We start from the raw sequence: 259,637 nt of genomic DNA on the forward strand, positions 1-259,637 counted from the left end.
CACAGATAAATAGGCCTTGCAACCAAGTAGATCCAATCTCTTCCATTCCTTATCATAAGGGGTGGCCCTGAAGTAATGTTGCCTACCTGTTCATTAACTGTGTCTACCACCAGAGAATTTGGCTGGGGATGTGAATAAAAATTCCCATTCTTTCAAACAGACATATTTCTTATCTGCTCTTTTACGTGCATGTGGGATTGTGGTGGGGGTCTGCCAGATGGTTGTGGCAGGCTCCATGATTGCATCATTTATAGGAAGAGTGATCTTGGAGGTTGTTGATATTCGGAGTATGTTCAACAGCTTGTGTTGTGATTCAGCAACCTCCTCGAGGGGTATTTGGAGTGTGTCAGCTACTCTTTTAAACAGTTCTTAGAACTGTTTGCAATAATTTCTGGTAGTAGGCAGCAGAGGCATGATGGTCTTATTGGGTGAGAAAGAGATGTTCATTGCAGGAGTACCCTCCTGATCTAAAGCTTCCTCAAAAGTCTGTTCATGGGAGATGTCAGATACCACTGTTGATGGTGGTAGGGAGTGCCTACACATCTCCCTGGGAACACTTGTGGGTTTGGGGTAGTACAGCCATTGTGGTGGGAAAGGCACGGGTGAAAGTACTCATGGGTCCTTACCACCCCCTGGATATCAGGTCTGGGATGATGTCTAGCAGGGGTAATCTATTTTTTGCCAAGGTCTAAAATTCTTGGTCAAAATATAGTCAAGTTCCAGACCCCAGAGAAAACACAAAAACAACAACAATAATAAAAAGATTGTGGACATTTTAAAAGCATCTGGCAGTACAGATTTGGCCCACGGTCCACCTATTGACTAACACTGGTGTCTAGGATGCTCCCATAGTTCAGACCTGATACTGCCTTGCATAGGTGAGCGTTGGGATGAAAAAACTTCCCCTTCCTTGTCCTCCTCGCTGGAGAAAGGAGGGGCAGATCTAGTTGGTAGCAAGAGTATCAGTACCGAGGAGAGGGGACTCTGGTGCCAGGGTCATTATTACATCCTTATGTGTGAGGAACTGCAGTTGTTGCGGTGCCAAGAACTGTTGCAGTGTCAGAATTGGAGCCAATGTCAACTACACCAAGGAAGACATAGTAGGCTTCAGTGCCATTGCATGTGTTATGCCCCAGAGAGCCAGAAGGTGGCGCCAGTGCCTGAGATGTTGCAGAGGCACTTGGTAGTATTTCATTGGTGCAGCTGGTGCCATTGCGGAAAGGGCAGCCTTTTCTCTGCCTTCCGTTTTAGAGCCTGCCTGCTTATGGTCTTTGGCCTTAACGGTGCTGGCGACACCGGAAGTCTCTGCCAACGCGTAGGTACTTAGCGGTAGCGCGGTCAGTACCAATACTGTAGATTGAATTGGGGAATGGCTTCTTTTTCAACCTGTTCTTTGTAGGAGTGGTAGCTTTCCTCTTTGCATGTCTTTTAGGAGACAGGTCCCTCCTGTGCAGAGTTAAGGAGGGAGGTCTGTCAGAAGCCACAGTCAGCTATCAGTCGCCAGGAGAAGTTTGCGATCCCAGGTCTGAGGCTGGGAGGAAAGACTTCTCCATGAGAATGAGTTTTAGTTTAAGCCCTTGTTTTTCTTTAAGGCTTTAAGGTTATGGCAATGAGTGCACTGTTGGGGTACGTGCGTTGCCCCCAGGCACCGGACACATTGGGAATGTCCATCCAAAATTGGGATGGCCTCGCAACAGGAGGGGCAACATTTTAAGCCAGGCGATCCAGGCATTCTGAAGGAAACTATCCCCTAGAGGGATGAAATTGTAAATTTTTTTTTTTTTTTTTTTTAAAGAGAGAAAGGGGTCTTAAACTAATCTATTATATACAGATACTCCTAACACTAATTCTGAGGTAAATCATGGGGAAGCACTGCTGAAGCTCCGAGTTGGACCAAGGGCGGTTAAGAAAGAACATGGGGCTGGGGGTCGGCTGCACAATGCCACCGCAGGTGAGAGAAGGGGAGAGCGCATGTGCGGCCCAGCTAGGAACTGCTGTTGAAATTCTCCGACTAGAGGCGCAGTGCCTAGAGGCTCCAAAAGTGGAGCACCCCCAGGGACATCATTCGAAGAAGCGAGTTAAACTGTTGCCAAAAACGTCAGAGGTTTTCAAGCATTAAGGTGTCTGATTTCACCTCTTTTGGAGCAGTGAAACACGTGGGCATGCCTACAGGAGCATCTACTGCACAGCCAGCTGGGATGTAAACCTACAGCGCTCCGGCATGCTGTGCCCTGTCCGTCAATCCTGCTGCTGCACACTGACAGCTCCCTAGTGCACACGGACATGCTGCAGTTTGAACATTCATGCGCAGCAGCAGGGTCCACAGTTAAGGCATGGCACACTGGAGCAGTTTTCGCAACCCATCTTGCTGTGCAGTAAGTGCTCATGGAGACGCTGTAGAAGTTCTTTATCCAAGTGAAGTTTTGAATGCCCCAGAACCAGCACATTCCCCTCCTTGAAGAAAACTGCTCACCGTCTTTTGCCCCTCAAGCAGGAAGATTACATGGGCACACTGCAGCACTTTTGCAACCATATGCATTAGCTCACTTGGTGATGGTATAACAAGACCATCTCTGTTACTTTATCACAATTATAAGGTTTATGCAGGGATCAGTACACACACACACACACACACACACACACACACACACACAACAAGACCATCTCTGTTACTTTATCACAATTATAAGGTTTATGCAGGGATCAGTACACACACACACACACACACAACAAGACCATCTCTGTTACTTTATCACAATTATAAGGTTTATGCAGGGATCAGTACACACACACACACACACACACACACACACACACACACACACACACACACACACAAATGCAGGAGGGAAATGAAGAGCTACCAAACAGTCTGAAGTAAGGAAATATCTCATCTGACACGACAACTGGTAAATCCTGATTTTAATTAAGTCACCTCAATTAAAACTCCCCCTCTGCAAACTGAGATGGGATTTTTAATCACCATAAATAGCTCAGTTCTAGCTCTAATAGAAATGGCTCTGTCCAGCAGCAAAGCACCCAACTATCCCCAGGCTGGATTCCGGAAGAGTTAGAAGGAAGTGTCACTTACACAAACTTGTCAGAGCACCTGTATTCTCCCTTAGATGCTTGCCTGGCACATAGGAACACATACAGGGCCTGGCACTAATCAGGTGCTTGTGCTATGTGACATGCTCTTTGATTTCTCCACCAGCACTGACTCCTACTGTCCTGATAGGCATCCTGTCTTGGTTTTATATACATGTCCTATCTCTGTGAAATCAGAAATAATTAAGCCTGGAGAGCACTGCATTTCACACCAGAAATGGCATTCTGGGAATAAGTTGTGTGTACACTGAAGAATCCCTAAGAGTGTAAGTTGGTTGTTTTGCTTCTAGCCTATTTTGGGAAGTTTGAGTCTGCATGTTTTGTTTTATTGATGTCACAGGCACATGGTACGGAAGACCAGGCTCAAACCCTTGAGATTATTCAATTGGTTGTGTTATAAATTAGTTACAATGGAGACTGAATAGTGTTTCCTGTTCAGAGCCTGTATTCACAGGGCACCTGCTGTTTCAGTGTGATAACCTTGCTTGAACTTTCAAACCACACTGCCTGTATTACTTTCAGAGGAAGATTCATTACTCAAGATGATTTCATTTACCCTTCAAGTTCATACAGTCCTACATTTCTACTTACTGGGCTGCCTTGTCCTGAATGTTTTCAACAGAGCACTGGCTCCTTAGCCTCACTCAGATACCAAGATGGTGGGCATGGTATACATGAAATAAAAACACTACCAGAGAGAACTTAAATGTTCATCTGCTATTTACAAAAAGTCTAGTCATGATATACCCAGCAATACATCTTTATTTACAACCAGGATGCAATTCTGAAGTCCAATGTCTCATTTGAAATGGTGTGTTCAATTCCATCCTCTGAATGCAATAAGCCACACTTTACAGGTTAAGGTGCCTGCTCTGCCTTGCCAAATACACTTCAGGATTGGTTCAATCTTTTCATGGTAGATTTCAATCCCTGCTCCCTCCGTACAACGCAACATTCAATATCAAAGGATTACAAGCCATATAATACATACAACTCATGAGTAAAACTCACTGCCTCTTCTGCAGAGCCCACAGAGCTGGAGTTTGCGATGCCAACTCCAGGTGGAGATGTTCAGAGTGCTGTCGAATAGAGGCTGAGAAGTATTAAGTTTATAAACATTTGGAATTTTATTTTAAAAAAAACATCACAACCATTAACATTGTTACAGTTAGTCTCCTCCTCCTGGTTTTGCAAACAATGATACTGAGCATGCTCACAACAATGGTTTCTCATTGGTTTAGTTTTAGTTAAACAACCATTTTGTTTAAAAGGAAAAAAATAACTCAGCACACTACCATTTAACTTGGTTTTAATGTTTCTCCACAAATGGTGAAAAATACTAAAGTACAGACAAGGAATAATCATAATGTTGTGGCCAACATTATAAATATGGAATTATAAATTTAAAACATTTTCTGGTTTAAAAAATAAATCTGGTAGTAAATGCAGCTCTGCAGGTTTCTGCCTCTAGTAGGGCCGGTCTCTCCGCTCCTGACGATGTTCACCCCTACAAAAAGAAAAGCTTGTTTGGTTATAGCTCATAGGACACACCCACAATCTTGCTGTTCCATTAGACGGAAGAGGAAAATGATAAAAGGTTTAGAAAAATCTGACTTACGAGAAAAAGTTAAAAAAACTGGGCTTGTTTAGTCTTTGGAAAAGTGTTAAGGGCTGTTATAAAGTCTCTAAGATGCCACAAGTACTCCTGTTCTTTTTGCGGATCCAGACTAACACGGCTGCTACTCTGAAACCTGTCATAAAGAGGACTGTGATCAACTGTTCTTCAAGTACAAGAAGGTAGGACAAGAAGTAATGGGCTTCATCTGCAGCACAGGAAGATTTAGATTATATATTAGGAAAACCTTTCTAACTCAAGCACTAGAATAGGATTCCAAAGGAGGCTGTGCAATCCCCACCATTAGATTAGACAAACATCTGTCGGGGATGGTGTACGGTTTACTTGGTCCTGCCTCAGCGCAGGAGGTTGGACTAGATGAGCTCTTGAGGTCCCTTCCAGCCCGATATTTCTAGGATTCTATGCACACTCCTAGCACAAGAGGAGTGTATCACAATTTTCATTATTCAGTGTCCCCATCAAGTTTCTGACCAAGAGTTACTGGTTTTCTAAGCTTTATTTCTCCACTTACCTTTGATCACATCAGATCTTGTTTCATTCCCCACCTCCTCCCCAAAACCTATTTGAAGTTGTAAAATCATCTTAGCCCAGTGGTCCCCAAACTTTTTACCTCTCCTTCTTTCCCCCCCCCCCCCCCCCCAAGCTGGGGCTGGGAGGAGGGCTGCAGCTCCAGGAAGGGGGACATGGACAGGGGTAAGGCGGTTGAGGGTGGGGCCACAGCTGGGGGCAGACCCGAGGCCAGCAGCCATGGGCCCTGGGGCTAGCAGACAGGGCCCCGATCACAGGGCCGGGAGCCAGAACCAGAAGCGGAGCTGGGTGGTGCTCCCTCCTGGCCCCCCATGGGGACTGGCCTGGGCCCCAGCAGCCCCCCCCCCAAATATTCCTCCCCACCCCCTTGGGGGTGCACCCCACAGTTCAGGGACCTCTATCCTAGCCTATTGCCAGGTTCTTTAGTTTGCTCTCCTACATACTTGTCCATTTTTCCTGGTCCTCCACGCCTGCCGCCTCTGCCTCCCATTTGCTCCATGAGAGGTCCAGGTGGGCCCCCAGGTCCTCCTCGTCTTCCTCCTCCAAATCCACCTCGATCCATACCCCGGCCTCCTCTGAATCCGCCTCTATCTCCACCACGTCCACCTCTGAACATTCCACCAGGGCCACCACGATCCATTAGGCCTCCTCTTCCTCCTCTCATGCCACCAGGGCCACCTCTGCCACGATCTCCACCTGGTAAAGAAAAACGTCACCATGTACATTTGAAACCAGGGCTCTATAAGGTGAAAACATGCCTGCTCTAAACAGACTTCCAGGACTGAAAACTTAGTCCTTTCACATTAAATCATCTCTAACTTTCCTCCAGATCCGATGCAAGAGGAAGCAGTAAAAGATTGTCTATGCAGCTTTGAGGCAGAGGGTGGCTTAAGGCCTGGCAGTGGAACCATGAAGAGGGCAGCCACCCCAATCACAGGGCAGGAAACCCACTTTTCACTCTACCCAAAATTGCTTGCCCTTGTCAAAAACATGAATGCTGGCAACACTGCACAAGCTAGAGGAACAAAGCATAGATGCCCAGGAAGCAACATCAGGCCGCTTTCTGGGCTGGAGACAGCCACTGGTGGCTAATGCCACTGCATGTTTCCAGAAGTGCCACTGAAAATTTTGTGCTACCCTGAAATCCATTGGGGAAGCCTGAGAGGCAGATGGCTGATTTAAGGCCATTTTGGCTGGGAGCCACATAAAGTGACAGTGTGATAGGGCAGGTCTACAGTAGAAACGCTACATTGGTGCAGTTGCGTCACTATAGCATGTCTGGTGAAGTCGCTCTATGCCGAAGGGAGCGTGCTCTTTCTTCGGCATTACTCCACCTCCGCGAGAGGCGGAAGCTATGTTGGCGGGCGAGCATCTCCCGTCAACACAATGCCAGTGTGGACAGCGCTTAGGTCACTGTAACTTGTGTCAAGTCTTTTTCACACCCCTCAGCAACGCAAGTTAGGTCAACTCAAGCGGTAGTGTAGACCTGCCTGTAAGAAACTGGATTGCTGCCGATAGATGCAAGGAAAGAGTCACAGTAATAGCGGGTAAGTGAGGCCAAGTCATCTCAGGCAGAGTAGAACCATAAACTGCTGCCTCTACAGCTCCAAGAGGGTATTATTTACCCAGTAATTAATACTGTGATAATACTAGCGATCAGTCCCTGAGAACACTGTATAAGCAATGTCAATCACATATGCAAAGGAGGTGGTTCATCTTAAGTACTCATCTCCCATGCTCTGGGAATAGCCTTGAGCTCCTCTCTAAAAGCTGTGTCACATACATACCTGGAGGTGGGAAAGGGGGTGGAAGAAAGCCTTCTGGTTTAGGAGCTTTGCATTGATTACACTCTGTTCTCCAGGCAAAGTTCTGGTTTCCACATCCCCTAGACAGAACCATCAGTTAGTGAAAACTTAAAAAAACAACAACAGTTATTTTTATCAGGCAGAGTAAATCTGAAAGAGACAAGATTCAAAAATCTACCTTAACTTTTAATGGCTATGTAACTGATCTAGGAGAGGAGGCTGGTCCTGATACAGAATGGGAGACAAATGTAAGGATTTTATTCTCAACTTTGATACTGAGTCTGTAAGTGAGCAAGCCCATATTTCTTCCATCTTCTGGGTTTGTGATGACTAACTAGTTAATATCTGCATCACACTTCTGGGCAACACACCCTTTTTATCTCCTGGTCTGCCTTGCCAGTACAAAAGAATGGCAATGTATCATTATACCGAATGATGTGGCTGCTCCAAGTACGCTCCTGTTTGGGGCAGGGACTGTTTTTTTGTTGTGTTTGTACAGCACCTAGCACAATGGCACTACTGCAATACATATAAATAATACCGCTGTCGCTAATATGGCAGAGGTGTTAAATTGGCAAGGACTGTATGTAATCACTAATGCATCTGTGCTTAGTCCAAGTTCTCAATTACAGTAAATTCAACAGCTTATTTTTCAAAATTTGAACTGTACTTTACTACCAGAAGTTCTGGCCCCAAATGAGCCATTTCCTAACTGACATGAGTATTAGCATGATGGGGGCTGTGACATTCTGCAGGAGATGAAAGCTGAGTGGGCTGCAGTGCCAGGTATCATGCAAGGAAGAAGGCATCTGGGTTTACACGCAGGACTACAGGGCACAAAGATGTTAACAGATCAGCATAGTTGGTAAAGCAAACACTTACGGGTTGGGGCACTGCCAGTCTCCAGCTCGGTGCTGGACATTCCCTCCAGAAGGGTTTCCTCTAGAACCCCGCGGTCCTCTTGGGGGGAAGCCTCCCCTGTCTCCACCTCTGCCTCCCATACGGCCCATTGGACCACCAGAACCACCAGGACCCCCTGGACCTGAAAGGAAGAAGTCAGTTAATTCCGATGCAGACACTGGTCACCTCCACAACTTAGGGTGTTGCTTGGCAACGTTCCCTCTAATTTTTTACATCCATGTGCGGAATGAGTTTTGTTATGTGCAGCACCAATATCAAGGTAATGTGTGGATGTGCGCCACCGCCCACCAGTACAAACAAAAAGCCTAGATATATTTTTTTAAAAGTTATAAGTATGGAAGAAGAAAGAATATTAAAACAAGGCATAATTAACAAGGTGCACTGCTTAAGATGTTTATTTAGTATGAAATCAGATAAAAAGAAAATTAAAAAAATAAGAAAATTAACACGGATGGCCGTATTACACAGGACAGAGACAAGACAGTAGACTCTCTATGTGACTGATTGTGTTCTCACAACGTGGGGCACCACTGCTGTGGACTCACCCAGCCTTAGTTATAGCCCATGCCATCTTAGGACAGGAGCCGATTAAGTATCCCTTGGAGTGGAGTACATGCATTTTATCATCCTTTCTAACAACTCAAGCTAGTAAACGCACCAAAATGTGGCATATTGAAAACAGCGATATAGATAAAACAAAGACAGAGCCATTAAGTGAAAGCATAAAAAAATGTGCCAGAGGCCCAATTTAATAACCTACTCCCATAGACAACTAAATCTTCAGGCAAAGCTGGTCTCAAAAAATAAAGCATCTGCCAAAACACTAACATGCTACGGACTTTTGCAGTCCACAAAACTATCCCTCTTGCATGCATATTATCTGAACACATAGCTCAGCTTTAAGATGCTAAACAAATCTATGCGTCAACTAGAAATAGTCATGCTTGCCTCACAAATATTAATACAGTATTTTCTGATACTGGAAAGGAGAGTAAACGGCATTCACTCAGGCTTATACAATTTCTATAGGATGTCAACTCTTAATTTGATTAATACTTCACACACATAGAACAGTAAAAATAAGTAATAATAAAGTGACAGCCAGCAAACAAGCCACAAACAAGTGACAACACCGAAAATACAACGGGAAATAAAGCATCGAGTGATTGGCTGTTATGAGTTTTTAAATGAGCGTTTAGCAGGGCCCGCACTGTGTAAGTGAAACAGAGCCCTGTAGAAACAGGCAAAATTCTCCTGTAATTTGTGCATGTCACCAACTCAAAAACTCAGAGTAGGCTCATTAAGTTTTTACAAGCCCAGACTTAAGTAAATGGAGCACATTAACACATGGCTTCAGAGTTTGTAGACAGATCCCTGCTTCAAATAATTTGAAAATAAAGTCTTCAGCCTATAAAACACCTAGCACCAAGTGCTTGCTACTTATGAGTCAATGAGAGTACTCTGAAGAGCCAGAACTATACCAGATAGCAAAGATCTGGCCTTAATGGTTTCCAATACCTCTCACCAAACGAATTCTAAAACTTGTCTGGAGGCCTCTCTCCTGGACACTGCAGCCCCGAAGCTGGGGCTGGGACATGACAGGTTAGAAAATACAAGAGCGATACTGCAAATCAAACTTTAAAGCTATTTCGATAGTACATGTTCCCAGACAAAGCTAAAACCAAACATTTTAAGCAGCTGGTGGAGGTACTGTTAATTTTAGGAACTAGATTAATTAACCTATGTACCAGACAAGCAATTCTTAAATGCCATCCAATGCAAAAGCTAGGCATAAATAATACATTGTCACTTTTGTGATTTTTAATGAGAGTTTTGGGGAGTAGATGATTTATTTGGATTTTTTTTTAAAAACAAACCAGTTACTGCAGTTATTCTCCAGCCAGAAGTAATCATCTATGGGGATCTCCTTTTTGGAAGAATAAAAGCACTTGTCATACACCTCTACCCTGATATAACGCGACCCGATATAACACGAATTCAGATATAACGCGGTAACGCAGTGCTCTGGGAGGGCGGGGCTGCGCACTCCGGTGGATCAAAGCAAGTTCGATATAACGCAGTTTCACCTATAACGTGGTAAGATTTTTTGGCTCCTGAGGACAGCGTTATATTGAGGTAGAGGTGTATATAAAGCACATCTCAAATCCTGTTTCTACTTTTTCTATTCAGTTGCCTTGACTTGTGTACAAAATTCAGGTATAATCAGTGGTAAAATAATGAAAATGAACCTAAATACATTTGATGATTGTATCTATCCGCTAGTTTTTTACATTAAAAAGGCAGAGGCAAAATGCATATATTTGTAAATGGCACACATGACATGGGGTAATCTTTAACACAGTGACACAAATATGACGTTTAAAAAGCGACATTTAGTTAAATCTTTATTGGTATTGTGGGGTATTGTTTATTTGTCTTTCCCATCTCTCGCCCACAGCCCAGCTGGGGCTGCCTGGGAGAGACTCGCTTGTCCGTTGTACCAGAGTTGTGACTCATGTCTCCCCAGCACCTCACTTATTCCCTCCACCAGCTCACCTTCTCCACGTTCTCTCTCTGCAGGGTCAGGAGGCACCTAATTAGTGGAGCCACGCCTGCGCGACTCCACTAATTAGGTGTGCGGCCCTTCGTTCCCTCAGGCGCGCACCTTAGAAGGAACGATGCTGTTTGGTGTACACTACACCCCTGCTCTGCACAATAAGGTTCTGGGGGAATTCAGCTCATTCATACAGACTCTGACCAACATTACCTCCACGCAGCGGGGGAGGCAATCCACGTGATTCACGTGGGGGCATCCCACCCCTCATGCTGTTCATTGGCGCCTTCTTCCGAGTGAGAGAAACTTTGAGTTTGCTCCCCTGGAAATCTTTTCCTGGAAAAAACACAGAAAAGTGTGGCTTGCTTACATGGTCACAAACTTCCACTACTGGAGGGGGAATAGGGCTTGGGTACCATGTACATGCATCCTACAGGATACACCTCTTCGTAGTCACTGATCAAAGGGAAAGGTGTCCTTATATCAAGTGCTGGGGGGTGGGGGGAAATTCCACCTCTGACCTGTAGAACCAAAGATAAACTCTACACAGAATTGCCCAGACTCGTTGGAAGTTAGCGCACTAGGGAGCTGGCTTATCTTATCTGGTTTGACTAAAACCAGAAAGTTTCCCAGGTAAAGTCTTTCCAAGTAAGATCTGCTTTACCATGTATGTATGTATCACCTGCCTGTGTGGAGGACATAAAACCCCACTTTTCTATCCTCTGAATTAGCCAAATACTTAGCTATGAAATAAATCCCAGTCAAAACTATGGTCATCAGAATCAGGAGTTAATTCCAGTCACTTGCCATCAAACCACTCTACCGCTGCTTTGGCAGTTGATGGGTCATCATAGGACACTGTGGCATCTCCTTTTGGCTTTCCAGTTTCTTTGTCAAGATAGAAGTTTATCATAGGTTGCCCAGTCCTCTTGTTCATCTAGCAGGAGAATAAAATCACTTTAAATTGCAGTGCAATGAATTGTAAACAAAGATTACCAATATATCCTTCTCCACTACTCTTAAAATCATCTCCAATTCCTCTGAGTTAGAGGTCAAATACTCCATTTCAATGATACAGTTAGATGTATCAGGAAGGAGCAAATCCACACAGATCTCCCCCAATCCCACTTAGAGGATGTGACTAATCCCCTATCCCACCTATAGGGCACAACTACAGTAGAATTCAGAAACCTGTTATGGACATTGAAGGACAAGTCCTAAAAGGCTCTTTTGGGAATACAACTCTGCAGGTTATTTCAGGGGTTCTCAGCCTGCCGGGTTGGGACCATGCTGCTATATGGGAGAAGGACCTGCCTAGAATACACTGGGTGGGGGTGTCCCAGTATGGAAAAGGCTGAGAATCACAGCTCTATTTCCATCCCACTCTACTAGTTGGTGAGAGAGTTACTGCTCCACACTCCAGCGGTCCTGTATAGAATCATAGGTTTGGAAGGGACCTTGTGTGGTCATCTAAGTCCCCTGCACTCATGGCAGGACTAAGTATTATCTAGGCCATCCCTGACAGGTGTTTGCCTAACCTGCTCTTAAAAATTTCCAATGATGGAGATTCCACAACCTTCCTAGGCAATTTATTCCAGTGCTTAGCCATCCTGACAGTTAGGAAGTTTTTCCTGATGTCCATCCTAAACCACCCTTGCTGCAATTTAAGCCCATTGCTTCTTGTCCTACCCTCAGATGTTAAGGAGAACAATTTTTTCCCTTCTCCTTGTAACAACTTTTATATACTTGAAAACTGTTGTCTCCCCATAGTCTTCTCTTCTCCAACTAAACAAAACCATTTTTTTCAGTCTTCGATCATAGGTCATGTTTTCTAGACCTTTAATCATCTTTGTTGCTTTTCTCTGGACTTTCTCCAATTTGTCCACATCGTTCCTGAAATATAGCACCCAGAACTGAACACCACACTCCAGAGGCATAATCAGCGCTGAACAGAGCAGAAGAATAATTTCTCATGTCTTGCTTACAACACTCCTAATACGTCCCAGAATGATGTTCGCTTTTTTTGCAATAGTCTTACACTGTTGACTCACAGTTAGCTTGTGATCGCTTTCTGCAGTACTCCTTCCTAGGCAGTCATTTCCCATTTTGTATGTGTGCAACTGACAGCTCCTTCCTAAGTGGAGTACTTTACATTTGTCTTTATTAAATTTCATCCTATTTACTTCAGACCATTTCTCCAGTTTGTCCAGATCATATCCTCCAAAGCAACTGCAAACCCTCCCACTTTGGTATCGTCCACAAACTTTACAAATGTACTCTCTATGCCATTATATAAATCATTGATGAAGATAATGAACAGAACCAGACCCAGAACTGATCCCTCCGGGACCCCACTCAATAGGTCCTTCCACCTTGACTGTGAACAACTGATAACTACTCTCTAGGAACAATTTTCCCACCAGTTATGCACTCACCTTACAGTAGCTCCACCTAGGTTGTATTTCCCATGAATACCCACGTTGTCACCCACCTTGACAACACCACATTGTTTGAAGAAGTCTGCCAGCTCCTCCAGGGTCACACTGTCACTCAGTCCCTGTACATAAACTGAACTGTTGTCTGAGTCGTCATCTGGGTCTACAGGTGGGCCTAAGGAGATCAAATTCACAGAAGTATCATTATACCAGATGATCACAAAAGATAATGAAGGACAGAGTTCAGTTTTGTCTGGTCAACTTTAGTGATCATCTCCTAAATGGATTGCTACCTCTCTTTCAGTGAGGGTAAATACTTGTATATTTATGGAAATACCAGATGAAAATCCAGCCATACAACATGGGGATTCAGTGGCACTTTTTCTATACATAAGGAAGAGCCATACCGCATACTGATCACTAAGCAAAGTATCTGTAAAAAAGCTCATCCTTTACAAATAATCAGCTGATTTATTTCCCACTGACCTCCTACATAAGGGAATTTTGGTCTGGTTTCTTGCCATGGCTGGATGTATACCATTCAAGTGCCATGAGAAACTGTAGCCAAAATTGGGTGGCTGATGCAATGGAAGTCTTTTTGGGGAATAATTTGAGATCATCTGTGCAAAAACAGATATCCAACTGCAGGTGCACATTAGATTTTACATCTTTTATGCAATTATATGGGCAATGACCTAAGCTGATCCTGGAAACAGCTAGAGACACAAAATGCACATTTGTACAGGACTAGAAAGGAAAAAACTACAAATTCACAGGCTATGGGTGGTGGAGTAGAGGAAAGGAAAAGAAAAGTAAAGCTAGTATATGCCTCTATGGTAGTTATTTCAGTATTGCTTGAAGTTAGATGCCTGGTATATCTGAATAGCCATGGACATGCTGCTTAAATACCCTCTTCTTTCATGAAGGGAAGGATAAGCATCCAAATGAATCTTTGCAAATTTAAAAAAGCCAGCCCAACTATTTGATTAATTAAGAAAGTAGAAGGAATGAATTAAGACTCTGAAATACAGAGGGTGAATGCCCCTGAACTTTTTATATAGGCAGGGAAGAAATAAGGCAGAGAATCCTTTGCGGACAAGCAATGTGAATGACTGCCTTCACTTGTGGAGGAAGAACAAGTGAGAAATCCTTCTTTTCAGCATGCTCAGGTAATATTCTGAACAGTATTTAAAATTACCTAAATCAAGATCTGGTCCTTCTTCCATGGGTCCTGACAGTCAGGGAAAAAAATCATATAAAGTTTTGTTAGTGCACGTCTTGCAGGCTGAAAACCGACACACACAAATCTATCTACTTACAACCACCATATGATGGTGTTGGTTAAACTCAAATTGACCTGCATTGCAAAAATTTTAGCAATGCACCTTTTTACGGCTTTTTTGTGATCAGTTTGCTACTTTTAGCAGCCTTTAAAACCATTAACCATTATTACACTTCTTTAGCTTTATTGGGCCAATCAGTGTATATTTATAAGAAAAGTTACTTTTTTCTTTATTAAATCCAAACAAAATTAAATTTATTCTCCCCAAATTACAAAAGTAGTTTCTCAATACTTCAAGTTACCCTTTGTTTTGTAACCATAGGTTAACCTTATACCCCTAGGCATTGCCGGCAGTACCCATTAAAGTCTTGTTGCATATGTCATTTTTAACCACTTATGAAACTAATACAAATTATATATATTTTTTTTCTAAAAACTGACTGATTTTTTTTTTTTTTAACACTATCCATTGTAATGCTCAAAAACTTACCACCAGGCTTATTGAAGCCACCTCGCTCTCCAGCGCTGCTGGGGGGATAAACGAAGAAATGAAGGCCTTTCCCTTTAAAAAGCCAGTACCGCTCTGAGCCTCTGGGGCTCACTGGGAAGAATGGCACTGGCTAAACATCTCCAAACAATGCATCTGTCTGTCTCTCTCTCATCTCGTCACTATGCCTTTCTTCAGGGCAGCTTGCTCAAATTTCCTTTACGCACAACCTTGCTTGTCTGGTTTAGACACCACTTTTGCTGCTGTACCCTTTCATTACTTGTATTGGTATTAACAGTACAATACTTGGCAAAAACATTTAGAGATTTTCAAATTGTGTTTGATTAAAAAAAAAAAAGATAAGTCACCTATAGGTCAACTCCCTCCCCTTTGTGTGTACATAAAGGTGCACCCTCAGCCTCTTGCAGCAGGAGAGCAAAATGAGTTCCTGGGTCCCTAACATTAACAGTTAAAAAGGCAGGAGACAACCATATGTAATACCTAGAACACAGTTCAGATGACATTTCCACTAAAACCTTAGTATAACGCCATACATTCAGGTCACTACTGGATTTAACAGTCTCTGTGGAAGGAGAACTTACAGAATATATCAGGGCTCAAAGGCCTGGGGGTGCAGCTTTGTGGACACAAACCAGAAATTAAGATTTTAATGTGTGCCAATGCAAAAATCACAGCCTCTAGCTTTTAATACAAAAGCACAGGCTAGGCTATTAGTTTTCAATTGCTTCCAAGTGCTGGTTAATTAGGAAAATGCCACCTGAAAAGGGTTTTATGGGTGGGGGGGGGGGGTGTTGTTTTGAGGAAGGGAAGAGAGGAGGGAGAGAGCCATCTATTTGCTAGCCAGTATTGCACCTTTAATCTCTAAAAAGGTTTTAAATACACAATTCCAAGCTGTTGCATGCAGCTTTGCTTCCTTTTTTTTTTTTTTTTTTTTTAAAGTACACACCATATATGTAATGTCTCTCTTTTTAAACACATACGTTTACACTTTTTAATGTTACACAATTCTAAAGTATTATACCAGTATGCAGTTACCAAAGTTACAGAAGGATTCCATTTATACAATGAATACATTTGGTTAAAAATATTCTATGTATATTTTTCCTCTCCATATGGACACCGTGTCTAGTCCCACTTTTCATTATGCTGCCGGCTGAGTACTGAGTACGGGTACTTTTTAAGTATTGAAGTGTATACAAGGCTCTCACTTTGTAACCTGTAGCATATAAATGCGACAAAGCATGTTAAAAAGTTTCCATGTTTAACAGCCAATGAAAATATAAAATAATTGAGTCAATGAAAAAGGGCATGTTAATAACATTGAGCTCCTTACCTGCAGGAGACACTGAAATCCATCACCACACCATGATAAAAGGGCCGAGTTCCCCTACCCTGCCCCCGGGTGTTCAACCTACTGCTTCATGGGAAGGCCACCTTTTCTATGGACAGTAGAAAAACTACATCCAAAAAGCTGGCGGCCTCTTTAATAGACTGTCAGCTGGAAATCACTACAGAAGTAATTTATTCTTTGATTACAGGTGTGAAATTAGAGAAAAAAATTGTGAATCTTTTGCAGTGAACAGCACCAAAATGGCTAGAAGTTTTAAGACGTGATGATAGTAATTTCAAGTGTCTACATCTACTTTAAAAACATTAGAAATAAATACATTATGGGTGAAATCTTTATATAGAACAATGGAACCCTATTCCATTCAAGCCAATTTATTAAATCAGTAATGTTTCCATGTGAACAAGTATTTATCTTTAAAATATAAGTTCCAGGTAGTTGTATTTCTCCAATAAAGATTTCAGGCCATTTGGATTCATTTTAGCTGAGCTATGCAGAATGACAGAGTAACTTCTCCAATTTCTAGGTGAAATGGGGTTCTAAAACAAGTCGCCAATAAATGCTGCACATTTATTTAAGGCTGTTGACTCACTTGCCCAGCCATACAAATATATGGGGTAACATTTTACCGAGGTTGTTCTGATGTTTTGCACGTCAATCTCCGCATTTCTAATCCACATGAATGAAACACTCTGCATAGCTTTAAACGAAGTTTCATAGGGATTGAACACACACAAAGCTAAACCTTCCTTATATTAGCCTTCATAATTAGTCCATCATCCTCACCTTTATTAAAACAGACACCAGAGACAGGGAGCTATAAACTACTGATCTGAACAAATAGGTTTACTAAACCAGATTATGCCATCAGTTAAAATGACCAAACTGATTTAGACCACCTGAAAGCTCCAATGGGGAGCAGGCCTGGAAGTCAAGTCAGATCTTTGTGTGTTCTTGGGGCTTTTCTTCACACTCCAACCAAGCCACTCTAGAGCCGCGGCTTCAACAACAGTAAACTGACCCATACATTCACATATGACAGTAGCTCCAAGTGCTACTTCTAGTGCAAACAGAGGCTGAGGGGAAACATTGTATAAAACAGCTGACATTAGGCTTCTGCCATGTACATACCTGAAACATCAAGACCCCCAATAGCAAGGCAAAGAAAGTGAAACCTGGATCTCCTGGAAGGTTTGTGTGTGTTCTATCCAAAGTTATTGTTAAACCCCACAGAGGATTTCACCTCTGAATAACCATGAAGGGAGCTGAAAGTTCTGTATTTCATAAAACCCTTAATTCCCCCAAACCCAACAAACTGCAGGAAAAAAAAACAGATCCTGCCCCTACTTCCCCTAGGAGGACATTTCCATGGACTAGAAACAATCTCACTATTAATAAATATTCTCCATGGAAGTGTGGTTTGAAATGTCATCTTTCAGCCGCTCCTTCCATTTCAAATCCTATGGATAAAACAGAATTAGGTAAAAGGAGAAAAGATTTGCTCTTACCCCATTCCACCGCGTCCTCCTCCCCGCCCACCTCTGCTCATGCCTCCACGATCAAATCCTCCTCTTCCCCTTCCCCGGTTATCAGGGCCACTCATGCTCCGACTTTCTCCTGGGCCAGAAAAGCCTCCAGATTCCTGTCCATATCCACCCATGTTGCTGGTATGGTCCTGACGAAATGAACCTGAGGAGAGTTTGTATTGTAGATATTAAAGCAGAAGTAGATAAAGTCAGACTCATTCTGAAGTGCCTGTTCCGATTACAGTAACTCCTCACTTAAAGTTGTCCCGGTTAACACTGTTACGTTGCTGATCAATTAGAGAACATGCTCGTTTAAAGTTGCGCAGTGCTCCCTTATAACATTGTTTGGCAGCCGCCTGCTTTGTCCACTGCTTGCAGAAAGAGCAGCCCATTGGAGCTAGTGGTGGGGACTTGGAAGCAGGGTGGACCGGCAGCTCCCTGCTCCTCTGTGCGGCAGCCGCCCAGCAGGCTATCAATTGCCAGGCAGTTCAGCTGTCCCTCCCCCCACTGCCGTGCTGCTCCTGCCCTCTGCCTTGGAGCTGCTCCCAGGAGTCGCCTGCTTGCTGTGCAGTGGGGAGGGAGGGGAGAGGGGTGCTAATGTCAGGATGTCCCCCTCCCCCCACTCCTGCCCCTCGCTACTTTACTCCATTTCCAGTGTGTGTTGGGGGGGGGGGGGGAGGAGGAGAGAGACAGACACTACAGGGCTCAGGATAGAGGGAGCTTGCTGGCAGCAGCTGCTGTCTCAACTTGCTGATCTACTTAAAAAGGCAATGTACTTATAGTGGGGTCAGCGTACTTAAAGGGGCAATGCGTGTCTCTCTCTGCCATGCTGTCGCCCCTCCCTCCATTCCTGCTGCCTTGTAGAATGTGAGGCTACATTAACAACGTGTTAACCCTTGAGGGTTTAGCTGAGTGCTAGTTCATCATTTAGCAGTAAGGCATTCCATGGGAAATATCCCACCCTCTTCCACTCTCTGACTTCACCACCTCAGCCAAGCTCCACAATCATTGCTGTGTACAGTATTAAATTGTTTGTTTAAAACAAAAAATTCTTATGGGGAAATTGGATTTGCTTACATAGTTTTGCTTAAAGTAGCATTTTTCAGGAACGTAACTACAACGTTAAACGAGGAGTTACTGTACCTCTCTGCACCTGCCTTCAGTACCATGAACTTTAGCAATACTGTGAACTAACAGTTTGACATGGGTCTTAATACAATGGCTCTACTGAAAGCAGGATGCATAGCACTCGACTTGCGGTCAAACTTAAAACTATACCCACCCACAGTCAGTAAAAGTCTACAGAACTATTAGCTGGCAGATCAACTGCTGGTTGGAAAATACTCAAAATGCTAAACGAGCGAAAGCCTCCTTCAGAGATTTACTAGTATATCTTATTTGATAAACACTACTGAGATAGTACAATCATTACAGCTCGCCGCCTTCCATGAGCTTCGTTACACAAACTCACTCTGCTGTCCATAACTGCTGCTCTGCTGACTGTATTGGCTTGGGGCCTGGCTGTAGGATCCAGTCGGGGGAGGATAACTAGTAGGTGGCTGCTGGCCATAGCTGCTTTGCTGGCCATAGCTAGTCTGTTGTCCATAGGTACTTGGCTGCCCATAGGTGCTTTGCTGAGAGTAACTGCTCTGATCGTAACTACTTGGCTGTGTAGAAGAATAGCTGAAAGACATAAGAATTAAGAAGTGTTTCTAGATGGAAGATAAATCAAGCCCCCTGGAAACACGCATTAGGCTGCAGTGGTATTTAACTAGACAGTAAAGCAAGTCAGACAACGTGTATTAACACAAGTCATTTAAAATGTGAGGTCATTCTATGGAGGCTGATTTGCAGGCACAGAAACAAAATAAGAAGGGTTGCTAAAAACAAAAACACTGATCTAGTTCTTCATAGCGCTAAAAAGAGAACTATGCCATGGAAATCATCACTAGTTTCCAAGTGGGAAATCTGCACCCCTTGGGACGTTGCACTTTAAATACTTTAAAACAAACAGAGTCAGTGAATGATTGATATCTGTCATCTAGAATTCCAAAGCCACTGAAGACTATGAAATACCAGCTGGTAATATGGTTTGTTTGTAACTTGTTTCCCTGGCTTCTTATAAATCAAAAGCAATCTAATTCACTTTATTTCCAATCCACTTTATTTATTTCTGCTTGGCATGTGTAGGCTTTTCAGACATGCTTGAGAATTTCAAAAGCAACACTTGTCTGTTCTACGTTTCAGGATGAACAATTCACCTTGTGAATTCATGATTCATGACTTGTGCGGAAGCAGCATTTTTATAAGTTAACACTGAAGAGGAATACAGAGAGCCTGAAACATATCCTCTCTTTAGGACCCAAAGTTTTAGGAGGTAATGACATGTAATTAAAAAGTGGCTTTCACACTTAAGAGTTAAAAGTGAATATTTTTATATAAAACATTTTTCTTTAGTCACTTTTGCCTTTTGTTGTTATTATAGATATCTATCCTTTGATTAGAACTTATTTAATCACAGCCCTGTATTCTTTCCTCTTTGACCCTGCAGTGAAGAGAAGACTGGTTAGATGCAAGTAAGCTTGTTTATGAAAATATCTGATAATCTGCAAGCATGGCAAGAAGCCTTATAAAGAACAAATGCTTAAAATCCAAAATATTTAAAGTTTTCACACACTAGGAAAGTCCCTTTTAAAAAGGCAACAGCACTTTTATCCAAGCAAACAAATTTTAATGCTTCACCACCACCTTCGCCAACCCTAATTTTTTGAAAGAATTACCTCGTTGGAGGATAGGATGGAGGAGCAGTGACAGGCTGCATAGGGTAACTTCCAGGCACCTGAGGATAACTGTAGTTACTTTGTCCGTATCCTAAGGTGGGCTGACTGTAACCTGTGGTACTCGACTGAGGCTGGCTAGTCTCCGCTGGCTTGCTGCTATCCTGGGGTCTAAAAGCAAAGTTCAGCAATGAGGCGTCATCTTGTACCAAACTCCCCTCCACCTCAATTCTCCTTGCAACAGGTAATGATAATCCAAAGCACACCCAGTAGAAGACATATTAGTTTATGGAATTTATGACCTAAAGTTGCAATTATGTAGACCAATGCATTTTAATTTCAAACCAATATCAGTTTCATCACTATGAAAGCATATAGAATTCACTGGATAAATTCAAGACTTTTTACATTCTGATTGACAATGTATACATTCTCCCACTACTAGAGAAATCACTGGCTACCTCATTAACAATAATTAAAAATACAATTTTGCTACAGCTTCCATTTACCTTATTATTCAGGTGCAATCTCAAATCTAAAGCACATAATTTAGAATTAGACGGACTCCAGCATGGCCCCGGTGATACCAGTCAGCTCTGTTTTTGGGAACCAGGGCGTAGTGTCTGGCCTGTCTGACTCATGAGGGACCCCCCCCCCCCCCGGTCTCTGCTTGAACCAAGACCGTTGAGAGACACACCTAGACCCCTCCTGACAAGGGTGACAAGATTAAGACATCTCCATTTGCATACAGAATGGAGAGCAGAGAACCGCACTGATCTTTGGGACCAGAAAAGCAGGGAAGCACTGCATCATGGGAATCTCTGCTCCAGATGTTAATGAACCTACACCTGCCCATACCCAGCTCAGCAGTTATCAGACCAATTCTAGTAATGAATCCTTGATTGATATCCAAAATACTGAAGCAGCATAGTTGCATTGTGAGCTCCCTGGAAGAAAACACCACCCATAGCTAAGAGTGATCAGCTCCTATTGTCTAGCTGAAAGAAAACCCTTGAGTCATCAGTTTACCTATAAACAAATCTAGTGTTCTCCCTTGAACCATTGTTGTTTCTCTACAAAAAAACCCTACCGATGTTCAAGTAAGGCCTTGGCTACACTCGCGGATTCACAGCGCTGCCGCGGCAGCGCTGTGAAGCGCGAGTGTAGTCGCGCCGCCAGCGCTGCGAGAGCTCTCTCGCAGCGCTGCAAGTACTCCACCTCTCCGAGGGGAATAGCTTGCAGCGCTGCGAGGGAGCGTGCAGCGCTGCAGGCGCTGATTACACTGGCGCTTTACAGCGCTGCACTCGCTGCACTCAGGGGGGGTGTTTTTTCACACCCCTGAGCGCAGCAAGTGCAGCGCTGTGAATTGCCAGTGTAGCCAAGGCCTAAGTGTTCTGATGCTTAGATCCAAACTATGCATCAGTTCCACTGGGACTCCATCTTCTCCTGACTGATCGTGCTGGGGACTCTGCCTGTCTCCAGCACTCAGGACCCTGAGCTACCACCATCACCTGGGAACCCCGACCAGTTCAAGCCTCATGGAGTGGGTGAGATCCCCTTCTTTTTCTCTCTCTGTTTTCCTTTCTACCTTAGGTATTAACCTTTAATAATGTATGTTATGTTGGTTTAGCCCTCCTTGTGTAGTTATTATTATTCAATAAATAACTTTTATGGTTAAGCTGGTTGCTTTCTCTCTCTCTTGCTGAACTTTACTCGTTTGTGTTTTTAGCTTCCCCCATTTACTCTACAGCAACGCTTCTTTTACCTAAGCTAAAGATCCCTGCAGCGCCCAAAAATACTGTGGGGTTTCCTCGTCAAGTAGGTTACTACCAGTACAATTGTGATGTGAGTGGGGATAAGGACGTGCTGAATCTGGGACACATAAGGGTGGCAACTTGAAAGTGCTGCTTGACCCAGTCCATTGAGCCCAGGGGCACATAAGGGGGTCAGCTTGAAAGTGCTGATTGACCCGGTCCGTTCAGACTTGGTGTGTGTGTGTGTGCGTGTGTGTGTGTGTGTTCGGTCGTTCATCCGGTTCTGGAGGAACCCAGCCCTAGTGAACCTACGTCTTGCAGGATAGCTCCATTGGGAGGGGACTTGCATAAGGGAGAAGTAGACCTCCATATGAAAACACACGACACAAGTAGAACATTGATAGAATTACAGAACACACGCCCCCGCCCACCTCCAAAGAGTAACCCGAATAAATGAGCATACCCCAAAGTAATGGGCAAATCTGGTAACACCAGACAGATCACATTCGAGAGCCAATTAACTCAGCCATTCCACTCTAGGTTTTCTTGCACTATGCTTGTCAACTTTAGTACAAAACTGGTGAACAGCTTTGCCACCTGATGGCATCAGCTTGTTTTGTATAACATTCAATCTGATTTAGAGATAACTGTTCTAAACCTCTTTTTAGTTAAAGAAAATCTTAGATTTGCTGAACATACGATTAAGCTAATAGGCCTATTATCAGCAGAGGCCAAATACACTGAAGACATTTTGTATCAAGTCATCCATGTATACCCATTCCCAAACGACATGCTAGGCAAGTGTTAATTTTCCACTATTTTTCCTATCTCACAGTTTGATAGCACTGCATCTACCGTCAGCTGCACTGTTTTGCTGGTCAGTAGAACTTCCTGTGTTAGGCAACCGCTTGATAACATTGCTGGCACCCTGTGCTGGGCGCAGAGGAAGTCATGTACACACTTTTCCTAGGCACTGTAAGAGCTATGAGATACAGCAGGAAAGCTGAAACCAAAAATGCAAAAGGAGAGGCATATGCACAGAGAGAGAGAGAGAGAGAGAGAGAGAGAGAGAGAGAGAGAGAGAGAGAGAGAGAGAGAGGGCGCCCAAGCATGTTCGGTGTTGCTCTTGGATCTGTCAAGGGCCCACCTTTCTAATCAATAGGAGAGCAGAAAGAACCTTATTTAAAAAGAAAAAATTAAATGAAACTGTGTGTATTACCTTGCAGGTGCAGATGTTGCTGGCTGCTGCCCATAGGTTGGGTAGGCAGGCTGGGTGCCATAAGCGGATTGTGCTGCATAAGAAGCCTGGGTGGTAGTAACTGTGGGTGTGGTGGTATCGTAGGCAGCTGTGCCGTACCCCTGGACGGGCTGACTATAAGCTGGGGGGGCAGTCGGGGTGGTATAACCTAGAACAAACAAAAGCTTCGTCAGATTAACTTTCAATCTAGATTTCATATTTCAGACTACTTTTATTCTTCTTCAAAGAGTTTTATCCAGAGATTACAAAAGTTACTGATTTTACTTTTACTATGCAATATAGGTAACCCGAAAACGTAAAAATTGACTTATGCCCCTTTTCTGCTTCTTCATGGCATATGAAGGCCTGGAAATTTGTTTCCCCCAAACAGCATTTTTGCTTTAACATTAGAAATTCCAGTCTAGTCTTCCAGGTCCAACTAATGACTAGAGAAATATTACGTCACCGAGAACAAAAAAGCTGATTGACCAAGGGGAGCTCCTTCTCAGTCAGACTAAAGATTGATTGTTTACTATTTAACTTCAAAAACTAATTTAAAAAACATACAATACAGGCGGAGACCTGTAGAAAATACTCCAAAACAGGGAAGAGTCAGAGAACATTCTTGTTATTTCTAAAGTAAAAAAACCAAGCAATTACAGAAACTTTTAGCTAAGTCACACCCATGTTAGGCCTTAATACAGCACAAAGAAAAGGCATAAGGCTAACTTTTAAGATGATCTTTACAGGTTACCATTAAAGCACTATGTACTTGCAATCATTAGTAATTCTTGAAATGTAAAGAATGAACTTTAAGTTTGCACTTACATAAGAACGGCCATACTGGGTCAGACCAATGGTCCATCTAGCCCAGTATCCTGTCTTCCAACAGTGGCCAATGCCAGATGCTTCAGAGGGAATGAACAGAACAGGGCAATTATCGAGTGATCCATCCCCTGTCATCCAGTCCCAGCATCTGGCAGTCAGAGGCTTAGGGACACCCAGAGCATGGAGTTGCACCCTGACCATCTTGGCTAATAGCTATTGATGGACCTATCCTACGTGACCTTATCTAACTCTTTTTTGAACCCAGTTACACTTTTGGCCTTCACAGCAAGGAATTTCGCAGGTTGACTGCATTGTGTGGAGAAGTACTTCCTTTTGCGTGATTTAAACCTGCTGCCTATTAATTTCAATGGGTGACCCTGGTTCTTGAGTTATGTAAAGGGGCTAATAACACTTCCTTATTCACTTTCTCCATACCATTCATGATTTTATAACCTTCTATCATATCCCCCCTCAGCCATCTCTTTTCCAAGTTGAACAGTCCGTCTTTTTAATCTCTCCTCATATGAACACTGTTCCATGCCCCTAATCATTTACGTTGTCCTTTTCATACCTTTTCCAATTCTAATATATCTTTTTTGAGATGGGGTGAATTGTATGCAGTATTCAAGGAGTGGGGTACCAGGATTTATATCATGGCATTATGATATTTACTGTCTTATTATTATTTATCCTTTCCTAATGGTTCCTAACATTCTGTTAACTTCTTTGACTGCCGGTGTACAGTAAGCAGATATTTTCAGAGAACTATCCACAATGACTCCAAGATCTCTTTCTTTAGTAACAGCTAATTTAGATACCATCATTTTGTATGTATAGTTGTGCTTTTGTCTTCCATTGTGCATTACTTTGCATTTATCGACACTGAATTTCATCTGCCATTTTGTTGTCCAGTCACCCAGTTTTGTGAGATCCTTTCGTAATGCTTCACAGTCTGCTTTGGACTTAACTATCTTGAGAAATTTAGCATCATTTGCAAAACTTGTCACCTCACTGTTTACCTCTTTTTCTGGATCACTTATGAATATGTTGAACAGCATACTCTACTAAGTTAGAGAAGAGGTATTTCAATAAAGAAACATACCAAGAAGTCAAATTGTTTCTGCTGTTTTAATATGCCATTGGTTAAATGAAAACCATAGCAATTTAATATGCCACAGGTAAAAATATTCAGTAGTTAATATAAACAAATTGTTGACACTTCTTTTAGAAATATCTATCATTGCTCCTATCTCCAGTTAGCGAGTGGGAGATGTTCTTTACTGGTATTTTCCAGCAGCTCAGTTTGATTTTGCAAAAGGGCATTGATAACTAGCATTGAGGACAGAGTAACAGGAAAACATCATCTCAGTCCTTATTTTCATCAGTTAAGATAACAGCTTCTTTTTTACTTGTTAATTTTATTATAATTAAGAAACTTGTAATCACAAAGAAGAATACATCACATGTAGTGTTCAGACTAACTACACTGGAGTTTTCCTTTCCACTGCCTGATTTTCAGAAGAGAATCTCCAGTACTGTAGTGTTTACTAGTCAGCATCTTTTCCTTTCATCCTCAGTGTCTTCAAAATGCACAAGGCTGCTTTCACTACTCATTGTGCTATGTAGGTGACCTGTCAACAAAATCCAGACTTTTTCTAACTGGTTAATGAAGCAGTATTTAAACTGAGCAGAGGAAACTACCTCATAGCACATGCCAAAGCAGCTACACTGGTAAACTATAAAACCAACTTCAGTTCAACATTCTGAGTAGTAACCCAGCACACGTGTAATAATTCTTTAAGTGTTCCTCATGAATCCCAACATTTTAAATTGCACTTGTTACAATTCAGCCAAGCTAGAAAAGCCAAAGTGCAAGTAGGTATTTATTCTCCCTTCCTATAGGAAGGCTATATCAACAGTATTTGCTTTTCATAATATTCTGGGTACTCATTTCTGTCTAGAGTGCAAATCCCTGTTCTGAAGCCTAAGCGTGCTAGTGAGGAAAAAAGGTGAATGGGATGGTGCTGAATGGTGTAAAATGAGCACAGTTTTTTGTGTTCAGCAAATTGAAACAGTTCAAACACTCAAAAAAACAAACATGAGCCACAAAAGCATTCCACAAAGACTGGCTGATACCTAAAGTTAGATGAACCCCAATTCCAAACAACTAAGCCCCGAGCACTCATTGACAACATCAGGTTTTTGCAGTAAGTCAGTTCCCAGTGGTCAGAGGTAAACTTCACAGCAAACTAATGCACTTGGGTCCCAATCCTGTACTCAAAGAGAACTTGTTGCAGGATCAAGGCCTTAGCTAGATCTTTCCAACTGTGGTCCCTTTCCCCTGGCACATTTGATGGTATTATTAAAACCAAATCCAAAGCAGGCAGCAAAGTTTGCACACTGCCAGATGCCACAAAGGTTGTTAACTGTCCTACAAAAAAGAACCTTGAATTTTAAGCACATGTGAACTCTAGTCTTGGCACATCGTTTGTAAAAGTGCTTTTAATATTTAAGCCTCAATAGGTAAATGGTTAGTGATTTAGGAACTCATTACTGTAAATTCTATTTTCAGCTGCACATCAGCTTAGTTTAAGATAATGTAAAACAATTAGAGCTGTATCTTTTGATGTATTAGATTCCACTTTGGGGGAACATTTAGACCAGCATCTCTCAAACTGGGGTCCGCAGGGCCCACTGATTAACTCCTCCCCCTCCCTCCCAGCGCCTCCTGTACGACCGATGTGCAGGAGGCGCTGGGAGGGAGAGGGAGGAGCGTGGACGGGGCGTGCTCAGGGTAGGGGGTGGGAAGAGGAGGGGCAGGGATGGAGTGGGGGCGGGAAGAGGTGGGGCCCTGGAGGAAGGGGTGGAGTGGGGGCAGGGCCTGGGGCTCAGCTGGGGTTTTGGGGGTCTGCAAAAATCAAATTGGAGGTCCTCTGGTTGCTAACGTTTGAGAACCCCTGATTTAGACCATATAACCACCCACTTACTGAACAATTTGAGAGTCTCCAACACAGACCAAAAAAAAAGAAACTTTAAGAACTTCATAATCTGCTTTAAGCAGCCCGGTAAAGCGGTTACTTAGTCAGCTCCAGTTCCTCTCTCAGGATCTAACCCCACTGATGTAAATAGCAGTTCTTTCTGCATTAGAAGGGAAGGGTTCAGTCGTCAAAGATACTCAGCTAAAGTACTGGATTGAAAAGGGTTTATTCTGAAATAGCTGGCTTCTCTTCAGGTGGTGGCAGCTTTCAAAGTTCTCTCTCATTTAAACTGCCAGCATCATAAGCTACTATGGTGTTTAACAAGTTCCTGCAGAATCCCAATACATACGGGATAGGTAAACTTCCCATAAGTGAGAACCGAGACACAGGAAATTATATTCACCATCCATAATAAATTGTTCTTCATGATGGTAGGCCATCAACTTACAGTACGGACATTTTAAATACATAATACTAAGATACAGTGGGCAAAAAGAAAGAATGGGTTTGGTTATTTGCAGAAGGTAACTCTCAATCTAGAGATCACCAAGAGGTCACCAGGGTTATGACCCTTCCTCCCAATCTTTATGCCTAGAGGGGAAAGGGAGTCCCAAAAAATTGCTTAATTGGGGTAACAATATAGATAATATTGATAACCTTTGGATTAACTCACACCTCAAATGCATACCAAGGTGCGAATCAGTGCCAGCCACACAGGACCAAATAGGCTGGGACTAAGGGGAGACTGATTGAGCCTCCCCTATGTGGGACTAAAATACGCCCCTATGCAGGCGAAGACAACCCTAGCCTGGACCACTAGCAGAAGAACCAGCTCTACTACTCGTGCAGACAGACCCCGCATCAGTGGTATTTCAAAGGGAATGAGCTTCACAGAGCAACATAAAGTTCTGAGACAACATAAAGCCTTTTAATGAATTATGAAAATAGACAATAAAAAAAGCACCATTTAAATAATTGTCTTATGCAATACAAAGTCAGCTTCTAGAGAAAATTAAGTGCAATTTTACTGGAAGTCTAAATGTGATGCTTTTTAGGGTGTTAATCTAAGTGCCCCTTACAGCACTACATGTTTTATAAAGCATGAAAACCTAGAAACTGCATAGTGAACAGTATCTTTGATGGACTTTGGATTAGGCCCCTAAGAGGTTTCAGGTTAAAACGGTACTACTATCAGTTCATCTTTGGATGGTTCTGAATCTTCTAGGAGAGGATGGCGTAGTGACTTTAGCACTCGGCACTAGGTGCATATAAGTAGCGTATATAAGCTGTTCCGCCAAAGTTAAAGACAGGGAGAGAAAATAATGGACAGGAAGGCAAACTAATGCAAATCATATTCTAAGGACCTACGCCTATGTGGTCTTCCATCTGACCATATTTTTTTTTAAGTGGCATTTTTTATTGGATGTGAGAGGAAGCAGCATAGGAAAAATATCTAATATTGTTATATAGCCCAGTAAAAGTACCTTGAGCTAAATATGGTGCAAGCAAAAAACATAATCCAGTATAGATTACTGTTCCTATAACCCCTGCACATTAAGGGCATGTCTTCACTAAAGGCTAAATCAGCAATGCTGCAACAGAAGCAGCAGCGTCGATTTAGCAGGTCTGGTGAAGACGCCGCAAGTCGATGCTGTAAATCGATCTAAGCTACATCCAATTAAATTACGTAACTTATGTAACTTAACTAGCATAACTTGGATCAATTTACCTTGTTAGTGTAGACAAGACCTTAGTGTCAGCAGAATAAATGGCAGCGATTTTTCAGCAATATTTTTGAAGTTAAAGTCTACAAATATATTCTGTTAATGATTTCTGATCTTCAACATTTAAATGGAGAACCAAGAACAAATCATCTCTAGAGCTGCGTGAGTTACAAAAACTATCAGTTCTCATTCTTCAAGGCATAAGATTACTGTCAGAAAGAAACCTTCTCCCACTTAAAAATGGCAGTAAAGAACTGCACAATTAAATACATTATGGGGTAATTTTTTCTCCACATTTTCCATTGTAAGGCATCCACCTTACCATCCATCCATCCATGCCCAGATACTAGTAGAAGCACCACCTGTATGTCCTGGATATTCCTAGGGAACCTTTAAGGAAGTTTCCATTCCACTAGAGCGTTAACTTTAATTTTAATAAAGGATGAGCCACATAAAACTGTAGCCAGGATGTCACTTGGGTGAAGAGACTACATTTTTGCATGGATACCTGGTTCAAACTGAGTGTACCAGAATATAGTCTTCAAATGATGTATCAAGTCTCTCAAGATCAGTTGTTTTTTTAAAAAAACATTAAGATATTTTTATGAACAAGACTCCAGTTTAAAAAGCGCAAGTTGAAGTAATTTACAGAGCATTTATGAAGATGTCAAGTATATGTCTGAACTGGAAACCCATAGACATAACATGGAACATGCAAAGGTGGTGATCAGAACAATCTGAACATGTCTAATCATGCTGTTTACCCTTTAGGAAATGGTAAAGACAGCTAGGTTATATTCACCTGGAACATCTTGGTACAGCTGTCACTAGATTGCTTGGAAAGTTTTATCCATAGAGCATGGCACTCAGGAGTTTGTCAATGGTACTCATTATACAGACATGGAACTTATAAATGGCACTAAATAGTAGCAAATTTTGAATAGTACTGTATGTTTAATGTGATGTTATTAGAGCTAAAACAAATGAAACACCTAAAGGGTTAACATCACACGTTTAGACAGAATGAAACAGCATTTCCCATGCAAGAGTGAGCAGGATATTCAAACCTGTACTGGTCCCTTCTACTGTGGAAAGCACAAGACAAAAAGTAGAGGGTACACTATCAGAACAGGCAAACAGTCACTTTAACCAATTTGATTTTCAAGCAACTGAAGAGATGCCCAGAGTACACATGCCCAATGAGCATGGTTACACAGCTTTTGTGTTTGATTTTTTTTTTTTTTTTTTAAACAAACTACATTCTGTAGATTAAACGGGTATGTTTACTCCTGGCATTCATCCCACCCACATCTCAGCATCGTTTTAAATCAGCATTCCCTATAAGAAAGGCTATAGGAAGACTAAAACCTTTTCTACGTCAAAGCTGCCCTGATCGATTCAATATGGTTTAGGTTCATATTTAGGTAGAAGATTTTAACTAAGCTCTTTCCCCAATAAAAACAAAGTCATGCAACAGTGTTGAGGCTCTTACCCGTTGGAGGCTGCCCATATGAAGTTGCATATGCAGTTTGCCCATATGTTGCAGTTGTCTGAGCCTGTGTGTAGTTGACATCAGTGGGTTGTCCATAAGTTCCATAACTCTGTTGCCCATAGGCCTGCTCCAAAGAAAATATATATATTTAATTCAAGCACTGAGATCAGTTTATTTCATTACATAGAGGCATATAAACAGTCATTTTGGTGACACGGAGTAAAAAGGCAGCAATGTGGAGCAACTTAAATCAATTTATTTTTGTTTTAATAACAGACTTAAATTACCGTATATACTCGATCATATGCCGATTTGTTTATAAGCTGACCGCCGCCGCCCCCCCCAAGATGGAAAAGTAAAAATGGAAAAATTTTATAACCCATTCATAAGCCGACTCTATAATTCAGGGGTCAGCAAACTTTGGCTCACGGGCCATCAGGATAAGCCGATGGTGGGCCGAGATGGTTTGTTTACCTCGAGCGTCCGCAGGCACGGAGGTAAACCTAAGTAAACAAAGTGTTCCGGCGCGCCAGCTGCTTACCCTGACAGGCTGGGACAGCAACTGGTGGGGAATTTTTTTTGGGGGGGGGGGGGTGAAGCTGGGAGTCAGGGGAGTAACCGCTGTGACCACCCCCCACATGACCCCACCCCTAGCCCCAGACTCCCACACTCTCCCCATCCTATTCCTTCCCACCTTATCTGGGGAGGATGTCTCTGACCTGGCTGGAGCTGCTCCGGCAGGCTGAGCAGTGCGGCCACAGCCTGCTCTGGGGGGCGGGGCCGAGTGGCACGGCTGCAGCCTGCCAGTCTCGGAACTGCAGCTGATTCGGAGGCTGGGGGGAGAGCAGCATGGCCAGCAGAGACTCTGGCCCCGCCTCTTCCCTTCTGGCTCTGCTGGCTGTGCTGCCTCTCCTTGTTCCCTCTGTTGGGGGGAGGGGCTGTGTCCCACCTCTCCCTCTCTATACCGTTCATAAGCCGACCCCCTTCTCTGGTGCTTCCCTTTTTTACTAAAAAAATTCGGCTTATGAACGAGTATATACGGTAGGTTGAGACTTTGTAAAGCTAATTTAAGATATTGTATCTTTAGATTAAAATTTATAATCAAGTAAATTATAAATGTTGTTTCTAAATGTCATACTGGTATCTTTATTAGAATTTTACAAACCCCACAGGCCAAACAAAATATTGAAAACTAAGCCCGTGATCCTGCAAACACAAATACATAACTTTATCCACATGCATAATCCCAGGCTTCCCACAGACTTTGACAGGTGTACTCACATATTTAAAGTTAATCATATGAATATGTGTGTATGCAGCCTGAGGAGCTAAAAACCATACTTTTTATTAAAACTTTTCTTAGCGGAATAAAATCTTTGCCACTTCAAAACAAAATTCCTTCAGTGTTAAACGTGAAATGTTACTTAGGCTTTCAAAGCATTAACAAAGTTGTTGTGAACATTTTCAAAAGTAGGAGCCTAAATCCATATTTAGGTACTCGAGGGCATGGTTTTCAAGAGCACTTAAGGAGGCTTATTACGCCAGTTGAGCTAGCCTACCTCCTGTATCATCCTGGGAAACACACAAGCTACAGAGTGATTAGCAGCACATGGTATGTCTACACTGCAGCTGGGTCTGTGCCTCTGAGCCTGGGTAGCCAGACTCAGGCTAGCTCCACTTAAACTAGCATGCTAAAAATAGCAGTATGGACATTGCAGCATGGGTGGCAGCTCAGGCTGCAGTTAGCCACCCAAGCCCAAGCTTGGCTGACCCTATAGGCATGAGGTCAGGTGACTAGTTTGAGTCACTGACCATGCTGCAACATCCACACTGCTATTTTTGCATGCTAGCTCAAGTGAGTCTGTCTACTTGGGCTGTGAGCAGTAGTGTAGATACCCACAGAGTGATTGTTCTAGTAGAGTGATTAGATTAGCAGTTGAATTGCTGTAACTGGAGCTGCTGCACCCCCACTGAATTACTAGCTGGGGCTTCAAACACTCTCCTTCACCTACCCAAGCTTAAAGCACCACATCTCTCGTGCTAGAGATTTGTGTCTGAACAAGATCTGTGTGTGGGTGAGGAGCAAAGCTCAAGTTATATCTCAAGCTAAAAATGCAGTGAAGACAAGCCTTATGTGACTTAGGACCACATGTCTCATTGACTTCAAATTGCAAACCCTAAAGGAGGATAGCCTAGTCACAGTGAAAGCATTTCAAGCTTTCTTGACTTGTGGAAAGTTCAGTAGATCAGAAGTTGAGGAAAGGCTGCAAGTGTAACATGGACTATTTGCTTATAAATTTGAGTTGTGTTGTTCTCACAGAGAGGGTCTTAGTGAGCCCTTTGTCTTTTCTTTTTCAACACAGATGAGGATTTTAAGTGTGAAACTTCTTAGAAGAAAAAAAATCTACGTAAAATCTGAAATTCTAACAATTAGAAAACTAAAGAAACAAGTACAAAACATACACTATAGCATACTGGTGGCTTGACTAATGTGAATCTGTTATTATTTAGTTATTTGGGGGAAAAGGAGTCATCTGTATGAGTACTTTATCTCAGAGTATTGGATGTCCAGAAGTTTGGACGTCCCCCCAAGCTCTTAAGCATGATTCGATCCTTCCATGAAAATAGGTAAGGCACAGTCCAATATGACGGCTCAGTGTTTGAGGCTTTCCAGATTCGTAGTGGAGTTAAGCAAGACTGTGTACTTGCCCCACTCTGTTTGGGATCTTCCTCTCCCTGCTACTGAAGCTAGCTTTTGGCTCCTCAACTAAGGGAATCTACTTGCACTCAGCGACAAAGAGTCCTGTGGCACTTTATAGACTAACAGAAGTATTGGAGCATAAGCTTTCGTAGGTGAATACCCATTTCGTCAGACGCATGAGGTGCCACAGGACTCTGTCGCTTTTTACAGATCCAGACTAACACGGCTACCCCTCTGATACTTGCACACAAGATCTGATGGAAAGCTGTTCAATCTTGCAAGACTCAGATCTAAAACCAAGACTCAGGAGGCCCTTATCCAACACCTTCTCTTTGCTGATGATGCAGCAGTGACAACCCACACAGCTCATCTTCAAAGCCTAATGGACAGTTTTTCCAAAGCCTGCCAGACTTCAGGCTTACTATAAACCTAAAAAGACTAAATGTGCCAAGGAGTTGAGGAGGCACCCTCCATCAAGATCAACAACTATGAACTTGAAGTGGTGAACGAGTTCACATACCTGGGGTCCACTATCACCATCAACCTTCCACTTGAAACAGAACTCAACATCCGAATTGGAAAAGCTGCCACAACAATGTCTAGACTGAACAAGAGGGTATGGCAAAACAACAAACTGACAGAACACACAAAGATCTGTGTGTATCATGTGTGTGTTATCAGCACATTTTTGTATGGAAGTGAGACATGGACCTTATACTCTCTTCAGGAAGAGGCTGTACAGCTTTCATATGCATTGCCTTCGTCGAATCTTTGGAATCTTCTGGAGGGACAGAGTCACCAACACTGAGGTGCTCAAACGGGCCAGCATACCTAGCATGCAAACACTTCCCAAACAAATAGAGACACTTCCGCTGGCTTGGGCATGTGTGCAGAATTAATGATGGGCACATCCCAAAGGACACCCTCTACAGCAAATTGGCATTAGGAAAAAGACCCAAAGGACATCCAAAATTGCGTTTCAAGGATGTGTGAAAGCGAGACCGCAAAGAAATGGACATGGATGTGGACAAATGGGAAGAGCACACTCAAGACTTCAGCCTTTGGAAACAAGAGCTTAACAAAGGTCTCCGGAGTTACGAGAGGAAGCAGTCCAGCTTAACAGAGGAGGAAAGAGCTTGCAGAAGGCAGAGCCCAAAGGGTTGAAACATCACCTTTAAATGTGACAGATGTGGCAGAGATTGTTTCTCTCGAGTGGGTCTCTTCAGCCATGCTTGCGGCTGCCATAAAACCAATTGAGTAAATTCTTTACCTCTCAGGGGCGCATACCCATGGCCTCTCGAGACTGAAGGATGCCTATTACTCTACCTCAGGGATTCTCAAACTTCATTGCACTGCAACCCCCTTCTGAGAACAAAAATTACTACATGACCCCAGGAGGGGGGACCGAAGCCTGAGCCCACCTGCCAAAGCCAAAGCCCCACCACCCCGGGCAGGGGGACCAACGCCAAAGGGCTTCAGCCCCAGGTGAGGGGGCTTATAACCTCAGCCCCACCATCCAGGGCTGAAGCCCTTGTGCTTCGGCTTCAGCCCTGGGCAGTGGGGCTCAGGCTTTGGCCCCAGGCTCTGGCTTTGGCTCCAGCAAGTCTAATGCCAGCCCTGGCGACCCCATTAAAATGGTGTCGCAACCCACATTGGGGTCCCGACCCCCAGTTTGAGAACTGCTACATCTAGTTCTAAAGTCATTTTTCATCAATACAATTATGTAAACAAAACTTAAATTACTGTGTAGGTCACTGATTAAGGAGGCCCAAACACAAAGATTGCAGTTGTATTTCTCTGGCAACAGTTGGTACCTTACTGCTGTAGAGTAAGGGCTGGTCCACACTAACCCCCCACTTCGAACTAAGATACGTAGCTGAAGTCGAACTATCTTAGTTGGAACTTACCGTGGGTCCACACGCGGCAGGCAGGCTCCCCCGTCGACTCCGCGTACTCCTCTCGCAGAGCAGGAGTACCGGCGTCGACGGCGAGCACTTCCGGGATCGATTTATCACGTCTAGACAAGACGCGATAAATCGATCCCAGAAGATCGATTGCTTACCGCCGGACCCAGAGGTAAGTATAGACATACCCTAAGGCATGCAGCTCCCTGGAAAGTGAAGCTATCAAATGATGCTAGTAGAAACACAGAAATCTAAACTAGAGTTTTAGAAGGAAACTCAGTATTCCTCTAAAATGCATTTGAAGTTTGTGTCTACACAATCTGGATCCTTAAGATTTTTTTTTAAACCCAAACATTTTAGTTTCCTTGATGGCCATCAGCCTGAAATCTAGTCAATTTCAAGCGTTAACAATTGTTTCTGGTATAATATCTGTACCAAAAGTCTATTCTCTTCCCATTCCATCCAATGACTGCTGCAATTTTGCAAATTACATTTCCCTACTTTAACACGTTTCTCTCTCCTGCACTGCTGAATTAAATATTCACAAACAGGGAAACTGTTAAATACACACCAAGAATTATTTTCTCTCAATTCTCTCAGTTACAGCAGTAGGCTAAGAAATTCTTAACAGTAAGTGAACAGTTCCAGATTTTAAGGTTGATGTCCCTTTAAGGAAGGCTTCTACACAATCTAAAACGTTATCAGAAAACTTTCCAACATATTTCACATTAAAGCTCAGTCTTTTTCTTTGGTTATTTAATGGCTGGTCAAATCTGGCTTAGTTTACTGGTCGACATGTGACTCAGTAGCTGTTATGAAAATGCCCCATGTTTTACCTGGGTCGTCTGTGCATATCCTTGAGCTGGCTGAGCTGCATAAGCACTGTAGCTATAAAAAGAATGTAATGAAATTTTAAAATGCAGATATACACTACTGAATTTTGTAATACATACTTTACACCAGGGGTCTCAAACACGCGGCCCGCGGAGCTCTTCCCTGCAGCCCACCAAGCTCCCCGAGTTATTTTATGCGGCAGCTAAGCTCCCTGCTCCCCAATGTTTGGGGCCAGGTCTCTCCCCCGGCCCCGCCTGCCACCCCCACGCATCTCCCTCAGCTCACTTGCTGCCCCTTCACCTCCCCGGAGCCTGCAGCTCATGCTGACTCCACTCTGCTCTGCCGGCTTCTGGCGTCACCGGCTGCCGCAGGGTCCTAGTGCCCCCCTCCACTTTGGCCAGGGCAGGCTGCCCTTCTGCCCTAGTCCTGAGCCTCTCCAATGCCCCAAACCCCTCATCCCCAGCCCCACAGCCCTCACCCCTGCACCCCCCCTATCCCCAAACTCCATTCCAGAGCCTGCACCCCCCGCCCCCTGCCCCAGCCTGCACCCAGCATCCAAACTCCATCCCAGACCCCCTCCCCCACCCAAACTCCCTCCCAGAGCCTTAGGCAGGTGGGGTGGAGTTGGGGGGGGGGGGGAAGGTTCTGGGCACCACCAAAATTTCTACAAACCTGCCACCCCTGGAAGAGGCAGAGCAGGGGTGGAGTGGTGGTGCAGCCCAGTGCAGTGGGGGGGGGGGGGGGGGGGGGGGCTTTAACAGAAGTAAATCTAACTAAATCTAACTAAGTGCGTGTTTTGTCCTTTGAGTGAGGTGCATTACTCTTGGTGGCGCTTAGCACTTTCCAGGAGGGAGGGGGGAGGAGCAGGGAGCCGCGCGCTCAGGGGAGGAGGTGGAGAAGCGACGGGGCAGGGCAGGGCCTCATGGAAGGGGTGGAGTGGAGTGGGGATGGGGCTGGGGGCAGCGAGGGGGGGTGTCAGTGATGCAGCCCTCGGGCCAATGCACTAGTCCTCATGTGGCCCTCGTGGTCATTTGAGTTTGAGACCCCTGCTTTACACAACATTTTCAATGTTCCCAAACTATTTTTGTTGTAGTTCTTGGTAACAGAATATAAAAGGTCTAATTTAAAGGAAATGGTAGAATCCATTTTTTATTTAGAAATCTACACACACACGTTAAGAAATACAACACTATATACCTAATCTTCACTAAAGTGGAAGCTATTGTATGCCTTTTAAAAACACAAATGGAGACTATAATGTTACTTACCCTTGCTGGGCTGCAGCTTGGCTATAGGTACTATAGTCTGCAGGAAAGAAATAAGAGTAAGAATGTTGACAAAGACAGCTAATAAATTAATGGCATAAGAGTGTAGTTGCCAGAATTTCTTCCAGCTGCTTGGAAGAGGAGAAACCATTATAAACAACCGGAAACCAGAGTTTCAAAGGTGCTAAAGATAAACGCACTCATAAGCATTTTGGTTTGGAAGCAAAAACTTTTCCCCTTTGTTACCTGCTGCTTCGAGCTATCTTGGATTACCCTATTTTAATTTGTCACCTTGGATAGCACCCAGCTACAGAAGTAGCAGGGTTTTTTTTTTTGTTTTTTTTTAAAGAAACACTATGCCTGACCCCTTTAAGACAAGGTCAGTTTCAGGAGGCTTTGCTCCAAGCTGTTCAAAGTTGAAAAAGCTAAAATAAGGCTGTGCTCCTTGTACTTTGACTTTAAAAGGCCAAAAATGAATCACTGGAAGATTGCTTAAAAGTTTGTGTTAAAATCCAAGATATTCAGTTGGCAATGAGTTTTTATATTCCCACCCACCCCATCCCCTTGATCAAAGACAATGCTATATTTTAGATTATTATAGATCATAAATGCAAAGCTTCACTGAAAGTTATGAAGTGTTTTTAGTTGCCTTTCAGACATCTAGAACAAGTGGTAGAAGTTCCTCAACAGGTCAAGGCCTTAGTCGCCAAACAAATTACTACTTTTGAATGCTTCCAGGGTAAGAAAAGTGTGATTAACAGAGTATGGAAAGATCAGACATTGTTCAAACTCTCTGTATCTATGCAGTCTCTAAATTAGTGTTTCTCAACAACTGGACCCTGAGATCTCCCAGACACAAGTCAGGAAAGCAGCAAGCCGGTCTCTGGTATCAAAAAGGTTGAGAAACACTGCTCTAAAGCTACTACAGCCACTCAGGATAAGGCATCTAATTTAGCTGAAAGTAGTTTGGGACCAGATATTGCTACAATTTTCTTGCAAAAATTCAAGTAGTCCCAAATGGGAACAGCTGTATATATTTTTATTTTGACAATATCTCAGGGTTAGCTAGTATAGGCAAGAAAACAAGCAAAAAAATCTGAGGAATCTGGCTGACAACTGCAGAATTCAAGGATCTGCTTTAATTCTTTCATTTATCTTTCTAGCTTCTTGTAACTGAAATATGTGTGGCACTGAATAAACAAAGGTTCAATATAAAAACTTACAGAGGGTCCTGTGGCACCTTTAAGACTAACAGAAGTATTGGGAGCATAAGCTTTCAGGGGTAAGAACCTCATTTCTTCAGATGCATCTGTTGCTTTTTACAGATTCAGACTAACACGGCTACCCCTCTGATATAAAAACTTAGTATTTTTATTGTTTATCAATGGCTCATGTTTCTTAAAGCCGAGGACTCCTCAGCAACACAATTTTCAGATCTCTGCTTTCCACCCCTTCACCCCATTCACATATAATGCTGATTAAAATTAATCATATTGGTTTTTTCCCCTCCCATTTCAATCCTGGTGTTGCTGTTGGGGGATTCAGGCACTGGTTGGGATTTTGAGGGGGAGTGCATTAGAAAGGAAGTTGCAGTGGCCTGGATGATAACTTCTGACCAGACTGCACGCTATTTTGAACTTTGCAGTAGGAAGAAATAAAGTTATTGTATTGGGAACGGAGGGTCATGGGGTAGAGAGTCTCTGCAAATAATTTATTTTTAGATTAAACACCTGTCATTTCATGCCATTCAGAACCAAATGTGTTAAATTGCTCTTCTGAAAAATCCATGCTCCTGAGATCCCTCACACAAATTAGACTATATTCTAGCATTACTTGTAAATTTAAAAAATGTTGAACGTAAAAATATTTAGAAAAAACAACTTGCCACGTCCAATTCTTTGACTCTGCCTTTTATAGATGTTTAAAATGTGTGCCCATCCCCAGCTCAGATGCATATCATTTCAGTCTTTAAAACATTTAACAAAATAGTTAAAGTTGACTAAAATGAGCAACGCCATTTGTTTCTTTCACACCTTGCATTGCTTTCCTTCACCTCAGTGTTCATCATGCCCTTTCCGTCCTTTCCTTCCACCTTTGCTCCACCATATCTTATTCCTAACCAACTCTCCCTCCCCCTCCTTCCCCTTATTTTCTATATACAGTATCTATCAACTCCCCCCATCCATTCCTTTGTCCACCACACACTCCCACAATCTGTTCCTATCCCCATCCTCATCTTCCCAGTTTCAGTCCTCCTTTTGCTGCCTTTCTGTTTCAATGAACACACTCAACACTTCTGAGACTACTTCTTGCAGCTGGGGAGCATCTGTACATATAGCCACCACTTATGTGCTGAGATGAGACAGGTGAGTCCCCAGCTCTGCTTCCTCTTGCTCAGGGGTTCTCAAACTGGGGATCGGGACCCCTCAGGGAGTCACGAGGTTATTACATGGGGTGTCACAAGCGGTCAACCTCCACCTCAAACCCCGCTTGCCTTCAGCATTCACAGTGGTGTTAAATATATTTAAAAGTGTGTTTAATTTATTAGGGGGGTCGCACTCAGAGGCTTGCTGTGTGAAAGGGGTCACCAGTAAAAAAGTTTGAGACGCACTGCTCTTGCTGCTCAGTGGAAGGACACTGGCAAGCAAATTACTATTCCCACAACAATGAACTGAGCCTCAGAAGCAGCCCCAAATTTGAAAATATTTACTATGCAATCTTCAGTTACTTATAACACTTATTTTTCCCCTCATCTCCCCTTTTATTTCCTTTAAACAACCTAAGATAGTGTTTTTACTATTAGGACTCTATAATCAGGTTAATTAAATACATTAGAAAAGGGAAGTTAAAGACAGATTTCATAATGTGCTTGAGTGGACTAGTGAACATTTTAAAGAAGAAATATTTTGGTTAATTGTTATAACAAGGGATCCTAGCTTTCCGTTATTAAAAAAAAATCTCAAGTAAAAAATCCAGTGTTTTCCTAGCCACAATATACAGTGGAACCCCGTTTGTCCGATCTAATTGGGACTAGAGCCAATTCGGATAAGCAAAAATTTGGATAATCTGGAAAATGGGCAAAGAGCTTCAGCCCCAGCAACCAAGGTCTCCCACTGACAGCTCAAGCCCCACTGCCTGGGGCTGAAGCTTTTTGCCCATTCTCCGGATTATCCAAATTTTTGCTTATCCAGTGTAGCCCCGGTCCCAATTAGATCAGATAAACGGGGTTCCACCATACCTAATATACGTTTGTATTTTTTCATAAAATGTAAACAATAAAAATTCTCCATAAAAATGCAAATTCCACATTTTTCCATGGCAAATGGATTTCTGGGATCCCTTGTTATAACATTTCAAAAACTCCCATTTCAATGGGACCTGAATCTTCAGCCCTCTTCTGTTTCATGAGGCTCCACAATGCAATGGTGTAGCACTAATACAGCAGCTCCTGAAGAAAAAACATCCTCCTTTACTGAATGGCAAGACAGGCACATTTTTTTTTTTAAACCATTTTGACAATTTCACTCTCACATATTTCTTTAGTCATTAGATCTTTAGGTTGATAAGCCCAAAGTTTGACCTATTTATAATTTTTTGCAACGCTCATGTACAATTGCGTTTTCTTCCAAAGAAATGCTTCACTGGTTTTCCCCAAAGAAAAAAGTTATCTGCCAGAAACTAAGTGAAAAGCACCAATAAAAGAACTGAGTACACATGGAAGAAAGTAAATCATTAAACACTAAATTTAAAAATAAAAAACATGAATCAAACTAACTTTTCAGTACTGCAAGTTTTCTAGAAGAGTGCACCAATTAAATAAAGGTCATTTAAATCAGCAAACAGGAACCCTTGATTTAAATCATCAATTTTTTTTTGTCATCATGTTTTGCATTTGCACTTTAGTTAGTTTCCTGGTTGATTCCCATTGATTGGTAATCACTAAAATATGTAGATTTGCAACTAACACACTAAATGTGGTGCTTTTTTGCTAACAAGGAGGATACATTACAGCTATACACATTTATTTAAGCAATTGTCTAGATTAATTTTTAATCAGATGATTGTTTGCTTATGATTTGTGTCAAGTGGTATTTGAATGAAATTAAAATTAAATCAGGAGTGCACAAACCCAGCACTTTTTATTAAATAAAACTACTTTAAATGTGCTGGATAAATAAATAAAAATTCAAATCACGTTTTACGTTTAAAACTGCTTAGTTAGTGAACTGATTATTTGATTACCACATTCTTCAAAATTTTAGAACTAGAAGATCTCATCCTATTACATAGTTTTTATTCAGATTAAACGTACTGCTTAATATTTTTTATTTAGTTGAAATGATTTTAATAGATTATAATAAATTTAAGCAAACATAGGTTGTCAATTTCAAATATAATTTTAAATGTTTATTTAAAAAACCAAACCTGTACTTAATTAAAGAAATCAGATTTACCGGTAATAAAAACAATAAATAAACAAATTAATTAAAAATAAAAATTATTTATTTTTTAAAGCAGCATGGATTTTTATCCACCCTGTTTTCTGGTGTTAAAGCTCTAGAAATCTCAGTTTAAAATACCTTCACTGTACTGATTTTTAAAGATAAGCTGCAAGAATTACTGTGTTCAAATTAAAGGCGTACTGGAGCAGATTTAGGCTTCTCTGATGTGTCCTTTCATAAGACAAAGAGGACCCTTGGTGAGTAAAGAAATACTGTCCAAGTTTTGTATATAAATACTATGGTGCTGCTCTGGTGCCAGAAAGGCTACCAAACCAACCACCATATAATATAACAGGACCTTAGTTACACCACAATTCCACTGTTTAGCATAGATGGACTCAAAGGTGTTTTCACTGTTTGGGAGTATGGTTGTCTGTACCAGGCTCTACCACGGTCGCAGAAAAAGTTAATCTACTATCTATCCTATAGAACTGAAACATAATGTAACCAGGTATATTCATCACAGGATCTCATGATATATCTGTTGGCCAAATATTAGTCTGCTTATCTTTTCACTGCTATATAAACCACATCCACAATGAGGCTAAGTAAACATTTACCAAAGACAATTTTTGCAGTTTAGCCTGCCTATGTGGACAAGATGTAAATGTGTAATCCACATTAAAAAAAAATGCTTTAGAATGATATTAGCCCAAAGCAGATTTTAAAATAAACTTCAAGTATTGAGTCCTAATGTGGAGAGTGATTGTAATGGCCCTATCCATCTTCGTTCCCAGTCTGCTCCTATAGAAAACTTGAGCTTCGGCAGTTGAAGTTGTATTTCCTTAAGAAATCCTAGGCATTTTGCATTACACAATTACTGAATGTATTACATGTCTAACAAGTAGAAACAGAACTACAGTTCCTCCATTTTGATACACAATTTTCAATAGCAGCACTTTTGCTTTTACTCTAACCAAATACTTAATCCTAATTGTTCTATGATCCCAGCAACATAACATGCTGATGAAAAGCTGCTGATGTGCTAACTCTATATTCAAATGTGTACTTTGCAAAAGATCTTTAGTCATGTAATTATATTAACAAAACTGTTATTCAGCCCCTCTTTTTGCTTAAATGGGGATGTAAATACTTGTAGATATACACCCTAAAACTCAAGACAACTGTTTCTAGATCTTGGAATTTTAACACTTTGGTGTAATCACTTACTCCTTGGTCTGAAAGATAGGCAAAGATCAATCTCTCTCCAGGGCAATTAATCTGATGTTAAGCCAGAAAGAGAAAGCACTATATTAGCACTAACCGTCAACCCCTAATTTAAGATAATTTTCATGACCTATTATCAAGTATGAATATGTGTTTTAAGAACATCTATGCAGGTGGAGCATTTGCCATCAAAAAATGACAGGTGTACAGAATCATTAGTGATCTTAGAAGGGCAATAACGGGAGAACTGTGCTCCCACCCTTTCAGATCATCTCCTCTTAAACCAGCAGCTGCTCTGACTCATGCAGAGCCAGACATTCTGTACTTCCAGGTTTGCAAAGCAGTTAGCAACAGTTAGTGAAGCTGGATCCTAGAAAGGAAAGTTGCCAAAGTGGAGTGAGGAGCAGTAAATTTTGAACATTATACAAGAGGATATTAATGTAAAGGTTACTTAAGAATGCACTTTGACTGTGACAATACAAGATGGGACTTATAATGAATAATCTAATGCCTTGTAAATTTTGTACCAACAAAAGCATGCTCTCATTCCTTAGCCAATTTCCTATATTTTAAAGACATCCTTCAAAAATAATTTGTTAAAATGGCTTTAAAGTACTAGAGGCGGTGTGGTTTTTGCGTTGTGCTTTGGTGCAAAATGGGATATACAGATTAGGTAACAGATGTTGAAGTACACAGGTGTTCTCATTTTTGGCAATAAGCATGCAGAGTACTTAAATCTGAAAGAGTTAAAAGAAAACACATCTCATGATGAGTAAAGATTTTCTAGGAAACTAATTGTCTAGTGCGCCCCAACCTTCATTACCACACCATAATCCAAACCTTCGATGGTAGATGCCTTTTAACATAACACCCATTTTACAACTCCAGCCTCAACTTCTACTGAACACTGGAGTTCTCATCAGTTTTTAGGCTAATGAAAATGAGCCACTTCTCCTTCAGGAAGCTGTTAACGGTTCATTTCGTTTTGCTTTGATGAATACAACACACTTCAGACCCCTGGAAAGAGAAGGCCAGCTTTTTAAGGGCATTTACATGCCAGAGGCCTAAATATTTGTATAAACCCACCGGGTGGCAGTACCCAAGAACTCTCTGCGGGCTAGTCCCCACAGGGAGCGGAGGGTGGCCTATCCTTGCAGGGTGGAGGCCCCAAGGCGGAGCTGGACAAGTGGATGCCGCGGATCCAAGCAGGGATGCGCTGGCTCCCTACTTAAGTCTCCGCCATTTGCCACAAGCGGCCCTTCCCTCGGGCGGCTCCATTGTCTGAGCGCGGGGCAGGCGAGGCCGAGTGTCTGGCAAGCCCCACGCAGCCCCCCTGGGGAAATGGAAGCGGCTGCGGGAGGACAACCCAGGCCCGACGCTGGTAGGCGGCTCTGCCCGGCGGGGATGGCGCAGCGGGCCCGGGGAGCGGATCCCGCCGGACCCAGAGCGAAAGAGGCCCCGTCTCCGGGCCCAGATCCCCTCCGCCGCGGGGCAGGCCCCGGCGCCAGGCCCCGAGCGGGGCAGGCCGCGTGGCCGGGCCTGGGGAGCCCGCGCCGTCCGTTTGAATGTTACACAATGGGAGCGGCGTCCGGGCCCGCCCCCGCCCCAGCTCTCCCGTCCTAACCGACCCTCCCGTCACACGCGGCCCGGAGAAGCTTCCAGAAACCCCCCCCCCCCGTCCCGGCCTTCCCCGGGAAGCGTCTGTGGCGGGGCCGGGCCTCCGCCTGCCCCAGGCCCATCCGCCCCGCGTCATCCCCGCGCGGAGGAGCCTCTCCCCCGAGGGTGGGGGTCGGCCCTGGACGGGGCTGTCTATCGCCGGGCCCGAGTCCCCCCCACTCACCCGTCGACGCCATTTTCTCGCTTGTTCCTCCTCGTTCTCTCAACGTCCGTCTGGTCGCTCTGCCGCGCGCTCATGCGCAGCCTTTCCAACCTCGGCTCCTACCACTCCGAACGGGAGGGGGAGCTAACTACATTTCCCCTCCCCACAGTCCCGCCTAATCCTAACTCCCCTCCGCACGGAGACTCTCTCCCCCAGTCAGGGAGCAAATACCAGTCGGGAGCCTGGCAAGGGAGGAGAGAGGGACCACGGAGATTTATTTCTCGGCATTTCTCCCCTTTGGGGTGGCGAATGGTTCAGTCCACCCGAGTTAGGGATCGTCGTTCAAGAGACACTCTAGGGAAACGCAGAATAGGCCTCAGAGGTTGGGGGAGGGACTGGGAGCAGCTAGCGGCCCCAGACTCGTGGGGGATGCGAATTACGTTGCTGGGTGCCGCACATGGGGGGGGGGGGGGGAAATGCGGGGACGGGGAAGAGCTGCCATCACAGATTGTACTTATTGAAATGACCCACATACACGAGTCATATCTTGGCTTAAAATCACATTACACAGCCTGCAGTGCATTGTGTGACGTCATCATGTCGTCACATGTAGCTGTGGGGAGTTGGTATGAGGTCAACACTTGGAGCAGTGGGGTGTTGGTGTGATGTCATCTCATGGAGTCAGCATGTTGCTGTGATGTCAGTGCACAGACCTGTGGGGTAACTCACTGAGTGAGATAGCACAATGTTAATAGGTAGAATTGTGCAGTGATGTTTTGACACAGCATCTTAATGGTGGCCTTCTGTGTGACTTATGTTGCAACATCATCACAGTTTATAGATGTTTCATAGACTTTGAAAGTGATTTGGGGAGCTGTGACACAGCAGGCCCAAACTCTAGCACAGCTGGGTTCCAAAGGGCTAGTGGGAGGGACAGACTCGGGCAGGAGCTGAATGGCAGTGGGAGCAGGGCCACATGGGGACAGGGGGAGGGGAGTGGCTGAGTGAGGGTGCAGGGACACATGGGGATGGGGGAGAGAGTGCAGGTAAACATGGAGACGAGGGAGAAGGGGAGACTGAGTGGGGGTGCAGGGACACATGGGGATGGGGGAGATGAGCCTGACGGAATGGGAGATGCTAGATAGCTGGCTCTGGGAGACGTCTGAGGAAGATGGGGGCTTTGTGAGAGCTGAGGGTTTGTGTCCGAGTGTTGGGGGCAGCTGGGAGAGATGGTAGGCTGTGGAGCCGGTTGGTGAGGAGGGGCTGGCTGGCGGCTGGGTGGAGGAGCTGGGGCCAGCACTGAGCCTTCTCTTCCTGCCTCTTCTTGGCTACTCCTTCCCTGCTCAGATCAAGCAGGGGGTGTAATAAGAGAGAGGTCACTGAGCTGCAATTGCAGGTCATTCCTGCAGCCCCAGCCCATGCAACCTGGGCTGTGGGCATGCCACGCGGGTGCATATGTGACTATCACATGAAATGCCTCACACTCGACTGAGTCCGATTGTTCAGCGTGTGACTATGCACACTCTGCTGGCCTCTGCAGTGCTTCTCAGGCCAGGCTTCTGCTGAGTGGGGTCCAGCTACACCCATGGACTCTGCTGGCCTTTGTGGGGATGGACAGACTCCCTTGCAGTGAGGCTCAGCTGGGCTCCTTGAGCCTGGCTCTTTCTCCACTGGAAGAAAAATAAATGCCAAGCGCCCCCTCTCCCAGTGCCAAACTGAGCTGTCACTCAAAGGAGTTTGTGCAGCTCCTCCCTCTCCTTTCTCTGATCAGCAGTGAAACAGCTAACAGCCTCGGAATAGGTAACCTGTAATCCTCTGCGCTAACATGCCATTGAGAGGAATGGGGCAGTTCACACCTCGCACAGCTCTGGTTTCAGGCTCTCTACAGCACCAGGCAGAGATCACTATGTCCAGTACACTCCAGGCACTACTGAGGGGTTTCTTGACAACTGTAAAGGACACAGACTTGCTTTTTCTTTTTGAGTGAAAGCTGAGGCTCTGAAGCACAAGATGGCAACTCATGCGAAATGGAGATAAAGCAGATGCTCGTGTCCACCCCCAGTTCGGTTCTTGCTGCTCACACTATTGCTCTCACCTGCTATGCTGTGCTGGTTCTAGTGCAACAGGGGGAGAGTTCCTGAAAAATGCTAATGCAAACAGGGTCATTTTCCTAGGAGAGGCTGCTTGTGTTGTTCAGTGTTTACCCATGTGGGAAGCTAGCCGACTAGGGGGCAGTGGGGGGGCAAATGACAAGGAGTGGGGAAAGCTAGTTATGTGACTCTGGATTAGAGCTGGGTGAACATTTTCAGACAAATGCATGTTTCCTTATAACCTTTACTCCGGGGGGAATTCTGCACCAAAAAATAAAAATTCTGCATATTTTGTCAAAATAACACAATATAATCATGCCAGTTTCAATTATTTTGGTAATTTATTTCAAAATACCTGTCAGCAAGTATGTCTGTAACAATACAGACAACAAAAAAGATTCAGGACATGTTTTTTGACAAATAGATACCTTACTAGGCATATTAATACAGAACATGGAGTAATAATTAATTTAAACTACAGTAGAGAACCGTATTTCCTGCACCCCTCAGAAGCAGTGCAAAGGCTTGGGGGAGTCAGGGGTAATGAAGGAGCTCAGGGAGAGGGAAGTAATTGCTGGGCAGGAGCCTGGGAGTGAATCTGGAGGGTTGTTGGGTATGGATGGGAGGTATGGAACAGGTTTTTTTTAGGGGGGAGGGGATTGTTAGGGATTTGGGGAGCCTCCCCCATGCAGACCCTGGCTGACTGTCTCTAGCTTCTTCCCCAAGCTATCCAGCTCCCCCCACCCCTGACACTCCCCAAACCTAGTCCTGCCAGCTCTCCTCAGCCAGATACCCTATTGCTTTCCTTGCACACCACCCAGCCATCCCCTCTTCCTGTATCTCTACTACAGGCTTTCCCTACAAATCCAGTTCCTCCAGCCTGCCAATCCTCTGACAGCCACTGTTATCTTCCACCCAGATACACCCCAAATTCAGCTCCCAAGATTCTCATCACTCAGATACACCCCAGACACTTCAGCACCCATTCAGCTGCCACATCACCCAAGTTTTGTGCAGCTCTGTGCCCTGTCCCCAGCTACTGCTCGGAATGGGGTATATTGACCTTATGCCAAAGCTAATGGTCATGCCCAAATGATATGAAAATCATGTAATGAGCTAAGTGATATATGTGCAAATTTGCATAACATCTCTGTGGCAGGGCGCTGCTAGGAAAGCCTTTAATCAGCTCTTGCCACCCCAACCCTAATCGGGGGGGGGGGGGGGGGAATGGATGGGGGCTGGGTAAATAGCCAGCCCTTGCCTGGGAACTGCCTGCACCTGCCAGCCTCATTAGCAGGAGCTAAAAGGCTGGGAGGGGAAACCAGGAAGGAAAAGTCAGGCTCAGAGGGAGGAAAGAGCCTACTAGTCTGTTGCTGGTCAGGACTGTGTGAGGCCAAGCCGTGTAAATAACAGGAAACTGGTGGTGGGATTTGGGAATGGACACCAAATAAAGAGCACGGGTGTTGCACCAGCTTGGAGCATCTCCGAGTCTTTAGGGAATGGGGCCAAGGGGCTGAATCTGGAGGGATGCAGTGTGTACCCTGTTATACATGGGGCTTGTCTGGGATTTGAAGCCAGCGCCAGGGAGTGGCAACCCCAGCATGGAGGGAACCGGGCAGTGGCTTGTGAAACAGCCAAAGGAGCTGCAGAAACCCCTGCAGGCCTTTCAGCAGCCCCAGCAGGGCGAGAGGCAGGCCTTCCTCACTTGACAGGCTGGGCAACAAAAGACCCTCTAGGACTTCATCAGGGAGCCGGCCAGTGCACAGCAGCAGCTCCTGCATTGGGTGGTGAGTCCCCTGGGAGGTGGTGGCAGGTGGGGCTCTGTAAGATGGGCCCTACCGAAGACCCCAACATCTTCCTGTGCACTTTTGAATGGGTAGCCATGGGTGCCGGATGGGACAAGGTGACCTGGGCCCTAAGACTAGCCCCATATCTGGCTGGAGAGGCTCAGGCTGCCTACATGGCCCTAACTAATGAACAGGCCAAAGATTATGAGGTGGTGAAGGCGGCAGTCCTGGACTGGATGGGACTGTCTGATGAAAAGTATTAGCAGAAGTTTCGGGCAGCGCAGTGGACAGGAGGTTTGCGGCCCCGCACTTTTGCCCAGAAGCTCATGGACTGGGCCACGCGGTGATTAAGGCCGGACACCCAGATGGTGGGAGAGATAATGGACCAGGTGATCCTAGAAGAATTTGTGCAGGGCCTCCTGGAAAACGTGCGAGTCTGAGTCCAGCGGCACCAGCCAAATACAGTAGAGGCCGCTGTCAAACTGACGGAGGCATATATGTGGAGGTGGACTTTCCTCGAAAAGAGGGGAGGATGGGCTGGGACCTGGACTGGGGGAAGAAACCCCGAGAACTTCCCCTTGGGAGAGGCCTGGAGATTAAGGGGGCCCCTAGTCGCCCAGGACAGTTGGTCTGCTGGCGATATGGGGGGCAGGGACACGAGTGTTGGGACTGCCCAGAAATGAAATGTGGGCTAGCTGAGTTTTGCAGTTGGACGAATGGTGACAGGAAGAAGCAGGGAAAAGGACTGGCCACCATCCCCGAGCAGGTGGGGAGGAAGCCCCGGAGGGGCCACAAGAGGAAAGGCAATTCTTGATTTAGTCCTAAGTGGAGCACAGGATCTGGTCCAAAAGGTGAATATAGCTGAACCGCTTGGTAATAGCGACCATAATGTAATTAAATTTAACATCCTTGTGAGGAGGAAAATACCAAAGAAGCCCACCACAGTAGCATTTCAGTTCAGAAAGGGGAACTACACAAAAATGAGGAAGCAAGTAAAACGGAAATTAAAAGGAAGAGTCACAAGAGTGAAATGCCTACAAGCTGCATGGAAAAAATTGTAAAACTCCATAATAAAGACTCAAATTAAATGTATTCCCTAAATTAAAAAGAATAGTAAAGAGGACCAAAAAATGCCACCATGGCTAAACAACAGAGTAAAAGAAGCAGTAAGAAGCAAAAAGGCATCCTTTAAAAATTGGAAGTCAAATCCTACTGAGGAAAATAGAAAGGAGCATAAACTCAGGCAAATCAAGTTTAAATGTATAATTAGGCAGGCTAAAAAAAAAAAGAATTTCAGTCTTTTTTGCTAGTTGCTCTTCAAACTAACAGCGAAAACACATTTTAAGTACATCAGAAGCAGGAAGCCTGTCAAAGAATCAGTGGGGCCACTCGACAACTGAGATGCTAAAGGAGCACTCATGGAAGCCAAGGCCATTGTGGAGAAGCTCAATGAATTCTTTGCATCCCTCTTCAATGAAGAGGATGTGAAGGAGATTCCCAAACCTGAGCCATTCTTTTTAGGTGACAAATCTGAGGGACTGTCCCAGTCTGAGGTGTCATTAGAGGAGGTTTTGGAACACATTGATAAATTACACAGTAATAAGTCACCAGGACCAGATGGTATTCACCCAAGAGTTCGGAAGGAACTCAAATGTGAAATTGCACAACTACCATACTAACTGTGATATGTAACCTATAATTTAAATCAGCTTCTGTACCAGATGACTGGAGGATAACTAATGTGACACCACTTTTTTAAAAAGGCCCCAGAGGCAAACATGGCAATCACAGGCCAGTAAGCCTAATTTGAGTACCGGCAAATTGGTTGAAACTAAGAACAAAATTGTCAGACACATAGATGAACCCATTTGTTGGGGAAGAGTCAACATGGCTTTTGTAAAGGGAAATCGTGCTTCACCAATCTATTAGAATTCTTTGAGGGGATCAACAAGCATGTTGTCAAGGGTGATCCAGTGTACTAGGACTTTCAGAAAGCCTTTGGCAAAGTCCCTTGCCAAAATCTTGGTCTACACTACAGAATTAGGTTGACATAATGCAGCTTACATCACCCTAACTATGCCACTGTCTACACTTCAGCGTTGCTCCTGCCGATGTAAGTCACCCATTATGCTAACCTAATAACACCAGCTCTGCAAGAGCCATAGCACTTAGGTCACTGTAGCTGGGCGGCTCAGTGTCTGTGTAGATTCAGCATTACTTACATCACCTGTTGTCTGTCAGCCTCACGCAGAGCTCACTGCTGGAGCCCCCCAGTGCCCCACACCTGTCCTGGTGACGATGCTCACTGCCAACCGAGAGCGTAATGTGGACATGAACTGAAGTGGCTGTATGTTAACTAGATCAACTTAATTTTGTAGTGTAGACAAGGCCAAAGGCTCTTAAGCAAAGTAAGCAGTCATGGGATAAGAAGAAAGGTCCTCTGGATCAGTAACTGATTGAAAGACAGGAAACAAAGGGTAGGAATAAATGGTCAGTTTTCAGAATAGAGAGAGTTAAATAGTGAGGTACCCCAAGGATCTGTACAGGGACCAGTGCTGTTCAACATATTGATAAATGAGCTGGGAAAGGGGTGAATAGTGAGGTGGCAAAGTTTGTAGATGATACAAAACTACTCAAGATAGTTTTAGTCCAAAGCTGATTGGGAAGAGTTACATGCTCTGGGTGTCCCTAAGATGCTGGGACTGGATGACGGGATGGATCACTCGCTAATTGCCCTGTTCTGTTCATTACCTCTGAAGCATCTGCCACCAGCTGCTGTCAGAAGACAAGACACCGGGCTACTGGACCACTGGGCTGACCTTGTGTGGCCTTTCCTATGTTTTTACATGCAGCTGCACAAAACTCGGCAGCTATGACCATCTCCACAACCCACTGACTCCTTTTGGCAGCTCAACGGGGTGGGGCGTGGCTTGTAGGCAGAGCTTTCAGATGGCACCAGCAACAACCATGCTGAATTGCTGTGCCTGATTCCCACAACCTTGCCCCTTGTGTCCCATTTGAACCCCCGCAAACAGCGTGAGCCTGCCAGCTCCAAATGCCCCTTTCCCTGATGCTGGCAGTGGCACGTCATGCCTGGGAGTTGCGGGTGCTGAGTCCTTTAACGAAGCTGGCCCCTGTTGATGAAATTCAGAGGGGCTGAGCACCCACATCTCCCATTGATTTCAATGAGGCCTGGCAACTGAGTACCTCTGCATCTCAGACCCCTAATATTGTGCATCATGGGCCTACAACATCCATGTCCATTGGGCCCCATGGTTGTGTTTTGTGTCACAAAATCCAATGGCAATAGAAATATTTTATTAGATTAAAAATAAAAGAAGAAAATGGCACATTGCAAGCCCAGCTCAGAGCCAAGGTCCCGCTTGCCCCGGATCCTGCCTGACAAGAGCTAGGACCCAATGTTTTAGAGGAGGGTGTAAGAACCTTGGAGTAGCAGAGGTGGGGTAATCTGCCCCCGCCCTAGTCTGTGGCAGTGAGGCATTGAGTTAGGGTTACCATATTTCAACAATCAAAAAAGAGGACACAGGGTGCCGCCCTAGCCCCGCCCCCTCCCACTTCCCGCCCCCCTCAGAATCCCCCTACCCCCTACCTGTCCCCTGACTGCCCTCTCCTGAGACCCTCCCCACCCTAACTGCCCCCAGGACCCCACCCCCTATCTAAGTCTCCCTGCTCCCTGTCCCCTGACTGCCCCAACCACTCTCTACACCCCCTTCTCCTGACAGCCCCCCCCCAGAACCCCGACCAATCTAACCCCCCCATTCCCTGTCCCTTGCCTGCCCCAACCGCTCTCTACACCCCCTTCTCCTGACAGCCCCCCCCGACCAATCTAACCCCCCCATTCCCTGTCCCTTGCCCGCCCCCCCCCCCCCACCAGGCCGAGGGAGAGCTGCGAGCTCTACGTGCAGCCAAACACTGTGGCGCTGCTCTGCGGGGGAGGCGGGAGCGGGGGAGGGGGAGGGACTCTGGCTGTTAGAGGCCCCAGTGGCTGCAAGCGGCTTTCAATCAGGCCCAGGCGTCCAATCAGCCGCGCCGCACTCTGCATGAGGGGAAGGGGGAAATCCCGGACATTTCTACTTTATTAGAAATCCCCCCCGGACGTCCATTTAAAGCTGAAAAAGCCGGACATGTCCGGGGAAACCCGGACGGATGGTAACCCTAATTGAGTTTTGCTATCTCTTCCACAGTGGTGGTGTTTGGGTTAGATCCTCCCCTGCAGTGTCTGCAGCCCAAACGCAGCAGGCGGCTCAGTGCCACCTGGAAAGCAAAAGGGACTCGAAAGAGAACTTTTCCGTGTCAAATGCAAACGGGGAACAAGCAGCGGAGACCAGAGCAGTCGGGCTCCTTTACAAATCCTCCCAGCTCTCAGCCGCCTGGGGAGGGAGATGTGTCATGGGAAACCCGGCCTAGAGCACACCTCCGGAGTCCCAGGCCCATTGCGAGCATCCGGCCTGGCCTCCTGTTCAGCCAGGCCAGAGACTGCGCCCACGAGAACTCCTAGAGCACGTCTAGCTGAGATGCTCCTTTTCATCTCGGGGGTGCAACTTTCTTGACGCTCCCTGGCTGGCCCAAGCATTGTGCAGAGCTGGAAGTGCCTAGCAGAGGAGCATGGCAAAATGGCTGTGTGGTGTCCCTCCTGCCCCTCCTGGGCCAGGGTAAGGACACCCCGGGAGCCGGGGAGCCGCAGGGAAAGCTGCCTGCAGGAAGGAGGTGAGCCGCCTCCCGAACCAAGTGTTCAAAGCAATGAGCAGAGCAGGCTGGAGAGGTAGGAAAAGCTTTGCTTTGCTGCCCCAGAGCTAACCTCGGTGCAGAGCCAAGAGCAGCCTGCGGAAATGTGGGCACCCCCCCCCCCCGGCCCCAATACAGCCGTTCCCTTTATGGCCCCCATTGGGTATTGGCGCATGGGCCCTCGGGGACACCATCCTACAGGCCGAGACCCCGCGGACCCAGACTTGAGTGCCTTCCATATGCCCCTTGCAGCAACAGAGCACCATACAGCCGGGGCTGGGGAAACGAGGCCACGAGTTACTGTTTGGGGAAGGGTTCAGGGGTAGCCGTGTTAGTCTGTATCCGCAAAAACAATGAGGAGTCCTTGTGGCACCTTAGAGACTAACACATTTATTTGGGCATAAGCTTTTGTGGGTAAAAAACCCACTTCTTCAGATGCATGGAGTGGAAAATACAGGAGCAGGTATAAATACATGAAAAGATGGGAGTTGCCTTGCCAAGTGTGAGGTCAGTCTAAGGAGACAATTCAATTAACAGCAGGATACCAAGGGAGGAAAAATAACTTTTGAAGTGGTAAGAGAGTGGCCCATTACAGACAGTTGACAAGAAGGTGTGAGTAACAGTAGGGGGAAATTAGTATTGGGGAAATTAAGTTTAGGTTTTGAAATGACCCAACCACTCCCAGTCTTTATTCAAGCCTAATGTGATGGTGTCCAGTTTGCAAATTAATTCCAGTTCTGCAGTTTCTCGTTGGAGTCTGCTTTTGAAGTTTTTTTGTTGAAGAATTGCAACTTTTAGGTCTGTTCTTGACTGATCTCCCTGGTCACAGGGCACAGGCCAGCTCATGCGCTGCAGAGTTTGCAACACAAGGCTTCAGAAACAGCAGCCACCTGCTGTCTTGTGTTTGAGGCCAGCTGTGTGGTTCTCCTGCCCCCTGGGGCAGTGTGCAGTGCAGGAGGCCGAGCCGGCTGTGGGTTGGCTGCCTTGGGGTCCCTGTTGTGTAGCACGAGTGGCTCTCGTCTGTACTTTTGTCTCGCACAGCTCCAAGCGCCTTTTAGGCTGGTAACTGCTGTGAGCGATCACAGTTCACACCTCGCAGCAGGGCCCCACAGGAAACCAGTAGCCCTGATCCTGAACCTCAGCTCTGTACAGAGTCCACACAACCGCACGGCTGCATGGCACTCTCATCTGCCTGCAACTCCCATGGGTGCTGGGTATGGGATCAATGGGGGAGGGCACCCTGGTCCCCTCCTGTAACAGCATTGGGTGCCAGGGTGCAGCCCGCCAGGCACAGGGCTCCGAGAGGGCAGCTCATGTATTAGGGGCCAGGGTGAAGTTTGGGCAAGATTGAGGCTCCTTGTTTCCTTGTGTGTTGGGCCTCGGGGGACACACTGGGATGCCCTGGTCAGAGCTCCCTGCTTCCCCGTAAAACGGATCCCGGTGGGCTGCCCTCACCTGGGCACAGCCTGGTGCAACATCCTCATTGCCCTACACGGTTTGCTTGTGTATCTGGGAGACTCAGTCCCCCCTTCTCCCCACAGACAGTCCCTGAGTGCTGAGAACTTCCCAGGCCCTGGTTGCCTCTGCCTGCCTTGCTGAGTCCCCCGAAATCCAGGGTCCCTCCAAGAGGACCATGGCGTAGCTGTCTCTCCCCTCTCAAGGTGATGCTGCCCAGGAGGCGCCTAACATGGATGTGGGGACTGGAGGGCCCCCCACTTGCTTCCGTTACCCTAATGCTGCTTCTTGGTGTCTTTTGGCTGCTGGGGGTTTGCGAGAATCTGTCCTTAGCGCCAGCCCTGCTGTTTAGACGCTTCCAAGGTGGGTACCTGTCCTGCCCCTGCCCCCCTCAAGACGTAGCCTTGCTCCAGGGCTCTCACTCCTGATGTCTGGATGTTTAACAAGCCACTGGTGGGAGACTGGAGCATGCCGCTGGGAGAAGAGCTTCCATGTCTCTTCCAAGCGTGCTAGCTGCGTCGAGCTGGGAATGACACGTGCAGCTTCAGTGTAGGCATATCCTCAGAGGGGATCGGTGGGGCAGGGAGAGGCCATGAGGGGCAGTCAGCGTGCTGTGAAATGATACCAATGGCAGGGCAGCAGCTGTCACGTAGAAGAGAAGAGGACCGGACCAGACCTGGTCAGGCCCAGGCCTGTGCTGAGTCTTTCCCCAGCACTGGGCTCCCTTAGAAGGATGGTAAATACAGGGCGTCCCATGTTAACAGGTCATCCCTTGCTCTTCTCCCCAGTGTATCGCCTGGCAACCTACTGCCTGTGCCACACGGACCCCTCCCTCCTGCTCCTCAACTTGCTGCTCTTCCCTGTGCTGGGCTGGCGCCAGGAGCGGCACCAGGGCACCCTTCGCTACCTCCACGCCTCCCTGCTCAGCGCGGTAATCTCGGCTCTGCTCTACCTCGTCCTGGCTGGGCTCTGGGTGCCTCCCCCTGATGCTGCCAGCGGCTACACTCCAGTCCACCTGGCCATGCTGGGGCGCCATCTGGTACTGAGGAGCAGGGCTGGGGCCTTGGGGCAGGTTCGTGCTGTGGCCCTGCCCTGGCTGCTCCTCGCGTTCAGCCAGCTTCTCTCCCCCGGGTGCCCCTTCCTCCTCCACCTGAGTGGTGCGCTCACAGGGCTGGCCTGTATCCTCTGTGTGATGGGCAGGGTGTTCCCGGGGCCTCGCCAGCCTGGCATGGTATCAACTGGGCCCTGAAGAGGGGCACTGGTGTCCCCACAGATGCTGAAAGCCAATGTGATCAGTTGGCTTGTGGAATGGGGTCCCCAGGGAAGGGGAGGACGCCCCTGGATCAAGCTCCAGTGAACAATCCTGCCCTGGGAGGGACTGGGTGGGACTCCACAGGGCTTTGACACCCCTAGATATTAGGGGCCTCAGTCCCTGGAAGTGCACCAGCCCTTTACGACCCTGCTCTCCTGACCCTAGTTCAACCCCAGCCATGGTCAGATCTGTGTGTCATGTCCCTCCCAGGCCTGCTGCCAGCGCCCCAAGTGAGTCCAGTTCTGCTCTAGCTGGTAGGAGAAGGGATCCTAACTAAGGGCCTCTGCTTCCTCCACCAGCAGCCTCACCCCACTCCTCGGGGCGCCAGGGCCTGCTTGCTAGGCAGCTTCCTATCAATCTGTGTCCCAGCCTCAGGGGCAGCCACCCCCCTGCCAGGGCTGCAGCCTCCTAGCCCCACTGCTGCAGGTCAACTAATTAGCCACAGCTAATTAGTGCACTAGTGACAGTGGCAGAGCGGGGTTTATATGCCCCATCACAGGGCCAATGGAGCCAGTGGATGCAGCCTGTAGCTGTGCCAAAGTCAGTGGGGACAAGGCAAGTATCTCACACGTGGAGCTGGCATCCAGGAGGTTTGCAAAGCACGTGTATTTTAGGTGCCATGGCGGCAGCAGGGACAGTAAGTAGCAGAGCAGTATCCACTAAAGCAGCCCCCCCTGTCCCCCAAGCCTGGCTGCAGACTCAGAAGCAGGACACTGGTTGCATTCAGAAGGAGTCTTCACAAACAGAAAGGCAAGAAATTGAGAAATATTCTACCCAGCCTCCCCCAGATGTGACTCCACGGAAGTCAGTGGTGGGGGAGTGTCTGCCTGGGGTCACAATTCAGCCATTCATTCTTTTAAATGAAAGCTAAGATTGTGGAGAAAACAGTCCACTCCACAGGAAAATAGCTAACGTCCCAGATTGCCCGCTCCGGAGATGGGATGCTGCCCCGGCTGGGAGGGAGGGAAAGTCCTTCCCATCTGATAGCTTTTCAGTGGCCCATGTGAAAGACGTTTGATGGGTCTCAGTCCAGCTCTTAGGGGATAGGTGTCCCCACATCACAGAAACCACCATGCCAGCAACCACTAATTGACCCCCTTGTCTGGGCTGTAGAGGCTGGATTCTTCCTTCCCATCTCTCAGGTTGCAGAGGCGCATTGCTGGGTAGGAAGCTGGCACTGCTGGTATCTTTTTATTAGCTTAGGGGTTTGGCTCCAAGGTTGGTGTTCCACCAGCACAAATCACACTGTAATATCTCACTGGAGCCCGTGCGCTATCCCACGCCTCTTTAGCACTGAGTGCACGGCCTCAGACACTCTCCTTCCCACGAGCGTTCTCCAGGTGCCCGTCTCTGGCTCATGCTCGCAGACCTTGGCACAATCTGATGTACACACTGATCGTAAACTAACCATCCCGGGGTTTGTGGTTACTGCAGGGGATTTTGCCCAGCTGAGGGCAGCATTATTAGGCACCTGAGCTCTGCCTCTGATGTGGTTAAAACAAGAGCCAGTCACAGCTGCCATCATCTTTATGGAGACTACAGATCCCAACATGCCTTGCAGACCCTTGGGTTATTTGGCTCCTAGCTAGCCAGGCTGGGGACCAGGAAGCGTCCCCAGCTGGGGCCAGTAGCAGATGTTTTCCTTGACCAGAGGAACTGGTGGCAGATTGGTCCAGGGTCTTGTCGTGGCTGGAGCTGTCGGAGAGACGCCTGGAAGTGCTAGATGATGGGGCCGTCTGCAGGACGCTGGCGAGAAGTGGCTTTGTCCGCTTTATCTTGTGCCCAAGAGGAGGAATCCTTCCCACTAGCCATGCGGCCAGCACCAGGGGCAGGTACATGAGGCGGCTCTGGGCTGGCTGGGGTTCACTGCATCTCTACGAGAGACACCATCAGCTCATAGCCCCTGGCTTTCCCCCTGTGCCCCCAGGCGGGCCTGGTGACCCACTGGTTACTGCCGTTCATCTCCCTCCCTGACTGCCTGGCAGAGACCTGGCTGGAGAGGGCAAGGAGGGAGGCTGTGGTGTGGGTCACCCACTAACGACCCCTCTGGTCTAGTGCTGCATAGCAAGGAGTCCTAGGGATGGGATGGGATGGGATGTGGGGTGGGGGCTGACCCAGAACCTCCTCCCCCAGACACAGGGAGTCTCCTGAATCACTGCTTTAGGGTCTGGCATCACCAGCATGAGAAACACGTCCCTGCTAGAGTGACAGGGCACTCCCCCCCCAAGCCCCACTCAATTGGGGGCCACCCTGACTGCCCTCTGTGATGGGCTGGGAGGCTGCTCCCTCCCGCTGTTTGTTTGGACTCCCCTCTAATTCCTTCCTTGATTCCCAGGTCTCCAGGACACTCTGCCCCCCCAGCCCAGCAGTGCTTCTCGGGGGGCCTTTCAGACCAGTCCTTAGCCGTGGCACCTGCCTCTCCCTGGGCTGCTGAAAGACCTGGGTGCTGGCAGAGCTCTGGGATGGCATACCCGTCCGTCCCTCTGGCTTGCTTCCCAGATCTCCATGGGGGCCCTGCCCCCCCGCCCCCATGGGACAGCCCCAGCCTGCACTCTGGGGCATCACTCTTGGGCCTGGGAGAGGTCCTGCTGGATGAGCAGCTGCTGCTGGCCGGGATCCAGGCCTCCCTGAGGGACGCCAGCCTGGAGGCTGCCGTGGGTGGAGTGCAGCTTTCCAAATCCTCTGTCTCCTCTCTGCGGTAAGGGGCATGGCAGGGTGGGGGCAAGGGGATGGAGGGGGAGGCGCCCCTTGGTGACCAGTGTGGAGCAGAGGCCAGACCCTTCAGCCCACTTGGCTTCTAACCCAGAACCAGATTGGGGGGCTCTGTGGGCAGTACCCACTGAGCCTGAGAGCGGAGCACGGGCTGCCCTCTGGCTCCCTCCCATCTCTGCCGGGCTGCAGGTCTTGGTACAGCTTGTTCATGCTCCATGGCTCCCGCCACCAAGGTCCTCTCATGCCGACCTGGCCAGATCGGGCTAGCTCAACCCTGCTGAGTGACAGGAACAGGCAGAGCATTGCACACTAGGAACTGTGGCGTCTACGGGCCACCTGATGGGCAGGGAGGCTGCTGTCTGCGCCATTGCTTACGTGTTTGCTGGGGATGGACCCTGCGGGAGTGTGGGCAGCCCACCACCACCACAGAGCATCCCCATCAAACAGGCCCGAGTTCTCCCCACCTGCCCCTGCTTTCCCTGCTTGGCCCCGTGTCTCCACCCACAGTCCGAAGGTTTCTTCAAAAAAGAACTAGATAAGTTCATGGAGGATAGGTCCATCAATGGCTATTGGGCAGGGATGGTGTCCCTAGCCTTTGTTTGCCAGAAGCTAGGAATGGGCAGCAGGGGATGGATCATTTGATCTGTTCTGTTCATTCCCTCTGGGGCATCTGGCATTGGCCACTGTCGGAAGGCAGGATACTGGGCTGGATGGACCTTTGGTCTGACCCAGTCTGGCCGTTCTTATGGCCTCTCTCCCTCTCGCTCCCCAGACTGCAGCAACTGGAGAGGATGGGCTTCCCCACGGAGCAGGCGGTGGTGGCACTGGCAGCTACGGGCCGAGTGGAGCGGGCCGTCTCGCTGCTGATTGGAGGCCAGGTTGGGGACGAGGCTGTGGTGACGTTGGAGAGCAGGCCAGCCTGCCGTGAGCATCTGCTTCCCACAGAGCAAGCCGTACCGTGCTTTCCCACCACAGAATAAAGGGCCCCAGTAATTAACGGTGGAAATAACGGCCCCAAGCTGAACCATTGGGTTTGAGATCACCAGGCCCTGAGGGAAGGAAGAGAGCAAAGCCCATTACCGGAAGCACCATGAGCTTGGGGGCCTGCACCCTCTATCCCAAGATGGGGGAGTACTGTAGGGCTCAGCTCCAGGCCTGGGCTCCATGGGGAATGGCTGCGCGAGAGGATGGGGAAGCAGGAGCGGTGAGGCAGGTGCTGAGCTGGGTGCTACAGGGAGGAAGAGCAGTTGCATGACTGAGGCATGGCTCGGGCTGTGCAGAGGAGTCACTTGCAGCATGGTGCCTCCTACCTTCTCCATCCCTCCCCTCGTGCCAGCCCCCATGGGCTCCAGCCTCTTGTTTTCTGCCTGACCCGTCCCTTCCTTGGTAAGGCCATGCTAAATGTTAACGTGTGTTAGCAGCCACGTTAGTACTGGCCATTCTGGGCCTCCCAAATGTTTGTTCCAGGGCACAAACCTTTATGATTTAGGCTGGGATTCAGGCCGTGTCCTGGAACTCACATTCAGGGAGCGTCCACGCTAGCATGGGCAAATATATTCGCTAATTGGTGACTGAGTAACTGGTGTTAGAAAGCACCAGTTTAGACAGATCCTGTCACTAGCTGGGGGGGGGGGGGGGGGGGCGGGGCAGCACTGGGGGCAGCACAGACGAACTCCCCAGCCCAGGGAGCTCCAGGTTTAATGGTGCTGCCGGGTGCAGGCGATGCTAGAAAACAGGCCAGATCCACACTTGTGTCCTCTGGAGCCTAAACTCTGCCTCACATCGTGTCGTCCCAGGCAGTCCCGTGGCATTCGGGGTGCGGGGTTATGCCACCAGCAGTCTGGGAATCCTAAACAGTCCGTAACCGTAACATCTCCCCAAAGGCCGACTGCCCCGGAAAGCAGAGGGGAGGGCTAGCCCGGGAAAGGTGCCTGTCAGCTCCCATCCCATTGCCTGGAAGGTGGTACCTGCTTTCTCTGCCTGCCCTCTGGTTGGCTTTACCAAGGTGTTGGCTCCTGGACCCACCAGCTGCCGACATGATGGTGCCCTGCCTACATGGGATTCACCTGGAGACCACAAGCATCATGGCCCTGCAGCTACTTTCCAGCCTTGCTCTGTCTTGCCACAGGCTCCGAGCCAGAGGGCTGTGAGAGCCAGCGAGCCCTGCCACCATTGCTAAGGGCCCCTGCAGAAGTGCCTGCTGCCTGGCCAGCCGGAAGTGCCCGCCCGGGTAGCTGACCTGTGGCTGTTCTTTGCTGGAGAAATAAAGTTTCACCAAACCCTGGGGAGGCTGCTGGCTGCTCTCATTGCCTGTGGCCAGGCTCAGCCAGTCATTTGTTTCCCTCAGGTCCTTCCCCTTGGTGCAGCCTCTGGGTGAGGGCGGAGCTGATGGGCGCGCCGGGCCTCTAGCCAGTATCCTTCCTGGCTGCAGCAGATGCCCGTCAGCGCTGCTAGTCCCACAGCCTCGCTGCTCCCCACCCCAGCTCTGTAAGCACACAGCCAGACTGCCATGGCGTTGGAGCTTAGCAACATGTTTTAATGACCTTTAGACCATTTGTCCCCCAGCTGGCCGGGATCACGAGGTACACAATACAAAGACCGGTTCCCTCCTCAGCCGCTTGCGCAGTTGGTGACAGGGTTGCACTGGGTGCTGGTTTCAGACGGGCCTCCCCGCTAATGACCCCAGACTTCCTTGCTCCTGGCCTTTTTCCCCATTTTACAGCAGCTCTCCCAGTTTGTGCGTCTCAGGGCCCACTGGGAAGGATGGTGGGAGGTGGGGCAAGAGTGTGCTGCTGCTAGGTAGGTTTTGGTTATGTCTCCACCCTCCCCAGCCATCGTTAGCCTAGGGGATGCTGATCAAGGAGGTGGAGCAGGGAGCTGAGGCTTGACCCCTGCCTGTGTCCAGCCATGGCGACTGCCCTTGGTGACACTTTGGCCTCCAGGTGGAAGATCCCTCCTTCCTGGGGGAAGGTGCCCAGGGTGGGGCTGGGGATGCTGGAAGGGGACCTGCCTGAGGCTCAGCTGGAGCCCCACCCAGGGGTGGTAGCTGTCCCTGCTCCAGAAGAACTGTTGCTCCAGGTAGAGCCTTTGGGGTGTAAGAAGCGGGCACATGGTGGGTGCAGCGAGACTGCCTGGGGTGCCGGGTGCCCCCGCTTCAGTGGCTTCTAGCATCCCATCCCTATCTGCGCAGACACCTTCACAGCCCAGCAGCCGGCGTGGGGGCCTGGCGGTTGGGTCACGGGCTGCTCCTCACATGGTTTGGGGGAAGAATGGGCTGGATGGTGGAAGCCCCACAGCTGCCCCCTGGGCCTGAGGCCTGGACACTCAGAGATGAGTGGGGTGGCCACATGGGTAGTTAACCCCCCTCAGCTGCCTTTGCTGAAGCCAGGCCGAGGGCAGGCTGGCTGAGCCAGCGGGGCCTGTGGCAGCCAGAGCCCAGCCCGGCAGGGCTCAGCCTGCTTAGCTTGGTTTTCAGTGTTCAGCTGGGCCCCCCCCACCTTAGTGCCAGTGTCCAGTGGTACGGGCAGAGCTGCTCAGGGGCTGCCGGGGCTCAAACCCGTAACAGGGTAACGGACTGGTGGAGAGCCTAGTGCTGGGCAGCGCTACACACGTCCCAGCTGCCCCTGCTCTGGGGGTGGATTCACAGGGGAAAAGGCAGGAACTTGGCTCCACGGGAGCTGAGCCAATCCCTGGGGACTGGGAAGGGCCAAGGCACCATCCCCTGCACCCCCTCGGTGGGGGAGCCAAAGACTGGATTCCTGGGGAGCGCCCAGGATAAACCCTCTGCATTTGGGGGCAGAAGGGAGAACGATGCCCTCTCTGCCATCCCTGCCACGCCGGGGAGCTACAGGCCAAGGTCATCTAGAAGACATCCCACACAATAGCACCAAGAGATTAAGAGTGCCCCCTGCAGTACAATGAGGGGAGCACGGGGTAGGGGAGCCGTGAGGAGGCAGCCAGCAGGGGGTCAGTTAGTACACACATCGCACTGGTTACAGGCCTCTAGAAAGAGCCCAAATAAATAGAGTCACGCCGGCCAGCTGCATGGCCTGGGAAGGCTCCTCAAGTGTTTCTTCATGCGACAGTCCAGAACAATGTGGGGGAGGGGTGGGGAGCTACCCAAGGGGGCCTTAATGCTTGGGGAGACGACTCCTGCTCGGGGTGGCTGCCCCTCTTCACTTGCTCTCGTCCTGGGCCGTCTGGGCCAGCTGGTGTGGGCTGCTGTAGGCTGCCAGCCTGTCGCGCTTGCCCCGGTGGAAGCTGGGGGCGCTAGTGGGGAAGGGTTCGGCGCCTGAACCCGGCTCTGGTTCTAGCATGGGGAGAAAAGCAGAGTCAAATCCAAACGTTTCTCCAGCAAGACCCAACCAGGGAGCTTGGACGATCGCAGGGCATTGGCTCTGTTGACCAGCTAGTCAGTGTCCAGCTACTCCTCAGCCCTAGTGCGGTGCCAGCGTACTAGTACCTAGGCAGAGCACCCAGCAGCCATGTGTCTGCCCTGGTGCTGCAGGCCAAAGCGCTGGGCATTGGCTAGTCTCAGGGGTTAGCCATGTTCTGTCGGCGGCGGCAGCGAGAAAGCTGCAGAGTTCAGCCTCTAATCTCCCCAGATCCCAGGGTTTGGTTGTGCCATCTCCAAGGACAGTCGCATGGTGTCCAGGCATGTGCCTGACACAGCAGATGTGGCTGTTTCAGAAGAGCTGCCAAGGAGAGAATGGTGCCCTGATTTGAATCCATATGTTGGATCCAGGTTTTTTTCCCAGGGAAGAGGAAGAGTGGGTGTGGGTGTGTGTGGGAGGGGGAGGGGGGCACAGTTCTGGTGCTCCTGGGGGCCCCTAAATTGGCTGGGCCCCCTGGGCATGGGCCTGTGCATTATACTGCCACTGCCTGGAACCCTTTGCCCTCCCCATGAAGGAGTATGTGATCAGCAACAATGCAGCCACATGAGGCAACACTGGGCAGCAAAGTGGGAGAGTCAGGTTCAGCTCTGGCTTCCCCCTCCAGGTCTGGGAGAGGTTGTTTGTCACTTCACGTCCCTGCTCTCCAGCCAGGTGACGTATGCGGCATGTAGACAAAGGAGTCAAGGCCCAGCTCCTCAAAGGTCTTTAGGGGGGCACCTAAAGACCTTCATGGATCTGGGTCCAACTGCTCACTCTCCATTGCAGCTGCTCCAGAGGGCGAGCGACTGGGGGAACGCTCCAATCTAAGCAGTTGGCTGGGGCTGGTGGGTGACCACAGAGCCCAGAATAATCCAGCATGTTAATGCAGCACCTCTTGGGCTCAGCCAGGCTCCGGTGCCATGAGCTGGGCTCAGAGCTCTGGGGCTGCCCGTTTCGATGGCATTCATTTGACAGCCTGTGCAGTGGCAGCTGAGAGGAGCGGTCAGGGGCTGTTAATGACAACGGGAGGCGGGATTCTGCTCCCACTGAAGCCAGGTTTAAGACCCTGCTGTGATGGGCTCAGCACTTCCAGCCCATTACACGGACCATCTGCACCTGCGATTTTCCAGCGGCCCTGGCCACAGGCAGGTAACACACATTGCACAGGACCATGATCAAGGCAGCATCGATCCCCATACAGAGCCATCTGTCGTGCCCTCTCTCCCGCAGAGCAGAGGGAAGGAAACCCTCCTCCAAGCTAAACCAGGAATGGTCAGTGCACCTGAGCGATACCCAGTGCAGACGCCCAGGGCACTGTTGTGCCATACCTCATGCTGCTAATTTCCAATGGTGCCACGAGAGGACGAGCCCCACAGAGCGGCAGGACAGACTCATGCAGACTTGCCTTGCAGTCTGAGTTAGGGATGTCCCACTTGTGGCTTCAAGTACTAGCACCTCTTCCCCCTCCCCAGCTGGCAGTTACGAGACAGGAAGGGTTGTATCAGCACCTAACTGGAATCCCAACCATCTGGCTCCAAACACACAGAGGAGTTGTCATCCACAGACTTGGCATGCAAAGGGGAGCCCACGGATACAACGGGGTCCCCGACAAAGGGCTGGCTCCGAGCGGTCCAGCCATTCAAGGAGTCCAGCGCACACGGTTCAGAAATCATGCTGAGGAAGAACAGAGTAGGAAAAGTTGAGCCTCTTGTTACCTGGCCAGATGATGGCTTCCAGCAAGGTGACCCTTCTAGCCAGGAGCTCCAGCTGGGCCTGCTGCTGTAGGAAGGATTGTAAGCTAATGGCCTAGTGGAGATCGAGAAGAGCACAGAGTGCGAATTCATTCACCCTCGACGGTGGAAGGGAGGGGGATCCGTCACTGAGGGCTGAGTCAGGGAACCAGGACAGCAGCTTGGAGGGCTGGGGGAGGAACTTCCTCTGTGAGGAGAAGGGATCCCCAAGGGATCTTAGACGGTCCCAGTCAGGCGATTGCTCCTGGGCTCCCTGCGGAGGTTAAACGCTCTCCCCTCTCTCCCTGGTGTCAGGGCCAGCAGGCTGGTCTGAGGAGCAGGAGGCAGGTTCCAGGCTGTTGGATGCATACCACCAGGCTCCAGGGGAGAAGGCTGCAAAGCTCACCAGGAGCAGACAGGGTCAGACCTCTAGCTCCCATTGAAATCAGAGTCCAGGTGGGAAAAGAAGGAATCCTTTACTCCTAAACTCAGATCCATCCCCCTGAACTGGGGTTCCCTGGCTCTCTCTGCTCAGCCAGCACTCGCCTCCTCTTTTGGGCCCTCCCAGAATGTCTTGCTGGTGTGGGAGGCTCCCCCTCTGCATCTGTGGGTGGAACACCCCCAGGGCCCCCTGCACTCCTTTCCTATCAACTCCTCTCCTGCCGCCTCACGTCCCTCGGCCCTGATCATTACTCCAAGCGCTGCGGGATGCAGTGGCTGGGAAAGGACCGTCATAAAATCAAGGGATTCTGAAGTGGCAGCCCCGCACAACGACCCCAGCCCTTTCACCATTAAAGGACACCAATCTGGATGCCACTGGGACTGAGCGGCTGTTTTTAGTTCATCCTTAAAAATATTTCAATGTCACTTTAAAGGTGCTTCTCCTCTGCCCAAGAGAGCCTCTGCCAGGTGCTCAGGGTGTAGGCGCCTTGGGGCAGGGGCCAGCACAATGGGGCCCCAATACAAATATTAAACCACCATCACAGAAAGGGAAATCTGTAATTAACAAGCCCATCTGCCTGCTGTCACTAGGGGTCGTGCTCCAACGGCAGCAGATCCCTGGGGAACACCCCAGTACTCAGTCTGCGGCATGCACGGCAGGTCCATTCTCCGCAATGGGAGCTGCCCCCATTTTCCGCAGGGTGGAAGCTGCCCCCTTCCCCACTGAGTTCAGATGAATCCAAGCGGCCATTCCCCACGGCGCTGGTCTAGCTGCACGCCCTGGCGATGTCGGTGCCTGGGTGAGTGTGTTGGGGTTTGGGGGTGTGCTGTTGTCCTGGTTCCCGGGACCCTCCCCCAGTGCGGAGCAGGGTGGGGAGGTCTGGGATTTGCCTCCTCCAGCGGCTCCAGGACATCAGCAGGTAGGAGGCCACTGTGATGTCATCAAAGCGTGGGTTTCTACAGTTGCCCTAAGCCCTGTTGAAGTGGGATGATGTCATCACAGGCAACACCACCGACCCACATGGCAGGCAGACTAAATCCCACCGGCTGCCAGAAACAAACAGGCAACGCTCCCAGTGCAGGGAGGTGTGGGGCCAGCAAGCCCCAGCCCCAGCCCACCCCATGGCCTGACTCACTGGCCCTCCTCGCACCATGGGCTGAGCAGGACCTTGCGCTGGAAGCAGGGAGCACTGTTTGTTTGGTGGCAGCGTGCGTGGGCCCTCCCGCGTCCTGCCCTGCCCCTCGCTGGGAGCTCAGCCCCACACCAGCAGCCTGGAATTCTGTCCTTCTGTCTGTCTCTACTCACCATAAAGCCCAATCATTGTTTCCAAGATTAAAACCCTCTCAGCTAAAATCTTCAAAGCCTCTCGGAGCTGGTGTAACCCCTCCCCCTGTGGACGAAAGAGACAGATCCAGCCGTGAAGGGAATGCCCGCGGGTGCCCTCCGACCCCCGGGACCTCAGGCAAAGTGCGGGGGGGAAAGAAGAGGGATGAACAGCCCAGCCGCTCTCTCTCGAGGGGGCGTGGGCCGCTGCTTAAAAAGCCCCTCCCGCCCAGCTGGGCACTGACATAACAGGCATGCACACGCTGTGCTTCAGGGAGCAGGCTGGGCTGGGTGGCCATTATGCAGCATTCCCATGGCACAGCTCATGACAAACACAGATGCTGCTGGGGAGGGAAGAGCTAGGTCAGCCCCCGGGGGACCTGGAAAGGGCATGAGACCCAGACTGAGCAGCAGCGCCCTGGCTGAATCCCATTGCTGGCCACTATCCCCTGCCCCTTCCCCCACCCCTGCAGGTGCGAGTCTGTCCCATCCAGCGAGCCCCATGGTCCCGTTGTGCAGCATGGCTGCCATGCCTAGCCCAGAGCTGGCTGCATTTCAGAGCCTGGGGGAAGTGACTGCTGAGTGCGCAGCCTGCCAGGGCTTTGGGGGGCTCAGGAAATGCAGTAGCCTTTGAAACAGTCTAAACTGCTGCCTGTTCTGGCTCCAAAGCACGGCTCTCCTGTCCCACAAGGACCCTGGCAAAGCCCTGCCATGAGGAGTGGGGTGCTCTACTCCTGGGGGCCCTGCACTGCGCCCCTCATTCATCTTGGTTAGTCCCCAAGTGGGAAGAACTGGGAGCCGCAGTGCTCATGTTGGCCTGCAGGGGCCGCTGTTGGGCCACACCAGGATTCTCACCCTGGGGCTGCCTTCAGGGGGCCTGCACCTCAAGACCCCCATTTTATCTCCTGGCTGTGTCAGCTGATGGGGTTCAAGCCGGGACAAGTCTCCTCCCACCCCTAGGGCTCAGGCCCCTGGCTCTAGCGGGAGCTGCAGCAGCACGACACAGACAGGAGCCTGGTATATAAACGGGTGTCTGCGCTGAGGCTGCTGCACACAGAGAGACCCTGGGGCTCTCTGGCTCCCCAGCTCCCAGCCTGCGCTGCCCAGGGCTCTCCAAGGCACTGGGCACCCACAGCCGCCAGTGAGGCCGATGGGAGCTGCCGGGTGGCCTGGCCTGGCCCAAGCGCTCCTGAAACATGCTGCTGACGCCACTCCCCATGGGGCCTCTGGCAATGGTGCAGCTTTGGGGGTGGGAATGGGGACACCGCTCCACACTCCCTGTTCTGGGCTGCCCCAGGGGCTGGAACAAGGGCAGCCAGTGAGCCTGGGCTGGCGCTGCAGCATGAGCCCAGCACGCACCCTGGAGGTCTCCCCTCAATCCCTACTCCAGGGCTGGCCTCGGCAGGGCCTGCTGGGGGAGCTTTAGGGCTCCCCCAGCCCCAGGGCAGCGCCCCCCCAAGCCAGATGCTCCCCCTGCCCCTGGTGACTTTGGTTCCCCTCAGGGCCAAGCTGGTTCTGGGCTTTGGAGGGTTGGATGCTGCTGCAGCCCCTGCAATCCCTCCTGGCTTCCTGAGCATCCAAGTGCCCAGGGCATGTCCCTGGGCCGGGGCAGGGGAGACACCGAGAGCAGATCTCCTCTGTTCCTGCTCCCCAACCCAAGCACCCCTCGTCCTCCGCCGCCCACCGAGATTCACTGCCAGGGTGCAGCAGAGCGTGGGGGTCAGGCGCCAGCCAGGGCCGTGTGCGGGGCTCTCCCAAGTGCAGGGAGGGGGTGGTGAGAGACGGGGGATGGGGGGCATGCAGTCTGGGGACAAGGAGGAGCTAGCTGGTACCTGTCAGCCAGTGGGCGGGAGGGGGGGGGGCAGGCAGGGCTGTCCCAGCAGCACAGGACAGCTGCTAGCCTTGTGCCGGGGCGGAGCAGGGGGCAAGAGGGCGCATGCTGCGGGTTAGTAGCAGGACTCACTGCAGCCAGCAGGCAGATGGAGAGACATGTAAAGAGAGGTTCCCACAGCTGTATCAATCGCTAACCCCACAACCAGGGCGAGGGGGCTGGAAGCCCTGGCACCACCCACTTCTCTGGGCCAGGCCTGCCCTGCGGCTCCACACAGTCCAGGCACTGCGGGGACAGACCCAGCTTCACCATAGGCACTAATATTCGCACTGGCCTGGTGGGGTCCCGTCCTGTGAGCCAGGCCCCTGGCGCTGGCCCCTGCCCCCATCCCCAGAGAGGCCTCTCCAGCTTTGCGCAAAGGGATACAAGTGGGAGGTGCCAGTGCCTCCAGCCAGACACAGCCCCGAGAGCGGAAGGGCTGAGGAGTGGGCCCCAGGGATGGGGGGTGATGATGGGAAACATCCCGGGGGGAGGGGGTGGGGAAGAAATGGAGCACGAGAGACAGAAAGAGAGAAAGATGGATGGGACGTGGGCTGAGCTCCAGAGGGACCAGGGTGCTCAGTCTGGGCTGCCACCATGTCCCACCTAGGCTGGAGCAGGTGAGGGGAAACAAGCCATGGCCTTTGGCTCCATGCCACAAGCCACAACCTGCCAGCGTCATTAATTCCCCTCCGCGGTGCCATCCCGGTGGCAGCCTGGCAGATCCCAGCAGCCCGTCCCCTCTTCGGAGCTCCACCACCAACATCCACCCATGCGGCTTCCCCACCCCGGCAGCCACTTCCTCGCCTTGCACCTATGCCAAGCCCCGCCCCGCCCCGCCGGGCAGCTCGGAACGGCACCCTGACCTTTCACCCCATGGCGAGCCCCCCTGCAGCAGCCAGGGCCGAAGGCGTGGCCAGCTGGGGATGTGTCTGTGTACGAGAGGCGACGGGCAGCACAGGTCTTGGGGAGGCCCAGGCTGGAGTCTGGTTCAGGATAGCGGGGGCGAGGTCAGGCTGGAAGGGGCCCAAAGCTTTCCCCCACCATGCCCCGTGTGGCAACGATGGCAGTGGAAAGGCCCAGAATTAGCTGGGTGTCGTGCTGGGTGCCCCATGGAAGGGGCCAGGTCCAGAGACTGGCGGGAGGAGGGAGCTCCTGGCCACGGCCCTGCCAAGGGCATTTCCATTGTGAGGGGGATGGAACGCGCAGCGCCACAGCGCCATGGCAGGAGGGCTGGGCCCTGCAGGCTCTAGGGAGCCCAGGGCTTCACGCTGGGCAGGGTTTCTGCTCTCCTAGGAGATGGCGCTCGAGGGCAGGGCAGGGCAGGGCAGGGGGAGAGAAGCAGCTTCTATGCCATGAGGGGAGAGAAGGGGCTCTGTGGTCCCGTCCCCTCCACATGGGACACCGCGTTAACCAGGGATGCCAAAGGGAGACCCCAGCACTGCCTCTGGCTTTGTGCCCTGCTCTCTGGAGCTGGGGCCGCACCAGGCCCATGGAGCCTGGTGGAGCAGGCTCTGTCTATGGGGCTGAGGGGTCATGGCAGGATGCTGCAATGCAAAGCCCTATGCCCCCCCGGGAGGCTGGTGCCAGGGCCGGGTGCAGTGTGCAGAACAGCAGTGGGTGAGTGAGCGACTGGTGCCCTCTGCTTACCCAGGTGCCCTTGTCCCCCTGTTCGCCTTTTGGACCCGGCTGCCCCTGAAACAGAGACAAGAGAGATGCCAGCGTGAGCCGGAGCCAGCCCAGGGCGGCTGACACAAGGGGCACCCGAGGATGAGAAGCCTGGGGGGAGGGGACAGAAGAGGCCTGCTGGGAGGGGCATAAGGGAAGGATCCCCCCTTCCCCAGAGTGGAGAGCACAGGGCATCCCCCAGCATGAGGAGGGACATCTTCCCTTCCCCCACCCCCAGGCAGGCCCCTTCCCACAGAACAGGGGACACCCTGGGATGAGCAACCAGTTGGCATCAACTCCTGCCCAAGCTGGGACTCTGGCCTTGGCGCCCATCCTCCCTCCAATGTGTAACAGACCCACAGAGGCCAACTGAACCCTTCCCAGCATGGGGCAGGGGGCACTGGGGGAGATGGGGAACACACAGCCCTCTCCCAGTGTGGGGCAGAGAGCTCTGGGGTGAACGGCACAGACAGCCTCTCCCAGCGTGGGGCACTGGGGCTCTGGGGGGAGGGGGCACAGACAGCCTCTCCCAGCGTGGGGCGGAGGGGTCTGGGGTGGGGGGGTACAGACAGCCCACTCCCTGCCTGGGGCGCGGGGCTCTGGGGTGAGGGGCATGAGGAGAGGCCCCTCCCCATGTAGGCCGTGGGGCGCTGGAACCTTGGATCAGGGGCTCCCCCCAGCATACAGAGCACTGGAATGGATTTGAGGGATCAAGCCCCACAACATGCATGTTCCCCGTCCAGGCCTCTGCTCCCAGGAGAGCCAGGAGGGCCCTAGAGAGAGAAGGAGAAGGCGAGTGACTGGCCGTGGCCTGGCACGCTGCCCCAGCCCCTCCAGCATCTCAGAGACAGCCAGGCCTCAGAGTAAGGAGCCGTGGGACAGCACATGGCCGTTGGGCAGACCCCGGCCCCTCGTCTGCCTGTTCATCTGGCACAGCATCGCCCACAGGGGAGCAGCCGCAGGCCCCATGAGACTGAGAATGGTCTCGGCCAGCCCCAGGGTGGAGGGCACAGCCTGGGAATGGATGGATGGGGAGAACCGTTTTTCTCCCTCTGCTGGTGGAGGCGGCACTGCCGGCCTTGGAGGTGGAAGGGGTCCCCTATGGAGCCCCGACACTGTCCCTGCCTCTGTGCCCAAGCCTGCCCCAGGAGGGGAACGTTGTCTCCAGGGCCTCTCTGCCCAAGCTGCCAGTGAAGAAGCCGGTTGTAGTGGCAGAGACAAAGGCACGTGTCCAGCAACCCACCTCATCTCAGACAGGCCCCTGGACAGGACACCAGTCTGAGAGCGAAGGGTCTGCGCTCTGCCCCACTGGACGGCCACAGAGCCAGGGAGCTGCTCCTGTGAGTGGTAACCCCTCCACCCACCAGGGCTGGGCTCCAGCCTCTGGCAACGGCCCAGGAAGCGGTCGGGCGGCAGGGGGCTGGCTGGTCCCAGGCCCTGCAAGACATAGGCAGTGCCTGCTGGCTCGGCCCAGAGCAACGCCAGAGTCTGCGCCTGGCATTTCAAAGGCAGGATGCCCCTGCTCCACCACTGCCCCTGCCCTCAGCCTTGCCCCGTGCACCCCTCTGCAGCCCCGTCCCCTAGCCGCGTGGCAGGGGCTGGGGGTCACTCACTCTGTCTCCTTTCTCCCCTGGGGGACCGGTGGCTCCGTCAGCACCTGGCACTCCAGGTAAACCCTGCACAACAACGACAGGATCAGCATCCTGGTTTCAGGGGCTGCTCTCCCCAGCCTGGCCACAGCCTAGCTGGAACCATTGGAAGGGGCTGGCTCCAGATGCCCAGGTGATGGGGGGTTCTTGGGTATCCAGGAGAGGGAAGGCAGTTCTTGAGTGCCATGGGGAGGGGAGAAGGGGTCTTGTGACTCAGGGAAGGGGTGACCTGGGGCAGCAGATCATGTACCCACCCCAACAGGCGAGATGAGATACTCAGGCCCTGTCCCCCACCCCATGGGCCGCTCCCCGTGCCCCCTGCCTCTTCTCTCCCAGATACAGCACTTACATCGTGCCCTGGAGGGCCTGGCAGCCCGACTGGCCCTGGGGGGCCCAGTGGACCTGGAACAAGAGGAGCAGAACACACTGTGTCATTACGCCCCATATTCTTCATAATAATATGATATGAGTATGGCATAATTATGATGTATTTTGTGCAAGATAAGGCATGTGACATATCATTGAAAAGGTTCTGATTTACTGAATATGATTATCTTATTTGTATGCATGAATCATTTTGGTATCTGAAGTTAGGAATATTGTCTATGTATCTAGTACACCTGGGGAATGCCCACTAGGCAGCATGCAATCAGTCTAGAAGGCTGGCTAGGATAGGCCATTAGGGAGAACAATAGGTCTTAGAAGATGCTAATCTCCCACTGGGAAGCCTTCCTGGGGACGTTGCAAACAGCCTCTGAGTCATGGCTGCGGTAGCCCTACAGGGACATGTGACCAAGTCCCCTGGTACTGGACTCCATCATAATGCTAGTGTTTTTCCACTGACCGGGCGTGGGAATCGAACTGGGAGACAAAGGATTCCCGCCATATGCAAAAACTAATTAAGGCAGGGGAGTGACATCAACATGGTTTGTTCTTCACTGACTCCCCGCCCAAGAAAGAGGACTGCTGGAAACACCTAAGGAAAAAAAAAAGACAGAACTAGGGGAGAAGGGCTGAAGCCAGGCTAGAGAATTGTCTGGCCTGTGACAGGAATACCTGGAGCTTTAAACTGCAGGCAAGTGCAGTTTGCCTTCAAGAATCTCTGCAATCTGCCTAAAACAACATTTAGGGCAAGCATTTGTTACACATATCCAATTTCTTTAGTCTATTAAGCTTAGATTGCCTATTTGTTTTATTTGCTGGGTAATCAGCTTTGATCTGTTGCTATCCCTTATAATCACTTCAAATCTCTCCTTTGTAGTTAATAAACTTGTTTTGTTTTGTTTAAGACCAGTGTGTGGAACTCATTACTTGGGGCAGAAAGCCGTTGCATCTCTCTCCACATTGAAGGAAGGGGCGAATTTCATGAGCTTACGCGGTACAGTTCTCTGTGCAGCACAAGATGGTGCCATTTGGGGTTTACACTCTAGAGGGGGGTGTGCACTTGAGTACTGGGCAGTTCCTTAGCTGAGCCTCCCCATGCAGAACTGATCTCAGCATCTGTGTGTCCCCCCCTACTTGTATGTGTGCTGGTAAAGTGCAGTCTGAAGCCTGGGGAAGGGCTTGACAGGCTGCATAGCAGTACAGTGTAAAGGGAGCCCAGGCTGGTGGGTCAGGTGGGCTCAGTGGCACCCCAGGGGTGGCACCCCCTCAGCTGGCAGCACCAGGCTCATATCCCTGCTGTTACACCCATCAGTTGGCGGCACATTCCCATGAGATGTGCATCCCTCAGCTTGGAATCCCTTGTGCCAGCCTTGCCCTGGGCAAAGTCCATCCCATAAAGCCCCGTGGAGGCCGTGGGGAACTGGAGGGAGACCTCCACTGGTTGGGGTAACCAGCTACCTGGATATCAGGGCTCCAGTGAGGAACAGGGAGGAGGGGAACTTACCCATTGGCCCTGGAGGCCCTGGGGGTCCCGCAGGCCCCATGGTGCCAACGCTGCCTGATTCGGTGAAGGTGTTTGACAGAAGTGGGTCCCCTGAGACATGGAGGGAGGAGAGATTAGAGGAGACTGCCAGGCAGCGCTGGCGTATAAGGACTCTGAAGAGCCCCCTTTTCCTCCTGGAGCCACAGTGAAATGGGCCCAACATCCCTGAGCGTGGGCCAACTGCACACCAAACTGGGCCCAGTCCAGCCGTTCGCTCAACGAGATCTGGGCAGAGGGCCAGATATGCTGGGTATGGCACAGCAGGGACACAGCAGCCAGCCAGCCACTCGGAGACACAGCTGATCAGACTCACGCCCGCACGTGCCAGCATGCACGGGCCACCATGGTTACCAGCAGGGGTCAGGCATGGGCCTTCGGCACAAGCCTCTCCCACTGACTGAGCGTCAGGCTCTTCTCAATGCTCCAGCCGCTGTCTGAATCACACACACTTTGCCCGTGTAGTCTATAGGCACTGACTGCCATGCCTGGCAGTCCTCGTTCAGACATATATACCCGTCCCTGCACATTCAGACATGCATGCCCAGCTCCATACATGTGGCCAAGTGGCGAGGGCACTGGATGGGGACTCAGGAGATCTGGGTTCTGTTACCTGATCTGCCACTAACCTTCTGGGTGACCTTGAAAAAGTCACTTGCTCTGTGCCTCCGTTTCCCCATCTATAAAATGGGGATAATGCTTTTGCCTTCCTCTGTAACACCCTTTGAGATCAACCACTGCAAAGAGCGATACAAGAGTGGGGTACTATTGTCTGCAGAGGCACACGGACACAGTTGGACAGGCATGGGCGCACATGCAGCTGGAAGCCTTGCCCAGAAATGGTTTGATCTGCGCCCAAGCCAAGTGGTTTTAGTTTAGCATGTGTCCAGAAGCTGCACTTTAGCTCATGGAGGTGGGCTGCTAAATCTGGCCACTAGGGAGCAGAGCAGGCCAATCCAATCGAGGACAAGGGCCTATATTAAATGTATCCACTGGAACCTGCAGCCATGGAAGGAGAGCATCTGCTGGGGGTGCTCTACACAAGTCTCAGCTGAGGGACAGCCTGGCCCCCTGCTCTGCCTCCCTCCCAGCCAGACAAGGCCACTGATCTGGGACCCAGCGCAGAGGGGACACCCAGGATCCGAGTCCTTGCCTTGCATTGTGCCCCTTGTCACATGGAGGGACCCAGCTGGAGATGACCCCTGGTCTCTTCCTGCTGACATTCCCTCGGGACTGCCCAGGCAGGCCCCACTACAGCGACCGCTCGCACGCCGGACCCTGCAGCAGTGAAGGGGTTAACACCTCTAGCTGAGGTACAGCTAAGGCTCCCGCTCCTTGTCAGCAGCCCTGAGTCATGGCTTCAGGCACTGGCACCTGCCCAGTGAAGTCACATCAGCGCAGTGCTGACGCTGCTACAGGTGCTGCTGCTGCAATAGTTACTGGGGCCGGGTCACCTCGCTGCCACAGCTCCGCTCCCTGAGGGCTGTGCACTGCGTGAGGGGTGGCAGTCCGCCTGGGTACCGACTGAAGTAATAACACCACCTAGCTCACACCCAGCACTTGTCATCAGGAAGTCTCATAGTGCTGGACAAAGGAGGCCAGCGTCATCATCCCCAGTTCACAGAGGGGAAACTGAGGCACAGGGAGGGGAAGTGGGTTGCCCAGCAGGCCAGAGCTGGGACTAGAAGCCATGTTTCTGGAGGCCCAGTCCAGTGCTCGCTTCACTAGGCCACACTCCAAGGCTCTGATGAGGATGGTGGGTGCCAGAAGCAGGGCTAGGGACCCTGGCTCCCAGCGCGGGAATGAGACAGGCAAAGGAAACACACAGTTGGGCTCAGGCCCCTTTTTTTTTTTTTTTTGCTTTTCTCTGATGGAGAAAGACGCCCTAGAATGGTTTAATATTTTACATTCAAATATCAACCGAGCTGAACCGTGAGTTACAAAGATTTCCCTAATATCGAACCTAAATCTCCCTTGCTGCAGATGACGCCCATCACTTCTTGTGCTACCTTCATGGGACATGGAGAACAACTGATCACCGTCTTCTTTAGAACAGCCCGGAACCTAGCTGAAGACTCTTATCAGGTCGTCCCCCCCCAGCCTTTTCTTCTCAAGACTAAACATGCCCAGTTTTTCTAACCTTTCCTCATAGCTCAGATTGAGCATCTTTGTTGCTCTTCTCTGGACGCTCTCCACATCTGTCCTAAAGTGGGGCACCCAGAAGTGGGCGCAGTGCTCCAGCTGAGGCCTCACCAGTGCCGAGTAGAACGGGACAATTGCCTCTCCTCTTTTACATACGACACTCCTGGTAATACAGCCCAGAATGATAATAGGCTTTTTCGCAACTGCATCACACTGGGGACTCACAATCAATTTGTGATCCACTCTAACCCCCCGATCCTTCTCGGCAGTGCTGCTGCGTAGCCAGTTATTCCCCATTTTGTCATTGTGCAGTTGATTTTTCCTTCCTAAGTGAAGCACTTTGCACTTGTCTTTATTGAACTTCATCTTGTTGATTTCAGACCGGTTCTCTAATTTGTCAAGGTCGTTTTGAATTCTAATCCTGTCCTCCAAAGTGCTCGCAACCCCTCCCATCTTGGTGTTATCTGCAAATGTTATAAGCTTCCTCTCCAGTCCGCTATACAAGTCATTAATAAAAATATTGAATAGTACCGAACCCAGACTGACTCCTGTGGGACCGCACTAGACACATGTCCCCAAGTTCAACAGTGACTCATTGTATCACAACAGAAAAGGGGGTTGGGATCCCACCCCACAAAATTATTAAGGAAGGTTAGGTGATTACAAACCCCTGTAGTGTGTTCATGCCCCCTGAGGGGGTATGCTGGTAACTCCCCGCTTGAGAATCCATGATCTAAACCATTGTATTGCACTGCGGTGATCATTTCCACTAGCCATTCTCTCCTGGGCGGCCAGTCCCAGTGCCCTGCTGATGAGCTGCAGGCATCCTGTCTCACTGTCTGCCTGGGGTCACTGCACACGTGGGCACTGGAGGGCGGGGGTGCAGCGTGGGTCTGAGTGGGGGGAGCAGACTGCGAGTCTGGCAGGGTGTGGCGTGTTTGTGCCTGGATGAGCAATGGTACCGGTGGGCATGCATGCAAACGAAGGCTGGCATGTGGGGGCTGGGTCCTTCCACTGAGCCCTCTCTGACAATTTGCTGGAGAGAAAGCTCCGAGGGGCCGGGGGAGTGAAATCTGACCCCGCTCCCTCCCAGCACCACCTCTGGTTAGCATTAGGGGGGGGGGGGAGGGGCAGGGACAGGGCAGAGCTGCTGCAGCTCCAGCCCCATCCGGTGTCTCCTTGGATAGTCACTTGGCCAAAGCCAGCGGTGCCAGGAATCGAGCCCAGCCTGCCCGGCTCCCAGCCCCTGCCCGTCAGCACTTTACAGCCATGTTCATACTGACTCGCTGGCAAAGTGCCAGGGCCTTTAATGAGCACAGGAGGGCAGGACCTTTCATCTCTCCTCTGGGCACATCACCCCCGAGTGCCATACTGGGACCATCCCCTACTGACTCCCCCACTGCAGCCCAGCGCCCCCAGCACATGCTCTGTCTCCAACCAGGTCCCTTCCCCCCTCCCTCCCAGCTACTTACTTGGGTCAGCGCTGCGGGATATTGTAGGCCCCACTGGGGCAGGGGACCCTGGGGGTCCCGGGGGCCCTGGAAGGCCCGGAAATCCCTTCTCTCCGGGGATGCCCCTGGCACCATCCTGCCCTGGCGGACCCGGGGGGCCTAGGAAGGAAGAAGAAAGGCAGGAAAGATCTTGAGGGCTGAGCAAAAGCAACTCTTGCTTTACAGTTGCTGGCGTCCCCTGGGCAGGGCCACCACGCGGGGACCCTTCCCGCACAGCACAGCTGCCATGCTCGTGGGCACGGCTGCCCTATATAGGGTGACCAGATGTCCCGATTTTATAGGGACAGTTCCGATTTTTGGGTCTTTTTCTTATATAGGCTCCTATTACCCCCCACCCCCGTCCTGATTTTTCACATTTGCTGTCTGGTCACCCTAGCCCTATAGTACAGCCCATGCCTGAGTGAAAGGCATTGTGGGTATTTCCTTAGCCTGGGTGGGAGGACGAGGCCAGATCTGCAGCGGGCTCCAGGAAGTCCTGCCCTACCAGCCAGGCAGCCAGTGCTAGCAGGGTGCTCATCTCCCATGCTCCAGTGCTGTGTGGGGCAGACCCCAAGCTGCCGTGTGCTGACGGAGCTGCCTTGGGGATTGGGGTGCCACCCCCTTCTCTCAGCCCTGGCTGGAGGAAGCTGCACAATGGCAGAGCCCTGAACTGTCCTCAATACCCCGGATCTGGATGCGTGACTTATCCCACCCCTGCCCCAGAGGACCTACCTGCACGGGCAGGGGATGAGGCAGTTCTCCGAATGCTGGCTCTGCAGCCAGAGGCCCAGAGGCCCCAGCTGTGCTTCACTTCACTTCACCCTGATATATGTCCAGAGAGGCTGCAAAGCGGGGCAAGGCGAGGGGTGGAAATGGCCCTTCCCCTTCCTCCTGGTGTGCCTCTCTGTTTCCCTCCCCTGGCCCTCTTGCAGCCTGGTACCAAAGGCTCCTCTCCCCTTTCCAGCAGTAGCCAGCACTGGATGCTTCACAGGAAGGTGTAAAAGCCACCAGTGCCCCCCTGTGCTTAGCTAGCACTGGCTTCCTCCTAACCCCAGCTGCTGACTAGCTGATTTCCTGGCCTGGGGAGGAAATGCTCCCTGGGCTGCATGCAGGGGTGGGAGCCAAGCCCTGCTCTGCATGGGGTGCCCACCGCCCTCACCCACTAGAGCCAGTGGGGTCAGTGTGCAGTGGGCTCTAGCCCTGGCAGTGCTGGGCTCTGTTGTACCACAGGCCTGGTTCTGTTCCTGGCTCCAACCACTAGGCTGGGCTCTGGCTCTACCCTCTAGGTTAGACTCCCTATGTCCCGGTCACTCCCCCGGCACTGCCAGGGTGGGGAGACCTCCCTGGCATGTTTGTGACAAGCCATACGCCCCATCGTGAACGAGGGGGAATCACAGTGAGTGAGAGACAAAGGAGGGCTTAGACAACACGCAGGTCTCCTTCCTTCCCGAGGGGGCTCAGCAACCCCATCCCATTCCTGTCCCGCTCCCCCCACCTGCCTTGCCATGCTCAGCTGCTCCTACTTCCATGGGGAGTGGGCTGATCAGTGCCAGGGGGGCTTCCAGCCACAGCCCCTGGTGTGGGCCCCACCATCTCCCGGGTGCAGGGCAGGGATCAGCTCTGCTGACCCCAGGGCTCCCGTGCTCCCTGGAGATCCAGCTGCCCTCAAGCCATTCGAAGGGCCCACTGGCCTCAAGGGCTCAGCAGCCAGCCCTGGGCCCGGTGGCGGATCGCAGCTGAAGACGGGGAGCATGCAGCAAGAGGAGGCGGGAGCTGGACTTGAGGACGCAGGGAGGTGGAGAACAAAGGAAAGGAGATGCGAGGGATGCCAAGGCTGGAAGGGAGCAGGGCATGGGGACCTGGTGGGGCCTTGGGGAGGATGGTTGTTAACGTTTAACTCCAAATGGCCCAAGGCGACATGGCACTGGACACCTTCCAAGCCTAATAAACGTTACACAGACCACTGGGACTCCGAGACATGCTGCCAAGAGCAACTGCAGCTCCCAGCATGAACTCCTTCCCCCGGCTGGCTCCCGGCTCAGCCTCGTAGGGAGGGGACCGATCTTCCCCCCGTGTCCCATCCCATCTCCATGGCAAAGCAAACCTGCCCCACTCCCAGCAGCGCTAACCTGGGAGGGTCCATCTCCGTGTCCATGCAGTCCTGAGCTTCCCGCAAAGATGCCCTGGGAGCAGGGGGCTCTCTGGGTGCGCATCCCCAGCCCTGACCTGGAGGCGCAGCACTCCCTCAAGGAAGGATTAGCATGCCATGGACTAGGCTGATGTCATTTATTTGGACTTTCCAAATCCTTTGTCAGACCTCCCCCCCCCCCCCCCCGAGCCTATTAAGGAATTGACAGGGAAAGAGGCAAAGCGCCGTCCTGGGTCTGAAAGTGGCAAAGAGACTGAGCAGGATTAAATGGCCTAGTTCCAACCTGGGTAAAGGTTCATCGCAGGGTGCGACGTAGCTCTGTGCTAGGGCCGGAGCAGTCTGCTACAGTAATAATCCCTAGCTCTTAGCTAGCGCTTTTCATCGAGGGTCAGTGTCCTCATCCCCATTTCACAGGTGGGGAAACTGAGGCACTGAGTGGGGAAGGGACTTGTCCAAAGTCACCCAGCAGGCCAGCGGCAGAGATGGGAATTGAACCCAAATCTCCTGAGACCAGCCCAGTGCACTATTCACTAGGCCACACTGACAAGTATGCTTAATGTCTTACATACAGGGACTGCCTTTGTGTTCTGTGGTTGTACAGCACCTAGCACACTGGGTCCTGCTCCATGACTGGGGTGCGTAGACGCTACCATAATATAAATATAATAACCTGGAAAAGGAGTCGAGCAATGAGGCAGCAGCACTTTGCAGATGACCCAAGACGAAGAAGACTAGAGCGGTCTGGGAGGAAATTCAGAGGGACCAAACTGCACGAGGGCATTGGGCAGCAGAGGAAATGCCATGCTGACAAACACAGAGCAATGCCGATTGGGAGGGATGATCTGAACTACTCACATCTAACTGAGTTCCAAATGAACTGTGGCATCTCAGGAGAAAGGCCTGGGAAGTACAACAGGCAGTTCCATAGAGACCTCTGCTCAATGCACAGCTGGGGTCCAAAAAGCAACCAAGACGTTAGGATGCAACAGGAATGGGATGGAGAAAAATATGGGAACTGTTATAATGCCTTTATCTAAATCAATGTGCTGGCCTCAGCTAGGATACTGCATACTGGCTGCCCTGCCTCCAAAAGGGACAGCCAGGGCCGTAGCAACAAAGAACGTGGCCCCCTCCGAACATATGTCCGGGCGGGGCCCCTTACAATGCAGAAACTGGAATGCGGTATTTATTTTGCCACTTTTAGGGGCCCCCTTCCTTGCGGGGCCCCCTCTGGTCGGAGGGTACGGAGGGCGCTCGCTACACCTCTGGGGACAGCAGAAATAGAGACGGCGGGTGTCAGAGACTGGCAATGTGAATGGTCAGAGAATTCTGACTGAGGCGAGACTGAAAGGGTTTGGGGCTGCTGAGAGGAGACAAAGGAGAGGGGCTATGACAGAGGGGTACAAGGAAACAAGCTACAGAAGGCCAGTCAGGCGTTCCTAGCCTCCCGCCTTTGGCACACAAGGACAAATGGGCGTTCAATGGCACTGAAAGGCAGCTGAATTAAGACCGACCATGGAAATACTCATCTAGAAATGGATAAGTAGCTGGGGAACTCATTGCCACAAGATATCAAGGGTAGCGCTGAGGCTCAGAGCTGAGTAGCAGTAAAAATGGATTAGACATGACTCTGGATGAGAAGAATGTCCAGTTACACCAGAGAGGGGCTACAAATCCTCCTGCTTCAGGGAATGAGGGAACCTCTAACCGATGGGTCCAGGTTCTTCCCCCCTGGGAGAGGTGTTCCACTGGGTGGGTTCCGGTATCTTCTTCTGAAGCAGCTGGAGAGAGGAGGGTGGACAGGACAGATCCCCGCCCTAATTCCTACATCCCAGCTCTAAAAAAACTGTCAAGAAAAGGAACATCCCCCATGGACCAGCCAGCCAACATCATCCATGGGGCAAAATCTGTGGCTGTGACCCAGAGCCCACTGAATGAGGGAGGCAACCTAGTGACAGAGGATGTGGAAAAAGCTAATGTACTCAATGCTTTTTTTGCCTCTGTCTTCACAAATAAGGTCAGCTCCCAGACTGCTGCACTGGGCAGCACAGCATGGGGCGGAGGTGACCAGCCCTCTGTGGAGAAAGAAGTGGTTCGGGGCTATTTAGAAAAGCTGGACGAGCACAGGTCCATGGGGCCGGATGCGCTGCGTCCGAGGGTGCTAAAGGAGTTGGCGGATGTGATTGCAGAGCCATTGGCCATCATCTTTGAAAACTCATGGTGATTGGGGGAGGTCCCGGATGACTGGAAAAAGGCGAATGTAGTGCCCATCTTTTAAAAAGGGAAGAAGGAGGATCCAGGGAACTACAGACCGGTCAGCCTCACCACAGTCCCTGGAAAAATCAGGGAGCAGGTCCTCAAGGAATCAATTCTGAAGCACTTAGAGGAAAGGAAAGTGATCAGGAACAGTCAGCATGGATTCACCAAGGGCAAGTCATGCCTGACTAGCTAATTGCCTTCTATGATGAGATAACTGGCTCTGTGGATGAGGGGAAAGCAGTGGATGTGTTATTCCTTGACTTTAGCAAAGCTTTTGATACGGTCTCCCACAGTATTCTTGCCAACAAGTTAAAGAAATATGGGCTGGATGAATGGACTATAAGGTGGATAGAAAGCTGGCTAGATCATCGGGCTCAACAGGTAGTGATCAACGGCTCCATGTCTAGTTGGCAGCCGGTATCAAGCGGAGTGCCCCAAGGGTCGGTCCTGGGGCCGGTTTTGTTCAGTATCTTCATTAATGATCTGGAGGATGGCATGGACTGCACCCTCAGCAAGTTTGCAGATGACACTAAACTGGGAGGAGTGGTAGGTATGCTGGAGGGTAGGGATAGGATACAGAGGGACCTAGACAAATTAGAGGACTGGGCCAAAAGAAACCTGATGAGGTTCAACAAGGACAAGTGCAGAGTCCTGCACTTAGGACGGAAGAATCCCATTCATTGTTACAGACTAGGGACCAAGTGGCTAGGCAGCAGTTCTGTAGAAAAGGACCTAGGGGTTATGGTGGACGAGAAGCTGGATATGAGTCAACAGTGTGTCCTCGTTGCCAAAAAGGCTAACGGCATTTTGGGCTGTATAAGTAGGGGCATTGCCAGCAGATCGAGGGATGTGATCGTTCCCCTTTATTCGACATTGGTGAGGCCACATCTGGAGTACTGTGTCCAGTTTTGGGCCCCACACTACAAGAAGGATGTGGAAAAATTGGAAAGAGTCCAGCGGAGGGCAACAAAAATGATTAGGGGACTGGAGCATATGACTTATGAGGAGAGGCTGAGGGAACTGGGATTGTTTAGTCTGCAGAAGAGAAGAATGAGGGGGGATTTGATAGCAGCCTTCAACTACCTGAAGGGAGGTTCCAAAGAGGATGGACTGAGCTAGGCTGTTCTCAGTGGTGGCAGATGACAGAACAAGGAGCAATGGTCTCAAGTTGCAGTGGAGGAGGTCTAGGTTGGATATTATTAAACACTATTTCACTAGGAGGGTGGTGAAGCACTGGAATGGGTTACCTAGGGAGGTGGTGGAATCTCCTTCCTTAGAGGTTTTTAAGGTCAGGTTTGACAAAGCCCTGGCTGGGATGATTTAGTTGTGGTTGGTCCTGCTTTGAGCAGGGGGTTGGACTAGATGACCTCCTGAGGTCTCTTCCAACCCTGATATTCGATGATTCTATGATTCTATGGTGTCAGTGGGATCCTGCCTGCAAAGTTCAGGGCTTTGGATCAGGGCCAAAGCAAGGGTGCAGCTGGGATTGGCTCCTCCTCCCTCTCCACCCCCCCCCCCCCACTGCCAGCCAAGAAGCACTGAGCACTGGTGTAGCTTGCAAATAAATGCCAGCCAATGCCAGGTGTCTGGGCTCTGCAGGGACCGGGGTGGCAGTTGTGATGCCCCTATGCCTGCCTGGTTGTCCAAAGCTGGCATCGATGTATAGGGATCCGTGGTGGCCCCCAGCTCCTGGAGCAGTGCCCTGTGTCCAAGACTCACCTGGCGGTCCAGCGGGACCCTTGGCTCCAGGGATTCCTGATGGCCCCTGGCTCCCAGCATCTCCCTTGGGACCCGACGGGCCTGGGGGTCCTTGGGGCCCTGGTTTCCCTGCAACAGAAAGAGCAAAAGGAAATACCCAGTTAGGTGCCAGTGCAGCATTTGCCAGGGGCTGTGCCTCCTTGGAAGGACAGAAGGAGAGCAAGGTACCTCTTTGGGCAACCCCAGGGATCCTAACCCCCAAGGAGGAGGATGGCCACGTCCCTGGGCAATGGATTGCGGTGCGGCTGCCACAGTCAGAAACCAATGGGAGTGGAGCTTGGAGGAGCTGTAAGGGGCTGGGCTGAGAGGTCCAAGTGAGGGAGCCCTCTATCCACAGCCCCGGTCTGCGGTGGGACAAGCCTCCCCCCATGCTGGCCCCTGCCAATGGGCCTCACCCCCTGCTGTTTAGTGTCCACAGCCTCCGTCCTGAGACAGCTGATGGGGGGCCTTAGGCTCCCCTCGCCCCGGAGCCGCACCTGCCGGGGCCATGCCAGGGTGGCATTCTGAGGCATGCCAGGGTGGCACCCATGTGCACACCTGTCCCCCAAGAACTCAGTGCACATGGGTGCTTTAAGGTAACGGCTCTCAGCTGGAACCCAGCTGGGGGCACGGGAACCTGTGACCTGGCAGCGAAGGGCTGTGTCTCGTTGCCCCAAGCCATCCAGTGCCCACACCCAACCCGGGATGCGCACATCTCAGTTAGTGAAACGTTCTAGACAGGATCTGGTCAGCTCAATGCCAGGCCAGAGGCCTCACGCCCTGTGGCACCCTACAGACTCCATAGGCAGGGGCAGGGCGATCACCTGCGGAAACCCCCATCGGGGCACTGCACCTCTCCTTCCTCCGGCCGCAGGCTTGGGAACGCTCCTACCCACCACTGGCCGCACTTCAGCTCCCCCCTGACCCCTGGGCCCGCTCTCAGCTCCTCTCTGCAGAGGATGAAGAGGGGCTGGAGCCCGGCTCACACACACTGCCCCAACGGCAGCAGCCACAGGGGAATCATGCCGGGAATCATGATCCCCTGGTCATGACGGCTGCACTGTGGCTGGCCTGTGCCCGTGCCCGCCTGCAGTGGGGCCCGCCTGCACCCCGCCCGCCTGCACTAGGGCCCGGCCCACACCCCGCCCACCTGCACTGGGGTCAGCCCGCACCCCGCCGGCCTGCACTGGGGTCAGCCCTCACCCCGCCCGCCTGCACTGGGGCCCGGCCTGCACCCCGCCGGCACCCCGCCAGCCAGTGCTGGGGTCAGCCCGCACACCGCCTGCCTGCGCTGGGGTCCGGCCCACACCCCACCGGCCAGCGCTGGGGTCCGGCCCGCACCCCGCCGGCCTGCACTAGGGCCCGGCCCACACCCCACCCACCTGCACTGGGGTCAGCCCGCACCCCACCCACCTGCCCCGGGGCCCGGCCCGCACCCCGCCAGCCAGCGCTGGGGTCCGGTCCGCAACCCACCCGCCTGCACTGGGGCCCAGCCCGCACCCCGCCCGCCTGCGCTGGGGTCAGGCCGCACCCCACCTGCCTGCACTGGGGCCCAGCCCGCACCCCGCCTGCCTGCACTGGGGCCCGGCCCGCACCTCGCCAGCCAGCGCTGAGGTCAGCCCGCACCCCGCCGGCCTGCCCCGGGGCCCGGCCCGCACCCCCCAGCCAGCGCTGGGGTCCGGCCCGCACCCCACCCGCCTGCGCTGGGGTCAGCCCACACCCCGCCCGCCTGCGCTGGGGCCCAGCCCGCACCCCTCCCGCCTGCGCTGGGGCCCGGCCCGAACCCCGCCGGCCTGCGCTGGGGCCTGGCCCACACCTCGCCAGCCTGCGCTGGGGTCGGCCCACACCTCGCCAGCCTGCGCTGGGGTCAGCCCGCACCCCGCCAGCCTGCACTGGGGTCAGCCCGCACCCCGCCAGCCTGCGCTGGGGTCAGCCCGCACCCCGCCAGCCTGCACTGGGGCCCAGCCCGCACCCAGCCGGCCAGCATTGGGGTCAGCCCGCACCCCCCGGCCTGCACTGGGGCCCGGCCCGCGCCCGGCCCGCACCCCGCCTGCCTGCACTGGGGCCCGGCCCGCACCTCGCCAGCCAGCGGTGGGGTCAGCCCGCACCCCGCCGGCCTGCACTGGGGCCCAGCCCGCACCCAGCCGGCCAGCATTGGGGTCAGCCCGCACCCCCCGGCCTGCACTGGGGCCTGGCCTGCACCCCGCCGGCCTGCGCTAGGGTCAGCCTGCACCCCCCGGCCAGCGCTGAGGTCAGCCCGCACCCCCCCGGCCAGCGCTGGTGCCAAGCACTCCACTCTCGAAGGAGCTGGTGATTTAAGCAATAGTTCAGCACTGGTTTCTGTGTCCTTCCGAGGGATCAGGGGAAAGGGAGGAGAAGCAGAGGGGAGCCCTGTCAGGCAGGGGCAGAGCCTGCAGTGGAGACTTGCCCTCCTTCCCTTCCATTGCTTCCCACTTCCTCCTCTGCCCCCATCTCTTTCCCTCCCTACTGCACCCCCCCGGGCATCCCTGAGCCTCTCCCATTAGCCTTTCTGGTCTCTGCCCCTGTGGCTTGCTCCCAGACCCAGCTATGTCATAGCGCTCTTGGGCTGGGAACTCTCTTGTGCCTTAGAAAGAAAATGCTACATACCATCCCGTCCGGGAACGGCACCCCGCGGCGTCTCTCCCACTCCTGGGTTCCCTGGGAAAGAAGGAGAGAATGGGGCATCAATCTGCTCCCTGGAGCCAATGGTCTCTTCTGCCTTCAGCCTGGCAGAGTCAGCTCACCTGCCACCCCCTTCTCCTGTGCCAGTGGTGTTACCTGGCACTGGGAAGCCACTTTACTTCTGAGCCAGCTGGGGCTGGGCCAGGCCAGGCCAGGCCAGCCCTGGAGAGCAACACCCCCGACTATCCAACACAGGCAAGAGTCCATCCACAGCCCCCCTCCTCTCCGCCCCCCACAGCCACAGGCCTCAGCCCTGCTCTGCTGGGATCCACCACCAGGGGCGCTCTACTTGGACTTCAAGCTCTTGGGGGTGGGGCCATCTTTCAGTGTCATGTTTAGACAGCAACTGGCACTGGGGGTTCTGCTCAACGACCGGAGCGCCGACCTGGGCACTGCTGCAATACAAACAATGCAAATAGGGGTCAGAGGGAAGAACATGGGTTTCCTTAGACCGGTGCCGTGGGGAGCAAAGGGCAATCGGGTCTCTGCCGTTGTTTTCTTTCCTTTGATAATGGCGAGAACATCGCTCAGGCAGTGGGACCCCCAGGACTTAGACTGATACGCAGCTACAAAGGGCATCGCTCTGCCCAGTGCTGAATTGCAGCCACCTCTGGGGCAGAGTGCAGCAGCTGTTCAGGCCGTGGTGACCGCAGGCAATGAAGAATACCTTGTCCAGCTGAGTTTAGGGAGGCCGAATGGGACTGGCCATGTTGGGACATGGCTGGGACACAGGCATTGGGGAAAGCGGCCTCGAATCGTTCAAGACTCCAACTGGACAGTGTGGGTTGTATGACTCATGGGAAAGACAGCGCCTCCAGCCTCATGCTAGGGAGTCGCACCTGTACTGATTCCACCTACAGTCCTGTCTGCAGTGCCGGCGTAGGTGGCCCTTGGAGGTCTCCTCTCCAAGCACTTTGCTTTACAAGGAGCAGATGATTTATCCAGATCCCAGCCACCAGGGCCTTGTGAACGTCCCCTCTCCTTCTAAAGGGGGCCCTGATCCCCACCAGGGAATAACCATCCTCTCGTCCCCCCCTCTGCTAACCCATTTGCTGCATGCTTTGGTTTTATTTCGCCCTTGTGTCTCCCCAGCTCTCTGGTTGCCCTCCCTGTGCTCGGACTGTCCTTGGTCTTCAGGGGAGAGAGACACGGAAAGCAGGAGCCACACCCAGAGATATGGTTGGCATCCGCCCTGCTCCTTGATCCCACATGAGCGCCTCTCTCCCAGCCAGTCCGGGCCCTGTGTGGCAGGAGGCAGGGAAGCCATCCGACCTGCCCCATCCCTTCAGTCTCAGGGGCACGTTGGGTAGGTCCTGGTGGCTCATTTAGCTGGGATCTGCTTGTTATTAGACTCCCAGCCAGACTGTGACGATGGTGACCAGGGGAAATTCCTCTAGTCATTCAGTTGATCTCTGAAGGTGCCTACTGGGGAAGCAGGAGCCCCAGGTGCCAGGAGCCCAACAGATTTACTGCCCAGTTCTAAAGCCCAGTTGCGAGCTGATCTCGGGACAATATGCACTGGGGCTCTAAGGGCCTGTTGCATGCAGTAGCCCTGTGGGGTTGTGGGCTCTCTCCCTCTGCCATTTCACCTGCACGCCTGGGGCGAGATGGAGCAGCAGGCCTAAGCCCCTCTGCTCTTGCCTAGGACCGACCACACCCAGTCACCTAGGGCTGGTCTAACTCAGGGCACGGCAGCTGGCCACACTCTCCCGAGCCAGGTGATGGGTCCTGTCCTCCAAGTGGAGTCCTGGCCCTCACCACCGCCCTTCTGCTCAGCACTGCAATGGCAAGGCAGCCTGCACCCGCCGGGGGTGACAGAGCGACTCCCAGACCAGCTCCAGCCAAGGGCTCATTAACAGCACAGCCCCAGCGGAGCTAATGGGAGCCTTTCCAGTGACTGTCTGGGAGCTGGAGTGGGCACTACCTGGGCAGTCACTGGAAAGGCTCCCATTAGCTCCGCTGGGGCTGTGCTGTTAATGAGCCCTTGGCTGGAGCTGGTCTGGGAGTCACTCCGTCACCTGCCTCATTAACAGAGCAGCCCAAGAGCCCGTCCTAGCCTGGCTACCATTTAGTTCCCTTGGGGGAAGGGTGGGGTGCTCGAGAAGGGAATCGTGCCACCCAGCTATACATTTATCACCCCACCCTCCTGCTGCTGCTCTGCCCCTAAAGCACAAACACATGGCCTGTCAGAGCAGCGGAGGCCTGATAAATCTTCCCGCTGCACGGAGCTGGAGCCAAAGCCAGATCAGCCTGGTCCTCAGCGGCACTCAATTTAACTCCCGTGCAGTCCCTGCCCAGTGGGGGCTGGGACATGGCAGAGGCTCCACTCTGAGCCCCTGCCTTTGGGCTGGGCTGGAGTGGGACAGCAAGCCTTACCCTTGTCCTCCAAAGACCCATGTCCCTACGCCAGTGAGGGGGGAGGCAGTTCTCCTCTGGGTCAGACAGACAGGCTGCTGGAGATAGCACTGCACATCGGGAGTGGATTTGATTCTCCCTTGTTGCTACGTTTTTCTGTATGTTCATATGACAGACTGCAGGCACCTGGGGCAAGGGCTGTCATAGAATCATGAAGATTAGGGTTGGAAGAAACCTCAGGAGGTCATCTAGTCCAACCCCCTGCTCAAAGCAGGACCAACACCAACATCCCAGCCAGGGCTTTGTCAAGCCGGGTGTGACGAAGTGGGGGGTTTTCTTGTTTTCTGTGGAGTTTCAATGGTTTGCATGCGGAGGGGGTGGGACTCAGTTTCCCTGGGTGTTACTGGTTTAACGAGGTGAGGGGAGAGGGAGTGTGTTTTGCAGAGGACCGGAGAGAGGACGTGGGGACTCAGCCGATGGCCGGGAGGATGGATACCCCAGCGACCGGTGACCTGGCGACCTGGTGACCCAGAGGCCCAGCTAAGGAGACGCAGCCGGTTCTGGCCAGTGGGAGGACAATGGGCTGCAGAGTGAGGACCCAGTGACCTAACCAGCCGGTTCCAGCCAGAGGACAGAAGCAGGAGAGGAAGCCCCGGTTTACGACCCTGTTTACCTGGAGAGAAGACAATGGACAGAGGCGGGGCCTGGGGCCGGGGATCTCAGAGGCCCAGCTGCCCCTGCTAGGGGCTGGAGAGGGGAAGCAGGGAGAGCCCACCTGGAGGCAGAGTGACTGGGTTGTGCTGTGCTGAGGGAGGCCAGTCCTGAGGGTCAGAGAGTTTCCTGTTCTGTGTTCACCTCTCAATAAATCCTCCTGTTTCATGCTGGCTGAGAGTCACTCTGGTCTAGAGAACAGGGTTGCATCAACCCCTTCGGGGGTGGAGGCCCCAGGGGTCCAGAGCGAGTGGACTCCCTGAGGGGGCCCACGGCAGAGACAGATGTGCTAAGGCTCAGAGAGGTGCGGATCCAGGAGGTGGAGGGGCCGGACCTCAAGAGAGAGTGGACCCCCGAGAAGGGCTGTCTCACTAAAAGGGACACCCCCACGGACCGCACGGGGCCGAGAGTGGGCACGGTCTGTGAGTCCGTGACAACGTGGTGTCAGAAGTGGGATGTTTCGCGGATGCACCCTGTAGACGTTGGCTGCGGGCGCAGGCGCTTTGCAGTGAGTGGCTGCCAGCGATAGAACAAGGGTATTGAATGGAACCAGCCTGGAAATGGCCTACAACCAGCTCCGTAAGAGCGACCTGGCCCGTCTCTGCAGGGAGAGGGGGCTGAGCGTGGGGAGGCTCACTAAGGAGTGGCTGATTGCTCAGCTTGTAGAGAATGACCCGTCTGAGGCGCAGGCTCCAGACCCCAGGGGGGCTCCCGGGGTGCCTGGAGAGCCGGGGAGTAGCTGTGGGGGCAGTCTGTGTAGTGACCGGGAGTGGGTCAGACCTGACTCCCCAGTCAGTACAGGGAGACCCCAGTCAGGTTCCTCCCTCGAGGAGCTGCGGAGATTGGAGCTGCAGCTAAAAGCAAAGGAGCTGGAGCTGGAGGATCGGAGGCTGGTGGACAGAGAGAGAGAACGAGCGGACCGTGTAGAACAGCGGAAGCACGAGTTGGAGATGGACGAGAGGCGGGCCAAGAGGGCCTGCCACGGGGTAAGTGGGGAAGGGCCCTGAAACGCCAGTGGTGTGGGGAATCTAGACACCAAACTGCTGCCCCAGTTCAAGGAGGGGGGGGATATTGATGCCTACCTCACAGCCTTTGAGAAGGCTTGTGAACTGAACCAGATTGACCCCGCAGACAGGCTTCGCTGTCTGACCCCCCTGCTGGGTCCCAAAGCCATACAGGCGTTCAGCCAAATGGATGGTGTTGAGACGGGGGACTACGACCTATTCAAACAGGCTTTGCTGCTGAAGTTTGAACTGACCCCCGAGGCGTACAGGAAACGATTCCGGGGTGTGCGCAAGGCCTCAGGTGTCTCTTACAAGGAGGTCACCAACTTGCTGGGGGAATATCTCCGCAAGTGGGGGAAGGGCGCAGGGGCCACTACCGCAAAGGATGTGTATAACCTGGTGGGGTTGGAGCAGCTGTATGACATCTGCCCTCCGGACCTTAAGATGTGGCTAGTGGACCGGAAGCCCAAAGATCTGCGCAGTGCAGGGGCACTGGCGGACGAGTTCGTGGACAGTAGTTGGGGGGCTAAGGAGGGACCCAAAGAGGTTGGGGTGCACGACCACCTGCCTACCGAGGTGCTAATGGGTAATGACTTGGAGAACTGGCCGGATAACACTCATAGCGCCCTGGTCCTTACCTGGAGCCAGAGCCAGCGAGGGGTGCGGGACCTCCCGAGGGGGGGGGCTGAAGCGCCAAGGGTAGGGCTCGACAGGGCTGGGCCGGAGCCTCCGTCCCAGGGTGGGGAAACTGAGGCGCCACCAGCCAGGGCTGTAGCCTCAGACCCAGCAGCTGAATTCCAAACGGAGCTGCAGGTGGATCCCTCCCTGGAGAAACTGAGGGCCCTGGCTGGCAACGGCGGAGCAGGGTCTCAGGGGGAGGACCGCCGGGAGCGATTCCTGTGGGAGAGGGGATTCCTGTACCGGGAATGGACTGGTTCAGGGCGAACTGAATCTTGGAAAGTCGGGAGGCAGCTGGTGGTTCCCCAGAGGTACCGCCGCAAACTGTTGTTCTTGGCCCACGATATCCCCCTTTCGGGGCATCAGGGCATCCGGTGCACCATGCAGAGGCTGCTGCAGAACTTTTACTGGCCCGGGGTCTTTGACGCTGTCCGACAGTATTGCAGGACCTGTGACTCCTGCCAGAGGGTGGGAAAGGCCCGGGATAAGTGTAAAGCCCCGCTGAGACCTTTGCCTATCATAGAGGAGCCTTTCCAGAAGGTGGCCGTGGACATAGTGGGGCCCCTCAGCAGGGTGACCCGGTCAGGGAAGAAATACATCCTGGTGGTGGTAGATTTTGCTACGCGCTACCCCGAGGCGGTGGCCTTGTCCTCTATCGAGGCAGACACCATGGCAGACGCGCTGCTGACCATCTTCAGCAGAGTGGGGTTCCCTGAGGAGGTCCTTACAGACCAGGGGTCTAACTTCATGTCGACCCTGCTCCAGTGCTTGTGGGAGAAGTGTGGGGTCCGACACACCTGGGCCTCAGCCTACCACCCTCAGTCCAACGGGCTAGTGGAGAGGTTCAATGGGACCCTAAAGAGGCTGCTGAAAACCTTTATGGACCAGCACCCGCAGGACTGGGACAAGTATTTACCCCACCTGCTGTTCGCATATAGGGAAGTGCCCCAGGAATCCACAGGGTTCTCCCCGTTCGAGTTGCTGTACGGAAGGAGGGTGAGGGGTCCCCTGGACTTAATGAGAGCCGAGTGGGAGGGAAAGGCCTCTCCCAATGGGGAATCAGTGGTAGAGTATGTACTGACTTTCCGGGAAAAGCTCGTGGAGCTCATGGGCTTGGCTAGGGGGAACCTAGCAAGGGCCCAGAGGAAGCAGAAGGTCTGGTACGACCGCTCAGCACGTGCCCGCTCATATGCTACCGGGGATCAGGTGATGCTCCTCATCCCCGTGAGGAAGAACAAGCTGCAAGCGGCCTGGGACGGCCCCTTCACGGTCATCAGACAGGTAAACGAGGTGAACTATGTGGTGGAACTGTCCAACCGGGCTCACAGCCACCGGGTGTATCACGTCAACATGATGAAGCCGTACTGGGACAGGGAGAAGTTGGTGCTGGCTGTGTGTGGGCAGTGGGAGGAGAAAGGAGAGGACCCCCTGGTGGGACTCCTCCCTGAGGCTGGGGCTAACCCCTCGCTAGAATCAATTCCCCTCTCAGACCAGCTAACCCCTGCCCAGCAGGCAGAGATCAGAGAGGTGCTGCATTCATACCGGCAGCTGTTCTCCAGCCGGCCTGGGCTCACTAACCTGGCTGTCCACCGGGTGGAGACGGGAACCAACCCTCCCATCAGGTGTTCCCCATTCAGGGTCACTGGGAAAACAGCCCAGGACCTGGAGAGAGAGGTCGGGGACATGCTGGCTTTAGGGGTGATCCAGCCGTCCACCAGTCCCTGGGCCTTGCCGGTGGTGCTGGTCCCCAAGAAGGACGGGTCGATCCGGTTCTGTGTGGACTATCGGAAGCTCAATGCCATTACCGTGTCCGATGCCTACCCCATGCCCAGGACTGATGAAATCTTAGACAAGTTGGGGGGTGCCCGGTACCTCACTACCATGGATCTTACCAAAGGCTACTGGCAGGTGCCTTTGGACCCGGAGGCCAGGGCGAAGTCCGCCTTCACCACACCAATAGGGCTCTTCGAGTTCCTGGTCCTGCCTTTTGGCCTCAAGGGGGCACCTGCCACCTTCCAGCGCCTGGTGGATCAGTTACTAAGGGGGATGGAGGGCTCGGTATCTGTGTCTTTAGCCAGACCTGGGAGGAACATGTGTCCCAGGTGAAGAGAGTGCTGGGTCGCCTCCAGGATGCAGGACTGACCATAAAAGCTGAAAAGTGCAAGATGGGGATGGCAAAGGTTTTATACCTGGGCCACAAGGTTGGGAGTGGCCACCTGAAGCCGGAGCCGGCCAAAGTGGAGGCAATCAAGGCCTGGCCCGCCCCCCAAACTAAGAAGCAGGTCCAGGCTTTCATTGGGATGGCAGGGTACTACCGGAGGTTTGTGCCCCACTTTAGCTCCCTGGCAGCACCCCTCACGGAGCTGTGTCGAAAGGGAAAGCCGGACAAGGTGGTCTGGACCGAGCAGTGCCAGAGGGCTCTCTGTGCGCTGAAGGGGGCACTTATCCAGGGCCCGGTGCTGGTAAACCCAGATTTTAACAAACCCTTCCTGGTGTTCACCAATGCCTCGGACACAGGGCTGGGGGCGGTACTGATGCAAACTGATACTAAGGGGGAGAGACACCCCATTGTGTACCTGAGCAAGGAGCAGCACTGTGCGGCCATAGAGAAGAAATGCCTGGCCATGGTGTGGGCCCTTAACAAACTGCAGCCGTATCTATTTGGGCGGCACTTCACCGTGTACACCGACCATTCGCCCCTGACGTGGCTGCACCAAATGAAAGGGGCTAATGCCAAGCTGCTGAGGTGGGCCCTGCTCCTCCAGGGTTATAACATGGAGGTGGTCCATGTGAGGGGGAGTGCCAATGTTATAGCGAATGCTTTATCGCGGGGCGGGGACCCTGAACTTCCCCAGGTCACTGGCTAAATGACCCTGCTCCGTTCAGCCTCGAAGGGGGGAGAGATGTGACGAAGTGGGAGGTTTTCTTGTTTTCTGTGGAGTTTCAATGGTTTGCATGCAGAGGGGGTGGGACTCAGTTTCCCTGGGTGTTACTGGTTTAACGAGGTGAGGGGAGAGGGAGTGTGTTTTGCAGAGGACCGGAGAGAGGACGTGGGGACTCAGCCGATGGCCGGGAGGATGGATACCCCAGCGACCGGTGACCTGGCGACCTGGTGACCCAGAGGCCCAGCTAAGGAGATGCAGCCGGTTCTGGCCAGTGGGAGGACAATGGGCTGCAGAGTGAGGACCCAGTGACCTAACCAGCCGGTTCCAGCCAGAGGACAGAAGCAGGAGAGGAGGCCCCGGTTTACGACCCTGTTTACCTGGAGAGAAGACAATGGACAGAGGCGGGGCCTGGGGCCGGGGATCTCAGAGGCCCAGCTGCGAGCTCGGGGCTGGAGAGGGGAAGCAGGGAGAGCCCACCTGGAGGCAGAGTGACTGGGTTGTGCTGTGCTGAGGGAGGCCAGGCCTGAGGGTCAGAGAGTTTCCTGTGCTGTGTTCACCTCTCAATAAATCCTCCTGTTTCATGCTGGCTGAGAGTCACTCCGGTCTAGAGAACAGGGTTGCATCAACCCCTTCGGGGGTGGAGGCCCCGGGGGTCCAGAGCGAGTGGACTCCCTGAGGGGGCCCACGGCAGAGACAGACGTGCTAAGGCTCAGAGAGGTGCGGATCCAGGAGGTGGAGGGGCCGGACACCGAGAGAGAGTGGACCCCCGAGAAGGGCTGTCTCACTAAAAGGGGCACCCCCCACGGACCGCACGGGGCCGAGAGTGGGCACGGTCTGTGAGTCCGTTACACCGGGCCTTAAAAACCTCTAAGGAAGGAGATTCCACCACCTCCCTGGGTAACCCATTCCAGCGCTTCACCACCCTCCTAGTGAAACAGTGTTTCCTAATATCCAACCTAGACCTCCCCCACTGCAACTTGAGACCATTACTCCTTGTTCTGTCATCTCCACCACTGAGAACAGTCTAGATCCATCCTCTTTGGAACTTCACTTCAGGTAGTTGAAGGCTGCTATAAAATCCCCCTCACTCTTCTCTTCTGCAGACTAAATAAGCCCAGTTCCCTCAGCCTCTTCTCATAAGTCAGTGGTTCTCAACCAGGGGTCCGGGGCTCCCTGGGGGGCCACAAGCAGGTTTCAGGGGGTCCTCCAAGCAGGGCCAGTGTTAGACTCACTGGGGCCCAGGGTAGAAAGCCAAAGCCCCACTGCTTAGGTGTGAAGTCTGGGGCCTTGAACCCTGCCATCTGGGGCTAAAGCCAAAGCCTGAGCAATGTAGCTTTGCAGGGCCCCCAGTGGTGTGAGGCCCCAGACAATTGCCCTGTTTGCTACCCCCTAACATCGGCCCTGGCTTTTATATGCAGAAAATCAGTTATTGTGGCACAAGGGGGCCATGGAGTTTTTATAGCTTCTTGGGGGGCCTCAGAAAGAAAAAGGTTGAGAATCTCTGTCATGAGTCATAGAATCATAGAATATCAGGGTTGGAAGGGACCTCAGGAGGTCATCTAGTCCAACCCCCTGCTCAAAGCAGGACCAATTCCCAACTAAATCATCCCAGCCAGGGCTTTGTCAAGCCGGGCCTTAAAAACCTCCAAGGAAGGAGATTCCACCACCTCCCTAGGTAAAGCATTCCAGTGCTTCACCACCCTCCTAGTGAAATAGTGTTTCCTAATATCCAACCTAGACCTCCCCCACTGCAACTTGAGACCATTGCTCCTTGTTCTGTCATCTGCCACCACTGAGAACAGCCGAGCTCCATCCTCTTTGGAACCCCCCCTCAGGTAGTTGAAAAGCAGCTATCAAATCCCCCCTCATTCTTCTCTTATGGAGACTAAACAATCCCAGTTCCCCCAGCCTCTCCTCATAAGTCATGTGCTCCAGCCCCCTAATCATTTTTGTTGCCCTCTGCTGGACTCTTTCCAATATTTCCACATCCTTCTTGTAGTGTGGGGCCCAAAACTGGACACAGTACTCCAGATGAGGCCTCACCAATGTCGCATAAAGGGGAACGATCACGTCCCTCGATCTGCTGGCAATGCCCCTACTTATACAGCCCAAAATGCCATTAGCCTTCTTGGCAACAAGAGCACACTGTTGACTCATATCCAGCTTCTCGTCCACTGTGACCCCTAGGTCCTTTTCTGCAGAACTGCTGCTTAGCCAGTCGGTCCCTAGTCTGTATCAGTGCATAGGATTCTTCCGTCCTAAGTGCAGGACTCTGCACTTGTCCTTGTTGAACCTCATCAGGTTTCTTTTGGCCCAATCCTCTAATTTGTCTAGTCATGTTCCCCAGCCCCCTGTCTCTTCATCACATGTGCACACAGCACCTGGCACAACGGGATTCCTGACCTCTGACTCTTCTGGAAGTGCAAATAAGAATTGCTTTTAATAGTTACTTTGCTTTTGCCTCTAGTGACTTTTTAACGGCAGAATACCTCTGTAACTGCAGCGCTGCTGAATTGCTGCCACCTCTGGGGTGGAACACAGCAGCTGTTTAAAGCGCACTGCAACGGCCAAGACGAATCCCATGTGCGACTGAAACCCAGGGGAGTGTTTGGGAGGTGGAATGTGTTGACCTAAGCTGGGATTGGGGCAGAGCTTTGGGGTGATGACGGGGCTTCGCAGCTGAAGACTCTGGAGGCTCAGGAGAGATTTTAAGCCTTAAGAAAGTTACAAGGAAAAGGACAACAGGGCAGAGTGGAGGGACCCAGGGAAAGGTGAGTGGGGATATCAGCCCGGATGGATTCACCCATCACTGGGCCCTAGGCAAACACTCTTCTCCCAGCCTTGTGGGACAGGACCTGCCACTGTGGGGTGAGTGCAAGATGGGTGCACTCTCCAACCCCCTCACCCTCCAGTGTCCCCTCTGCATCAGGCCGAGATTAAGGTGGCAGCTGCCATGGTGGAGGGTGAAGCTGCCCCCTTGGCACAGCGAGGAGGAGGATGCTGGCCTAGGATTTTGAGCCCTATGTGTTAATGCAGCCCTGGACATCAGGCTGAGATTTGGGGCTATGGAGACCCTCTGCCATCCCACTCGAGCCAGGGCACAGAACTTCCTGCAGCGTCAAGGGCCCATCCTGCTACCCTCACTCAGACCAAACTGGGAGCTTTGCTTGAGTGCATTGGGCAGGACTGGGCTCTGAACTGATGGAAAGGCCCAGCCCCCATGCTTAGCGCCAACGGACTCCTGCTTGTTCCATCTCCAGGGCCAGGCATGGAGGGGACCTGGGGCATGTGGATTTCTGCAGGGGCAGGAAGGATCTTGATCTAGGCAGGAAACACACATCCGGCTCTCAGAATAGCTTCCTGCCTGCAGCCTCCAGCCTCCAGCTGCCTCAGCTCCTCCCTAGCAGCCCCTGCTCTCACTTACCTTTCACACCTTCATCCCCAGGGCTCCCGTGGGTGGATGGAGACCCCCATAGCTGGTAGGAATCCGAGGGGGCAGCCCCCTTGGTTACGAGGTGTCTGTTGGGTACTGGGGAGGTTGCAGGCTCTGCCGCTGACAGCAACGCCACCTACGAGCAAGAGAGAGTTCCCAGCAGTGCGCCCGGACATACTGCGCTAGCCAGACTTGGAGCCTATCTCCTCTCTCCACTACGGTTCTGCACTTACGGCTGTCACCCACTCAGCATGCCCTTCCGAGGTTGGTGAGCCTGCTGCAGCATTGGCTGTCAGCAGAACCTTTCAGCAGAGGCTCATGGTTTACGATCCAGAAGTCACAGGTTCAATCTCCCCTGATGTCCCACCCACCCAAGGGTCTGGGGTTGCACTTCTATGGAGGAAGCTCGGCATTGTCCTGGACATTCAGAGCTTTGGGGTTGAGGGGAGGAACTTGAAGCTTTGCTGAACAGGGCCGCCCAGAGGGGGGGGCAAGTGCGGCAATTTGCCCCGGGCCCCACAGGGGCCCCCACGAGAATATAGTATTCTATGGTATTCCAACTTTTTTTTAATGGAAGGGGCCCCCAAAATTGCTTTGCCCCAGGCCCCCTGAATCCTCTGGGCGGCCCTGTTGCTGAATGCACGGAATGGGGCTTGAGGACCTTGGTGTTCTGACTTGGTAGCCCTTGTCTCTGCACAAACTTGCATCAGCTGAATTAAACTGGTTCAGTTAGCCCTTGTGTGGACACCCCTAGTTCAGTTTAAAAGCAGCTTATGTTGATTTAGCTTAAACCACTTCCTAAGGCCTTGTCACACTGGAAATGTGAACCAGTAAAAGTTCTGTCGGCCTAGTGCCACCAACTGTTCAGCACGATGCGCTCGCACTTAGCTGCTCGGGGTGGTGCTTCATGCTGATTTGGCAAAAGCACGTTGCATCCTGGCATCCTCCAAGCCACCTTCAGGCACGCTGCCTTGTAGAAAACTGTTGCTGTGTATTGTGAGATGCCCAGGTACCTCTCAGGGAACTGTGGGCATTAGGGGGTCAAAGCCCACCATTCCCTCTGTTCTATCCCATGACTACGGCCCTACCATATTCACGATCCATTTTGGTCAATTTCATGGTTATAGGATTTTAAAAATAGTAAATTTCATGATTTCAGCTATTTGAATCTGAAATTTCACGGTGTTGTAATTGTAGGGGTCCTGACCCAAAAAGGAGCTGGGTGGGTTTCGCAAGGTTATTGTAGGGGGGGTGCGGTACTGCTACCCTTATTGCTGCAGGCGGTGGCGCTGCCTTCAGAGCTCAGCTGGGCAACTGGAGAGCGGTGCCTGCTGGCCGGGAGTCCAGCTCTGAAGGCAGAGCCGCCGCCAGCAGCAGCGCAGAAGTAAGGCTGGCATGGTATGGTATTGCCACCCTTATTTCTGCACTGCGGCCTGCACAGCTGGGCCCTCAGTCAGCAGCTGCCACTCTGGGTGCCCAGCCCTGAAGACAGTACAGAAGTAAGGGTGGCAATACCACGATTCCCCACTAAAATAACCTTGCGCCCCCCCCCCCCCGCAACTCCCTTTTGGGTCAGGACCCCCAGTTTGAGAAATGCTGGTCTCCCCCTGAAATCGGTAGAGTATAGGGTAAAAGCACACAAAAGACCAGATTTCACAGTCCGCGACGCATTTTTCATGGCCATGAATTTGGTAGGGCCCTACCCATAACTGCCTGCTCTGGTCCCATTTGTGAGCTTGTCCCAGCACCTGTGGACAGGGTCCGGGGGACACAGCACCGTTCTCCATTGTACGGACAGGGCATATGGTCCTGTTGCCTCTGCTAGGCCGCAGTGCTCAGACACACCTAGCTGGACAGTGACTGCATGGGCTGTGCTGCTGCAGTTATTCATGGAACAACTGCACTCGAGAAGCAGGGTTAACCCAGGTCAGAGTGTCCACACAGCCTCCTGCACCTTACACCCCTGCTACTCTGCATGGAGACAAGTCCCTGATGTGCAAAGGGTCGTATGGAAAACCTGGGCTGGGTTCTTGGGAACAGTTTCTATTTCCTTGTTTCATAGATTCATAGATTCTAGGACTGGAAGGGACCTCGAGAGGTCATCGAGTCCAGTCCCCTGCCCGCATGGCAGGACCAAATACTGTCTAGACCATCCCTGATAGACATTTATCTAACCTACTCTTAAATATCTCCAGAGATGGAGATTCCACAACCTCCCTAGGCAATTTATTCCAGTGTTTAACCACCCTGACAGTTAGGAACTTTTTCCTAATGTCCAACCTAAACCTCCCTTGCTGCAGTTTAAACCCACTGCTTCTTGTTCTATCCTTAGAGACTAAGATGAACAAGTTTTCTCACTCCTCCTTATGACACCGTTTTAGATACCTGAAAACTGCTATCATGTCCACTCTCAATCTTCTCTTTTCCAAACTAAACAAACCCAGTTCTTTCAGCCTTCCTTCATAGGTCATGTTCTCTAGACCTTTAAACATTCTTGTTGCTCTTCTCTGGACCCTCTCCAATTTCGCCACATCTTTCTTGAAATGCGGTGCCCAGAACTGGACACAATACTCCAGTTGAGGCCTAACCAGCGCAGAGTAGAGCGGAAGAATGACTTCTCGTGTCTTGCTCACAACACACCTGTTAATGCATCCAAGAATCATGTTTGCTTTTTTTGCAACAGCATCACACTGTTGACTCATATTTAGTTTGTGGTCCACTATAACCCCTAGATCCCTTTCTGCCGTACTCCTTCCTAGACAGTCTCTTCCCATTCTGTATGTGTGAAACTGATTGTTCCTTCCTTGTGCCAAAGTCCTGGTCAGAGCCATGGGGACTCTTTCTAGGACATAGTGACTTGGGCCTTTAGGCGGTAGGTGCCCAACTTCCATGGCCTGGCGCACCTGCTGAGATCAAGCACTAATCTCTGGGAGGGCCTGGAGTGGGAGACCCTGGGTTGCCTGTGAGTCCCTGGGGCTATTTCTGATGCCAGGTCTAAAGCAGAGCAAAGGTTAAAGCACAAAGAGGGTTAACCTGGTAGCCCAAACCCCTAATCATAGAATCATAGAATCTCAGGGTTGGAAGGGACCTCAGGAGTTCATCTAGTCCAACCCCCTGCTCAAAGCAGGACCAACCCCAACTAAATCATCCCAGCCAGGGCTTTGTCAAGCCTGACCTTAAAAAGCTCTAAGGAAGGAGATTCCACCACCTCCCTAGGTAACCCATTCCAGTGCTTCACCACCCTCCTAGGGAAATAGTGTTTTCTAATATCCAACCTAGACCTCCCCCACTGCAACGTGAGACCATTGCTCCTTGTTCTGTCATCTGGTACCACTGAGAACAGCCTAGCTCTATCCTCTATGGAACTCCCTTTCAGGTAGTTGAAAGCAGCTATCAAATCCCCCCTCATTCTTCTCTTCTGCATACTAAACAATCCCAGTTCCCTCAGCCTCTCCTCATAAGTCATGTGCTCCAGCTCCCTAATCATTTTTGTTGCCCTCCGCTGGACTCTTTCCAATTTTTCCACATCCTTCTTGGGCCCAAAACTGGACACAGTACTCCAGATGAGGCCTCACCAATGTCGAATAGAGGGGAATGATCATGTCCCTTGATCTGCTGGCAATGCCCCTACTTATACAGCCCAAAATGCTGTTAGCCTTCTTGGCAACAAGGGTACACTGTTGACTCATATCCAGCTTCTCGTCCACTGTGATCCCTAGGTCCTTTTCTGCAGAACTGCTGCCTAGCCACTCGGTCCCTAGTCTGAAGCAGAGCATGGGATTCTTCCATCCTAAGTGCAGGACTCTGCACTTGTCCTTATTGAACCTCATCAGATTTCTTTTGGCCCAATCCTCTAATTTGTCTAGATCCCTCTGTATCCTATCCCTACCCTCCAGCGTATCTACCACTCCTCCCAGTTTAGTGTCATCTGCAAACTTGCTGAGGGTTCAATCCACGCCATCCTCCAGATCATTAATACACTGGCCTCCCTATGACATTGAGCCCTGATGGGTGATAGGATCACAACAGAACCTCACCAGCACATTCCTCAGGGCCACAAGCCAACTGGTCTTAGTGACACTTCTGGAGCCCTCAGACAGTCCATCCCACGGAATGTCATCTCCTAGGGAACACACCCTATGGCCCGGTGTCACCCCAACTGGAGACCACTCATATCACCAGGCACCAGATCCACCTCTCATCCCCTCCATTGCCAGGCCAGTCCCCTACAGTCTGGTCTGCAGGGCCTGTTAGTTGTGTGTGTCACAGGTGCTGGGGCTTCACAGTATTGGCACAGGTAACTCGCCCACATGCGCCTGAGTGGCAGAGCTGTGAACAGAACCCAGGAGGTTGGTGTCCCCTGGTTTAATAACCACAAGACCATCTGTCCTCCCCTAAATGCTGACAGCAACCTGAAACGTCAACCGTTAAAATCCCACCTGGTTCAGAAAGCACTCAGCCTCTGAACAGCCACGCCACACCCTGGCTGTGCTCTGCCTTGTCCTAGACAACTTCTCGAGTGCTTTGGAATTGCAATTCCTGTGGGAGGGAGATGGATTATCTGTTGGGGACTGACCTCCTCCTCCATACGGTGCATGTCTATGGAGAAAGGCTGGGTGGTCCAGTGGCTAAGTCCAGGACTCAGGCACAATTCCCCCTCTGCCACAGACTTCACGTGTGACCTTGGGCAAGTCACTTAGCTCTCTGTAAAAATGGGGATAATAGCGCTGCCCTGCCTCCTTGGAGGTCATGAGGATAAATACACTGAGGTGCTCTCTGTAATGGGAGTGTGTCAGTACCACAGAGAGACAGCTGTCTGCTCCTGGGGCTGGCACAGCTGGCTGAAAACAAAACAAATGCAATTTTGCCCCAACATTTTGAAATGTTGAAGTTCTTTTCATTTCAAAGGGTAAAACAGGAATTGCAGGACAAAGGAAGTGCCCAGGAATTGCATTTCTGGGCAGAAAAAGAAAGAAGAACCTCTCCAGTAGGAACAAGGCAAAAAGAAAAGAAGGGGGAAATGAAGAATAATAAACAAAAATACTTAAAGAAATGACAGCACAAAATGTTGATGAAAAAAGAAAGACAATTGTTTAAAATGAACAAGCTGGCAGCCCCGCTCCAAGTGTGACACAGAATATCGGGGGCTGGACTAGCCGACCTCTTTCTACATTTCCATGAGATTTCACTGGGATCCAGGGGTAAACGTCAAACTCACCATTGATCCCAACCTCCGTGAGATGCAAAGTTCTGAGGCGAGAAGGTCACGCTGGTTCTCGTACCATACCCTGTGCTCCCTGATCCTTTACTCACATCCCACCTCCAACCCCTGCCACGTAGACACTGACCTTGTCTTCCAGGCTGTTGAGACGCGCTGTCAGTTCCACCACTTTGCTGCAATTCAAACACCCTGGGAAATCAACCAAAAGAACAGAGAGTAAAGTGACTGGGGAGAAATCTGAGGCCAGGATGGAGGGGTGGAGAGGGGAGGAAATAAAGAGGAGGGGAAGAGTGGGGGGCAGTGAGTATGGATGTGGGCGCATAACATTCTGCGCCAAACGTTCCCTGGGCAGCCCAGCTGTAGGCTGCATGCCAGGTGCTGGCGTAACCCACTGGCGCACGTGTGCTAGGTCCACTCTGTGCCCAGCCTGCAGAGGCCAGGAGTCTGCTACAGCCCCACTCACAGAGCTTCAGCAGCTCATGCTTTTCGCTCTGGAGGTCCCAGTTCAATCCTGATTGTGTCAGCCAAGGTGGGACCCATACCCTGGCTCCAGGACAGGGAAGCACCAAACAAGTCAGGCCCAGCCACTCTTTGTCATCCCCATTCTGCTTCCCCAGGGGGTCCTAACCCTGATCCCAGGAGACCCCACCTGCTGAGGGGAGACCAGGACTCGCTTCCAGGCAGGACTCATTCCCTGGGGCTCACCCTGAAGAGTAAGAACCCTACTGTGGTGTAAGACAGGTGCCAGCCCAGCACTCCTGCAGCAGAGATGATGCCTACCCTGGGGGCCTGCCCCAGTTCCAGCCATTGGGGCACACAGCTCAGCCTCGATCTGCACCTGCACAGCTACCCCAGTGGCTTCACTGGAGCAAACGGTCAGTGTGGGAAAGGCCTCAGGCTCTTGGTCTTGGGGACTTGAGCCCGGGTTAGAAGGGTTTACAAGGGTCACGCAGCAGGGCCTTGGAAATGGTCCTTTACGCGATTTCACGGAAATGGCGAGCAATAGAGACGTTATGATCTAAAGCTGGTTCTGGACCAGGGCTGGGCAGATAACTACCGACCCCTGGGCCTTCACAGCCAGACCTGAAACAGGCCTTTCTTCAAGCCTCGACGTGGTCAGATCATTTCCCACGCACACCTCTTTATTTCCCCTGGATGCCACCGGGATCGGAAAGTGCTCAGGTACCGTGAGGAAGGCTGTTGGCACAGGATTTCCAATCCAAGCAAATGCAGGAAGTACTGGAAATATACCAGAGCCTGAGATGACAGGCACCTTATAAATATGATCACTAGAGAGTATGACAATAGACTGACCAACCGACTTATGTGGGATCACACCGGTGCTCGCTCACACTCATGTGAATCCTTAATTGCACAATATTCCAAACCCGGAGACTTGGAAAGCATCTGAGCTTGTGGGTGCTTAACTGACCTTCCTGACCGACCCACTGCTGTTCCCGACCAGCTGAGGTGTGAGAAGAAGCAGAAATGACCTGTCACTCTTGATGGGGGGGCACAATTTAAAGGTTGGGGGGCATGTGACCACCCTACGTGTTGCCTCTGGCCCCTTTCCCACTCCCCCCTGTGCCTCCCACACCTGCTCCAAGCCAGCACTTCCTTGCCCCCACCCCCCTCACAGCTCCTCCCCACATAGATCTCCCAGTGCCTGCCCGCTGCAGGCGCAGCGCGGACTGGAGCGGGCTCCGGATACCTACTGCTGAGCAGGGAACTGTGGCTGTGGGCGAGGAAGGGACAGGACTCAGAGGGCTTCCCCACGCCCCCTTTGGCAGAGCTGCGCTGCCATGCCTGGCTCTCTTCCCTGCTCTGGGCGCCTCCTAGCGGGCTCAGCGGGAGTGCTAGGTGCCTTTCCCAGGCATGTCCCCTTTAGCTGTGCTCAGCCCAAGTCCAACCCTGGCAGAAATCGGGGGGGGGGGCATGCCTCCCCCCACATCTCGCCTCTGACCTGAAGGAGAGTTTCTACTCCAAGAGGCATTTGCAGTGTGGAGCCAGGGTGACCAGACAGCAAGTGTGAAAAATCTGGACAGGGGGTGGGGGGTAATAGGAGCCTATATAAGAAAAAGAGCCAAAAATAGGGACTGTCCCTATAAAATCGGGACATCTGGTCACCCTATGTGGAGCAGACAGCCATCCTGGGGATGGCAGTAGGGCAAATGCATTGGGAAGACACAGCACCCATTAACAAAGCCAGGCTTCCCTCCCAAGACGCAGCAGGAGGAGGGACCAGAGATCTTCCTCTTCCTCACCTCGCCTTACGCTCTACATGGAGCTCTCAGGCGGCGATACCAGCTCCTGGCGCACCAGGGGCTATCAAACACTGACCATTTCATTGTCATTCTTCCGGGAGTGACGTCACATTTTGGGAGAGACACGGGTGAGATCCTGATGCACTTGCAATCACCCCACCCCCAGCATTTTTCATCCGAGGTGGGGGATTAGCTGTGGCATCCTGGCCAGATTCCAGAGTGAACAATTCCACTCTGCATCCCTGAAGCTCCCTTGGAAGTTTTCAGTTGCATACAATATTCTTTTTCACTTCCTGCCCTGAACTCTTGTGAGGGGTTATAACAGGTGGAGTGCTGTACCCCAGAGGCAGCTGCATTTCAGCAGGAGGTGAAATGGCATTTTAGCTACTCTGATCTAATCCAATCGGCCACGTCCCTGGAATGAACCTGGCCTGTCTCTTCAACTCGTTTTGCTCCTGGTTCTGTAGCGATGAGACCTGAAGAAAGTTCAGACGCCCCTTAACTTCACCAGCAACATCTGCCAAGGTGGGAGAGCCTCTCCTGAGTGTGCAAGTGGCATAAAGAGAAGAGCTCTCGGCCCTCTCCCCCTGAGGAAACGCTCATTCTCATTTCCCAGTGTCAAAGGGAACCAGGAGTATTGCAGCAGTAATTGCAGTTAATTGCTACTAGTCCCAACAAAGAGCCTGCAGTCCTCACTGTCAAGAGTCAAAGCCGTCTCCATGGTTACTTATTGCCTGGCTCTGACTTTTAAAGGGGCAGCATCTCTTTTTTTTTGCATCTGCCATTTCAAGATCTCTTCCTCGCTTGCTCATCGGGGGATGGTCTGAGTCCTAGGAATGTCCTCGTCTGCAATTTCTCCTCAGCCCGAGTCTCTAAGGCTCAAGACGCTCTTCCCAGCTGAGGGTAGATAAGGGCTCTGTGCAGATCCCATGGACACTGCCCCTCGAGTCAGCTGGAGAGGTCCCCAAGGCCATAGCCACCCACAGTCCCAGACATTAACGACCCAACCAGTCCATCCAGGGCAGGACTGGCCCCTCCAGGTTTCATGTCCCATTTCTGGGGCTTGCCCAGCCTTGCCCTGGAGGAATCTCCTTCTCCAGCGTGTGTGTGTGTGTGTGTGGGGGGGGGGCAGATTCTCCTCTGCCCGGCATCATGTGTGGTCGCCCAGTGCCAAGTGGGTTTACAGAGCTCCTGTTCTGATGTGGGGTGAGTGGACCACTGGTGCAAATGGCTGCACAAGGGGCTGAGTAACCAGGATCAGGCCCTTTAGTCTGCAGCCTGCTGAGGCTTGGAGCTGAGGGATCTTGCAGCGAGAAGCAAACGTGGGGGGCAGATAGAATGGGATGGGGGAGCACAGCTCTCTTGTTCTTCCTCCCTTTCCTCCCCTCTTTGTAAAACAAACACAAGGAAGGACTTCTGCACACAGCGCACAGCCAGCCCGTGGAGCTCGCTGCCGGGGGTGTTATGAAGGGCAAAACTGTAACTGGGTTCAGTAAATAATTCAGTAAGTTCACGTAGGATAGGTCCGTCACTGGCTATTAGCCCAGATGGTCAGGGTGCAACCCCTTGCTCTGGGTGTCCCTAAGCCTCTGACTGCCAGAAGCTGGGACGGGATGACGGGATGGCTCACTAGATAATGGCCCTGTTCTATTCATTCTCTCTGAAGCACCTGGCATTGGCCACTGTCAGAGGACAGGACACTGGGCTGGATGGACCATTGGTTGGACATGGTCCTTCTTATGTTCTTATGAACATTGCTGTCATTTGGTGGCCTGGGTGGAACAAGCCAGTGGGTCCCAGAGGCCAACCTATCGTGGTCCCAGAAACCACGCCCCCCAGTGGGCCCTCTCCATTGGAGGCCAAGTACATGGAGAGAGAATGAGCACCCTGTATTACCCTGGGAATGATGGCAGGTGGCTGAACCTGAACGTCCAAGGGGTTTCACAGAAACCCAGGGGCTGAGTTCCGAGGATCTCCTCCAACGTCCCCTCTTCATGTTCCAGGGGGTCTCCATGAAGACCAGTTGCTAACGTTGAACTGGACTGGAAGGATGTGGTTGGTCGTTGATCACCTGGCGGCATGGGCGGCGGGTATAACAGGTATAACCCTAAGCCAAACCCTGGCCTCGGCCATGCTGGTGCCCAAGCTGGCGGGAGCTCAGCTCCATTGCTGTTTGGAGACCAGCAGGCTGGCGCTGGGGGTGGCCCGGCACTTGGGGCCAGCGCTGGAGCGGTCCGGTGGCCCAATCCTGGAGCTGTCTCCTGCCATCCTTCCTTGGTGTGACCCTGGGCAGAAAGCAGGGAGAGGGCCCGCCCTCTCTTCTGCCAGCCTCCCCTGGGTGTCACCCGGGGCACTGGGGAATGTGGGGAAAGAGGTTTGGCTGGGGCTCCTCTGGCCGGGGCGGGGGGGGGGGAAGGGGCGTTCAGGTAGGGGTGGGGCCTTGGGCAAAAGGGGCGGGGCCGTGTGACTAGCACACGTGCCGCCCATGCCTGGAGGAATGTACCCTTTGTGACAGCTGAGTCCCCCCCACTCCGGACACGCCCCCGCCAGCCCGCCCTTGCCACTCCCCTGGTGTGTATGCTCAGAAAGCACAAGGCTGGAGAAAGTCCCAGCGGATGCCAGACAGACGCTAGAACAAAAGGAGAACATGTGGGAAGCGCGGTACCTCCACCCCCAACCCTCAACAGCTGGACTCAGCAAGCCATGCCAGGCAGCTGAGTCTGGAGAGAAGACAAGGCCAAGTTTAAAAAGCCATGTAAACCCCAGAGATGAGGAGGAGGAAGGATGCTTGGCACTGCTGTCCTGTCCACAGACACTTCTCCTTCCTGCACTCCCATGTCCACCTCCCTCCCCAAAGCAGCCCCAGCCGTGCCGGGTAGCTGGAATTCCTGCCCCTGACATGCTCGGAAGGCAGGGATGCAGTCGCCTGACACTCCCCGGCCAAAGGGCCATGTTGGCAGCTGGCTTGGGAAGGAGGCAGTGCACGTGGGGTTGGTTCCTGTTCTGTTGCATGGGGAGGATTGTGGGAAGAGAGCCAAATGGTTACATGCAGCAGTGCTATCTCCCTGCCCGGCCGTGGGATATGGGAAATGGTGGGCCTGAGTCTTCTTTGGGGCAGAGCAAAGGGCGCCTTGAACAACCATCTGGCAGCTCCTCTACAAAGGGGGCTGGGTATCCATCCTCGGCATGCAGAGTGAGCACACAGCCAGTAGCAAATCATCCATGCTCACAGACAGGGCTGTTCCCACACAATAGGGGTTAGCATCTGACACTGCAGAACCAATCCTATTAGCCCCTTGGTGGGGGGCAGGCACAGCAAGCCCCACCCCTCTGCTGAAGACAATCCCAGGAAAAGCCAGACTCTCACACCTTATGCCCTGCTGAGATCCCAAACATGCCCCGAACTGAGGGACAAAGGAGCAAACCAGAAGGAAATAACCTGGCCCCACTGCAGTTGGTGGTAAAACTCCTATAGACTTCAGGGCGACCAGGATTTCACCACTGGCTCGAACCTCAGCCCAGGAGCAAGAGCTGGGCAGGCAAGCTGTCCCCCTGTGTGTTGACTTGCTCTGAACAGTCTGCGTACTGCACCTTTAATAGGGGAGATGTTCCCCTCCCGCCACAACCTGCGGCAGGGACAGGTGGCCATTTTGTGTTCAGCTCAGTGCAGACTGTTACAGAGACAATGTATAAATATGTCATTGGCCGAAAGCATCCGGTTGCTCTTGGGAATGGAAAAAACCAGCAGTTCCTTTCTTTCTGCCACCAGGCATGCCCCTCTGTCTACCTCACATTGCTATCCTGCCACCCAGCATATCGTATCTGAGCAGCCTTCACATCAAATCAAAACAAAACAAAAATCCCTAGCAACCTGGCCCCCTTAGAAGGGGCAGCACTCTGCTGGGGGTTGGGGTTTGGCTTGGATTTATTTATTATTTGGGGTTTTTCCAGTCTGTGGGATTTAGGAGTACAAGGGGAGGTGTCATTTTCCAGCAGCAGTGTTTGCCGAAAGAGCAAATATTGTGGAATGTTTGTGGAAAGCCAGTTATAAAACACCAATGTGGGCCGAAGACCTGATGCTAGGAATGACCCTCACCCAGTAAGCAAACACCAGGGGACACAGATGTCCTGGCCAAGACTGACGGCTCCAGCTGACGCTCACCCCAAAGAGCTTGTGAGCGACACACAGGTGGAAGTACACTCCTGGGGCACCCTTGTCACTTCAGGTCATGCGACGTGACAAGGCCAGTTGTGGAACGTATGATGGGCTCATGGGCAATTCAGGACCAGGAGAAATGGCTCTCCTCACCAGTCAGCATTCCTGATCTCAATGACTTGAATCAGCAAAGCTTTCCATAGGATTAGGAGGCCAAGGGTTCATTGTCAATCTCCAGGCCCACACCTTAGGCAAACACTAAAGCAGGTACCAAGGTAGAAAGGGAAATGAAGTTCCTTTCAGTGCCTGCTGCCATCTCCTGCTTACTGCAGGGTCACACGCCCCAGAGCCATGGAGACCCTTTCTTCCGGAGTGTCCAAAGCACGAGGGCATGCGTCAGTGGCCCGGGATTGGATTGGAACATCACTCATCACAGGGAATATCCCTCCGCTTCAACCAGCCCACCAAAAAGACTGTGCAAAGCAGGGGAAGGAGGGCTGGGGCAGAGGTGAAGGGGGAATGCGCAGAGCCATACACCTGCACTCTCACTGCCTCAGGAGAGAGCAGGATTGCTGGATAAACGTATAGCTGGGACATGTATCCAGCTGGCCCTTCCCACAGGTGATACCGTGCACCCACCCAAAGCCCCAGGGACGTATAGGAACCTAGGTCCAGATCCTAACTTCCATTGAACTCAAGGGGAGTTCAGTGCCTACATCTTCCCTAGTGCCCAGGGCCGGATCAACTCTCCTGTGGGCCTGGGGCTATTAGATTTTGTGGGGCCCCTGTATACAAGTCTTTTCCCTAATTTAAAATAAAATTATTACAACCATGGCATCAAGGCTATTAATGCTATAGCTATTAACGCTATACTAAACTTAGAATCATAGAATCATAGAATATTAGGGTTGGAAGATACCTCACGAGGTCATCTAGTCCAACCCCCTGCTCAAAGCAGGACCAACCCCAACTAAATCATCCCAGTCAGGGCTTTGTCAAGCCAGGCCTTAAAAACCTCTAAGGAAGGAGATTCCACCACCTCCCTAGGTAACCCATTCCAGTGCTTCACCACCCTCCTAGGGAAATAGTGTTTCCTAATATCCAACCTAGACCTCCCCCACTGCAACTTGAGACCCTTGCTCCTTGTTCTGTCATCTGGTACCACTGAGAACAGCCTAGCTCCATCCTCTATGGAACCCCCCTTCAGGTAGTTGAAGGCTGATATCAAATCCCCCCTCATTCTTCTCTTCTGCAGACTAAACAATCCCAGTTCCCTCAGCCTCTCCTCATAAGTCATGTGCTCCAGTCCCCTAATCATTTTTATTGTCCTCCGCTGGACTCTTTCCAATTTTTCCACATCTTTCTTGTAGTGTGGGGCCCAAAACTGGACACAGTACTCCAGATGAAGCCTCACCAATGCCGAATAGAGGGGAATGATCACGTCCCTCGATCTGCTGGCAATGCCCCTACTTATACAGCCCAAAATGCCTTTAGCCTTCTTGGCAACAAGAGCACACTGTTGACTCATATCCAGCTTCTCGTCCACTGTGACCCCTAGGTCCTTTTCTGCAGAACTGCTCCCTAGCCATTCGGTCCCTAGTCTGTAGCTGTGCATGGGATTCTTCCGTCCTAAGTGCAGGACTCTGCACTTGTCCTTGTTGAACCTCATCAGATTTCTTTTGGCCCAATCCTCTAATTTGTCTAGGTCCCTCTGTATCCGATCCCTACCCTCCAGTGTATCTACCACGCCTCCCAGTTTAGTGTCATCTGCAAACTTGCCGAGGGTGCAATCCACGCCATCCTCCACATTATTAATGAAGATATTGAACAAAACCGGCCCCAGGACCGACCCTTGGGGCACTCCGCTTGAAACTGGCTGCCAACTAGACATGAAGCCATTGATCACTACCCGTTGAGCTCGACGATCTAGCCAGCTATCTATCCACCTTATAGTCCATTCATCCAATCCAGACTTTTTTAACTTGCCGGCAAGAATACTGTGGGAGACCGTATCAAAAGCTTTGCTAAAGTCAAGGAATAACACATCCACTGCTTTCCCCTCATCCACAGAGCCAGTTATCTCATCATAGAAGGCAATTAGCTAGTCAGGCATGACTTGCCCTTGGTGAATCCATGCTGACTGTTCCTGATCACTTTCCTTTCCTCTAAGTGCTTCAGAATTGATTCCTTGAGGACCTGCTCCCTGATTTTTCCAGGGACTGAGGTGAGGCTGACTGGCCTGTAGTTCCCTGGATCCTCCTTCTTCCCTTTTTTAAAGATGGGCACTACATTAGCCTTTTTCCAGTCATCCGGGACCTCCCGCGATTGCCATGAGTTTTCAAAGATAATGGCCAATGGCTCTGCAATCACATCCGCCAACTCTTTTAACACCCTCAGATGCAGCGCATCCGGCCCCTTGAACTTGTGCTCGTCCAGCTTTTCTAAATAGCCCCGAACCACTTCTTTCTCCACAGAGGGCTGGTCACCTCCTCCCCATACTGTGCTGCCCAGTGCAGTAGTCTGGGAGCTGACCTTGTTCGTGAAGACAGAGGCAAAAAAAGCATTGTGTACATTAGCTTTTTCCACATCCCCTGTCACTAGTTTGCCTCCCTCATGCAGTAAGAGGTCCACACTTTCCCTGAACTTCTTCTTGTTGCTAACATACCTGAAGAAACCCTTCTTGTTACTCTTAACATCTCTTGCTAGCTGCCACTCCAAGTGTGATTTGGCCTTCCTGATTTCACTCCTGCATGCCTGAGCAATATTTTTATACTCCTCCCTGGTCATTTGTCCAAGCTTCCACTTCTTGTAAGCTTCTTTTTTGTGTTTAAGAACAGCAAGGATTTCACTGTTAAGCCAAGCTGGTCGCCTGCCATATTTACTATTCTTTCCACACATCGGGATGGTTTGTTCCTGCAACCTCAATAAGGATTCTTTAAAATACAGCCAGCTCTCCTGGACTCCTTTCCCCCTCATGTTATTTTCCCAGGGGATCCTGCCCATCTGTTCCCTGAGGGAGTCAAAGTCTGCTTTTCTGAAGTCCAGGGTCCATATTCTGCTGGTCTCCTTTCTTCCTTGTGTCAGGATCCTGAACTCGACCATCTCATGGTCACTGCCTCCCAGGTTCCCATCCACTTTTGCTTCCCCTACTAATTCTTCCCTGTTTGTGAGCAGCAGGTCAAGAAGAGCTCTGCCCCAGTTGGTTCCTCCAGCACTTGCACAGGAAATTGTCCCCTACACTTTCCAAAAACTTCCTGGATTGTCTGTGCACTGCTGTATTGCTCTCCCAGCAGATATTGGGGTGATTGAAGTCCCCCCAAGATGACCAGGGCCTGTGATCTAGTAACTTCTATTAGTTGAACCTCATCAGATTTCTTTTGGCCCAATCCTCCAATTTGGCTAGGTCACTCTGGACTCTATCCCTACCCTCCAGTGTATCGACCTCTCCCCCCAGCTTAGTGTCATCTGCGAATTTGCTGAGGGTGTAATTAATCCCATCATCCAGATCATTAATAATAACTTGCCTTTTAATTAACGTAAAGCCATTCTGTGGTTACATTTCAGTGTTAAAACGTAGAATATAGTTAATTCAAAATAGCCTACTTAGAACAGCTGTTATATTAGTTTCTTTCTGGGAGGGAGTTTGTGTGCAGGAGGGGGCTCAAGGCTGGGACAGAGTGTTGGGGTGCAGGAGAGGGTGAGGGGTGCAGGCTCTGGGAGGGAGTTTGGTGCAGGAGGGGATTCTGACCTGGGGCAGAGGGTTGGGGTGCAGGAGGGGGTTCAGGTTTCGGCCGGGAGGCACTTACCACAGGCGGCTCCCAGCCGGCGGTGCAGCAAGGCTTAGGCAGGCTGCCTGCATGCCGTGGTCCCACGCCGCTCCCGGAAGCGGCCGGCTGCTGGCACGTCTCTGTGCACCACTGGGGGGAGGGGGACAGCATGTCTCCGTGCGCTGCCTGTGCCCGCAAGCGCCGCCCCCGCAGCTCCCATTGGGCAGTTCCCGGCCAATGGGAGCTGCGGGGACAGTGCTGGGGGCGGGGGCAGTGCGCGGAGCCACCTCTATCCCACCTGGGGCTGCAGAGACATGCCAGCAGCCGTCCGATTCCGGGAGCGGTGTGGGACCACGGCATTCAGGCAGCCTGCCTAAGCTCTGCTGTGCCGAAGCCCCCCCTTAGCCCGGGGCCTTGGGCTGCAGCCCCTAAAGCCCCTGTTAGTGCCTGGCTTCCCTCATTCTCTCCCTCTTTCCCTGTCTATCATTCTCTTTTCCCACTGCCACTCTCTCTGCCCCCGAGATAGGTCAGAGCAGGGGCAAGGGCAGTACGGGTTTGCGGGGAGGAGACCAGGGTTTCTAGTGCAGCACAATCTCCAGCCAAAGAAAGGTGACACCTTCCCTCCAGACCCACCTGAGTAGGTTGCTGGTCGGAGGGGGAGCCTGCGCAGGGGGGCACTGGGACGTCCGGCTTCCTGCGGGGCGACGTAGCTGATGGTCTCTGCAAAGGAAACGGATGGCATTAGTCACTCAGTGGACTGGCTCATAGGGTCTGTGGTCTCCATGCTGCCCCCCTGGCTGGAACCCCGACCCCCAGGGAGACTGTCCAGGGGAAACTGACCCCTAGTCCCTGTCGTGGGGCTCTCTGGACCTCTCAGCTCTGGTATTGCCCCTGTGAAGGGAGCTGAGCTCAGTGGGGCAGATGCTTATTCCCACTCCTCTCCTGCTGCTCCCAGGGGATACAAGGCCCTTCCAGGGGCTGGCTCCTGAGAGAGTCAGTAACATTCAATAACATTGAGGGCGACAAACTGGTGGAGACTCAGAATCGGACACACCCACCCAGGGCCAACCATGTCTACTGCAGCTCTGCAAAGGACTGAGGGCCCAGGCTGCAAGCCAGGGCGCAGAGCCCAATTCATGGGAATGCAGGGCCCCGCCAGTGCGATGACCAGCCAGAGGGACACTGAGCAGAGGGCTGGAGGGGTGGGAGAGTGGGGGCAGAGGAGAGCATGTTGAGCTGTGCCCACCTCAGGGACACTCCCTGTTTCCCTGGGTCTGGATCACACCCTACAAGCCTGGACAGTTGATTGGGGATGCTGCTGGGCCACCATGGGGAGCAGGAATCCACCCAGCCTGGGTCTCCCACAGGCCAGCACACACAACTAATTGCTAGCCCCGAGCTGGCCGTCTGCTTTGCCACAAGCCCCCTGCAGGCTGGCGCTGCCTGACCCCCCCGGCACTGCAGAGTCCCAGCCACCCTGCAGCATGGCCCCTCTCCCCACACAAAGCAGAAGGGGCGACAGGCACAGCTGCCCATCTCTGAGCCAGGGCAAGGGCAAGACCTGATGCTGGGCTGGGGGAGCAAAGGAGGATGGGCCAGCCTGGGCCTGGACATGAGGCAAACAATCTTCCCCGAAGGTGCCAGGTCTGGTTCAGGTGCTAGCTCTCTGTGCTCCCCCCAGGGACTCCCCCAGAGCCAGCCGGGCACTGAGAAGATGCCAAAGCTTCTTCCTAGGCCCTGCAAGGAGCTAACCAGAGTGCAAAGAGTTAACATCTCCCCCTCCCCCCACAGGTCTCCCAGTCTGTCCAGGAGCCACCTGGCTGGGGTGTGTAGGCAGGTATGGCCCCTTGCTTACAGCTGTCCAGCCAAGGAGACCCTGGTGAATCGGGGGGGGGGGGGGGGCGGACGGACGGGGGGGGGGGAAAGCCAGTGCCTTTTGATCTCTCCCCCCAACTAAGCAACCTAATCTAACATTCCCCTCTGTCTCTAGGCACAGCTCCCACCTGCCCACGGCTCAGTTAGGGTGACCAGATGTCCCGATTTTATAGGGACAGTCCCGATATTTGGGGCTTTGTCTTATATAGGCACCTGTTACCCCCCCCCCCCCACCCCCATCCCGATTTTTCACACTTGCCCTCTGGTCACCCTAAGCTCAGTTCCCCAGTCCCTGCCCCCACGGGGCTGAGGCTGTAAGGGAGGGGTGCCCCAAACTCAACCCACAGGCCTTTTGGGGTGCGGAAGGAAGCAAGGACAACACACACTTTCCCTGGGCAGTGGGGACAGAATTCCAAGCTCCCAGTAGCTCAGCCAGTGGGACGGACCCTTGCTGTTGGGAACAGACAGAGAACCACAGTGGGGAGAGGGGGCAGACGAACCCCCTCTGTCCTGATGGCCACTCGATAAGGCCCAAGTCAACATCTGAACTCAGACCCCAGCGTAGGATCAGGCACTGACCATCCAGGCTGGCCTCACCCGCGGGTCCTTTGACTTGGAAAATGGGAGCCAACTACATTTGTCAGGGCCTTCTCTCTCTGCTGCTCCCCCATCTCGGGCACCTGGGTCACAGGCACATTCCCTCCCCAAGCAGGGAGATGGAGGGGGTTGGGGTAAGCAGATGACTTCCTCAGTGGCGGAGGAGGAGCTAAGAAGTGTTGCTTCATTCCTCCATTCGGGTCAATGTCCTTGGGGCCCCAAGGAAACATTCCCATTCCCAGAACTGCCTTTCTTGGAAGGACGGCACTGAACTTTAGCCCAAGCTCCCAGCTAGAAAATCCCTGTTGGAATGAAACGGACGATGTTATAGACAAACACTAGGGGATGTGAGGGGCAATAGCTAGGGCCAGCAACAGGGCTGAACTAGCACCAGAAACAGTGACTATGTGACAGCCTATGTGCATGGCCCTCTGAGCTACACTGCAATTGTGCACTGCTTTCCACCCCTCCATACACTGCACCTTTGCACTGCATTACACCTGTGCACTGCACTGCACCTCCAACCTACTCCGCAACTCTCCATGTATTGCACCTCTGTACTATACTGCAATTAGTCACTGCTTTCTACCTAGCCATGCATTGCATCCCTGCACTGCACCTGAAAGCTACACTGAAACTCTTCAGCAAACCTCCGCACTGCATTACACCTCTGCATTGCACTAGCTCGTGGCACTGCACTACACCTCTGAATGGACTGCGCCTCCAAACTACACTGCAACTTTCCATGCATTCCACCTCTGGGTCACACTGCCTCTCTTTGCATCACAGCCTCACTTTGACCCAACAATAGTGCATGAGCACCCTGCATTGTGCACATGCCTCGGCTTTGCACCTCAGTGCCATATGTGCTACTCTGCACCAGGTGCTGTGGAACTCCCTGCGGCAGGAGGCCATTGAGACACAAACAGCTGCTGGATTGGACAAAGGACTGAGTGACATGACTGTTGTAATAACTCTGGTCGCTCTGCAAGCTGAGGGTGATCAAACCTCATGTTTCAGGGTGTCTGATGAATGCCAGGAAGTGCCCCTTCCAAGTACAGCTCCAGGCACCAGCAGGGGAAGGTCTGCCAGTAGGGCCCTTGTTTCCCCTGTACACTGACACATGCCCAGATCCAAGATTAAATCTGCTCCCAGATGACTGTGCACCTGCAGTTGGCACTGGAGAAGGGCACAGCGGGCAACAGGAGGTGTCAGGCAGTGGAGGGGGAAACAACACGGTGGGAATCAGGGAAGGGACAGTGCAGTGGACACTTGTGGGTGTGGGCATTAGGGGACAGAGAGTATCTCTAAGGGCAGGAACACATGGGCATCAGGGTTGGCAGTGGAACAATGAGGAGGGCATCTGGGGGGCAGGCCACAGTCTGGCAGGAATGGAGGATGGGACATGTGCAGCACCCAGTGGGGATGGCACAGGGGGAAGGGGAGGTATAGTGGCATTGGAGAATGGGGGAGCATGGTGTGGTGGGGAGCATATGCAAGGCATAGTGAGCAGTCACTGAGTGGACAAGGCCTGGAGAGTCCCTCATTGCATTGCGTGAGGCTGCCCTACAGGCAGTATGTGCAGGCAGGTGGGTGGGATCAGTCCTGAGGCCACGTGACATGAGCACAGCTGAGTTCGCCCCACGCTCAGGCACATGTCCTGGTCCTGCCTCCCCTTAGCGCATTTGGAGGAGCTGGGAGTTTGTGTTTGCAGAAAGAGGCCAAACTTTTGCAAACACCTTTCGAGCACGGATATTTGATTTGTTTTGGGATCAGGGCCTGCTGTCACCAGAACCTGCACTGGCGCTGCTGAGGAGACCGTGAGAGTGAGTTAGCATGGGACTCACCTGGGGGACTCACTGCTGCAGCCTAGTACCCTAATGAACTGGCTGCTGTGTGCGAGCCCTGCCCTCTACTGGCTGCAATGAGAACTGCTCCCCATGTTGGCAGGCGCTCAGCTGGTCAGCGTTAATTCTGATTCAAGGTGAACTCCAGTGAGGGTTTTCAGAGCAGGGGCAGCTGCGTTTGAGCTCTGCTGACACTGTGACATTTCCAGAGGGAGGACCAGGGAGCTCAAGGCTTTGGACATTATCTAGGCAAATGGCTAAATAAAGCTTGTTTGTTTTTTCTAAGGCAGAAATATAGGGGCCAGCCCCGGCATTCAGTTAGACCGGAGTGAATCCGGAGTGACTCCACTGATCACTCCTCTGACTCCACGAGGAGCACTGCAGATTTCCCCTGGTGTCACTGCAAATGGGCTCTGGCCCAGTTTGGCTCTGGGCAGGGGGCAGTGGAGGAGCGAGGGTAGCTCAGGCAACGAGGGGGGTATAGTTACTTGAGAAAAACAAAGCTGAATTCCCCCTCCCGGAGATCAGAGCTGAGCTCACATCCCGGAGCCAGGCTCCATCTGGGACCAGCTGGAGGAAGTGACCCCAACTGAGACACACACAGAGACACAACGGATTTCCTGAGCCACCCACATCCTCTGTGAGCACTCGGGGGAGGGGCTCAGGTTGGACCCTCAGTGAAAGGTTCCCACCCCTTCCTGCACCCCATGCATCCCAGCTCCCAGGTGTCACCCAGCAGAGCTTGCAGGCCAGGTCCCCACTAGGCAGAGGGTCTTCCTGGGTCTGGGGACTCAGTCCCGTGTGAGAAACAGCCCCCAGGCAAGAGGGCGCCTGCCTCACCTTTAGCTCTGAGCTCCATGGTGAATGCGATGGACAGGCCCCACTGGCTAACCAGGCTTTGTTCTTCTCCAGCTCCTTCCCTCCCAAGGTGCTTCACCCACACCAGTGAGTTTAACTTCCCAGTGTCCCTGCAAGGCAGAGACAATGCCCCCACGATGCAGAGATGGGGAAACCGAGGCACTGTCTCTGACATGCCCCAGGTGACACAGCGAGTCAACAGCAGTGCTGGGAACAGAAGCCAAGAGGCCTGTCTACCTCCTCTAACCGCCAGACAACACTACCCTCACAGAGCCCAGGAGCCCTGACTCTCCATCCCCTGTTCTTGCTAGTAGACCACATTTCCCACCCAGAGTCAGGAGGAGAACCCAGGAGTCCTGGTTCCCAGAGCCTTGCTCTGGCCATTAAACCTCCCAACTTCCCACGCTGCAATAACATAAACAAAAATAAAAACTACTCACCAGTTTTTAAAAAACAATTGCAGTGCCCATGCAAAAGGCACCAGCTTCACAGCCTAGAGACTGAAAACCTCTGTTTAACCCCCGAGTGAGTAGAGCATGGGCAGCAACTGGGCAAGCTCCCCACACGCCTTGCCCCCCGCCCCGATAGCACCCCCTGTATGGCTGAGTCTCCATGCCCCAATCAGACCGTGGCTTCTCTCCTTGTCAACAAGAGGGTGAGTTCCCAGACACGCTGGTATTTTGGGTTGTGGTGCAAGGCTTGTGATATTGGTGTATGTCTTCAAGCCCCAGCTCCCGGACTCCTGGCATAGGGAGAATCCCAGCTTTCATTTTTTGAAATAAAGGGAACATTCTAGCCCTGCTGGTTATGCAGAAAACATGATCCTTAAAGGCTCACAAACCAGAAGGCACCTATGCAGACCCCAGACCTAAAGTCTCATGATTTTTAACCCACTCTCACAATTTTGGGAGCTGGACCCAGACACCATCCCTGCCCATCCTGGCTAATAGCCATTGATGGACCTAGCCCCCAGGAACTTATCTAGTTCTTTTTTGAACCCTGTTATATAGTCTTGGCCTTCACAACAGCCTCTGGAAAGGAGTTCCACAGGTTGACTGTGCGTTGTGAGAAAAAATACTTCCTTTTGTTTGTTTTAAGCCTGCTGCCTATTAAGTGGCACATCAATTCAGTGGCAAAGCTGGCCTAGAACGCAGGAGTCCTGGCTCCATGCCCCCATCTCTAACCCCTCCCCCACAGACCCCTGCCTTACCTAAAGGGTTAATATTAACCAGTACCATTGTGGGGACCCAGTCCCCCAGATGTCAGCAGCTGCTGCACCCCTAAAAAAATAATAATCCTGCAGCAAAATGACAGGAGGTTTCAGGCTGAAAGCTACTCCGCAATCTCGCTTTGCCTGCCCTGAGCCCTAGTGTCCCAGGAACTGCCGCAGCAGCCGTCTCACTGTGGGGCTACCAGAGGCCATGCAGAGAACTCACGCCCCTGTCCCACACCCTGTGGAAGCTGTTGCTTCACTGAGACTGGCTCTGGGTTCAGATCCTGCAGCAGTGGGGGGATCAAAGCCAGCTCTGCTCTCCAGGGAGCTATTTCCAAGCGGGGGAAGGGGCATTCTTGCATCCGGACAAGGCTGCAAACTGCTGTACAGCACAGGCGTGATGTGAGCCCAGTCGGATAAGGAGAGGCTGGTCGTTCCCAGGGACCCCTACCCCACCTTCCTCCCATCTGTAGAAACTGACCCACACACTCTCCTTTCAAACCAAGGAATGCCAGCTTCCTGCAGCCCCCAGCCTGGCCCCCAAGCTGCATGCTCCATTCCAGGGCCACTTGCCTGTCCCTCCTCCCCAGGCAGGGGCAGAGGCACACCAGTTAGGAAAGCTGGCACGGGCCCTGGTACGAGTGCCCTAGAGGGGGGAGGGTCTCTGACTGTACAGCAGTGTCAGGTTTCCCAGAACTGCAGGATCATGGGGGAGAGAGAGGTGGGGAGAGTGGGAGAGATGGAAACTGATGGGGGCGGGGGAGTGAGAGGGAAGAAAGATGATACTCTGCTGAGGCTCCTTCTTTCTGTCTATCTGTCTGTCCCCACATGTGCGCCCCCCCCCCCATCTCTCTGTCCTCCCACACTCCTCTCTGGTATGTGAGTGCTGCCTGAAGCTTGGGGGTGAGGGATTGCAGCTGGGTCCGACCGGCCTCTCTGGGGGGTGCTATGGAGTCCCTGGAGTCCCAAGCAGGAAAGAGGGAGGCGAATCCCCCCCTGGAGCTAATGGCGGTGCTCCTCGCTCCTGTCTGCCCCAAGGATGGGAGGGGGGGTCCAGGCCTCCTAGGGTTGCCAACTTTATAACTGCAGAAAACCAAACACCCTTGCCCTGCCCCCGCCCTGAGGCCACACCCCTGCACCGCCCCTTCTCTGAGGCACCACCCCCACTCACTCCATCCCCCCTCCCTCTGAGGCTCGCTCTCCCCCACTCTCACTCTCTCATTTTCACTAGGCTGGGGCAGGGAGTTGGGGTGCGGGGTGCGGGCTCCGGCCAGGTGGTGCTTACCTCAGGCGGCTCACTGAAGCGGCCGGCATGTCCGACTCCTAGGCAGAGGGGCAGGGGGCTTTGTGCGCTACCCCCGCAGCTCCCATTGGCTGTGGTTCCAGGACAATGGGAGTATGGAGTCAGCACTCTGGGCCACCCCTACACTGTAGGGACATTCTGGCCTCTTCCTGGGAGCTGCGCGCAGCTGGGCAGGGAGCCTGCCAGCCCCGCTGTGCTGCCGACCGGACTTTTAATGGGCGTTTTCGACTGGGCATTCGGGTCAAAAACCGGACCCCTGGGAACCTGTCCCTAGGCCTCACTCCCCCTTCGCCCTGCACTGATGTGGCAACAGCCTTGGCTGGGGAATTGAGGCCAGAGCCGGGTCGCAGCCAGTATGTTTGTCCCTCACCCCCGTCCCTGGCCCATGGAGGGGAGGGGTGGGGCCTGGGCAGGAAGGGAAGCTGCAGGCTGAGCCAAATAGGTTCTAACCGCCCCCTTCCGCCGCTGGGTCCCAGGCTGCCTGTCGAAGGCGCTGGTGAGGTTCTCAGCAAGGCCCTGCCATCCCTCACTAGCACACTGGCCCTGGCCTGCTGTCCCCCAGCTGTGGGGCTTGTGTCCCCTGCTGAGCCCCGGGCACCGGCTCGCTCCTCTGAAAGGTCACTGGGGCTGGGACAGAGGGCTCTGAGCCCTAAGAGGTGCCCTGCTCCCCTCCCCAAATGCCTGCTGCCTCCAGACTCCCCTCCCTCCCAACTGCTCTACATGCACAACAGCTCTGAATTCCAGCATCCAAGGGGTTAAAAGTCCCCCCCCAGCTCCTGTAGCCAGGAGCAGGCAGAGTTGGGTGGTGCCCAGGACTCACCTTCCTGTTCACCTGGCTGGGGAGGGGGTGAGCAGGGAGCTGGAAGGAGGCGCTGACACCACCTTTCCCCTCCCCCTGCTCTGGGGTCCTCACGTCAGGGCATCTCCTCTCCTCCCCCAGGTTCCCAGGGCTGGACACACGTGCAGCTGCGCTGCCCCCCAGGGTGATCCACCCCCAGCCCCCGAGAAGCAGTTTACAAGCCCAGTGTAAATATTTGCAGTCAGTGAAGGGAAGGGGCAGCGCTGGGTGGGGCTGATTTGTTCAGAGCCAGTGCTGGAAAAAGACAATAGAGGAGCAGAGCCAATGTGTTTCCTGAGCCCTGGCCCTAGGTGGTCCCAGCTGCCAGGCCCTTTGCACGTCTCCGCAGGGTGGAAGGGGTCTGAGCTAGCGCTACGGCCTGCCACAGCTACATTGGCAACGTGGTTTCCCTTTACAACTGAATTTTTATCCTCTCTAAAATCCATACGCATCACCAACTCGGCTTGAAAATTGGCCAGGGTGGAGTTTGCAGTGCAAATCTGAGGTCCTTGGGTGACAGGGTTCCTGAGATACAGCCCCCCATTTGTCCCAAATAGCCTGTTTTAATTATTTTTTTCCACAGCCTGGGCTACCTCTTAATAGAGAGATCCTCTCTGGACACCTCCCCTCCCACTGGACACTGCACCAGGAGCGGGGGGGGGAGAGGCCCACAGGTGCCTGAACCGTGGCCCCATCCCCCCCGTGCTGCCCCTCAGGCCCTGCCCCTTCTCCCCAAGCCCCTCGCGCCACCCATTCCCCCAAGGCCCTCCTTCCGCACTGCCTCTTCCCCCCACGACCCTGCTCCGCTTACTCCTCTCCGTCCCCCCTCCCCCCGTCACTTGCTGTTAAGGCTGGTAAAAAGTGGGAGGGCCCTGGTCCCCTGTTCCAGTGCCCCTACACTGCACTGAACCCACTGCACAGACCCCCATCTCCTCTCCCATTGGTCACTGCACAGACCACACCTCCCCTCTCATTGGTCATTGCACAGATTCCACTTTTGCTGCTATTGGACACTGGACAGACCAAACCTGTGCTTCGACTGGTCATTGCCCAGACCCCTCCCAAACACGCTCCCATTGCCACAGCGGACCTGTGGCTGCCACTAGAGTACCCGCTGCCACTCTGACCCTGCACAACCATGGCTGGGCCTCGGTGTCCTTTGGCTCCCGGCTGGGGCTCCAGAGCGGCTCCAGCCCTGGTTGGCAGGCCGGGATTTGGCAAGCTGGGAGTCCGAGCACTCTGAGCATGCCCCTTTGGCTGCCCCATGCCTCTGGAGCCAGGCCTGCCCCTCCTGAAATCCATGGTTAGGCTCCCACAGTGTACTGCACAGCAGGGGCTCTGGCCTGCGAACACAAGCTGGGTCCTGTCAGAGATGTGCAGGGGTGGGGGGAGCTCATGTCTCCTACCTTGGGAGGAGGGAGCGAGGAAGGAGGCTCCCTCCTGTGCCCTCTCTCCCCCCCAAATTAAGACCAGCTGAATAAATAAATCCTGCCCTGACTAGTCCCTCCCGAGCCTCTAGCTAGAGCCTGAGGACAGGGGTCACTCCCTTCCCAGACTGCCGCAGTCCCATGTCACATTTTGGCACCTGTTTGGCTGCTAATGGGCTGAGGCTGGCGAGTGAATGGCAGCCCCCTGGGGGGACAGCTCTTCCCACTGCCTTTGAAAGCAGCTGGGGAGGCAATGCGCTGACCCAGGGAGGAAGGATTCAACAAACAGGAAGAATTGATCACTTCCCTTTGTCAACGCCTTCACAGGTCGCTGGGAGGGGAGGGGGAATCCCACCCTCGGGACTAGTTCCAAGGCAGGCCAGGAGGGGACAGACAGCCTGCTGCAGAGATAGAGGGGGACTGGGCCCAACCCTCCTCTCCAAATCTCCCTAGCACTCGAGCACTGCTTCCCTTTCTTTTCTCCATCGCTCTCTTTCTTTTTTCCAATCGTTTTCCATTTCTTTCTTTCTTTCTTTCTTTCTTTCTTTCTTTCTTTCTTTCTTTCTTTCTTTCTTTCCCCCCTCGAATCCCAACAGCTATTGCTATGTCAAGTCATCTGAGTGTTGCCAAGCTCAATACATCAAATATCTGCATGCAGGATAGAGTTTCACAGTAATGGGACTTCATACCAGGTGTCCCGTTTTTTATTGCAGTTCGTTTCTGACTCGCTGGCAGGCTGCCATGGATTATGAGGCCGTCTCTTTCCTTCCTCACAGAGTTGTGCACAGTTTGCGTCTTTGCTGTGTAGCCTTTGGCTAAGGCTTGTGGACGAAGCATGAGGGGATGACCCTGGAGGGTACTGCCCCCTTGCTTCTTTGTATGGTGCACAATGCTGTACAAAGCATGTCAGTTATATTGTATCTGTTGATCACTGGAGTTAATCTGCCATTTTTCAACCAAAATATGTTCCAATGGGGGGGAAAATGGTTGGAAAATGTCTGCTGTACCCCTCCCTGCTCCCCATTTTCTAACCAACTCTATTCATTACCCAGCCAGTCCTCCTTAGGTTTCCACTGGACCTTCTGACTCCTACTTCCAGTCTGGGATCACTGATTTGAGATTTGGCAAGCAGCCACTTGCCCTTGGTGCATGGCACTGCAGTGAGCTATCAGCTAGTGAGCTGGTTCTAAGAAGGGACTGCTCGCCAGCTGGCTTGTACTCATTTATTTGCTTTGCTCAGCCAGGAGTGGGTGTCCTTTCAGAGTTTAGTCTGTAAGCTTTTGGGAGCCAGGCCCATCTGTTTGCACAGTGCCTAGCACACTGGGGTCCTGGACTATGACCAGCGCTCCTAGGTGCTCCTGCAAACAAGCAATAAAGAATTTTCAGAAGACCCAAGAGCCACATTTTCAAGTGCTCAACACCCAGAATTGGGGCCGAGTTTCCAGCAGAACGCAGCACTTGCCGTGCCGAGCTCACCCAAACATCCAGCCCCTTGTGTCCAGAGAACCTGCTTCATTGTGAGTTTCTCTGTGGGCTGGATCTGGAGGCTGATGTTGCTCAGACCTGGGGCTGAGGTGCTGCAGGGTCCCATCCGGTTCATGTCTTATGTCCCTAAAACCTCATGCTTCAGACCTTTTTCTGGTCACCCGCAGGGGTCAGGAAGGGAACATTTCCCCTCCCAGTGTATTCCAAAGGTTTTCTTCTCTCCTTCCTCTGAAGCATCAGAGATAGCCATGGAAGGAGATGGGACACTGGACAGGTGGGCCAGTGCTCTGATGTGAAGCAGAGAATTTGCTTTCTCAGGTGCTTGGCTGGTGTCACACTAATGGCCGGGTTTGGGGTCGGGAAGGAATTTTCCCCAGCTCAGATTGGCAGAGACCCTGGGCGGTTTTCACCTTCTTCTACAGCATGTGGTTACTGGTCGCTTGCCAGGATCATCTGGGTGTATCTCACTTAATCCTTTCCCTGCCACTGCAGGGGCCTTGGGCACTGGTGCACCTCGGTCCCGCCTGTTCTCTGCCTGGGGCACATCACAGCTTAATCTTCTGAGGGCTGTGATACTTAGATCTAATTCTGGTTGTTGGGCTTGGTGTGGGTGAGGTTTAATGGTCTGTGATATGCAGCATGTCATACTAGCTGGTCCAGTCTGGCCTTAACCTCTATAGCAGGGGTGGGCAAACTTTTTGGCCTGAGGGCCACATCTGGGTGGGGAAATTGCATGCAGGGCCATGAATGTAGGGCTGGGGTAGGGGGATGGGGTGCGGGAGGGAGTGCGGGGTGTGGGAGGGGGTGTGGTGTGCAGGAAGGGCCTCAGGGCAAAGGGTTGGGGCGGAGAAGGGGTGGTGTGTACGAGGGGGCTCAGGGCAGGGGGGTTGGAGTGCGGGGGGCACAGGAGGGGTTCGGGGTGTGGGCTCCGGCCTGGCGCTGCTTACCTGGAGCGGCTCCGGGGTGGTAGCGGCCCCGTGCTGCTCCCGGAAGTGGCCGTCCCTGTGGCCCCTGGGGGATGGGAGGGAAGGGCTCTGCGTGCTGCCCTCGCCTGTGGGTACCACCCCCGAAGCTCCCATTGGCCGCAGTTTCCCATTCCTGGCCAATGGGAGCTGCGGGGGGGCGGGTGCCTGCTGGCGAGGGCAGCGCACGGAGCCCTCTGTCCCCACCCTTCCCAGGGGCTGCAGGGACGTGGTGCCGGCCACTTCCAGCCCGTGGGCCGTAGTTTGCCCACCCCTGCTCTATAGCCAGTCCCCTGAGCTAGGAGCTGGGTATCTTTACCAGCACTGCCTGAGGTGTTCCAGCCAGGGGAGGATGAACAGCACTGACACAGCCCGGAGCTGGGCACAGCCTCAGCAGCACGGCCCGACTGCTGGGAAGAGTCAGTGCAAGAACCTGCCGCTGGGACTCGTGTGTGAAGGGTTTCCACTGGCGCCACTGGGAAGACTGTAGATGCCATCAGCAGGAGCCATGAAGAAAGGGGATTGAAGGCACTAGGAAGATGGAGCCCGGCCCAGCTCCAGACCCACAGTCAGGGGGAGAAAAGCTCTGAAGGAGGCACCCCAGAGACAGTGCCGTGACCCGGAGCCTCAGGAGCGCTGCATTCCCCAGGCAGCGCTGGCAGGATTCCAGCTGTGTGAACTGTCCCTATGCTGCACTCCTGGGGCGCAGGGGGCTAGCACACCAATGACGTGGGGGACTGGGTACTCGCAAAGGGGTCCCTGGCTCGCAGAGGTTACTAGGTGGCTGTGTCTTGCTGTCAGCCAGCGAGAACTGTTCTGGTGTGGCAAGGCCACTGCTCACTCCCCCTGACAGACAGCTCAGGAGATTGCCAGACAGATGGAGCATGCTCTTCTCAGCAGCGCTGGGGAGACGGGAGTTTCAATCACTCAGCTTTTCTGCTGAGATCCCACGTCCTAAGCACCAAGACATCAGGGGAGAAGCGGAGGGGGTGAGTTAGTGGCAGGCCCAGTGGACAGTGGGGTTGCCAACCTCCAGGATTGGCCTGGAGTCTCCAGGAATTAAAGATGAATCTTTAATTATAGATGATGTCATGTGATGAAACCTCCAGGAATATGTCCAACCAAAATTGGCAACCCTAGTGGGCAGCAGCTGAGCAGGCTCGGACTAGCTCCGATGGAGCAGGCCCCACCCGCTCCAGCTCTAGCTCTCGACGCCGCCTGCCAAGGCCTGGAGGCAGAGGGACGAGCAGAGCACTCGCAGGCTCCCAATTCCCAGCCGCAGCTGGCCAGGAAGCAGCAAAACAAGCAGGGCTCTGCTTCCTCTGCAGCTTCCTTAACCTCAGCCCCCGAGTCAGCATTGCTGCGGTCAATGGGGAGCGAGCAGGCCTGGGGGTGCAGGCCCAGCTGGGGCTGTGTGCGGGGTCAGGGGAAGGGCACACACAGGGAGAATCACCTGACCCAACCCCACGGCTGGGTGCCCGGATCCCCTGCCTGGACAGCAAGAATGCCGTCTCCCGGGAGCCCTGTGGCCCCTCCCTGGCCTGGCCCCAGTCAGGTCGCCCGCCCAGCCCCTCTGCTCCCCATATCGCTGCCCCTCCACCCCCTCTTCATCCAGCCGCCGCCTCACACCACTCCCTCTGGAGCACATTCCAAAGCGGCCTGCTGGTCCCCAGAGACGAGGGGCCCAGGGCCGGCTCAGCTTGCACCAAAACCTGAGAGCGGCTCCAGGAGATGCGAGCGAGAGAATGTGAGGTGGATTGGATGGGGGGTGCCCAAGGGGAGGCCGGATGGGGACTGGGGGGCTACCGAAGGGGCTGGATGGGGAAATGGGGGGCTGGATGGGAGCTAACTGGGGGGTGGGGGCTGAGGGGAGCTGTGTGTATTATGGGGGGGGTCCCCCAGTTAGAGCACCTCCAGGACATTGAGCCTGCCTCTTCCATCCACAGGTGTCGTCATGCTCCCCCCGCCGGTTCAACAGCAGGATGTGTGGAGGCACCCCAAGGCCGATAGCTTGGCAGAGTGGAGAGGAGCTGGCGGGCAGCCAGGCCTGGGCCTTCCTCAACTGCAGCTGGGAAAAAATCACTGCAGCAGCCCTTCAGCCTCCCCTCTCCCGCTCCTCCTGCCCCCGCCCTGCGGATGGGGGAGATCGGCTCACCTGCCCCCTGCTCTGGCCCCGCCACAATGGTTGTGAGTCCCGCCTGCCTCAGCATCCTGGGGTCACGGTTAAGTTTGTCTGTCCTTTCTTGGCACAAGGGGGAGCAATTCCTTCAAATCGCCCTGCGCCATCTGCACCAGAAATGAGCCCCCCCCTTTCAGGAGAGCCTGACAGCCCTGCTCTCCCCCAAGCTGGTTCTGGGGTGATCCAGGAGGCCCCCACCAAGCTGACAGCCTCTGAGTCAACCTCCTTCCCCCTGAGCCTCAGCTGGAGCTGAGACCCACACGAGCTCCCTGATGCCCAGGGATCTCGGGTAGGAGCAGGGAGGTGACTTTCCCTCGGTGTTTGGCACTGGTGCCACCACGGCTGGAACACTGTGTCCAGTGCTGGTGGCCCCAATTAACGAGGCGTGGGGAGAAACTGGAGAAGAGCCACAAGAATGAATAAAGGATTAGAAACTTGCCTTCCAGTGAGAGACTCGGAGCTCACTCGATTTGGGTTAACAAAGAGGCTAAAGGGTGACTTGAGGACAGCCGATAAGTACCTAGCTGGGGAGCAAAACATTGATCTTCGCTCTAGCAGACAAAGGTCACACACGCCCAAGGGCTGGAAGCTGAAGCTAAGCAAATTCAGATGGGAAATAAAATGCCCCTTTTTTCCAATGAGGGCAATTAATCCTTGGAACAATTCCCAAGGGCAGGGGTGAATTCCCTCTCGCAGGCTAGTTTTAAATCCAGATGAGCTGGTTTTCTGCGCTCTGCTCTAGTTCAACCAGGAATTCGTTCAGGGAAGGCCTCTGGCCTGGTAGGGGGGAGGTCAGACTAGGCGATCACAATGATCCATTCCTGCCCTGGCTGCTGTGGCTACAGAACACCAAGTGATCTGGGGCCCAGGCTGAGCTCTCCAGGTCCGGGTTGTACCTGCCAGGCTGATCCCTGGGTAAATGGCACTGGCTAGTGCTGCTACCTTTGGCCAGGGCAGCCTGGTGGGCTGCTGTGCTTGTATTGTAAACTCAGACTCGCCCTGCCCGCGCCCTGCTGGAAACTGCGTTCACAGAGAACATTCAAACACCCTCTTCCATCTATACGACTAGCAGAGGCCAGAGCTCCTGGGCCATCCCCTGTAGCACCTCCTGCTGGGAGACAGGGCCGGCTCTGTTTTTGCCGCCCCAAGCAGCGCGCTGAATTGCCGCCCCGGACGGTGGGGGCAGTCCGTGTGCCGTTAAGGCAGCACGCGCGTTTCCGCGGCGGCAGCAATTCGGCGGCAGCTTCTGTCTTCAGCCGGAAGACAGAAGCCGCCAAATTGCCGCCGCAGGCAGCTGAACATAGAAGCTGCCGCCAAATTGCCGCCGCCGCGGAAACGCGCATACCGCCCTAACGGCACACGGACTGCCCCCGCCGTCCGCGGCGGCAATTCGGCGCACTGCTTGGGGCGGCAAAAACACACGGACTGCCGCCCCTTGCACATTGCCACCCCAAGCACCTGCTTGGAATGCTGGTGCCTGGAGCCGGCCCTGCCGGGAGATGCTGGTATGGGAGTAACTAACAGCTCCCCGGCAGGCAGGGCTTGGCAGTGCCCAGCGATGCTGCGACGGGTAGAACCCTGCAAATCCGCGGGTATCTGTGGACCATTTCTGTGGATAGCAGCGCGGATGTGGATACAAATTTTGTATCCGCGTAGGGCTGTGACGGTAAGAGCCGGCGGGCAGCTGTGAGGAACCTCTCACCAATCCTCCACCTGTCCTGGGCGGGAGGCCTGGGGGGCAGGGACACTGGGCGGGGGGCTGCTTGGTTCCTCTCCCCGACCCGGCCTCGGCCAGGGGGGCAGGTCGGAGCTGCAGTCCAGCCACGGTAAGAGCCGGGCAGGCAGCTGTAGGGAGCCACGGCGGACCTTCCACCTGCTCTGGGCGGGGAGCCCGAGCAACCCCCGGGCAGTTCCACAGGTGTCCTCCCTCTCCCCGGCCAGGCCAGCCAGGGAGCTGTGGGGAGCAGTGGCAGACTCTCCACCTGCCCATGGTATGGGGGAGGGGGCCTGAGAGCAGTCCCCGGCAGCCGAGGGCAGGTGGAGGGTCCGCGACTCCGTGCGGGCTCCCCACAGCTGTCCGTGGCTTTCCCCGATTGGCTCCAGGGGGGGATGCTTTGGAGCCTCAGCCCAGCCCCCAATGTAGAGCCCTGCAAATCTGAGGATATCTGTGGATACCCACAGATCATTTTTGCGGATCGCGGATCGGATGCAGATACACATTTGTGTATCCGTGCAGGGCTCTAGCGACGGGCACCAGTTCATGCGGCTTTCATGGATGAGCAATCCAGGAGGAATGAGATACGCCGTGCAGCCATGCGTGGCCCTACCATAACAACACCCCCGCTCCACAGCACCACTGTTTACAAGCAGCCCTACAGTAACTAGTTAAAAGAGGCAGCCCAGGGCTAATGAGCTACAACAAACCAGCAAACTGAAATCGCTGACATCAGGGGAAGAATCTGCCCCCAGCCCGGCTCCCCAGTCACCCCAGTATCATCTCGGGGATGACCAATGATGAGAACCCCCCAAACCTGCCCCACTCTGAGGGGGGCTGCCCCATACATCTACCCCCAGAGATCCCTCTGCCCCACACTGTCTGATTCCGTACCTGTCCCCTCAGATTCCCTGGGAGGTGCCCTGGATCACTTGACCTCTAGGTTGGCAGCATAAGGTGCCAGGGGGCAGTCTAGAGGATGCCCAGTGACTGATCTCTGCCATCCAGCGTCTGACTGATGCTGATGTCAGCAGCTTTCACATTGTACCACCTCCAACTACTCACGCCCCCTCCACCCCTCATGACAATGAACACCCAGAGTGAAGCTCTGTCTCCATTGCACTTCCCCATGGCAGTAGTTAGCAGCCACTCCCCATCAGCTGGTGCGGACAGTGGCTTAGCTGCTAGTGGAGATGCGGCTCATCACACCCTTGGTGACACAGTGCCCAATGGTTGGGTCCCGTCTATGCCAGCAACAGTGATCCAGCCAATGGGGGATCCATTGCTGACAACCAAAGACAATGCTAGGGCAGCTGGTGTCCTGAGCTCCCTCTGTCCTGCCATGAGATGGCTGTCCCTCTATGCTATCTATCTGGCCCAGAGCCGCCTCTGCCCCACACGGAGAGGGAGCTGCCCCCCAGAGCCCCCTCTGCCCCACACGGAGAGGGAGCTGCCCCCCAGAGCCCCCTCTCCCCCACACGGAGAGGGAGCTGCGCCCCAGAGCCCCCTCTGCCCCACACGGAGAGGGAGCTGCCCCCCAGAGCCCCCTCTGCCCCACACGGAGAGGGAGCTGCCCCCCAGATCCCCCTCTCCCCCACACGGAGAGGGAGCTGCGCCCCAGAGCCCCCTCTGCCCCACACGGAGAGGGAGCTGCCCCCCAGAGCCCCCTCTGCCCCACACGGAGAGGGAGCTGCTCCCCAGAGCCCCCTCTGCCCCACACAGAGAGGGAGTTGAGCCCCAAAGCCCCCTCTGCCCCACACGGAGAGGGAGCTGCTCCCCAGAGCCCCCTCTGCCCCACACGGAGAGGGAGTTGAGCCCCAGAGCCCCCTCTGCCCCACACGGAGAGGGAGTTGAGCCCCAGAGCCCCCTCTGCCCCACACGGAGAGGGAGCTGCTCCCCAGAGCCGCCTCTGCCCCACACGGAGAGGGAGTTGAGCCCCAGAGCCCCCTCTGCCCCACACGGAGAGGGAGCTGCTCCCCAGAGCCCCCTCTGCCCCACACAGAGAGGGCGTTGAGCCCCAGTGCTCCTTCTGCCCCACAGTGGAAGGGATCTGAATCCAGGCCCCTTCAATCCTGTGCTAGAAGGGGACTGTTCTGATCCAGGCCAGCTCTTCGGGGCTGCAGTGCCCCAGTGCTCCCAGCAGCTGCCCTGTGGCTCACACAGCTCAGAACATCCCCCAGGAGCCCTGTTCATCCGGCTTTTCCTACCTTCTTCGCAGTTGACCCCTGAGTGGCCTGGGCAGCACTTCCACTCCAGAGCCGTGACCGTCTTGTAGGCCACCTTGTACGCTGGTCTTACGATGGCTCTGTAGCTGCGAAAAGGAAAGGGCCCCGGCGTCAGGAGCTTGGTCTGTTCTCAGGGGCCAGGCTCAGCACCAGCATCCCTAACATTTGTCACCACCAGGCAGGCTACAGATCAGCCCAGGTGGGTATCCCATCTCCATCTCCACAGGCACCCAGGCCTGATGCTTCCCGGGGGTGGAAGTTTGCTCCTTGCTGTCCCCCTTTCAGCATTGCATGGGAAGGGAGTGGATTCCTGCCTGGCCCCTGCTGGGATCAGCTAATGGGCCGGAGCCTCCCATGGTGTAGGAGCAACATGGGGCAGGAATGAGTGGGGAAGCCACACTACCCTCACCCGATGAGGCCGTTCCAGGTGGGGGCTGCTGTGGAAGGATCCAGGATCGATGGAGCACTCCCTTGAGAAGGGCTGTAGGCTGGATCCCATCAGAGTGGGTGGAGGGAAGCCCAAGTCTTCGTGAAAACAGAGGCTGAGTGGCCTAGCAGCCCCAGGAGCGGATGGTCCCTCTGGGCTGGGGCAGTGGGAGGAATCTGGGACTGGGTGGGCACAACAGCTTAATTCTTCATTCCCCTCCCAGTAACAGAGAGCGGCTCACCAGCTACTGCACCCCGATCATTCTAGCTCCCTCAGAGAGGCCTGGCTGGGCAAACATGTCATTTGTTCATCAGGCTCACAGCTGGGAGAGCCAAAGGATTAATTAGCCCATCAGCTGAGGCCTGATCCAAAGGCACAGGAAGGATGTGCCAGGTGAGTCCAGAATCAGTGAGATCTCCAGGAAGGGAGACCTCTGTTCCTCTTGGGCCTGGGGATAGCAGGGGTGTTGTCCATAGTATTGCTGCCCAGGTGGAGGGAACGTAATAAGCAGGAGCGTGTGGCTACCCCGCCAGTGCAGACTGAGTGGGTCTCTGCGGTGCGAGGAGGAGGAGCAGCCCATGTGCTGCTACAGGGCCGCAGCAGTTCGAGCGTGAGGGGCCCTACGAGGAAGCAAAACCTCCCCACCTTGCAGCATGAACTCTGGATGGGTGCCTCCCATGCCCAGCTCTGCCCACGTGCGGCACAGCAGACAAGCGGCATGTGGCAGGGAGTGGGGGTGGTGGAAGGGGAAGTTTAAAGATGCAGCAGTGTCTCTCTCACCTGCCTCCGTTGCAGCCCCCAGGCCAGCGGCAGCCTTGGAACACCCTCTGCAGGAAGGTGCCATTCTGGACATGGCAGGAAACTGTCCTTGTGACCATGTACGAGCACCAGTTCCTGAAAGAGACCAACATAGGCTGCATCACACCCTGCTCCTGCCCCTGCTCCCGCTCAGGGGGCAGATGCCCTTCACTAGCCCTAGCAGCACTGGCTGCTGGGCCAAAATGTATTGGTGTCCAATGGTCACGGAGACCCCCTCAGGGCCCAGCCAGTCACAGAGACCCCAGGCTGGGCCCAGCTGCTTAAACCAGCTCCCCTTTGGATGCACCAGCCCTGTCGTCTCGGAGCAAATGCCACATCCCCCAAGAACTTGGCTGGTTCTCCAGGGCTCCCCATTCTGACTATCGTGCCAGTGTCTCCCCCTCCAAGGAGCTGCCCCGCCTCTGAATCAGGTCCAGGCTTCCCCACTCCCCAACCCGAGTGTGAAAACGCTCGCACCACTAACCATGCAAGTTTCCTCTGGCCGGTATTCCCGGTTAAATGCTGGCACCTTGGGAGTGTTTCACACAGCAGCAGAAAGCACTGGGCCTTTTCCCATTACTGTCCCCTTCACCCGTTCAAGGCCCCAACCAAGATCGGAGACGTGGTGAAAAGCCAGGCCTCCAGTACAGGGACTAGAGCAGCAGAGCTCCAGGGCCGTACCTATGCCAGCACAACTCCGTAGTGCAGACACATCCTACAGGCGATCGGGGGAGGTCCCAGACGATTGGAAAAAGGCTAATGTAGTGCCCATCTTTAAAAAAGGGAAGAAGGAGAATCCAGGGAACTACAGACCAGTCAGCCTCACCTCAGTACTTGGAAAAATCAGGGAGCAGGTCCTCAAGGAATCCTTTTTGAAGCACTTGGAGGAGAGGAAGGTGATCAGGAATAGTCAACATGGATTCACCAAGGGCAAGTAATGCCTGACCAACCTGATTGCCTTCTGTGAGGAGATAACTGGCTCTGTGGATATGGGGAAAGCAGTGGACATGATATATCTTGATTTTAGCAAAGCTTTTCATACGGTCTCCCACAGTATTCTTGCCAGCAAGTTAAAAAAGTCTGGATTGGATGAATGGACTATAAGGTGGATAGAAAGCTGGCTAGATTGTCGGCTCAACGGGTAGTGATCAACGGCTCGATTTCTAGTTGGCAGCTGGTATCAAGCAGAGTGCCCCAAGGGTCGGTCCTGGGGCCGGTTTTGTTCAACATCTTCATTAATGATCTGGTTGATGGGATGGATTGCACCCTCAGCAAGTTCGCAGATGACACTAAGCTGTGGGGAGAGGTAGATACACTGGAGGGTAGGGATAGGGTCCAGAGTGACTTAGACAAATTGGAGGATTGGGCCAAAAGAAATCTGATGCGGTTCAACAAGGACAAGTGCAGCGTCCTGCACTTAGGACAGAAGAATCCCATGCTCTGCTACAGACTAGGGACCAACTGGCTAAGTGGCAGTTCTGCAGAAAAGGACCTGGGGATTACAGTGGACGAGAAGCTGGATATGAGTCAGCAGTGTGCCCTTGTTGCCAAGAAGGCCAACAGCATATTGAGCTGTTTTAATAGGAGCATTGCCAGCAGATCGAGGGAAGTGATTATTCCCTTCTATTCGGCACTGGTCAGGCCACATCTGGAGTATTTTGTCCAGTTTTGGGCCCCCCACTACAGAAAGGATGTGGACAAATTGGAGAGAGTCCAGCGGAGGGCAACGAAAAGGATTAGGGGGCTGGGGCAAATGAGTTATGAGGAGAGGCTGAGGGAACTGGGCTTGTTTAGTCTGCAGAAGAGAAGAGTGAGGGGGGATTTGATAGCTGCTTTCAACTACCTGAAGGGGGGTTCCATAGAGGATGGAGCTCGGCTGTTCTCAGTGGTACCAGATGACAGAACAAAGAGCAATGGTCTCACGTTGCAGTGGGAGAGGTCTAGGTTGGATATTAGGAAACACTGTTTCACTAGGAGGGTGGTGAAGCACTGGAATGGGTTACCTAGGGAGGTGGTGGAATCTCCTTCCTTAGAGATTTTTAAGGTCAGGCTTGACAAAGCCCTGGCTGGGATGATTTAGTTGGGGATTGGTCCTGCTTTGAGCAGGGGGTTGGACTAGATGACATCCTGAGGTCCCTTCCAACCCTGATATTCTATGATTCTATAGCGACAGACGGGGTGCAGGATCACCACCTCCCTGAGTGACAGCCATGAGGTCAATGGAAGCATTCTTCCATCAATCTTGCTGCGTCTATGCTGGGCCTTAGGGCAGTAATGCTATGGCACTCGGGGTGGCAGGCACTCAGCCGTAGCTGTGTCAACCTATATTTTAAATATAGGCCCCGCCAGAGACTGTCCCTGCCCCAAAGAGCTTGCAGTCTAAATTGGTAAGAGAGCATGGCTAGCCCCCTCCCTGCCCCCTTCCCCTGCACTGACACTGCAGTATGCATGAACCTGGGACACGGCAGTTCAGGTTCTGAGGCATGCTCAGTCCTTGGCCTCGTTGCAAACAGTCCCAGACTGTGGAACAAACCTCCGCAGGAGCTAAGGCCCATCCTAGACCTCCCTGCCTCCTGCTCCAAGTGCCTAGGGCCAGTATCTCACTGGCCTCCTCTAAGACACACACCAAGCTGGGTGGGTATTTGAACCCAAAGTCCAGCTCTGCCAAAACAAGGCATGGCTCTGCACTCACAGTCCTCCCCCTGGGAGAGAGAGAACCGCACAGCACAGCTGTGAGTCGCAGGACGGCACGTGGTGTGACAGTCTGTATCCCGAGGTTCCCCCTTTCTACAGGACTATGATACATTTGGTACAAAGTGTGCTGTCAAGGCTGATTCCCCACTCTGGCACTTCGAGTGCAGAAGGTGGGGGCCCACAAGGATTTTAAAAATTAATACTGGCCACTCCAGGCTGGTATTAAACTGCCAAGGTCACAGCTTCTCTGTGACCTTGGATGAGTAGATGCTCCCACCACCCAAGTGTAAACCCCCCCCCACCCCTTTTGAGAACCCAGGAAGGAGCACTTGGGAATTCCTTCCTGTGGGGTACCCTCAAGCCCTTTCACCACCCCCCTGGGGAAGAGCTGAGAAAAAAACAAAGTAAATCAGCTGTTGCCACCAGCTAATTAAACAACATGTGCACAAACCTCTTAGGGACACAAAAACCCAATCCTGTTCTTAAAAAAGGTAAATTTTATTAAACCCAAAAAGAAAGAAAATACATCTGGAGCTTAGGCTTTTTGCTAGATCTTAAAAGAAACAATTACAAAAATTAAGCATCAAGATAGATCTCTTGATCTATCAGCTTAATCTTCAGCTTAAAGGTTACAAGGAAAACAAAAGCATCTGGGGTTAGCACAGAGAAGTCCACAAGCCTTACAAAATAAAAGAAATAAACCTAATCACATCTTTCTAGACATTCCTCATCTACTTACACATCTGGGGTTTCAGATAAGTAGGTTCGAGGTATGAATTGATGCTTTTTCATACCTGGTTTTAAAGCTGCTTACAGCATTGCTGCTCTGTGTATCCCCTCTCTGGAAAACAACAACAGACACAAAGGGAAAGTTTTTTTCCCCAATTTTAAAAAGTTCTAGCCTTCCCATTGGCTCTTTTGGTCAGGTGCCCACTCCTTTCCTTTTACCTGTGGGCTTGTTAACCCTTTACAGGTAAAGTAAGTAGAGAACAACCACCAAGAGGGATTCCATAGCCAACTAGATTGTTGGGTGTCCACAAAAGAGAGCTATCCCCCCACACATATGCTTTGTGAGGTATCACTTGAAAACTCATAATCTGCTGAACATTATTGTCCTGGTAAAATATGTGTGGCAACATTGTATGTAAAGTTATAAGATTCTACTGTATGACTTTACTGAGACATGCTCCAAGTTTAGAAATGCAGGCATGTGACGGGCAACCACATGGGGGTTAACCAGTCACTTTGGGCACAAGAGGCCACTCCCTCTCACCTATGCTCCAGGTGGAGAGAGCAGATAAAAGGAAGCTGGCCAGCTCATGTGGGGCTGGCTAAGGGGGAGGATGGACATGTGCTGCTGGCTCCTACCAAAGATCAGTCAATCCCCCAGACAGCTGAGGTATCCTGGACTACGCTGTGGAGAGCACACCGGCAGTAGAGACTGACACCAAACTGACAGGGACACCAAACTGCTGCTAGTGGAAGAAAGGCCTGCATTGGCCTTCAGGGTAGGCAGTGACCCAGGGAATGTACTGGATGCCGATACTTGAATCCTGAAGTGGGGGGTTACCAGCTTCACAGGGCCTGAGTCGGAACCTGGTAGAGTAGGGTGGGCCCAGGTTCCCCCACCCTCCATCCCAGTAATGCCGGAGACCCTGGCCACTGTTTGTTTGTTCTGTCCCACCCAGGGGGCCAGAGCCCTATTTGTGATTGGTTGCCCCAGCCAGGAGGCTCAGGGGCTATAGACTGTTTGTTTGTTCCCCCCGAGCAGGGGACTGAATCTGCTGGTTGCTAGTGTGTGCCCCAGCCAAGAGGCCAAGGGGCTACAGCCTGTTCATTTGCCCCAGTCTGGCCCAGCTGAGAGTCACAACTGTGTGACAGGGTGTATCAACCCTGCACTGGGCAAGAGGGGGGCACCCCTCCCCTTAATGGACGTGCAGAGCCCCTGTGACAAGACACAAACCAGTTCCTCAGAGACAAAAGGCTAGCCAGCACCTCAGCCAAGTGGCAGAATAATCAAATGGCCCATCACCTGGTTAAGCGGCCATTCTTTGGCAGGAAAAACGCGGTGAGCAAGAAATGTACATGTTTGCAAAGAACCAGTGAAGGGACACTAGGCAGACTGGGAGGCTCAGGAGCTTGGGAACTGGTTCTGAGACCTTTTGCCCTTGAGTGCTGATTGGGATCAGGCCTTTTTTAAAGCACCTGACAATGATCACTGGATTAGATGGACCACGGCTCTTCTCAGGCATGCAGCTTCCTAGAGCAGCATGATGACCCTCTAGATGGTGTTACCTGTCAGCTCTGTGTTCTTGGGGAATCAGGGCGCAGTATCCAGGCTGTCTGACTCACGAAGGAAACCCCACCCCCCACTTGAACCAAAACCGATCAGAAGGAAGATTTGGAAAAGCAATGAAAAGGCAGTGGGAGACACACCTAAACCTCTCTGGACAAGGATTAAGGTAACTCCCCCAGCCTCATTTGCATCGAATGCATCAACCTGTGGAATTCCTTGCCAGAAGATGTTGTGAAGGCCAAGACCATAACAGTGTTCAAAAAAGAACTAGATAAATTAATGGAAGGTAGGTCCATCAATGGCTACTAGCCAGGATGGGCAGGGATGGTGTCCCTAGCCTCTGTTTGCCAGAAGCTGGGAATGAGCGACAGGGGCTGGATCACTTGATGATTACCTGTTCTGTTCATTCCCTCTGACGCCCCTGGCATTGGCCACTGTCAGAAGACAGGACACTGGGCTAGATGGACCCTTGGTCTGATCCAGTAGGGCCATTCTTATGTTCTTATGAAGATGGGACAGGGAGGCATCTCCATTAGCACATAGAATAGAGAACAGAGATTCCAAGGCAAGAACCGCACTGAACTCTGGGACCAGAAAAGCAGGGACGCACTGCATGCTGGGGGATCTCTGCTCCAGATGTTAATGAACCCGCCTGCCCACACCCAGCTCAGCAGTTATCAGACCAATTCTAGTCATAAATCCTTGATTGGTATCCAAATACTGAAGCAGCCTAGTTGCATTGTGAGCTCCCTGGAAGGAACACCGCCCACAGCCAGGAATGAGCACTTCCTATTGTCTAGCCTGAACAAAACAACTTTGGTATCCTCCCTTGTTTACACATAAACAAATCTAGTGCTCTCCCTTGAACCATTGTTGTTTCCCTACAAAAGCCCCTACCCATGCTCAAGTAAGTGTTCTGATGCCTGGATCCAAAATCTGCATCAGTTCCATGGGGACTTCATCTTCTCATGACTGATCGTGCTGGGGGTTCTGCCTGTCTCCAGCAATCCGGACCCTCAGCTACCACCACCATTTGGGACCCCTGACCGGTTCAAGCTTCACAGAGTGGTGAGAACCCAGCTCGCTCTCTCTATTTTTTTTCTATTCTAGATATAGCGTTCTAACCCTGACTTGTGTGATCAGCTATAATTTTCTAACCCTGACTTGTGTGATCAGATTTAAGCTAGATTTAATATTGTAACTGTTTTGTTTGTTTGCTCCCCTATGGTTATTACCTGGCAATAAATAACTTTTATGGTTAAGCTGGTTGCTTCCCTCCCTCCTTCCCTCTCTCTCTTCTGTGTTCTTGGCTTCCCCATTTGCTCTACAGCAACACTCCTTGTACCTAAGCTAAAGATCCCTGCAGCACCCAAAAATCCTGTGGGGTTTGTTCATCAAGTGGGTTACTCCCAGTACACTTGTAACGTGAAAGTGGGGATAGGGACGTGCTGAACCTGTGGCATAGGAGGGTGGCAGCTTGGAAGTGCTGCTCGACCAGCCTGCTGAGTCCAGGGATATATAAGGGGTCAGCTTGGGAGTGCCGATTGATCCGGTCTGCACAGATGTGTGTGTTCATGTGATTCTAGGGTGGAGGAAACCAGCCTGGGGGAACCTAGGTCCTGCAGGATAGCTCCATGGGGAGGAAACTTGCAACAGGGAGAAGTAGAGCTCCGTATGAGAACACAAGTGACACAAGCAGTACATTGATAGAAGATAGCCCCCTCCAGAAGAGTAACCCTAATAAATGAGTGTACCCCAAAGTAACGGTCAAATCTGGTAACAAATTGGTGGAGAATGCGAGCAGCATGTGACCCTAATCACGTGATAATTGTTGAGTAGTTGCTGAGGAGTGGGGAAACTGAGGCACAGACCTGCGCAAACTGTCTCTTACTTTTTCAGACTAAGCTCCTTTAATGAGGTCCCTCTCTCCTAGAATATTTGGTAATGTCCTGTAACTTTTAAGTTAAGAATTGTGCTTACAATAACTATAGGACCATGCAATAGGGAGTTAAGAGTTGTGCCTTAAAAGTAAAGATTTTAGAGCAGTACTGTGACTGTGAAAGGGCTTTTGGTAGGGATCATTAGTGAGATAAGGGAATTAGAGATGGCTGAAAAAAAACGCTTGGCTGCTCACTTGAGACAGGAGAAAACCAACAGGTTAGAGAGATGGGTAACGAAGAAGGGGAAATGCCTCGGGGAAAGGAAGTGCTTTAACAGTGAGAATCCCCTGATTGAAGCGAGTCTGAGCTTTGAACAATATTGCACAACCTTTAAGCCATGGGGTAGTGCAAAGGATGCAGCTGCTGAATGGGCGTTATTTTATGCATGTCTGGACATGGTTGAAATGATAAAGGGAAGGCAGGAACTGGAGCTGGAAAAAAAGCAGTTACAACAGCGTTTGAACAAATGTGAGACAGACGGGTGTGAATTGATAGCAGAAAAGCTTAAAATGGCGACTGTACTTAGAAATATGCAAGAGGAGAGAGACAAGGCCAGCTGGAATGCAGAACTGTATAGGAAAGAGTTAACACACACACAGATATTGTTAGAAGAAGCGAGAGCAGCAACTCGCTTTCTGGCAGATGAGACTAAGGCAGCCAAGGCAGCAGCAGGCCATCAGAAGTGTGAGGCAGAGATTAGTAAATTGCGTGTCCAATTTAGCGCCCATAAGGGGGGTGGTAGCAGCTGTAAGGTTGAGAGAGGATTGCGATTTGGAGCCCCCTGCGAACAGGGCCGGCTCCAGGCACCAGCTTGTCAAGCAGGTGCTTGGAGCGGCCGCTCCGGAGAGGGACGGCACATCCAGGTATTCGGCGGCAATTTGGCAGACAGTCCCTCACTCCGCCTGGGAGCGAAGGACCTCCCGCCAAATTGCCGCCGCAGATCGCGATCGCGGCTTTTTTTTTGTTTTTGTTTTGTTTTGGCTGCTTGGGGCGGCCAAAACCCTGGAGCCGGCCCTGCCTGCGAAAATAGAGATACCTCTGATGCTGGCCCCAAAAACCCATTCAACCCTGATTGGCCACACAGGCATAATGTTTCCCGTTTCCACAAGGGAGGTTAAACACATAGTTGCAGGAGTCGATCTTCCCACAATGGAGCCGTGTTTGGCAAATGTACCCCTCTGCTGATGGCATGGACTTAACCCAATTAGCTCAGTTATGCGCCTCTCCTTGTGATGGAGATGCTCTGGGAGCGGACTGCTGCTGGACCCTGGGAATGGATGATAAGTGCTCTTAAAATATTACTGCCTGATTCTTCCCTTAAGAAACTATATATAATGGAAGAGTAGAAACCAGGAGAGGCCCCAGAAGCTTACCTAATTCGAAAGAAGATGCTGGCAGCTCTCTCTGATTCATTATCCCAGACAGAAGAGAATGGGATTATTACTTTCCAGTATCAGGGACCCGAATTAGTACAGAGCACTTACGCAGGACTAAATTCTCAGACAAAACTGACCCTAGGGGCTGTGGATATAGAACACCTAACCTGGAATGAACTGGTGGCAAAAACCAAACAGGCAGGGGATTTGCTGCGAGAGGCGGGCGTCTTAAAATGACAAATCAACAAAAAGACTCAGAGCCAGTACAGGCTATCACATTTGCGAATCATGGTCCTCACTCTGCCAGTCACCCTCCCAATTATAATCTCCCTCCCTCTCACAACCCTGGGCAGCACCGACCCAAAGAGACCCTTAGCAACATGATTTGGATGGAGCTGGTGAAGTTACAGGAGGATATGGGAAAATATGATCGTCAGCCCCTCAGCATCCTGATTAATGCTTTGTCTCAGGTCATGCAGAGAACTGAGTCAATGCGGGGAGCACCCCCTCGGCCCATGTCCCGGTATGGAGTGCGTCCCCCACGCCCACTACCTATCAAAACCAGATCCCTGCCCCTTCTTCTGAGTGGAGGCTCTCGAGGGAGTCAGCCGCGGGCCTCCCCAGCTGATCGCAAAACTTCAGTGCGACGTATGGGGGAGACCCACTGTGAGGGCTACAGTGGGGAACCCAGGGATATTAGCCCAATTGCTAGTGGACACCGGAGCATCAGTAACATTCTAAGTCCTCAGTGGATCTCTGGAGGGAGACCCAGCAATAACCATAAACAGGTTATCAAGGAAAGAACTGGGGACACCTGGGTGACTCTCACAAAATGGCATCAGAAAAATCACTCCGAAGAGGCACATTAGAACAACAGAGCTGATGCCTTAGCCAAAGCTGCTGCTACTAGTAACCACACTAGAGACGCAGACCAGGTAGAACAAATAAAGGCAGTAACTACCCGGGGACAATTTTAGGCAAAGGAATAGATTCCTAGGATTTAAGTACCCTTCAAGATGGGGATACAGAAATCCGGTCCTTATCCAAGACAGGGAAAGATCCCACAGGAAAATACAGGATTGAGCAGGCTGGAAATGTCTGGTGGGCAGTGGATGCAGATGGTCAAAGGCACTGGATAGTCCCCAGCCAGGTACGGGGGGCCTGATTCAGTTTGTGCATGAGCAAGGGCATAGAGGAAAACAGGATAATTTAAATAGGGTTAAAGATACAGGGTGGTGGCCAGGCATGAAAGCGGATATAGATCCGTGGTGTGATAATTGTCTATAGTGCGCCATGGTTAATGCTGATTGCCAGGTTCAAAAAAATGCATTGAGGCACCAGAGAATAGAGGGTCCCTGGTCCCAGATTCAGACAGATTACATAGGCCCTTTACCCACCACCAGTAGAGGGAACAAATACTGCCTGGTAATAGTAGATCCCTTCTCCAAATGGGTGGAAGCCATCCCTACTAAAACCAACACTGCCTCGGGCACTGCTAAGCTCTTTAACATGGTTTTCTCAAGAATGGGAATTCCCAGAGTCATTGATTCAGATTTTGGCCCCTGCTTTATTGTGACTTGGGCCAGGCCCAGTGTTTATCAGGTAGAAATCCTGAATGGAAAAAATGGGAAACCCTGGCAGAAATGGTTTCATTCCTCACAGCATCATAGATGGAAGGGACCTCAGAGATCATCTAGTCTAACCCCCTGCTCAAAGCAGGACAAATCCCCAGACAGGTGTTTTGTTTGTTTTTTTGTTTTTTAAACACCTCAGTTTCCTAAATGGCCCCCTCAAGGATTGAACTCTCAATGCTGGGTTTAGCAGGCCAATGCTCAAACCACTGAGCTATCCCTCCCCCAAGAAGGGTAAACCACCTGACCCTCAAGGAATAGTATAACTGTCTTCTCCATCCTGCCTGTCACCCTTCTTGGCTAGCAAGAAGGAACGGCTTAGGGCCATTGGAAAATACGTGTCGGGTGGGTTTGTCAGTGCCTACCCCAATGTTGAGGCAGGAAAAGGCCAGAGAAGTCCTCAACTTATTATGGCCACCCTCATGTAGGTCACTGCTTCATGTCCACCCTGCAATATTGGTCCCAGACTCTCCCAGTATATACAGGGGGAGTGTGGGAGTTTGTTCTCTCTTCTCTGCCCCCTCACAGGTCCCGAACACGAGCCATGACATCCCACCGTTGTACCAGCACCCTGCTGTTCATAAGTGTCTGCAGTCTGATGCTGTCCAGGCTCTATGCTGTACCTGTGATCCCTCTGAACCTCTGGAGGTGCTTGCCAGCTGGAGCCAGGAAGTAAAATTGCTGTGCCACATGCATGGATTCTATGGGAATGGGAGCAATCCCCTGGCCCTGCAGCGTTGCTACCAGTTCTATGCTGTCGGCAACTCCTCTGGTTGCCCCTGGGAAAGCGTTGCCAATTGCACGCAGAGTGCCACTGGGGAGTCACTCAAGTTTTGTTATGAAACTAAGACCACCCCAGACTCCGTCCCATTCTTCTGTAAGCCGCTGTGGTCTCCAACGGGACATACACCATCAAACACACCCAGTAACAGCCTCCTGGGTGGTAGAAGGTGCAAGGTAGTCCTGGTTTCCTCCACTGTTTGGAGAACAAACATGGCTCTACGTGTCATCATTGTCATCGGAACCCAGACGCCTCCATTACCCGGAGATGAACTGCAGCTGTCTCTGATCACACCAACAGGCAAGAATATCACACGGTTCCTCATGAACTGGGAACCGCTGAACTGGACTTTAGCTGGACATGACTTGATTCAGCAAGGTCCCCCAGACTGGATAGTTCCATTAAAGGGCACACATGGTGACAAGCTCATGCCAACAATATGGGCACATTGCCATTTTGGAGAGATTCCATGAGCCCAGATTGTACAGAATGGAATTGGGCCAACAACAAAAAATAGTTTTAATTTTTGACCCTCTGATCACAAACCTCACTCCCCTCCGACGTTTACAAGCCCCAATTTCAGGACGCCATGTGTTGAAATTGGATCAACAAGAACATTTGGTTCTTCAACCTCAGACTTCTCTGAAGGAGGTTCAAATCCACTGAGATGGCATGAATCTCTCTCACATAGCCCCTGTATGCGCTCCCTTCATTGGAACTAGCCATAAGGGTTGGGATGAATGGGTAAGAATGTGGCAAGGGGCCAACCATGTAAATAGAGTAACAAGGGAATTAAGTGATTGGACTGCACCTGTAGGAACAGAAATCTCTTTAGTTGATGCCGCAAACATAGAAGTTCTGGCTAATAAACTATCATATGCCACTGGAAATATAGGAAAGATGAGAACCCCATTAACAGCATCTTTGAAACAGTTAAGTGAGGAACAGCAGTTAATAAGTAAGATATTTCCTGGGTGGGAAAGACTCATAGAAAGAGATGAAGAGTTAATGCTGTCTGGTGTACAGCCCCTCCAGAACAATGTCTCATTGACCTCAGCATGTGAGCAAGCTCAGGCTCTCACCCAGAACGTAGTCATGGGAATGATTCGGCAAGTCATAGTAAGACAAATTCTCATGGAGGCAATCATCTTGGTTCAGCCCCATGTAATGGAGAAAGAATTACTCCTCCAGCCCTGGTGGAGACTAGTTAACACTTCATACAATCACCACCAGAAAAGCTTGCAGTTATTCCCGATAACTGTGGCAGGCAAAGAAAGAGTAATCCACTGGGATTACATATTAATGATAACTCAGCAATGTACTTCAGAGATCCTAACAGTTGGGCCTGGCAGAAAGATAATGTGTGGAACACAGTAAATGTAAAGGGGTGTAGGAGAAAAGAAGATTTGGGCTATATCTGTGAAGACCAAGCATTGGAGGGACACGATGAATGCTTCTTCCCACAACCTGGGAATAAGTCTCACTGTTCTTTTGATAGGTTTCAGAGTAGCAGCTGCGTTAGTCTGTATCCGCAAAAAAAACAGGAGTACTCGTGGCACCTTAGAGACTAACAAATTTATTTGAGCATAAGCTTTCGTGGGCTACAGCCCAGTTCATTGGATGCATGCAGTGGAAAATACAGTAGGAAGATATATATATACACAGAGAACATGAAACAATGGGTGTTACCATACACACTATAAGGAGAGTGATCAGTTAAGGTGAGCTATTATCAGCAGGAGAGAAAAAGAACTGTTTGTAGTGGTAATGAAAATGGCCCATTTCCAGCAATTGACAAGGAGATGTGAGGAACTGTGTGTGTGGGGCGGGGGGGGGGGGGGGAAATAAGGATGGGGAAATAGTTTTACTTTGTGTAATGGCCCATCCACTCCCAGTCTTTGTTCAAGCCTAATTTAATGGTGTCCAATTTCCAAATTATTCCAATTCAGCAGTCTCTTGTTGGAGTCTGTTTTTGAAGTTTTTGTTGATGTAATATTGCCACTTTTAGGTCTGTAATCGAGTGGCCAGGGAGATTGAAGTGTTCTCCAACTGGTTTTTGAATGTTATAATTCTTGACGTCTGATTTGTGTCCATTTATTCTTTTGTGTAGAGACTGTCCGGTTTGGCCAATGTACATGGCAGAGGGGCACTGCTGGCACATGATGACATATATCACATTGGTAGATGTGCAGGTGAACGAGCCTCTGATAGTGTGGCTGATGTGTTCTTTTGATGTTATCCAGGAAGAGGCGTCTGTTATTGTCTATGTTGGTAAAGCATGTGTGTGTGTAAGAACGAGATGTAATATTGTATTGATTAATGGACACTGGATTCAACCCATGGTGCCTTACGTTAATGGCTGTTTCTGTAATGTAACCACCATTGGTAGTTGTGATATTAAGGTTACGGTGCCTATATGGACTGTACAACATTTGAAAGCCTATCCTGAGCTCTACAAGGAGGTTTCCCCCATTTCACTGGGAATGGGTCTCACTGCCATTAAGGGGCTATTAACTCATCCCTCCTTACAAGCTGAGCTACAGAGGCTCCGAACTTTGGGGGAGACTGGCAAACTCAAGATTCAGCACCATAACCAGGAGATCTCTAGGCTGGCAGCTACAGTTACAAACACAGGCCATCGCTCCTGGTGGGAGACTTTGCTTGGGTGGAGCCGCAGTGCAACAGGTCTTTTGAATATCATGCTTCACCCATTGTGCTGATCATCGGTTTCCAAATTGTACTAGCAATTGGTCTGGTTTGCTGAATCCAGCGACTGATGCGGCGGCTGCAATGGATGGAAGATCAGACCCGGTACCACAGAGTAAGGATGTGATGGGGATACTCGCTCGGCGCAAGCACCCCATCAACAGGGGGGCCTGTCACCTAGCAGCTCTGTGTTCTTGGGGGAACCAGGGCGCAGTATCCAGCCTCTCTGACTCATGAAGGACCCCAACCCCCCAGCCTCTGCTTGAACCAAAACCAATCAGAAGAAAGACTTACAAAAAGCAATGAAAAGGCCGTGGGAGACCCGCCTAAAGCCCTCCGGACAAGGGTGACAGGATTAAGGCAACTCCACTAGTCTCATTTGCATCGAAGATGGGACAGGGAGGCACCTCCATTAGCACATAGAATAGAGAACAGAGATTCCAAGGCAAGAACCGCACTGAACTCTGGGACCAGAAAGGCAGGGAAGCACTGCATGATGGGGGATCTCTGCTCCAGATGTTAATGAACCTACACCTGCCCACACCCAGCTCAGCAGTTATCAGACCAATTCTAGTCATAAATCCTTGATTGGGATCCAAATACTGAAGCAGCCTAGTTGCATGGTGAGCTCCCTGGAAGGAACATCGCCCACAGCCAGGAATGAGCAGTTCCTATTGTCTGTCTAGCCTGAACAAAACAACTTTGGGATACTCCCTTGAACCATCAGTTTACCCATAAACAAATCTAGTGTTCTCCCTTGAACCATTGTTGTTTCCCTACAAAAGCCCCTACCCATGCTCAAGTGTGTTCTGATGCCTGGATCCAAAATCTGCATCAGTTCCATTGGAACTTCATCTTCCCCTGACTGATCATGCTGGGGGTCTGCCTGTCTCCAGCACTCCGGACCCTCAGCGACCATGACCACCTGGGACCCCCGATCGATTCAAGCTTCATGGAGTGCTGAGAACTCAGCTCTCTCTCTCTCTCTCTCTCTCTCTGTTTTTTTCTACTCTAGGTATAGCTTTCCAACCCTGACTTGTGTGATCAGCTATAGTTTTCTAAATCTGATTTTTGTAATCAGATTTAAGCTAGATTTAATATTGTAACTGTTTTGTTTGTTTGCTCCCCTATGGTTATTACCTGGCAATAAATAACTTTTATGGTTAAGCTGGTTGCTTCCCTCCCTCCCTCCCTCCCTCTCTCTTTTGTTTTCTTGGCTTCCCCATTTGCTCTGCAGCAATGCTCCTCGTACCTAAGCTTAAAGATCCCTGCAGCACCCAAAAATCCTGTGGGGTTTGTTCATCAAGTGGGTTACTGCCAGAACAGTTGTAACATGAAAGTGGGGATAGGGACGTGCTGAACCTGGGACACAGGAGGGTGGCAGCTTGGAAGTGCTGCTCGACCAGCCTGCTGAGTCCAGGGCATATAAGGGTGAAAGCTTGGAAGTGCTGCTTGTCCCAGTTTGCTCAGATGTGCTCTGTTAGTGTGTGTGTGTGTGCGCGCGCGCGTGCGCACATCTGATTCTGGGACTGGAGGACCCCAGCCCAGGGGAACCTAGGTCCTGCAGGATAGCTCCATTGGGAGGGAACTTGCAGCAGGGAGAAGTAGAGCTCCATATGAGGGCACAAGCAATACATTGATGGAATTACAACCCTCCCCCCCACCAAGAGTAACCCTAATAAATGAGCGTACCCCAAAATAACGGGCAAATTTGGTAACAATGGGTGGGCCGGAGGGATTGAACTCAGGACCTTTGCATTTAAAAGCATGAGCTAAAGGGAGAACTGCATGAGCGTGGATGGTAGAGTCGAGTCACTAAGCTCTTTCAGGGCCCGGTCACTAGCAGGACAAAAGGCCCCACTTGCATGACTGTGGGTCACAGTGGGTGCCTATGTGAGCATTACTGCTGGTGGAGTCGTGTGTGTTCTGGCGCTGGCCGTAGGTTTACAAGGGCTCCCGAGGTGGCATCGGTTCAGTGGGCTCCAATATTCTCTGCTCGCTAGAAACAGCCTGCGACTAAAACCACCCGTGCCAGCCGAGCATGGGCTGGTCGGACTGCCCCTGCACAGCCAGGCAGCCAGAATTCCTTCCTGCTCTGGTTTTAAGGGGGGGGGGGTGTCCAAAATACGGGGGACCCAGGAGATTCAATTAAACATTTTGGAGCAGGAACAAGACGGGAAATTCCCTCCAGCTCCGAGATCTCAGTGCCAAGTCTCAGCCCTCCAGAGCTATACACCCCTGACCAGGAACACCCAGAGACTCCCTGGGTGACATGACCCAGCCCCGCCCCCAGCACTTAGCAGCATACTGCCCCCCATACGACCAGGGAATAGTCAGGCAACATGAGCCACATGGCGCAGCCAAGACATGCAGTTTGGGTGTCTGGTTTCAGAGCTCTCTCTCTCTCTCTGACAGGGGTCTTTCAGGACAGGGACAGCCTCACCCCAAGTTAATGAGCTCAGGGGGCCAGATTGTGATCTCACTGATGCTGGGGCAAAGTTGAAATCACCCTCTTGTAGTCCATGGAGTTACATCAGTGTGACTGCAGAGTGACAGAGATCAGGATGTGGCCCCAGGATTCCTGCAATGCTCACTCAGCATGTCACCTCACCGAATGCCTCAGCCCTTTACCTCTCATGCCCTTTGCAGTGACCTCTCCCTAAGCCTTGTCTACACTACGGAGTTTTGTTCACAAACATCAGCTTTCGTTGACAAAACGGTGGAGGTGTACACACTGCCATGCTCCTCCCACCAACAAAACTCTCCTGCTTTGCTGACAAAATAAACCCACCTCAAGGAGAGGCGTAGAGCTTTTTGCGGCAAAGTTAAATCGACGCAGTGTCAATGTAGACACTGTGCTTGGTTATTTTGCCATAAATGGCCTCCAGGAGGTGTCCCACAATGCCAATCCTGATCGCTCTGGTCAGCAGTTTGAACTTCGCTGCCCTGCACCCAAGTACACAGACACCCTCGCCCCTCGCCCTTTAAAGGCCCAGGAATTTTTGAAATTCCACTTCCTGTTTGCTAGATATAGAGCTGGCCATAGCAGCTCCACACAGCAAATGTTCTCCCTCTTGGAGCACATCTGAGCTGTTGGATCTGCTGGGTCTGTGGGGAGAGGAGGCTGTGCTGTCCCAGCTCCGCTCCAGCCATAGGAACTTCGATACTTAGACTCAGATTTCTCATGGCATGTTGGAGAAGGGCTAAGAATGGGACACACATCAGGGCAGTGCCAAGATACACAAGCTGAGGCAGGCGTACCAAAAGGCAAGGGACTGCATCAAAGACCTGCTGCTTCTATAAGGAGCTGGACGCCATCCTCAGCGGCGACCCCACCTCCACCACCAAGAGCCTTCTGGATGCTTCGGTGGGGCTGGAGACAGCAGCCCGTGGACTCTACCATGAGGATGAAGTGGTGGACAAGGAAGTGCAGTTGGAGGATGAGATGGGACAGGCAACACAGTCACCCGGTACCATGGTGAGCCAGGACCTCTTCTCGACCCTGGAGTGTTTGGGCCAGTTCCAGCAATCTGACTCTGGTGCGCATGATTCAGGAAAGGGGAGCTCTGGTAAGTGCTCGTTTTGAGTTGATACCGCTCGGTTACATGAGGTAGAGCAGTCCTTTGCCTTGTTGTATGCTAAAAGTGGGTTAAGGGATAGAAATGTACAAGATTAGCGGTGTTTGCATCTGTTTCACATTCCCCTATGCAGCTAAGTAGTGTGGCAGAACAATGTGTTAATGCACACCGAGATTTCATGGGACTCCTCCAGAGAGATCTCTAGGAAACTTTCCTGGAGATACTCGCCAATCCTCTGCCAAAGGTTCCGTGGCAGAGTTGCTTTGTTCCTTCCCCCATTGTAGGAAACTTTCCTGCGCCAATCAGCAATCACTTGTGCAGGGACCAAAGCGGCACACAGGCGGACAGCATAGGGACCCCTGGTGGCAGAATTTACAATATTGTCCCTAGTTGCTTGCAGTGATCCCCTTAAAAAACCACCAAGACCCTTGCCCCATCTTGAACGCAGCCCCCCCACCCCAAGCCAAACTCACCATATTTAGGGCATTCACTGAGCTGTGTGCTTGTCAAGGGACAGTGAGAAAGAGGTGTATTTTACTATTATGATTCGATGCTGTGAGGGCACTAACAATCATGCTTCTGTTTATTGTTTGTTGTGCTTCTGCAGATGTGGCCTTCAAGGGAACCCCCAACACACCGGCAGAGCACCTTGGCCAGATAAAGATGTGACCAAGGAGGACATGTTTTGGGAGGTGCTCTAACCCTCTCATGCCACAGAACAAGAACACAGAGTGTGGAGGGACAAGGTTAATGGAAATTTATAAATAGATAGGCAGGAGAGGAAGCAGGGCACAAGTGAATTTTGGTGGGCCAGGAGCAGATGATAAAAGTGATGGAAGGGCAAATGGAGATGCTGACATCCCTAATAGCGCTGCTGGCAGAACACATGCATATTTGCCGCCCCTGCAGCCCATACAGAACTGCTTGCCATGCCCTCCCCAAATTCCTCCCACACATTTCTTGCATCTTCCTACTCCGTCGCAGTACCCCATTCACTCCACCCCTTCGGACAGCTTCCAAAATGATAGCTGGACTTACACACAGCTATGAGAGCCTCCATCAGGAGAGTGCCCTTCTCAGTGTTATGTCCCTTTCAACAAAGTGTTTTCTGTGTGCTGTTTATTGCTAATTGATTAGCTTTCAGATAGTGCTTTTTATTAATCTTTATTTGTCTCCTACATACAGTGATTACTGCTGGAATTAATACAAAGTGGCAACTGGCACATTTGCAGACTACAAATCACGGTCAGGAAGCAATCATCAAAATTTTCATGCAAGGTGGCAAGTCAACAAAGCATGGCAGAATGTTTTATAGAAAGACACATTAGTGGTGCTCATAGTCAAAATGGCAGTGATGAGCTGCCAAAATCTTAACAACCGGTTCCCTCTTCACCCCACGAGGGGGTTGTGGCCCGCCCCCCCCCCCGGACTCCTGCCCCATCCAACCCCCCGCATTCCTTGATGTCCCCCCCTGGGACCCCTGCCTCATCCACCCCCCGCATTCCTTGACGTCCCCCCCTGGGACCCCTGCCCCATCCACCCCCCTTCCCTGTCCCCTGACTGCCCCCCACCACCCCATCCAACCCCTCCTCTCATTCCTGATGGCCCCCCGGGACCCCTGCCCCATCCAACCACCCCTTCTCTCTGTCCCCTGACAGCCCCTGGAACCCCTGCCCCTGACTGCCTCCCACCACCCCATCCAACCCCTGCTCCTTCCTGACTGCCCCCCCCCCCGGGACCCTTGCCCCCATTCAATTCCCCTGTTCCCCGCCCTATGACTGCCCCGACCCCTATCCACCCCACCCCGAACTCCCCTGCCCTCTATCCAACCCCCCCTCCCTGCTCCCTGCTCCCTTACCGCGCTGCCTGGAGGTGGCTGGCGGCGCTACAGCCATGCCACTTGGCTGGAGCCGGGCCACGCCGCCGCCGCGCAGCACCTGGAGCACCAGGTCAGGCCAAGCTCGCAGCCCGTCGTCCAGAGCATGCGCCGGCGGCGGGACGAGCTGAAGCTGCGGGGGAGGGGGAACAGCCAGGGACTAGCCTCCCCGGCCGGGAGCTCAGGAGCCGGGCAGGAGGGTCTCATGGGCCACCGAAGTGGGTGCCCACCCCGCCCCGCCCCTAAGAGCCAGAGGGACCTGCTGGGGGGCGAGATGGGGAGTCCTGGCGGTGCTTACCTGGGGCGGCTCCCGGGAAGCATCCGGCCGGTCCCTCTGGCTCCTAGGGGCGGGGTAGCATAGCTAGGGGGGAGCAGGGGGTTACCTGCCGCGGCGCGGGCGGCCCTCCTTGCACACCCCCGCCCCATCTCACCTCCGCTCCGTCTCCACCTCCCTGGGCCTGAGTGCGAAGCCACCGCTTGCTTCTCAGCCCTCCCAGGCTTCCTGCACGAACAGCTGATTCGTGGGAAGCGGGGGGGGGGGGGGGGGAAGTGGGGCAGAGCGTTCAGGGGAGAAGGAGGAGGCGGAGGTGGAACGGAGGTGAGCTGGGGCCAGGGGCGGGGCGGGGAGCTGCCGGAGCACCCACAGAGTCGGCACCTAAGGCGCCACTTTAAATTTAAAAGCCCTTTTAGAACCGGTTCTAAAAGGGCTTCTAAATTTAACAACCGGTTCCCGTGAACCGGTGCGAACCGGCTCCAGCTCACCACTGCAAAATGGTGCCTCAAAGTCTCCCTGACTCGAATAGCTCCCTGTTGTGTCACTTTAATAGCCCTGGCATCTGACTGCTCAAAATCAGCAGCCAAGCAATCCGCCTCCGTGCTCCACCCCGGGGGGAAACTTGTCACCCTTAATCTCACAAATATTATGCACCACACAGCAGGCTGCTGTGACCATGGGAATGTTTTCCTCATTTAGGTCTAACCTGCCATAAAGACAGCGCCAGCGAACTTTTAATCTGGCAAACACACATTCAGCAGTCATGCTGCACCTAACAAAGCCTATTGTTGAAATGCGTGCTCCTTGCTGCTGTCCAGGTTTCCGGTGTAAGGCTTCATGAGCAATGGAAGTAAGGGGTACGTCGGGTCTCCCAGGATCACAATGGGCGTTTCAACATCTCCCATTGGAACCTTCTGGTCTGGAAACAACATCCCTGCTTGTAGCTTTCTGTACAGGCCAGTGTTCCTGAAGATGCGCGCATCATGCACCTTCCCTGACTACCCTGTGGTGATATCAGTGAAACAACCCCGGTGATCCACAAGCGCATCCAATACCATAGAGAAGTACCCCTTTCTGTTGATGTACTCTGTCGCAAGATGGTCTGGGGCCAAAATGCATGCCATCTATTGCTCCGCCGCAGTTAGGGAATTCCATTGCTGCAAAGCCATCTACTACTTCACACACATTTCCAAGAGTCACGGTCTTTCATAGCAGGATGTGATTAATCGACTTGCGGGAATGCAACTCCCACGGTGGACTTCCCAGCTCCAAACTGATTCACAACTTACCAGCTTCTACACAGCGATCGCCACACACCAAGAGGGCAACTCTTATTCTGGTGTCCTTGTGCTGCAGTGCTGAGGCGAGCTTCGCCCACAGTTCAAGGAAGTGGCTTTGCACATCCGAAAGTTCTGCAGCCACTGCTCGTCACCCCAGAGCTGCATCACAATCTGATCCCACCACTCAGGGCTTGTTTCCCGAGCCCAGTAGCGACGGTTCGCTGTGTGCAGCTGCTCCATGAATGCCCAAAGTAATCTGGTGTTGTTTCTTTCCATGGCACACAGCAGGGCAGGCACCTCGGATTCCTGTTCAGATTGGGTGCTCATGATGATGTACTGCAGGACCAGCCGTGATGTGCTCATAACACTGACCACAACAGTAGACAGCAGTGCGGGATCCATCCTTTCAGGCAGAGAGGGCAGGCACACAGTAAACGGGCTGTTGAAAAATGGCGCAAAATGTAGTCGGAAGACCATAGAATGATGGGACAGAAAAAGCTGCATCATGGGACATTGAGCCTGCATCCATGATGCACTGCGATCAGGGGCGGCTCTATGTTTTTTGCCGCCCCAAGCACAGCAGGCAGGCGGCTTTCGGCGGCGCGCCTGTGGGAGGTCCGCCAGTGCCACGCCATCGGTGCCCCGCCGCCAAATTGCTGCCGAAGCCACGGGAGCGGCGGACCTCCCGCAGGCACGCCGCCAAAAGCCGCCTGCCTGCCGCCCTCACAGCGACTGGCAGGCCGCCCCCCGCGGCTTGCCGCCCCAGGCACGCGCTTGCTGCGCTGGTGCCTGGAGCCGCCCCTGCCTGCGATCCACTCTGCCTTCCCACAACTCCTAGCTGCAGAAGGTGGAGAGTAACACACTGGGATAGCTAGCTACCCACAGTGCACTGCTCTCACTGCCAATGTTAGGGCACCATGCGTGGACGCACTCTGCCAACAGAAGAAGCGTTGTGAGAACATGCACAAGTGATGTAATTATAGCGGTTTATAATTGTCGGTGTTACTTGTGTCGACTTAACTCTGTAGTGTAGACTTAAGGCTATCTTAAGTGACACAGTCTGCTCTCTTTGCCTGTAATTGCTGCTACAGAGGACAGTAATTAATTGTTTGCCGGGCCCCCGGGGGGTTGGACAAGACGGAATCGGCCTAGTTTGCGGGAAAGGAGATGCAGATTGAATATTAGGAACAACTTTCCTAAGTAAAGGAGTTCAGTTCTGGACCAGGCTCCCTGTCACGGGAAGTTTAAGAACAGGCTGGATGAACACCTGTTGGGGATGGTCTAGGTTGACTTGGTCCTGCCTCACTGCAGGGGCTGGACTTGATGACCTCTCGAGGTCCTTTCCGGCCCTACATTTCTATGGTTCCCCTCCCATTGGCTCTTATGGGGACTGTATGTACCCAGTGGCTGGCCATGTCTATGCAGGGACTACTTTGGGGCCCCTGGGGAGGTAGATGCAATGGGGTAGTCAACCACCCTTCACAAGACCACACCGGGGCCACCTCTTGAGAGATGCTGGGAAGCTGTTGGGCTCCTCTTGGCTTCAATGAGGCAGGAGAGGCAGTGTTGCCTAGTGGATAGCACCAGACTAGGCGAGCTAGGCAAAATTCTCAGCTCTGCTACTGCTTTGCTGGGTGACCACAGGCAAGTCATTGCCCTCCCAAGCCTCAGTTTCCCCTCTGTGAGACGGGGTAAGAACACTGAGCTCCTTTGTGAAGCGCTCGATAAGAACTAGGTATTCCTCTCATTGTGATGCTCAGCCCCTTTCAGGGTGAAGTGCCACAGGAGCACAGCAGGCTGGCAGGGGCTGTGCTAGGAACAGAGCAGCGCAGCATGCACAGGGGGAAGTAGTGCTGTGAGCTCCAGTGCACATGAGGAATTTTCCCAGGGTATCACCATTACACAGACACCTGACCTGGGAACCAAGTGCCGAGGTGCTGCGAAAACTCAAGACTATGGCACCAAAGGCAGCGCCTCCTCTCTCGCCTGCGGCAGCTGGGGCAGCCAGCGTGATGGCTTCTTCTGCAGGCTGCTGGCTACTGACCTTGGCACGGCCAAGCCCTTTCTCTTGGTCTTTCCTCTGAGCACACTGACATCAAAGGGAGCAGAGCAGGTTGTAAAGGCAGCACTAGAGCCCTGGGCGGGACTAGTGTAGAGCCCTGCAGCGGGACCGACCGGGATCCCACGAGGCCCACAGGACCCGCTGCCATATTAGCGGGAGTGGGTGTTGTGGGGTGGGACGGGAGCAGGATCCAATAGCCCTGTGCAGGGCTGTAGGCAGACAGAGAGGAGAGATCAAAGGAGAGCAACAAAAAATAACCCACCTTCCATCTGGGCATCTCGAAGGGCCTAGCAAACATTAATGACCCATGGCCAGTCCAGTGAAGGGGCGTCATTTGCCTTGTGCGCAGGCAGAGTCCTGAGCATGAACCGGGGCTTAATCCTTGCACAGCATCACAGTGCCAAAAGTCCAAAATTCATGGGATTGGTTCAAAATTAATGAGATTTCAAATAAGTGGGGAGGGATAGCTCAGTGGTTTGAGCATCAGCCTGTTAAACCCAGGGTTGTGAGTTCAATCCTTGAGGGGGCCACTTATGGATCTGGGGCAAAATCAGTACTTGGTCCTGCTACTGAAGGCAGGGGGCTGTACTCAATGACCTTTCAGGGTCCCTTCTAGCCCTAGGAGATAGGGTATCTCCATATTTTAATTTAATTTATAAACAAACACTGGATTCTTTTTCTTTGCCTCCTGCTTTCAGAGCCTTCAGGCTGTGCTCAGGTCACATTTGGAAGCTCTTCCCCACCACCATGAGGGCTAGAAACTTACTGGGTATAAAAAATAAAGAGCTTCCCACCTAATCACATGACTCTGGGTGCTGGAGCTCAAAGGAAAACACCCAATGTTACAAGAGAAAAGGATAATGTTGCCTCCAAGCCCTCTGCACTGCAAGTAATGAAAGGGAAACTGAGGCACAGTGACTTGTGTTAGGTCACAGCTTAGAGCCAGAAACAGAACCCACATATGATTGCTAGGCCTGGGCCTAAGCTACAAGTCCACTGTTCTAACTGAAAATTCACAACCTAAGATCTGTGAGGACAGGTTAAGCCAAAGTCAAACGTCAACTGAAGGCTGGGCCAGCAGCTTGCTGGGAGCTCTTGGGACACAACTAGCTGGCATAGAATAGAGCAGATTGCAGCCAGCCACCTTCATCTTTGATGCAATGCGTGGGCCTGCAGAGATTACAGGTCCCATCAGACATTGCTCTGTCTCAGCTTGTGGGGCCAGACCTCTGCTGATTGCATTTGGTCTATGGGGCTACACTTTTATCAATCCTTTTTTGAATCCTGCTATGCTCTTGGCTTCAATGTTATCCTGTGGCAATGAGTTCCACAGGCTAATTGTGCACTGTGTGAACACGTCTCCTTGTGGCAGTTTTAAATTGCTGCCTTTCAATCTCATTGAATGTCCTTTTGCTCTTGTATTTCCTGAGTCAAGGGGATCAGAAGATACTGATTTATCTTCTCGGTCCCGTTCATTATTTTGTACACCCGAATCAGGTCTTATCTTGTCTGATAGCTGCTCCCAGTGCCTGAAGGGAAGCAGCCTGTGATGGGGATTTGAATGGCCTGGGTTTGAGTGCTGCTGTTGATATGGTGGGTTTTCTTGTGGCTGCATAGGAGGGGCTTTGTTTGGGATGCAATTTGGCCTAGTGGGTAAAGCACTAGCCTGGGCCTTAGGAGACCTGGTTTCTATTCCTGGTTCTGCTGCTGGCTGACTTTGGGCAAGTCAATTCTGCTATCTGTGCCTCAGTTTCCCAATCTGTAAAATGGGGCTAATGATACTGCCCTCCTTTGCAGACTCCCAATGATTTGTGTCCCTTAGTTAATCATTTTGAATAATGAATACATGTGAGAAGATGGTGATCTGGCTGCAGACAATTCCTGGGATGGTGGAGGGGGAAGAGGCAGAATTTGTAGATTAAATGCGTCTGATGAAGTGGGCATTCACCCACGAAAGCTTATGCTCCAATACATCTGTTAGTCTTAAAGGTGCCACAGGACTCTCTGTTGCTTTTTACAGATCCAGACTAACATGGCTACCCCTCTGATACTAGATTAAATAAAACATCCAGAATTCTTCACCCAGCTTTCGTCCCCAGCAATAGATTCTACAGTCAGAGTGCAGCCAATGCATGAGGCAGGACAGAAGCCAGCTTTCTGATCTCCTGTGGCTAGGTTGGCTCAGCAGGGATATCAAGAGCCAAAAATCTGGGTTGAGTTGGAAGACCATAGTAAGGGCCAGTGTTCCCTCTCATTTTTCCCGCCCATGTGCGGAATGAATTTTGTTATGTGCACCAGTATGGAGGTGTTGTGACACACGACCTTCATATTGGTGCACATAACAAAATTCACGTGGTGGGGGTGGGGCAGGGGGGTTTGGAGTGTGGGAGGGGGCTCAGGGCTGGGGCAGAGGGTGGGTGAGGGCTACGGCTGGGGGTGCAGGCTCTGGGGTGGGGCCGCGGATGAGGGGTTTGGGGTGCAGGAGGGTGCTCAGGGGCTACGGTGGGGAGAGAGGACTCTGGGAGATGGCTCAGGCCCAATTCTCCAGCTGTGTAACTCAGTGCTGACCTCCATGGAGCTATGCTGATTTGCAGCAGCTGAGGATCCGGCTCAGCTGGTAAATGTGGAACAGGAAGGAGCCATTGGTAGTGTTCCTCTCCTGACTGCTACAGCGGCCTAGAACTGGGTCCCAGATCACCTGCCCCTCGGGCTGCAATGGACCCATAGCCTCGTTTTTCACTCTGCTTGTGTGTTCTGCCCCTCTTCTACCCCTCTCTCAGCTCTCTGGGGCAGGGGATGGTTGCTCCTCTGTATTTTTGCAGCACCTTGCACCAAGGGCCCTCTGTCGTGGATGGTCCCTAGGCACTATTGTAACAACCATGAATATTAATAATAATAGCCCGCCCTCTGCAGTGGGCCCGTGTAGTGCCCAGGCCCTGCTCCACTGTGCCTACAGCATCAGAATAGTTTCTTTCTGCACACAGAGCTGCTGCTCCCCCCCTTGCCTGCGCCTTGCCCACAGTGCCAGGACACGAGATCAGTGCAGTTTCCTCTTTCAGAATGCAGAAGCCACCAGCCAGTGTGGACCCCATGCTGCAAGGTCTGGGCAGCTCAGGAAGCACCAGAGACCCAGCTGGCGGGGACCAGAGGGGCAAGGGCCGTGCACACCAGTGCGTCTGCCTGGGGTGGCACCACGCTAGGGTGGACTGAACTGCTAGCGGAGAGACCCCCAGCCTGTGTGTTACTGCAGGAGAGGAGCTGGGCTGCTCATGGAGCTGTGCTGGGGTGACTCCCCAGGTGCGGCTGGAACCGGCATCAGCTGGGACTCGGAGCTGCTCTTGGCAGGTCCCCTGCATGGGCAGGGGCTGCAGGCTACTGGCTTGACTCTTCACGTATATTAAGCTTCTTCCCTTCCTGAGGACTGGAGGCTTTACCCAGCAGCGGTAGTTAAATGAAAGAAAAGGCCAGCCTGCACCCAGATGCTGCTGGTGAGGCCTGCAGTGTCCAATTCACCTCTGCTGGGAGCACATGGTGGTGAGGGGAATGGCCCCTCGCCACCTCTCCAGCCCCCTCCATTGCTGAGCGGATCCCTGCCACAGCATGGCCCCCAGCCTGGAGCCAGGATCCCAAGATGAGCTAAGTGCAGCACAGAGCCAGGATGGCGAGGGACCAAACCCACATGTTACAAAGGGAAAAATCCCTGGGAGCTGAGCTCAGCACAGAGACGGAGCCACCCAGCCCAGATTGCACGAGGACCAGGGAACCCGCGCCAGCCCAGGGACTGGCCCTGGCCGCCCGCCCACCCACAACAGGCCATAGAGAAAATGAGGGGGAAAGACAGAGAGAACGTCTGTCCCCAGGGCTGAAAGTAGAAATAGGGACTTACCGGTACGAGGCTGGGTTGGGGCCGGCTCTGGCCCCTGGAAGGGGTGGGGCCTCGGGCGGAAGGGGCAGGGATGGGGGTCAGAGCCAGCCCCGGCCCGCCCTGTACCGGCAAGTGCCCTCCCCTCCCCCGCCGGGGTAGCAGCGGCAGCCGGGGGCTCCGGCGGCTATTGAAAGGGCCCAGGACTCTCCTGCTTCTACCGCCCTAGTCCTTTAAATAGCCCCCAGAGCCCTGGGTAGCGGCAGCGGGGCTCCGGCGGCTATCTAAAGGGCCTGGAGCGGTAGAGGCAGCGGGAGCCCCGGCCCTTTAAATAACCCCCGGAGCCCCGCTGCCGCTACCCAGGGCTCCAGCAGCTGGGCTCTGGCGGCAATTTAAAGGGCCTGGGGCTCCAGCCGCTGCTGGGAGCCCCAGGCCCTTTAGATTGCCGCCTGGGGAAGCCGGGCCGCCCTGGTACTGCGCACCGGCTCTTGCTGGCTTACTTTCACCTCTGTCTGTCCCGCTCACTGGACAGACAAAGAAACTGCCTGAGCTCACCTGCTCCAGGGCGAAACAGTCCCACCGGCCCTGGGGAGCCAGGCTGGGCAGAACCAGCTACTACCGTGTATAATCGACGGTACTCCCTGCAGCGCCTCCTGGCCTCGGAGCTGTACTCTGCCCCCTTCCCAGGAGCTCCCCACGCTGTTGAAAAGCTGGGAGTGCAGTAGCTAGCTAGCTCCCCCTAACAGCTGCTACGCTGGCCAACACCGGGGACCTCCAACGCTACAAAGCAGGAGCTACTACAGTGTGAACTAAAGGGCCTGGCTTCCAAGCTGGGGCTGTAAGACCCATATCCTCCATGCTGTCGGTCGGAAACAGAGGGCGACCGCTGGGTTACACTGGTGCAAGTTTTATTGCACCTCCTGCTGGAAGAATATGGGAGTGCCCCAGAGCTAAAGCTCCTGCACCGTTCGCAACAGTGCCTCCTGCTGGGAGAGGCAAGCACTGCAGTCCACAGGCCCCCTGCAGTGGTGTGGAAGTGACTGGTGCTGCACAGACCCATTGGTTTCCCCACTCCATGCCCCAAATGCTCGCAGTAGAGCTTCCTGTTTTGCTTTGAAAGCAGCCAGGCCCTGGGCCTGCAGAAAAGCTGGGGATGTGGGGAGGGGGACGGCACTGCCCCCTCCCCCGACCTCTTCTCAGCTTGAGTCTCCCCAAGGGGAGCTGGAAAGGGGGTGGAAGGCAAGAGTGACCCCTCTGCTCCTCAATACTGCAGCCTTTCCCTAAGGCAGCACCAGGGCGTCCCCCACTCGCAGCTCCTCCCAGTGGGCTCAGAGGGATGGGAGACAGGACATGGGGAGATCAAGCCCTTCACTTCTACTGCACGGGCTCAAATCTGCCCCCCGCCCAGCCATTCCCAGCTAGTGCCTCCCCCACGGGCAGACAGCTAAAGTGGCAGAGAGACTGTAAAGGGGTCAGAGCGCTGAGCCCTCTGCTCTGGGGCTGGGGGGATCAGAACATCTAGCCCCTTGCTCTGGGAACATGGGGGGGGTGTCAGAGCACCCAGCCCCTTGTTTGGGGGCCATGTGGGGGTCAGAGCATTCAGCCCCTTGTCCGGGCCTGTGGGGGGGGAGGTCAGAGTGCCCAGCCCCTTATTCGGGGGCTATGGGGGGGGCGGGGTCAGAGAGCCCAGCCCCTTGTTTGGGAGCCATGGAGGGGGGGTTAGAGTGCTCTGCCCCTTGTTCAGGGTTGTTGGGGGGTCAGAGCATCCAGCCCCTTGTTCAGGGGTTCCTGTCACTCTCACGGGAAAGCTGAGGGATAAGCAGGGGCTGGGATTTATGGGAAGGGGCTCAAGCCCCTCAGGGGAGAGGGCCATGGCTCCAGTCCATCCTGGGGGGCTAGTCTCTGGAAGACATTGCCATGTGTTCTACATGATCCCGCCCTCCTAAATGAACACATTGGCCCTGGGCTCCCTTCCTCTTCCCAGCTGGGGCAGAGGGGCCGTGATGCGGGAGGGTGCCCAGTGCTGGGTGTGCCCTAGGCGGGCACTCAGCCCAGCCCTGACTCTGGGACTGGCCTGGAGCAGGGGTGGCTGTGGCATCACTAGCTGGCGAAGGCCATGAGGTCCCTCCCTCCCGCTCACTGGCTCTCACATTCCTCGCGCATTCCCAGCCAGAGTTGTCTGTCACAGTTTGGCCTCTCCATCCCTCCTGTAGCGGGGCCGGGGCCCCTCCCCACCACAAAGGCTCCTCTCTCTCTAAGTGGAAAGTGGGCTCTCAGCAGCGGAGACCCTGGGTCTGCATGGTAGGCTCAAGCCCCTGCCACCGCAGCTGTGACTCCCTCTGCCCAGCTAAGCCCCACGTGTAACGGAAGGCCTGGATGTGTATGGCTTTAAGGGGCCGTTCTGTGGCGAGGGAGGGCATGCTCCCAGCTGGGCACTGGAATGTCAGAACTCAGCATGTGGGCAGCCGCAGGGCCCCTGGCTGGGATTCCTCCCCATCACGGCTCCCCACAAAGGGAGGGAGCAGATGCCATGAGGCCGAGCAGAACAAAGACACTGGCATGCTGGCTCCCATGCCCACACTGGGGGAATGAATCATAGAATCATAGAATCATAGAATATCAGGGTTGGAAGGGACCTCAGGAGGTCATCTAGTCCAATCCCCTGCTCAAAGCAGGACCAATTCCCAACTAAATCATCCCAGCCAGGGCTTTGTCAAGCCGGGCCTTAAAAACCTCCAAGGAAGGAGACTCCACCACCTCCCTAGGTAACGCATTCCAGTGCTTCACCACCCTCCTAGTGAAATAGTGTTTCCTAATATCCAACCTAGACCTCCCCCACTGCAACTTGAGACCATTGCTCCTTGTTCTGTCATCTGCCACCATTGAGAACAGCCGAGTTCCATCCTCTTTGGAACCCCCCTTCAGGTAGTTGTAGGCTGCTATCAAATCCCCCCTCATTCTTCTCTTCTGGAGACTAAACAATCACAGTTCCCTCAGCTTCTCCTCATAAGTCATGTGCTCCAGACCCCTAATCATTTTTGTTGCCCTCCGCTGGACTCTTTCCAATTTTTCCACATCCTCCTTGTAGTGTGGGGCCCAAAACTGGACACAGTACTCCAGATGAGGCCTCACCAATGTCGAATAGAGGGGAATGATCATGTCTCTCGATCTGCTGGCAATGCCCCTACTTATACAGCCCAAAACGCCGTTAGCCTTCTTGGCAACAAGAGCACACTGTTGACTCATATCCAGCTTCTCATCCACTGTGACCCCTAGGTCCTTTTCTGCAGAACTGCTACCTAGCCATTCGGTCCCTAGTCTGTAGCTGTGCATGGGATTCTTCCGTCCTAAGTGCAGGACTCTGCACTTGTCCTTGTTGAACCTCATCAGGTTTCTTTTGGCCCAATCCTCTAATTTGTCTAGGTCCCTCTGTATCCGATCCCTACCCTCTAGTGTATCTACCACGCCTCCTAGTTTAGTGTCATCGGCAAACTTGCTGAGAGTGCAGTCCACTCCATCCTCCAGATCACTAATAAAGATATTAAACAAAACCGGCCCCAGGACCGACCCTTGGGGCACTCCGCTTGAAACTGGCTGCCAACTAGACATGGAGCCATTGATCACTACCCGTTGAGCCCAACGATCTAGCCAGCTTTCTATCCACCTTACAGTCCATTCATCCAGCCCATACTTCTTTAACTTGGCAGCAAGAATACTGTGGGAGACCGTATCAAAAGCTTTGCTAAAGTCAAGGAATAACACATCCACTGCTTTCCCCTCATCCACAGAGCCAGTTATCTCATCATAGAAGGCAATTAGGTTAGTCAGGCATGACTTCCCCTTGGTGAATCCATGCTGACTGTTCCTGATCACTTTCCTCTCCTCTAAGTGTTTCATAATTGATTCCTTGAGGACCTGGTCCATGATTTTTCCAGGGACTGAGGTGAGGCTGACTGGCCTGTAGTTCCCCGGATCCTCCTTCTTCCCTTTTTTAAAGATGGGCACTACATTAGCCTTTTTCCAGTCATCCGGGACCTCCCCCGATCACCATGAGTTTTCAAAAATAATGGCTAATGGCTCTGCAATCTCATCCGCCAACTCCTTTAGCACCCTCGGATGCAGCACATCCGGCCCCATGGACTTGTGCACGTCCAGTTTTTATAAATAGTCCCGAACCACTTCTTTCTCCACAGAGGGCTGGTCACCTTCTCCCCATATTGTGCTGCCCAGTGCAGCAGTCTGGGAGCTGACCTTGTTCGTGAAGACAGAGGCAAAAAAATCATTGAGTACATTAGCTTTTTCCACATCCTCTGTCACTAGGTTGCCTCCCTCATTCAGCAAGGGTCCCACACTTTCCTTGACTTTCTTCTTGTTGCTAACATACCTGAAGAAACCCTTCTTGTTACTCTTAACATCTCTTGCTAGCTGCAACTCCAAGTGTGATTTGGCCTTCCTGATTTCACTCCTGCATGCCTGAGCAATATTTTTATACTCCTCCCTGGTCATTTGTCCAATCTTCCACTTCTTGTAAGCTTCTTTTTTGCGTTTAAGATCAGCAAGGATTTCACTGTTTAGCCAAGCTGGTCGCCTGCCATATTTACTATTCTTTCTACACTTCGGGATGGTTTGTTCCTGCAACCGCAATAAGGATTCTTTAAAATACAGCCAGCTCTCCTGGACCCCTTTGCCCTTCATGTTATTCTCCCAGGGGATCCTGCCCATCTGTTCCCTGAGGGAGTCAAAGTCTGCTTTTCTGAAGTCCAGGGTCCGTATTCTGCTGCTCTCCTTTCTTCCTTGTGTCAGGATCCTGAACTCGACCATCTCATGGTCACTGCCTCCCAGGTTCCCATCCACTTTTGCTTCCCCTACTAATTCTTCCCTGTTTGTGAGCAGCAGGTCAAGAAAAGCTCTGCCCCTAGTTGGTTCCTCCAGCACTTGCACAAGGAAATTGTCCCCTACACTTTCCAAAAACTTCCTGGATTGTCTGTGCACCGCTGTATTGCTCTCCCAGCAGATATCAGGGTGATTAAAGTCTCCCATGAGAACCAGGGCCTGCGATCTAGCAACTTCTGCTAGTTGCCAGAAGAAAGCCTCGTCCACCTCATCCCCCTGGTCTGGTGGTCTATAGCAGACTCCAACCACGACATCACCCTTGTTGCTCACACTTCTCAACTTTATCCAGAGACACTCAGGTTTTTCTGCAGTTTCATACCGGAGCTCTGAGCAGTCATACTCCTCTCTTACATACAATGCAACTCCCCCACCTTTTCTGCCCTGCCTGTCCTTCCTGAACAGTTTATATCCATCCATGATAGTACTCCAGTCATGTGAGTTATCCCACCAAGTCTCTGTTATTCCAATCGCATCATAGTTCCCTGACTGTGCCAGGACTTCCAGTTCTCCCTGCTTGTTTCCCAGGCTTCTTGCATTTGTGTATAGGCACTTAAGATAACTCATTGATCGTCCCTCTTTCTCAGTATGGGACAGGAGTCCTCCCCTCTTGCGCTCTCCTGCTTGTGCTTCCTCCCAGGATCCCATTTCCCCACTTACCTCAGGGCTTTGGTCTCCTTTCCCCGGTGAACCTAGTTTAAAGCCCTCCTCACTAGGTTAGCCAGCCTGCTGGCGAAGATGCTCTTCTCTCTCTTCGTTAGGTGGAGCCCGTCCCTGCCCAGCACTCCTCCTTCTTGGAACACCATCCCATGGTCGAAGAATCCAAAGCCTTCTCTCCGACACCACCTGCGTAGCCATTCGTTGACTTCCACGATTCGACGGTCTCTACCCAGGCCTTTTCCTTGCACAGGGAGGATGGACGAGAACACCACTTGCGCCTCCACAAATGCTGCAGTTGTCTCACTCAGCGCTCTCCCTGGGGGTTAATCTATTGCAAACCGTGTCTCCTGCACAAAGCCACTAAGTGGCTGCAGCTAGCAGCCCTCCCCCACCCCCTGCCTGGCAGCGCCCTCACTAGCTGGCACTCCCACGTTCTTCCCAACAGCCATCGCTGCTGTGCTGGGTGAGGGTGTGGGAACCAGCCCCACAGCGACTCCTGTTGGCTGACACTGATATCAACGTTGCTCCTCTGACACCTGCAACAGCTCCTGCAGGGGATCCAAGCACTGGAACAGCTGGGAGTTCCCCACCCCTGCCCCAGCAGTGCTCCGGGGGCTGGAATGGGGGGAAGGAAGGAGGTGTGGGGGGCACACTGAGTGCTGGGGCTGTCTCTGGGGTTTAGCCAGGCCGGGGTTTTCCCAGGGGGCCAGGTTCTCCAGGGCTCAGCACCCACCGTTGGGTTCAGATTTGTAAAAGATCAGCACCCAATGTGCTATGCCCTTCAGATTCCAGCCAGCCAGCGACCCCTCGCTGAGTGACAGGCTGTCCCACAAAGAACTCTGACACCCTACGTCCAGTGTGGGGCAGGCTTCGGGTCGCTGACCTAGGCTATGCTCTATCCAGGCATGCTGCTTGAATGACTCCGGGCTCTAACCAGGCTCCCTCCCCCCAGCCTGGGAATGAACAACCCGCATTTAGCTAGTGCAGAGCCTGGCCCCTGGGGAGCCCAGGCCATGCAGAAAGTGAAGGGGGCACGGAGAGCGACCAGGATTAATTAGGAGAAGCCCATGGGGACTGTGGCCAGCCAGGCACAGCTAAGCTCCTGGTCATTCTCCCTAATCCCCAGATTCAGTCCTCCAGTCTCTGGTGCCTAGTCTCCTGGCCTGGACTCCTACTTCTGCCCACAGCTTCCTGGGCCCCCTGCCTCTGCCCCCAGTGTGGAGTGTGCTGCTTTGCTGCCCTCCCCATCCCTACCATGCCGGACAGCGGGCTGCTGCCCGGCACCACTCTTAAACCCTGGCACTGCTGCCATCACACATCTCTGCTGGCAGCTGAGCACTCCAGTATCCTAACTATAGCATGCCAGCCCGCACCCCCTTCAGGCAGCCTGTGCCCATGCCCACCTACAGCCATGGCCAGGCTGCCCTACATCCTGCCTGCCTGCACGCTTGTCTCATGCCTACCCAGATCCAGGTCCCATGTCCACCTGCACCCATGCCTCATGCCACCTGTCAATCTTGGGAGCCACACGAGGCTCTTCAGGGCAGGATCCACGCCTTGATGCATATTTGCAGAGCACCCAGCAGAAGGCCCCGATCCTGACAGGGCCCCTGAGTGCTTTCACCCTATAGATATTAGAGCTGGCCGAACAACACCCATCAGAAGAGTTTTCCATTGAAAACTGCAGTTTTGTCAAAATCAAAACATGTTGCAGGAATGTGTCAATTCTGACTAAATTTTTGACAGGAAAAAGTTGAAACAAATTGTTCAACTTTCTCGTTTCGATAATGTTCATTTCACTTTCACACGGTAAAAACGTTTCTCTTCAATTGTCTCATTTCAATTCAATTAATTTTGACTGATGTTATATTTGAATCTTTATTTCCATTGTATATTTCGATAGATCATATTTATCCTCTGTATGATACTGAACAGTTGAATGTTATATCAAAGTCAAAATTATATGAATCAACATTATTGGAAGGGCATGTTTGTATTAAAATGAAGCATTGCAATGATCCCAAATTCAATGGGGGGGGGGGTGATCTGTTTCGTGGGAAATTTCATTCCAATGCGGAATGAAAAATCATTTCAGAATTTCCCACGAATGGCAATTCCAATTCCCAACCAGCTGGAGTCAATATTAAACAACCCAAGCAGGCCTGATCGGGGGACCCGCAGGAGGGTGGGGCGCCCTGGCTGCAGAGCCACGGGCCGGATGATTCATCTTGCTGCTTTGTGACCTGTGAGATGCCTGTCTGCTCTCCGAGGAGAAAGGCCTTTGAAAAGGAGCTGCAGTGCAAGGAGAATAAAGAATTTGCCGGGGGGAAGGGGCACTGCTTACTTTTTAAATAGGGGACTCATCAAGAAAAAAGAGCGGGAGGGGAGATCATTGTCTGGCAAGCTCTGGGGGGCTTGTGGAGGGTGGAAAGGATCAGAGAGGGGTGATTTTCCAGAGGGAAGGGGCCAAATCCATCCTGGGTATAACAGCATGAAGTCAGTACAAAAGGCCTGTAAGACACATAAAAAAGCTGAGCGTAGGCAAGTCACTTCCCCTTTATACACCTGTTTCCCCTCCCACCCTTCATCTGCCTCCTCCACTAGTCAGACTGAGCGCTGTACAGGGCAGGGCGTATGTTCCCTAGATGTTTGTTCAGCAGATAGCACAATGGGGCCTAGGCGCCCTGCCATGGTGATGGTAGAATGACAGTGGGCAATGGGGCAGAGCTCTATTCTGCACACAGGGATGCAGGTCGGGCGGGGGGGAATCACCTTCTGTCCTGCCCAACAGGGGGCAGCACAGAGAATAGAAGAGGTAGGCTAGGAAAATCTATTCCAAGCATTTACAGATTCTGGGGGCGGGGAAAACACCGGGACGGTAGAAGGTACAGAAGGTACAGTCTCTGTGCCAGGGGAGCAGGCAGCAGGGTTGGCACCAGTACCTCACCGGAGGGCACACGGCGTGAAAGGGCCCCAGGGGGTCAGAGTCCGGCTGAGTCAAATTTCTTCACACACACCTGTCTGCCCTTACACACACACCCCTGCCATTACACACACACCCCACACACCCCTCTGCCCTTACACACACACACTCCACACCCCTTTACCCTTACACACACACACACACCTGTCTGCCCTTACACACACACCCACGCACCGCTCTGCCCTTACACCCCCCCTCTACCCTTGCACCCCCCCCACTACCCTTACACACACACACCCCACACCCCTCTGCCATTACACACACACCCCACACACCCCTCTGCCCTTACACACACACATACCCCTCTGCCATTACACACACACACCCCTCTGCCATTACACACACAGACCCCACACCCCTCTGCCCTCACACACCCCACACACCCCTCTGCCATTACACACACACCCCACACTCCTCTGCCCTTACACACACACACACACCTCTGCCATTACACACACACACCACACACTCCTCTGCCCTTACACGCACACACCCCTCTGCCATTACACACACACACCCCTCTGCCCTTATACACACCCCTGCCCTTACACACACCCCTATACCCTTACACACACCCCTCTGCCCTTACACACACCCCTCACACCCCTCTGCCCTTACACACAAACCCCTCTGCCATTACACACACACCCCTCTACCCTTACACACACACACACCCTCTGCCCTTACACACACACACACCCTCTGCCCTTACACACACACACACCCTCTGCCCTTACACACACACCCCACACCCCTCTTGCCTTACACACACACCCCTCTGCCATTACACACACACACCACCCCTTACACACACACCCCCTTCTGCCCTTACACTCACACACCCCACTGCCCTTACACACACACACACACCCCTCTGCCCTTACACACACACCCGTGCCCTTACACACACACCCCATACACCCCTCCGCCATTACACACACACCCTCTTCCTCTCACACACACCCCACTGCCCTTACACACCCACCCCACACACCCCTCTACCCTTACACACACCCCTCCCTCTGCCCTTACACACACACACCCTCCGCCATTACACACACACACCCCACACCCTCCTGCCCCTACACACACACACCCCCCACACCCTTACACACACACCCCATACACCCCTCCGCCGTTACACACACCCCCTCTTCCTCTCACACACACCCCACTGCCCTTACACACACACCCCACACACCCCTCTACCCTTACACACACACCTCCCTCTGCCCTTACACACACACACCCCTCTGCCATTACGCACACACCCCTCTTCCATTACACACACACACCACACACCCCTCTGCCCTTACACACACACACACTCTTCTGCTCTTACACACACACCCCTCTGCCCTTACACACACCCCACACACCCCTCTGCCCTTATACACACAACCCTCTGTCATTACACACACACACCGCACCCCTTACACACACCCCTCTGCCCTTAAACACCCCCCATCTGCCCTTACACACACACACCCCTCTGCCCTTAAACAGACACCCCACACACCCTTCTGCCCTTACACACACACCCCTCTGCCCTTACACACACACACATCTCCTCTGCCATTACACACACCCACACACACCCCTCTGCCCTTACACACACACACCCTCTGCCCTTACACACACACACCCTCTGCCCTTACACACACACACCCTGACATTACACGCACACACCCCACATAGCCTCTCTGCCCTTACACCCCCACACACTCCCTCTCAGCCATTACACACACACACACTCCCTCTCAGCCATTACACACACACAGCCATTCCAGCTGGAGCGTCTCAGAGCACCTCGGAAAGCCCCGAGCTTTCTGTCCTGCTTATAACACAGCCCTGTCACCAGGATCAGCCCACTGCTGGAATGAAGCTCTGCCTTCCAGGGTCTCCTCTCCCCCCGCCCATCTCACAGTTATTGCTTCTGACGGTGGGTTTGGGGGGATAAGTAACACCTATATTGTACCTTTCATCTCAACTCCCTCTGCCTGAAACCTGCACAACACCTTCAAGAGACGAGCCTGGGAAGTGGAACTTAAATTCATAACTCTGCCAGACACTAAAAACCAGGGACTTAACAGAGACGTACGCTGGCTTTATGGCCCATTACAACAACGTGTAACACATCCTGCTGCCTGCTAACTCTGGTTCTCCGACCACTACAGAGGTGTTCATTACTCACTTTATTTTAAGGGATCTCTTACACGTGTGAACCGATATGCTTAACAATCTGTCCCCCTTTGTACTTAGCTCAGATACTCTGATTACCTTCTCCAGACCTGAAGAAGAGCTCTGTGTAGGCTCAAAAGCTTGTCCCTTCCACCAACAGGAGAGGGAGGGATAGCTCAGTGGTTTGTGCATTGGCCTGCTAAACCCAGGGTTGTGAGTTCAATCCTTGAGGGGGCCATTTAGGGATCTGGGGCAAAAATCTGTCGGGGGATTGGTCCTGTTTGAGCAGGGGGTTGGACTAGATGACCTCCTAAGGTCCCTTCCAACCCTGATATTCTATGAACAGTAAGTTATTACCTCACCTACCTTGTCACTCTCATTCAGGGCTGCCCAGAGGTGGGGCAATGGGCCCAGGGGCGGTCCTAGGTCTTTGGCAGCGGGGAGCCCTTCAGTTGCTCTCCGTCTTCGGCAGCACTGAAGGACCCGCCGCCAAAGACCCGGACCGCCGCCGGGTGAGTACAAGCGCTGCAGCTCCCCTGCTTTGCCCCAGGCCCCCTGAAACCTCTGGGCGGCCCTGCTCTCATTACACCTCATTAACAAATGGGGAAACTGAGGCACGGGCTGGGGAAATGATTCATTCAGAAATGAGATTAGACCCCAGGTGTTCTGGCTCTGGCTCCCAATCCCTTGCTCTATTCGTTAGACAGCACTGCCTCTCCCTCCCCCCTCTATACACAGGTTCCTCATCCCAGATAATGTGGTCAGATTGCTAGGCATAAGGGGTTAATCATTAAACAGGAAGCCTGCAAGCAAGTTAGGTTTGTGGGTCCCACAGCGGAGGGCAAGGCAGCATTTGGCATAGCTCATGTCCTTTTTGTAGCTATGAACCTCAGCAGGGATGTGGCAGGGAGGCCCTGCCATGGCAAACCCATGGGACCTGAAAACTAAACCATCCACTGTGGAAAAGCTAAACAGTTCAGCCCTAAATAGATCAGTGACAAGAAGCTGTGGAGACAACTTCCCCAGAGTGGGTGAGGGCCAGAGAGCAGGCGCTCCCCTTGGCATGTGGCAAAGGCAGCCAGCAAAGAGCAGGGCAGGGGATGGGTAGGAGGGGAAGCAGCACAGGTCTGGAGACCCTGTTCTATCCCAAGAGTAGCCATTGGGGGCAGGTGTGATCCTAGGGATCATGAATGTCCACAAGTGGATCTCCATCATGGTCTGGATCTAGCCATCTGATCTCTCTATGGGATTGCTAAGGCACGGCTCACCATGACAGCTACACCCCATGGCTAGAGCAGCCGAATTTTCAAACTTGCTGAAGAGCAAGACTCCAGCGCTAGCGAGCAAAGGAAGCCAGGGACCATGGTTGGGTAAGGTGTGGCTGGGGAGGGGCCGTCACTCATTGCTGGCCTGGTCCCACACAAGGCGGGAATCCAGTGCATTTCCATTACTGTTGTCTCCTTCCCCCACATGCCATTGGCGGACAGCATCTGTGGCCTATTCAGTCACTCTCCCCACCGCTCCCTGGCCTCTGACTGGGCTGGGAAAGTATCTGCTGGCTGGGGCAGGTTGGAGCTGCTTCACCCCAGCCCAGTTTTCTCTGCAGATGTTCCCAGCGGAGACCTTGAACTCATACTTGAAAGCCCCCTTGTCCCTGAGTCCTGCTTCACTCCAGCATCAGCATTGTTCACCCACAGCAGCAGCACGACTCCCACAGCACCCAGTGGGCCAGGGTGTTCCCAGGGCCAGCTCTCTGCTAGGGCTAAGGAGGGTGTGTGTGTAAGGTTTCCCTACCACCCTCTTGCTGTACAGTCAGTTGAATCAAAGACTACTAGTGAAGGGCCTGAACCAAACCCCAGCTCTGAATCCCCCCGGATGATTCTCCAGAAGTTTGGAATCAGAGCCAAGTGTTGCTTCTCTGGCCGTTCCTGCATGGAATAAGCCGACAGCTGCCCTGCACCCTCAGCCCAAGCTGTGCCTCGAGCTACTCAGCGGGGCTGGGAAAAGCTACTTCTAACTTGGCACTGCTCTGTGCTTCCTGGGTTTGCCTGGGACAGGAGGGGGAAAAGAGAACGCTTCTGCACACAGTGTCCCTGATCCAGCCGGCACCAGACGGCCCCACGGATCCAGTGATGGAGATATTTCCAAAGCAAAACGTTTCCCGTAAACAGCACAAAAGCTGGATGCTCCTCCAGGGTTCTCCAGACCTCAGTGAGAGCTCCCCACACTGACTGGGGTGCTAGTTTAACAGCCCTGGTCTGTCCACAGACCAAGTAGATCATAGACAGCAGCCTGGAGCTGGGAGCCCCAGGCTCCTCAGCCAAGATACCTTAGGGTGACCAGACAGCAAATGTGAAAAATCGGGACGGGGGTGGGGGGTAATAGGAACCTATATAAGAAAAAGACCCCAAAATTGGGACTGTCCCTATAAAATCGGGACGTCTGGTCACCCTAAGATACCTTAACCCCAACCTGCCAGCTCGTCCCAAGGAAATTCAGCTGATGCAGGTTGTTCCCTCCACGCCTTTCTGCAGAGACAAGCTGGGAAGTACTTAACTGAGCTGAGCCCCACCACAGGCCAACCCAAGCCAGCATGCTAGGGCCAAAAGGCCCCCTATACGCCCAGCTGCCACTCACCTGTTACTCTCCACAGACATTCACAGATCAGGTCTCTTCCCGCTACTATCCCTATCTATGGGCATTTTCACATGCCCACCTAGAGCCAGCCCCCCCGCTGGGTTGATAGCATGCCGCAGAATGGTGAGGACAAGAACCTCGCCCCTGTAGAGCTCCAGAAGTTGTACAAAGGAGGACGACACTGTTCTACAGAGGGGGCATTCAAGCCACCCAGCCTTGGCCAAGGCTCCCAGCAGCAGAGCCAAGCACAGCAGCTGGGTCTCCTGATGCCCAGCCCAGCGGCCCATAGCTTGCCCTTGCCGAGACGCTCTTTACCTTCGGTTGGCGTACTGGAGTCCTGCCAGGTTCCAGGTGCAGCTCCCCTCAGGCAGCAGGCAGCACAGCCACAGGGCCGCTGGCAGGCATCTCATCCAGCTGAGCTGCTGCGTGCTCATCGTGGCCGTCCGTGGGGCCAGAGCTTCTGAGCTCACACAGAGCCCTTGATCCTTCTTGAACTCAGCCGATCCCCCGACGTGCTCCCACGCTCCCCCTCCGCCTGCCAAGGCACGACGCTCAAGGATCTCTCATTGAGAAAAAAAGAGAAGCCCCCTTGGCACAGGGACTCACGAGAAGTGTAGTGGCCCGGTGCCAGGCCCGGTCGGAATAAAGCCCAGGTTTAGCTGGGATCAAGAAGGAGGAGGCTGAGCTTGCAGGGACGGGGGGGAGAGAACTCAGATCAGCGCTGCCAATCCTCCCTGCACGGCCCTGCAAAACAAAAATAATAAGTGGAGTTAAGTCGCTCTCTGCATTAACTTGGCTGGGACTCCTGCAGCAGCTGGGGGGAGGCTCCAGCTAAGCTTAGAGAGACAGCAAAATTACCAGAGGAGAGATCGCCTCTCTGCGCTGCAAACGTGCAGGAGAAAAGCTGGGCCACAGGGAGGGAGCGCCAGCTTCTCTCACCTTCCAGTGCTCTGGAGCTTCCTCAGGGCACAGGCCGAGGGGCTGGGGGCTATTGCAAGCCAGCTTTTCCCCCTCTCGCACTCTGCCCAGCGTTGCTCTTACCGCTGGGATGTTTGGCAAAGGGAAAAGCGATTAAGGGCAGCTCAAAGTCCTGCCCCCTTCTTTCGACTGGATTAAGGAACCCAAACAATCCCAGAGGCTTTTCAAAAGACGAGCGTTGCTCTCTCCTCCTTCCCACCCCCCCACCCCCTCTCCTTCATGTTCAAGACGTGGACTGATTTCATATACCCAGCCTCGCTAAGCGGCAAGGGGAGGGGGAAGCCACTTAGATCATATACAGAGCTCACTTCTTTCTGCTTCCCAGATCCAGCCCCCCACAGAGAACCACTTCCTGGGATTGCTCGGAACGGCTCCAATTCTCCTCTTCCACAACTGGCTGCAATGGCTTTACTCCTGATTGACAGCGGTGTAAAGGAGAGAGGCCCAACAGGAACCAGCTGCTAAACTTTGAAAGGGGGAGGGGGAGGGGGCACAATCTGGGCTAGATCCCCAGTCTGTGTAGTTCCATAGTGCTCCACTTACTTGGATGGTTGTCCCCAGACTTACACCAGTTGGGGCCTGGCTCCCTTTTGGCTGGATTTGCCCGGTGTAGATCAGGAGGAATGAATGGGGTGGTGCCAGTATGTGAGCAGAATCAGGCCTTTTGTTTTCAATAGACTTCACCAAATGACTGCTTGGCCTGGGGACTTTCTTTTCTTTCCTTTCCCAGGCAGGAACCACTTTGTTGCTGGGATGTGCAGCCCAGGAAAAACAGCTCCTTAGGTGAGAACAGACCCTGCCTCCCCGTTTCAAACCAGTCACATGAAGGAGAGGAGCCGAGGGCATGGGTGCTGTGCGCTCAAGGGCAGGGCCTTGGGGGTTGTCACTGCAGGACGAGCAGGGGTGTTAACTGGGTCCATAGACCATTAGCAGGGGAGGTGCTGTGAGTATGTGTGTTTCTGGCCAGGCTGAACCCCTTTTCTTTTGCTCTCCATTCTCCGCTGCCAGATCACTGGAAACAAGAGGATCTTTATCCTTCAAGACATAATCTCAAGCCAGTCATTTTCTGTGCTGTTCCCTTCGCTGTTACTGGAGGTAAAGAAGAACCTGGATCAAAACTCCCCCGATTTAAACTCCGCAGTGCTGGAGCTGGCTCCAGATCCACACATCCCCGAATTCCGACCTGCATCCAGATTTCCAAATTGTGCCCCACCCCCCATTTCTAGCATGGTCCAAATCACTTCCCACCCCCACCCCATGCAAACACCACTGGACTTCAGACCCAGGCTATGGCTACACCAGAGGGCTTACAGTGGTGCGGCTGCACCCATGTGGCTGCAAACTGCAAGATCTCTAGCGTAGCCATTCTGAGCCGACGGGAGAAAGCTCTTCTGTCGGCTTAATTACTCTAGTCACCGTCGATGGGAGAAGCTCTCCCACCGACATAGCTCTATCCACACCAGCGCTTAAACCGGCATAAGTAATGTCTTTCAGGGGAGTGGCTAATTCATACGCCTGGGTGACATAATTTATGTCTTCTTAAGCTGTAGAGTAGCCATAGCCCCAGAAGTGGATCTGAGCTTGGTGGTCTGGGTTTAACACAATCAGGGTCTTGCTTTCTCTCTTCCTGGCTTCTCCTACTGCAAAATCATCAGCACAACACCGCACACCTGCCATGGCAGGAAGATGACAGGGAAACGAATATCCGCCTGTACCATGCACTGTCACAGATGCAGGCTTCTGGTGAGTTAAACTGCCAGATGCAACCGGGGGAGAGAACATTTGGGGAGGGAGTCACCGTTAGCTCTAGTTCCCACACAAACATCCTCACCTCAGCAATTAGCAAAGGCGATGACGATCTACTTCTATTGACTGAAGGAGTGGCTGAAAGAAACAATGGTAACAAACATGATGTGCCAGGTAAATGAATCGAGGTTTAAGTCGGAGAGATGTGAACCCTTAACTGGGTTTGAAAGTGACTCTTCCTTGCTTGCTTTCTAGATTTGCTCAGCCCCAGAGTTTTGTGCTTTCATGGCAAATCCACTGTGCTTGCTGCAAAGGGAAAACTGAGTTTCGGCCAGCTCTTAATCCTGTGAGCAGTGAAATCAAAGAAAGAGCAACAAGCGAGGGGGTAAGATCTGGAGAGTGGGATGCTTGAATCTCCATCAAATCTCTCTCTGCCCCAGTCTCAGCCAGTGCACATGGCTCCTGCCCCTCCAGGGAGAGGGATTCCTGCAAAGGCTCCTCTCCAGCTGCTCCCTTGCTCACAGCTCCTCCAAATGGTTCACAGGAGCTCTTTCAAAACATTCCCCCATGGGTGTAGATTGGGAGGAACGGGGTGGGGGTGGGCGGTGAGCCATTGCCCCCCCAACTACAAGCCTCAGGCAGGCGTGGAACTTGCTCCTCCCCACACACGCATGGCCCCGTTGGACTGACTGGAGCTGCCCCCCACAAATATTAAAGTCAAACTACACCTATGCTGCTTTTTTCCTAGGGTTACGTCTACACAGCAAAGCAAAACCCGCAGCTGGCCATGCCAGCCGACGTGGGCTCATGGGGCTCAGGTGTAGGGCTGTTCATTGCTGGGTAGACTTCCAGGTGTGGGCAGGGTCCTAGAGCCCGGGCTCCAGCTTGAGCCCAAAAATAACAGGAGTACTTGTGGCACCTTAGAGACTAACAAATTTATTAGAGCATAAGCTTTCGTGGGCTACAACCCACTTCTTCGGATGCATAAAGCTTGAGCCCAGGCGTCTACACAGCAATGAAACAGCCCGGAGCCCCACCAGCCTGAGTTGGCTGGAACAGGCCGGCCGCAGGTTTTTCTTTGCTGTGTATATGTACCCCTAGAGGGCAGCAGTTCCTCGAGAATCAGGAGCCAGCCTAAGGGAGCGTGGGGAAAGACTGGCATTTCTACATTGGGCAGGCAGCGTGCCGTGATTCCCACAGGCCTGGGAGCTATTGGGCGGTTTCTGTGGACAGCGGGTTGTTTAGATTGTCAGCTTTCTGGAGCAGGGACTGTCTTTTTGTTCTATGTCAATGAGGCCTTGAGCCTCAAACGGGGTCCTCTAGGTGCTACCTGTTACAACCTGGCCTGTACCACTCTGTCCAGTCACCAGTCTGGGTCCCATGTGCTTCCAAGCCTTTTGGGTCAGGCCAGAATCTAGTCACTGTTCCTATCACACTCCCAGGCTCAGTCCTCTTGTCTGACACCAGTCCTGCTGCTGCCCAGCTGCCCTAGATCCTGAAATCAGTGTCAGAGACAGGGGGGCTGGAACAGTTTGTATAGTGCTGAGAACCATTGAACCAAACTGTAAACCCTGTATATGATGGAAACCACTCCAGGTCAGGGGGTGCGGCAGCCCCCCCAGCACCCCTAGTTCCAGCATCTATGTTCAGAGATGTCACAACCCCTCAGAGCTCCACCTGGGCTGGGAGCGCAATGGGCTGCAAGTTTAACCCCTTCAGAGACAATGTGGCAGGAAAGCAAGGCTCACACACTTAGCAAAGGGCCACAGTGACCTTACTCTGAAAGCATTCGAGTTACAGAGCTTTGGAAAGAGAAGTCCTGAGACACCCCTCCCACGTCTGATCTCACTCCTCCTGGCCAGTCCGAGGTATGTCAGCATCCCAGGCTGGGCAGAGTCCTGCCTGCTCTCACTTTCCTGCAAGTCCTCCTTAAGTGTGGCAATGGGGATCTTGTGCTCCCCCAACTTGCAGGCACCATGGTTGGAAGCCCATTGGTCCATGGGCTGGGCCAACAATTGAGAGTCATACAAAGGCAATGGCCCTAGAGTCCTGTCTTGATGGCTTCCTTGGGATGGTCCTTCTGTGAGGTGTCGAGCCCCTTCCCGGCTAGGACAGCTGTCTGTGAGACGTGTGTTCAGCACACAGAACAATATGTTCATAACTGGATCCAACGTGCCCAGCTCTGTCATGCTGCCGCAATGGAAATAAAGTGTAATGACAATAATAAAAGCATCCATTTCAAGTGGCATTAAAAATTCAGTGAGGACCTTACTCCTGGCAGGTGAAAATAAGAACATAAAAACAGCCATACTGGGTCATAGCAAAGGTCCATCTAGCCCAGTATCCTGTCTTTTGACAGTGGCCAATGCCAGGTGCTTCAGGGTGAATGAACAGAATAGGGCAGTTATTGCATGATCCATCCCCTGTCGTCCAGTCCCAGCATCAGGCAGTCAGAGGCCTAGGGACACCCAGAGCATGGAATTACATCCCTGACCATCTTAGCTAATAGCCAGCGATGGACCTATCTTCCCTGAACCTATGTACTTCTTTATTGAACCCAGTTACGCTTTTGGCCTTCACAACATCTCCTGGCAGCAAGTTCCACAGGTTGATGGAGCATTGTGTGAAGAAGTACTTCCTTTTGTTTGTTTTAAATCTGCTGCCTATTCATTTTATCGAGTGACCCTTGGCTCTTGTGTTATGTGAAGGGGTAAATAACACTTCCCTATTCACGTTCTCCACACCATCCATGATTTTATAGACCTCTATCATATCCCCCCTCAGTCGCCTCTTTTCTAAGCTGAACAGTCCCAGTGTTCCTAGGAATGGCTGCTGTGATACCAGACAGGTAGTGGCATCCAAACCCCACATGCTCTGGACTCCTATGCACACCTGGAATGCAGTCTGGTTCTGCTCTATCTATCTAGGCAAGTGTGGCCTAGTGGACAGAGCACTGGCCTAGGAGAGCTGGGTTCTATTCCCAGCACTGGCCTGCTAGGTGACCATGAGCAAGTCATGTGCCTCAGTTTTCCCATCTGTACAATGGGAATAATGATATTCCCTCCTCCCCCCACCCCGTAAAGTGTTCTGAGATCTACTGATAAGAATAAGGTGTTATCATCTATCTGTCCCTACCCATTGTGGTGGTATAATAGGTCCTGACAGAGTTATAACCCTCCCTCCCATGGGTGACAGATCAGTGTCCAAGATCACACAGAACTTTATTTTGTCATCCAAGCTCCCTCATGGCAAAAGTCCATTCCCCTGAGACACATATCCTTCCAGACACTGAGATCAACCATACACCTTCAGTCTGAAGTATGTTTAGCTTCGGTTACGGTAAATACAGGACATGAACGAACAAAATATAGTCTGTCCACAAGAGAGCACAGCATGCATGTCTCCCCAGTAGCATCCTGCAGCAATTCTGGAAACAACATGGCTGCTTTCTTGGCAGATGGCAAGAGTCGTTATCCATTTAAAGGTACAGTATGTGGAAAACAAAGGCACCCCAGTTTCAGAGCTACCTATGCCACCGTGGCAAAACAGCTGTTGTGTCAGAGTCTATTCCAGAGAGGCTTAGATTAAAAATCAAATTCCAATTCCTCTGCTGCCCCCCAGAGTCTACTCCAGGTGAGACCAGGAATCCAGGTCATGGTCTGCCACTCCAAGCCCCGTACTAGGCCAGTTTATTTCAAAAGAGATGCATGACAACACTTCAATGGCTATTGGCCAAGATGGTCAGGGATGCAACCCCATGCTTCAGGTGGAGCGTTGTTCCAGGTCAGCCATAAAAATGTTGGCATATTGTGGGGCCACAATATGCCAACACAGGAACAAATCAACATACCCTTAGAGCCCCGAACGGGGTTATTCTATCTACTACCCAAGATCCATAAACTTGGAAATCCTGGACGCCCCATCATCTCGGGCATTGGCACTCTCACTGAAGGACTGTCTGGATATGTGGACTCCCTACTCAGACCCTACGCCACCAGCACTCCCAGCTATCTCCGTGACACCACAGATTTCCTGAGAAAACTACAATGCATTGGTCACCTCCCAGAAAACACCATCCTAGCCACCATGGATGTAGAGGCTCTCTACACAAACATCCCACACAGAGATGGAATACAAGCTGTCAGGAACAGTATCCCTGATGATGACACAGCACAACTTGCTGCTGAGCTCTGTGACTTTATCCTCACGCACAATTATTTCAAATTTGGTGACAATATATACCTCCAGACCAGTGGCACTGCCAGGGGCACCCGCATGGCCCCACAATATGCCAACATTTTTATGGCTGACCTGGAACAATGCTTCCTCAGTTCTTGTCCACTCACGCCCCTTCTCTACCTACGCTACATTGATGACATCTTCATCATCTGGACCCATGGGAAGGAGACCCTGGAAGAATTCCACCATGATTTCAACAGCTTCCACCCCACCATCAACCTCAGCCTGGACCAATCTACATGGGAGGTCCACTTTCTAGACACCACAGTACAAATAAGCGATGGCCACGTTAACACCACCCTATACCGAAAACCCACCGACTGCTACACCTACCTTCATGCCTCCAGCTTCCACCCCGGACACACCACACGATCCATCGTCTACAGCCAAGCGCTGAGGTACAACCGCATCTGCTCCAACCCCTCAGACAGAGACCAACACCTACAAGATCTTCACCAAGCACTCTCAAAACTACGATACCCACACAAGGAAATAAAGAAACAAATCAACAGAGCCAGATGTGTACCCAGAAGCCTCCTGCTACAAGACAGGCCCAAAAAAGAAACCAACAGAACTCCACTGGCCATCACCTACAGTCCTCAGCTTAAACCTCATCAGTGATCTACAACCCATCCTGGACAATGATCCCTCACTTTCACAGACCTTGGGAGGCAGGCCAGTCCTCGCCCACAGACAACCCGCCAACCTTAAGCATATTCTCACCAGCAACCACGCACCGCACCATAACAACTCTAACTCAGGAACCAACCCATGCAACAAACCTCGATGCCAACTCTGCCCACATATCTACACCAGCAACACCATCACAGGACCTAACCAGATCAGCTACAACATCACTGGCTCATTCACCTGCACGTCCACCAATGTTATATATGCCATCATGTGCCAGCAATGCCCCACTGCTATGTACATTGGCCAAACTGGACAGTCACTACGCAAGAGGATAAATGGACACAAGTCAGATATCAGGAATGGCAATATACAAAAACCTGTAGGAGAACACTTCAACCTCCCTGGCCACACAATAGCAGATGTAAAGGTAGCCATCTTACAGCAAAAAAACTTCAGGACCAGACTTCAAAGAGAAACTGCTGAGCTCCAGTTCATTTGCAAATTTGACACCATCAGATCAGGATTAAACAAAGACTGTGAATGGCTATCCAACTACAGAAGCAGTTTCTCCTCCCTTGGTGTTCACACCTCAACTGCTAGCAGAGCACCTCACCCTCCCTGATTGAACTAACCTCGTTATCTCCATACTGATTTATACCTGCCTCTGGAAATTTCCATTACTTGCGTCTGATGAAGTGGGCATTCACCCACAAAAGCTTATGCTCCCAATACTTCTGTTAGTCTTAAAGGTGCCACAGGAGCCTCTGTTGCTTTTTACAGATTCAGACTAACACGGCTACCCCTCTGTCTGTTAAACACGTGAGCCTTACTTCCCTGGGAAATTGTCTGCCTTTGTCTGCCAGCCTTTGGATCTTGCTCTGTCTTTGCCCATTCGATTAAAGGCTGCTCTGCAGTCAGAAATCTGCTCCCCAGGTAGGCACTGCTAGACTGCTGTTGTTGCTAAACCAAAGGAGCCTTGTCATTTTCTGCTCCATTTAGGGTGACCAGACAGCAAGTGTGAAAAATCAGGACGGGGGTGGGGGGTAATAGAAGCCTATATAAGAAAAAGACCCAAAAATCGGGACTGTCCCTATAAAATCGGGACATCTGGTCACCCTAGCTCCATTTAAGCCTGGAGATGGAGAGGAGGGGTTCTGGTGTGCTAAGGAGGCCAAGGCCAAGTCAGAAGATGATCAGAGTGAGAAAGAGCGACACCAATGGAGGAATTTGGAAAGCCACGATGCAGTATTATTGCAGAGGTGCCTTTTCCCCAGTCCGCTCTGTGCCCCAGCAGTGGAAGCGGGAGCCCAAGCCTGCAGTTTAACAGCTACACAAAACACCTGGCTCCCCCTCCCCTCCTGACGCCTGTCCTGCATTGAGACTCAGCTTCAGTCCACCCCCCACAGCCCTGCTCCTTATCGCCCTGTTTGTTCCTCCACCCCAGGGAGGCTGAATCATGAGCCTGGGGTAAGAGACAGCGCTGTTTATGCATGTTGTTCTAAGCTCCCTGTGCTAATGGCTTCCGCGTGTGCCTCCTGGCTGAGGGCCTGTCTCCTGGTCTGGGCCTTGGCAGGCTGAGCAGCGTGTAATCCCTAGGGGGAGAGGGGGGTACTTCCCCACCCCTGATAGCAGGGAAATGAAACCACATGGAATTTAACTGAAAAACAACCTGCACTGTCTGCACAACCTCAGCCAGTGGAGAAAATAGATTGGGGGGGGGGGGGGGGAAGACACGTAGGGGTAGAGAGAGAGGGTGTGCGTGTGTGGTTTTTTCCTCCAGTGTCAGCTGCAGGCGCTCTCCTCCTCTAGCTCACATGGAAAAGCCCTGTATAGTTAGAGCTGAAAGACCAGCATGCTGGGCCCAGCTCTACCTGCATGGGATTAGCAGTTTGTTACACGTTCCCAGCCTGTCAAGCAAGAGTTTGACAGATCTTGCTCCCTGGAGCCCCCGGGGCAGGGGCAACAGCCATGCAGTGCTCTAGAGCAAGGCCCTCTGGTCAAACACCGAGCTGCAGGAGTTCACCTCTAGACTCCTAGAAAACAGTGGCGGTGACGCCAGGGGTCACTGGGATCCTTCTTCTCCCAATCCCCAGAGTGAGTCTCTGTGCTGGTCCAGCCCTTTCCCAAGCAGCGAGTCACCCTGGGCTGAGCTCCCGGCTCACTTCTGCTCCCCAGCTCCCTTGCGGCATGCCCTGGGCTGCAGTCACTCCCTTTCCCCTGCCACACACCCTGCTGTTCCACAACAAACACTGGTCCTGGCTCCAGCACTGCCCAGAGCGTAGGAATTATTTGTATTGCAGTAGTGCCTACGCGTTCCAGCCATGGACCATTGCATTAGGCGCGGTACAGACACAGAGCAGAAGGAGGCTCCCTCCTCCAAACAGCTTGCAATCATGTTCCTCATCGAACAGGATGGAATTGGGCAGGGTGGGGGTCTTCCCACCTGGGCGGCAGGTATCACAGACCGGGGGACGCTGCACCTCCCCAAACAGCCCAGGGTGGCCCTACCCACACTCCACCCTCTGGCCCCCTCTTGTCTGCTTCCAGTTCTCGCTCTTCCCCCATGGCCCACCTGTACATACACCCCAACTCTGCCTGTGCTTCTTCAGCCTTGGCCAGAGGCAGTCTGTAACCAGAGATTGTATTCTCCCCTTGCTGGTCTGTCTCCCTGCATGCACAGTCTGGAGCCCGGCAGGGGACGGATGAACATCTCCTTCCAGGGCCGGCTCTACCATTTTTGCCACCCCAAGCAAAAAAAAAAAAAAAAAGAAAAGCCACTTGGACTGCCGAAGCAAAAAAAAAAAAAAAAAAGACCCAAACTGCTGAAGCAAAAAAAAAAGCCACTTGGACTGTGCCGCCCCAAGAATGGACGGAATGGACTGTGCCGCCCCTTAGCATGTGCCGCCCCAGGCACGTGCTTCCTCCGCTGGTGCCTGGAGCCGGCCCCGTCTCCTTCGCTCCAACCCACCGGGGTCACTTGCTGGTGTTTTGCTTAGCGACCCCCACTACACAATTGCATTGGAAATCAGTGAGGTGTCCACATCACACGTTTCAGCCCAGAGCCATCAGCCTGCCCAGGTTCCAGTCTCCTGAACATAGGCGTGCGCAGCACATTTCATTAGGGTGTGCACCCAGGGAATTTTTTTTTTTAAAGGCGAACATCATAAAGGTCGGGGTGCAGGAGGGAGTGCGGGGTGTGGGAGGGGGTGTGGTGTGCAGGAAGGGGCTCAGGAGGGGCACAGGAGGGGTGCGGAGTGTATGAGGGGGCTCAGGGAAGGGGGTTGGGGTGCAGGAGAGGTGCGGAGTGCAGGAAGGGGCTCAGGGCAGGGGGTTGGGGTGCAGGAGGGGTGTGGGGTGCGGCAGGGGGTTCAGGGCAGGGAGTTGGGGTGCAGGGTGCAGCAGGGGGCTTAGGGCAGGGAGTTGGGGTGCAGGTGGGGTGCAGGTGCAGGCAGGGGGCTCAGGGCAGGGGGTTGGGGTGCAGGAGGGGTGTGGGGTGCGGCAGGGGGCTAAGGGCAGGGAGTTGGGGGGCAAGTGCAGGAGGGGTTTGGGCTCTGGCCCGGCGCCGCTTACCTGCAGCGGCGCGCTCCCTGCCTGCCTGCCCTGGCCCCATGCCACACCGCTCACCACGTCCCTGCATGGCCCCTGGGGGGAGGGGTACAGGGCTCCGTGCGCTGCCCTTGCCATGCCTCCAGGTACCTCCCCCGAAGCCCCCATTGGCCGCGGTTCCCTGTTCCTGGCCAATGGGAGCTGCAGGGGGCAATGCCTGGAGCAATGCACGGAGCCCTCTGCCCCCCTGCGGCCCCAGGGACGTGGTGCCATGCCGGCCACTTCTGAGAGCGGCGCGGAGCCTGCGGCGCCATGGGGGGCAAATCCCACGGGCCGGATCCAAAGCCCTGAGGGGCCGGATCTGGCCCACGGGCATTAGGATGTGCCTGGGTACACCCGGCACACCCCGTGCACGCGCCTATGCTCCTGAAACTCACAGACTCTGGGCTGCGTTTGTGTGCAGAGTTCCCCAGCATGCACATTACCCTCGCCAACCCTAGACCTGGGAACCCCGGAGGCAGCAACCCTGCCAGGGGAACCAAAGAGAGCAGTGCACCGCCTGGGTGCCTCGGCCGAAGTCGCAGGAAGCTTGTCGCAGCGGCAGATAGCTCTGCAGATTCTATACCCCCAGCTTTCCCCTCTGGAAGGAAAGAGGAGCATCTCCACCATCCCTAGCTGCTTCTCTCCAGCCCTCACCTTTCCTTGGGCACTCCCTTCCCTGCTGGAGATGCAGAAAAGGCAGCATGCCAGGAGGCAGGGGATGTACCCGCCTGGCTGGGTCCATTCCAGGGCTCTGAGACTCAGCCTGCTATGCATCAGGGTTGCTTCTTGACACAAACATGCTGGGGCCTGTGCCCTGGCACGCAGGACTGGCTCCAGCACTGAACCTGCACACCTGGCAGTGTGCAGCAGATGGCTCCCCTACACTCAGGGGAGGTCAGACCTCCTTGCAGTGCAGACAGGTAGCCTGCTAGCCTGACACGCATGCAGCTTCCCATGAATTTACAGCACAATGCATCAAAAACTGCATGCCCCACAGACACGCCTGGGTGCAAATGCATATAGGTCTATGCGTGCCTGCAGCTACAATCATGGGCTCACCGGCAACGAGGTTGTGAAATGACAACACTATTGCACCACACTTTGCACACAGTTGAAACCCATTGCAACCTCACAATACAGACTCCCAGAATGCAGCCCTCCTGGGAGTTCGTGGATTACCGCTAGAGTAGCCCGATCTAGGAGTCAGCTGATGGGAATGTAACACACTTGGAAGGTGGGTCACATCTCCCTCTAGTGATCAGTGCACATTCAGGATAAGAAGCTACTTCTGAGACCAGCTATTAGATTTACTCAAACTCAAGTGGTAGAGGATTTTGTTGTGGATTTGAAGGTCAGGGGTTCAAATCCTGCAGAGGGGCTCATTACATGAGTGTGATTTGTGACTGAATCAGATGTGGATGTGCTATAGAAAGCTCTGTCACAGCTGTAGACTCCCCATTCTGCTTCTCCTCTCTGCCAGTGGTGTAATTCAGGAATAACTGCACTGATGCCTCTGGGGATACCATAGCGGTGACAAGAGACTCAAGGGCAGTTACTGATACGTGCTGTATGAACTCTGGCAGCACCAGCCATGCCAAGGGAGTTACTGATGGGGACAGTGAATCACAAATCCTGGTGGTGGTGTATGGACTTTGCTGCAGGGACAGTGAACTCAGCATGCTAGCTCCTGGATGAGTTGAATCATGAAGCACCCTGTCCCTGCTCAGCATTTGCAGGAAGGAGTTCAAAGGACGGGGTTGTGCCATCCCCTCATGCACAGGCCCTGGAAGACAGCGTGAACAGAGGGGGCCCCAAGTGGCAGCGGCTTTCCCTGGCTTGCAGCCACCGCTGTGTGCTGACTTGTCCCATTCCCTGGGCGTTTTGCTCCATGATGAATTCATGGAAGGAGTTTAGACTGGAAGGGAGGATGTGGAGGTTATTTGCCCAAGCCTTAATACAAAGGCATTGGCAGTGGGTGGATGTGGGCTCCCCGCCAGCCTGCAGGTGGCACTGGTACTTTGGGGCTCAGCTGGGAAATACAGCTCAGGCATGTGTGTCAGGAATGCACAAAGGAGGCCGTCTGAAAGAATCTCTCTGTCAAACAGCATTCAGAGAGGGAAAACTCATGGGACTTAAGCCCACAGAAGACAGGCAAAGACTGGCCTAGGATTGCTAGGGATGGTGGAGCTGTGTTTGTTTGATGTCGTGGGAAGGATTCAGGTGTGCCCAGTTTGTGGAAGTTGCCTTCCCTCATCCAAAATGGGCTTCCAGGGGCTGGTGAAATGCCAGGGAGGAGAAAGGTGCTGCCTGGTGCAGACACTACCAAGGCTGCTGACTGACACCAATGAACTCCACGTGTATGCAGAATCTGGAGGAAATCTGAGCCCAGGGCAACTCAGTGCACACCACTGGGCAAGGAGATTGAAGCAAATGCAATGAGATGGTGGGGACGGGGCTAGCACTGAAGAGCCTGGAGGATGCCCCAGGAAATGCTGCAATGGGAAGTGTTAGTGGGATGAAGTGAGCTGGGCAGGGTATCGTACCAAACCTGTGAGCACCTAGGAGGCGCAGCTGTCACTGTGCTGTGCACCAGGGCCAGCAAGAACCTCACAGCGAGACCAACAACCAGCTTGGCTCCCGCTGCTCCTAAAGCTCAGGCCCTGCCCTTGGGGCTAAAGGAGAATCTCTGTTAGCACTATAGGGCCTATGACTCCCAGCGGAGCTGTTCTGAGCCCACCCAGTAGAGGGCAGTGGTGACCCATAGGCACTAGCCAGTACGCTACAATATTTTCCCTTCCCCGGGAGCAGTAGCTCATTTGGGGGCATTTGGCTTGTTACACACATTGTCTGCAAGAGCAATAATTACTGTATCTACAGCCTATTCAAGGAGTCTGGGGCAAGGCACCACCTACTGGTCCTCCCGTCCCCCCCATATAAATAATGGCAGCAAATCACAGCGCTGCACACACTATGTCTTAATCCAAAGCTTTACAAGGCCCCCATCTCCCTTTGCTGGGCTTGTATGTTGGGCCTCTGGATTGGGAGCTACTCACGTCAGGGACCCTGCCTTCTCTCAGATCTGCAGAGACCTTGCACAGTAGTTCCAAAGCTGATGTCCAGAGCCCCCCACTGATGCACGGCCAACATAGCGGTGATGTGCGAAGGTGGCTGATCACATGGTGTTGTCTCCTCCCCAGCACGGTGCAAACACTGTGCAGGCGGATGAGGCATCATGCAGTTGGGCTGTACAGTCCCCCAGGGATGTTTCAAGCTATCTATCATACCTCCAACCCTGCTTGAACCCAGGACAATCTGCCCTAATACAGGCCGGTGCTAGCCCATTGGAGGCCCTAAAGCCAGAATATTTCTGCCCCGCCCCCCAACACATAATAAAAAGCGATTCGGAGACCTTGAGCTGCTCAGGACCCTAAGCAATTGCTAGCGCCAGCTCTGATCCTGATCAGAGTGACAACCACTAGAGCTAAAGCATGACCTGCGCTGGCTGGGAGCTGTGGCAGACTCAGTCATTAACTGCTTATGTGGCCCAGCCTCCAGAGGGAGACAAAAAATGGAAACCTACAATTCCCCCGGAAACGGCGTCTGTCCCTCGAGGCGAAGTGGGTCCTGGTGGACATGTTCTGCGTCATGGGGCTCTGGAGGGGCTGGGAGTGCTACCAAGGCCACGAGTGCCTCTGGAGAGGGAGCCCCTGGAACCTCGGTGCAGAGATCCCTCTGAAGCAGTGTTGCTGGGCTCTGAAGAAATTCGCAGCCAGTGCTGCCTGGCCTGAGGCAGGGAATAATGGAAGGGATGGGGATCTTCAAAGGAGAGGAGGGGGAGATCCCGTACCAAGAACCAAGCTGGCTGGACAGTGCTGGTTTATTCCTGTCTCTGAGGCCCTGGGTGTTTCTGTCCAAGACTCACCTGCCCTGGTCTTCAAGCCTTGTCTTTGGCACGCAGCCATGGATGCCGTGTGACTCCACAGGGAGTATGGCAGACGTGAGGGAGCCCAGAACCCCTCCAAGGAGACAGGCTCACTAGGACAATGTAGATTCCACCCCATCTGTGTGGGGCAAAACACAGCCCTTGTTTCTGGGAGGGACCCCAAGGGAGCCTGGCCCTGTGGGGCCACTGTGGGAGTGACAGTGTCTGACACCCAGTGCTAGGAGTGCTGACACGGTGCAGGGCAGTGGGGACTCAGGGCAGAAAACAGGCCGGGCTGGGTGTCAGTGGAGAACCTGCCCTGCACGGCACCTAGGGCTGGGAAAACAGCTGTGAAGGGAGAGGTAGCAGGTCTCAGGCAGGGGTGTGGGTAGACAGTGGCTGAAGTGAGTGTGTGTGTGGCAGGGACTGAGGTAAAAGCCGAGAGGGCTTGATTCTCGATTGCACTGAGGCCCTGGCAGTGCAGTGGAGCCAGAAAGTGTATGTAAATGACATCATCGCCCTGATTAAAGTCAAAGTGGTGTAAAGGAGCATTTGTGCAGGTGCGAATCAGGCCCAAGGTGTCTGGCAATGGTGAATCAGCCCCAAACAAGTGAAAAGGCTCCTGGAAATTATGGGAGGTATGTTTTAGGGATTGCTTCCTTCCATCAGACTGGGATTCTCATGAGCTGGGTCACAGGCTACCAGGATTGACGGGTTGGATCACAGAAACCCCCTTGGGATGGCGTCACCCAATGTGCCAAGACTACCCCTGCTTCTGTTTTCCCTGCCAGCTCAGGATTCCAGCACCCTGTCTTGCTGAGCCAGACACTCCAGTCTGCTCTAACAAAGACTCAGGGTCCGAATCACTTGTCCCAAAGCTGCAAGTTTACCTGAAAACCAGCTCACAGGAGTGTGCTTGTCTTTAGCACTCAGATGCCCAACTCCCAATGGGGTCTAAACCCAGATAAATCCGTTTTACCCTGCATAAAGTTTATGCAGGGCAAACTCATAAATTGTTCGCCCTCTATAACACTGATAGAGAGATATGCACAGTTGTTTGCTCCCCCAGGTATTAATACATACTCTGAGTAAATTACTAAATAAAAAGTGATTTTATTAAATACAGACAGTAGGATTTAAGTGGTTCAAAGTAGTAACAGACAGAACAAAGTAAGTCACAAGCAAAATAAAATAGAATGCGCAAATCTATGCCTAATCAAACTAAATACAGATAAGTTCCTCACCAGTTCCAGAATGCTCCCTTTTACAGGCTACTCTCCCTTTAGCCTGGGTCCAGCAATCTCTCACAACCCCTGTAGTCTGTCTTTTGTTTCAGTTTTTTTCAAGTATCCTGGGGGGGTGGAGAGGCTCCTTCTTTAGCCAGCTGAAGACAAAATGGATGCTATATGCATCCGAAGAAGTGGGTTGTAGCCCACGAAAGCTTATGCTCTAATAAATTTGTTAGTCTCTAAGGTGCCACAAGTACTCCTGTTATTTTTGCGGATACAGACTAACACGGCTGCTACTCTGAAACTTTAGGTCAAGAGATTCAACAGGTCATTAAAGAGCAAGGCCTGATCCCCCATTGCCTTGCCCTTCATGAAGTCTTCCACACCTGCGCTAAGAGGGTGAAAATGCTAACAGATCTTAATAGCTGAGTATGATCCTCCCTAAGCGCAGGCATCAATGGCCCCACATGGGAGTGGGGGAGCAGGCCGAAGCATTGTTCCCATCTGGTGGCTGTTTATATGACATGAGTTGGGTGCCCTCTGTCCAGTTTGTAATGGAGAGGTGCTCCTCTTATAGAGAGGGCGCTCTGTCTCCATGGGCAGTCTTGGCCTAGAAGCAAGGAAGGACTGGGCCATGGAGACTGAGCTCTCCTCTCAGCATCAGGGCTGGGTGTCATTGGTGTGGCTGTGTGGTGGGTGTGTCACTCCCCAGCTTTCTCCAACCCATCCTTGTGCAGAAAGGCATGAGGAGCAAATCTACAGGGCTCAACGTGGATGTACTTATGGAAACTAACTCTGTCTCTTTAAGACAGGATGGGAATCCTACTAAAAATCTGAGTGCCAGTGAAAGTGCTAATGACCCACCTGAGAAAGGGGAGGAGGAAGCAATTTCCCAGGCGGTTAAGTAGCAGCAAACAGCTAAGGAAAAGCTAATGGAGAATCACAGCCCTCTAAGAAAAGGGGGTGGGGAAAAGTCCCAATGCTGGCAGTGAGAATCACACGGAAACCCCAAGAGGGCAGGGGTAGTGGTGGATTTTTTGCATGGCATAACCCTGGAGATCAAATGCAGCTCCACAGGGCGCCAGCTAGTAACAGGCAAGGTCCTCTCACATCCTTTCCTCTCCAAAACCCCGAAGACATACATAAACTGAGAACTTTTACTGAAGGGACACTGGGAAAAACACTAAAGGGGAAGAAAGACCAGTATCTGAACACATGCTGTGGTTCAGGGAGGAGTTAAAAAACACATGAATATTAAACAAAGCAGACTGTCAAAACAGAAGGCATGGTATGACAAAGCTACTTGGAAACGCCTCCCTGTCACGAATTTGCTGGTACTGTTAAGTCTCATAATACATAGTTTGTTGGGTATGACAAAGAATTTGGTGCTGATGGTAAATCCTTTGAAAAGGTATAACATGCAGGATTTTTGGAAAAAGCTTTTGAACATGCTAGGAGTGGTATCAAGGAAGTCCTATAAGACTACTGCTTCTCAGCCAATACCTGTAAACAGGCTTAGAGCTTGTCACAGCAGAAAAAGCATAACAAACCTAGTCTGCTGTGTGGAAGGGGAAACTGAGGCACGCCGCCTCACTGCATTGGTGACTAAATGCCAAGACACCTACACTCTAAAAGATATTGATATCTGCATTATGTTAACAATGCTACTCACAAGAATGTTTTCAGGCAACCTGAGAAAAGAAACACAGAACTTTGTAAAAACACCTGTGGGTGACACTACAATGTTTGGTAACATTGGGAGTTGTATAACCAAAACCTAAAGAGGGCATTAGGCATACTGCCTCCGCATTAGTCCATGACTAACCCTCTGGCAGTAATCCCCATATTCTTCATAATGATATTATTGTGATATGATAATGACATAATTATGATGTATTTATTCAAAATAAGTCATATGAGGTGTCATTGGAAAAGTTATGATTTGCTGAATATGATCATCCTATTTATATGCATGTATCATTTTTGTATCTGAAGTTTTGAATATTGACTATGTATCTGTATTTTAAATGTACTTACACCTTGGTTACGCCCACTAGACAAAATGCTTTCAGTCTAGATCAGCAGTTCTCAAACAGTGGGTTGGGATCCCAAAGTGGTTCGGGACCACATTTTAATGGGGTCGCCAGGGCTGGCGTTTGACTTGCTGGGGCCCAGGGCTGAATTCCCACTGCTCGGGGCTGAAGCCAAAGCCCGTCAGCCCTGGGTGGCAGGGCTCAGGTTACAGGCCCCCCCTTCCCCCCTTCCCGGAGCTGAAGTCCTTTGGTTCTTTCCCTCCTCCCCCCTCCCCCCCCCCCCCGCTCGGGGTGGCGGGGCTTGGATGGATTCAGGGTTCTATATGGACCTCCTGGGGTCGTATAGTAATTTTTGTTGTCAGAAGGGGGTTGGGGTGCAATGAAGTTTGAGACACCCTGGTCTAGATAGTGGGTGGGGAAGGGGCCATTCAGGAATAGGGGCCATTAGGAAAGAACAATAGGCCTTAGGAGAAGCTTATCTCCTACCTGGTGATGAGCCTTCCTGAGAACACTCCAAACAGCCTGTGAGTGATCATAGAATCATCGAATATCAGGGTTGGAAGGGACCTCAGGAGGTCATCTAGTCCAACCCCCTGCTCAAAGCAGGACCAACACCAACTAAATCATCCCAGCCAGGGCTTTGTCAAGCCGGGCCTTAAAAACCTCTAAGGATGGAGATTCCACCACCTCCCTAGGTAACCCATTCCAGTGCTTCACCATCCTCCTAGTGAAATAGTATTTCCTAATATCCAACTGTGACGGGGCAGCCCCGCCCCACACTAGCCCCAGCGGCGTCAGACCAGTAGCTCTGACGGAGGAAGTCCCGCCCCGTTCGTACTGGGCATGCTCCAAGTGCTTGGGGAGTATAAAAGGAGGGAATTCAGTTCAGTCTGGGCTGGCGGCCACAGGGGAAGGACCTAACAGGAAGCTTCTGTGGAGGACCAGCCAACACTCTGGAAGCTGCTGGGAACGGAGGCTTCTACAGGCCGGAACGAACCCCTACTGCAGGAGGAACCCGGGGAGGCAACGGACCCGGAGACCCGTGGAGAACCTTGGGATTCGTGGGAGACCCCCAACTCCCAAGCCGGTAGGAAGCGACCCGGGGGGGGTGACGGACTGGTACCTTGCCCCCGGTGAGCCTCAGCGTGTTTCGGTAGGACCCCCCCGCTGAGCCAGTAGTAAGGTCCTACTGCCCTGCAACGAGGGCTTATTCTATGGACTCTGGCCACTAAGCCGTACTGCCCTGTAATGAGGGGCAGTTCTATGAACTCTGGCCACTAGGCCGTGCTGCCCTGTAACGAGGGGCGTAAACCCTCACACGTGGTGGAGAATGCGGGCAACGATCCGGGCCTGCTGTAAGGTCCGTGAGAATGGGGTTGAACCGTGGGAACCCCCATTAAACCCCAAGATGGAGACGGAGAAGCTCCTAAAATGGATGCTGGAACGGCAGCAAGAGCAGGCGGCCCAACAGCAGCAACAACAGGTGCAGATGATGCAGCAGATGGCCAACCAGCAGCAGCTGCTGATAACCCAGCATCAAGAGCACCAGCAGCAGCTCCTCCGGGAATTGGCGGTCCAACAGCAGGCACAACAAGAACGCCTGGTTCAGCAGATGGCCACACTATTACACCCGGCGGGAGCCACAGTCACCGTACCTGCTGGGGCCGGACCCAGGGAGAATGTAGGGGAGTTGCCGGTCCGCCTCACTAAGATGGAGCCAGAGGACGACCCGGAGGCGTTCCTGGTGACCTTCGAACGGGTGGCGACCGCCGCCAGGTGGCCCGCCGAGCACTGGACCACCTTACTAGCTCCCTATCTGACGGGACAGGCCCAGGCCGCCTACCATAGCCTCGACCCCCAGGAGGCCCTGGAATACCCCCGGGTGAAGGTGGCCATACTGGACCACACTGGTATTAGCCCGGAGACCTATCGCCAACGCCTCCGCAAAGAACAGTACCCTCCTGGGGCCCGGCCCCGGGCTGTGGCCCAATGGATACGGGACCATTGTTGGAAGTGGTTGAACCCGGAAGGCTTAACCATACCCCAGGTAGCGGAGATGGTGGTGTTGGAGCAGTTCACCCAGATCCTGCCCCCGGGAGGAAGGGCCTGGGTACGCCGACATCAACCGGCGACCCTCTCAGCGGCAGTGACCTTGATGGAGGACTACGCGTCCGCTGAGGGGGCCGACACGCCACCCCGGGCAACAGGAAGTTCCAGACAAAGGGGCGGGCTGGGCAAAGGAAATCCCCAGAGAACGGGGGCTCGGGAGCCATCATCCGGTGCCCACCCCGTAACCCCGAAGCTTCCCAGCCCAGAGCCCAGACACAGGGCAGCCTGGGTACCGACCCATAGGGACCCGCTCCCACGAGAGAGAGGGAGCCCACCAGGTGGAGGCCCGGGACCCGCCGAGGCCCGAGAGGGGTGCTGGGAGTGCGGACAAGAGGGGCATTTTCGGCGAGACCACCTGTTTATGGACTGCAATTATGGACAAGCCTGGGTCGCCGGAAGAAGGGCCTGGAAGAGAGGACTGGGAAAGTTTGTGGTCCCCGTCCTGGTCGAGGGATCCTCACAAATGCCCTCATGGACTTGGGGTGCAGCCAGACCCTCATACGGGAGGGGCTGGTCCCCAACCTCAAACTCTCTGACACCCAGATCCACCTACAATGTGTACATGGAGACATCCGCCCTTACCCCTCGGCCTGGGCGAAGATAGAAGTCTGCCGCCGGGAGGGGGGCCTTCGCATGGGCGTAGCCCCCAGATTAGCCTACCCGGTAGTATTGGGATGAGACTGCCCGGGCTTTGGGGAGATTCTCTGGAGGTACCAACCGCCCGACCCACGAATGGATGGGTTTAAGCCCCCACGAGTGGGGCTGCTCGGACACACGCCACGGGACGACCCTGGAGAAGGGACATCGGCGCCGGGAGAAACCCCCGCAAACAACCCCCCTGTAAGGCCCCTGTCAGTCGAGGAGGCTGAAATGGAACTGGAACGGGATGTGGACTTTGTGCAAGAACAGAGAGAGGACCCGACCCTAAGTAGAGCCTGGGAACAGGCCACCAGCCTGGGTCCCGATGCAGGCTGGACCCCTGGGCCCCCACAGGGTCCACGCTTTGAGATATGGCAAGATCGCCTGTATCGGGTAGTGCAGGAACCGCAGACCCGGGAGACATTCCGTCAGCTATTGGTCCCTCGGAGGCTGCGACAAAGCCTCCTCTGACTAGCCCATGCTAACCCCTGGGCTGGGCACCTGGGGCGGGAGAAGATCCTCCAGAGGATAGCTCGCCGGTTCTTCTGGCCTGGCATACACCGGGAGGTGTGGAACTACTGCGCGTCTTGCCCGGAATGCCAACTGGCAGGACCAATAGGTGTGTCCCGGGCACCCCTGATCCCTATGCCAGTCATCGGCATACCCTTTGAATGGATTGGGATGGACTTGGTCGGCCCCCTTGAAAGAAGTAAGACAGGAAACCGCTTCATCCTAGTGTTAGTGGACTACGCGACGCGTTATCCTGAAGCTGTGCCCCTGCAGACGGCCACAGCACCTGCGATCGCTACCGAACTAGTGAAGATTTTTGCTAGATTCGGGATACCGGTGGAAATCCTGAAGGATCAGGGCACGAACGTGTCCTCTAAGCTAATAGCTGAATTGTGCCGCCTCCTCCATACACGAACACTCCGGATGTCAGTCTACCATCCCCAGACAGACGGCCTGGTGGAATGTTTCAATGGTACACTAAAATCCATGTTAAGGAAGTTCGTGGAGGAGGACCCTACGCATTGCGACACTCTGTTGCCAGCCCTGCTGTTCGCCATCAGGGAGGTACCCCAGGCATCGACGGGGTTCTCACCCTTTGAACTCTTGTACGGCAGGCAGCCCCGAGGGATCCTGGACCTCCTGAAGGAGGAGTGGGAAGCCCAGGAGACCCGAGTCCTCGGGACTACCCAATACGTGTTGTAACTCCGAGAACGGCTACGAACGCTAGGTGCTTTCGCACGGGAGAACCTGATACAGGCCCAAGCGAACCGAGGTACTAGGGGACGGAGTTTCGGCCCCGGGGATCGGGAGTTGCTTTTGTTGCCATCGGCTGAATCGAAACTGCTAGCCAAATGGCAGGGACCCTACGAGGGAATCCGGAGGATTGGGCCAGTAGACTACGAGGTCCGGCTACCGGGGCGATGGAGGGAGACGCGCATCTACCATGTGAACCTTCTGAAGGCCTGGAAGACCAGGGAAGCCCTGCTCATCAGCCTGTCCACCCCGGAATCAGAACTCAGACCCCTAGTAGGGGATTCCCCGGACCCAAGGCCGGTGACGTTAGGGGTGGGCCTCACCCCCGTATAGCGAGAGCAAATACAGCAATTGATAGAGAACATAAGAACATAAGAATGGCCGTACCAGGTCAGACCAAAGGTCCATCTAGCCCAGTATCCTGTCTACCGACAGTGGCCAATGCCAGGTGCCCCAGAGGGAGTGAACCTAACAGGCAATGATCAAGTGATCTCTCTCTTGCCATCCATCTCCATCCTCTGACAAACAGAGGCTAGGGACACCATTCCTTACCCATCCTGGCTAATAGCCATTAATGGACTTAACCACCATGAATTTATCCAGTTCTCTTTTAAACGCTGTTATAGTCCTAGCCTTCACAACCTCCTCAGGTAAGGAGTTCCACAAGTTGACTGTGCGCTGCATGAAGAAGAACTTCCTTTTATTTGTTTTAAACCTGCTGCCCATTAATTTCATTTGGTGACCCCTAGTTCTTGTATTATGGGAATAAGTAAATAACTTTTCCTTATCCACTTTCTCCACATCACTCATGAGGAGTTTCCCGACGTCTTATCCGCCCACCCAGGACGAACTGACCTGATGAGTCATCATATCACAACCACTCCCGGTCAGAAGGTAAGAGACCACCACCAACCGTTACCCTGGAAAATGTGGGACACAGTCCGAGAGGAGCTGGAGACAATGCTGGAGATGGGAGTCGTGGAGGAATCAGAGAGCGAGTGGCGCAGCCCCATCGTCTTAGTCCCAAAACCCGACGGGACTACACGTTTTTGTATCGACTTCCGAAAGGTCAATGCCATCTCCCGCTTCGACGCATATCCGATGCTGCGGGTGAACGAACTGTTGGAGCGGCTCGGGGGAGCGAGGTACTTGTCAACCTTAGACCTAACCAAGGGATACTGGCAGATCCCCCTCACACCAAACTCCCGGGAGAAGACTGCCTTCTCAACGCCATTCGGCCTCTTCCAATTTATAACGATGCCGTTCGGGCTACACGGAGCCGCGGCTACGTTCCAGCGGTTGATGAATAAGGTCTTACAACCCCATGACCAGTATGCGGTAGCGTATATAGACGACATCGTAGTCTATAGCGACAACTGGGCGGACCACCTACGCCATCTGGCTGGGGTGTTGCAGGCCCTTAGAGCAGCCAGCCTTACAGCCAACCTGGCGAAGTGCCACCTCGGGCAAGAGGAGGTAACCTACCTTGGATATACAGTGGGCGGGAGGGGGAAAACTGACGCCCCTAATTAACAAAGTGCAAGCCCTCAGAGGCGTACCCATCCCCAAGACAAAGAAGCAAGTGTGCCAGTTTTTGGGCCTAGCCGGATATTACTGCCGCTTCGTACCAGACTTTGCATCCATAGGTGCCCCCCTGTTGGACCTGACAAAGAACTCGCAGCCTCGACAAGTGCAGTGGTCGGAAAAGTGCAATGGAGCCTTTGAAGCTCTGAAAGAATGACTCACGCATGAACCGGTCCTGTGACACCCAGACTTTTCAAAAGAATTTATACTTCAGACAGATGTCTCAGAAGTAGGCCTGGGGGCCGTACTCTCCCAGGAATTGGACGGGGAAGAACACCCGATACTGTATTTAAGCCGCAAACTATTCCCCCGGGAACAACGTTACTCCACAATAGAGAAAGAGGCCCTGGCGGTGAGATGTGATACCAGACACCTCTGTGTTCTTGGGGAACCAGGGTGCAGTATCCAGCCTGACTCATGAAAGACACTCCCTCCCCCCGCCCCAGCCTCTGCTTAAACCAAAACCCATCAGAGGAAAAAAAACTTGCAGAGAGCAGTAAAGGGCGTTGGGAGACACACCTAGACCCCTCCTGACAAAGGTGACAAGATTAAGACATCTCTATTAGCATACAGAATGGAGAGCAGAGACAACTCCCCTAGCCTCATCTGCATGGAAGATGGGACAGGAAGACATCTCAATTTACATACAGAATGGAGAACAGAGAACCACACTGAATTCTGGGACCAGAAAAAGCAGGGAAGCACTGCATCATGGGAATCTCTGCTCCAGATGCTAATGAACCTATGTCTGCACACACCCAGCTCAGCAATTATCAGACCAATTCTAGTAATGAATCCTTAATTGATATCCAAATACTGAAGCAGCCTAGTTGCATTGTGAGCTCCCTGGAAGAAAACACCACCCATAGCCAAGAGTGATCAGCTCCTATTGTCTAGCCTAAAGAAAACCCTTGAGTCATCAGTTTACCTATAAACAAATCTAGTGTTCTCCCTTGAACCATTGTATTTTCTCTACAAAAATCCCTACTCACCCTCCAGTCAGGGTTCTGATGCTTAAATCCAAACTAGGCATCAGTTCCACTGGAACTCCATCTTCTCCTGACTGATCGTGCTGGGGACTCTGCCTGCCTCTTGCCCTCAGGACCCTCAGCTACCACCATCACCTGGGAACCCCGACCAGTTCAAGCTTCAGGGAGCGGTGAGACCCCCTTCTCTCTCTCTCTCTCTCTTCGTTTTCCTGTCTACCTTAGGTATTAGCCTTTAATCATGTATGTTATGTTGGTTTAGCCCTCCTTGTGTAGTTATCACAATTATTCAATAAATAACTTTTATGGTTAAGCTGGTTGCTTTCTCTCTCTCTTGCTGAACTTTACTCGTTTGTGTTTTTAGCTTCCCCCATTTACTCTACAGCAACGCTTCTTTTACCTAAGCTAAAGATCCCAGCAGCGCCCAAAATACTGTGGGGTTTGCTCATCAAGTAGGTTACTGCCAGTACAATTGTGTTGGGGGAGTGGGGATAGGGACGTGCTGAATCTGGGACGCATAAGGGTAACAGCTTGAAAGTGCTGCTTCATCCAGCCCAGTGAGTCCAGAGACATATAAGGGGTCAGCTTGACAGTGCTGATTGACCCGGTCCGCTCAGACTTGCTCTGTTAATGTGTGTGTGTGTGTGTGTTCATCCGGTTCTGGGGTGGGAGTAACCCAGCCCTAGGGAGCCTAGGTCCTGCAGGATAGATCTATTGGGAGGGGACTTGCAGAAGGGAGAAGTAGAGCTCCATATGAAAACACAAGTGACACAAGCAGCACATTGATAGGATTACAGAATCCCCTTCCCCAGAAAAGTAACCCGAATAAATGAGCATACTCCAAAGTAAGGGGCAAATCTGGTAACAGATGGGCCATCGACGCCCTACGTTATTATCTGTTGGGGAATAACTTCAGGCTGATCACAGACCATGCCCCCTTACGGTGGATACATAGTATGAAGGACGCGAACCCCCGGATACTACGGTGGTACCTCTCCCTCCAACCCTACGACTTCCGCATATTTCATCGCCCGGGTAAAGCCCACTCTAACGCAGATTTCTTTTCCAGACGGGGGAGGAGGGGGCGGCCCAACCCGGGGGATCCCTCTGGAGGGGGAGAGTGTGTGACGGGGCAGCCCCGCCCCGCACTAGCCCCAGCGGCGTCAGACCAGTAGCTCTGACGGAGGAAGTCCCGCCCCGTTCATACTGGGCATGCTCCAAGTGCTCGGGAAGTATAAAAGGAGGGAATTCAGCTCAGTCTGGGCTGGCGGCCGCAGGGGAAGGACCTAACCAGGAAGCTCCTGCGGAGGACCAGCCAACACTCTGGAAGCTGCTGGGAACGGAGGCTTCTACAGGCCGGAACGAACCCCTACTGCAGGAGGAACCCGGGGAGGCAACGGACCCGGAGACCCGTGGAGAACCTTGGGATTCGTGGGAGACCCCAACTCCCAGGCCGGTAGGAAGCGACCCGGGGGGGGTGACGGACTGGTACCTTGCCCCCGGTGAGCCTCAGCGTGTTTCGGTAGGACCCCCCCGCTGAGCCAGTAGTAAGGTCCTACTGCCCTGCAACGAGGGCTTATTCTATGGACTCTGGCCACTAGGCCGTACTGCCCTGTAACTAGGGGCAGTCCTGTGAACTCTGGCCACTAGGCCGTACTGCCCTGTAACTAGGGGCAGTCCTGTGAACTCTGGCCACTAGGCCGTACTGCCCTGTAACTAGGGGCAGTCCTGTGAACTCTGGCCTCTGGGCCATGCTGCCCTGTAACTAGGGGCAGTCCTGTGAACTCTGGCCTCTAGGCCATGCTGCCCTGTAACTAGGGGCAGTCCTGTGAACTCTGGCCTCTAGGCCATGCTGCCCTGTAACTAGGGGCAGTCCTGTGAACTCTGGCCTCTAGGCCATGCTGCCCTGTAACTAGGGGCAGTCCTGTGAACTCTGGCCTCTAGGCCATGCTGCCCTGTAACTAGGGGCAGTCCTGTGAACTCTGGCCTCTAGGCCATGCTGCCCTGTAACTAGGGGCAGTCCTGTGAACTCTGGCCACTAGGCCATGCTGCCCTGTAACTAGGGGCAGTCCTGTGAACTCTGGCCACTAGGCCATGCTGCCCTGTAACTAGGGGCAGTCCTGTGAACTCTGGCCTCTAGGCCATGCTGCCCTGTAACTAGGGGCAGTCCTGTGAACTCTGGCCACTAGGCCATGCTGCCCTGTAACTAGGGGCAGTCCTGTGAACTCTGGCCTCTAGGCCATGCTGCCCTGTAACTAGGGGCAGTCCTGTGAACTCTGGCCTCTAGGCCATGCTGCCCTGTAACTAGGGGCAGTCCTGTGAACTCTGGCCACTAGGCCATGCTGCCCTGTAACTAGGGGCAGTCCTGTGAACTCTGGCCTCTGGGCCATGCTGCCCTGTAACTAGGGGCAGTCCTGTGAACTCTGGCCACTAGGCCATGCTGCCCTGTAACTAGGGGCAGTCCTGTGAACTCTGGCCTCTAGGCCATGCTGCCCTGTAACTAGGGGCAGTCCTGTGAACTCTGGCCACTAGGCCATGCTGCCCTGTAACTAGGGGCAGTCCTGTGAACTCTGGCCTCTAGGCCATGCTGCCCTGTAACTAGGGGCAGTCCTGTGAACTCTGGCCACTAGGCCATGCTGCCCTGTAACTAGGGGCAGTCCTGTGAACTCTGGCCTCTGGGCCATGCTGCCCTGTAACTAGGGGCAGTCCTGTGAACTCTGGCCTCTGGGCCATGCTGCCCTGTAACGAGGGGCAGTCCTGTGAACTCTGGCCTCTGGGCCATGCTGCCCTGTAACGAGGGGCAGTCCTGTGAACTCTGGCCTCTGGGCCATGCTGCCCTGTAACGAGGGGCAGTCCTGTGAACTCTGGCCTCTGGGCCATGCTGCCCTGTAACGAGGGGCAGTCCTGTGAACTCTGGCCTCTGGGCCATGCTGCCCTGTAACGAGGGGCAGTCCTGTGAACTCTGGCCACTAGGCCGTACTGCCCTGTAACCAGGGGCAGTTCTATGAACTCTGGCCACTAGGCGTGCTGCCCTGTAACGAGGGGCGTAAACCTAGACCTCCCCCACTGCAGCTTGAGACCATTACTCCTTGTTCTGTCATCTGGTACCACTGAGAACAGCCTATCTCCATCCTCTTTGGAACCCCCCTTCAGGTAGTTGAAGGCTGCTATCAATTCCCCCCTCGCTCTTCTCTTCTGCAGACTAAATAACCCCAGTTCCCTCAGCCTCTCCTCATAAGTCATGTGCCCCAGCCCCCTAATCATTTTCGGTGCCCTCCGCTGGACTCTCTCCAATTCGTTCACATCCTTTCTGTAATGGGGGGGCCCAAAACTGGACGCAATACTCCAGATGTGGCCTCACCAGTGCTGAATAGAGGGGAATAATCACTTCCCTCGTCTGCTGGCAATGCTCCTATTAATGCAGCCCAATATGCCGTTAGCCTTCTTGGCAACAAGGGCACACTGTCGACTCATATCCTGCTTCTCGTCCACTGTAATCCCCAGAACCTTTTCTGCAGAACTGCTGCTTAGCCAGTCGGTCCCCAGTCTGTAGCGGTGCATGGGATTCTTCCATCCTAAGTGCAGAACTCTGCACTGGTCCTTGTTGAATCTCATCAGATTTCTTTTGGCCCAATCCTCCAATTTCTCTAAGTCACTCTGGACCCTATCCCTACCATCCAGTGTATCTATCTCTCCCCCCAGCTTAGTGTCATCCGCAAACTTGCTGAGGGTGCAATTCATCCCATCATCCAGATCATCAATAAAGAGGTTGAACAAAACCAGCCCCAGGACTGACCCCTGGGGCACTCCGCTTGATACCGGCTGCCAACTAGACATTGAGCCATTGATCACTACCTGTTGAGCCCAACAATATAGCCAGATTTCTATCCACCTTCTAGTCCATTCATCCAATCCATACTTTTTTAACTTGCTGGCAAGAATACTGTGGGAGACTGTATCAAAAGCTTTGCTAAAGTCAAGATATATCATGTCCACTGCTTTCCCCATATCCCCAGAGCCAGTTATCTCATCATAGAAGGCAATCAGGTTGGTCAGGCATGACTTGCCCTTGGTGAATCCATGTTGACTATCAGAGGGGTAGCCGTGTTAGTCTGAATCTGTAAAAAGCAACAGAGGGTCTTGTGGCACCTTTAAGACTAATAGAAGTATTGGGAGCATAAGCTTTCATGGGTAAGAACGTCACTTCTTCAGATGCATCTGAAGAAGTGAGGTTCTTACCCACGAAAGCTTGTGCTCCCAATACTTCTATTAGTCTTAAAGGTGCCACAGGACCCTCTGTTCCATGTTGACTGTTCCTGATCACCTTCCTCTCCTCCAAGTGCTTCACAATGATTCCTTGAGGACCTGCTCCATGATTTTTCCAGGGACTGAGGTGAGGCTGATCAGTCTGTAGTTCCCCAGATAATCCTTCTTCCCTTTTTAAAAGATGGGCACTATATTTGCCTTTTTCCAATCGTTCGGGACCTCCCCCAATTGCCACGAGTTTTCAAAGATAATGGTAATGGCTTCTATGACTCTACAAGTACATGTGATCAGACCACATGATGCTGGAAACAAAAGGGTTCCCGCCATATGCAAAAGCTGTATAAGGGAGGGAGTGACATCATCTGGTGTTCTTCATTCCCCATCCAAGAAGACTCCTGGAAACTCCTGAGGAACAAAGACTGAACTGGGAGAAGTGCTGGACCCAGGCTAAAGGAATTTCTAGCCTGTGAATGAGAAACCTGGGGATTTCAAGCTGTAAAGCAAGTGCAGCTTGCCCCTTAAGAATCTGCAGCCTGCTTGTATCATCTCTTAGAGTGAGAATCTGCTACTTCATATCCAATCTATCTGGTATATTAAGTTTAGTTTGTGTTTTTTTTGTTTTTGTTTTTTTTTGGCTAGGTAATCTGCTTTGATCTGTTGGCTATCACTTACAATCATTTAAAATCTATCCTTTGTAGTTAATAAACTTGTTTTTGCTTTATCTAAACCAGTGAGTTGGAATGAGGTGTGTGGGAATTATAGCTCAGGGGCAAAGTCTGTTGTATATTCCCCTCCACATTGAGGGAGGAGGCAAATATCAGTTTACGCTGTACAGTTCCCTGTGCAGAACAAGATGATATAATTTTGGGTTTATACTCCAGAGGGCGTGCGCGCCTGGGGAGCTGGGAGTTGCCTTAGCTGTAGCCTTCCTATGCAGGGGCTGGTCAGAGAGTCTGCATGTAACTGCAGCTGGATGTGTCCCTACCAGTATGTAAGCTGGTGAAAGTGCAGGCTGGAGGGCGTTGCAGCTTGTCACAGCAGTGCAGTGTGAGAGGGAGCCCAGAGGGCTCAGTGGTACCCCAGTTCCAGGTGGCACCCCAGGGGGAACACGTTATAGGAATATGCTGGAAATAACATGCATCCCTCAAACCACAAACAGAGCAATTACTCCCAGTGCTAAATCTCACTGCAAAGAAACTAAATGCTTTTATTTTAAGCCTGTTTACAGCATAATCAAAAGGAAATGCTGGGGACTGGACTTGCAATCCCACTTAATATGGAACTGGGGCATCACTACTCTCTCTCTTCCCAGAGAGCTTTGCCTCTCCCCAGCAGGCAGGATGCTGGGTGATTGCTCTCTCATTTCTTTGAATCCTCTCCATGGCTTTGGGCGGGAGATGGGAATGGGAAGGAAGATGGGGGAAGCAACGTGGCCAACAGATTATGGGCTGCAGATTGAAGCAAGGCTCAGCGTTGCTTTAGCAAGAACAGATGGGGGAGAGTTTGCTGCTGCAAGCCCGAAGATGGCTCCATACTCCATTGAAGGGTTAGGATTGGGATCACAGCTTGGACAGGGCGCTCAGGCCTCCAGGACAAAGCTCTTGGCCTTGCCAGCCCACAATTTCCAGTGGCTCATTCTCCAATGCCAAAATAGCTTAAACCCACCCATGTCTACACTGAGCAGCACATGCACCAGCCATCAGGAGCTCTGGATTCTACCATGTCTGTAGTGAGGTTCAATATACATGACCATCCCCTCCTGGCTGCACTAGAGACTGCACCCAGAGCCCATTCCAGCTAGCACAGGAATCCAGGCCAAGTTCTTCTCCACCCGGGGGATGCAGCCAGAGTCCATTCCAGGTGGGCACAGGAATCCACTTCAGTTACCCTCATTCTCTTCTAAGTCAATTAAGAGCTGGAGGCAGAAGTGAGCTCTCTGATGCTTCGTAACCCACTACTGAGCTAAGTTGCCCATGCACATTTATCAGATTTTCAGGCATTTAGCAATTTACCAGGTTTCCTTCTACTGCCATGGGTCTCAGGCCTGTAGTGCTGGGGATTTCCGAATTCTCCCATCCCTGGTTCTACAGCTTTAGAGTAGGAGTGTGGGTTGGATAAGAATCCATGAGTTTGGATGCTGCTTAGATTGTAAGCTCCTTAGAGCAGGGACAAGCACAGTACAGAGGGGCCGTGACCAAGACTGGACAGCCATTTAATAGCAATGATAATCTGCGTTCCCTGAAGCTCCTGTCAAAACTGTGCTGAGAACCTTGCAAGGACTGTCTTTTGGGGGAGATTTCTGGTACCTTCCCTTCCCCCACCCCCTAGAATGACCCTTTAGTAGCCTGTCTCCCATTTGGAAGGACCAAAAATGCCCCATGAATCTTCATGCATCCAAACATTTTAAAGCCTTCCAGAAGGGAGAGGTGTCTAGGGTGACAGCAGGGGACTGGGAGTTATTACTGCATCTTCCACTGACCTGCTCAGCGATCTGGGCAGATCACTGCCCTGATCTGTGTCTGACTTTCCCATCTGTAAAAATAATGTTCATCAGCTTCAGAAGGGGCTTTAGAGGCTGGTCTCTCTCTGCTTACCAAGTGTTCTGGAGTCATAGAATCACAGATTCCAAGGCCAGAAGGACCCATTGTGATCATTTAGAGACCGGCCCCACAATAACTCCCAGAGCAGAGCTTTTAGAAAAACACCCAATCTTCATTTACAACTTGCCAGTGATGGAGAATCCACCACGACCCTTGGTAAATTGTTCCAATTTGCCTGCACTGTTAAAACTGTATGCCTTATTTCCAGTATGAATTCGTCTAGTTTCAAATTCCAGCCACTGGCTCATGTTAGACCTTCCTCTGTTAGACTGTAGAGCCCATTGTTAAATATTTGTTCCCCATGTAGGTGTGACACACAATACCTCAGAATGACACTTTGTAACCCCCATTTCTTATGGGGGGTGATATTTCGTACAAAGCACGCCATGGAAAGTATCATATGAAAGGCCATGATCTATTGAACCCCGTTGTTCTGTCCAAATATGTATATCATTAGCGTGTTAAAGTTATAATATTGGGCTGTATGGTTGTTACTGAAATATGCTGTGTTTGCTAGTGACATACAAAGGATCCCTGCCCAGGGGGGTGTTGACTGCCCATTAATCAACTGTATGACTCAAGTATGTAAGCACCACACAATGGGAACTGCTTGATGCAGTGACTTGGGGACTGTTTGATCACTGTGACTCAGCAAAGCACACCAGGACATGCTTGGGCTAGGGTCTGCCAGGCACATGGGTCACAGGTATAAACCAAGGGCAATAGCATCATGTCTTGGCCTTTCTCCTCCCCCACCTATGCTGGAAACAACCGGGATGCCGAGAAGATGAAGATCATCCAGGCTTCAGAGTGAAGTCTGTGCAGAGTGAAGTCTGTAACATCTAGTGGGGTGAGAACACTGCTTGATCTAAATGCTGCCTAGTGCAATAAGGTTTAAGATTTAGATTATGAGTTTATTTATTTATTTTTGGTAACCATCTCGGTCTTCTTATGCCTACCACTTATAATAACTTTCTGTAGTTAATAAACCTGTTTTACATTTTCCCTAAAACAGTGTATTTTGCTCGAAGTGCTACGGAATTCTCAGCTCAGTTACAAAGACTTGTGTGTGTCCTCTCCACGTTGAGGGAAGGATGGACTGGGTTATAAAGGCTTCTGACCAGGGCAGGATGGTACAGCCCTGGGGGGAATTGGCTGGTGCCTTTTTCGGTGTGATTCATGAGTGGCTCTGGAAACATTCATGCAATCTAGCTGGGTGTGGGGCTCCACCTCCTGTTATGCTGAGTGATCACAGCGCCGTTTGCTGCTTGTCACTAGCAAAGTATTGTGAGAGACAGCCCAGGCGTGGGGGTTCGGACCACCACAGCCTAGGTGTCAGGCGGCAGGGATGGCTGTGCTAGGGGAGGCAACACCTCCCCTTGTCTATTATACCCGCTGCCCATGTGTCCAGCGGTGTGCCTTAGGCCTTGTCCTGCCAACAGCTAATGTCCAGGTGGGGCCTCTGCTTTGGAAGAGGGAAGATCTCAGTTCTAGCCTGAGGATCATCGTGACCTTTCATGTGTCATGGTCAGCAGTGTTGTAACAGCACATGGTGAACCTAGGTGACATTCTGCTTTTTGGGCATTTAAGGTGCACTGCGGTCACATTTTGAAGCTTTCTCCACAGCCACAAGGGCTAGAAACTTCATTTTTCTTTAAGAATGAAGGCTGAAATCATCACATACCACTTGACGCCAGGAGCTGGGGCTTTAAGGAAAACAATAATTATCATGAGACTCATGACAAAATCATGAGAGTTGGCAACACTGCTTTTACTTCTGTTTAAAGACTAGTTACTTTCCAGAAGACTCTTAAACACAACACTACAGTGATTGAGTTGCAGTTTTCACAGGAGAATATTTTAAATCAAACAGCAAGAAAATTCCACGTTTAAAGTTGGGGAAAAAATGGAGACTTCTAAGGTATATCAGGGCCACTGCAGGCAGAAAAGGAAAATAAACAGGCATGGGAGCTCTGCGCACCTCTTCCTCTTGAAAGAAAATTGGAGGTCAAATCTTCTAGTCCTTAATCAAGTAAAACTTCTATTGACATCAGTGCCTCCTCTCATAGGCCTGGTCCACACTACCCCCCCACTTCGGACTAAGGTACGCAAATTCAGCTACGTTAATAATGTAGCTGAATTCGAAGTACCTTAGTCCGAATTTACCGCGGGTCCAGACGCTGCAGGCAGGCTCCCCCGTCAATGCCGCGTACTCCTCTCGCTGAGCTGGAGTACCGGCGTCGACGGCGAGCACTTCCGGGATCGATCCCAGAACATCGATTGCCTGCCGTCAGACCCGGAGGTAAGTGTAGACGTACCCATAGATATTAACATCACAGTGAACATGTGATAACATGTGTGGTCAATAACTATACACTTCATACTTAAATATCTGAGCCATCTTATCCAGAGTTACACATCTTATATGCATTGGCTCAGGGACTGGATTTTCTGGCATATTCTGAACAGTGCTGAGCGCACAGACCGTGCCCAGTGAATAATACAAATCATGACAATAATGGTCAACTTTATGGACTCGATGGATGCAATTTCTGTGCTTTGTTCTGGAATCGGTCTGAATTCAGCTGAAACCCTAAGAATTTGATGTATAATCACATCTGATACTCAAACGGCATTTTCTAATTCCTTCCTTTTCTCGAGCTCAGAACAAAAAATGACAAAACACAATGGTTTTCAGTTAAAATCTAAACCTGCATAGCAGGCATTGCTGTACAAGCCAGCCTGGGGCAGAACCGGCCACGCATTGGCCATTAAGTGCTCGCCTCTCATCTGACTCTGTCTTTCTTTCTTCAGCTTTCCTGACCTCTGTGCTGCTTTTGATACTGTTAACCATGACATCATTCCCAATCATCTGGGACCAATTGCTGGAGTCTCAGAGAACTGGTCTTCTTGGTTTTGTTCCCATCCATCAGAGGCCTCTTTTTTGCAGCATGCAGCAGAGAGAAAGGCTGGTCCAGTGGATAGGGAACTAGCCCTGAGAGACCTGAGTTCCACCCCCACCCCCCCTGACTTCCTGTATGACCTCAGGTCAGTGCCTTAGGGACAGAGTTTCAAAGCCTTTTAGGCACCCAAAGATGCAGCTAGGCATCTAGTGGGGTTTACAAAGCACCTGACCTTCTAGGGGCTTTTGAAAATCCCACTAGGTGCCTAAATACCTTTGAAAATCTGGCTGTTAGTCTGTGTGTACCAGGGCAGGCTCTAGGTTTTTTGCCGCCCCAAGCAAAAAAATTTTTGGCTGCCCCCCGTCCCAGCCCTGGGCTCCTTGCCGCACCCCCCCTGCTGCCCCAACCCTGGGCTCTCCCCCACCACCCGCACCCCCCGCCCTGGGCTCTCACCTCCCCCACCCGCACCCCCCTGCCGCCCCAGCCCTGGGCTCTCACCCCCCCCCACCCGCACCCCCCTGCTGCCCCAACCCTGGGCTCTTCCCCCCCCACCCACACCCCTCACCCTGGGCTCTCCCCCCCCTGACCCGCACCCCCCTGCCGCCCCAGCCCTGGGCTCTCACCCCCCAGCCCTGCACCCTCCTTCCGCCGCAGCCCTGGGTCATTGGTAACTCGCTCCCAGGGCGGGTCATTCAGCAGGAACTTTGGATGTGCACAGAACACAGACAGGATTGGTTCCCATATGGTTACAGAACTGCAGTAAAGTGGAACAATTTTCAGCTTGTGTGATTGGAGGATATCTGGATGCATATTATCAGACTGTCCTACATAAATGAGGAAAAGTTGAGGTGCCTTTATTATTCTTTTGTTCCACTCTTTCTTTCTACGGGGAATTTGCCAATGCAATATCACTGTCTTCCTTTTAAACAAACAAACAAACAAACAAACAAAAGGCAATGGCTGTTGAAAATAGCAATTCCAGTCCTAATAACCACTGGGAAGCATTTCTTGCTCAATTTTATCCTACTTTTTCTACAGCAAGTTACAGTGGATCAGTATATTTGATTTGGCAGAAATGAAGTAACAGCTGCCCAAACTGAGCTTGAGCACTCCTGAATTTTGAGGTGTTCAAATCTGGAAGGCAGGTGTGTGTGTGTGTGTGGGGGGGGGGGGGGGGGGGGGGGGCTGTGGCTCCGCAGGGGAGCACGGCAGCATGTATGCAGCAGTGTGTCTGGCACTACGCGAAGCCAGACATGCTGGTCTGAGTGGCACGGTAAGGGGGCTGGGGGGTTGGAGAAGGGGTAGGGGGTTCCGGGGGGGGCAGTCAAGGGACAGGGAGCAGGGGGGTTGGATGGGGTGGAGGTTTGGGGGGGCAGTCGGGGGCAGGGAGAAGGGGGGGTTAGATGGGTCAGGGGTTCGGGGGGGCAGTCAGGGGACAGGCAGCAATTGGATAGGCATGGGAGTCCCAGGGGTTTGTCAGGGGACAGGTAGGGGGTGGGGTCCTAGGGGGGAAGTTGGGGGGGGGGGGTCTCAGGAGGGGGCAGTTGGGGACAAGGAGAAGGGAGGCTTAGATAGGGGGTGGGGTCCCGGGAGGGGGCAATCAGGGGGCAAGGACCACTGGGGCTTAGATAGGGGGTGGAGTCCTGGGGGGTAGTTGGGGCAGGGTCCCGGGAGGGGGTGATCAGGGGACAGGGAGCAGGGGGGTTGGATGGGTTGGGGTTTCTGTGGGGGGCAGTCGGAGGGAGTGGATGGGGGCAGGGTGGGGCTACCCTCCCTCCCCATGGAGTGTCCTATTTTTTGAATGTTAAAATATGGTATCCCTACTCACAGTGCAGCTCTCCATTCAAAGCAGGCTGCAGAGTGAGGTCTCAGCTTCCTCACTCCCTCCCCCTCTTTCCTGTTGGTAGTGGCCAAGGGAATGCTGGGAAATGTAGTTCTTTCCCTGCTCCAGGGCTGGCTCTATAGGCAGGGAGCTAACCAAGGAACTACAGCTCCCAGGGCCCCCTGTTGGTTCTCAGCTCCCATGCTGGATCCCTGCCGCCCCTGCAAATGGGCTGCCCCAAGCATGTGCTTGCTCTGCTGGTGCCTAGAGCCGCCCCTGGTGTGTACCTCAGTGCCCCATCTGTACAATGGGGATAACAGCACTGCTCTACATCACAGAGGGGCTGTGATGTGAGGCACTCAGATACTACAGTGATGGAGCCACATAAGTACTGGAGGTAGAGTGGGAACTTCTCTATACCACTGCTATCCCTTCCCTGGGTTTTGGTCTTTTTTTCACTTATGCCCCTCATCTCTTCCTCTTTTCTGAATGTAACGTTGGCTCAGAAGGCTTGGCTGCATTTCTTCTGAGTCCCTTGCGTTCTCTTTTTTAACCCCCACCCCACCCGCAGAGGGATTCCTGTTTTACAGGTTCATCTAATGACTTCTAGATCCTTAATTTAATTACCAGCCTTTTCTTATCTTCATCACCCTGCCTCTGTTTGTAAACAAAACACTGACTCCCTGCCCCTGGGACACAAGCTGGGAGACAGGTTTCAGAGTGGTAGCCGTGTTAGTCTGTATCAGGCTTTGGCTACACTGATGCTGTACAGCGCTGCAACTTGCTGCGCTCAGGGCTGTGAAAAAACACCCCCCTGAGCACAGTGAGTACAGCGCTGTAAAGCGCCAGTGTAATCAGTGCCTGCAGCGCCGCACACTCGCTCGCAGCGCTGCAAGCTATTCCCCTCGGAGAGGTGGAGTACATACAGCGCTGCGAGAGCTCTCTCGCAGCGCTGGCGGCGCGACTACACTTGCGCTTCACAGTGCTGCCGCGGCAGCGCTGTGAAGTCCCGAGTGTAGCCAAACCCTCAGCAAAAACAACCAGGGGGCCTTGTGGCACCTTGGAGACTAACAAATTTAGTTGGGCATAAGCTTTCGTGGGCTAAAACCCACTTCATCAGAGGCACAGAGTGGAAAATACAGAGGCAGGTATAAGCTGGGAGAAGCACCTCTCTGCAGAACTCACATTCCACACTAATGCTGGGCCGTTAAGAGCGCCGCCTGGGAGCACATCTCCTGTATGAAACATGGGGGGGGGATGACACCCTACCTAATTGGTGCCCTTGACCCCTAGTCCAGATCGCCTGCTCCACTGAGCTATCCCTTCCCACCTCTCCCCACTAGGGCCTGGGACCTGGAAAGCAGCAGAGGATGCTCAGCTGAGCTGCATGCTGTGGGGCAGGAACAGGGAATGAATCTTAGACACACGCTGACCCATTGCAGGATGGGGTATGGGGCGACCAGCCCAGCACACTCACCTCTTCCTCCCACTGAGGAGGAAAGCGAGGAGCGAGGGGAGAGCAGCATTTCCATACATGGGTTGGAACAAGGGTGTCTCTGATTTATACAGCCCTATTCCAGGTCCATGTAAGGAAGAAAGTAACTGTTTCCCTAGGCTCCATTTCCAGGGCCCCCAGCACACGCTTCCTGCACTCCTGGCTGGACGACAGTGCTGTGGAGACAGCCCAGCTGTGGTCAGGAGTTTCAAGGCACACACCTCCTATTCTGGGTTTGACTCTTCTCTGGGAGCAGAGACCTTTCCTTGGGGAGACAGTGACTGCAACTGGACTGGACACCCACGGCCACTAAAGGGCCTTACAGGGTTAGGAACAGCCTGCAGGTCCCTCTAGGCAAGGAGTGGAAACTAGGAGCAGTACGGAAACCACACAAGCATGTGCAGCTCTTCAGGCAACCTACCAACACCCCCTTCAGGACAGCTGAGGAATGATGCACTTTGAGGTTCCTCAGCTGAACAGTCCAGATAAGGGGTGAGAAGATACTTTGAGTGGCAGGAGTGCCAAGTGAGGAAAAGGGGGGGGGGGGAAGCCTGATGGCCATGCTAGTCTGGCACCATGTGAGTGTTATGCTTTGGCTTTCTGTGGAACTGCCCCTTTGGAGTTCATAGAATCCTAGAATATCAGGGTTGGAAGGGACCTCAGGATGTCATCTAGTCCAACCCCCTGCTCAAAGCAGGACCAATTCCCAACTAAATCATCCCAGCCAGGGCTTTGTCAAGCCGGGCCTTAAAAACCTCTAAGGGTGGAGATTCCACCACCTCCCTAGGTAATTCATTCCTGTGCTTCACCACCCTCCTAGTGAAAAAGTTTTTCCTAATATCCAACCTAGACCTCCCCCACTGCAACTTGAGACCATTACTCCTTGTTCTGTCCACTGAGAACAGCCTATCTCCATCCTCTTTGGAACTCCCCTTCAGGTAGTTGAAGGCTGCTATCAAATACCCCTCACTCTTCTCTTCTGCAGACTAAATAAGCCCAGTTCCCTCAGCCTCTGCTTGTAAGTCCCCTGCGGGGGGAAGGGCTGGCTTAGTGGTTTGAGTATTGGCCTACTAAACCCAGGGTTGTGAGTTCAATCCTTGAGGGGGCCACTTAGGAATCTGGGGCAAAATCAGTACTTGGTCCTGCTAGTGAAGGCAGGGGGCTGGACTTGATGACCTTTCAAGGTCCCTTCCAGCTCTAGGAGAAAGGATATCTCCATTAATAAAAAAAAGTCATGTGCCCCAGCCCCCTAATCCTTTTTGTTGCCCTCCGCTGGACTCTCTCCAATTTGTCCACATCCTTTCTGTAGTGCCATTGGCCTTCTTGGCAACAAGGGCACACTGTTGACTCATATCCAGCTTCTTTTCCACTTTAATCCCCAGGTCCTTTTCTGCAGAACTGCTGCTTAGCCAGTCGGTCCCCAGCCTGTAACAGTGCATGGGATTCTTCCATCCTAAGTGCAGGACTCTGCACTTGTACTTGTTGAACCTCATCAGATTTCTTTTGGCCCAATCCTCCAATTTGTCTAGGTCACTCTGGACCCTATCCCTACCCTCCAGCGTATCTACCTGCAATTAATCCCATCATCCAGATCATTAATAAAGATGTTGAACAAAACCGGCCCCAGGACCGACCCTTAGGGCACTCCGCTTGATACCGGCTGCCAACGAGACATCGAGCCATTGATCAATACCCGTTGAGCTCGACGATCTAGCCAGCTTTCTATCTACCTTATAGTCCATTCATCCAATCCATACCTTTTTTACCTTGCTGGCAAGAATACTGTGGGAGACTGTATCAAAAGCTTTGCTAAAGTCAAGATATATCATGTCCACCGCTTTCCCCATATCCACAGAGCCAGTTATCTCATCAGAGAAGTGTTCTAGACTCAGCTCCATGCTGGAGGCATGTGCTGGGTTGTGCTCATCGCTGCGCAGGCTGGTACAGGAGGCACACACATTGCACTCCCTCGTGGAAACTTCACTTCAGTTCTTTCTTTGCTGCTCTTGGACAGTAAACAGGAACCCTCCAGGCTGACAGTCTCTGCCGATGGAAACCCTAGCTGCAATCAGCTAGGCAGACTCCATGCTGGCACCAGGGAAGACTGCCCTTTAACAGAGCATGTAGAAGAGTGAGAAGATCCAGCAGTCTCTGGCTGTCTGGAGAGCCCCTTGAGAAGGGCTATTGAAACTGGGGGTACCTTAGAGCAGCCCTGGGGCTCACGGCCAGATCCGGGATTGGGAGCAGTGGTGCACAAATATGGCATAGAGCCTTTCTCACTGACCCTCTGCGAGCTGGGGTCAGTCCCGGAGGCAGCCATCAGCAGCATTCTCATCTGCAAGCCCTTCACGCAGCTGGGCCAGCTGTTGTGCTCAGCCAGCCCTGCTTTATTCTTCTAACCTAGTGCTGCAGTGATAGCCTTTGGGATGCTTCTCCGTATGGAGCTGACCGGATGCTTCTGGGAGAAGCATTTCCTGAGAAGCAGTGAGGGAGAAAGGATGGTCTCATGGCAAAGGCACTGCAGTGGGACTCAGAAGAACTGGGTTTAATTCCTGGTTTTGCTACGGATCTGCTGGGCAAGTCTCTGGCTCTCCCTGGGACTCCCTTTCTTTGGCTGTCTTGTCTATTGACAGCGTAAGCTCACTGGGGCAGGGACTGTCTCTTACTTACATAGGTCACCACCCTAACGGGGCCCCGCTCTCAGCTGCATGGCTGGCAGAGCAACAAGAAATGAGCATTGGCCCCCCACAAAGCATTACAAAGTTGTGGGTCAGGGCCCCAAGAGTCATGAGACTGGTTTTAAAACATGAATAATGTGAGGTTCTTTTTCTTTGCCTTCTGGCTTTTGGATCTCTAGATCACACACAGGTCACATTTCCAAGCTTTTCTCTGCAACCACAAGGGCTAGAAATTTCCTTTAGTTAAAAAGAGAGTGAGTGAGAGAGAGAGAGAACTGAGGTTCTCATGTAATCACAGGATTCCAGGAGCTGGGGCTTCAAGAAAAAACACCAAATATCACGGGACTTATGATAAAATCACAAGGGCTGGTGGTTTCCAGGATGAGTAGGCAGAAGAGAGCTCTGGACACAGCAGTAGCAGCCTCTGAAGAGGTCGGGGATCAGCTCCAGGGGGCTCAAACCTCTGGAGACTCATTTCCATTTCAGATCAGGGAGTCATTTATAGACTTCATGCCAGGAAATGTAAATACATCTATTTAGGGATTTAGATAAACAAGCCAACAATCTCTGATTGGGCATGTGCGTGCACTTTCCTACTACTTGTCCCTGGGAGAAACAACCCAGCAGTTTTCTCTCCTTCCCCACTCCACAAAAAGAATGTCAAGTTCAAAAATGCCTTGAGAAATATCTCCATGAATGTTCTCAATGACTGAGGAGGCCTCAGTGTCCTGCCAGTCTCAGGGCTCCTGTATCTCTAGGGGGCCATCCCTTCTGCAGACTATGCATTAGAGAAACTACAGATGTCAGCCAACCCTAGGTAGGCGACTTCTGGAAGGATTTCAGTGGGCCTGTGATGGATGTTCACTCCATACTTGCCCTGAAAGGGTTAATGAAGACAAAGAAGGAGGCTAATTAACCCACCAGGGCCAGGCCACAGCTGAGGGGAATCATGTGGCTAAGTAATCCCCTGGCTGAGTGAGGGAGCCCAGTTGAGGAAGGAGCTGGGTTGGGGCTGTTAAGGCAGGAAATTGGCAGTACAAGGGGCCTGCTGGGAGGTAGTTTGCAGTTATTGCCTGGGAGAAGGGAGGTGTGTTTGGGCTGGCAAACCCAGAAGGGTGAGGCCAGGAAGGTAGGAGGGGGCTCAGGGAAAGGCAGTGAGGTCTAGAAGGGAACAGACCTTGGCTGCTGGCTACAGGGTCCCTGAGCGGAATCCGGAGTAGAGGACATGCCTGGGTTCTGCTGCCAACCACTGGCACTATGAGGCAGTGACGGGGAAGGCTGCCCAGGACTGCTGAGGGAAGATTTTGGTGCCCTAGAAGGGGAAATACTTACAGTGACCTGGCCAGAGTGCTGAGTCACAATGAGGCAGCAGCAGCTCATGGAGTGAGAAAGGGGCTGCAGACCAGCAAAGAGAAATGAAGTGATGGTGTGCAAGCCGGTGAGCTATTCCCCAGAATGACCAGCAGGAGGTGCCAGACCTAGCAGTGAGAGGACCGCCTCCTCCCAGGGCCTCAGTTCCAAACAGACAGACCCAGTGCCTGGTGAGACAAGGCCAGGTCCTCCAGAAGAAGCACTAGTGGGGAACTGAGGTGCTCCCAAGCCAGTCTGGCATATGTCCCATGCAGGGGAAGGCAGTGTCCATGGGGACACACCGGCTGGCTCCCCACAGTTAGAGGGGCTGCCCAGATGGCGTAAGAGTCCCAGAGGGGAAGCTGGAGCTGCTGAAATCTGATGCCAAGTGCCCTCAGCTCGGCAGCTCCTAGAAGGTGCTCAGCTCATTGCAGAATCAGCACCACCAAGTGCCTAAGGGCATGTCTACACTGGAGCTGGAAGCAGGGCTGGCTCCAGGTACAAGCCGACCAAGCATGTGCTTGGGGCAGTACCTGGTAAGGGGCGGCCAATCTTGGGAGTGGCGGGGGGGTCACTCAGGGTTTTTTTTTTTTTTTATTCGGTCGGGCGGCGCTGGGGGTGGGGTGGTTGTTTTTGTTTTGGCGGCTGGGGGCGCTGGGGGGGGGATTCGGCAGCGGCGCTCCGCGGGGGTGTGTGTGGCGGTGGGGGGGTTCGGCAGCGTGGCGCTCGGCGGGGGGGGTTCGGCAGCGCGGCGTGGCGCTCCGCGGGGGGGGTTTCGGCGGCACGGAGCTCGGTGGGGGGGGGGGGGGGTTCGGTGGCGCTCCGTGGGGGGCGGGGTGTTCAGTGGCGCGGCGCTCCGCGGGGGGCTGGGCGGGGGGGTTCGGCGGCGCGGCGCTCCACGGGGGGGGGTGTTCGGCGGCACTCCGCGGGGGGGCTGGAGGGGTTTGCGGCGCACTGCGGAGGGCTGGGGGTGTTCAGCGGGGGGGTTCGGCGGCGCAGCGCTCCGCGGGGGGGGGTGTTCGGCAGCACTCTGCGGGGGCACTGGGGGGGTTCGTGGCGCGGCGCTCTGCGGGGGGCTGGGGGGGTTCAGCGGGGGGGTTCGGTGGCACGGCGCTTGGGGGGGGGGTGGCGGCGCGGTGCTGAGGGTGTGTGTTATGGCGGCGCTATGGAGGGTGGCGCTCTTTTTTTTTGATTGGGGCGGCAAAAAAGTTAGAGCCGGCCCTGGTTGGAAGTGTAATTTCTGACTCACATAAACACACCCATGCTAGTTCTGATCAAGGTAGCACACTAAGACTAGCAGGGTAGCTGTAGTGTGGTGCAATGGGCTGGCAGCCCCGAGTGCAATCCCAGCTCAGACCCCGTGTATGTGCTTGGGGCAGCTAGCCCCTCTCACCACTCACGTCGTGGCAGATACACTGCTATTTTTAGCACTCTAACTGGATCAGACCTAGCGTAGGTCTGTCTACTTGAGTTGGAAATCAGAGATTCCAAGGCTAGAAGGGACCATTGAGATCATCCAGTCTGACCTCCTGTGTAACACAAGCCAGAGACCTGCCCAAAGATTCCTTTTTAAAAATAGCCAACCTTGATTTAAAATTTACCAGTGATGGAGAATCCACCATGACTGCCGGCAAGTTGCTCCAATGGTTAATTACCCAGATGTTAACAATATACACCGCATTTCCAGTGTGAATTTATCTAGCTTCAACTTCCAGCCATTGGATCGAGAAAGGTATGGACCTTTCTCTGCTAGATTGCACCTCCAACGCCAGTGTAGGCATCCCCCAACGTGGAAGAGAAGAGCCAGGAGTAGATTTTCAGATCCTACTGGGAATGATTCCATGCATACCGCCCATCCTGCCAAGGCCCCTGGGATGCAGTGCAATTCTGTTTAGAAACTTAAAATCCAGAGGGACCCCTTCCTTGCGTGGGAATCACTCAGCTCAGAGCCTCAGAGCCTTGCGTCTTTGCTTCTGATAGAAGCTATTTTCAGCCCCAAGAGCAAGGGGACACCACATTTATGTGGCTCACATCACAGGAGACTTGGGATGAGGCACACTTGAGCAGTCAAGTCATCAAGAAATATACCCAGGGGAGTCACCAAGGATGGACTTTTCAAACATGCCTAAGTCCCAGTGTGCGCCTAACAGACTTAGGCGTGTTTGAAAATCTCACCCAAAGTGAACTGAACACCTTGCACTCAGTGCATAATTTGTGCCAGGGCCCGGCGGTTCAGAGCCCCGGCACCTCTGGGCCTGGCGGGTCAGAGCCCCGGCACCTCCGGGCTTGCTGCATCAGTTATGAATGTACAAAATTGCTTGAGCCCTGGCACCTGTTTCATTACAAGTGAAGCACTGCGTACACTTCCCCACCTCCCTTGGGTTGCCCTCCAGGATTGCCCTGGAATCTCCAGGAATTAAAGATTAGGTCATGTGCTGAAATCTCCAGGAATACGTCCAACCAAAACTGGCACCCCTCCACCTCCCGCTACAGATCCACTGTATGCTTTACCCATCGAACAAGCCTAGTCGTCCCGGTTTTCCTGGACATTGTCTCTTTTTTGAGCCTGTGTCCTCTGTCGGGGCGGATTTTTCAAAGAGGAAATGTCCCGGATTTTTGCAGAGCAGACGCTGCAGCTCAGAAAGAGCCCTGATTGGCTTGCTTCCCAATTGGTCCCGCCCCTGCATCTGCAGTTGATTGGTCCATTCCCCTGCAAGTCACAGCTGCTGGATCCCACCCACCCAGGGCCCCCAGCTCTCAGGCCTGGGGCGGGTAGGGTTACCATATTTTGAGCGTCCAAAAAGAGGACACTCCACGGGGCCCCGGTCCCGCCCCCAGCCCCGCCCCCGCCCCAACTCTACCCCTTCCCCAAAGTCCCCGCCCCAACTCCGCCCCCTCCCCTGCTTCCCGCAAACATTTGATTCGCGGGAAGCCTGAAGCAGGCAGCAGGTAAGCTGGGGGGGGTGGGGGGAGGAGGCGCGGCCCAGTCTGGCCCCCCCAACGGAGCGGCTCCCTCCGGCGGCTGGCCCCGGCGTCTCCAGCCTGGCTCGGCTCGGGACCTGGGGTGCCGGCCCCGGGCCAGCCCCCGGCCGAGCACCCCCGGGCCAGCACCGCCGGCCCCCGGCCCAGCCCCCGGCCCAGCACTGCCGGCCCCCGGCCCGGCCCCAGCCCGCGGCCCAGCGCACCCCCGGCCCAGCACCCCCGGCCCCCGGCCCAGCACTGCGGCCCCCGGCCCAGCGCACCCCCGGCCCAGCACTGCTGGCTCCGGCCCCCGGCCCCCGGCCCAGCGCACCCCCGGCCCAGCACCGCCGGGCCTGGCCCGGGCCCCGGCCCAGCACCCAGCGGTGCCGGATTTTCCCGGACATGTTCGGCTTTTTGGGATTTCCCCCCGGACGGGGATTTGAGTCCCAAAAAGCCGGACATGTCCGGAAAAATCCGGACGTATGGTAACCCTAGGGGCGGGGGTCCAGCAGGGAGGCCGAGGCACTGAGTGATGGCTTGCACTGGGGCCTAGACTTGGGCCAGCTGCCCTGCCACCATGACGGAGTGACACTACCCCCCACCTCCAAGGAGTGCCCCTGCCCCAGGTACCCCTTCCAGCACCCCCCAAATAACCCTCCCAGTACACACACCCTCCAACTCCCCTTCCCCCTCCAGAACCCCAACTTTACCCTCCAGATCCCCCTCCCCTTCCAGCAACCCCCAACTGTACCACCCTTCCCACTCCCTCTCCCCCCTTCTGGTCCCCCCCACCCCACCCCAGGCAGCGTCCTCTTTTTGGGAACCTGAGATATGGGAATCCTGAACAAGCCCCTACACATCCCAGAGAGTGGGCTGCAGGGGGCGGGGGCTTGTAGCAAGAGGAGGCCCAAGAATGGCGGCCTAACAATTAGGCTTTACCGTGAGGCCCTCAGAATTTCAGAGGGAGTCGGTCTGAAATAGCCTTTGTCCCCCCCCAGTTTTATTCTCGCTCTCCACTCTTCCGTTTAATTTTATTTTTTAGGAAACAAAATATATTTTCGGATGGTTGAAGAAAAGGAAAACAATTGGTGGACAAAAAGTTCTCCCCCTTAATGCCCTTAATGTCAAAAGTGTGACCAGCCAGCTGGCGTGATTGCCAGCTAAAAACACTGGGGATGGGGGAGGGGAGAGTTCAGACATTTTGCAAATTTGAAGGATTTCATCAACATTATTCCTCATGTGTTTTGACTTTCAAATGCCATCACCATTTGTGCTGGGCTGGGGTGAGGTGCAGCCCCAGCAGCCCAGTCAGGGCAGGCTCCATCATGCGGCTTGTCATGAGCAGCAGGAGTAAAGGCTGTGTGGTGGTGTGGAAGCCTCAGACATTGGCAGCAGGATCACAAAGCCTCCTTTGTTGTGACTTGGATGCAGGGCTCCTTCTCTGGGGCGGGTGGCAGTGGTCTTTAACTTGCAAACTGTCTGAAAATCTAAATGTTCATCTTGCAAAGGCTCAGCAATGCCATGTCATCAGCAAACAGATCAGCTCACGTGTGGATCACTTCCTCTCCCACTAAACTCTGCTAAAGCACCTCTGTCCTGACTTACAGCATCCTCTGCTATTCCAGTTCTGTACCCATCCACCCACCCTTCAACCATGCCTCTACTATATCACTGCCCGGAACCGGGGAACCCCCAGCACTGAGACACGTCTGCATCCCCTCTGCTGTAATACAGCGCGGCGCCCCGGAACCCCAGCACTGAGACACGACTGCATCCCCTCTGCTGTAACACAGCGTGGCGCCCCGGAACCCCAGCACTGAGACACGACTGCATCCCCTCTGCTGTAATACAGCGCGGCGCCCTGGAACCCCAGCACTGAGACACGTCTGCATCCCCTCTGCTGTAATACAGCGCGGCGCCCTGGAACCCCAGCACTGAGACACGTCTGCATCCCCTCTGCTGTAATACAGCGCGGCGCCCTGGAACCCCAGCACTGAGACACGACTGCATCCCCTCTCCTGTAATACAGCGCGGCGCCCCGGAACCCAGCACTGAGACACGACTGCATCCCCTCTGCTGTAATACAGCGCGGCGCCCCGGAACCCCAGCACTGAGACACGTCTGCATCCCCTCTGCTGTAATACAGCGCGGCGCCCTGGAACCCCACACTGAGACACGTCTGCATCCCCTCTGCTGTAATACAGCGCGGTGCCCCGGAACCCCAGCACTGAGACACATCTGCATCCCCTCCGCTGTAATACAGCGCGGCGCCCCGGAACCCCAGCACTGAGACACGACTGCATCCCCTCTGCTGTAATACAGCGCGGCGCCCCGGAACCCAGCACTGAGACACGACTGCATCCCCTCTGCTGTAATACAGCGCGGCGCCCCGGAACCCAGCACTGAGACACGACTGCATCCCCTCCGCTGTAATACAGCGCGGCGCCCTGGAAACCCAGCACTGAGACACGTCTGCATCCCCTCCGCTGTAATACAGCGCGGCGCCCCGGAACCCAGCACTGAGACACGTCTGCATCCCCTCCGCTGTAATACAGCGCGGCGCCCCGGAACCCAGCACTGAGACACGACTGCATCCCCTCTGCTGTAATACAGCGCGGCGCCCCGGAACCCCAGCACTGAGACACGTCTGCATCCCCTCTGCTGTAATACAGCGCGGCGCCCCGAAACCCCACACTGAGACACGTCTGCATCCCCTCCGCTGTAATACAGCGCGGCGCCCTGGAACCCCAGCACTGAGACACGTCTGCATCCCCTCTGCTGTAATACAGCGCGGCGCCCCGAAACCCAGCACTGAGACACGACTGCATCCCCTCCGCTGTAATACAGCGCGGCGCCCCGGAACCCCAGCACTGAGACACGACTGCATCCCCTCCGCTGTAATACAGTGCGGCGCCCCGGAACCCCAGCACTGAGACACGTCTGCATCCCCTCTGCTGTAATACAGCGCGGCGCCCCGGAACCCAGCACTGAGACACGTCTGCATCCCCTCTGCTGTAATACAGCGCGGCGCCCTGGAACCCCAGCACTGAGAGACACATGCTAAATCATAGCATAGCACTAGGGAACCTCCAGCATCGAGACATGTCAGCATCCCACATGCTAAATCACCGTACAGCACCCGAGAACCACCAAGACAGAGATACAACTGCAGCCACTCTGCTATATCACAGCACGGGCACCCGGGAACCCCCATAACTGAGACACGATTGCATCCTCTCTGCTATATCACAGCAATCGGCAATCCCACCACTGAGACATGACTGCGTCCCCTCTGCAATATCACAGAAAACGGGAACCCCAAGTACTGAGATCTGACAGAATCCCCTCTGCTTTTTCATAGGACGTGTGAATCCCCAGCACCGAGAAATGACTGCGTCTCCTCTGCTATATCACATCACAGCACCAGGGAACCTCAGCACTGAGACACAACCATATCCCATCTGCTAACTCACACCATGGCATCTGGGAACCCCCAGCACCTAAGTTCCCTGTAAGCTGCGCGGCCACGCAACAACCAATTTAGCACCATGCAGGTGCTCAGGGAACCTGCCCAGGGACCTGCCGCAGCTAGGTCTAAATTGTCTGTTACCACTCAAGAAAGAGATCTTGGCGTCACTGTGGATAGTTCTCTGAAAACATCCACTCAATGTGCAGCGGCAGGCAAAAATGCCAACAGAATGTTAGAATCATTAAGAAAGGAATAGATAATAAGACAGAAAATATCACATTGCCGCTATATAAATCCATGGTACGCCCACATCTGGAATACTGCGTGCAGATGTGGTCGCCCCATCTAAAAAAAGATATATTGGAATTGGAAAAAGTTCAGAAAAGGGCAACAAAAATGATTAGGGGTATGGAACAGCTTCCGTATGAGGAGAGATTAATAAGACTGGGACTTTTCAGCTTGGAAAAGAGACGACTAAGGGGAGATATGATTGAGGTCTATAAAATCATGACTGGTGTGGAGAAAGTAAATAAGGAAGGAGGTTATGAGAAGGAGTAAATAACAACTCCTTCTCATAACACAGGAACTAGGGGTCACCAAATGAAATTAACGGGTAGCAGGTTTAAACAAACAAAAGGAAGTATTTTTTCTCTCAACGCACAGTCAACCTGTGGAACTCTTTGCCAGAGGATGTTGTGAAGGCCAAGACTATAACAGGGTTCAAAAAAGAACTAGATAGATTCATGGAGAATAGGTCCATCGATGGCTATTAGCCAGGATGGGCAGGGATGGTGTCCCTAGCCTCTGTTTGCCAGAAGCTGGGAATGGGCAACCGGGGATGGATCACTTGATGATTACCTGTTCTGTTCATTCCCTCTGGGGCACCTGGCATTGGCCACTGTCGGAAGACAGGATACTGGATGGACCTTTGGTCTGACCCAGTAGGGCCGTTCTTATGTTCTCTTATGTTCTTATGAAACCCCCAGCACTGAGACATGACTGCATCCTCCATGTTATATCACCATACGGCATTCAGGATCACCAGCACTGAGAGACGACTGCCTCCTCCGTACTATATCACAGCACAGCACCGGGAACCTCCAGCATTGAGACACGACTGCATCCTCTGTGCTATATCACCGTACGGCACCAGGAACCCCTAGCACTGAGAATGACTGCGTCCCCTGTGCTATATCACAGTACAGCACCCAGACACCATAGTACTGAGAGATGACTGCATCTGCTGTGCTATATTACAGTACGGCACCCAGAAACCCCTAGCACTGAGACAGGACGGCATCCCCTTTGTTATATCACAGCATATGGGAACCCCCAGCACAGAGACATGACTGCATCTCCTCTTCTATATCACAGCACAGCCTCCGGAAACCCGCAGCACTGAGACACGACCGCATCCCTTCTGCTACATCACAGCACAGCAACCGGGAACCTCTAGCACTGAGACACGTCTATATCCCCTCTGCTATATCAGAACATGGCACCCGGGCACCCCCAACACTGAGACACAAGAGAGACACATCACTGCTTCTTAATTGCGGGGCTCAGCCACTGGGACCAGTTCTGTACTATTCTGGATTGTTACACGCAGGGCTGGATTTAGAGCAGGGGACCCAGGGGACTGCTTGGGGGGCACTGGTGAGGTACGCAAGTGACTGAGGTTTACAGTGCAGTCGAGTAAAGCCAAGGCCAGAATCTGACACGTGGCGCAAAGCCTGGCTAACCAGATCACTGACTTCAAATGCCTGGTGCCAGTTGTGGTTTGGCCCGATGTCCTGTTCCAAGTAAACGTTGTTAGCCAGGCATTACAAACTCAGTCAATGGACATCGTGACTGCTGCTACTGTGAGGAGAAGCTGCCTTGATTTCGCTGTGGCCAACAGGGACAACGGATTTGAAGATGCCATCACTGCTGCCAAAGAAATGGCGGAAAATGTAGGAGTTGAGCCTGTCTTCAAGGGAACTCGTATTCACTGGAAGCAGCGACAGTTTGGTTACCAGGCAGAGATGAGGTGATGGGAAGCTCAGAAGAAAGATTCAAGAGGGAGGTTTTTTTGCTTGCTCATTGACACTGCTCGAGTGTCCATTGATGAAAGGTTCAGACAAATGAAGCACCACGAAAAGACCTGGGGGGGTTTGAATGACCTTAGTAAATTGGCGGCAGACAGGAAAATGCTCAAACAATTGTACGGACGCTGATACATGGGGAATGTTCGGAGCTGAGGCTCATTATCTTCACATATCTTCAATTGACGCTGGCCAGTGAGAGACTGACATCGCTTGTTATTTTATTGCTTGAAAATGCCATTGGCCAGTCGCTGGATCTCTCTGACGCTGTGCTTCAGTTCGCGCGGGTAAAGGCGAGAAAAGCGACCTTTTGAACCGGGGCATGCACAGGAGTAAAAATTTGGGCACTTTTGGAGGGGCACTTTCTGTGCCCCCTGCAGCTGGAGGAGCTGGCTTTCCTTGCCATGGCCCCAGGGCCAGTGGAGCTGGCTCTCCCCAAATCCTCCCAGGGCCAGCTGGATCTCCGCCTGCATCCCCAGGGCTGGAGAAGCTGTCATCTCCCGCCCCGGCCCGGGGCAGGAAAAGCTTGTGCTCCCCACCCTAGCCTTGGAGGAGTGGGGAGCACCTTGCCCCCCCACACTCCTGTTTTGAATGAAAGGACTAGGGTTAACATTCTAAGGCTTTCACCTACAGTAAGACTGTTTAACACCGGCCCACCCTATGTTGGTGCACAGGTCAATGTCTTGATGTTAATACATTTCAGTTATTCTTAAAATTAAAAAGCTTAGAGGAAATGAAATTTTAGTATTTGCTTATATATGGCATGAATAAATATAGATTGACAGATCCTAGTGTGCAAATTTATCATCTTATATGACAGGGATAAATTACCATGCAAATCGTGCATCAAAATCAGGAAATGGGCTACAAATGCAATAAAAATAAGAAATTCAAAAGTTTAATAAATGGAGGGGGGGCGCCGAAGATGCTCCTCGGCTGGGGCGCCATTTGGTCTAGGTTCCCCAGGCCCTGTGATTCTCTGCATGGACCAGTGGCTCGGCCTCTGTCATCTGACTTTGGCAGTAGCCCGCTCACAGTAATTAGCTCCTGAAATGAGGGGAATGGCTCAGAGCTTCATCATGAGCCTGGAATTCATTTGGAAACAACAGGACAGTTTATTTTCAGTCTCTGATTGGTCAGCAATAATAAACGCTGTCTGGTTTCCATTTGCCTTTCAGCCCCTTTCAGGGATCTGAACAGCCCTGCATAAAATCTATCATGAAGGAATGAAATCTGATGTTTCCTCCTCCACCCCTTCCCTGCACCCTATCCTGGTGCTGCTGCTGACAGTGCATTTGTACTTGGCACCTAACGGGAGAGACATCCACGCTTACTAGTAGAGGATCCTCCTAGGAGCTTGTGTGAAATTGGCCATTCACATTCTTCCCAACTCTCCCACTGACCATCAGCTCCTAGTGGTCAGGCTCATTCCACGCCAAGCTATGAACAACTAAGACTCAGTCACGCCCTGCTTCCAGCTAACACTGGGCAGACTTAGGCCCTACCAATAAATGCCCCTGTGATGGGTTCCCCCTGGGTGCCACCTGGAACTGGGATACCACTGAGTCCCCTGACCCACCACCCTGGGCTCCCTCTCACACAGTACTGCTGTGACAAGCTGCAACGTCCTCCAGCCTGCACTTTCACCAGCATTCACACAGGTAGGGACACATCCAGCCGGAGTTACACGCAGGCCCTATAACCACCAGCTTCCCAGCCTGGGACCCCAGAGCAGTACTGTCCTGCCCTGATCAAGTCTGGCCAGTATATGGGTTTAATACCCAGTCTGCCTCTCCCTGAATGTAAAGAGAACAATGCACACTTGTGGTAACCAAGCAAAGATTTTCCCCAAGCTCTCCAGTCAAAGCTCACTGATTTAGATTAAAATAAAACAAGTTTATTAACTACAGAAGATAGATTTTCAGTGATTATAAGTGATAGCAAACAGATCAAAGCAGATTACCTAGCAAATAAACAAAAAACACAAACTAAGCTTAATATACTAAATAGATTGGATATGAATTAGCAGATTCTCACCCTAAGAGATGCTACAAGCAGGCTGCAGATTCTTAAGGGGCAAGCTGCACTTGCTTACAGCTTGGAATCCATTCACAGGCTAGAAACTCCTTTAGCCTGGGTCCAGCACTTCCCCCAGTTCAGTCTTTGTTCCTCAGGTGTTTCCAGGAGTGGGGAGTGAAGAACCATCAATCATGTCAATCCCCGCCTTATACAGCTTTTGCATATGCAGGAACCCTTTGTTCCAAAGCTTGGTTCACAGACCAGTTTGTGGAAAAATACTGACATCCCAAGATGGAGTCCAACATTATTTGGCCTGGTCACATGTCCGTGTAGAGTCATAGCAGCCATCACTCACAGGTAGGGTTGCCAACTGTCTAATCACACAAACCCAAACACCCTTTCCCTGCCCCACCCCTTCCCCAAGGCCTCGCCCCACTCACTCCATCCCCCCTCCCTCCATTGCTCACTCTCCCCCACCCTCACTCACTTTCACTGGGCTGGGGCAGGGGGTTGGGGTGCAGGAGGGGGTGTGGGCTCTGGGCTGGGGCCGAGGGGCCGAGTGTGGGAGGGGGCTCAGGGCTAAGCCTGGTGCAGGGGACTGAGGTGCAAGAGGACAGGGGGTTGGGGTGCAAGAGGGGGTTTGGGGTGCTGGCTCCAGGAGGGAGCTCAGGGCTGGGGTAGGGGGTTGGTGTGCGGGAGGGGGTTTGGGGTGCTGGCTCCGGGAGGGGGCTCAGGGCTGGGACAGGGGGTTGGGGTATGGGAGGTGGTTTGGGGTGCTGGCTCTGGGAGGGGGCTCAGGGCTGGGGCTTGGGGTATGGAAGGGGGTGAGGGGTGTGGGCTCCGGCCAGGCGTTGCTTACCTTGGGCAGCTCCCTGTCAGCGGTACAGTGGGGCTAAGGCAGGCTCCCTGCCTTCCCTGGCCCTGCGCCACTCCTGGAAGTGGCTGGCATGTCCCTGCGGCTCCTGGAGGGGATAGGGGGCTCCACGTGCTGCCCCTGCCTACAGGCACCGCCCCCGCAGCTCCCATTGGCTGCAGTTCTCGGGCAATGGGAGCTGCAGAGTTGGCAGCATGTGGATACCCCCTGACCTCTCCCCAGGGGCTGCAGGAACGTGCTGGCTGCTTCCGGGAGCGGCACAGAGCCAGGGCAGTTAGGGAGCCTGCCTTAGCCCTGCTGCACTGCCGGACTTTTAGTGGCCTCAAATCTCCTGGTTTGGCTTCAGAAGCCTCTGGGAAATAGAGCCCAATTCCGGGAGAGTCCCGGCGAAACCAGGAAGGTTGGCAACCCTACTCACAGGTAGGCTGTCTATAAGGGCATGTCTACACTGGCAGAGTTACAGCGCTGGGAGTTACAGCACCGCTCAGAGAGCGCTGAAGGGAAACCGCTGTTGTGTGTTCACACTGGCAGCTGCCTGTGCAATAGCGTGTTCACACTTGCGGCACTTGCAGTGGTATTCCGAGCAGTGCACTCTGGGCAGCTATCCCACAGAGCACCTCTTCCTCTTCTGCTGCTAAGACTTGTGGGAAGGCGGAGGGGGTCACGGGGCATCATGGGTCCTGTCCCAATGCCCCGTGATGCATTGCTTCGGATCCCAACAATCCCTGTGCTTCCGTCTGAATTTGGTGCCATCTTTCAACTGTTTGTGTACTGCGTGCCCTGCCTCTTCGGGCTGCAGGAATGGATCCCTGTTGACCAATATGCTGCTCGCTCTGACCAACACGTCATGAGTGCCAGTGGAGTTATTCCTTAAACTACAAAGGCAAGAGGAGTGCGACATTGATCTCACCACACATAGTAGCTACGACTCGAAATTGCTTGTGGCATTCACGGAGGTGCTGACCACAGTGGAACGCCGCTTTTGGGCTCTGGAGACAAGCACTGAGTGGTGGGATCACATCGTGATGCATGTCTGGGATGACGAGCCGTGGCTGCAGAACTTTTGGATGAGGAAAGCCACATTCATGGGACTGTGTGAGGAGCTTGCCCCAGCCCTGCGGCACAAGGACATGAGAATGAGAGCTGCCCTGCCATTGGAGAAGCACGTGGTGATTGCACTGTGGAAGCTGGCTACTCCAGACTGCTACTGATCGGTCGCTAACCAGTTCGGAGTGGGAAAGTCGACTGTTGGATTCATGTTGATGGAACTGTGCAGGGCCATTAATCGCATCCTGGTCCGAAGGACCGTGGCTCTGGGCAACGTGCGTGACATTGTGGATGGCTTTGCACAAATGGGCTTCCCTAACTGCGGAGGGGTGATAGATGGTATGCATATTCCAAATCTGGTGCCAGACCACCTAGCCGCCGAGTACATTAAGAATACCAGAAGGGGTATTTCTCAATGGTTCTCCAGGCGCTTGTGGATCACCGTGGGTGTTTCACAGACATTAACACAGGCTGGTCTGGAAAGTTGCATGACGCCCGCATTTTTCAGAACACTGGCCTGTTCAGGAAGCTGCAAGCAGGTCCCTGGCCAGAAGATCACCATAGAGGAAGTCAAAATGCCCCTTATGATACCCGCAGACATTGCCTACCCCTTAATGCCGTAGCTTATGAAGCCATACTTGGGGCAACTTGACAGCAGCAAGGAGCTGTTCAATAACAGGCTGAGCAAGTGCAGAATGACTGTTAAGTGGGCTTTTGGCCGTTTAAAGGCTCGCTGGCGCTGCCTCTATGGGAAGCTGGACCTGGCCGATGACAATATTCCTATGCTTATAGCCGCGTGCTGTACACTCCATATTTGTGAAGGGAAGGGTGAAAGATTCACTCAGGGCTGGACCGCAGTGGCTCAGTGCCTGGAGGCTGAGTTTGAACAGCCAGAGACCAGGGCTATTAGAGTGGCGCAGCGTGGGGCCATAAGGATCAGGGATGCCTTGAGGAACCAATTTGAAGCTGAAAGCCACTAATATTTGTTGCTATGCTCAGGAGTGCAGTGCTTGTAATGCTAGGAGGTGATTGTGATTGGTGTAGGTGATGCACTATGAAGGTTTAACATAATTGTCTGTTGCTTCGCAGGGCTCTGTTTGCTTTCAATTAATAGAATAAAGATTGCTTTCACACCAACACAATTCTTTTATTAAAAAACAACAACCACAGGAGAGAGTCAAACAAAAAAACCATCAGCAGTGAGGGGGATGGGGAAGGTCCCAGGAGGAGGTGGGGTCCCAGGACAGATAAAGATTTGTGTTTGTCCAGGGATCATATCCAGCCTTCTCCTTTGGAATACAATGCAGCGGGTGCTGTACTTCAGCAGGGCCAAGCTGCAGAGTGATGGGTGTTGAGTGCAGTGGGTAGTGGGAGTCCGCAGTGCTGGCCTGTGAAGGGGGGGGAGTGGAATGTCACGGGTACAGACTGGAGCCAGGAGATTGATAACAGTGTGTTGGGTGTGTGGGGGGGAACATGGGAAAGAGTTTTGCGACAGTGGCTGCAGGCAAGGGCGAGCATGGAGCTGCTCGGTTTGAAGAGCTAGTAACGCCTGGAGCGTGTCCGCTTGGCGCGCCATAATGTTTAAGAACCGCTCTCCTTTCGGTCCCTCTTCTCGCTGTCCCACCACTCCTTCAGTTCCTGTTTCTTAGCGGGGGAGTGCATCATAACCTCACGCAGAAAATCCTCCTTAGTTCTTCTTGGCCGCTTTCTAATTCTGTGCAGCCGTTCAGCCGCCGATAACAAAGAGGGAGGCTGTACACCCAAGGTCATCTCTGTGAAGTTTAGATGCAACATTTTACAGAAGCAGTATACACAGACAACACTGATTCAGTGCTTTAAAACACAGCCAGTACTCACACACCTGTCACTAACTGGCTGGCCCCAGGCAAGTACACATGAGACACAAGACCCCCAAAATGGTGAGTAGCCTCAGGGACAGGGTAAATCACTCTTCCCGGACCCTGCTGTACACTGGGCACGTGGTTCTTGGGGAGAGCCAGCACTGTCGGGGGGCCTGATAATCATTCCTGTCCCCACACTTTCCACAGGCTGTGTTCATTATGGAAGATATCTTGCTGCTGAGGGTGAGCAGGGAATCAAGGGAGGGTCTTCTCCAAGTCTGTGGCTTCTGCCCTGGCCCTTATGCGATTCACCTGTGTTCAGAAATGGTCCCCACCCCTTCGTGACGGCAGTGGCACGGGAAAGTTACCGTTAATGGGGCAAGAAACAAAGCAGCTCTGCCGAGGAACCTGTGGCAGCGGATTGCCCAGTATCTCCACGAGAGTTTCCTGGGGATCTCTGAGGGAGACTCCTGTGAAGTGAGGGAGTCAATCAACAGCCTGTTCTGCCGCTCAGACTAGGCATGTGGTGGGAGACAAGCCTGCTTTCTGCAACCCTCCTGCCCCCAACAACTCGCTTCAGCAATTCCCAAAATCAGATCCACTTACCAGGGGCCTCCTCTCCTGTTTTCCCTTCGCCAAGATCCAACTGCTGTGACTGGCTAGCCTCCTCCGGGGTAGAAAAGAGCTCCTGGCTGCATTCATCTCTGACCTCCGAGTCATCCTCTGCTTCTGGGTCCCCCTCCTCCTCTTCGTCCAAGATTTCCTCCTCCTGACTCAGTCCACTCTCGACTGGCACGTGAGCCACCAAAGTATCCACAGGGGCCTTCGCAGTGGAGGTGGGGTCACCACCAAGTATCACGTCCAGCTCTTTGTAGAACCGGCAGCTCGTGGGCGCAGCACCGGGGTGGCGGTTTGCCTCCCGCGCCTTGTGGTAGGCATTCTGCAGCTCCTTCACTTTGACCCTGCACTGCAATGGCCCCTTTCTGTCATGCATCGTGAAATCTGTCCGTAGGTGTCATAATTCCTATGGCTGGAGCGCAGCTGGGACTGGACAGCCTCCTCTCCCCAAATGCTGATGAGGTCCAGCAGCTCAGCATTGCTCCAGGGGATTGCCTGGTGCGTGGAGCAGGCATGGCCACCTGGAAAGAAGCGCTGAGACCACTGCACGCGTCACCGAGCAAACAGGAAAGGGACTTTCAAAATTCCAAAGGAAAATAAGGGGTGGGGATGACGGTTGGTCACCTGAGGGCAGGGCAGTAGAGTTCAAACCGATGACCAGAGAGGTGAGAACAGGCATTGTGGGACACCTCCCAGAGGCCAGTTGCAGCGCTGTAATTGACCAGGGTGTCTGTAGCCCCAGCGCAGAAAGCTGTAGGCCTCTTGCTGGGGTGGTTTTTTAAAAGCGCTGCAACTGCGCAGTTTCTGCACACTAAGGGCTTGTCTACACTGGCAATTTACAGCACTGCAACTTTCTCACTCGGGTGTGAAAAAACACCCCCCTGAGCGCTGCAAGTTTCAGCGCTGTAAAGCCCTAGTGTAGACAGTGCCCCAGCGCTGGGAACTGCGCCCCTCGTGGAGGTGGGGTTTTAGAGCGCTGGGAGAGCTCTCTCCCACAAGGCACGTTAAAGCATTGTCGTGGCAGCGCTTTAGGTTGCCAGAGTAGACTAGCCCTTGGCAGTGTGTAACCTTGGGAGTTACAGCGCAGAAACTTGCCAGTGTGGACAGGGCCTAAGGTTCTCAGGACGGCTCATCACCAGGTGGGAGATAAGCTTCTCCTAAGGCCTGTTGTTTTTTCCTAATGGCTCATTGCGCTGAATAGGCCCTTCCCCACCCACTATCTAGACCGAAAGCATCTTGTCTAGTGGGCGCTACCCTGGTGTGACTACATTTGAAGTACAGATACATAGTTAATATTCATAACTTCAGATACAGAAATGATACATGCAAACAAATAGGATAATCCTATTCAGCAAATCAGAACCTTTCCAATGACACCTCCCATGACCCGTCTTGCATAGAATACATCATAATGATGCTATAATCATATCATAATAATATCACTATGAAGAATATGGGGTGCAGTGTCACAGCCCCTTTCCAATTCTTCTTTGTGCCTCCCTGCTGTAACCCAATCGGCAATCCTCCCCAGCCCCACCCTCCCCTCCGTGCCCCCCTGGCCAGATGATCCCCCCATTTAACCCAGTGGCCTTGGCAATGCTGAGCCCTGGAACCGAGGCTGGAGAATCATATCATAGAATCATAGAATCATACAATATCAGGGTTGGAAGGGACCTCAGGAGGTCATCTAGTCCCACGCCCTGCTCAAAGCAGGACCAATCCCCAACTAAATCATCCCAGCCAGGGCTTTGTCAAGCCGGGCCTTAAAAACCTCCAAGGAAGGAGATTCCACCACCTCCCTAGGTAACCCATTCCAGTGCTTCACCACCCTCCTAGTGAAATAGTGTTTCCTAATATCCAACCTAGACCTCCCCCACTGCAACTTGAGACCATTGCTCCTTGTTCTGTCATCTGCCACCACTGAGAACAGCCGAGCTCCATCCTCTTTGGAACCCCCTTTCAGGTAGTTGAAAGCAGCTATCAAATCCCCCCTCATTCTTCTCTTCTGGAGACTAAACAATCCCAGTTCCCTCAGCCTCTCCTCATAAGTCATGTGCTCCAGCCCCCTAATCATTCCAGAGCACCATTGCCGCCCAGCAATTCCCTCTTAGGGGCTATTGCAGCCAGCTGCAATTTGGAGTTCAGTGGAGTCCGCTGGACTCTTTCCAATTTTTCCACATCCTTCTTGTAGTGTGGGGCCCAAAACTAGACACAGTACTCCAGATGAGGCCTTACCAATGTCGCATAAAGGGGAACGATCACGTCCCTCGATCTGCTGGCAATGCCCCTACTTATACAGCCCAAAATGCCATTAGCCTTCTTGGCAACAAGAGCACACTGTTGACTCATATCCAGCTTCTCGTCCACTGTGACCCCTAGGTCCTTTTCTGCAGAACTGCTGCCTAGCCATTCCGTCCCTAGTCTGTAGCAGTGCATAGGATTCTTCCGTCCTAAGTGCAGGACTTTGCACTTGTCCTTGTTGAACCTCATCAGGTTTCTTTTGGCCCAATCCTCCAATTTGTCTAGGTCCCTCTGTATCTGATCCCTACCCTCCAGCGTATCTACCACACCTCCCAGTTTAGTGTCATCCGCAAACTTGCTGAGAGTGCAGTCCACACCATCCTCCAGATCATTAATAAAGATATTAAACAAAACCGGCCCCAGGACCGACCGTTGGGGCACTCCGCTTGAAACCGGCTGCCAACTAGACATGGAGCCATTGATCACTACCCGTTGAGCCCGACGATCTAGCCAGCTTTCTATCCACCTTACAGTCCATTCATCCAGCCCATACTTCTTTAACTTGGCGGCAAGAATACTGTGGGAGACCGTATCAAAAGCTTTGCTAAAGTCAAGGAATAACACATCCACTGCTTTCCCCTCATCCACAGACCCAGTTATCTCCTCATAGAAGGCAATTAGGTTAGTCAGGCATGACTTGCCCTTGGTGAATCCATGCTGACTGTTCCTGATCACTTTCCTCTCCTCTAAGTGTTTCATAACTGATTCCTTGAGGACCTGCTCCATGATTTTTCCAGGGACTGAGGTGAGGCTGACTGGCCTGTAGTTCCCCGGATCCTCCTTCTTCCCTTTTTAAAAGATGGGCACTACATTAGCCTTTTTCCAGTCATCCGGGACCTCCCCCGATCGCCATGAGTTTTCAAAGATGATGGCCAATGGCTCCGCAATCACATCCGCCAACTCTTTTAGCACCCTCGGATGCAGCGCATCCAGCCCCATGGATTTGTGCTCATCCAGTTTTTCTAAATAGTCCCGAACCACTTCTTTCTCCACAGAGGGCTGGTCACCTTCTCCCCATACTGTGCTGCCCAGTCCAGCAGTCTGGGAGCTGACCTTGTTTGTGAAGACAGAGGCAAAAAAATCATTGAGTACATTAGCTTTTTCCACATCCTCTGTCACTAGGTTGCCTCCCTCATTCAGTAAGGGGCCCACACTTTCCTTGACTTTCTTCTTGTTGCTAACATACCTGAAGAAACCCTTCTTGTTACTCTTAACATCTCTTGCTAGCTGCAACTCCAAGTGTGATTTGGCCTTCCTGATTTCACTCCTGCATGCCTGAGCAATATTTTTATACTCCTCCCTGGTCATTTGTCCAATCTTCCACTTCTTGTAAGCTTCTTTTTTGCGTTTAAGGTCAGCAAGGATTTCACTGTTAAGCCAAGCTGGTCGCCTGCCATATTTACTATTCTTTCTACACATCGGGATGGTTTGTTCCTGCAACCACAATAAGGATTCTTTAAAATACAGCCAGCTCTCCTGGACCCCTTTGCCCTTCATGTTATTCTCCCAGGGGATCCTGCCCATCTGTTCCCTGAGGGAGTCAAAGTCTGCTTTTCTGAAGTCCAGGGTCCGTATTCTGCTGCTCTCCTTTCTTCCTTGTGTCAGGATCCTGAACTCGACCATCTCATGGTCACTGCCTCCCAGGTTCCCATCCACTTTTGCTTCCCCTACTAATTCTTCCCTGTTTGTGAGCAGCAGGTCAAGAAAAGCTCTGCCCCTAGTTGGTTCCTCCAGCACTTGCACCAGGAAATTGTCCCCTACACTTTCCAAAAACTTCCTGGATTGTCTGTGCACCGCTGTATTGCTCTCCCAGCAGATATCAGGGTGATTGAAATCTCCCATGAGAACCAGGGCCTGCGATCTAGCAACTTCTGCTAGTTGCCAGAAGAACGCCTCGTCCACCTCATCCCCCTGGTCTCGTGGTCTATAGCAGACTCCGACCACGACATCACCCTTGTTGCTCACACTTCTCAACTTTATCCAGAGACACTCAGGTTTTTCTGCAGTTTCATACTGGAGCTCTGAGCAGTCATACTCCTCTCTTACATACAATGCAACTCCCCCACCTTTTCTGCCCTGCCTGTCCTTCCTGAACAGTTTATATCCATCCATGACAGTACTCCAGTCATGTGAGTTATCCCACCAAGTCTCTGTTATTCCAATCGCATTATAGTTCCCTGACTGTGCCAGGACTTCCAGTTCTCCCTGCTTGTTTCCCGTGCTTCTCAGGCTTTTGGGAGACATCTGGGAGTAGATGTCACCTCCTGCTGCCCTGCTGGCTATCTAGGGGGGCATCTCCTGGGATGGTCACTGGGTGTAATGGGCAGGGAGCTTTGTGCTTCTCCTGCAACTCTGCCAGTTGGAGCAAGGGTCTGCCCTAGCAGGGCCCGAAATGGGATTAAGGACAATGGGGGCCAGTCTTGTCCAACAGACCAATGCTGTGACTCAGTGTGGCAGGAGGTTGGCTAAGGGGCTAGGTGGGCCAGGGGGCTGATCCAGTGGTGCTTTGTCTGGGATAGGGGACTGGATGGTCTGAGCTGACACATCTTGACCTTTGTAACGAACAGCAATGGTGCCAACAGGCGTCTAGACTCGATCCCATAAAGCAGGGGTGGGGAACCTACGGCCCGTGGGCCGGATCCAGCCCGTTGCTTAATTTCATCCGCCCCATGGAAAATCTTGGCCCTCACCCCCCTGCGGGGCTGAACCTGTGAGCGCTGGCTTGCCCCGTCGCGGGCGGGGAGCCCTGAATCTTGGCGCCCCCCGCAGGGCTGGAGCCGCAAGCGTTGGTTTGCCCCACTCCGGGCGGGCGAGTTGAATGTTTTATATTTCTCTCTCTAAAAACCCCCTACATTAAGTTGCTTTTTACTTGTGTGTGGCCCGCGATTGATTTTTTCTGTGGGTCAATGGCCAGTGATAGAAAAAAGGTTCCCCCCCCTCCATAAAGAACTGATGAGAAACTTTTACAGGCCAGCTCCCCGCTGGCATGAAGCGGCTTCCATTGATTTCAATGGAGAGACACCAATGCACAGCACCTGGAGAGCTGTCCCTATCGATTTTTAAAGGGAAAAGGTATTTATTATGAGAGCGGCATGTCACCCATCCACAGGGAGGTGGGGGATGCTCTGAGCTGAGCACCTAAGGCTGCCTCTGCTAATCCCTTCCTCTCCCCTTCCTGGGGACTGGGTTCTGCCACCCTCGGACCCAGTGGAGCTGGCACAGTGCAGTACAATGCTGGTGAATCGCTGCTCTCCATCACCCTGCCCTGTGGACAGGACACAGCTTTCCCCTGCCTGCCACTCGCCCTGGGGAGGGCTCGAAATACAGTGCTTTGCACTAAAAACTGGCATGAGCAAAGTTTTTCTCCTCCTAAAAGTGGTGCTGATAACGTAATGCAGCTAGGATTAGTGTCCCCTGGAGCTCTAGCCAGGCCCTTTGGTGCTGCCCTGCAGCCGGGCCTTGGCTCCCCACACCCTGCTCAGCCCCTGCCTGATCTGCTAGTCCACCAACAAGACTCTTGAGCAGGCTTCAGTCAAGCCAAATGGTGCTTTGGGTTTTCAGATGCCGACAAATGTCCACTAGGCACAGGCCCCGGCCCTGATTCAGCCCATGACAGGCCTCCATTTCCTCCTCCTCATTCCCCTAAAGCTGCTAGCCGTCTAGCAGGGACTGCTGGGGGCCCCTTCCACTCAGCCAGCTCTCCGGCAGCTTGCCTAGAAGGTACTGCAGACTGGCATGCTCCATTCCCCCATCCCACCAGTCCAACCCATGGGCATCTCCATGTTGCAACGTCTATTGGGAAGCCCCATGCTCCACAGACAGTCTATTGACAAGTCTAGGATATCCACCCATTTTTAATCCTGTTTTCAACCAGATCCTGGCCCCCAGGAAGGCTGTTTTGTATGACTCTAGCTCAGCTCTCTGGGGTTTCCTGCATGGCATAGAACCAGCATAGCCAGCTCTATACCATTCCTATGGCCTCCAGCGCAGGGGGCATAGCTGGAGGAGACAGGGCATGACCAGAGCACCATTGCCGCCCAGCAATTCCCTCTTAGGGGCTATTGCAGCCAGCTGCAATTTGGAGTTCAGTGGAGCCCGAATCATGCCTGAGGCCTCTAGGCACCACAGTCCAATTAATCATGAGGACCTGGTCTGTGGCGTTTTCTTTGAGATGGTCATAGTGCTATGCAGCAATGTTAGTATCCCAGGGCTTCTGACAGTGCTGTGCAATTTGTTATTTAAAATTGCAGCCACTTCTGGGGTGGAACATTGCAGTTGTTTAGCAGCTTCCAGCAGCACCACACAACTGTTTACAGCAGGGAGTGAAAATAAAATCCATATCTAAGTGAAACTCCAGGGGCAAGGGATTTGAAAGGCGGCAGAATCTCATTGCATAAGCTGAGATTTGGCCAGCATGCTGGTGTTAACAGCCTGACGCTTGTGAAAACTGTGGTGGGGTCGTTAATGACCACAAGCAAGGAGGCCAAAATAACAGCGAAGTTCTCTGCTGCTGAACATTGGTGCATCCCCCACCCTATTACACCAGGTGAGACTTTGGCCCAATATAGTGTCCAGATTCTGCATTTGAAATATCACAGGAGTTTCTTCACCTTCTCATATGTTCAAATAAATGTAGTCTGAGCCCAAAAAACCACGTGCAGCACAGGCAGATGTATGGAAAGCATCACTTTCCCATTGGGGAGCAGATCTCCAATAGCAATTAAGATCTGTGAACAGTACTAATGAGTGAGAAAAGCGATGGAGGGAAAAGCCAGAGAACTCCGCTCTAGCTCATGGAAAAAGTGGTTCTGAGCCAGCGCTGGGACATGAGCTGGAAGGATTGCCAGCCCTTCAAAACAAAAGGTTCTTGGTGCCTTTGGCTACAACAGTTCAGTGTCTAACTCAGCCGCGCTCCCAACCTTGGGTTCATTTCGCTGCCCCCCAGGGAAAGGGCTGTACGTCAGCAGCACGTGAGAGCTAGCACGGGCTGGGACTGGAGTAGCTGCAGTCTAGCACAGTGCCAATGCTCCTATCCCAATCTCTACAGTGCCTCCTGCTGGGAGAGGCTGGGACTGGAATAGCTGCACTCTTCCACAGCACCAGCGCTCCCGTACCACTCCCTGTGGCGCCTCCTGCCTCCTCCTCCTCAGCCAGTACCTTACACACCCACTGCTGAGAGGGGCTCAGACTGGAGTATCTTTGAACTCCCTTTGCTGCCAGTCCTGCACCATTCCCTCCTGCCATTCCTACTGGCAGAGTTTGGGATCTGAACAGCCATGAACTCTCCTCACAGCTGTTGCTACTAAACTGCTCCCAGCAGGGGCGGCTCCTTAGTGGTGGTCCATTGAGTGCTCGCTGGTGGTCTGCGCAGAGTTGGCCGGTCACATGGGGCTGGCTCGCCTCCTTGCTTCCAGGTGCTACAGCAACATTAAAGGAAGCAAAACATACACAAAGATGTTCCCAATGTAGCTTTTCCCTGGAAGCAACTGCTGTGGTGGCCACCGGAGTTTAGACATTGTGAGCAGGACCGGAGGGGAGGCACCCATCACCAATTGTAAAGATGTGACCCACGCTGTGAAAAAAATGTGAACTTCTGGGCTACAGCACCTCTTTGTGGGAGAAGCTGGGGCTGGAGAGAGAGAGAGTCCGCAGCATTCCTGCACTGTTCCTGGGAGAGACTTAGCTGGAGTTGCTGGGAGCTCTCATGGACTGCTCTTTCTGCAACATTTTGCTAGCCGCTGGCAGATGCTCCCGTGATCGTCTGGGGCCTGCAGGCGCTAGAGGGTTTGGTGGTGCATGGGGGTCCCTAGAGAGCAGTTTGCTCTGTGACCTCACTGAAGCACTCAGCACACCCCAGTGACGTTGAGGTCCCTTTGGACGTTCTGGGACGTATGTCCAGACTGAACCAGTGCCCGGAGCAGAAGAGCCATCCCAGAACAGCAAAAGGGAATGTCTTGGCCATTGCCCAGGGAGGTCACAAAACACACATCTGGGAGCCTGACCCTTGCTTTACTGGTATGGGAGAGGCCAGAGGGGAGGGGACAGGCTGTGACTCTTGGGACTGTCCCAAGCAGTGAGCTGTCCAGGGCTCATACCAGGAAGGAGCCAACCTAATAACAAGGTAATAATGAAATCTTTGGCATAAATGGAATGCCCCGGAAGCCCTGTCTGGAAAGGAATTGGGGGAGGGGCTCACTTTCCTTCCTAGGGGTCAAATTGGAAAAAAAAGGCCGTGATGCTCTTCCAAGTTCCGCCCACAAAATAAGCCCCGCCCTCCAAAGATGCTGCTCCCAGCAGATTGTGCAGCTGTCTGGGTTTGGGCAAGCGGGCAGATGTCACTGTGCTGCTTATACACAGCCTGGAAAATGGGATGTGGTTCAGCAACCACAGCACCTAGAGACGGACTTCTACTTTTAATGACAGCTTAGATTCTGGAGAACAAGAAGGCCGCATGAAAGTGGTGCCAGTACAACATCCTGGCCCAATCCAGGGCCTTGGGTCTTCCAAATTCTCCTGCAAGCAAACGGGAATGGAGAGAAATTGGGGGAGGTGAAATCCTCCCCACTGCTCCATGCAGGAGGCCCAAAGAGAACTGTCATACATTCAATGGCTCGATAGAGCCATGTACAGATTTTAAGGACACTTTGAGCCATGCAAGAATATCAGTGAGGGAAGGTACATTTTCTTTACAGGAAAGCAGCTGCCTAGTGAGACCACTGAGCATTACGTTAAAGTGCTACGTAATAAAACTGTCATGTGAATTTGAATAGACTAAGCAGACAAGTTATTTGTAGTACAACTGATAGTCAGATCAAAGCAACGTTACTGTTAGAAACTGAACCAGAATCATAGAATATTAGGGTTGGAAGGGACCTCAGGAGGTCATCTAGTCCAACCCCCTGCTCAAAGCAGGACCAATCCCCAACTAAATCATCCCAGCCAGGGCTTCATCAAGCCAGGCCTTAAAAACCTCTAAGGATGGAGATTCCACCACCTCCCTACGTAACCCATTCCAGTGCTTCACCACCCTCCTAGTGAAATAGTGTTTCCTAATATCCAACCTAGACCTCCCCCACTGCAACTTAAGACCATTGCTTCTTGTTCTGTCATCTGCCACCACTGAGAACAGCGGAGCTCCATCCTCTTTAGAACCCCCCTTCAGGTAGTTGAAGGCTGCTATCAAATCCCCCCTCGCTCTTCTCTTCTGCAGACTAAATAACCCCAGTTCCCTCAGCCTCTCCTCATAAGTCATGTGCCCCAGCCCCCTAATCATTTTCGGTGCCCTCCGCTGGACTCTTTCCAATTTGTCCACATCCCTTCTGTAGTGGGGGGACCAAAACTGGACGCAGTACTCCAGGTGTGGCCTCACCAGTGCTGAATAGAGGGGAATAATCACTTCCCTCGATCTGCTGGCAATGCTCCTACTAATACAGCCAAATATGCCGTTGGCCTTCTGGGCAACGAGGGCACACTGCTGACTCATATCCAGCTTCTCATCCACTGTAATCCCCAGGCCCTTTTCTGCAGAACTGCTGCTTAGCCAGTCGGTCCCCAGCCTGTAGCGGTGCATGGGATTCTTTCTTCCTAAGTGCAGGACTCTGCACTTATCCTTGTTGAATCTCATCAGATTTCTTTTGGCCCAATCCTTCAATTTGTCTAGGTCACTCTGGACCCTTTCCCTACCCTCCAGCGTATCTACCTCTCCCCCCAGCTTAGTGTCATCTGCGAACTTGCTGAGAGTGCAATTAATCCCATCATCCAGATCATTAATAAAAATGTTGAACAAAACCGGCCCCGGGACCGACTCCTGGGGCACTCTGCTTGATACCAGCTGCCAACTAGACATCGAACTGTTGATCACTACCCGTTGAGCCGACAATCTAGCCAGCTTTTTATCCACCTTATAGTCCATTCATCCAATCCATAGTTTTTAACTTGCTGGCAAGAATACTGTGGGAGACCGTATCAAAAGCTTTGCTAAAGTCAAGATATATCACATCCACTGCTTTCCCCATATCCCCAGAGCCAGTTATCTAATCATAGAAGGCAATCAGGTTGGTCAGGCATGACTTGCCCTTGGTGAATCCATGCTGACTGTTCCTGATCACCTTCCTCTCCTCCAAGTGCTTCAAAATGGATTCCTTCAGGACTTGCTCCATGATTTTGCCGGGGACTGAAGTGAGGTTGACCGGTCTGTAGTTCCCCGGGTTCTCTTTCTTCCCTTTTTAAAATATGGGCACTATATTTGCCTTTTTCCAATCGTCCGGGACCCCCCCCCCCCGATCACCACGACTTTTCAAAGATAATGGCCAATGGCTCTGCAATCACATCAGCCAACTCCCTCAGCACCCTCAGATGCATTAGATCTGGACCCATGGACTTGTGCACGTCCAGCTTTTCTAAATAGTCCTTAACCTGTTCTTTCACCACTGAGGGCTGCTCACCTCCTCCCCATACTGTGTTGCCCAGTGCAGCAGTCTGGGAACTGATGCTACTGAAGAAGTGGGGTTTCTATCCACGAAAGTTTATGCCCAAATAAATCTGTTAGTCTTTAAGGTGCCACCGGACTCCTCGTTATTCTCAGCCCAGATTGCAAAGAATCACAAAAGCAAAATACATTAATAGAGCTGGAGGACAAAACTCATAATAATGATGATGATGTAGGAGCAGAGGGACAAATTCTCTTCAGATCCATCTCCAGTGAAATCATAGCAGTTATACCAGGAAAGAATTTGCCCCAGATTCTTTGCTGGGTCTCTTAGTAGATTTCCAAAGCAAGGTTCTCTAATGGATTGGTTTGTGACAGTGGAAATAAACAGACACAGACAAACACTGGAGCTGAGCACAAGGGTTTCAGCTACTGCTGCTACTACAAGCAACTACCTCCAGGGGGCAGTAGGCAGCCCCAGATCAGAAAGCTGCCCAGGACCCCTGCAGAGGTATTGTAGGTGGGTCTGGGAGCACTGCCTACAGTTACGGTTACCCCCACTGTAAGACCCTGTTTTCAGTTGCTTATATCTTTGCCAAACTTGAACTGCTTGGCTGTAATGACCCAAGCTAGGTGTCTGCCTCAGGCTGAATTGTTTTGGAAAGTCTCAGCAAAAATGGTCCAGCCGTTTACGAGCATGAAATGATGGAAAATACCCTGATCCCCCATGTTCGAACATTCTTACAGCCATTTCACATGCTTTGGGGCAGAGACTAGAAATTTGGGCATGAGATTGACCTGCTGTCAGGGATGTGCTTTTTTCCCATCCCTGTAATAATCTACTCAAATTTAGCCAAGTGATAAACCTCTGAAAAATCTCGGTTTGTACATGATCAACGGAGGCTATTTAGACTTTGGCAGCTAAATTCTCCAAAGATTCCATCTGCACTGAGCATGCTCCAACCCCTCAGAGCTGCTAGTGCTGAGCGGACTGTGCATGCCCTGTGGCCATCCCCAGAGAGCTTATTCCATCCCAGGGCCCCACAGACTGAGCGGGACTTTCCATGCAATTGCTTCTCTTGGCTGCCTGAGGTTGATGTGCCAGGCACAAGAACAGAGACCAGCGAGACCATCTCTCCTGTGTTCTCAGTACCCCCAGCACCAAGCAGCATGGGCAAGAAGGAAGTAGCTTGATTGGAATGCAGAGGGGCAAGGAGCCAAGAACCAGGGAAAGGAGACTACAGGAGCCAGGAGAAGAGAGAGGGGGTAGATAGGGAGCAGCTGAATTGGAGGGGGCAGGGGGGGATTAGGACAGGTTGGAGGGGGCATGGAGCAGCAGGGCCTGTGACCACTAGAGCACATTCCCTTTCAGAACCTGGAATTGAACTCAGGATTCCTGAGTCACCGTTCCTCTGCTGTTTGCAGATATCGGTGAAACTCCCTGGCAATGTGTGTATCTCATCTTCTTCTAGTGGCTGGTGCCCATAGAGGATAACAGCCTGCCAGTGTTATCAGTTACTCTACAGCTCCAGTGGCAGAGGGCTGGGCTGTAGCTCTAAAGGCCCCAAGCCTGTGGGCGACCCAGATAGGACTCGGCAGGATTCACTCATGGGTGCCATTGAGACCCTGACCTGCCAGCTTTACCATCCTCTGATACCAGCCTGTGGCTGTGCCACCAGGGCTATGGCCTTGTCTGCTCTCAGAAGCTAAGCAGGCCTGGGGCTGGGGGGCATTTGATGGGAGACGCTCTAGAACCCAAGCTGCATGAGGTAATGGTGGGTGACCTTGAGTAGCTGGTGCTCTTCTTTCTGAGTCGGGGTGTTGTGCTGCTGTTGGTACTATCTTCTGGGTGGGATCCTGCCCACAGGGTGGCCAGTCACGTGCCCATGACTGGCAGTTTTGTGTATGCCAGGGTTGGGCTGTTAACCCAGGTGTCCTGGCTGACTCCAAGCGGGTAACTGCGTGCCAACATTGTAGCCCTGACCACCGAGGGAGAACTGCACTTTAGGTAGAAAGCAAATTAAAACAGGGCCCTTCCTATGGAAAATGCTGAAACACCAGATGCCATTTCCTGCACGGGAGCTGACATTTCAAAGCACAGATCTGATGCTCAGCTGTACGTTTGTCTGGGGTCCCGGTGGAATTCTCCCCTACCAGTGGCAAGTTCTGTTCTGTTCTAAACCCAAACAGACATACAAATGCATCCGCAGGCCCCCAAGGCCCTGACACACCTCCCGTCATCAAGCCACACACAAAGGCAGATCTATAAACACACAGGGCCCCAATATCAACACTGCTGGGAGCACAGGAGGCTGTAACCAGCCAAGTCTCCCCAGCTGCCCCAGTGGGGCAAACACAGGGTAGGCTCCCCAGCGAGCTGGAGATCCCACGTGATACCCAAACTCTTTGCCCTGCAAGGATGCGTTGGGGCGAAGGCCTCATGCTCTCACACAGTGGGGTCCATTGCTTTCAGCCCTCCCCAGCCTGAGCGAGTGGGGCCTGCTGAGCTCTCCATGTCCAGGTTGGTAGCCCGCCTTGATCAGACAGGGCGGGTGCCCACCATCCTAGCACAGGAGGGGCACTTGGCTCGCTCTGCCCGAGCCTGGGACCATAAGATAAGTCTGGATTGTGCCACTGCCCAGCCTTTGCGCAAATCCCACTCATCTTACCACAGGCAGGAGAATGAAACCCACCACTGAGCAAGTTCAACTGACCCAGGTGAAGAGGTAGGGTGACCAGATGTCCCGATTTTATAGGGACAGTCCCAATATTTGGGGCTTTTTCTTATATAGGCTCCTATTACCCCCCACCCCCGTCCCGATTTTTCACACTTGCTGTCTGGTCACCCTATGAAGAGGAGAGGTCAAGGCTGCAGCCTTGTCCCCTTCAGCTGGGAGCATGTGATTTATTCTGATGTGTTATTTCTATACCGTCGCACCTAGGAGCCCCGCTGTGCTAGGAGCTGTACAAACACAGAACAAAGACGGTCCCTGCCCCAGAAGCTCACAGTCTAAGTAAGCTGACGGCTGCTGTTTATCCACAGAACAAGTAGCACAGGGCAAGCTTCCCCCACGCCCCACTGCCCTGGAGAGGTCTGGCTCGAGTCTCACTGGATTGTCTCTACGGCTTGCCATGGTTTCACAACGGGGACAGCTAACAAGGTGAGCACTGGGTGGGATGCTGGCACTCAGCCACTAGGAACTGGGCTGAGGCTTCACAACTCGTTACACCCAAGCCCTTGAAGGGGTCAAACAGGAATGACCGAGCGGAAGTGAGGGATCGAGCTAGGCTTCAGTCCCCAGCCCTTCTCTTGCTATCAGCCGTTCTAGAGAGAGCTGGCGTGCTCACGGTGGGGGAACGGGGACTCTTGGTTGGCTCTGGCCTTCCTGGGACATGCCTAGAAGTCCAGGCACTGAATTTCCCCCAGCCTGAGCTTTTGTCCCACTGCTAGGAACATACCTCGGCTCCACCTCCCTGCGGGACAATCTATGGCCCTTTCCCCCGTGCCCTTGTGACTCTCCATCCCTGGGCTCCTGTTGCCCTCTAGTGGGATAACCAAGAGTTGCCAGAATTATCCTAAACCCCTGTTGCAGCTCAGCCCCAGATTGACACATGGCTCCCTCACACTGGAGAGTCTCTCCCCTTCCCCTTCATAGACTCATAGACGTTAAGGTCAGAAGGGACCATTATGATCGTCTAGTCTGACCTCCTGCACAGCGCAGGCCACAGAACCTCACCCACCCACTCCTGTAATAACCCCCCTAATGTCTGTGCCATTGAAGTCCTCAAATCATGGTCTAAAGACTTCAAGGTGCAGAGAATCCTCCAGCAAGTGACCCGTGCCCCACGCTGCAGAGGAAGGCGAAAACCCCCCAGGGCCTCTGCCAATCTGCCCTGGAGGAAAATTCCTTCCCGGCCCCAAATATGGCGATCAGCTAAACCCTGCGCATGTGGGCAAGACTCACCAGCCAGCCACCCAGGAAAGAATTCTCTGTAGTAACTCAGATCTCTCTCCCCCCCCCCCCCCCCCATCTAACAGGGATAGCTCAGTGGTTTGAGCGTTGGCTTGCTAAAGCCAGGGTTGTGAGTTCAATTCTTGAGGGAGCCATCTAGGGATCTAGAGCAAAAATCTGTCTGGGATTGGCCCTGCTTTGAGCAGGGGGTTGGACTAGATGATCTCCTGAGATCCCTTCCAACCCTGAGATTCTATGAAATTTGGACCCTGACAACAAATAATTGACTACCCCTGGTTTAGGCCATTACACATGAGGCAAGAGTTATCTTTAACCCTCCCGTGCCCCCCAGATGGGTGAGCTGAATGTTTTATATTTATCTCTCTAAAAAAACCTCGACATTAAGTTGCTTTTTACCTGTGTGTGGCCTGCGAGAGATTTTTTTTCTGTGGGTCAATGGCCTGTGAGAGGAAATGTTCCCCCCCAGGTCTAGAGAAGCATGTCCAGGAGTGGAACAAGAAGTTCATTCACTGGGGGCTGGTCCAAGAGCTCTGCCAACCTTGTCGAGAACACAGCTCTGGTTTGCATGGTTTTGGGGGCGGGGAGAGGACGTGAGGGCAGACGGATCTGAGCAGGGCCATGCAGAACTCAGTTAGGACTATAGGTTATGATGAGTATTCAACCAAAAACTTGTGAACCTCAGAACAGAGCCAAGCCAACTCCTCCGAGGGCTTGAGCCCCTCCTGCCAACCCCCCTCCCACCCAGCAGTGCCCAGCAGGGCCGGTGCAAGGAAGTTTCGCGCCCTAGGGTAAACTTCCACCTTGCGCCTCCCCCAGCCCTGCGGCAGCTCCCCCCGCCCCGCCCTGAGGCGCCCCCCGCCGCGGCAGCTCCCCCCCCCCCCGGGGAGCCGTGCGGCAGCTCCCCACCCCAGCTCACCTCTGCTCCGCCTCCTCCCCAAGCACGCCGCCCCCGCTCTAATACTCCTCCCCTCCCAGGCTTGTGGCGCCAAACAGCTGATTGGCGCCGCAAGCCTGGGAGGCGGGAGAAGTGGAGTGGCGACCGCGCGCTCAGGGAGGGGGTGTAGGAACGCTGTAAAAAAAAATTGGGGGCACCGCTTTTTGGCGCCTCCAAAACTTGGCGCCCTAGGCAACCGCCTACTTTGCCTTAATGGTAGCACCGGCCCTGGTGCCCAGGCACCTCTATCTTCATTTGGGCTTGGGTCTTCTCTGGGGGAGGGGCAGGGCTTCTCTTCTCTTCCCTGGTGCTGGCTTCTAAGAGGACTGGGCTGGTAGCCCGCAGGTTCCCTCCATCTGCTGAGGTCTCGAGGGGGGCAGTCGGCTGGCCCGCTCCCTCCAAGATGGTGGGACATCAAGGCAAGACCATTTCCCTCATGCCCATGGGGGATGTCTTCAGGATTGCCAGCCCAACAGGCTTGAGTCAGAGCCGCAGCCCCCAGGACCACGGGACAGACCCCAAAGCCATGGAAGATCATACGGTGTTTGGGGGGGTTGTCTTTGATTGTTGAGCTCCCCCTGGGTGTGGGCAACAATTAGTGGTGCTGACTGTGACAGGCAGGGCCTTGCTTGACGGGGTCACGCTCAGGAGGCTTCAAAGCCCTTTTCCCCTTCCCAAGGTGTTTGTGGGCAGCGGAGGCTTGTCAGCTGTTTTCCCTCAGCTACTCCAGAGGTGCAGCAGCTTTCAGCGCCTGTGGCCTGACCCTGCTGCTGATCCACTCCTCTCCCAGCTCACCTCCTCCAGCTGCAGCAGGTTCTGCAGGGGTGTCTCCTTGGCAGGGCTGAGCTCAGAGGGGGTGTTAGCCTCCTGATTGGGGTGGGGCGTGGCCCGTCACAGCCTCTGCCCCGCTGCGGCCCCATGGAGCTTCTAGCTCCGCCCCAAACCCCAGCACTAATGCATTAGTTCTGTGTCCCCTGGAAGAGTGGCCGCACTGCCAGCACGCCTCCTTGTGGTGGGAGATAGCATAGCAGCTCTCCTTGTCTGGTGCTGCTGGCTGCTCCAGCCCAGTGGTGGTTCCCCTCTTGTCGAGACCCAGCTCTCCTGCCCAGTGACTGACCGCCCTGCCCCTTTCGGTGCTAATGTCCCAAATCACCAGTGTCCAGCAGAGCACTACTCATCCATACCACGTCCTCTCCCGGTGGCTCCCCTTCTGCTCCTCTCGTCGCTCAGTGGAGCGGCACCCAGCTTCCCCTTGCAGAACTCCACACCCCACGGGCAGCTTAAGCCACCTGCTCCTCCCAAACTTGAGCGTTTCGTCCCTTTGGCTTCTCCCCGGCTCCCGGCTCCTGCCCGGGAACACCAACCCACAGGGCCCACCACAGGGCAAGCTCCGCTCCTGCGGCTTCCCTATGGTTCCCTTCCCCTGCCACAGGGAACCCTAGAGCCCATCTCTCCTGGGTCCCTTTCCCCTGGGTCTCCCTCCTGAATCTCCTCCTGTAGCCGGGATCCTCAGTTCCAGCCTCCCGCTGAGGCCAAGCGCCTGTGGGCTGGCTGTCTCCCAGGCCTACCATAGGAGCCTTTTGGGGTGCGGACTCCCAGCTGAACCCCCCATGCCAGCTGCTCTTGCCCAGCCCTTTGTGCACCCGCCCCCCCAAGCCAGCTGATCACAGCGTCAGCTGGGAAGGGAGCGGCTGAGTCTGAGCCCCGCAAAGGGACAGTTGGCCTTGGACAGTCCTGCCTGGCATATCTGCCCTTCGCCCAGGCCCCACAGCTTTCCTGCCCCTACCCCACTCCTCCTGCGGCTTCAGAGGTTCTCCCAGACCTGGTGTTGGGATGGAGGGAGAGGGGGAAGAAGCAGGGAACAGAGCAGACTGACCCATTGCTCATAGGAAGAGGAGCTGATGGCTCTTTCTGCTCCCCTCTCCCCCCTGGGAGAATGGTGTGGACTGGTCCCCCTCCCTCTTCCCCCCTGAGAGAATGGTATGGGCTGCTCCCCCTTCCCCCACCCTACCCAAAATCTCCTCTAGGCTCCTGAGGGGAAGGGAGAGAGTGCTGCCTGCCTCCTGTGGCAGCCCTGATTGGTCACCCTTTCCCAGGAGGTGGGAAACAGGGGAAGGCAGCCAATCAGAGGGGAGTGTCCCCCCCCAGGGATGGAGTTAGCCAGAGTGCTGGGAGTTCTGCCTGTGGGGGCAGGGCAGCAGGGCCAGTCCCATGGTGGGGGGTGACATAATGTACCCCATGTAACCCCTGTACCCAGACATTCACTACTGAATGGGCTTTACAGGGACGGGGGTTATGCCACTCCATTCAGCCCAGAGACTGGCTGTCCGGGGGATGGGCTGCGCCTGGTGGCCAGGAGGCAGGGTTGCAAGCTAGCAGCCTCTTTCCCCATCCAAAGGACATGGGGAGGAGGGGCCCATGATGGGAAGTGGAGCTGGGGAAAGAGGGTTTGGAAACTGAGTGAACTCCAAGGGGTGCAAACCAGCCCTCCCCCTAACCTAGTGAATCCAGCCTGCAGGGCCTTGGCACAGCTGGGCCTGTGGTCTGACTCCACAGTATGGGGGTGTTAGAGCAGTTTTCAGGATCCTGTATTGGCAGATCCCTGGCACAGCTCTTCCATTGAATGCTCAGAAACCACAAATCCCTTCGCTGTTCCTCCCAGGAGCATGTCCCACTTCCTCCCACCATCCCCCAAGCTGTGCACCAGACCAGTGGTTCCCAAAGTGTTTACTGAGGTGATTTGCCTGCTGCACTGTCTTTTTTGGAGGCCCACCCAAGGGACAAATAGGTGGGGGGAGGGGGTAAAATAATAGGCCAGTGGCTTTCTCCCCCTTCACTGCCTCCTCCTCCTCGCCCAGTCGAGGGGGCACTGCCCACTCACATCACCTTCCACCCAGCCCATAGCCCAGCCCAGTGTGAAGAGGAGGCCATGGGAAGGGAGGTGGAGAATGAGCTCGCCCTGCACTCACCCTGCAGTGGTGACTGCTACCGGCTCCCTGCTCCAGGTGTTGTGACCTGGTGCCCGGGATTACAGTGCCACTCAGGTTTGGCCCGGCCCACCTGCTGTCATGACAGAGGAGTGGCCAGACCAAATTTGAATGAGCGACATTGATGGAGAGGGAGCCAGATCACACCTCAGTGAGGTTGTGACCCCATGCGCCAGATCACAAGCCCAGAGCGGATAGCTAGGCCCACACTGCCAGGAGTTCGTTAAAAGGACCTAGATTAGACACAGATTGAGATCAGCCACCAAGGAGCACTGCAAACCAAAACCCCTTTACACCCCTAGTGTCTTGAAATATCTATTATACAGGACACGGGACGTTTCTTTCTGTTCACAAAGGCAGTAGGTGAAAGGCGGGGATGCTACGGACACTCAGGGCAAGGAGCATGGGAAGATGAGGATGTGGGGAGGGTTGGGGGAGGGGGGAAGAAGCGGCAAAAGAAGGCACCATAAGACAATATGGGCCCAATTCACTGAGCACAACTCCAGTGGCATCAATGGGACTTGATGGAGTAACTCAGAATCTCTAACAATCCAGCCCAAGTGAGGTGTCATTTAGTGCAGGGTTCTTTCTTTCTTACAGGTCTCAACAGGCCAGTGCCCACCATTGAAAGTGACCTGCAAAGGTTTTTTTGAATTGTGCTTTTGCCCTTTTCCTTTCCTTCATGTGGCTGGGCAGAAGAAACTTTTTTGTTTGTTAGTTTTTTACCATTTTTCCTGCTGGTGGTTTTTGTTCCGGGCTGTCAGCAACGCCAATCAGGGATCTCCTGGCTTTGCTGGAGGAGCTGTGGAAGGGATGTTGGGCAGGAGTTCTAGGCCCCACCATTGAAAGCAGAAATGAAATCTACCGTCCTTCTCAGCCATCCTCCTCCAAAGCCACCGGGGGTGGGGTGGGGAATGGCCCAATTCCCTTTGCACTCACACCGCTATTACCCAGGTGCGTCTCCATCAGTCCCAGTGGAGCTGCTCCTGATTGACACCTGGGAACAGAACAGAACAGGGCTCTTAGCCTCTGCTCAGTGGGAAAACAGAAGGGATGGTCCCCTCCTCATTGCAAAGACAGGAGCCTCGAGGGGGGGGGGGGGGTAGCTGAGGCTGCTGCCTTGTTGACTGAGCTTTGCACAGGGAAGGTTGATTTGCACTGTAAGCTCCACACCTGCAAAGCTCTGTAACCCTGAACCCACTGGGTGGGCTGCCTTCAGACAGCCTTGCCAAGCAAGCTCCTGTCTGCCCTGCCTGGATGCTAACTTCCTTCTGGCTCCCCCCCGCCCCAGCCGAGCCCTCATCCCATGGTGCTGCTGTGCAGCAGGCCCTGTCTGGCTGCACAGTGCTACTGAATAGCCATCATTCACACTGGGGGCCAGGCTACGCAGTGTGCCCCTTCCAACCCCCAGTCCTTCCTCCGCTGGCCCTTGTGCTACTGAATAGCCATCATTCACATTGGGGGCCAGGCTACGCAGTGTGCCCCTCCCAACCCCCCGTCCTTCCTCCGCTGGCCCTTGTGCTACTGAATAGCCATCATTCACACTGGGGGCCAGGCTACGCAGTGTGCCCCTTCCAACCCCCAGTCCTTCCTCCGCTGGCCCTTGTGCTACTGAATAGCCATCATTCACACTGGGGGCCAGGCTACGCAGTGTGCCCCTTCCAACCCCCAGTCCTTCCTCCGCTGGCCCTTGTGCTACTGAATAGCCATCATTCACACTGGGGGCCAGGCTACGCAGTGTGCCCCTTCCAACCCCCAGTCCTTCCTCTGCTAGCCCTTGTGCTACTGAATATCCATCATTCACATTGGGAGCCAGGCTACGCAGTGTGCCCCTTCCAACCCCCAGTCCTTCCTCCGCTAGCCCTTGTGCTACTGAATAGCCATCATTCACATATTGGGCCAGGCTACGCAGTGTGCCCCTTCCAACCCCCCGTCCTTCCTCCGCTGGCCCTTGTGCTACTGAATAGCCATCATTCACATTGGGGGCCAGGCTACGCAGTGTGCCCCTTCCGACCCCCAGTCCTTCCTCCGCTGGCCCTTGTGCTACTGAATACCCATCATTCACATTGGGGGCCAGGCTACGCAGTGTGCCCCTTCCAACCCCCAGTCCTTCCTCCGCTGGCCCTTGTGCTACTGAATACCCATCATTCACACTGGGGGCCAGGCTACGCAGTGTGCCCCTTCCAACCCCCAGTCCTTCCTCCGCTGGCCCTTGTGCTACTGAATAGCCATCATTCACATTGGGGGCCAGGCTACGCAGTGTGCCCCTTCCGACCCCCAGTCCTTCCTCCGCTGGCCCTTGTGCTACTGAATAGCCATCATTCACATTGGGGGCCAGGCTACGCAGTGTGCCCCTTCCAACCCCCCGTCCTTCCTCCGCTGGCCCTTGTGCTACTGAATACCCATCATTCACATTGGGGGCCAGGCTACGCAGTGTGCCCCTTCCGACCCCCAGTCCTTCCTCCGCTGGCCCTTGTGCTACTGAATACCCATCATTCACATTGGGGGCCAGGCTACGCAGTGTGCCCCTTCCGACCCCCAGTCCTTCCTCCGCTGGCCCTTGTGCTACTGAATACCCATCATTCACACTGGGGGCCAGGCTACGCAGTGTGCCCCTTCCGACCCCCAGTCCTTCCTCCGCTGGCCCTTGTGCTACTGAATATCCATCATTCACATTGGGGGCCAGGCTACGCAGTGTGCCCCTTCCGACCCCCAGTCCTTCCTCCGCTGGCCCTTGTGCTACTGAATACCCATCATTCACATTGGGGGCCAGGCTACGCAGTGTGCCCCTTCCGACCCCCCGTCCTTCCTCCGCTGGCCCTTGTGCTACTGAATAGCCATCATTCACATTGGGGGCCAGGCTACGCAGTGTGCCCCTTCCAACCCCCAGTCCTTCCTCCGCTGGCCCTTGTGCTACTGAATACCCATCATTCACACTGGGGGCCAGGCTACGCAGTGTGCCCCTTCCAACCCCCAGTCCTTCCTCCGCTGGCCCTTGTGCTACTGAATAGCCATCATTCACATTGGGGGCCAGGCTACGCAGTGTGCCCCTTCCAACCCCCCGTCCTTCCTCCGCTGGCCCTTGTGCTACTGAATACCCATCATTCACATTGGGGGCCAGGCTACGCAGTGTGCCCCTTCCGACCCCCAGTCCTTCCTCCGCTGGCCCTTGTGCTACTGAATACCCATCATTCACATTGGGGGCCAGGCTACGCAGTGTGCCCCTTCCAACCCCCAGTCCTTCCTCCGCTGGCCCTTGTGCTACTGAATACCCATCATTCACACTGGGGGCCAGGCTACGCAGTGTGCCCCTTCCGACCCCCAGTCCTTCCTCCGCTGGCCCTTGTGCTACTGAATATCCATCATTAACATTGGGGGCCAGGCTACGCAGTGTGCCCCTTCCGACCCCCAGTCCTTCCTCCGCTGGCCCTTGTGCTACTGAATACCCATCATTCACATTGGGGGCCAGGCTACGCAGTGTGCCCCTTCCAACCCCCAGTCCTTCCTCCGCTGGCCCTTGTGCTACTGAATACCCATCATTCACACTGGGGGCCAGGCTACGCAGTGTGCCCCTTCCAACCCCCAGTCCTTCCTCCGCTGGCCCTTGTGCTACTGAATAGCCATCATTCACATTGGGGGCCAGGCTACGCAGTGTGCCCCTTCCGACCCCCAGTCCTTCCTCCGCTGGCCCTTGTGCTACTGAATAGCCATCATTCACATTGGGGGCCAGGCTACGCAGTGTGCCCCTTCCAACCCCCCGTCCCTCCTCCGCTGGCCCTTGTGCTACTGAATACCCATCATTCACATTGGGGGCCAGGCTACGCAGTGTGCCCCTTCCGACCCCCAGTCCTTCCTCCGCTGGCCCTTGTGCTACTGAATATCCATCATTCACATTGGGGGCCAGGCTACGCAGTGTGCCCCTTCCGACCCCCAGTCCTTCCTCCGCTGGCCCTTGTGCTACTGAATAGCCATCATTCACACTGGGGGCCAGGCTACGCAGTGTGCCCCTTCCAACCCCCCGTCCTTCCTCCGCTGGCCCTTGTGCTACTGAATAGCCATCATTCACATTGGGGGCCAGGCTACGCAGTGTGCCCCTTCCGACCCCCAGTCCTTCCTCCGCTGGCCCTTGTGCTACTGAATAGCCATCATTCACATTGGGGGCCAGGCTACGCAGTGTACTCCTTCCGACCCCCAGTCCTTCCTCCACTAGCCCTTGTGCTACTGAATATCCATCATTCACATTGGGGGCCAGGCTACGCAGTGTGCCCCTTCCAACCCCCAGTCCTTCCTCCACTAGCCCTTGTGCTACTGAATAGCCATCATTCACATTGGGGGCCAGGCTACGCAGTGTGCCCCTTCCAACCCCCCGTCCTTCCTCCGCTGGCCCTTGTGCTACTGAATACCCATCATTCACACTGGGGGCCAGGCTACGCAGTGTGCCCCTTCCGACCCCCAGTCCTTCCTCCGCTGGCCCTTGTGCTACTGAATAGCCATCATTCACATTGGGGGCCAGGCTACGCAGTGTGCCCCTTCCGACCCCCAGTCCTTCCTCTGCTAGCCCTTGTGCTACTGAATAGCCATCATTCACATTGGGGACCAGGCTACGCAGTGTGCCCCTTCCGACCCCCAGTCCTTCCTCCGCTGGCCCTTGTGCTACTGAATAGCCATCATTCACACTGGGGGCCAGGCTACGCAGTGTGCCCCTTCCAACCCCCCGTCCTTCCTCCGCTAGCCCTTGTGCTACTGAATAGCCATCATTCACATTGGGGGCCAGGCTACGCAGTGTGCCCCTTCCAACCCCCAGTCCTTCCTCCGCTGGCACTTGTGCTACTGAATACCCATCATTCACACTGGGGGCCAGGCTACGCAGTGTGCCCCTTCCAACCCCCCGTCCTTCCTCCGCTGGCCCTTGTGCTACTGAATACCCATCATTCACACTGGGGGCCAGGCTACGCAGTGTGCCCCTTCCGACCCCCAGTCCTTCCTCCGCTGGCCCTTGTGCTACTGAATAGCCATCATTCACATTGGGGGCCAGGCTACGCAGTGTGCCCCTTCCGACCCCCAGTCCTTCCTCTGCTAGCCCTTGTGCTACTGAATAGCCATCATTCACATTGGGGACCAGGCTACGCAGTGTGCCCCTTCCGACCCCCAGTCCTTCCTCCGCTGGCCCTTGTGCTACTGAATAGCCATCATTCACACTGGGGGCCAGGCTACGCAGTGTGCCCCTTCCAACCCCCCGTCCTTCCTCCGCTGGCCCTTGTGCTACTGAATAGCCATCATTCACATTGGGGGCCAGGCTACGCAGTGTGCCCCTTCCAACCCCCAGTCCTTCCTCCGCTGGCACTTGTGCTACTGAATACCCATCATTCACACTGGGGGCCAGGCTACGCAGTGTGCCCCTTCCAACCCCCCGTCCTTCCTCCGCTGGCCCTTGTGCTACTGAATACCCATCATTCACATTGGGGGCCAGGCTACGCAGTGTGCCCCTTCCGACCCCCAGTCCTTCCTCCGCTGGCCCTTGTGCTACTGAATAGCCATCATTCACATTGGGGGCCAGGCTACGCAGTGTGCCCCTTCCAACCCCCAGTCCTTCCTCCGCTGGCCCTTGTGCTACTGAATACCCATCATTCACATTGGGGGCCAGGCTACGCAGTGTGCCCCTTCCAACCCCCCGTCCTTCCTCCGCTGGCCCTTGTGCTACTGAATAGCCATCATTCACATTGGGGACCAGGCTACGCAGTGTGCCCCTTCCGACCCCCAGTCCTTCCTCCGCTGGCCCTTGTGCTACTGAATATCCATCATTCACATTGGGGGCCAGGCTACGCAGTGTGCCCCTTCCGACCCCCAGTCCTTCCTCCGCTGGCCCTTGTGCTACTGAATACCCATCATTCACACTGGGGGCCAGGCTACGCAGTGTGCCCCTTCCAACCCCCCGTCCTTCCTCCGCTGGCCCTTGTGCTACTGAATAGCCATCATTCACATTGGGGGCCAGGCTACGCAGTGTGCCCCTTCCGACCCCCAGTCCTTCCTCTGCTAGCCCTTGTGCTACTGAATAGCCATCATTCACATTGGGGACCAGGCTACGCAGTGTGCCCCTTCCGACCCCCAGTCCTTCCTCCGCTGGCCCTTGTGCTACTGAATAGCCATCATTCACACTGGGGGCCAGGCTACGCAGTGTGCCCCTTCCAACCCCCCGTCCTTCCTCCGCTAGCCCTTGTGCTACTGAATAGCCATCATTCACATTGGGGGCCAGGCTACGCAGTGTGCCCCTTCCGACCCCCAGTCCTTCCTCCGCTGGCCCTTGTGCTACTGAATAGCCATCATTCACATTGGGGGCCAGGCTACGCAGTGTGCCCCTTCCAACCCCCAGTCCTTCCTCCGCTGGCCCTTGTGCTACTGAATACCCATCATTCACATTGGGGGCCAGGCTACGCAGTGTGCCCCTTCCAACCCCCCGTCCTTCCTCCGCTGGCCCTTGTGCTACTGAATAGCCATCATTCACATTGGGGACCAGGCTACGCAGTGTGCCCCTTCCGACCCCCAGTCCTTCCTCCGCTGGCCCTTGTGCTACTGAATATCCATCATTCACATTGGGGGCCAGGCTACGCAGTGTGCCCCTTCCGACCCCCAGTCCTTCCTCCGCTGGCCCTTGTGCTACTGAATACCCATCATTCACACTGGGGGCCAGGCTACGCAGTGTGCCCCTTCCAACCCCCCGTCCTTCCTCCGCTGGCCCTTGTGCTACTGAATAGCCATCATTCACATTGGGGGCCAGGCTACGCAGTGTGCCCCTTCCGACCCCCAGTCCTTCCTCTGCTAGCCCTTGTGCTACTGAATAGCCATCATTCACATTGGGGACCAGGCTACGCAGTGTGCCCCTTCCGACCCCCAGTCCTTCCTCCGCTGGCCCTTGTGCTACTGAATAGCCATCATTCACACTGGGGGCCAGGCTACGCAGTGTGCCCCTTCCGACCCCCAGTCCTTCCTCCGCTGGCCCTTGTGCTACTGAATAGCCATCATTCACACTGGGGGCCAGGCTACGCAGTGTGCCCCTTCCAACCCCCCGTCCTTCCTCCGCTGGCCCTTGTGCTACTGAATAGCCATCATTCACACTGGGGGCCAGGCTACGCAGTGTGCCCCTTCTGACCCCCAGTCCTTCCTCTGCTAGCCCTTGTGCTACTGAATAGCCATCATTCACATTGGGGACCAGGCTACGCAGTGTGCCCCTTCCAACCCCCAGTCCTTCCTCCGCTGGCCCTTGTGCTACTGAATACCCATCATTCACATTGGGGGCCAGGCTACGCAGTGTGCCCCTTCCAACCCCCAGTCCTTCCTCCGCTGGCCCTTGTGCTACTGAATAGCCATCATTCACATTGGGGGCCAGGCTACGCAGTGTGCCCCTTCCAACCCCCAGTCCTTCCTCCGCTGGCCCTTGTGCTACTGAATACCCATCATTCACACTGGGGGCCAGGCTACGCAGTGTGCCCCTTCCAACCCCCCGTCCTTCCTCCGCTGGCCCTTGTGCTACTGAATAGCCATCATTCACATTGGGGGCCAGGCTACGCAGTGTGCCCCTTCCGACCCCCAGTCCTTCCTCTGCTAGCCCTTGTGCTACTGAATATCCATCATTCACATATTGGGCCAGGCTACGCAGTGTGCCCCTTCCGACCCCCAGTCCTTCCTCCGCTAGCCCTTGTGCCAGCACAGGGTGGGAACAAGTCTGCTGTATTTGATGTGCACAGCATGTACTAGAGGGGAGCTGTGCCACTTAGGAGGTGTGAAATAAGAACAAATCTGGATCTTGGCACAAAATGTGAAACCAGGTTTGACACCAAATGTTGTGCAGATTCATAAACATCCGCATGGATCCACATGTTCAACTGTGGCGTCTCATTCTGGGGGCCTTTGTTTTTGGTTGCTCAACTTAAACATCATCATCATTAAACTGATTTCCAGTAGGTGGCCCACTGTAGTGAGAAAGACAGTTCTTTGTGACTTTGTTTCCCCTCCCTCTCTTTGTCTGTCTAATTGACTGCCATTGTGAGCTCTCCAGGACAGGGCCTGTCTCTCACTATGTGTCTGGGCCTTTAGTTGCTACTGTAACATTGCTGGGCTTTAATCTTCCCCTCAGAGGCTGCTACTGCTCTTTCCAGAGTTCTCATTTTATTTCGTCCTCCTACTAATCGTGGAAACCGTGGAATGTTATTATTATGATTTAGGTCAACTCTTGTGACATTATCACATGTCCCATGATATTTGGAGTTTTCTTAAAGCCCCAGCTCCTGGAGTCAGGTGATTAAGTGAGAATCTCAGCCCTTGCTTTTTTTTTAAAAGTAAGTTTCCAGCCTTCATGGCCTCAGAGAAAAGCTTGAAATGTAATCCCAGTGCAGCCTAAAGGCTCCAAAACTAAAAGGCAAAGAAAAAGAACCTCAAATTCATCATTATTTTTTAAAATCTCATTTTTGTTTTTTGCAGCCTGACTCATGAATTTGGAATGGATTGGAGCTGGCAACATTGATAGTACACTTTGGAACTGAGCATGGTGTGAAAGCCTGGATAGATAGATAGATAGATCTCCATAGTAATCATACAGCACCCTAGGGGCATCCAGGGGAAACAGCAGATCAATTGTCTGTCATTCTAGCCAATGCACACGCGGTGGCTACAGGCGGGCAGCAAGGATAGGCAGTCAGGGTGCAGGCAGGGACACCATTTCAGATTTCAATGGGGAGGAGGCAACTTTCAGCTGAGGTCCAGGTGCAGCACCCCCTATACTTGGGAGTCTCGGGGGACATAAAGCCCCCCAATAGGCATGGTGTGATGGAGGGGCAGCCAGGCCAAATTTGAGTGGTGTTGCAACCCCATGTGCTAGGTTGTAATGCCACTCAAATTTGGGGTGGCTGGACAGGTAACCTGGATCCCCTAATTAGCAAAATTCTGTTTGCATCCATGGCTCATATATTAGTGGGGCTAGGCCTGCTTTCCAGAATATTGGTGGGATCTGGGGACCCTTGGATCCATATGACCTGGTGCATGGGGCTCCCTGCCCAACCTAAATTGCCACCGTGGTATAAGGTGCAGTGGGTAGTGGAGGCAGTATGGACTAACAGTTAGCATTAGAAAGTGGGAGCCAGAACATCTGAGTTTTATTCTCAACTCGGCCACTGAGTTTTTGGGCAAGTCCTCCCCCCTCTCCGTGCCTCAGTTTCCTCAGCTGTAAAATGGGGACAACGGTACCTGCTGTGCTGAGATGAAGGGCGTGCATTCAGGGGGCATCCTCAGGGGGGTAACGCTGGTTTAAAGTCACCCCGCCTCCCCAAATCCGGGCACGCTCTCCCCCCGGGCGCATGGCCGAGGGACCCCCAGGCCATCGCTTTCCATCCCTGCCCCTCCTTCTCCCCGGCCCCCGAGGGAGGCCGCCTCTAGCCCCCCAGCCTCGCCCGGCGCGGCGGCCAGGCGGGGCTCCCGTTAGCGATGCTCCGGATCCTCTGTGCGCAGCCTCCTCCCGCGGCTCGGGTTGTTGTTCTGGCGAGGGCTGGGAGCCGGGGCGCCCCCGGGTTTGCGCTCGCTGCTGCAGCCAGCCAGTCCCCTCCTCCTCCAGTGCCGGCCCCGGAGCTGCGGCGGCCGCAGCTCAGAGCTGAGCCCGAGCCGGAGCCGGAGCCGGAGCCGGAGCCGGAGCGCAGCCACCAGGTGGGTCTGGGGCGGCGGTAAACATGGATCCCCGAGAGGGGGGCGAGCCGCCGCGGGGTGCCGGGAGAGCCAGCAGCCATGGCGGCGAGCTGGGTTTGCAGCAGGGCGTTGGGGAGGGGGCGACGGGAGCTGGGCTGGCAGATGTGCCCAGGCTGCAGGGAAAACGTCCCATCGGGGCCTCGTGGGGGCTGTTTGGGGGGCAGGTTTAAGGGACCTTCTTGACCCCCCGATAGCTGTGCCCAGAGCCTTGCTATAAAGGAGGAGAAAATGGAAACACCCCCCCCCCGGTAAAGGGCACCTCAGCCCTGGCACCAGTGCCGCTCGGCCGGGCAGGGCTGGGCGAGACGCTGCCATGCGCTGCCCAGCTCGCTTGGTGGCTCTGCTGTAAGCCCCCTGCTCCTTCTGTTGCTTGGGGTGGGACAATGAGTGTTGGGGACCGGCCGCTTCGATCCTTGGGGTGGGGTATGTGCGTCTGGGGATCCCTTCATCTGTCCAAACACCCCAGGGACCCGAATTGGTTGCTGCTTCCCCTCACACACGTATGGGGTGGGGAGGGACATACAGTGGCAAGTGCCTGTCGTGCCCCAAATCACTGCTACTGGCATGCTCGGAGGGGGGGGGGGGGAGGAAGGAGGGCTGCAGGCTTTGCCGGTGACCTCGTTTGTGGCGAGGAGACGAGCAGGGAATGCAGACCCAAACCAAGCCCGGGCCGGGAGGATGGATGGGGGAGATGTAGGAGCTGGGGCGAGTGGCTGAATCCCTGCTGGGGAGCTGCGCCTGCAGCGAAGACGGTAAATGAGAGCTGGGCCGAGGCAGGTTTGACCCGAGGAGATGTGCCAGGCGCTTGCTGTCTGAGGGGCTGTGATGTTTGTTTGCATGGCGGGAGGAGGGGAGGATCCGTGCCGTGGCTTGGCATATTAGCCCCAGGGACTGCAGAGCCTGCCAGCAGGCGAGGAAGGGGTGAGGGGCCTGCAGTGCTCTTTAAGCCTATAATAGCATCCCTCTTCTTTATCACACCAATCCCTGCACCCCCACCTCCACCTTAAAGGGACACAAGGCATCAGGGACAATCCTGCATCGGAGGGACAGGCTGGACGGGAGGATGGGATTTCTCCACTGAGGAGTGAAATAGACATAGATGGGGCTCTGGTCCTCACAAAGCCAGCGGAGAGGGATCAGAGCTCTCTTGGGGGCCAGCCTGGCAGATATGCTAGCTGGATGGATGAGGGGGATGAGGAAGGAGACAGCCCAGGGAGAATGAGCATGGGGTCAGTCCCTGGGCTGGGAGGTGGATATACAGAGGGGGGCGGGGGATGGGAGTCTGCTCTCCCAGACAGAGAGCCCCATCACTGATTGATGCTCTCCCCTTTCAGGCTGCATTCCCCACCCATCCTCCGGCAGCAGACGGGCCAATTTCTCCCCTTGCTACAGAGATGAGACCTGGCCAGGTGCTGTGGAGCCGTCCATGACAGAGACTGAGCAGCAGGAAGCAAGAAGGAGGGGAGAGGGTTTCCCCTTCTGCAGCAGCAGCTCCTTGTGAGCCCCGGGACGAAGCCCCACCCTACCTCCTCCTCCCTGCTAGGCTCCCCTCACCCCCACTAAAGACACCAGAGCCATCCCCACCAGGCACAGAATGTGTGATTCCGGCTGGGGGGGGGATGGCCTCCCCAGGGACAGATTTCAGAGGAGTCACCTACAGCGAGCCCCAGCTGTGAGCCATGGGGAGGGAGCTGTGATCCAGTCGGAGAGGAAGGGCCTGGCGGGGCAGGGTGCCTGAGGCCTTTTGGCAGTCTGTTGGAATTGGGGGTGGGGAAGCAGCTGGAGACTGATCACTCCGGCATGGATTGTGTGGCCCTGCACAGCCTCCCCGAGGGACTGGAGACAGGAGATTCCCGAGACGAGACGCTGGGCTTGGGCTGGCTGTTCTGGGCTCTGCGGAGGCCTCATTACTCATGCTGCTGAGGTCGAGAGCTTTCAGCTGGGCTATGGAGGCACGCGCCTGAGAGCACCAGGGGCTGAGTGTAACCAGAGTCAAGCAGGGAAGAGGGGAGCGCAGGACCCTACATTTTCCCCGGGGTCTCCTATTTGGATGTGAACAGAGGGGCAGCAGGGGCTGGATCATTTTCCTTCTGCTCCCACCAGCTGCACCAGGACTTTGGAGCACCAGGGATTGGGCGTGGCCAAGATGCTCGCTCCAGCCTGGCTCCATGTGTAGTTAAGAGAC

General features: G+C 53.0%; 3 protein-coding genes across 7 annotated transcripts; 1 reads left to right on the forward strand and 2 right to left on the reverse strand.

Annotated features, from left to right (window-relative positions):
• Nucleotides 1-3,854: 3,854 nt before the first annotated feature.
• On the reverse strand, nt 3,855-44,739 carry EWSR1 (EWS RNA binding protein 1). 5 transcript variants are annotated; one of them, XM_065417500.1, is made up of 17 exons: nt 44,655-44,739; nt 37,149-37,185; nt 35,883-35,934; nt 30,442-30,565; nt 23,402-23,588; nt 20,432-20,599; nt 19,123-19,334; nt 17,634-17,814; nt 14,760-14,794; nt 14,186-14,218; nt 13,044-13,162; nt 11,360-11,489; nt 10,766-10,888; nt 7,960-8,119; nt 7,060-7,157; nt 5,716-5,968; nt 3,855-4,615 (listed from the first exon to the last, which is right to left on the reverse strand). In XM_065417500.1, exons 1-17 carry the CDS (start codon nt 44,665-44,667, stop codon nt 4,576-4,578), a joined length of 1,965 nt encoding a protein of 654 aa, XP_065273572.1. In that variant the 5' UTR covers nt 44,668-44,739; the 3' UTR covers nt 3,855-4,575. The 5 variants fall into 5 exon arrangements, with proteins under 5 accessions (XP_065273572.1, XP_065273570.1, XP_065273571.1 ...); XM_065417498.1 differs by having other exon boundaries at nt 14,760-14,797; XM_065417499.1 differs by having other exon boundaries at nt 30,442-30,568.
• A 10,181-nt stretch (nt 44,740-54,920) lies between these two features.
• On the forward strand, nt 54,921-59,715 carry RHBDD3 (rhomboid domain containing 3). The gene is made up of 5 exons (XM_065417507.1): nt 54,921-55,074; nt 55,500-55,889; nt 57,690-57,855; nt 58,359-58,721; nt 59,508-59,715. Exons 1-5 carry the CDS (start codon nt 54,921-54,923, stop codon nt 59,713-59,715), a joined length of 1,281 nt encoding a protein of 426 aa, XP_065273579.1.
• Nucleotides 59,716-62,910: 3,195 nt separating this feature from the next.
• On the reverse strand, nt 62,911-172,557 carry EMID1 (EMI domain containing 1). The gene is made up of 16 exons (XM_065418029.1): nt 172,439-172,557; nt 132,399-132,512; nt 131,174-131,277; nt 113,302-113,388; nt 102,609-102,670; nt 97,252-97,396; nt 86,120-86,170; nt 83,474-83,581; nt 77,329-77,466; nt 73,679-73,768; nt 72,140-72,192; nt 71,755-71,817; nt 70,870-70,914; nt 70,124-70,168; nt 64,824-64,914; nt 62,911-63,044 (listed from the first exon to the last, which is right to left on the reverse strand). The coding sequence occupies exons 1-16, from the start codon at nt 172,555-172,557 to the stop codon at nt 62,911-62,913; spliced, it is 1,449 nt and encodes a 482-aa protein (XP_065274101.1).
• Between the last annotated feature and the right edge of the window lie 87,080 nt (nt 172,558-259,637).

This window comes from Emys orbicularis, chromosome 16 (assembly GCF_028017835.1).
Source record: "Emys orbicularis isolate rEmyOrb1 chromosome 16, rEmyOrb1.hap1, whole genome shotgun sequence".
Lineage (NCBI taxonomy): Eukaryota > Metazoa > Chordata > Testudines > Emydidae > Emys > Emys orbicularis.

Coding starts and splice junctions, on each gene's coding strand:
- EWSR1 (XM_065417497.1), bottom strand. Junction 20,600..23,401: donor GCAACATCTGCACCTGCAAG/GTAATACACACA, acceptor CTTTGCTTTTAG/ACCCCAGGATAGCAGCAAGC. Junction 8,120..10,765: donor GCCTCCCCCGCTGCGTGGAG/GTAATGTTGGTC, acceptor TCTTCCTTTCAG/GTCCAGGGGGTCCTGGTGGT.
- RHBDD3 (XM_065417507.1), top strand. CDS start 54,921: ATGCTGCCCAGGAGGCGCCTAACATGGATGTGGGGACTGGAGGGCCCC. Junction 55,075..55,499: donor GCTGTTTAGACGCTTCCAAG/GTGGGTACCTGT, acceptor TCTTCTCCCCAG/TGTATCGCCTGGCAACCTAC. Junction 55,890..57,689: donor TGCGCTCACAGGGCTGGCCT/GTATCCTCTGTG, acceptor AACTGGTGGCAG/ATTGGTCCAGGGTCTTGTCG.
- EMID1 (XM_065418029.1), bottom strand. CDS start 172,557: ATGAGCACGCAGCAGCTCAGCTGGATGAGATGCCTGCCAGCGGCCCTG. Junction 70,915..71,754: donor CAGGGGAGAAAGGAGACAGA/GTGAGTGACCCC, acceptor TTCTCTCTCTAG/GGCCCTCCTGGCTCTCCTGG. Junction 63,045..64,823: donor GGAAGCCATCATCTGGCCAG/GTAACAAGAGGC, acceptor TCCCCATGCTAG/AACCAGAGCCGGGTTCAGGC.